Genomic DNA, 288,358 nt, shown 5'->3' on the forward strand with positions numbered 1-288,358 from the left:
TGTTTTGCCCTTAGCTTCTAGTTGGGATAAGTAGATTTGGTACTAAGCTTAATCTGTTATAAAATTTATATCAGGTATATTATTTGTGCTATTGAATATTATGTACTCAAACTGCCTTATGTATAGAAACATTTAACAAATAAATTTGCTTTCCCAAAGCGATTGGTAATTTCTTTTTCCTTGTGGATAATTTCAGTTATGTAACTGATCACCTTTTGCTTCCTCTAGGAAGCTCAGATGCCACATGAGCCAAATTTGGGTCAATTTTAATAACCTAGGATACTATAAAATATGTAATCGTTTTAATTTTCTCATTGATTTCAATCTTGTATGCTATATCTGCATTTTTATCTAGTCATATTTTTCTATAAAACACCTTTCTGAAACAGGTCAGGGTAAGGATTGGTAGATGGATAATTACATAGATCAGCGAGACAGTGTTGTTACTAACTAGTCTTGCCTTTCCTTATGCTATAATTTAGATATGAAATGCTATTCTCTATCATCTAAGTCTATGAAAATTATGTCTATCTTTTAGAGCTTATAAATTTTACCCACCACCTACTTCTTTCAGCATTTTCTAAACCTTCAACCAGAAGTGCTTTCTTTTTCTGTTGACCATCATATCACTTTATGTATTCTTCTGTTGAAACATTAACTTTAGTCCTCTCTATAATTCATCTCTGATTATTTATGAGTTTTCCTAACTCTCCTTTCCAATGTTTCAAGTTTTTAATAATAAGGGTATATGTTCTATTTATTTTTATAACCCACAGTGCACTTTGCAGAGTATGTAATTGAAATTCAACACATACTTGTTGAATTTTATTGAAATAAATTTGGTATGAATTTAGATTTTAAAGCTACCTCAAAATTTATTAAAATGTTGTGCATTATCCAAACATAAACACCATCTTTATTTTGGATATTTGGGCTTAAATAACTAACAATTTCTTTTTATTTGATCAATTTCCCCAAGATTGGGTAGAAAAATTCTAAATTTTTGGTTTCATCTATAGCCATGTACCAAGATGTATTATATTTATTGGTTTTCTAATCTTTTAATAAATAAATAATATGAGTAATATGAAATAAATGAATGTAAAACGGGTAATAATGAGGAAAAAAATGAACATAAAGTGTACTGCCAAAGAGCTAGTGCTTTTGTAGGGAAAAAGAGTGAACTTTGGAACACAGAGATTGACATTTATACAGTAAATCTATATTCATTATGTAATGATCAGAGTAGAGAAGATGGTTGAAAAACTGGGTAACAAGTAAATGGTTAAGCATTCACAGATGTATTTGTGTTTACTAGGTCAGCATTTAAAGATGAAAAGAGATGATTTACTGAGGGAGTATGAAGACTTGCAGATGTTGTAAAGAATGTTAAAAGAATGAGGTAGAGGGGAGTTCTGGATTAACTAGAGCAAAGGCAAATTGCCTGAAGCAATTTATTAGAGCAGAATAAATGATCAAAATGAAAAAAAAATTGAGATTTTTATTGAAAATGAAGAAAACACCTGGCTGTCCTTTCATGTCTTTAAATATTGGTTTAAGATTTCAGAAAACCACACTACTGAATTAGTGCTTGTGCATGTGTGTACACCTCTTTGAGTTGATGTGTCTCTATACATCACAATTAGGTATGCAAAGCCTGTAAAATGTGTGTTACAGCAAAATGTTATGGCTCTCTTTTCAGAACACTTTCTATATAAATATAAAAAGTGTAACGATACTTGATTCTTACAGCTTTTTTGAAAGATTGTACTTTCCAGAAATGGCCACAATAATATTTTTAGTCTTACATGTTCTTCCAGAATGTTTCCACTCTCCCTTCAAGTAGTAAAGTTTATGTGTTCTCCCTTTCAAACTGGGAGGGACTTTGTGGCTGCCTGGCTTAATAGAATATGATAGAAGTGACATTTTGTGACTTCTTAGGTTGTTATATTATATGATACAATTTCTGTCTGGCTGGCTCTTCTTTGGGTCAAGCAACTTTGGAGGCGTGAGTCACGGTAATAGGAAGATCATAGGCACAAATTACATAGAAAAAGTGTGTGTGTGTGTGTGTGTGTGTGTGTGAGAGAGAGAGAGAGAGAGAGAGAGGGCATGCACGTGAGTGAGAGCAAGAAACTATTACAATCCTCAGTTGTTTGAGTCTTCACGACCCAGGCATCCAATGATTCCAGCACAACCATGGTCTGATTGTAACCTGTGAGAGACTTGAGCAAGAACCTTCCAGTTGGGCCTAGAAACCATAAAGATAATGATAAAGTGATTGATGTTTTTTTTAGGCACTACGTTTTGGGTTGGTTTTTTGTACAGCAATAGATAATCAGAACAATATTTCCCAAAACATATTAGGATGTGTCCATTTGATCAGCTAGGGAAGTAAACAGAAAAGATACCATATCGGCTCTAAGTCACTTAGTAAAACTGTGTCATTTTTAGGGCCAAGATTAACATCAGTTTGTATCTTATTCAGACCAGAGGTCCACTCTAGTTGTGATGGCAGAAAAAAACACACTCTAACATTCTTTGGCATTAAAATTTATAACACAACTTACTTTAAAGCTAGATTTTTAAAAAGTAGTCTAATGAACCTGAATAATACAATGTATTACAAAGAGTGTTAGATGAATTTATATCTTATGTTAGAATGCTCTCCCTGATGGAAGTATTGTGCTTTAGTTGTGTTCTTAAAGTGTGATTCGACTGATGTACTTTTAAAATTCAAATCTGGTGATGTATAAATATCAATATTTTTCTATTTTAGTAGTACATAGAAGAATTAAACAGTACTACAAATGCCTATGAGTAGTCTCACTGCTAATTAGTCACAGTGTAAATAAACAATTTGCATATCATCATTTTAAGCTTCCTGTGTACAGAACACTGAATTTGAAATAAAACAACTGGAGAATAATCAGTGTTTTCAGAGTTTGTTATCTAGGTAGAGATAGAAAACAGACACATATGAAGGGTAATTCAGAACACATACAAACCAAATGTAAACAGATTGTTCTTTGTGCAAGCTATATTTAAGTGCTGCGGGTATCAAAGTAAAGTGGTAGACATAACTTTTTGCTTAAAAATTATAAATGTTTAGCACACTTACATATGCATGTTTAAAACTCAAGTTATGAGTTATACATTTTTAAATATCTAAGCATTTAGCAATATGATGCTAGATTCATTGTCCTCGACACTAAAAAACAAGATGAACCATATGAAATTGCCAATTTTTGATAGTTTTTACAGAATTGGCTATTTGATATGGTTCAGCCTGACATACCACTTTGGTGAAGATACTGTCATAGGCTCAAACAATTAAGCCCTACCAAAGGCCTCAGTCATTTGACATATATTCAGTCTTCCTTCCAAAAACTCCCAGTGACAAGAGAGGCAATATTAATTGTAAATAAAAATACTTTATTTATGTCGAACTATCAGTATTCTTATTCACATTCTACATTTATAATTTTTAATAGATTCCCTGAGGACATTTATTTTAAATTATAATTGCTTCCTTTTAGGTTTAAAATAGTTATCACACATTTTATTACCTACAAAACTTAGATTTAAAATTAATTTCATAAATCTAACTCATCTTGTGCTCCCACTGGAGATAAGGGAAGCATCATAAGAGAAATATACTATTTACAATAACACTATTTTGGTTCCATAGTAACTTCCTTTAAGGACTGTCAAGTGCCTTAGAGTCATTATCTAAATAATCATCTTGACAAACATAGTAGGACAAAAAGTTTAAAAATATAGAAAGCGATTGAATTCCTGCTATGATTAGAGTTTTAATGATGAAGTCAAACTCATCAATTAATAGTCACTGGTCAAAATAACAAATTAAAAGAAAACTTGTAATTTGGGGGCAATTCCAAGGAAAAATCTGGCTGGCGATCAGAAATTAACATTACCTTGCCTTCTATTTTAGGTTATTCTTCCAACCAGTAAAACATTTTTTAATTATAGCACAGGAGTGAGGACATTTATATTATGTACGTAATATTACCAGTTTTAGGCTCCAGTTTATGTTTTCTGACATGGTTTAGAATCCATCCAGTCAACATTTTTTACCTAGATCTTTTAATGTTATGGGAAATAATGTTGCCCATTCCTCCAAGCTTCAGGAAGCTAAGCAGTGTTTCAAGGAGATGGCAAGATAAAATACTAGACCATCTGTTGCTAAACTGTCCCCAACACATATATTTTCACACACATATGATAAATTAAATAGTCACCTTCAAAAACATGACCTTTACATCATGTAAGTTAATATGAAAATGGTTTACAGAAAGTTTTATTCATAAACATCTGTTGAGAGCATTATAGTAAATGCTCTGATATATTGAATCATAATATATACAAGCTTTCATTAATTTCTTTGGGTGTTCACTTTCAATTTACTAAGTGTCACCCTAATCTTTAATTGTGTGTTTGTAATATTTGTAATATGGAGCAAGAGCTCATATCACGTTAAGATATTTAAATTTCTGGCATGTGCCACATAACATGCACACCAAGCACTGATACTCGGAGTTTCTTAAATACTTAATTTACAAAGGTTTCCATTTCTCAGCATTATTGAAATTCTCAAAACTCGTATGTGGGATTTTGAGGTGAACTAGTATTTATCCTCTGCTTTCCAACTTTTCCCAGATCCTATAGCAGTTGCTGAATTTGTAGATGGTCCTTCTCATCTTATATTTAGTCTTGTTCCTACCAATGCTGGCCCTGCTCTGGCAGCAAACATTTCACTTTTTACCTTGCAAGAAGCTGGAGGCCTTTGGCTTGGCCTACTTTTCACAGAAATAAAAAGTAAAATGTACTTAGATTTCATCATTATGAGATATGAGATGTGAAAGGGAAACCAAAATTCTTCTACTGATAGAGTATATATTATTTTCTTTCTTATTTTTACAGCTTTTCCTTTTTTTTTTTTTTTTGGCTAGAGAGATGCTTCATGGTTTCCATTTCATGTGGTAATGATTCTACTCAAGTGTTGAATTTTAGTCTCCTTTCAAGTCTTGTACTAACATCTGTTAAAAGACATGTTATCTTATCTAATTCTCAAAACAAATAGATTTTTAAGAGTCACGAATGCTCTAGAGCTGTGCTATACAAAACAGTACCCAGTGGACACATGTGGCTGTTGATCACATGAAATATGGCTAGTTCAAATTGAGATTTGTTAGCTGGAAAATACATTTGATATTTTGAAGATCTAGTATGGAAAATAATCTAAATTACATCATTAATAATTTTTATGTTGATTATGTGTTTGAATGATATTATTTAGGATATATTTGGCTAAATAAACTATATTACACCTATTTCATTTTTTTTATGTGGCTATTGAAAAATTTAAAATTAGATATGTGGTTTACACATTTTTATAATATAGCACTGCTCTAAAAACTGCAAAGCGTCTGATATGAAAAAGAAGCTCAGGTTTTTTGCTTAGAACTACAAATACTTGTTTTTTTTATTATTTATTACTTTTTTATTCTGTAAAACTTTCAACTGCTTTAAGCAAGATAAACAGATACCAGATGAGTTTCTGAAAATTAGAAGTACAGTTGGCCTTGAAAACAAGCAAACTAAAATGGATAATTAGACCAAAGTCAAAAGACTGAACAAAGTTAAAAAGAAAAAAGAAAGAAAGAAAGAAAGAAAGAAAGAAAGAAAGAAAGAAAGAAAGAAAGAAAGAAAGAAAGAAAGAAAGAAAGAAAGACTACAGGACTGAGGTAAATTAAATCAATAAAATTATATCAGTGTCTAGGATGATAAAGTACAACAAGAGAGAAACAACAATGGCTTAAGATAGGGAAGGACATGTTGAGGGTGGTGTGGGATATTCACAATGGTGGAACAGTATTACCTAAAAGCCCTAGGAGTTAGGTAATTAGTAGAAAGATAGGTGCAGCTACTATAATCAGTTTCCCGCCTTTGGATATTGGCTCTATCTATTTAGGATGTGGCTCTGCTTTCATTCTTAAGAATAATGGTGTAAAACACATAATAAATATAGTACACTCCATCAGACTGGAATGGTCTTATTACTGCGATATCATCACAGTGAGAAGTCTGTATTCTTTATTATTTCCACTGTACCCATGAGGAAACAAGTTCAGAGGAGTTAAGTAACTTAGTCAAATCACAAAGCTAGAAGAGACAAAGTTAGATTTTTAACCCAATTTTTCCTGACTCTAAATCTCATTGTTACCATCCGTGTTCATCTTCCCTTAATCAAAGAAAATATTTTCTGCCTTTAAGTAACTGTTAGCTTAGTGAAGAAATATTTAATTTATTTTAATTACAAATTATTTGTTATAATCTGAAGTCACTGTATCATTTTTGATTAGTTGGTGGTGCTTTTAGAAATACATAGGATTTACTGTTATTTTAAAATGAATTGGGACTCTAAAGTGATCCAGTATAGTGTGTACTCTGAGAAGTTTGATGCCTTATCTTTGAACAGCAACAAATCTTAAAGGACCAATATCAAGATCGTTTTAGTCTTGGGAAAAGTAATGATATCAGTACCTGAGAGCAAGACAATTCTGATTACAGTATTGGTGTTGATTGCTCAGTTTTTACCAAAACTGATAGCTTTAATAGTGCCTGCCTTTTTCTTGCTTTTCTTTCTCTTTTAGATCTGAGTTTGTTTTAATCATATTCTGTTCTCACTCATTCTGATTTGTGAGGGACTGAGTCTAACTCATTTGTGCAATCTCACTGCTTAGCCAAGTGTCTAGCACACAGTTGATGCTTTGCCAACCATTTATGATATAAACACATTTCTATGCAGTAAACATTCAATAAATAGAAATTAACTACCTCCTCTGAACTAGAAAATCATGCTAGGGGATAGAATAGTGTATATAGTTGTATACCATACTGATGGGAGATGATGAACATCCATGTGATAAACATGGGTGCTGTTGGAACACCTTAAGATGAAACTTAAACCTGGCTTGGTAAAAAGCCAAAAGATTTCCAGAGGACTGATATTTAAGCTGGGATGTAAGGGAAGAGGTAAAGAAGGGGAAAGGATTAGGAAACCAGTATAAAAGGAAAGGAATTCCTTGCAAAAAGAATGAAAAGGTAAAGACATTCTGGACCTACAATTTGTTCAGTTTGGAGTTTGGTTGAAGGATATAGTTGGGGGAACGTTTGAGAATAAGAGGAGTATGGAAAGGAAAGGGATTAAGGAGAAATGTTCAATCAATGTTGAAGGAATTCTTTTAAAAAGCAAAATATAGAGAGATTTCAGAAACATGGTGGAGTGAGAGATGTCCCCAGACTCTCTACTTGAAATAACAATAAGCTGAACATCTAAAACTCAACAAAAAACACCCAACCTGTACACAGGCACATCTGAGCATGGGATCTGCCCATAAGAACTACTACAGATCAGAGTTTTGGGAGTTGGGCAATAGACTGGGAGAAACAATGAAGCTGCCTCTCCCAGCTGGAGCTCCTTGTAGGAGAAGGGGGAGAGGAGAAGATGCAGCAGGTTTCCTGAACAACCATGCCTGGGAGAGCTATGACCTCCATGCAATGGCAGTGCCCAGGGATCAGGGAAGAAAGTGGAGAAGTGGGATGGCAGAAAAACAACAGTTGAATATTACCAGCCATGGTTGCAAAATATGAGACTAAGCTACAGTTTCTATCCCCCAGTTCAAAGGGCCTCTCCCCCCATATCCTGCAAGACCAGACACCTGGAGCACCAGGGGAATCTGACGGGGACTGACAGGGACTGAGACTGAGGGTAGTGAGAGTGATTGAATATTTATAAGAAAAAAAAAAGGCATTATTAAGACTTTATATAAAGCTGGGATCCAAGAGGCTTAGACATGACCTACTGGAAAACAAAAGAAAAATGTCATCTTAACAACAATTCATACAATAAATCTACTTTCTGAAAATAAACCAGAATACACTTCCATCAATGCCCAGAGGAAGAAATAGTCCATTAAACACTGTGAACAACCAAAGTAACAAGACAACTCAGAACAAAAAAGAGGAAAATAAGCTTAAAGACATAGAAATATCTGACCTAAATGACAGGGAATTCAAGATGGAACTTCTGAACACAATGAGATCCAAAATAATCCAAATTAACAATTCCAGGAATAGAAAAAAAAAACTAGATCGTCAAAATCAGTTTCTTAGCAAGGAGAGTGAAGCCCTCAAAAAAAAAAAAACAAAAAAACAAATAGAACTTCTGGAGATGAAGAACACACTGAAAAAGATAAGAAACAAACTAGCAAGCTTGAGAAATAGAGTCAACCAAATAGAGGAAAGGGTCAGTGATATCGAAGACAAAAATTTAGAAATAAATCAGAAGGAAGAAGAAAGAACCTAAGGAATGAAAAAATAATAAAAGAGAAGTTCAAGAACTAGCTGTTACCATCATGAAAAGAAACAAGAATAATAGGCATTCTTGAAGGGAAGAAAAAGGAGCAGGAATTAGAAAGCATTTTCAGACAAATAGTTGAAGAGAATTTTCTAAATCTAAGGAATGAACTGGAGCTTGAAATTCCAGAACTCAACAGAACATCCAATGATCTCAATCTAAAAAGGCCTTCTCCAAGACACAATCTATTAAAATTATCAAAAATCAATGACAAAGGAAGAATTCTCAGGGCAGCCAGGGAAAGAAGACTGTAACCGATAAAAGAAAACCCATTAGATTATCATGGGACTTCTCAGTCCAAACCTTACAAGCAGAAAGGAGTGGAATCAAACTATTAAATATTCAGACTATTAAACGAAAGGAACTACCAGCCAAAAAAAAAAAAAAAAAATGTTTCCAGCAAAGCTTCCCTTTAGATATGAAGGAGAAATAAAGACCTTTGAAGACTTACAAAAATTGAAGGAATTCTCCACTATGAGGCCTGCATTACAGGAAATACTGAAAGGAGTCAGCTCACCTAAAACAAAATAGAAAAAAAAATAAAAACTATGAGTAAGGTGACTCGCAGGCAGATGGAAGCAGAGGAGTGCAACCCTTAGTAAGAACAGGGCACTACAAGCTTTAACAATAAGGAAAGATATGCTATTGCAAGATACTAATGAATGTTCAGCATATGTAGTGAAAGTTGAGAAAACCATAACGGAAAAGGGAAGGATTCAAAGATCCATATTTGCAAAGGGGAATGTGGATAAGGCACACACAGAAGAAAATAGACTGCTATATATTTCTAACTATCTTCTACGTATTCGTAATGGTAACCACATGCCAAACCTTCAGAACTGAATTATATAATATAAAACAAGAAGGACCAGAGGAAAAACACACAAAACCCGACTAAATTACAAAAAACAAAACAAAACAAAACAAAACAAACAAGCAAAAACAACAACAACAACAAACACACACACACACACGGATAAGGAAGCAATGGAAACATCAAAATATCAGAAAACAAAACATAAAATGGTTATAGGAAAACCTCCTATTTCAATAATCACCCTAAATATAAATGAACTGAACTTACCAATAAAAAGGCAGATTGCAGATTGGATCAAAAAACAAAATCCAACCATATGCTGCCTCCAGGAGATACATCTCCATTCCAAAGACAATATAGACTCAAAATGAAAGGGTAGAAAATGGTATTTCAAGCAAATGGCATTTAGAGAAAGCAGAAGTAGCGATACTAATATCAGACAAAATAGACTTCAAAATAAAAAAGGTAAAGAAAGATATTGAGGGACACTTCATAATGGCAATGGGTATCATACACCAAGAAGACAAAACACTTAATATCTATGCTCCCAATCAGGGAATCTCAAATTATATAAAACAATTACTAACAGAACTAAAGGGAGAAAAAGACCAAACACTATCCTAGTTGGGACATAAATATCCCACTGTTGAATATGGACAAATCATCCAAAAAGAAAATCGATAAGGAAATAACGTCTTTAAATGACACATTAGACCAACTGGACATAAGTGACATTTGCAGAGCCTTGCATCTCAAAACAGTTGTTTATACATTCTTCGCTAGTGCGCATGGAACATTCTCAAGAATTGACCACATACTGGGACACAGAGATAGCCTCAACACATATAAGAGGGTTGAAATCACACCAACCATATTCTCTGATCATAATGCTTTGAAGCTGGAGATCAATTGTAGAAAAAAAGTGGAAAGAACAACAAATACACGGAGATTAAACAACATGCTATTGAAGAATGACTGGGTCAGAGAAGAAATTAAAAGAGAAATCAAGAGATACATAGAAACTAATGATAATGATAGTACAACATATCAAAACTTTTGGGACATGGCAAAAGCGGTCATAAGAGGAAAGTTCATGTCATTACAGGTCTATCTCAAAAAACAAGAATGAGCCCAAATAAACAACCTAATGCTTCATCTTAAAAAACAAGAAAAGGAAGGACAAATGAAGCCTAAAGTCAGCAGAAGGAAAGAAATAATCAAAATTAGAGCAGAATTAAATGAAATTGAAAAAAAATAGAAAAAACAAATGCAACAAGGAGTTGGTTCTCTGAGATGTTTCATGAAATTGGAAGATCCCTGGCTAGACTCACTAAAAAAATAAAGAGGAAGGACACAAACAAAATCAGGAATGAAAGAGGAGAAATTACGACAGACACCGCAGAAATACACAGGATCATACAAGAATACTATGAAAAAATATGTAACACCAAATTTAATAACCTAGAAGAAATGGACAAGTATGTAGAAAGGTACAACCTTCCTAGACTGAATCAAGAAGAATTGGAAAATCTAAATAGACCAATCAGCAGTATGGAATTAAAACAATCATCAAACAATATGTAAATACAGTAAAGTTTCTGGATACAAAATCAATGTTCAAAAATCCATAGTGTTCTTATGCTCTAATAATGAAGTGTCAGAAAAAGGAGAGGAAAAACCAATTTCTTTGCAATAGCAAGAAAAAGAATAAAATACCTAGGAATAAATTTAACGAAACATATGAAGGACCTATATAATGAAAACTCTAAGACCCTATTAAAAGAAATCAAAGAAGATACAAAGAAATGGAAATACATTATGCGTTCTTGGATCAGATGAATCAACATAGTTTAAATGACTTTATTACCTAAAACATTGTACAGATTTAATGCGATCCCTATCAAAATCCCATCAGCATTTTTTAAAAAAATAGAACAAAAAATAATTAGATTTGTATGGATGCACAAAAGACTCTGAATTGCCAAAGCCATCTTGAGAAAAAAGAACAAAGCTAGAGGCATCACTCTGTTCAAGTTCAAATTATACTACAAAGCAATTGTAATCAAAACGGCATGGTATTGGCAGAAAAACATACATACAGACCAGTGGAACAGTAGCGAGAGTCCAAAAGTAAACCCATGTTTATATGGGCAAATAATTTTCAACAAAAAAAGCCAAAAACATACAGTGGAGAAAGGAAAGCTCTTCAATAAATGGTGCTGGGAAAACTGGAAAGCTACATGCAAAAGAATGAAACTAGGCTGTTGTTTATCACCACACATCCAAATGAACTTGAAATGGATTAAGGACCTGAATATAGGAAATATAGGAACTCAGCTCAAGGTCCTTGGACTTAAAGAAGATTTTATGAATTTGACCTCAAAAGCAAGGGAACTAAAAGCAAAATAAATGAATAGGACTACATCAAACTAAAAAGCTTCTGCTCAGCTAAAGAAATCATCAACAAGGTAAAGAGACAACCATCTAAATGGGAAAATATATCTGTAAGCAACACCTGTGATAAGGACCTAATATCCAAAATATACAAAGAACTCATGTAATTCAATAACAACAATAACAAAAAAACAAATGATCCAATAAAAACTTAGGCATAGAACCTAAACAGACATTTCTCCTTAGAGGACATGCAAATGGCCAACAAATATATGAAAAGATGCTAAACATCACTAGCTCTTAGGGAAATGCAAATCGAAACCACAATGAGACACCATCTCACACCTGTTAGAATAAATATAATCAACAGGACAAGTAATAACAAATGTTAGAGAGGATATAGAGAAAAAAGAACCCTGATATACTGCTAGTGAGACTGCAAATTGGAACAACCACTATGGCAAACAGTATGGAGTTTCCTTAAAAAAACTAAGAATTGATCTACCATATGATTCAGCAATTCCTCTACTGTTTATTTACCCCAAAGACTTGAAAACCCATATCTGAAAAGATATTTGCACACTGATGCTCATCACAGCATTATCCATGGTGGCCAGGACATGGAAGCAACCAATGTGTCCTACAATAAATGACTGGATAAAGAAGCTGTGGCACATATATACAATGGAATATTACTCAGTCAAAAGAAAAGATGAAATACTGCCATTTGCAACAACATGGATGGACTGCGAGATAATCATGCTAAGTGAAATAAGCCAGACAGAAAACGTTGAAACTCACACGATATCAGTTATATGCGGGCTATAAACCCCAAAGTAACAAACAAACAGGAAAATAAAACAGAGACTCATGATTATGGACAATAAACTACTGGTTACCAGAGGGTAGGGTGTGATGGGGGAAGTAGATGAGGTAAAAGAAGTCAAATATGTGGTGACGGAAAGAAATCTATCTATGGGTGGTGAATACAAAATGCTATATATACGTATATACATATACATGTATGTGTGTGTGTGTGTGTGTGTGTGTATGCCATACTGCTAAATTGTACATCTGAATCTTATTCAATTTCATTAACCAATGTCACCATAATAAAAAATAAATAAATAAATAAAAAGAAAGACAAAGCAATGTATCACACAATGCAATTCATTAAGAATTTCTAAAATGAATCATTTAGAGTGTAAATTTTAGATCATTTTATCTTATAAGTACATTTTATATAATTAAAAAAATTAAAATGGATTTTACCCTGACAATATCAGAAACCTCATATTCATGCATAAATATGCGTACTTATTATGTATCCACTTCATTATTATTCTATAGTCTGTACCATTCTTATCATTAGGGTCATTTGCCTTATGATAAACGGGCTTCATTAGTTGTTTGAGGTATTATTATTTATTCATCCATAAAGGTTATAAAGCTTCTATTAATTCATTTTTCCAGGAATGATCATTTTAAATCAAAAATGCTTTTTGAATTTAGGTTTTAAATGAAGAAAGGTAAAATGAGTTCTACTTAATTTAATTAATAAATTCATATATTTAGGGGGAGGCAATATGCTTAAATAAGAGGATTGCATGAAGTTGAACATCACAAACCCAATTTTAATTTCAGTTCTTTGGCAAATACATTGTACTCTTTCATTGGTCCATTAGGTTCTCTCTGCCTCAGGTAATCTAACTTCAAAATTGGTGTAACATTTTCTGTGGATGTGGCTTAAAAGGACCAATGAATTAAATGTAGTTTGTAATGTCCCAAAAAATAATGTATTATTGATAAAATTCTTTATCCCAAGTCAAGTACTTTTTTTTTTTTTTTGGTGGAGTCAAAGATGAGGAATTCAAAGAAGCATTTAGAATTTTTTTTAAAAAAACATTGAAATTTGTGTATTATTTTAACTGTTAATGGATAAAGTTCATCTATAATATTATGATGTCTGAAGAAACTACTTTATGTCACAGTATACTCTTTTCAGTTTTGCACGTTGTAAATGAAAGATTTTTATGTTTCTCAACACACAAGGATATTCCCAAGTTGGATAAGTATGCTAGATTGTGCAGAATGTACCTACGTGATATACAAATGGAAATTAAGGTGAGTTTAAATTCATATAATTTTCATTTGTGACCTGATATTTGGTATTAGAAGACTAATAAAACATAAACCCTCCCTCCCCCCATGGAGTTGAAAAGGAAATGAAAATTAATGAAGGGATCATTAAGACTGGAAACTAGGAACAAGTAGAGTTGTTTCTCTCTGGCTCTGGTCTTTCCTCGATTAACATTTATTAAACATCTTCTATAAATCAAATACTGAAAAGATGAAAGAAGAAAACAGTCAAGTTACACAAAAATTTTTATCAGTTTTGTGAACTGAAATCAATTTAGATTTAAAAATTCTTCAACTATGTGTGTCTCATGCAGTTAAATATGTAATTATAACATTTGATTGTAATAAACATCCTGGTATTTCACTACTTCGAAAACTATGGTAAATCCACTGTAAGAGACTAAATCTCTATTAAGTCATTTTTTGCGATTACTGCTGAAACGGCAACGTAGTAATTTCAGATTAGGAGATTCGCATTTTGTTACATTCCCTCCGCCCGCCCCGCCCCCTATTCCACTTTCCATTTTAATGCAAGAGTAAAAGAAAAACAAAACTAGTTTTACTGTGCGAACGGGGGCGAGAGAGGTAAGAAAGGTAGAGGAAAAGGAAAAGAAAGGAGGAAGGGAAGCACAAACGGACGGAAGGAGGGAACGAAATGAAGGAAAGATGCTGTCCTTTTTCCAGTTTGTATTTGGAGGTTCCCTGCCCGCTTCTCCAGGCTAGCAGCCAAGTAGCATCTCCTGTTGGCTCGGTCCCCGGCCCCGCCCCCTAGCGTCCAAGCCCGGCAGCCTGCGGCTGGCGCTTATCTCTTTAAATGACAGCTGTGGCTCGTGTCCCAGTCCCAGGTTTGACGTCAGTGCCGCCTTCCCGGCTGCGAGGAGTAGTTAGCGCCACCGATCGCGCTCGGGACTCGCGGCGCGCTCGCAAGCTGCTGGGGAGACGAGTTTTCTTCGCTCTGACCCCTCCTCCCGCCCTCTCCACGGAGTGCCGAGCGGCAGCCTTAAGAGCCTCTTGCAAGTCTCTCTCACACTTCCCCGCCATCTCCCCAAAGGAGCAGCCGCTCCTCCTAGCGCCTCCGCCGCCGCTCCTGCTCCCGCTGAGCTCCTCTCCCGCGCTTCTCTTCCCGGATGGAGCCTGGGCGCAGCCGCCGCCGCTGTTGCCCCGAGCACTGAACCCGGCCGACCCGGCCGGAGAAAGGTACCGCCCGGCCCGAGGGCGCACCAGGCGCACGCCAAGGCCGGGAGCAGCGGAGGGTGCAGGGCGCGGGCTTCGGGAACGCGAAAGTGCCGCTCTCCGGGGTTACTTGGCCAGCGGTGGGGTGGACCATGGCTTTGAAGGACACGGGCAGCGTCGGCAGCACCATCCTGCCCATTAGCGAGATGGTCTCCTTGTCCAGTTCGCCGGGCGCGTCTGTAGCCGCCCCAGGGCCCTGCGCGCCCTCGCCCTTCCCTGAGGTGGTGGAGCTGAACGTGGGCGGCCAGGTCTATGTGACCAAGCACTCTACGTTGCTCAGCGTTCCGGACAGTACTCTGGCCAGTATGTTCTCTCCCTCCAGCCCCCGGGGCGGCGCCCGACGCCGGGGCGAGTTGCCTAGGGACAGCCGAGCGCGCTTCTTTATCGACCGGGACGGCTTCCTATTCAGGTACGTGCTGGATTATCTGCGGGACAAGCAGCTCGCGCTGCCAGAGCACTTCCCGGAGAAAGAAAGGCTCCTGCGCGAGGCCGAATACTTCCAGCTCACTGACCTGGTCAAGCTGCTGTCGCCCAAGGTCACCAAGCAGAACTCGCTTAACGACGAGGGCTGCCAGAGCGACCTGGAGGACAACGTCTCTCAGGGAAGCAGCGACGCGCTTTTGATGCGTGGGGCAGCGGCCGCCGCGCCTTCGGGCCCGGGAGCGCACGGCTGCGGCGGCGGCGCACCGGACAAAAGCTCGGGCTTCCTCACGCTCGGCTACCGCGGCTCCTACACCACGGTGCGCGACAACCAGGCGGACGCCAAATTCCGGCGTGTGGCGCGCATCATGGTTTGCGGACGCATCGCGCTAGCCAAGGAGGTCTTTGGTGACACGCTCAATGAGAGCCGCGACCCCGATCGGCCACCCGAGAAGTACACGTCCCGTTTCTACCTCAAGTTCACCTACTTGGAGCAGGCGTTCGATCGCCTGTCCGAGTCTGGCTTCCACATGGTGGCGTGTAACTCCTCGGGCACCGCCGCCTTCGTCAACCAGTACCGCGACGACAAGATCTGGAGCAGCTACACGGAGTACATCTTCTTCCGTAAGTTAGTGGTCTCCGCATCTCCTGGTTCTCTCGCCCCTTCGCCAACCTTTGGTGGATCGAATCTGTCTGTAACCGGGACAGGCGGGTGTCCCGGGCTGGAACTAGTTAACTGATAAGCGCAAGGGGCTCTCCTTGCACGCCTCCGTCATGCACCAGACGCTTTCTCTTTTTGCGATCTCCTTTCTTGTCCCTCAGGGGCACGCAGTTCCGACGCAGCCCTCTATTGATCTTGCCTTCTTCTCCGCCCTGCCCCTGGAGGCTCTGGGCTCACTTCTGGAGCGGAGGGTAGGGAGGAGACGCGAGCGCAAAGATCTTCCTCCTTCTTCGCTTCCACGAGACTCCTGAGGGTCAATTTATGTGGGTCTCAGTGTTGTCCCTCTAGAGGGCAGGTAGACAAAATGGCACCACCGCGCACCACCAGGATTACTTCCTGTCGGTGCGGCTCTAGCGCAGGAGCGGCTAATTATGGGTGGTTTCAGAAGGGGTCAAAAGGAGAAGTGAAAACTATGTCACGAGAGCTCTTCAGCGGGCTTGGATGAGAGAGCGGCTGGTGGGAAAGAGGTCTCCATCGACCCTCAGAAACCTCAGATTTTCCCTCTCCCAGTTGTCATCTACCATTGCTCTGTTTTTTGGACAGCGGAGGGTGGAGGGAGATTTTTAATGTCTGAGTGCTGTTGTCAGACACAGTTGGAGATTAGGAAAGCGTGTGGCGTGTGTGTGTGTGTGTGTGAGTGTGTGTGTGCGCGCGCGCATCTCCCCCCACCCTGCGTTTTCTTTCTGGGCACCTCAAGCACAAAAGAGGGCTTGAGCCCACTTTCCCAGTGGAAATAAATGCTATGATTTTTCTGAAATGAGAGAATGAGAAGAGGATTTGGGAAGCATTTGGCATGATGATTTGCATAGTGTGCTTCAGAAAGGGGCTCTGTGGATCAAGTTCAAAAACTGCGGGTTGGAGAGGCAGGCTTGGGTGCAATTTTTAGTGATGTTTATAAAGCGAGGAGGGCCACAACTAGTGAGTTATTTGGAAAAATGAAAAACCAGCTGGGATGGCAGCAGGAACATCATTTAGCAAATGGTTTTTCTTGGCAAAACACAAGAAGTTTCGAAATTTGCCTGTGGTATTAGGAAGAGTAGCATTGACTGAACGCAATAGAAACGGACCAGATTTCATTGTATTTATTTATGTTGGTAATTTACTCACTGTCTGGGAACTAGAAAATTTTTTATACTTTATTTTGACTGGAGAAGTGGAAAGGATGTCTTTATTGGAAGGTGCTCACTGTTTATATATTCTAATAACCTTGGAAGTCTGGTGACAAAACATAACACGCTGGATCTTAGAGTTAGCTTGTCTTTTTTAATAGTGCTGGTTTTCCTGAGAAAGCCATTTATCAGGAAACAGAAGCAAAGCAAGTGTCCACTGAAGTAGTAGATAAAAATCTAATTGTCTTAATTATATCCAAGTATTATTTGTTTCACAGTAAAAAAGATTAGTAGAAAAGCCACCCAAAGGGAGGTAATATTTTGTTGCTTATGTAAAATAGGATGTCTTCAATACATATTAAGTAATTAAACTATTTTTTAGCAACATTCTTTACATTTTATCCCTTATCGATGGGATCTTTATTAACCTTTTAGACCTTAAACATTTATGTCATTTCAACATGGGTATATTTTCAAGTATATCAGAAGATGAGATTTCTTGTGGCTAGTGAAATTTTTTAGAGAAAATATAAGAAAAGTATTCTGCAATTAAGGTTCTTGCATTTTGGACTCTTTCACAGTTTTGTTCTTTCTTTTTCCCTAGAAAGTTGTGGATTTAAAAATGTTCATTACTTTGATTATGAAGAGATAATATAAATTGTATCTAAATTATGTTAAAAAAAAAAGCCCTTAAAATAGTATATTGAAGTTGGAAACAGCCAATTTAACTAATAAGGTAATTCAAAAGATATTTGAAATACAGGATATTTCACTTCTGAGGCTAGAAATTTTAACAAAATAAAATATTCATATTATAAACAACCTTTTGCAGAGTATTCACGTAACTAATGTGCTCAGATTCATTCATAAAAGTCCCAGAATTCTAAGGAAGTGGCCCATAACTTTCTTCATTGATTATTGTGGGGGGAAATACAAAATTCCAGATTAAATATTGTTTTTTTTTTTAAGTGGTATTCTAGTCATTGACCAACCAAATATAGTTGTCATTTTTTATTTATGATATAAATTTGGCCTTGAATACTATTACACATACATTTGTTTTATGTTTTGTATAGTTTGCAGCATATTTTCACAAATTATTTTGGATGAGATTTCTTTTAATATTGATGAATGACAATACATTGTAAAGTATTTATATTTCCATTCTATTTGGTTTAGGTAATTATGTAAGTATACAGAGTGTAACTGTCTTGTTTAGCAGTACTTAAAAAGACTATCAGTGTTATTCATTAAAAACAATTATTAAATGGACTTCTTTGTTCACTGTTTTAGATGCAGAAGAGGGCCTTATTTTTTATTTCACCTTTGACACAGTTCTTTCAACAAATGTTTAACATATATTTATTTACTGTATAAAATGCATCAGTCATTTTTACACATTTTAAAATTCAGGCTGCATGTGAACATAGTAATTTGATGGTGCTCTAAAAACTCAGCTGTCTCTCCTTCACCTCCGAGTTTCTATGTAGAGGGAAAGAGGGTGGTAGATAGTTCAGTAATCCCAGACACTGCTATTTGTCAAATGTATGATCTTGGTTAAATTATTTTCTTGTTCCGTGTCTCAGTTTCCTTGCTTGAATAATGGGGGTTATTATACTACCAATTTTATAGGATTTGAGAATACATGTAAAGTGCTTACACTAGTGGTTGTCCTACAATAAAAGCTTACCAAATGTTAGCTGTTAAAATTATAAGTAATAGAGTACAGACTTTGTTATTCTTGTTGAAGTTAAATTTTAATTTTGTTTTATAGTAAGTATAAGTATAGTATAGATTTAATTGTAAAGTTAATTGGAAAATTATTTTGCAATTAAATTTTAACAAATTAACTTTCAGTCATTTGAAACGACCCATTTCATGGTCAACTTCTTTCCTGGAACTTGAATTTTTTAAGGCCAAGTTTAAGTCACCTAGATTTGCCACTCATACTTCGGTTAGGTTTTTTGTTTGTTTGTTTGTTTTTTGTTTTTTGGATCAATTCCTAACAGAATCATTTTCTGATTCAGGGCAAAGAAGTGTTTTAACACTCTCCACTAGGATTTGAAACTTTGACAATATATTCTGACAAACACTGAGCTAGATTCATATCTCCTTAAATGCTTGTGTCCAAGTCATTGGGTTCTGATACTCAAAGTTATATACAGGCTATTAGAAATTTAATACCAGCTTCACTTGATTACATGGAGATTTTTATCTATTCTCAACCTAAACTCATTATTTTATCAAGTCTTATAGACTCTGCAACATATACTAGTATTATTAAACTTCATATTACTTTTCTAATACTTAAGATGCATTGTCCTTTCTTGAAGAAAAACAGTGATTTATTGGACTTTCTGTTATTAGGGGGTGGGGGGCCCATTAAGTGTAGTTGTGGATGTTTTTAGTAATATCTAAGAGAAATTAAAAAGACATTTTATGTTGGTATTGTGTTATATAGACAATAGTTAACTATCTGCTTAGAATGTGATATGTAGACCACCCATCGTTAAAACTAGCATTACATACATCCTTTATTTCTCATAACAGTGAGTTTATAGGAAATGAAGTACTACTGATTTATTGCTCTTATCTTACAGCTCTTTGAGTTTAGTGCTCCATGTGTTGGCTGAGTAATATGTGGTGTGAAGGTATACATTTCTCTAGGATGCACTTGATATTCTTTCAGTTTGGTATATCTTTTTTTGTTGTGATGTATGAGAATGCCAAATCTAGAAATTGATGCTATTACTGAACTGGGCTGTGAAATCTAATTTTTCTTACTAGTTTTTTTTTTTTATCAGCTCTTTCAAATTCATTCTAATTTAATTTATCTTGTTACATTGAAGAAATCTAGTAGAGTTGAAAACAAAACAATGATTCAATTCTATGTTGGAAGTCTTGTTGCATTAAAAGCTTTCTAAGAAACATCTTTAGAAAGTCATTCTATTTAGATGAATACCTTTAGAATGGTATCTTATTTTTCCAGTCTAAAAATACTTCTACTTTTATCACCAAACACTGTTTTATGAAAACAATTTTGTTAATCATTTTTTTTTGTTGGTGGTTATTTTCCTCTTGAAAACTTACTAGTTATTTTTATAATTATAATGTGAAAATTTCTTCTGCAACCTCATGACTGACTGACTTTTGAATCAGTGGAGAATAAATAAAAGGAACACATAGCTTAAACACTGAGATTCTGATTTTATGTAAATAGTTATAGTAATAAAGCTGACAGAAAATGACAAAAACTTTTGAGTGTACAAAGTTTGGAGACTGTGCTATGGCATTGGTTTCTGTTTAAGGGGATTAAACTTTTTTGGCTGGCATAGTATTGTCTCTAAACTTGATCTTGTTTATAGTGTTAGGCTTTATCTTTCTCTGCCACCCTTTCTACAGAATCTTGGTCTAACATTATGGAAATAACAAAGCTGAAAGTCAGAATGGTATTACAAACCTTATTTGGCAAAGTTCTTTCTTTTATAGATTAGAATGCTAGAACTCACAATTTGTGTTTATTATATGTGTATGAAAATGTATGTGTATGCCTTAGTTAAAAAAAAAAAAAAGTTCTTTTTGGAAAAAAGAAATGATATGTTTGAAAGTAGTATCAGTTATTAATCTATTCTATTGTCAAAATTATTAGCTGGCATTAGTTCAAAAATGTGAAAATGTCCACTTGTCATTCAAAAATACCTCTTTTTGATTATGAAAATAATACATGCAGTTTTAGGAATTTTATAGAAGAAAAGTAAAATTTTAGAAATTACCACCAGTAACTGTTAATAAAATCTTGATTCGTTTCTTTCCAGTCTTTTTGCTCTGGATATATTGATGACAAACATTTTTTAAAAGTTATGGTTATACTATATAGAATGTTTGTATGCTGTCTTTGTTTTCCTTTCTTTTATACATTTAATACATTGATACATTTAATGACATTTTCCCTGTGGCATTAAATTCTTTATTGACATCTTAGATAATAAAGTATAATACAAGTCCTTTGTCACAGACAATATTATAAATAAATATCGGTGTCGAATATTTCCCCCGAAAGCTTAGAAAAAATATTGACTATTTTAAAAATATGAAATGTTTAATAAAAAAATTTACTGTGTACCTAAATTTGTGATGTGTTTTATGTACATATTTTGTTTACTTTTCTTAACATTCTTTAAGCCTGACATTAGTTCCCTAATACTTCAGTTGGGAAACTATGATTTGCAGAGGTTAAGTAACATACCTAGGTCATAGAACTGGTATGAGGCTGAGCTAGACTGACTAAAAAGTGCTCCTCCTAAACATTTAAAAATAATGTCAGTTTCATGCAGTTAATTTGACAAATATGTTTCAGTGTCTACTGTGTACTTAAAATTTAGCTCTATAAACGAAAAATGGGGATGTGAATGTATATGATTGAAACTAATGTTTCTTAATCTATGGTAAATTTTCATAAGAATGCCATAAATATATGTCTTATATCTTTACTTGATTGAAGAATTAATTTTTATTAAGGCTATCATATTAATGAATATTTTGACATTAAATGAACCATTTTACCTAATTTAGCACATTTTTCGGTGAACAACTAATACCTATTCATTTGATAAAGTGACAAATTTAAACAGTTAAGGAAGTCATATACTCTTTTTCTACAAAAAATCAATTTTACCTTGTGTAATAAAGTATATTTTATATATTCTTTTCTCAAAATGTGGTAAAAAAAGACAATATATTTTTTTAAATTAATTTATTTTTTATGGTGACTTTGGTTAATGAAATCCAATAAGTTTCAGCTATACACTTTAACAGTGAGACATATATATTTACACTGTACGTTCACATCTCATAGTTAGATTTCTTTCTGTCACCACATATTTGTCTCCCTTTACCCCATCTACCTCCCCCTTTCCCTCAATGCATACCCTCTGGTAACCTCTAGTCTATAGTCCATGTCCATGAGTCTCTGTTTTTTCCTGTTCCTTTGTTGCTTTTAGATTTATATCCCACATATAAGAGATATGTGATTTTCAACTTTTTCTGTCTGGCTTATTTCACTTAGCATGATTATTTCGAGTTCCATCCATGTTGTCACAAATAGCAGTATTTCATCTCTTCTCATGGCTGAGTAATATCCCATTGTATATATGTACCACAGCTTCTTTAGCCAATCATCTATCATAGGACACTTCGGTTGCTTCCATGTCCTGGCCACTGTGAATAATGCTGCTTGCTATGAACATCGGTGTGCAAATATCTTTATGAATATGGTTTTTCAAGTCTTTGGGGGTAAATACCTAGTAGAGGGATTGCTGGTTCATATGGCAGATCAATTCTTAGTTTTTTGAGGACCCTCCATACTGTTTTCCATAGCGGCTGTACCAATTTGCAGTCCCACCAGCAGTGTATGAGGGTTCCTTTTTTTATGCATCCTCTCCAACTTTTGTTATTACTTGTCCTGTCGATTATAGCTATTCTAACAGGTGTGAGATGGTATCTCATGTGGTTTTGATTTGCATTTCCCCAATAGCTAGCGATGTTTAGCATCTTTTCATGTTTGTTGGCCATTTGTATGTCCTTTGGGGAAAGTATCTGTTCAGGTCCTCTGCCTATTTTTTGATTGGATCATTTGGGTTTTGTTGTTGTTGTTGTTATTGAGTCGTATGAGTCCTTTGTATATTTTGGATATTAGGCCCTTATCACAGGTGTTGCTTGCAAATATATTTTCCCTTTCGAATGGTTGTCTCTTTACCTTGATGATTTCTTTAGCTGAGCAGAAGCTTTTTAGTTTGATGTAGTCCCATTCATTTATTTTTGCTTTTACTTCCCTTGCCTTTGAGGTCGAATTCATAAAATCCTTTTTAAGCCCAAGGACTTTGAGTTTAGCTCCTATGTTTTCTTCTATGCATTTTATTGTTTCAGGTCTTATATTCAGGTCTTTAATCCATTTTGAGTTAATTGTGGTGTGTGGTGATAGAAAACAGTTTAGTTTCATCCTTTTGGAAGTGGTTTTCCAGTTTTCCTAGCATCATCTATTAAAGAAGCTTTCCTTTCTCCACTGTATGTTTTTGGCATTTTTGTCAAAAATCATTTGCCCATATAAATATGGATTTACTTCTTGGACTCTCTATTCTGTTCCACTGGTCTGTGGGGTTTTTTTGGCCAATACCAACCTGTTTTGATTACTGTAGCTTTGTAATATAATTTGAAGTTGGGCAGAGTGATGCCTCCAGCCTTGTTCTTTTTTCTCAGGATGACTTTCGCAATTCAGGGTCCTTTGTGCTTTCATATGAATCTGATGATTTCTTGTTCTATTTCTTTAAAAAATGCTGATGAGATTTTGATAGAGATTACATTAAATCTGTACAATGCTTTAGGTAGTATGGTCATTTAAACTACATTGATTCTTCCAATCAAGAACACCAAATATCTTTCCACTTATTTGTATTTGCTTCGATATCTTTTAATAGGGTCTTATAGTTTTCATTATATAGGTCCTTCACATGTTTCATTAAATTTATTCCTACGTATTTTATGCTTTCTGTTGCAATTGCAAAAGGAATTATTTTTTTCACTTCTTTTTCTGACACTTCGTTGTTAGAGTATAGGAACGCTATGGATTTTTGAACATTGATTTTGTAACCAGAAACTTTACTGTATTTGCTTATTGTTTCTAGTCGTGTTCTTGTGGAGTCCTCAGGGTTTTCAATAAAGAGAATCATGTCATCTGCAAAAAGTGACAGTTTGACTTCTTCACTTCCTATTGCATGCCTTTGATATCTTTCTCTTGTCCGATTACACTTGCTAGGACCACCAATGCTATATTTAATAACAGTGGCGATAGTAGATATCTTTGTCTTGTTCCTGATCTTAGAAGGAAGGTTTTTAGTTTTTCACTTTTAAGTATGTTGTTAGTTGAGCATTTGTAATAGATGGCCTTTATTATATCAAGGTACTTTTCTTCCATACCAATTTTGTGAAGTGTTGTAATCATAAATATGTGCTGTATCTTGTTGAAGGCTTTTTCTTTATCTATTGATATGATCATGAGATTCTTATTTTTTAATTTGTTTATGTAGTGTATCACATTAATTGATTTGCATATATTGAACCATCCTTGTGCCCCTGGGATGAAGCCCGCTTGATCGTGGTGTATAATCTTTTTAATATGTTGCTGTATTCAGTTCGCTAGTATCTTATTTAGGATTTTTGCATCTGTGTTCATGAGACATATTGGTGTGTAGTGTTCTTTTTTTGTGTTATCTTTATCAGCTTTCAGTATCAGGGTAATATTGGCCTCATAAAATGAGTTGGGAAATATTGCCTCTTCAATTTTTTGGAAGATTTTGAGAAGAATAGGTATTAAATCTTTTTTGAATGTTTGGTAGAATTCACTGGTGAAGCCATCTGGTCCTGGACTTTTACCTTTTGGTTGGTTTTTGATGATTGTTTCAATTTCCATACTGCTGATTGGTCTATTTAGATTTTCCATTTCTTCTTGATTCACTCTAGGAAGTATGTGTTTTTCCAATTACCGGTCCATTTCTTTTAGGTTATTAAATTTGGCGTTATATACTTTTTCATAGTATTCTTGTATGATTCTTTGTATTTTTATTGTTGTTGTTATTTTGTTTTAGGTGAGCTGACCCCTTTCAGTATTTCCTGTAGGGCAGGTCTTATAGTGGAGAATTTCCTCAGATTTTGTAAGTCTGGATGGGTCTTAATTTTTCTTTCATATCTCAAGAAGAGCTTATCTGGATGCATTATTCAAGGCTGGTAGTTCCTTTCAATTAATATTTTAAATATTTGATTCCCTTCCTTTCTGGCCTGTCAAGTTTGTGCTGAGAAGTCCGGTGATAATCTAATGGGTTTACCTTTATATGTTACCATTTTCTTTTCCCTGGAGGCCTTAAGAATTCTATCTTTGTCATTTATTTTTTATAACTTTAATGCAATGTGTCTTGGTGAAGGCCTTTTTGGGTCGAGATAATTGGGTGTTCTTGTTCTGTTGACTTCTTGAATTACAAGCTCCAGTTCATTCCTTAGACTTGGGAAATTCTTGTCCACAATTTGTCCGAAAATATTTTCTAGTCCCTGCTCCTTTTCCTCACCTTTGAGGAAAATAGTGCCCATTATCCTTGTTTCCTCTCCTGATGGTATCAGCTAGTTCTTGTATTTCTCTTTCATTATTTTTCATTCTTCGGTTTCTTTCTTCTTCCTTCTGATGCATTTCTAGATTTCTGTCTTTGATATCACTTATCCTTTCCTCCATTTGGTTAACTCTATTTCCCAGGTTTGCTATTTCATTTTTCAACTCTTGCAGCGTGTTGTTTATCTCCAGAAATTCTATTTGTTTTTGTTTGTTTGTTTGACAGTTTCAGTCTCCTTGCTCTGCTCATCTAGTTGTTTTTTCACCTAGAAATTATTGATATGATTTGTTTTGGAGCTCACTGAGTTTTTTCAGAAGTACCATCCTGAAGTCTCTGTCATTTAAGTCACATATTTCTATGTCTGTAAGCTTATTTTCTGGAGATTTTTCACTTTCTCTTTCTTTCTGAGATACCTTGTCAGCTTGGTTGTTCAAGATGTTTAATGGACTCTTTCTCTGCCTGGGCATCAATGGAAGTGTATTATGGTGTCTTCCAGAAAGAAAGTTTATTATATAAAGGTCTGTAATCTGTTGTAAAGAAGGCACTTTTCTTTTGGTTTCTAGTAGGTGGCGTCTAAGCCCCTTGGATCTGTGCTTTATATAATGCCTTAAAGTACCTGTGGTAGCTCTTATATGCAGATCCCATGCTCTGACGTGCTGGTATGCAATGTGGGTGTTTTTTGTTGAGTTTTAGGTGTTCAGGTTATTGTTCTTTCAAGGAGAGAGATCTAGTAACATATCTCACTCTGCCATGCTTTCTGTTAAAATGAGTCTCATAGCAGTGGTCATCTGCTGGGAATTGAAATGTAGCTTACAGGGCTGGTCACTTTTGCTGCAATTGGAAAGGCCACTCAAAGCAATAGCCACCCAGCTGTGAACACTTGGTTCTGAATCACTGGGAGCCCGACCTTGGCAGCAAGGCAATAAAACCTGCCCTGGGCAGTCTGCAGGTTGGGTGGGGCGGGGTCTCAGAGAGAATAGCTGTCAGATCAAAATAACCTCAGTCTTGCTGGAATTTTGTTAACTATTGTAAATTCCCATAGATGACCTAGATTACAGCAAGACCAACTGCTGTCTGGGACTGGTCCACAAGTCCCCGATATCTGCCCAAGTTTGTGTTGGCAGCAGCGATCTGCCTGACCTTATCTCTGAAATGGGGCTCACAGCGCTGGCTGCTGTTGCTGGGATTAGAAATGCTGCTCACAACAGTGGCTGCCCAGCTGTAAATACTTCACTCTGAATCACTCATCTCTGGGTTTGGCAGCCAACCAAAAACAACTGCCCCTGGCAGTCTGCAGGTTAGGCGAAGTGGGCTGATCCTCAGACCAGAGGCTCCTAATGGCTCTGTGGGAGTGATCTGCACAATCAAGCTGGCGTTTTCTGTAGCAGGGCTGGACTAAGGCACTATGGTGGCTGCCTTTCCAGCCCTCTTTCTGTCTCCAGGTAATGGAGACTTTTTCAGAATGAATCCCGCAGAGCCTCAGACCCACTGCCTTGTCCTGGGTAAGTGTCTGCAGGTCAGAAAACCTTTACACGATTCCTTCAAAGGGACATGTAGGGGCTCAGTCGCCTTCTTTCTTACTCATATGGCAGGAATCCCCTCTAGTTTCTGCATTCAGAATTATTGGAATCTCCTCTTCCCTGAGCTAGGACCCTGGGCTGGGAAGCCGACTTTGGCCCTCCTACCGGCTTCGATGTGGCTCTTTTATATTATCAGATGTAGGTGTTATAATCAGCTGGACTTCAGGTGATTCTCCACGTTGATTATTTTACAATTTAGTTGTAATTTCAATGTGGTCCTGGGAGGAGACAAACTCTGATTTTACCTAGTCCACCATCTTCCCTGATCCTCCAGTTCCCTTCATTTTCATGTGTCTAATTGATTGATTACTAAAAGTTACTTCCCGATGTGTTTTTCTAACCTCTCTCCTGCTGATCTACATTCAGAAGGTCTTCAGCTTGGTTATGGACAGGTCTACTGTGGACCTGTGTGAGAATTTCTTTTTAAAATATACATATAGGAGGAAAATTACTAGGTCACTGGGGGTGCATATATTAATTAAATATATTAAGTATTGTCAGATTGCTCTTCAAATGACTGCAGCATGACTTTGGTGAAAGCTTGTATTCCAAGACTGGAAGAAGGGGAAACACAGCACCACAAGTCTATAGCAAACCCTGCTGTTCAGACATGCAAAGACTTCCTTTTCTGGTAATAGAATAAATTACTTCTATTAACCTATCCGGCAGCACCTGTTTCTGCTAATGAGCAAAATTCTCTTGCCTAATGTCTTTTATGGTCCCTTTCTTTACCTTCTGGGTGACTCTTACCTATGAATTGTACTCTGTGGCCACATTTGAGGCAAGCATTGGTCAGTACACCCTCTTTGCAGCTACACAGATTTCACAGCTCACTTCCTAATTTAGTAGGTGCAGGGGCTTTCAGGTTGCTTTAAATACCCCATGCTATTGATGGCCAGTTTTGCAATTTCCCTGGCAACAGATTCCCTCAGAGTCGTAGTGCACTTTTGGTCATTTCATGAGTAAATTAAGAGCACGAAAGATCTTGTGTAATGTAATTTTTAGGCCTGAAGACTGTTTTGTGGTCTCTGTGAATCACTTATTCCTCCTTCTCTGAAATTGATGGGTTAGGAGCATGGTGCGAGCTTTATCAGCAGGGTAGTCACCCTTGTGTGAAAGAGTTGTACTTCCTCCTAAGGTTGCAGTTTTGTGGTTATGTTTTGTTGCTGCTATTGTTTTTTTTTTTAATTTAAATTTTTATATTATGAAAATTTTAAACATAATGGAAAAAGACAGAATTGTTTAAAAAAACCTGTCATATATTCATCTCATAGATTCAATAGTAATCAAAGTATAACTCCATCTCTTTGATTTTTTTGCTAAAGTATTTTAAAGCACATCCAAAATATATTGTTTTACCTCTACATACTTTAGTATCTAAAACATTTTTCCAGTGATATGCAGTGAGCTGTTGCTATTGTTTTGGTATTTTGGTGCTTTTCTTTCTCTTGTGGCAGTTTTCACCCTTGTTCTTTTTTGCTGCTGCTTCTTTCCTCAATTTCTCTCTCTCTCCCTCTGTCTCTGTCTGTCTGTCTGTCTGTCTCTCTTTCTCTCATGGAGTTGTGAAATCAATATTTTATATAGATCAGCATTTCAGTCAGTGACAGTTATTATTTTGGATGTTCAAACTTTTTAGTCTTTGACCAGTGAGAGAGACTGTGCTTTCGACACAACGCATTAAGTCCTTGGTGGATTATCTGCTATTATGTGGCCACAACCTTTAACTGGTTTGGTTTGTGGTATAGAAAAAGCCAAATTTGTCAAATCCCCAAGTTTCTAAATTACGGGATTCTCCTTTAACTTCTCTTTCAGGCAAAGGGATTAAAGAATGCTTCCTTTAGAAGAGCTGTGTTATCTTCATCTCCTCTGTCAGGTTTGCTAGCTAGGTTTTTCTAAGACTTTGCTGAAAGAAGCAAAAAGCAAACGCTATACACTAGTATTCTGAGATTTCTGGGTGTGTCCTCATGCTATAACTTTAGTTGGCATGTGTTTAGTCTACCTTCCAAGGTACAGTTGGTCATAATTTGACAAAAAGGTCACCATCACATAGTAGTTCTTGTGAGCTTTTCCATTTGTAATGTATTTATCCAGTGGCCAACCATGTTACTGCCTCCCTGCTACATTAAATGAGTATCATATTTTAAGTTTTGTTATTGCAGCAAGAAACCATATTCTCTAGTCTAAGTCATATTTTTAACTAAATAAAACCAAATGTACTCTACTTAGTTTAAGCTAAGAGAGATTATTAAGGATACACACATCTTATAGAATTATAGGATGAATTGAAGAAATATCCTCTAGACTGAGCTCATTAGAAAAACTTCAGAGCACACCGGAAAACTGTTCACCAAAGGAGCTGCTCCCTTTACCATAATCCAGCATAACTGAAGGTCACTTCCCCCACAACATGTTGATGCCCTGTCCCTAGCCTCCCCTAAATACTGAATGAAATTCTATGGGAGGACAACTGAGTGGTAGAACACAGGTCACACCCAGAAGCCCACCACAATGAAATCAGGAAATTTAGTTTTTTATACACCAAGCCCACCCACTGTATCCTGCACGCCCTGTGTCTAATTTAATTTGAGTAGAGCATCTGAAAGACAATAATTTTTATGAAAATACCTGTAAATATGTTCATATTCATACATCTTATTTATGCAAAGATGTCATTTCATAACTCCTTTTATGGGCATTCCTTTATATATAAATATGTATATAATAAAAATGAGACTAATAATTTTAATCTCATTATTTCAGTGCAAGTTATCAATAAGTAAAAGTAACAGGAAGTAGGATTGCAGCCTGGATAATAAAAAATACTCATTTTGAAACATACGTAGTTTCAAAATATGTGTATTAGAGTCTAAGATAAATGAATATATGTTAAATTGTTAGATGACTAAAGTTGTGGTATTGTGAAAGTGTATATGGATTCTAGCAAAGATGAGAAAAATATCAGAGGATTTGGGCAAACATTTTGTTTCTGTCACTTTCTAGGTATTAATTCTGTGAAAATTGATAACTTAAAACTTAAACAAAATCTTAAGTACCTTGAGATTATTTTTCCATATCTTATCTGAAGAACGAGCTGAGTATAAGTGAAATGATACTTGTCTGGTGTTTTCAGCAACTCAGTTGAATTGTACAGTGTAAATTGAACCAGTAATAACAATACATAAGTTGTTTTGAGGTAAAACATAAGGAAAAAGCTAGTTAAGAAGCTTTATCATTTTTTTTTTGGTGATAGGTAAGATACAAGTTGATATTCTATCCTGTTTTCCAGATGAATAACTTTAGCTTGGCATTGAAATATGAATTTAAGTTCATGAAGTGTGAGATGTAGGGCAAATGTAAGAAAATTATAGGCAACAGTAGTAATGCCTGTACATTGTAATTAAGTAATCCCACAAAAACCTTATGAATGATAGCAATTACTAGGTGAACTTAACTCCAAGAGGAATTCACTGTTGAATCTAACACAGATGTTTTGGCCAATCAAGTTAAGGGGGTAATTTCACAATGGATTTACTGTCCCATTCCCTATGGAGTGAAATCTTGCACTATGTCTGACACTCAGTTACTATTTCTTGATTGAAGTAGTGAAGGGTGGTATGTACTAAGGAGGTTTTAAAATGAAATTAAAACCTATGTTTCTTTAGTTAGAAAGGGTGATGTTTTTAAAATAAGATTTACTCTCCCTTCCTTACTCGGTGAAGCCTCATACTGTGTCTGGCATGAGATTGTCACTTAGCAAATGTTTATTGATTTAATTAGGGAAACTGTGTGATGGGTGAGTAAAGACATATTATGACTGGGTTTAAGGAGGAAGGCTCTGCAGTAAACCAGGGCTACAGTCATATCTTAACCCTTTCAGTTCATAATTATGTAACTTTGGTAAGTCATTTATTGTCTCCAATCCTTGATTTCCTCTTCTGTAAAATTATTGGAATATTAGTACATATTTCAGAGGTTGTTCTTAGGGCTAAATGATATGATGCACATAAAACACTTGGCACAGGTGGGACTGCAAATTGGTACAGCCACTATGAAAAACAGTATGGGGGTTCCTCAAAAATCTAAGAATTGATCTACCATAAAATCCAACAACTGGGTATTTATCTCAAAGACTTGAAAACCCATATCCAAAAAGATATTTGCACACCGATGTTCATAGCAGCATTATTGACAGTGGCCAGGACATGGAAGCAACTGAAATGTCTTATGATAGATGTCTTATGATAGGTGATTGGCTAAAGAAGCTGTGGTACATGTATACAATGGGATATTACTCAGCCATAAGAAGAGATGAAATACTGCCATTTGTGACAACATGGATGGACCTCTAGATAATCATGCTAAGAGAAATAAGCCAGACAGAAAAAGTTGAAAATCACATACCACTTATATGTGAGACATAAACCTAAAAGCAACAAATGAGCAGGACAAACAGACTCATGGACATGGACAATGGACTAGTAGTTATCAAAGGGTAAGGGAGAGTGGGAAGGAGAGGGGAGGTGGATAGGGTAAAGGGGATTAAATATAGGGGGGTAGGGAGAGGGCGTAGTGGGTAAAGGGGATGAAATATATGGTAGCTGAAGGAAACTGGGCTCTGGGTGGTAATCACACAATTGAATACATAGATGTCAAACCGTAATGTTCACCTGAAAATTATATAATTGTATTAACCAGTGTTCCCCCAATAAACTTAAAAAACATGCACTTGGCATAGCATCTTATTCAAAGTCAAAGTTTTCTAAAGTTAACTATTTATTATTATTATTATTATTATTATTTTCATTTATAAAGAACAATGGCAATACAGACGAGGTGTTTATTGCCTGAACTAAATGGAGGAAGGAAGATATTAGAGAAAAGGTGATATTATAGATTATTGACAGGATTGTGGGCATCCACATGAGATCTTTGGAGCTTCGCTAGGCATGATTTGTTAGAGAATGGTTTGATTTGTCTGGATATCAGGGAATATGTTGTGGAAAACATCTGAAAATGTAGGCAGAGGAAAACTGATGATTTGATACATTTTATATGAGATAAAGGATTTTAAATTGGAAAGGGACACAGTCAAATATGCTTATTCATGAAGCAACTATTGTGGCAGAATGACACATGGAATAGGGAAACTAAAGTGACTTGGTTAGTTGCTGGTGATTGGAAAGGTTCAGGCCAGAGATCAGCCTATGTGCTCTAGTAGAGATATAGAGAAAGAGATGAATTCTAGTGCTACGTAGGTAGTATAATCAATTGAACTTTGGGAGAAAGGAGTTAAAACATCTGGCAGCTATGATTCATTTATTCCTTTTACCAGGAGGATGCCTTTGGAGAAAGAAAAGAAGGCAGGTGACCTGGTCTAATTTCCTTGTTAACTGGCTCTGTAAGTAAATAGATGTATGCTATTTCTAGGAAGAGGTGACTATATCTAGTAAAAACTTTAACTAGATGACCCTGGCTAAAAGGATGACTTATAGTGAATAAGTACAGAATCTATAAGTCTTGGCTTTTTGGTGGATACCATATAAGCTATTCATTTCTCTGGGTATATAAAATGTAGATGTTTTATAAGTTACATTCTTTTTTTTTCTGTTTGAGGAGCCATATAAAACCACTCTTGATTTTTCATTAGTCATTCTATGACAGAGAGTGATTATCCTACATGGTAAGAAGGAACTGGGGAGCTATGTGAGATGTTTCAGAATGCTCTTTGTTTCATCCATGCCTCTATTCTTTAAATTATTACTGAAACTTGATGGTCTGATCTCTGTTTCATGGAAAGTCTCATCTTTGCTGATCTGATCCTGTGCCTTAGCTCAGATTTTGTAACCTATTGGATATAGAGGAGAGGGAGAAAGAGATATAGAGGATGTGACTCCAGAGTTGGTGACAGCCTTATCTGAGATAGTGTGTACTGGAGGAGTGAAGAAATAATCATTAGAGCTATAGACTATTTTAGTACAAGAGAGATAGGGAGGTAGAGTCAAAAATGATTCTACTGCTTTAGTGTTTAGAACCTAGAAGAACTGACAGGATTACGGAAGATGACAGGGACTGATATAGGCTAGGAGGGAGATAATGAGTCTATTTTATTATATCAACTTGGTCATTATAGTCATAGCCATATCCATGAGAATTTGTACTTCTGCCCTTTTCAAAGTACGTCTTCGTGGAAAGGGGATTATCAATAAACATTCTAGATGGATGGATCATCAAGGGGAGATATAAAGATTGGGGATGGGACAAATGTTGGCTACAAATATTTTCCTGGTCACTAACTCAGGATAACAAAGATAGACCATATGCTATATACACAGTTTCTCCACCTCCAAAACTGTTAATTCAAAATCTCATGGACCATAGTATTGTTTCCTACCAGCTTGTGTGATCACTCTCTATTATAACCATTTTCTCTTAATTCATGGGTCTTCTTTTGTTCATTGCCCTCATTATCTAATTTAAGTTACAGGTTTATAATTACAGCGACCCTCCTGGAAATATCTTAAACCCTCTTATTCTTCTGTTTTTATTTTTTTCTCAATTCCTTTTGTGGCTCCAAGAGGACCCAACTAGCAACTTTTTTTCCAGTGCAAGCAAGCACCCTAGAACTACTGAAAAAAGTCATATAGCAGAATAAATAATTTCTACTAAAATCCATGAACGTCAGCCTTGAGTAGACATTCATCACTGCTTGGTGATTCTTCTATACTTCTCTAGTAAGCTCTTCTAATCTTCACAGTACATTCTTATTGTAACTTTTTTTTTTAACTATCAAATTATTTCACCTGTTCCTTACTTTAATCTCAGCAATGTCTTTGCCTCTTTCTTTACTAAAGAAATAGAGGCCATTACATTCATTCATCTCCCTGCTGCCAATCCTACAAATATATCCACAACTGAATCTATCTTATCTGTTTTCCTTCTATTACAATAATAGAGTAACTGTTGCTTCTGTCCTAGGATGGTCCTTCTGCTTGAGACTCCTCTAGGTCCTATCACTCCCATTGTATTAGGAACATTACATTAGTGATCACTACTTTTGTTTTTTGGCATTCAACCTCTCCCTCCCAACTATATCCTTCCCATTAGCTTTCAAACTTATTCTTAATGAGAATTCTTTTCATTAGAACAAAGATGAAATACCCCCAAAGTTATTCTTTTTCTTTATCCAATTACCTTTTTTACATAGCTGAAATTTTTGAAGGGTAACCCTTATCTCTATCCAATTATCACTTGAACTTGATGCAATTGAACTTTTCGAAATAATGGTCTGTATTTTGATGTCAATATTTCCATATTTTCACTTTTTGCTTACTTCTCAGCACACTCCAATTTTGCTTTTGGTCCTTGGCACCTATTTAAAACAGCCCCTTCAAAGGCCCCCAGTGTTTTCCATCTATGCCATTAAATCCAGTAGCTATCTTTCATTTTTCATTTATTTCTACCTCTTATCAGCATTTGCCATTGGTGACTATTCTGTCTTGAAGCACACATTCTCTTGGCTTCTATGCATATGGCTGTTCAGTTTGTGCCTAACTAGAGGATAAAAATCTAATGTGTGATTCTCTATTCAAGCCTTGTACAAAAGCATGGACCGGTGTCAAACTAGAAGAAAAAGGAAATTTTTCTATTCATCAGTTAGTTCATAAGGAACACTTTTGGGGTTCTTAAAATTTTGATACAACAGTATGCTTATCACTTTGGCTCTTACTTTTATTTCCTGTGTGGGTTCATCATTCACTACTTAGCATTTAAATATTAGAGTTACTTGTTTTGTTCACCATTCCCATGTCACTCAGAGATCTCATCACAATGATGCAATTATCACTTATATACTGATGACTCCTAAATTTATGTCCATAGCATAGACTTCTGTGAATGTCATACCGACTAAAAATCCAGCTCCTATTTGAAATTTCTGTGTAAATATGTGAGCGACATGTCCAATTTATTATGTCCAAGTTAACAACTCCAAGATTCATTATGTTCCTCCTCCTTCCTATTCCTACCAACACCTATATCTTTTTCAGTGTTGTCTCTTCAGTAAATGACTTATCTTTTGCATTCTGATACATAATCCAGAAACCTAGTAATATTCCTTGACACATTCCTCTACTTATTTATTTATTTGTTTGTTTGTTTGTTTGTTTGGGTTGAAAGGAATTGTACGTATTTGCTAGTTTAAAAGCATTAAATCTGAAGTACAAGGATATCTTGCAGGTCTGTGAATCCTCTACATTTGATGCACATTTTTTTGGTGCCTAATTATCTGAAACATTTTAGGAGAGAAGAAGGTCACCTAGAATTCAGGAAATTCTTAAAGGAGTCTATAATTTAAAAAATATTAATAACAATAATATTTTAATTAACTTCCTAATTCATGAATGAGGAAACTGAAGCCCAGAGTAGTTATGTGACTTTGCCAGGGTCATAGCAGGAATTGGAACCCGAGGTCCTTTATTCCAGATCACTACTCTTTCCCTCTGAAGGCTGTTAGTGGTCAAAATCAAATTTCTTCAGTAGAGGTTATCACCTCTTATCACAAATGAAACTTCACTGATAGTAATGTAAGCCTGAAGGTACTTGCTCTTTGCTGTGCATAAGAATTACAAAATTCTCTGTTTATAATGTATTCAAATTCAAACAAGTTATGGTTATGTGCAAAATAAAAAATTTGATGTTTTCATCACGTTTTATATTTCTATATTTTTTAATTATTATAGAATGAGTTTTTTAACTTATTTGAACAAATTAATTTCCATTTTGTTTTATGTGCCCTCATCTGTTTCTGACTTATTATCACCTAGCCCAATTTCTGGGGCCTATTTTACTGTTCAAAGTAACAACTAGGCCTCTACTACTATCATACTTGTCAAAAATGACAAGGCAAACATTATATACGATGTTTCTTTTATTAACTTCATTGATTTACTTTTTATATTAAAGTCTTTTAACCATCTTGAGTACTCTTTTGTAGGTGGTATTCAAAGGTAGGAATACAGTTTTTTAAATTTTCTATCTATTGCACAGAAATTTATCCTTTACTGCTACAAAGAAATTTATCTTTTCCATCTTAATTTATGCTACTACATTACTCATCACCTTAATTTGTGATGCCCTTACTTGTATATTGTTATCTTTAATGTTTCAGAGATTCTCTGAGTCTCTCTGTTATGTTCCATTTGTTTTGTTCATGCCATAGTATTTTTATTACCATGGCTTCATATATTTTTCCTTGATTCCTACTTTGTAGGCTTCATTTTCTATTATAAAGAGTATTTTATGTCTCATTATATTCTATAGCTGTCTATTGGGTTATTTCTAGTGTAGAGAAATGTTCATGATTTTTATAAATTGATCTCGTATTTGATTAAACTCTTACTAGTTTCAATAGTTTGTCTAATTCTATTTTTTTTTTTGTATTGTAGACCATCATATTATCTAAAGGACAGTTTTATTCCTTCTCTTCTAATCTTTGTACATTTATCTTTTTCTTTACTGCATTTGTCAGAATTTGTAGTTACTATCCCAAGCATACAAAACCTTGCAGTTTCTTGGACATCTTACAATTCTTTAAGTCCCCTGAAATTCAACATACAGTTTTGTATGAATGCCTATCTTAATTGTAAAGCAGATGTTTCTGGATTTTTCCCTTAAATTTAGTGTTTAAGCACAATGTTTGTTTTAGTCATTTGTTCATAACCATCACCAAGCTTAGACTCTTTCCTTCTATTTCTAGTTTTCTGTGGGTAGATTTCTATTTTAATCATAAATAGGTTTTAAATTTTATCCAGTTCTCTATCTCTTAAAATAATTATATGTTTCTCTTTGTTATGTATTGATATGGTGAATTATATTGATTCACTTTGTGTACTAAAATATTTTCGCACTTTGGCATAAATCCTAGTTGATCATATTGAATTTTATTTTAACAGATCTTTTTATTTGGAATTTACACATACATTTTAACTGAATGGAATGCGAATTTTCTCTTTGCACTGCCTCTTTCTAATTTTGGAATTAGGATTACACTACTTATGAAATGAGTGGCTTTCTCTCCGTTTTTCCTTAAAAGGTAAGAATTTTCTGTTCCTTGATAGTTTGGTAGAATGCACCTAAAAATCAGCAAGTCTAGAGAATTTTTCAGAGGAAGAGATTTTGCCTCTTTAATTTTCTTAATATTTATTAATCAATTTAAATATTTTGTTTCCTTTTACACTATTTTGATATTTTGTATTTTTCCTGAAATATATATCTTGCCCAGGTTTGAAAATTTAGTATAATATGGGTATTCAGATTATTTTAAATTAACATTTTAATATCTTTTTGTGTTGATGGTTCTTTCTCACTTTTGTTTTTTATTTGTATCTTCTCTCCCTTTCTCTTTCTCGCTCTGGTTCTCCTTCCCACTTCACCTCCTTTCCTCTCCTTCCACCTTTCTCTCTCCCCAAATTAATAGCCAGAATCTATTTATCTACTAATCTCCTTAAAACTTTAATTTTTTTGTTTTCTCTGATTTTTTAGGTTGGATTTGTTCTTTATTTATTGATAGCAGTTAGTGTCTTTATTATTATATTCCTCCTTGTTTCTCTGGGTTTGCTCTGTTGTATTTTTTTTTCTGCTTTCCAGGATCAGTTGGTGCATTTTTCCCAACACTTTTTTCTTGATGATGGAAGTATTTAAAATAAATTTCCATTTATAAGTGTCTTATACATGTCGATATGTTTAAATTATTTTATAATTTTGCTATGTTATTTAGTAGTATTTTACTTGGTTTCTAGACTTTTTCCCCCCCTTTTTTTTTGTTTGCTGATTTTTATTGCTTTGGTCAGATATCTTTGATATAGATATGCTGTTACTACTGATTCCTATATGGCAAATGGTGTAAGACAGACAATAGTTCTTTGAAAACAATGTTTACAAGAAGCAAGAGCAGGGTCCCTCTCAAAATTATCTTCTGATACTGTGCCTAACCATGTTCTGCCACATGGTGTTATAATCCCACCTCAGTTTTTTCCCACAGTTTTTAGGCTAGTTCTTAAGATCTGTGGTTCCTTCTATCTTTTGTCCTAAGGGTGATTTTTTAGGAAGAAGCAGAAGCCTGTGCTAGTTTGCCATCTTGTCAGGAACCAGGAAAAGGTACTAGTATTTTCTATTCATTGATCTTTCAATATTCAACAACTATTGATTAAGCAATAATAATGTCCAGAATTCCAGAATAGTTCTAGGTGCTGAGGATTAAGTAGTAAAAAAACAAAACAAAACAAACACTAAACCTCTGCCTCTTAGTACTTACACCTTTACTGATTAAAATGTGTGTGTGTGCGTGTGTATACACACGCACACACACACATATATACACACACATACATATAGTTTTCAAGCCAAAATGAAATATCTCCTTATATTTATAAATGCAAAATCAACTGATTTGTCAAACTTAATTTAATGTAAGCATAGGTATGTGATAATTCAGTGTCAAGAGAAGTGGAAGCCTGCCTGACTACAGGATCTGCTTCACTGCCTTGTCCTTTTAGATTCAGACTGACCAACATGAATAAAGCATGAAAATACTCTATGGTAAGTGGGAATTTTTCTTCCCTTATAAAAAGTTTTCTAGAATTAGAATGTTTAGGTTACTTGAGTGTATTCATTTTCTAGAGCTGCCACAATAAAGTACCACAGACTGTGTGGCTTAAACAACAAATTTATTTTGAAACCTGGAGGCTAGATGTCTGAGATCAAGGTGTTGGTGGGGTTGGTTTCTTCTAAGGCCTCTCTCCTTGGCTTGTAAATGGCTGTTTTCTGGTTTCTTCACATGGTCTTCCCCTGTGTCTTAATTTCTTCTTCTAGTAAGGACATCTGTCATATTGGATTAGGGCCCACCTTAATGATCTCATTAAACCTTAATTACCTCTTTAAAGACCCTCTTTCCAAATGCAGTCACATTCTGAGTTATTGGGACTTAGGACTTCATCATATAAATTTGGTGGTGAGAGGGACACAATTCATTCCATAATGATGGAAGTTGTGTAATAATGAAGTATTTGTTAATGTTATTATAATAAATTTTACTAGCAGATATTCTTTATGGTTAAATTAGCAGAACTATATTTCATTTCCATATGTTAACTTTGGAGTTAACTTTTGGAGTTAACTTTTGGGGCTATTTTAAATGACGTGACTATATATTTAGCTTTTCAGGACAAAAGTCTAAAGAAATTGCTAAATTTATTTTTGATCCACAAGCCTGATTTATAGAAGGGAAATCTTAACACAATTATATCAAACAGGATCGTTCTCAAATAATATTTCGCAAACAGTATTTAAGAGTCTTCAACATTTATAAAATCTTATTCTGTTCTGAATTTGCCATTCTTCTCTATTAATTTTTGCCTATAAGTATGGAGGTAGCATTGATTGACAGAGAAGAGAGAATGACTGTTTACATTGTGTATATATGCGGAAGTCTATTGGATTATGTAGAAAAGCAGGGTCATTTAGTAGAAGGAACCCTGAGAATGCTGTGCTGGGGGTGAGAACAAATAGTGCAAATTACACTATTTCTGTCAAAGGTAACATCATTCTAAGCATTCGGGATTGTATTCAGCTTTAATTTTTTTTATTTTTATATTAAAATTATTACCTCTACTTTGCATGCGATATGATTTTCTATTTTAAATGTACACAATAGAAATTTGTGGAGAGCACCTTAAACTACATCTACTCTCCAAGGAATTCTAATATAGGTTTGTTTTTGACTAGGAGGTTGATTCTATCCCTTTCCCCTACTCCTACACACCCAAATTGAAAATCATACTAATACAAGTACCTCAAAGGTATTCACTCAAACAATTGATAATGGAGAAAATCCTATATTATAAACACCTTATTTTCTAAATTATAAGACTTTCTTTCTAATAACAAAGTTTGATAGATTTAAGTTTAGTACTTTTTATTGTTCCCTTGAAGAGAGGGGTTTGACAAGTAGGTAAAAAAGCTAAGGAGGAGTAAATTATAAGTTAAAGATATGAATGTCAAGTTTGAGATTTCTATTTTTTTGCTAAAGAATGCAGTGTATTACATTAAGCTTAGACATTTAGAAAGATATTGCTAAGTAACAAAAATACAAATGAATGGTATATCTTTTAGGAACAGCTAATTAATGTCCATGCTCAGATCATATACTTGCTGTTAAGCACAGAAAAAAAGTATAGAGGAAATGAGAAGATCCAGAAAAAAGTAGAGTTTGGGAACCAAGCCAGGGAAAAGCATCCAGAGATCAAGTAACCATATTATTTTAATACTATACAAACAACAAATGGTGAGAAAAACCTACTAAATTAGCCAGATTCTTTATTGGATAAATTGTAAGGGGGGGGGGGGGGAGAAAGGGATTAATTGAGACTCTTGGGTATCTCTTGGGGAGGTAGAGAGTTGAAAGACCTTCCCTCCACCTTTAAACAAAAAAAGTGATGCATATCTTTATTCATTTGGCCTGCTATAAAAGAATACCACAGACGAGGTGGCTTGTAAACAACAGAAATTTACTCAGGGTTTGGTGAGAGCATACCTCCAGGTTCGGTGTGTCCTCCCATAGCAGAAAGGGTGAGGCAGCTCTCTGGGGCTTCTTTTATAAGGATACTAAAAAGGGCTCCCCTTTCATAACCTATCACCTCCTAAAGGCCCCCGCTTCTGAATGCTTTCACACTAGGCAAAAGGGTTCAGCATATAATTTTTTTTTAATTTTTAAAAATGTTTAATTAAGTTTATTGGGGTAACATTGGTTAATACAATTATATATTTTTCAGGTGTATATTATCATTTGACATCTGTATATTTGATTGTGTGATTACCACCCATAGTCTAGTTTCCTTTAGCTACCATATATTTGCTCCCCTTTATCCACTTCACCCTTCCCTAAACTCTACCTTTGACCTCTTTTATCTTGTCTACCTCCCCCATTATCCCTCACCCCACTAGCAACCACTAGTCTATATCCTCTGGTAACCACTAGCCTATAGTTCAAGTCCATGACTCTACTTGTTTGTCTTGCTCTTTTGTTGCTTTTAGGTTTATATCCCACATATAAGTGGTATGTGATTTTCAACTTTTTCTGTCTGGCTTATTTCGCTTAGCATGATTATCTCAAGGTCTATCCATGTTGTCACAAATGGCTGCATTTCATCTCTTCTTATGATTGAGTAATATCCCATTGTATATATGTACCATAGCTTCTTTAGCCAATCATCTAATATAAAACACTTCAGTTGCTTCCATGTCCTGGACACTGTAAATAGTGCTGCTTATGAACATTGATATGCAAATATCTTTTAGGATATGAGTTTTCAAGTCTTTGAGGTAAATATCCAGTAGAGGGATTGCTGGATCATATGGTAGATCAAGTCTAAGGTTTTTGAAGAACCTCCATACTGTTTTCCATAGTGGCTGTACCAATTTGCAGTCCCACCAGCAAATGTATGAGGGTTCCTTTTTCTCCACATCTTCTCCAGCATTTATTACTTGTCCTGTTCATTACAGCTATTTTAACAGTTGTGACAGGTTATCTCATTGTGCTTTTGATTTGCATTTTCCTAATAACTAGGGATGTTGAGTGTCTTTTCATATAGTTGTTGGCCTCCAGGGAGAAGTGTCTGTTCAGGTCTGCTGCCTATTTTTTTATTGGAGCATTTGTTTTTTTTTTTGTTATTATTGAGTTGTCTGAGTTCTTTGTATATTTTTGATATTAGGCCCTTATCGGAGGTGTTGCTTGCAAATATAGTTTTCCATTCGTATGGTTGTCTTTTTACCTTGTTGACGATTTCTTTAGCTGAGCAGAAGCTTTTTAGTGTGATGTACTCTCATTCATTTATTTTTGCTTTTACTTCCCTTGCCTTTGAAGTCGAATTCATACAGTCCTCTTTAAGTCCAAGGTCCTTGAATTTAGTTCCTATGTTTTCTTCTATGCATTTTATTGTTTCTGGTATTATATTCAGGTTCTTAATCCATTTTGAGTTAATTGTGGTATGTGGTGACAGACAACAGTCTATTTTCATTCTTTTGCAGGTGGCTTTCCAGTTTTTCCAGCACCATTTATTGAAGAGGCTTTCCTTTCTCTACTGTATGTTTTTGGCTTTTTTGTCAAACGTTATTTGCTCATATAAATATGGGATTTACTCCTGGACTCTCTATTCTGTTCCACTGGTCTGTGTCTCTTTTGCTACCAATACCATGCCGGTTTGAGTACTGTCGCTTTATAGTATAATTTGAAGTCAGGCAGAATGATGCCTGCAGCCTCATTCTTTTTTCTCAAGATGGCTTTGGTAATTTTGGGGTCTTTTGTGCTTCCATACAAACCTGATGATTTCTTGTCCTATTTTTTTTAAAAAAATGCCAATGAGATTTTGATGGGGATTGTATTAAATCTGTATAATGCTTTAGATGGTCATTTTAACTATGTTAATTTTTTCAATCCAAGAACATGGAATATCTTTTCATTTCTTAGTATTTTGTTTGATTTCTTTTAATAGGGTCTTATAGTTTTCATTATATAGATTCTTCCCTTATTTTGTTAAATTTATTTCTAGGTATTTTATTTTCTTGTTGCAATTTCAAAAGGAATTATTTTTTCCACTTCATAGAGTATAGGAATGGTATGGATTTTTGAACGTTAATTTTATATACAGAGACTTTACTGTATTTGCTTATTGTTTCTAGTAGTGTTCTTGTGGAGTCCTCAGGATTTTCTATATAGAGAATCATGTCATCTGCAAATAGTGACAGTTTGACTTCTTTGTTTCCTATTTCGATGTCTTTTATATATTTCTCTTGTCTGATTGCACTCACTAGGACCTCCAATATTATATTGAATAATAGTGATGATAGTGGACAGCCTTGTCTTGTTCCTGATCTTAGAAGGAAGGTTTTTAGTTTTTCACCTTTAAGTATAATGTTGGCTGAGGGTTTGTCATAGATGGCCTTTATTATGTTAAGGTATTTTCCTTCTATACCAATTTTGTTAAATGTTTTCATTATAAATGGATCGTTGTATCTTGTTGAAGGCTTTTCTGTATTTATTGATATGATCATATTATTCTTATTTTTTAATTTGCTTATATGGTGTATCACATTAATCGATTTGCATATGTTGAACCATCCCTGTGCCCCTGGGATGAAGCTTACTTGATCTTGGTGTATAATCTTTTTAATATGTTACTGTATTTGGCTTGCTAGTATCTTATTTAGGATTTTTGTATCTGTGTTCATGAGAGATATTGGTTTGTAGTTTGTGTGTGTGTGTGTGTGTGTGTGTGTGTGTGTATACCAAGTTTTGGTATCAGGGTAATAATAGCCTCATAAAATGAGTTGGGTAGTATTGACTCCTCTTTGATTTTTTGGAAGATTTTGAGGAGAATAGGTATTAAATCTTCTTTGAATGTTTGGTAGAATTCACTGATGAAGCCATTTGGTCCTAGACTTTTACTTTTTGGTAGGTTTTTGATGAATGTTTAAATTTCCATCGGTCTATTTAAATTTTCCAATGCTCCTTGATTCAGTTTTAGGAAGGTTGTATTTTTCCAAGTACTGGTCCATTTTTCTAGGTCATTAAATTTGGTGTTATGTTTTTTCATATACAATATTCTTGTATAATCCTTTGTATTTCTGCAATATCAGTCATAATTTCTCCTCTTTCATCCCTGGTTTTGTTTACTTGTGTCCTTTTTCTTTTGTGAGTGTAGGCAGGGATTTGTCAATGTTATTAACTTGCTCAAAGAATCAGCTCTTTGTTGCATTTATTTTTTTCTATCATTTTTTGTTTGTTTTTGTCTTCAGTTTCATGTATTTCTACTCTAATTTTTATTATTTCTTTCTTTCTGCTGACTTTAGGCTTCATTTGTTCTTTCTTTTCTTTTCTAGTTTTTTAGGATGAAGCATTAGGTTGTTTATTTGGGCTCATTTTTATTTTTGGAGATAGGCCTATAATGATCTGAACTTTCCTCTTATGACAAATTTTGCTGTGTCTCAAAAGTTTCGATATGTTTGTATCTCTTAATCTGCTTTTATTTCTTCTCTGACCCAGTTATTCTTCGGTAGCATGTTGTTTAATCTCCATGTATTTGTGGTTCTTGCTTTCTTTTTGCAGTTTATCTCTAGTTTCAAAGCATTATGATCAGAGAATAGGGTTGGTATGATTTTAACCCTCTTATATTTGTTGAGGCTATCTCTTGTCCCCGTATGTGATCAATTCTTGAGACTGGTCCATGTACACCGGAGAAGAATGTGTAAGCAGCTGTTTGGGGATAGAAGGCTCTGTAAATGTCACTTATGTCCATTTGGTCTAATGTGTCAATTAAGGATGTTATTTCCTTATTGATTTTCTGTTTGGATGATCCGATCATATCCTACAGTGGGGTATTTAGGTCCCCGACTATAATAGTCTTTCTCCCTTTAGTTCTATTAGTAATTGCTTTACATATTTCAGGGCTCCTTGATTGGGAGCATAGATATTAATAATTATTATGTCTGCTTGGTGTATGTTTCTTTTATCATTATGAAGTGTCCCTCAGTATCTTTCTTTGCCTTTTTTTTAATTTTGAAGTCTATTTCATCCGATATTAGTACTGCTACTCCCGGTTTTCACTGAACGCCAGTTTTAGCTTCTTGGTTAAAGAACAAACACTTAACAATTGCACACTTTTATTTTATTTTTTTGCCTTTCTGTTATTACTTATCTAATAACATATATTCCAAACTATACTTGAATAAGCATGATTAAACTGGCAGATATCATTTTGTTTAGCTATATTTGCCACAAAATTAACCTTTTATTTTACATGACACTTCTCTGAGAATTATCTGAGTGCAAATAATATTTCTTCATTTAGCTTGCCATGTCCAGCAAAATTAAATATTTTAATTAACATTTGTAATCACCCTTTTCTATTTTTGTGTCTAGTGGTTTATATTCATTTATTAAACAAATTGAACTTTAGAAATAAATTAAACACTGCCATTATAAAAACAAATTCAGATTGATTTTATTTTCTCCATCCTCATGTATTTCGTCAACTTAGATTTTCATCATTCTTTTAGTCATTCACTTGTTTATAATTATCACATATGTATTGAAAGCTAATAGCTGTGATCTCTAACTAGGTCTACAATTTGCTCAAGTCAGGGGTGATAGACCTCTTTGAAAAAGATTCTGCTTTAATTTTTTAAATCACAATGAGACAGACATTTTAGAACATCAAGAAACACAGAGTGTACACCATGATTTTACTATTCATTTATTTTTCTGATCAAATGCAATCTTAAACAGTAATCAGAAGTTAATTGAACCACTCTAGCCCTCTACCTAAAGGTCAAATTATTCAATTTTCCCAATTAGTCTAGGCACCAAGTTATCATTATTCTCTCAATGACTGGAATTGATAGGTGAGATATCTTACCTTACATAGATGTTAAGTACTTTACAGGCTTAGGGACTCCTGTTGCAAAGGGGTGGTTTTTTGTCTCATTTTCAGGGAAGAAGTTATTGGTCTTAGGATGACATTTAAACATAATTTTCTTACCTCACTGTGACATTTCAGAGAGCATTTCTCTCTATTTTTAAATAGAAATACAGGAGCAAACGATTCCTAGAGAATATTTGGTGTTCTCCTTCCTTATAGCAATATACAGTCTTTAGGTTTGGAGCACACAGACCTTAGTGCAACTTGTTTCAGGCAATAGATACAGTGTGTTAATGCTACCAGGTTCTCAGAAGAAAGGAAACATTTTCATTGGGTGTTGTCAGTGGTTTCTCAGGTCTCCTGGAGCAGATTCTTCTCAAGGATATATTGTAGATAGGGATACAAACCGAAGTAATGCATGTTTCAATTCCACAGGCAGTTTTCAGTCAAAACTGTAAAATGTTTTACTAAGGATTATAAACTGTGAAAAGTTCTTCTGAGTCAGTAATTTACTGACTAGACAGTATTATTATGTACTATAAAATGATTTTGAAGACTAATGTTTTCACAAAATACAATTTGTATATAAAGTGCTCTCTTAGATAATATTAGCCTGAGCCATAATCTAGACATAATTTTTAATAATATTTGTTTTCTAATTTATATGGTATATATGAATTAGATTCTGATAACAAGGTAGGAAAACCCAATAAAGACTCCATTCAAAACATGGGGCACGTGGGCTGGGCTCTCGCGAGAGCCACCGTGATGATTGTCAGTTCTGAGGAAATTTCAGTCAGCGCAGCATCATTCCTGGAGCCGCTGCGTTTCTGGGACAACGTAAGGCCGTGTCCACACATGGTTTACCTCAGAATCTTCCTGGGAGTTTGAGCCGCAGGAGGAACAGGTAGGGAGAAGGTTCTTCGTGCGCGAATAGTCCTGAGGAGGTGGCGTAGGAGTATCTGTCTTCTGAGGCCCCAGTGGAGCAAGGGCCGTTGTGGAAATTTTTTTTTCCTTTGGTGGTCAGCTAGTGCTCAGTGTCGTTTTTCGTGAGGCCGTCCGGTACCCCCAGCGGCAATGATGTGGGTTTAATTTTGGGCTCCATAATGCTCTATTTATCCTCGTGTTTGTTGTTAGGCTGATAGCACCCTCTTTGGATTACTAGTTTGTTTGTTTTTTGGAGTCAGTCCTGCGGAATGTTGTAATAGAAACATTCCACCGCGTGTACTGCATCCTGGGGCGTTCATCCCCGACACCTGGTACAGTGGGTGCCGATAGAGCGGCAGGTGTCTCTAATGAGTATGAGCAGCACAGCAAGAGAGACGCTTCTTTGCCTTGAGTGAACCGCGTCTGCATACTGCTCTTTTAAAATTCCTTTTCTGGTTTTCTGGCACGGTATTGGCATGGTTGTTTCTAAGCAATAAAAGTTTAGAGAGCTTTCCATAGCAGTGCTGATAATTTTTTTTTCTGTACTCAGATTCCGCAGCTGTCCTCGTTTTTTTTGATTTGCTATTTCAGACACAGGAGTCCCATGTGGTTTATTGGTTAATCCAAAACAGGTGTGCCGCCCCAGGGCGTCATCTCGTGATTCAATGATAACATCATTGTAGTTTTCACCTAATCACCTGTAAACTCCCTACACCTGTCCCAACGTGGAAAGTTTTTTTTTCCAATTATCCGTTTTTTTTTTTTTCTGAAGTGGTTACTGAGACTCATTTCCCCAATCTTTATGGTTTTTTTAATGACCGAGTGGTGTTTTCTGACTAGCTTGTTTTACTTTGGATGTTTTTAGTGGTTTGTGAATATTTTCTGAATTTTGTTGTGCTTTTATTTACCTCCGATTAACTACATGAAAAAACATTTACCATTTTTAAACATTCAAAGCACATGTTTATTGCATTTAATGCATTTTCAATGCGGTACAAAACTCAGCTCTATCCATTCTCAGAAGTTTTTTTTTTTTTTTTCCCTTCCAGGGTGCCCGTATCCAAGAAATAGTAATCGTTCATTCCTTTATCTAGTCTATGTGAACCACACTGTAGTTCACATCTGAAATTTTGAGATTTGTAGTTACCGTGCACATGGGAAATCATAGAATATCTGTCTATCTGTGGTGGTCTCATCTCACTTAAAATGAGTTGGAGGTGCATCCGAGTTGTAGGTTGGCAGAATCACCTGAGTTGTTAAGGCTCACTGCTAATCCTACGTATATCTCACATTTGGTTCGTGTATCAATGATCCCTGTGTCATTACTGCTTTTTGGCTATTGGCAAATCACTCTGCCGTAAATGTGGCCACAGAGATATGGGATCACATCCCCTAATTTCACGTTTCTTGGCATTTTAAAATTAAGTTGAACCAACTTAATTTTACATTCTATGTTTGTTTTTGAGAAGTTGACATAGGATTTTCTATGTACTCTGCAGGTTTTTAATTTAGTAATTGTTCACAATTGATCTTTGTTTATTCATTCACCATTTGGCAGTCATCATTTTAACTCCCACTCCTTCGTTAGTTTTGCTTCTATGTATATTGACTTTTTTTTTATTTAGGACATCCATTTTAAATTTCTTAGGGTGGAGTTTTACCTATAGTACAGTTTTTGGAAATTGCAAACTGTCGAACACGTAATATGTTGTATACGACATCCACAGAGGCACTATGTCAGAGTTCCACTGTCTCTATGTCATCGTCTAGTTTTTTACCCCCGAATTTGTTGGCTGTCCTGTGTGAGGAGGCATCTTATTGTTTTTCCCATTTTTCGCGATGGAGGTTTAATATCTTTGTGTGACTTTTGACCATTTCTTTGTGGTTTTGAGAGTGTTTATAGAAGTGTATTTTTAATATTTTATCATTCGTCTTCAGTCGATGCGTCGTGCAAGTTTTCGGTACATCGATATCGGATAGTTTTCATAAGCGTACACGTGCTTTTTTCCTTCCGTGGCCTGTGTCGTCACTCTCTGGGTAGGTTCCTTACAGGCACAAAAAGATTGTAATCTCGAGGACGTGTTTTTATTCCTTTCATCGCTCTCGTGTCGTTGTCCGATATGAGAAACCACGGCTAAATCCTACATAATGAAGTTATTTTTGCCTCGTTGAAATTTTAAAATTTCTCTGAATACATTTGAGGTTTTTAACTACTTTGGAGTCAACGTTCATATGTGGGTGCGAGTCAAAGGTTCAATTAAACTGCAGGCGGATAGTCCTTTGCCTAGCAAAATTTACCGATATAACGATTCTTACCCAGTGTACTGTTCTCCATCCTATAATGTTAATCGATTATAACTATTTGGTATTAAATATGGGTTTTCAATCCAGTTCTATTTATGTATACTTTTTTTTCTCACGTCACACAACGATTCAGTCAACGACAGGCACCCACATATAACGTTTGCTCCATGAAATAATGGAAAAAATTGAAAAGGTCTCACACTTTGAGATGTGGGTGAGAACCTTACGGGTCAGTACAATGCATCACCCAAACAATTGGTGGTGCAGGTGAAAACGTGTTCTGCCGAGTCATAAAAGACCGGTAAGTGATAATTTAATACGCTAATGAGTGGATGTTATTGTTTAATGTATATCTCTTGTTCTAACATGGTCTTTTCCAGCGCCTACGCTCTCACGTAGAGCATCAGTTTCTGTTAGAGGTTAGGGTCTAAGGGTAGCTTGATTGGACTATGGCTTTTCTGAGGTCTGGCACTGGACTTGGGGTAGGGGTCCGGGCGCGGCCTCCGGTGTCCGGCATCGGTCGTCTGGGGTCGGGGCCCGGCTTCCGGTCCGGCGTCGGGGTCCGGGCGCGGCCTCCGCTGTCCGGCATCGGGGGTTCCGTGGTCGGTGTCGCTGCTCCATGTACCGGTGTCCAGCATCATCCTTTTAGTTTCCCATGGGGAGCTTAGTTTGGGTTATAGAAAACATGGGGAAAGCTCTTGGATCAGGGGTTGCGGTAGGTGGGTTAGATTGGGGGAGAAGGTTGTTAAGGTGAGCGTGGGAGGAGAGAGTTTGAGGGTTAGGGTTAGAGTTTGAGGGTTAGGCCCACTCTGGCTATCAAGTTTTTCTAAGAAAAGCAAATCTTCTAAGAATTCCTTTTATAGAAGGCTAATTTTCAAAGATGTATGGCTCCATGCTATCTTCTTTTAAATGTATTGCTTTTAGAAGTTGTACCAGCTCTTCTGAGTCATTAAGCTAATGCATACTATCTTAGGGTTACTATATTTGAGAAATTATAACTTGGGAATCTATAACTTCTAATTTTCCTCACTAGAATAACATTTGTGCAGTGACTTTGGAGTTCTCTGAGGTAATTCAAGGGGTCAACAAAATATTGGTGACTGGAGGTGGCTGGAGAGAAAATTTTGATAGTATGAAGTAGCTAATGTAGTAATAGATCTCGATCGTTTCCTTATATACTATGTATCACAGTTAATCATCATGATATTCTTGTAAGGTAGAAAGTAGTAGCCCCGTTTTCCAGATGAGAAAATTGAGTTTCAGACAAATGTTAAATTAGTTCCTCTAGATTAGTTTTTTAAAAAATCGATATAAGCAAGTTGATTTCTTCTAAATTGACTACACTAATATCTGCTCTCATATTTCTTTCCAAATTATTTACTCAGTTCAATTTTTATACAGTGCTTTACTCTAAATATTCTAGATTTTATCCCACAATCAAGGTATCAGTATCTTGTCTTCTTATAACCCATACCTATTAGTGTTCTAGGGCTACTGTAAGAATGTATCACAAACTCGGTGGCTTAAAACAACAGAAATGTATTATCTCACTGTTCTGGAGGTCTGAAATCTAGATATCTGCAGGACCATGTTCCCTCTGAGACACTGAGTAATATCCTTTCTTGCGCCTTCCTAGCTTCTGGTACTAGATATTAGTCTTTGGCATTCCTTGGCTTGCAGCTGCCACATTCTAGTCTGTGCCTCTGTCATCACATGGCATTTCCCTGTGTCTCTATTCTTAAAAGGACACCAGTCATATCAGAATAAGGATCTACCCTTCTCTTAACTAATTACATATCTTAACTAATTACATTGGTAACAACGCTATTTCCAAATATGGTCATACCCTAAAAGCCTGGGAGTTAGTATTTCAATGCATCTTCTTTAGGGAACACAATTCAACTCATTCACCGTGCGTACCATATTTGGAAAAATATGGGATTATTTTTGTAAATTGTATACTTTGTTGGCATTATATCCTCAGATTTATATCAAAGGATGTCAGCAATAATAATTGAATAAAAATAATTATTGTGCTTTCTATAAATAAGAGTTTCTTCAAGTTTGTTCTAAGAAATACAAGTTTTCAACATGCTCTAAGGAAAATGGAGTGCCTTATTAAATAACCATGGGATATACTTACATTGTTCTATATTTTATAGACCCTTCTTGAAGACCTATTGTCCCTTAGGATATTAAAGTCACTGAAAAGTCCTGTGCAAAACAATTAAACCTGATCCTAAATTCCCCACACATGTTTGATAATGGAAACTCTTTGCCATGTAACACTTGTTATTTTGCACAACTATCTTGGTGAATGCTGAATTAAGGGATCACAACATACTTATGATTGTCCATTTTCATTAAGAATGTGATTACTTAACCTCTGTATGCTTGTTTTTTCAATTGTAAAGTGGGAATAATTGTAGTTACATCATAAAAATTACTGAGACTATTAAATGAGTTAAAACAGGCAAAAAGCATGACCCAGTGTTGGACCATAGAAAGGGCTCAATACATGTTTATTATTATTGTGATTAGTATTATACCTAGTCATTGTCACTAGGCATGAAACTAGAATGTTGTTGAGATCCATCAAACAAGAGGGCCATACTTATTAGATTGAACACAATTTCTCTATAGTTTACAGAGTAAAGAAATCATAGATTTCATTCTTGAAGCATTTAGGAACTTTAGCTGTTTTATAGTAATACTTCAGGAAACAAAGAAAAAAAGTGATATTAGAATAAGTTTAATATGTATAATTAAAGGGAATTGTGCAGTATATTTTAGAAATAGTTTTGTGGATACCAATTAAGAAGTTTTCTTATTTAGAATACTAGTCATTTTATTATGTTATTAATAAAATGATGCCCCTGAAGCAATTGAAATATATAGTCTAAGAGAACTTCTAATAAAATCCCCAGAATGTTATGCTTTGGATTTTTGTGTGTTTTCTCCTATTGACCTTTATTTATGTCAAGCATTCAACTGACAATTTTTTTTTCTTGTTTCCCAGGTGCTTTTTTCTGTCACTTATTCCAATAGCTTGCTCTTTTAAAATATTCTATAAACTAGAAAACCAATAATGAGAGCTATTAAATTGTTTCTAAAATTATAAACGTAGCTGAAAACACTTTTTTCTTGAGCGTATTTTTTCTACATGGTTGAAATTGCTAGCTCAGTGACCTCTATCTGGTTGATAACGTGTTACTGTATTATGTCTGATAAAATGATTATTTTTGTGTAAGCTAAAGAGAGTCCCCCAGCTATCACCTCACCATTATTTCTTAGTCTCTGAATGCCCCCTTTCCCCCATCAGTTCCTCATAATTTCTCCAAATGGTGCCCACCTGGCTACTGCTATGCCTCTTACAGCTAGAACACTCGAGTCAGAAGCTTGCCTTTCTGCCTATTAGAGGATGTGAAATGCTCTCCAAGAACAATTGTATACTATATGACAGTTCTGTCTTGGAATAGCTGCAGATTATGTTTCGGATATCCCTTGGGTATGCAAAAATACCACTCTATTCTTTGTCAATTATTTTATTTAGAAGAATCATAATGCTAAAAGGATGGTTAGAAATTTTCCATTCAGGTAGATCTTCTGGAATTAAAAAAATGTTCACACTCATTTCTCAACTTTAAAATATATAACACTCTGTCTAGCTATCTGTGGGTATGTCATTGAGAGAATTATTAATTTTTGTTTTTATTAATGAAGAATTCTAAGTAAATGTAGCATATGTACTAGGTGTATATTATCAATTTTCAAAGAGCTCATAGAACATAGACTGTATAGACAGCAATAAAGTATACCACAGAGATTTTCTTTTTAATAAATATTTAGGAGTCACGTAGTGAGTTTAGGCCATAATTTTAACAACTACTTTATGATTATATTTAAAAGTATGGATTAGTATTTAATAGACTGCCAAGTAAAATCACTTGTTCATGCTAGTACTTTACATGCATTGTTTCATTTAATCTTTCATTGCCACGAGTTCGGCTTTATTATCTACTGTATTGGCAAGGCTCAAGGATTTAACTTGTCCTTTATAGTGGATAACAGGACCGGGATTTGATCTCAAAGCTGCCTGAAACCTCAGAGTATACATTTCCTACTCTACTCTACTGCTTCTGGTGAAGGAGCAAAGAAAAATCAAAGAGGTAAGAGCAGATTAACTGTTGAAATATGAGAATTTGGTAGGCAGTAAGAAAGTAGAACATTCTTTAGGCAGGGTGTGGGATAGAAAATGAAGAAATAAGAGATCTATGGTTGTTTTCAGGACTTTAGAGAATATTCTGCTTATATTAGTAGAGTTAATAGGAGATAAAATTAGTGTTAGCTTTAATAACAGACTGGAAAACTTAAAATTGTTTAAGTAGATAACGAAAAATTATTGAAGGGTTTCATCTAGTGTAATGGAATATCATGATGAAACTGGTGAATTAAAAACATGTGATGATTATATCAAGGTAATTGGAAAGAGGTAGACTTTGAAGCATTAAAATGGATTAGGAGTTTATTGTAGTAATTGAGATGAGAATGATGAGAACATAGACTAGGTTAATGAAATAGGAGATTTTTGAAGGGATTCTCTTTAAAAATCTTTTGGGGATGAAAGAGATGAATGAATATGCTGAAATTTATGTTTTAAACAATTAGAACAATTGCGGTATTGATTGAAGTAAGGAAATGTAAAAGTAATGCACTTAGAAAATCGTGAGGTGATGGTTGGACAATGAAATGGATATGTCTCATGGGCTGTTAGACAGGCAGAACTAAACTTGTTAGCTGAGGATTAAGGAGAAAAATTAGATTGTCATGTACATGCATTTAACATCTAAGATTTGTGTGCTCATGTTTATTTAGTTATTATGCTTGATTCAAACATTTAACTACCCAACTTGAGCTCTTAAAACTAACCTGAGAACAGAAACATTTGTAAATACAATATGTAAATTTGAGGATAAAAATAATGTGGCAAGAAGCACAGATGGGATCTTCTTCAGTAGAATCATAAATACATTTTTTTTTCCAAAATTTTTCTTCACTTTGTGTGTCTGTGTGTGTGAAGCTATCATTCCCATAGATATTTATGCTCTTACATACTTTTCTTAGATTTGCTATTTTATAATCATGTTTGAGTTAAGAGAAGAGCTATAGCTTTTAATGCATAAATTTATGCTTTCAAGTTGACTGTCCAAGCTATATTTAACTTATGAAAGACATTCATTATATATTCTGGGTATTGTGCTGACTACCAAAGACTTGTCCCTTTTCTATCTTAACCTCAGAACCGATATTCACTGTATATCCACCTCCTTGTCCTTGAATGCTGTACTAGCATGGAAAGAGGAAAAAGATATCCACAGCAGTATGGAGAAAATAGATCTGTCTCAATACAAAGGAGATATGATACCTTTCTCTATTGGCTATAACTTGAAAAAGAAATGCAAAACATGTTGACTTCAAAGAAAGCAGGGCTGCCAAAATAATCATGCCAGGCTTTTAGCATGGCCATTCATTTTTTTTTTCTACTCTTTTCCTCTTCCAAGCAACCAAAACTTGTTAGAAGAATGGCTCAGAATATAAAGACGTACTTTGCAATGAGAAAAACTATATTAGTGCTTGTTTTCTGGAGGAAACAAGGCAAAAGCTTCAAAATACTCATGGCTAGAGGAATGATTGATCCAATCCCTTGATTCATAAATGAATATTGACACCATTTGACTTTCTAGCTTTTATCTTGAATTAAGATAAAAATGGATAAAAGATTTTTCTTAGTATCTGGGCTAGATGAGTAGCATTCCAGAGAAGAAAACAGAATAAAGTTAGAAGAGTGACACTACCTATGACCATGCCTTGTTCTATTTTTTGTGATTTTAAGAACCTGGCTGATGAGATCTTCGACCCTTACTAAGAGCACATTTTGCAAGTGATCTTATTTTAAAAACTTAAGATCATGTATGAGTGTTTAAAATCTTTTTTCATTTTGTTGAAACAAAAGCTGGTATATTTGGTCATGAATATTAGATCCCAGAAGGTAAAAATCCAGATCTAAATTAAGAAGGCTCATGAAATTTAAATTTAGAAAAGTAAAATTGCACATATTTTTCTTGAACTATAATTTCATTAGGCTTTTCAATGCAGCTTTGTCATAAGAAACCCAAAATATTTTACTTTAAAGGTTACAGAGTAAAGGTGAATTGTGATTATCATGAAACAAGAAAGACATTTAGAACCTGAAAGTCTGACCTTAATTCTTAACATTTCAGGGAATGTTCAAAATGAGATTGCTTGACAAGCTTCCTTACTTTTATGTGACTTCAAACATGAAATTAACTATAAAATAATAGAATCACGAATGTGTGTGAGTTAGGGGATTTCTTGAAATGCAAAACATGAGGATTCAATACCCAGTTTATGTTATTCTTCCCCTGATTGTCAAACAGCTCTTGAGGTCATTCAGCTTATTTCCTCTTCTGGACTTCATCTCCTTAGTCCTGAGGCAAAACTTGGATCCTGCTGAAGGACACTCTGTATGTATAGGGTTTACACAATTAGTGCCCCATTAAAAATACATTTTCTACATATGATCTTTATATATAGAGAGAAGCAAGATATGAAATATGATAACACAGCAGGAATTTAATGTTTGGACTTTCAGGAAAGCTGAGTTTTAGGGAAAAAATCTGGTTTTTTTTTTTTTTTTGTCTTCTAGGAAATAGTTTCAACATATGACATTTCAAAGATTACCATTTCTTTTCAAAAGAATAATCTTCTATTGAAATAGAAATTACAAGTTTTTCAATGTCAAATGATTTTGATTTTAGAGATTAATTATTTGAATCCTGGTGCTCTATAAAGGCATCAAATTTATGAGATGAGAGTAGAACCTAGTTTTGTAGGGATCGAATTAGTGCAATAAGGAGACAGGCAGCTCTCCTGAAAGAAGACAAAACAAATTATCGATACAAAGTTAATATAAAAATGAATATATCTTTCACATAAGGAAATAAATTGCAACAAATTGCATGTTTAAAAACATGACAAATACTAGAAGCATCTCAAAATTCATAAAAACAACATACTTTAAAATATTAATTGCCTATGAAAGTTTTTTTTTTTTCACTACATTTTATAGTTGCATACTCTTAGCATCTCCTGTGGGCTGAGTTGTGTTCCACCAAGTTCATATGTTGAGACACTCACCCTCAGTATCTCAGAATGAAGATAGGGCATTTAAAAGTGGTAATTAACTTAAAATGAGGCCTTTAGGGTGGGCCCTAATTCAATCTGTCTCGGATCCTTATAAGAAGGGGAGATTAGGACACATGAAGGGTCACCAGGGATGTATTTTCACAGTGAGAAGATTACTATCTGCCAGCCAAGGAGAGAAGCCTAAAGAGACACCAAACCTGCTGACACCTTGATCTTGAACTTCTAGCATGCATAACTGTGAGAAGTAAATTTCTGTTGTTTAAACCACTTGGTTAGTGATATTTTGTAATGCAGCCCTGGCAAACTAATACAGTGTCTCTACCTTCTACCTATTAAAATGATTTTATAATATTTTTTATATAAAATAGAAAGCTAATTCAGCTTTTTCTCTTGTATGATTGTTTGAAATGTATTTTTTTTATTATTGGCATGAATAAACCATGTGCCTTTACTCACTTTATGATAAGCAAAGAGTAATTCTGTTAAATTCTATTTCGCTCAACTCATTCCTCCCCACAATATGCATTTATAATTATGTATGCTGCATTGTTGAATATCTTGACAGCAAATATGTTCAGTTTTAAACACGTGTTGATAAATTTTCCATTTTCAATTTTACATTAAAATTTTTATAAATGAAAGAATTTCCCACAGACTAGCTTCTGGCTTCATTTATTTCCAATCTTTTTTCCCATTCCCTGTCCACACACTTTTAGTGCTAGGTGACACATTTATATTAATCTTTAGTTTATCCTTTTGTTTTACAAAGATGAATGTGTTGTGCCAATGCACAATAGAAGTATCCTTGAAAGCCATTTGTACCCTGGAATGGCTAATGTAAAGAGAGCTACTTAAAATCATTTCAATATATCCAACTACATGTATTCCTAACTCACATTCCCTGAAGTGTTTACAAACATTCTGGTGCCAGCTGATACGAGGGGAGGTGTGACAGAAATCAACATAGAAGAAGAGAGCAATTATACTCAATTGCAGTCAAAATATTTTTTGCAAATTTTATAAAAATCTAAATGTAAATATATTGCTAGGGCCTTTGGGGTCTAGGAAGGAGCCTGGAAGCTTAAGCCTCTGAGTAATTCAGCTTCTGAGATTCAAGAGGTTTGTCTAAATTTACATGGTGGTTACTGGGGGCACTACTGTAGGTTTCTTTCTCTGTGTAGTTTTCTTTCCCTCTTTCTTTTTAAAAGCATGGATTTATGTATTTTTATTCTTTCTAGTATATTTAAATGTCATATGATAATTAATTTCAATTAAAAAATAATTAAATACTGATATTCTGTTAAGGACTCTAATGCTGAGGAAGTAGTCTTGGAATATTCGTATTACTAGTGTATTGTTTGCATTTACTGTTGAGCTAAGTTCTTCTGTGCTTAAAACAGAAAATAAGCATTTGAGGTTGAAAGGCTTAAATTCAGTTGACACTACAGTGAAAAATCAAATGGCAGCATGACTAAAATCTAAGAAGTTAGAAATGTTAACTCCCTAAATTGCCCTTTATTTTGTTCTCCAGTTAAATCTTTTTCTATATATTCATTCAAATACCAAGTTTACTTTATCATTGTAAGTTGAGTTTTTGCTCTAGAATATAGATTTTCATTCTAAAATTTACAATTAAAAATATAGGGGCTTGAAATAACTAAAGGAATCTTTGTTGGACTACTTTAAGCTTCATCGTATATTTCAGTTTGTGACACTTCATGGCCTTTTGTATAAAACTTTTGGAAGAGCTATGTTACTCTTGGGAATGTAAAAAAATAACATTCATTTTTTGCAATACCATCATAATATTGTATTTTCGGATAGAGAAGTATGGATATTTTGAGGCAAGTATTATGAAAATGAGATTAAGAGATGCCTAAGTAGAATAGTAATTGCTGCCATTTATTTAAGATTTAGTATGTCCTCTGTCCTGTGTTAAACATTCTTCTTATGTTAACTCATTTAACCTTTAACACAATGATAACATAACCAAGGAGACCAGGACTCAGAGAGGTAAAGTAATTTGTTCAAAGGTAACTCAAGCTCAGATGTTTCTAGCTTCAAAACCCGTATACTGAACTTTGGCTTGTATTGCCCTTTTGTCTTCGACAGTGAGTCAGTGACAGCTATAAGAAGTAATACACCAGAGAAATATACTAAAAACAAGCAAGGACGAAAACTCCAGTCATACCAGAGAGTTCTAAAGGATTCATGCTTTTGATATGGTGATTTAGTGGAAAAGTACTGAAAGCAGGAATTGCAAAGTCTTATTTGAAAGCACTCAGCACCATAAGCTTACAACATTTACTTATCATACCAAACTATCTTAAGAAGTACATGATAACAAAATCATGAATTTTATCCACTGAACTAAAATAAAATAGCCACATAGTGAATTAAAATTCGTGAGATTGATTGAACTTGCAGAAGCGAAGGTGCTAAAAGAACTGCTTTTGATGTCTCATTTTTTTTTCCCTTCTCCTAGGTCCAAGCATGATAACAGCATGCTAAAGGAGATGGAAACTAGAAAATAGGGATATAATAATTTTGGCCTGACATAACTATCTGATTGAAGCAGTGAGAAAGTAGACGAAATTATATACTTCAAAAGATTTTTAAATGTCTTACGTCTGATTCAAACACTTAACATTGAGTAGGTAATACAGCCATTATTTTAGCATTTGAAGAAACTTTATAAGAAATTAAATAGGATCAAGAAAATTTGAGAGTTGGTATTAATAGCAAATTATCTAGTTTTTAACTAGTGTAAGGTCTTACACAGAAAAAAAAAATGCTGGATTAAAGAACAGTAGAGGGAAATTTAAAGCTGTTTCAGAGAACATCTGAAAATATGATGAGCTGTCTTGTCTAAAAAGAATATACTTATTTTTAATACCATTTAGAGTACATGAGAAGTAAAATATTTATCCCCATTACAGTTGAAAAGAGATAAACAACCTCCCACTTAAGTTAGGGACTTTTTCTTCTGTTGTGTGATTACTACTATTCAACCTTAAACACTTGCTATGACTCAATTGCTTTTTCATCTTATGAGGGAGGCTTTGATATTTCATAGAATATTTTCTCCTTGAATCCCCAAGCCATAAACTCACTGTTGCTTTGTTAGATATCCTTTATCTTGCTGGGGGACCATCACTTGTGAACTGCTAGCTTTTTCTAATTCCTTAAAAATAGCCATTGATCTTTTCTTTCCTTCAATCTTTGTCCAGGGCAATTCTTCCATTCGGCTCTCATCCTTTTCTTTCTCTTCTGTGATTTTGCTTGTGTCCTTAGTCTCTCCCTGTTCCACTGGCTCTTTTGCCTCTACCTGCATCAACCTAAAATTCTCACTTGCCAACAATTTTTTTTTTCACAATTACTTCTGTCTGAGTTGTCTCTTCACTGACCTTTTAATCCCTCCACTTGCCAAATCCAGTTGCCCAAATTCTTTCACTGATCAATTATCTTTTTATAATTATCTTCTTTGGTAATTTTCTGTACAACGTGGCTTCCGTCTTTTCAGTATTTTATTGAAACTATTCTCATCTAATGGATACGTGGAACGACCTCCATGTTGTACTGTAAATTTTGGCTACACTGATCAGCTTCCTTCTCCCCACCTGTGACATAGTTCTTTCTTCTGCCTTCAGGTTCTCTGTTCTCTGACATCGTTCTGTCTTAGTCATGTTCATAGTGCCCACACTTGCTAGTTGCTTTACCTTCTTCTCTATACCATGTATATGAAGGCACTCTTGAAGGTTTTATTGTTAAATCTTCTCATATTTGTTTATTGACTTAAAAGTAAATCCAGCCTCCTTACTATCCACCTCAGCAGTCTGTGTTCTCTGGTCCTGGCTAACTTTCTGACCTCAGCACTCATATTTCTTTTCTTTGTCATCAGTCACTCTGGCCTTCCCTCAGTTCCAAGAACCACATGTGATCTTTCCTCCACATGTGCTTAGTAAATGCTGTGCCTGGCTCTTCATGTACTTCTTTCTTCAGGGATCAGTTAAAATGACTACCTTATACAGAATAGGTTTGCTCTCTTGCTGCCCCATTCTAGCTCTTTAATTCTTCAATAGACCAAAGTGACCTAAGATGATAGAGTTAAAATACTGCTATAATGGCCATCAAGTAAAATACCTTTAAGTTTTATTCCCTTCTGCTCTGTGTCCCCAGTAGATAGAATATAGTTGGCACATAGTGGATGCTTAATGAATAAATCAGTCATTACTATGTGACTTAAGATAAGTCACTTATCTTCATGCTTTACCTTTGATGTTTATGTTTCAGTTTTGCTTCTTTCTTTAATTTCTGGTGAGAAGTGACATAGAGAATCTAATCCTTTCAGGACTAAAGGTAAAAAATGTTAAAGAGGACACATTAACTCAGATACTGGACACCATCTTTTTGCATTCCTGATTTAATGGACTGCAGTTGTTGACTTTTTTACACTTACTTCTAGGGAATAACTTTAGGCAAATAGATTAAAGGCTTTGACCACTAAAGACACAGAACTGTATAAATTTCTTATTTACCCAAAATATGTCATCTTAAAGATTTTATTATGGCTCTCCTATAAAATGAAATACATTTGAGTTTCTTTCTCTGAATCCAAGAATAAATGTTTTAATTTTCTGTCAATGCTTTTTCTACAGGAACTTTGCTATAAAATGAATCCTTTATATTGAAAACATACATATAAGCAAAAGGAAATTTAGTCTCTCTTTTTAAATGTAGATTTTCCTATAATTTGTTATGCTAGAACTGCTGTGCAACCACAAACAAATTAATCCATTTGTTAGATACTATAATTATAATAAATTGTGCTTGAACAGTTCGAAATTCTTATAATGTTTTCTCACATTGTAAGAACATTTTGCCAGAATATTTTAGTTTTAACACATTAACAACAGTAAATTTTTATTTTTTTCTAAAGAATGATTTAATTCCTTTTGTAAGAAAAGATACAAGCTCATTAATAAAAAAGATAAACAATATAGAAACATTCAAGAATAATAAAAGTTATTCAAATGTAACCACCCAGAAAATACTATTATCAAAATGATGCAGATGACATTCTAATCATTTTTTATGACTTGATTTCTTATCTAAATTTTAAATCATGAACATAAACTCCTATTTACCAACTAATTATTGCCTGCTCTGTGTGCGTGCGTGTGTGTGTGTGTGTGTGTGTGTGTATATATGTTTATATGCATGTTTATACTATACACACACACATACACATAAACTTTCTATCTACATATGTATAAATGAACAAGAATATATGTACACATATTATTATATTAATAATATTAGGGAAATGATCTTAATATTTGCTACTTATAGTCAGGGTACTTATAAATCAGTAATAGTTTCACTAATTGGCATGTGATCTATAAAAGAGACATTTGATTCTTAATATTTCTGTGGTCCTCCTTTTTATATAAACCGATTCATTTACATTTTGTGCAATATCTTTATGTCCAATTGATAACAATTCATAATCTGGCTAACAGAACCTGAAAAGCTATGAAACTTACGGTTTAAACAAATTAAATTTTTGTTCTGTTTTGATTTTTTATGTGAAAGGATCTAGATGGAGGCAGTCTAGGGTTGTTAGTTGAGGTCCTGTTGTGATTCCTAGCTTTCTCAGGCTCTCTCCTTAGAGTGTGATACTTCTCATGTTTGAAGATTGGCTGTTAGAGTTCACTCATTAGAGTTTCATTTCAAGCTGTAAGTAAAAGGAACACCAAGGGCGATATGGGATGATATACCAGCAGAGTGGGTGCCTTTCTTTTGAGGAGCTTTCTTAAAACTCCTTCCAACAACTTCCATTTCCATTTCATGAGCTTGAAATATGTCATGAGACCATTCCTGGATGCTAGGGAAGGTGCTTTTCTTAGTAAAGAAGAAGTGGAAAAAAGATATTGAGTATTCTGTGGATTCTGCCACAGATATTCGCCTGATGGGTTAAGGGAAACAAAAATTGACTTGATTATTTTCTTAGATGTTAATCAAATTATTATTTGTTTCTTCAGAATTTTCATGTTATGAGCAGATCCTTGACAAAATTGATGTGGATGTTTTAGATTTTCGTGAATTAATTTTTAGGATAAACAAAATTGCAAGTATCTGTTTTAACCTGAAGCATTTAAAAACCCTCCCTTTCAGTTTTAGGCAAACACTGCAGTTGAATCACACAATGCCCTATACTTTTTGCTTCTCTCTTTCCTGTCTTTTCTATAGAGTCTGGAAAACTGAATACTTATTTTTCCCACCTTTCTTGGTGGGAGGGTTGAAAAGTTCATACAGTTCTGGCTACAAGACATAGGAGGAAGTCTGCTAGGAATATGCCCAGGAATGTTTTGCTTTCTTATTAAAAGGAAAAACAAGGGGGTGACATAACCCTTTCTCCTTGTTTTTGCTATAAACACAGTTATGATGTCTGAAACCTAAGGACTGTAAATGAAGGAAAAAAGTCAAGATAATCACAGAGTTAAGCAAATAATGTTGAGTTACTGGACCATGGCCTATGTCAACCTAAACGCCTGGTTAATGTAAGAAAATGTGTATCACTGTTTTTCCTTTAGTTTTAGGTAAACTGCCCAGTTGATGCAGTATTCCTTTCTTCACTGAATCAAACTAAGGATTTTGCTTTTGTTTTTTGTTTTGGAGACTTGGTCTGGTTTAGAATTGTAATCAAAAGCCCCTAGAAGAAATGCTTTATCTGTCTATACTATGCATTCAATAGCAAAAAGGCGTGTCCCAGTTATCTGATTTGAGCTCAGTGTGGTTTTACATTGTTAGACAGACTTGAATTTGAAGCCAAAATTTGATCGTGAGGAATTAAATTTAAAATAGAAATAATAATAACTATATCATGTGGTTGTTGTGATATTTAGTATGATGAAATGGGAATGCATATTGCACAAACATTGGCTTTCTCTTGGAAGACTTGCCAGAAGACCAAAGTACTCTTTTTTTTTCTTTTTAAGTTTTCTTTGAAACATTATGATTTTTATGTTGGGATCATGGAATTTTGAAGCTCAAAGATAAGTATTCATATCCCACTCCTATTTATTGTGAACTTGGGGTAGTTATTTGATTTTTCTGAACTTCTGTTTCTTTGCTGCATTGAAGGGCATAGTAGCATGTATTCTCAACTAAATAAAATGATGCATGTGAAAACTCCTAGTCCATGCATTGCTTTTGGGCAGTCAGTAGAGATTATTTTTTCTTTTGATGCATGTACATTTGTTATTTATAATTATATTTTAGAGTGAATGTTTTACATTTTAAAATAAATATTACTTTCAATACTTTCTAATGACTTAAGAGAAAGTAAACTATTGACAGTAAACTAAACCTACAAAATGGTTGCAAAATATCATGTTCTCTTGAACTCCATATTCTCATTGACCAAAACCACACTGTACATTATCACATTCAAAATAATTGGAGAGTTATAAATATAATTAATACTAGCATATTAAATACATTTACTTTTACATTAGTAATTCATAAGATACTTTCGTATTCTGACAATATCCATCTAGAAACTCTATTGCTCATGAACAGTAGTTTTTAAAAAATGCTCATTTGAACTTTATGATTGGATTTTTTTTTAATTCAGTTTAATATTTACAAAAGTAGGCAGATAGGCCATTTTTCATTTTATTGTGAACTTGGGCTAGTTACTTGATTTTTCTGAACTTCTGTTTCTTTGCCTGTGTGATCTTTTAGTAGCTGTTCTGTTTTGAAAATATAGTACATTTACTAACATTATTGGTGTAATTTTAATTGCCTGGTTTTTATTGTTGTTTAATTACCTATTTTCAGCCTCACTGGTGTGTGAAAAACTGTTATATAGTTTTAGAAATTTTTTGACATTAATTTTTCTAAGGACTTTACTGTGTGCAAGACCAAATATATATTCTTTTAACTCTCTTTATAACTTTAGGAAAATAGCATAACTTTTGTTTCTGTCCTTACCATGTCTTCTTTGTTGAAACCTGATCCTACATTTGAAGAACCAGCAAAGCTATGTTAAAATGCTCCTAAAAATACTGTACTCATCTGGGGCGGCAGAACTGTCTTCACGACAATCAACGCTTATATATGGAAGGAGTACAACTTTGCTGTTGTACTCCCACATTTTGTAACACAACTATTTCCAGCAGGAATTGGGATTCAGTGTCAGCACTTTTTCCAGCTATGACTTAGCAGTGATCAGTATTCTTGCTTTGTAGGCTGGGAGGAAAGTGCTTCTTTGTCCTTATCTGTTCTGACAATTTGATATATTTAGGTTTATCTCATGAATATCATTTGGTAATATTTTTGGAGTTTAGCAAAAATAGATGTTTTTCAGCTGTACAGAGCTATAGTTTATAATAAACTTTATATTGCAGTATTCAAGGAAGAAATTATGATAAATTGAGACCATTCCCTGCTTGTAAGCACAACCTCATCATTTTAACACTTCTCCTCATTTGGCCCAGAGAAGAAGTTGTATCCATCATTTGGGATTATCTCACCTGGCTATTCTTAGCTTCAGAATTTTTTTTTTTTATCATCAATATGATCAAAATACTTATTAAGTATCTTTTATGATACTTCATATGAGTGAATCAGCCACTAACCTTTAGATGCTCATGAATATTGGCAGGGGAAACCAAGGTGCTTTGGAGTAATTCAAAGTCTTCTTCAAATACATGCAAACTATTTAACTAAGGTTTGACTTTGATATTGTGAGCTATCGGTCTCAATGATAGTTAAAACTGTGTAATGACAACTAAAATTCCAACCCACAAGCTCAACTTGTGTTACTGTTTTTTGTTTGTGTTTTCCCCTTTTTGAATTCAAAAGAAGTGGTCAATAAATGTTATTTAGTATATATTTAATACCTGGTTTGGCAGACCATGCATATCACTGTAGGAGGCTGCTATAACACATCTGAGACAGGAGGCAGTCACAGGATATAACATCTCAGCGGACCAAATCTCTCTTCTTCCACAAACCTTAATGTCCTTTCTCAGCATCAACTTAAAATAAGAAAGAGGCTTATTTAAGTTTTAGGGACAGTAAAAACCTATAGGTCCAATTCTTTAAGGTAATGGAATGGGCACTAGTCTAAATAATATGTGTGGGTTGAGGGAAGGCAAATAGGGCTGTTTGACCAAAAATTTGTTCTCAACCCGCCTGCCAAACTTTCTGAAATTTTCACAATTGGCAAGACTGTAAGAGTTTTCTTCTGGCTCATACTGAGGTTTGGCTTAGACCTTGAAATTTATTCTACACTTACTGTTTGGCTTTACCTTCAGGTTCAGGTTTTGGAAGATGGATTTGTTGAATGCCATCACTTTGTCATTTTTGGCAGCCTTGAAATTGTGTGAGATCATGTAGATTACCATCATACGATGGTACATATAATCCATGTAACCGTAATATAACCAAAGTATGCCATTATACTGTTTTTGAAAATCTGAACGTTATTATTATTTAAAACTTTTTAATTATAGTAAAATATACATAACATAAAATTTATCATCTTAATCATTAAGTGTACAGTTAAGTAGGGTTAAGTACACTCATATGGTTGCACAACCATCATAATCCATTTTGTCTGCCATAACAAAATATCATAGACCTAGGGGCTTATAAACACCAGAAGTTTATTTCATACAGTTCTGGAGGCCAAGAAGTTCAAGATTAAGCCACAGACAGATTCAGTCTGGTGAGGACCCAGTTCTGGTTTCACAGACTACCTTCATCACATCGAGCATCAGCTTTCAATATATGAATTTTGAGAGGATGCAAGCATTCAAGCCATATCAGCAAGCCATCTTAGAACTCTTCGTCTTATAAAACAGAAACTCCAAAACCATTAAACAATTTTTTTTATTCTCTGTCCCCCACAACCTCTGGCAACACCATACTTTTGTCTCTATGAATTTGGCTACTCTATGTACTTCATGTAAATGGGATCATATAGTTTTAGTCTTTTTTGAATGGTTTATTTCACTTAGCGTTATATCCTCAAGGATAATCCATGTTGTGGCATGAGTCAGAATTTACTTTCACTTTTAGATTGAATAATATTCCATCGTATGTACAAAACACATTTTGTTTATCTATGGATAGACACTTGGATTGCTTCCACATTTTAGCTGTTGTGAATAATGCTGCTATGAATGTAGGTATAAAAATATCTCTTCGAGACACTGCTTTCAATTCTTTTGAGTATACACCCAGAAGTGGAATTGCTGGATCATATGGTAATTATACTTTTAATTTTTTTGAGGAATTAACAAATTGTTTTCCATAGCTGCTGCTTCATTTTATTATGGTAGCCATTCTAATGAGAGTACATTATTGTGGCTTTGATTTGCATTTCCCTAATAATTAGCGATATTGGGCATTTTATTCTTGTGCTTGTTGGTTACTTGTAGTCATTTGCATATCTTCTTTGGAGAAATGTCTGTTCAAGGCCCTTACCCATTTTAATCAGGTTGTTTGATTTTTTTGTTGTTGAGATATAGACTTTTTTTGGTATATTCTAGATATTAGCTGCTTGTCAGATATACGGTATGCAAATATTTTCTTCCATTTTGTGGCTTTCCTTTTTATTCTATTATATCCCTTGATGAACAGAAGTTTTAAATTTCAATGTAGTCCATCTTATCTATTTTTCTTTTGTTGTCTGTGATTTTGGTGTCCTGTCAATGAAATCATTGCCAAATCCAAAGTCATGAAGCTTTTCACTGAGGTTTTCCTCTCAGAGTTTTATAGTTTTACCTCTTATGTTTAGGTCTTTGATCCATTTTTAGTTAATTTTTACATATGATGTACAATAGGGTCCAACTTCATTTTCATTTTTGCATTCTTCATTCTTTTACGTATGCATATTTGGTTTTCTTCATTCTTCATTTTTTATGCTTTTGCATATGGGTATTCAGTTTTCTAAACATAATTTGTTAAAGACTGTCTTTTTTTTTCATTGAATAATCTTAGTATACTCATCCAGAAGAATTTGACTATATGGGTTTATTTCTGGGCTCTCTATTATACTCCATTGGTTTATAAGTCTGTTTCCATGCCAGTACTATACTTTGGTTACTATAGCTTTGTAATAGGTTTAGAAATCAACTTTGTTCTTTCTCAAAGTTTTTTTGGTTAATTGGGGTTCCTTATGGGTCCATATGAATTTTAAGATGGATTTTTTATTTCTGCAAAAAATACCATCAGGGTTTTTTTTTAGGGAGGGGAATTGCATTAAATCTATAGATCACTTTGGGTAGTATTGACATCTTAATAGTATTAAGTCTTCTAATCCATGAACACACAAATATCTTTCCATTAGTTTGCATCTTCTTTAATTTCTTTCAATGTTTTGTAGTTTTCAGTATACAAGTCTTTTGCCTCCTTGGTAAAATTTATTTCTAAGTATTTTATTCTTTTTGGTCCTATTGTAAATGAAGCTGTTTCTTTATTTCCTTTTTAGATTATTTATTGTTAGTGTGCAGAAACACAAGTGATTTTTGAGTTTGATTTTATATCATGCAACTTTCCTGAATTTAGTATTTTCTCTAAGCATTTGTTTGCAGATGAACATTTATTTTTTAAAATAGGTATACATTTTAGAGGTAACAGAAAAAACAAAATTTCATGTGATTTATACATTGGATTTACATGCACGTTAATGTGAACATAAAATGCTACAATGAGGAATAATTGTAAAGGTTTTAATTTTATTAGCAAAAATATTTATTAAAATTTTACATATAAATTAGAAGTATATTGAAATCTAATTGGTCAATTAAGAGTGATTGCATTAACTACATAGCTTTTTATATAACTAAAAGTTAAAGAAATAAAAACAGAAATGTTCCAAGAAAACATTTAGAGTTTAGATGTCCGAATTATCTGCAACTTATTCTGTATTCGTAACTTGGCTATTTCTCCTGTTTAAAAGGTCAAATATTAACCATAACAATAATATTTATTTATTGCTAGATATTGTGTAAAGGACACAGATTTATTTTTTTTTTTGCTAATTAATTTATTTTTTGCTGGACCTATAGCCATAGTTACTTCTTTATATACAAAATCAAATAAACAGGATTCTGATATCAAATCATTCTTTATTAATTCTACTGTCAAAACTGCCATAAAACATCTAAAATTCTCTTAACTCTCCTTTGAAATAGAGCTCTTGGAGAACCTATTAATACTAGTAGCTTAGGGTCACTTCTACTTTTATTATATTCACCACTTTCAGTTGGGATATGAGAGAGTAAATCTACGTATTTTCGTCACTTTATCTAAGGAAATCATAAGGAAGCATAATTTTAAAATGTTTTCTCATCAATGTGAATACTCATGTTGAATTGAAAACTAAGAACCTGTCAAAGTCTTGAAGCCATTTACTCCAGAGAGACTAGTCTTTGAAGCTATTTACCTCTCCTTGAGAACTGTTAGAAAAGGATGATTTGGGGAATGATTAATTCTTATTTATGGTTTTTTCAAAGTTTATTATTATTACTATTATTATTATTATCATTAGTAGTAGTATTATTATCATTTCACTAGCATATTGTAATGGAAAAATATGACCTTTAAAGTGAGAAAAACCAGGCTTTAAATCCAAGATTGAGTAGTTTTTTGACTTTAGGAATATCAGTTAATCTCATTAAGTTTATTTCCTCAATCTTGACATAAGTACATATATATAACTCATTGATTTCTTGCAAAGGACAAATAAAATTGAAGAGCCTCTATTGTGGAAGCTAGCACATATTAAGTGCTCAATAATTAATTACCTCTTTTTAAAATTCATCTCTGACTTTCTCAACAGCATCTAGGTCTGCTAAAATATAGGTAAAAATCTTCTTATCATATGCCAGCACTCCTTCTTCTTCTGGGAGCACCTTTCTAGACTTTTGTGAATTAGTCTACACATTTTACAAATTTGGGCCCACCCATCAGTGTATAGTAAAAACTTGTGCAAACACCTGAAAAGGTCTAGGTAACCTAGGCTAGCAAATACTGACCATTATCTACATGATAGACTGGTTTTGAGGATTGCAAAAATTCTGCCAAGAAGATTTTAATCTTTGCTTTACCTTGTCTATGTAGCTATCTATAAACTGTTTTATTATTTCTAAAGAGTAGCACGTGGGGGTAGAAATAGACTCGGATATCTTTAACTAAGTCTGACCTTTCAGTGCAACAAATGGAGTATGCGAAATGTCACAATGTCTAGTAGAAGGATTTTATAATAATTTGAAGTATTGACTGGATATCTGAAATGTGAGTGAGAGAGTTAGAAAGCATAAGAGGGAAGGAAATGGGGGCGGGGCTTAGAAGAGAAGGAAGGAAGCAAGGCAGAAAAAATGGGAAGAATGAGATGGTAGGAAAATATTTGGTCAAAGATTTTCTTCCATTCATTTCTTCAACACATATTTATTACCTGTTTGGTGCCAGGAATCATGTTAGGCTTGGGTATACACCAATGATTATAGCTAAACATATAGCTAAACATATATAATACTTACTATGGGTCAAATCTTAGAATAAATGTTTTAAAAATGTTAAATAATTTATCTTCATAGCAACCTGTGAGATAGGTATTGTTATGGTCCTCATTTTACAAATGAGGAAAGTGAGGAATAAACAGACTAGGGTACATATAGTCATAGAGACACCAAGTGGCAGAGCTGGGATTTGATTCCAGGCAGCCCTGCTCTGGAGCCCTTGCTCTTAACTATAACACCATATTGATCTTTCTTGAGAGTCTATAGTCCATGAGAACTATGAATGTAATGAAGGAGAGGTACAATTAATAGACATTTGTTAGGATGAAGAGCATGGAAAGATAAAGGAATAAACAGGAAAGATTTCTCTCCCAGAGTTCCAGAGCCAGGAGGGAACTCCAGAGAAGATGAGATTTATGCTTGCTGATGGTTGAGTGGAGGTCAGCCATGTGAAGGAAGCCCAAGAAAGGGTGAACTCAATTTGTAAAGGTAAAGATTTCACACTTACTTTACATAAAGACATTGTATTTGCAACAGATGCATCATTCTGTATTATTGAACAGAAAAGTTTTCCTCCATATTTTACATGAGCTGCTAAAACCTTGCATATGATTTCAAAAGCCATTGACACAGCTGGGATTTTAATTATAGTTGTGCTATAATAAAAGAGAAATAGTTATTTTTTCTGTACCAAGCATGCAACTAGTAATAGTGTGTCTCAGGTTTTCATTTTGAAAAAAATGAAGCAGTGTCTCTGAAATGTGGTCTTATTTTCAAAAGCATAAATTAAGACACAAATTTGTACCTGGAAAGCCATCCTATTATTGGCTGTAAGACTTTTCTTTTCCAACATAGTGAACAGTGTTTATTAATCAGAAACTCACTGGATTTTGAAGCGAGTTTGTGAATAAAGTACCTGAAGGAAAGAAACACTCCAGACTTCTTTCCATAGAAATGAATAATCAAAAATGAGTAAACAAAAGATGTTCTCTTTTTATTCTTCTTAAATGTTTTACCTCTCTTCCATCCCCTTTAAAGTCCATCAGTTTTTGTAATATGGATCTGCTCTGGTATCTCTTCCTCCATCAAGCTGCCTTGATCCATCTTGCTTCTAGGTTATCCTGTAACCTTCCCCCAAACTTGTACCCACACCCTCACTTTAACACCACCAGGCATCTGCCTAACGTATGTATAATTCTTAATATATCTCCTTGTCTTTTTTTCTGAACTGTGAGCCCCTTGATATTAGGGATTATATTATATTCATGCAATCTAATAGATTGTATGACACACTGTGCTTATTAAAAGACTGAATCACCTAAAAGCACTAAACTATCATCTAGTGGGAAATAATGCTATTTCAATTAGAAAAAGCAAATGCATGGCTCCCTAGAAATACAAAGATTATTACCAATATTCACCAATATTTTCATTAAAAAAAAAAAGCATTTCATGGTCAGGATTGACCTCAGATCAGCAGAATGTAATTTTAAGCTCCGTATACATTATCTGGAGTAGAAAATGAGAGAATCAGGTAGGAAAACAAGGCTAAATCACAAACAAAATTTTAAAACTGGCCAAAAACTAATCAAAGCATAAGGAAGGGGAGAGAGCAGATTCTTTTGAATAACTAACAAGTAAGATAGACTCCTTTATTTCACTATTATATCAACCTTGTGTTGTAGATTCTATTACCATTTTACTTTGTAAATACTAAAGTGCAACAAGTTAGTAGCTCATGGTAATACTACCCATAGAAAACCACTCTTAACAGTCTGGAAGTTATTTTCAACTTGTTTGTATGTGTATATTTCAGAATTGAGATTACAGAATATATAAATTGTATTCTGCTTATATATATTTTTTCAGATAATGTTTATTGGCACCAATTTCCACTGCTCTTAATATTCTTTGAAAATATGCTTTTAATGATTGTATTCCATTCATTTATCAGTCCATTCATTCATCAACTCTTTATTGAACATTGCGGTGTGCCACACAAGCAGTGTACTGTACTTCAGGTGTAAAAAAACCAAAAGATACATTTTTGCTCTCATTTAACTTATTTCAAAGATATAGTTTATGTGACCAGTCCTGTTTGTTGGCTAACTTGGCATTCATTTCCACCTTCTCTCTATTTCAAGGAATCCAGTCGTCCCCCCCACCTCCCGGGGGATTTAAGTAGAAGTCTCCTGCTGGGGTTCTGGGAAGTGTTTGCTTTGTTTGATAAAAAGGACTGCTATGTTGAGATTTTTAACCATATCCCCTTCTTTCTACCCAGAAAGGTGATGTCTGAGCCGTGTCTGCTATCTTTTAATTATGAGAATAACAAACAACACTCTAAGGATGGCAGTACAGAAATATATTAAAATTCTGAATTCCTGGTGGCATTATTGAGCCATGTCGGCCACTATTTATCAGTAGACTTATTATGTGAGAACAATTAACTCTTATTTGTACAATTTTTTTTAGTTAGATTTCCTGTTATTTGCAGTTATATCGAGTTCTAATGTTATTTATTGTGGGTCCCAGGTCTGGCTGTGATCCAGCCTCACGGCTAGGAATAAGACCTTGGGTTTAGAATGTTACATTAGTGTAGTAGGGTGCCTGTGCTTAACGTATATAATCGTAATTCAGCTTATTGTATAGCACATGTGAGGCCGAATGCCACTATTATACTCTGATATATGTGGAGCCCATGTGGTCCCCTGGGGAGCAGAAACAGGAGCAGGGCGAGGAGCAGAAGCATGTTCCCAGCAGAAGTGTTTTCTCCGCTTTAGAAGTGCGCTCCCTGCAATAAAGTTGGTGCCTGCCATTTCATTCTCATGTCAGCCCCTCATGCATTCTTTCAACTGCGTATCTCCCCACAAAAACCTTCCCTTCTTGATCAGCCCAGTGCTGACACCTATTATTTAGCCAGCCTGCTATTTTGATGTCTTTAGGTTACTTTACATCTTTCCTGATTTTTAAATTATGCTAGAATGAATAATGTATGCAAAATTTTGAACCCACTTCTATTTATTCTGATAAGATAAATTTCTAGCTGTATAATTACTGAATTTAAGGGTATGACTTTGGATACATTTTGTATATATTTGTATCTGAAGATTTGAAACATTTTATAATATCAAATATATGAGAGCACCAGATTTAAATGATTGATACTTTTTAACTATACATTTCCAACTCATCATGTGCTTTCAATTATAGGAAAAGTAGATTTGAGTTCAGAAAATAACCCCATCAGCTCTGTATGAGAAAGCAAGATTAAGGGAAGTGGTAGGACACTGATGGATACCCAGGACCTTTTTGTAAAAAGAGAATATTTCTTTGTATAAACTCTGTAGAGAACCCAATCTTGATACCTAAAATGCAGAAGCAGAATTGCAGTGTCTGGAGACATTTGTTCTCATCCAACTTGTATTATCTGCATTATTCTGAAATATCTGAGTAATTTTTAACCCAGAAAATGTGTTGAGGATTCCAGGAAAATTCCAGCCAATAGGTAAGATGTGTTTATTTAAAAAACAAACAAACAAACAACAACAACAGCAAACCTGCAAATACTCAGAAAAGAAATGCCAGTGAAGGCAATTGTGCTCATCTCTTATAATCTCTTATCCTTTAAAAATAATAATAATAATGGTTACCAAGTAAGTTCAGCAAAACTCAAAAGACTTTACATGTTTAAGTGCTCTACAGTTTTCATCTCCTGCACATAAAGTGTGTAACTCCTGCTAGCAGGTTGGAAGATTGTTTTCTCTTAAACTTTATCTCATCTGGCTTTGAACTATGAAGCATATATTGAACTAGCGCATTATGCTCAGCTCTCCTAGATAGAAGGCAAAAATCGTTCTTTGAGAATTGTTTTCTAGAATGCTAAAAATGACCTAATTAGAAGTACAGATACCATTAAAGGAGCTTAAATAATCTCTCTCCAATCAATTATAGAAGACTATGCTATGGTGCTAAGGGAATACTTCTCCCTCTTTAATGTATTTCTTTCCCAGTATAGAGTCTTTTTATGTCAGTAAGTGCTCTAACATTTCCTCTTAACAACAAGGAATTATTTTTATTCTATGACTTCCTTACATTGGTGTATATTCAGCTACTACGTGAGTAGAGTTGCAGGTATTAGAAAACCTGGAAGGCCAGTTTAAACATAACTTTGAAAAAAAGGACAGAAGGAGCTGAACAGTGTCTACACAGGTGACTCACTGAAGCCTAGTCAAGTGAAAAATCAAATTATAAACGTCCCAGTCCAGATACTGAAATGTGCCAGAAAGTAAGATTTCTAGAAAGTGTGCTTTCTTAACTTTGATCCTTTCTTAAAATATCATCGCCTTTCATATTTAATTATAATTCTGAGTTATGTTACTTTCTCTGAAGCAAGTGATTTTGACAATACTCAGGGGGTAAAGATGAGTCCAGCAGGGTTTATAATTTGTTGTCTCTGGACTTACCGCTTTACTTTAGTTTACATAACAGCTTTTCCCCTCATAAAATCTGTTCCCCGTCTTGGTGCCAAAATCCATATTTATCTTTCTACTACTGACTGATGCCAAAGTTAAGGGATCTAAAATGTAGATCATTCTATCTGTATTTATAGGACTTTTTAATATACCAAATGTAGACCATTTCTTAATCTTACAGAAAAATAATTTTGTGATTGTTAGCTTAGTGTTGCTGAGTTTCAGCCGTCATTGGCTGAATTCCATAAAATGGCTCATGCAGAATCTGATTTGCCTTTTAGAAAAATATAAACCAGACACTGATGAAACTGTTCAAGAAGCTGTATGTGATGTCTGTGAAATCCTGATTTTATCCTTTATCTCAAAGATTGGGCATGAGGATTTCAGCTCATTGCCATCTTGATAAAGCAACTAAAAGATTTTCTGAAAAAAATTTTTTGTTCCTACTCTTGCCAGTTCATGGTTTTTGTTTGTTTTGTTTTGTTTTGATTCTTATCATAGTTTAAGGCAGTGACTTACAGTGATAACTTTAAAGATTGAATAAAACCATAAAGATCTTTGGGTGAGTGATGATTGTTTTGGTGCCATTTGCTGTATTTCATACATCTAATAGTTCAAAAAATATTTAAAAGATCATTTTCCAAGATCATCAAACTTATAGTCAGTGAAAAAGAAACACAACCATCATTTTTTTTCTGTAGCTGCCTCTGAGATTTTCAGTAATTCAGTAGTTAATTGAATAGATGATGACATTAATTCTAATTTTGAGTATGCTTTAAGTCTCCCTTGCCAAAAAGTTGAATATTGAGTGAAAATAACTTGCACTCTTATTTTATTGGTATTTAAAATTATTTTTATAAGGTCAGTGATAGTCTGTTCAGACACAATTCCTTGTCGTCAACTTAATGTACAGTGTAAACATTACAGTCTGATCTGCTAAACTAGATTCAGTAATAGAAAATGAACCTCTAAGAATTCTGTTAACTTTAAGATTGATTGATTGATTGATTGATTGATTAAATGAATGATTTATTGAGTTCCTTTTGGGTATCAGGATGCTTGCCACTATTGCAAAAGTAAGCAAAAATAGACATGTTCCCTATACCCTTGGAGCTTACTGTGAAGTAGGAGAGACAGATATTAACCAAATTTATCATAAATTTCAGCTTTGGTAAGAGCAACAATAGAAGAGGTACATAATACAATGTGATTGCATAATAAGGATTTCACTAAGTCAGGGAACTCAAGGAGGACTTTGCTGAGGACTTGATGCTTGAATTGACATGTGGAATAGAAGGACAAGTTAACTAGGGTAAGAAGAAATAAAGAAGGAGCCACCAATCCAAAGAGCCTGTGGCAGAAGGGAGCCCAGCAAGTCTGACAGACTGAAGGAAGAGAGGGATAGCTGGAGTGTAGGGAAGAATTGGCTGGAGGTAGTAGGTAACAGTCACTCAGGAAGGGTCTTAAAGTATTTTATTTTTACCTTAAGAGGAATGGAAACTCATTAAAGTGTTTTTAAGTAGGTGATTTAGGAAGCTGGGTAGAATACATATAACATGATAAAATTCTTTTCTAGAAAAGACCATTTAGGCTGGAAAGAATTGGAGGGAGGAGAGTGTATACACATCATATGGTTAGGGCTTTCTAGGACTTTACAAATGATAGAACAGCAGTAAGAGGAAGACCAGGTTGGTCCCAAAAATTGGAAATGATTGTAATTGTCAATCCTGTTATCATGAATTGTGGATACAATATTTATTTTGATGATATTATTAATTGATAAGGTAGGCTAATCCCTATGGCCTTACAGTCTTCATAAATAAGCTCTCCGGTTTGTTTTTGTTTGTTTCCTTACCTACTTCTTTTATTTTTTTCTAGGTCCACCTTCTTAAGAAGTATGATATAAAAATAAAAGCTAAGATTCCCTCCTAGGCCCTTCTCCTTTGACACAAACATCCACAATGAGACACATATAAGTATATACATGCAGACAGCTTATAAATACTTTTATATAAATCATGATAGAAGTCTAATTTTACAATCTATTTCTTATAGCCTTTGTTTTAAAGTCTATTTTGTCTGGGATAAGTATAGCTAACCCAGCTCTTTTGTTTGTTTGTTTCCATTTTCATGAAATATCTTTTCCATCCCTTTACCTTACTTTGTGTGTCTTTCGATCTGAAGTGAGTCTATTATAGACAGCATTTGTAAAGGTCTTGTTTTCTACAATCTACTTTTCAAACGTAATTTGTAAGCAAGATATGTCCTTACCAATGAGACACATAGCAGCTTTACTTTGATGGCTGCATAGTAACCTATCGTAAGGAATAACCAGAATCTATTTACTAATTTCCCCTTTGATGGACATGTGCGTTATTTCCAATTGTCCCTATTATACAAGATGGGAATGAATATCCTTGTGCACAAATCTTTTATCTTTATCTGAATATCTCATTAGAATAGATTTTGGATGAAATTATTGGGTTACTTGTATACACATTTAAAATTTCAACATATTTATGAATTCTCTGCCCTTGAAAATTTTGAAACAATTTAATATTTATCAATTTTGGAGATAATGTTCATTTTGCCACATTTTTCTGAAGAATGGATGGATGTATTTTATTCAGATTATTATTTTTTGCCTTTTTGATAGATTATGGATGATATTTTTTACTGGTTTCATTTGATATATATATTTTTAATTTTTAGGCAAGGCCACCCTTGGCTGAGCTCACAGATTGCAAGAACCTTGTCATCTTACAATCCCTTTTTTTAAGGCCTACAGCACCTAATCTTCCTAGGTGGTCTCCCATCCAAGTATTAACCGACCCTGCTTAGCTTCCAAGATCAGATGGGATCGGGCTTGTTCAGGGTAGCATCTGTAGACTGTTTCATTTGAAATCATTAAATATTCTTAAATATCTTAGTGCTTAATATAAATATCTTTTCTTTGTAGATTTTGGAGTCACCTTTTTTATTCAGGAATAGTATGAATTTTTTGGTGGCATTAGATGTAATTAACATTAAAAGGACAAATTTTCCTTGATGCTTTTATGCAAAACCCTATTTTTCTTAAGACTAAGGGGTTCACAGATGTTTCTTTATAATCTTTTAAAAATTAATAGAATTTACTTTTTAGAAAGTTATAGGTTTACATAACAATTATGCAGAAAATACAGAGCTCTCATATGCCCATTATTATCCCTGAAGTTTTTCCTGTTATTAGTAATAACTTTCATTAGATGCACGTTTGTTATAATGGATGAATCAATACTGATACATTACTAACTATGAATCATAGTTTACATTAGGGTTCATTATTTGTGTTGTAGGTTCTATGGGGTTTTGGAAAATGTATAATGGCATCTATCTACCAAAACAGTTTCGTACAAAATAGTTTTACTGTCCTAAAAATCCCCTTAGCTCCACTTGTTCATCTCTCCCTTCTTCCCTCCTTACCTGAATCTCTAGAAGCCATTGACAATTTTGCTGTCTTTATTGTTTTGCCTTTTCCAGAATGTCATATAACTCTAATCATATAGTATGTAGCCTTTTCAGATTGGCTTCTTTCACTTAGCAATATGTATTAAAGGTTCCTCCACATACCTTTGTGGCTTGATAGCTTACTTTTCTTATTGTGGAATAATATCCCAAACCAGAAATTGTTTATCCATTCATCTGTTAAACAACATCTTGATTGCTTCTATATTTTTGGAAAATATGAACAAAGTTACTATAAACACTTATGTGCAGGTTTTTGTTAGGACATAAGTTTTCAGCTCATTTGAATACAGTGCTACTGCTGGATTATACAGTAAAAGTGCATTTAGTTTTGTAAGAGTTGTCAGACTATCTTCCAAAGTGGCAGTACCGTCTTATTTTCCCACCACCAATAAATGAGAGTTCCTCATCCACATTCTCCACATCCTCATCAACATTTTTTTTTTCCGTAATTTGGGTTTTAGCCATTCTGATAGGTATGTAGTAGAATCACATTGTATTAATTGTGCACTTTCCTAATGACATATGTTAAGCACATTTTTATCGGCTTATTTGACATCTTAGTACATTCTTTGGTGCGGTATCTGTTCAAATATTTTTACCTAGTTTCGACTTGTTTATTTTCTTATTGTTGCATTTTAAGAGTTCTTTGTACCTTCTGAAAACTAGTCTTTTAACAGATTTGTGTTTGAAAATATCTGTTATGGCTTGTCTTTTCACTCTTTTAACAGTGCCTTTATAGAGCAGTTTTTAATTTTAATATAATTGAATTAATCAAATTTTCTTCCTTGAGTAGTGCTTTTAGAGTCATATCTAAAATGTCATTGCCAAAACAAAGGTTATTTAAAGTTTTTCCTATTTCATTTTTTAGGTTTTATAGTTTTTAGTTAATTTTTGTTAATTAACTCATTTTGAGTCAATTTTCATGAAAAGTGTAAGAAAGGGCTGTGTTTATATTCACTGCTTTGCATGTGAATGTTCAGTTATCTAAACACCACAAATGTTTTTGCCCATGCTTGGAACCCTCCAACATGCTTGTGTTATTGTTACTAAATTACAAATATGGCTATAGATTTAGATATAGCTCTGAATATTTTGCTAGTTCTCAATAGTCTGCCTGAAATCCAGTAAAGTGACTTCTATTTATTCCAAGAGTCTAAGTTAGGATGTGATCACTGGTAGGAACACTTCCATAATATCCAATTTTAATAGAATTGGCACATTGTTTAGGGATACACAAAGGACTATTCAAAAATTGGTGCAACATTTTTATCGAATCATCTGTCAAAGGACACTTAGATTGTTTCTATGTCTTGGGTCCTATAAATAATGCTGCATTGAACATAGAGATATTCATAGCGCACAATAGAGTATACAGAAGTCATATTATAAAGTTGTACCCCTGAAACTTATATAATGTTATTAACCAATATTATCCCAATAAATTTTAAAATAATGCTGTCTAATAAATCTTCACATCTGAAAAAATGAAAAAATAAATGATGCAAAATTATAGGCGTGCTTAGAGGAGAAATTCTGTTTCTACATTTTCTCTCTCTGCCCTGGTCCTTCTTACTGCTTCTCGTTTTACTCAAGTCTGTGATCTTTGTCTTTGCTGTGTAAAAGTAAATTTCATTCACTAGTGTTGGAAGCAGAGAATTTTTAGTTAAATGCTCTAGCTCCTGTTCTGTACCCTTGGAGACTAGCTGTAGTCTAAGTATTAAGGTGTGCAGGAATACATCAAAGACACATTTTTTTTCAATGTCCTCCTTTAACCTTAGAATAAATGACTTGTAAGTATTTATCTTAGTTTCTAAGCTTTGATATGACTTACAATGGAATAAAAATATATAGAAGCTTCAGTTTCTTAACACTTCTAGTAGTTCTCTGATTTGATATTATGGTGACAAGCATCAAGGAAATACTTAGGATTAATAATGCTTTCAGTTGATTTGAAAAAAATATATTTTTAATTCTTCTAGCTTCTTGGTTAAATTACCATCTTGCATACAAATTCCTTTCCAACATAAATGAATTGAAAATATCAATTTCAAGAATTATTTTAATCCGTATAACACCATACTTATGTTTGCCTAATTTTACCAGGTTATTTTAAACAAAATTATAAAAACACGAGAAAAGAGTAAAGAGATGGATTAAATATTATAAATATATCTTACAACACTTTTGGTATTTAATTATGTTTAGAATTGCTGAGCTATTTCTGAGTATTTAAATATCTGCTATTTCTTATGTATGTATATATTGACCGATTAAATGATTGATTTATCTTAACTGGGTTAGAGTTTTAAAGAATTTTTTTCACCTTTAACACAGAAAGAAATAGCCTCTTTAAGTTATCCTGTTATTCTCGTTATAATTCAATAGAGACTGTAGATTCTTTGCAGTATTATTGAAATATTTCTTTTCCATTACTTTTCCACTGAAATTATTGCAGGTTTCTATTTCATCTCACCTGAGCTGTTTTTTATAACTTCATGAGAGCCCTGACTTTAATCTTTTCCTTTATTTTTTTTTTGCCCCATGCTCTACACATATTTGATCTTCCACAAACACTGTATTATTATAGCCACTATTCTGCATTGTGGTGTAGAAACAGTATGGGTTTTGGAATAAATACCACTTACTATCCCTGTGATCTTGGACACAGTCTTTACTCTCCCTAAGGTTCAATGTCTTTAGCCATAAAATGGAATAAGTTAGTAAACCCAAAAAAGTTGAGATTATGATTAAATGAAAATAATACTTATTTTTCTAAAACTTCTTACCTGCCTAAAGAATAATTCTAAAATATTTAACTCGGCCTACAAAACCAATTAAAGTTGGGCTCAGACAACTCTGAACACTTACATTAACTCACCTATATGTGGCCAGATTTTAGCCCGAACCCATTCAGAGTTCTCCTAACCTGTCTTTGGCTTTTCAATTTCTCTACCTTCCCCTCCACTTATATTTTTGCTACCTAGAATTTCTTCTCTTATTTTCAGCATTTAGTGAAATACTGCCAATTTATTTTAGCCAACTGAGTGACATCTTCAAATTCCAAATCTGTGGTATCACCAAATCTAATCAAATATAGCCAGCCTAAAGTGACCTTCTTTCTTCCTGATATTTGTAGGGCACTGATATTTACTGTCTTATGGCACTTAACATTTACTGTTTTGATGATAGTTACTTGTGTAAAGGTCTTTTTCTAAGAGATCATATATAAGTACTTAACAATAAAGTCAATGTTATGCTCATGCATGCTTATGGCTCTTAGAAATCTGTTGGACACAAAGAAAGTTTTCGATAACCATTTGATGAATTAAGGTATCATTTACCTTCTTAATATTTATAATTATCCTATTATTTCAGGATTATCTTACATACAGATCATTTTTTCCTCATTAAAACATTAAAATTTGATATATTTGCATTTTTCTTGTATTGGCTCAAGAGGACTTATGTAACCATTTCAGCAATGCATGGTGCATATCACTCTGAATGTTTATATTTCTCAAATTAGCTCAAATCAACTAACCATAAAAATGTCCGCTAATGTATCAGAGTTTGACAAATCTATTCCCATTAAGAAAAGAATCTGAGGCAGTGTTAGTTAATACTTTATATTTTTAAAATATCTAGGTTATTTCTGACCTCAAACCATCTGAACACATAAGGCTCTATTTTATTGCTAAATCAGTTGTTTTTGTGTAGAAGAACTTGTTAAACAATGCCCTAAATTATTAATAATATCTCATTATACATGATAAGACTAAGAAAAGTTTCTTTGTCTATTGTCCATGTCCATGAATCTCCATCCTGGTCATTTGTTGCTTTTAGGCTTATATTTGACATATAAGTGGTATCATGTGGTTTTCAACTTTTTCTATCTGGCTTATTTCACTTATCATGATTATGTCGAGGTGCATCTATGTTGTTGCAAATGTCAGTATTTCATCTCTTCTTATGGCTGAGTAATATTCCATTGTATATATATACCACTGCTTCTTTAGCCAATCATCTATCGTCGGACACTTTAGTTGCTTTTGTGTCCTGACCACCATACATAATGCTGCTATGAACATTGGTGTGCAAATATCTTTTCAGGTATGAGTTTCCAAGTCTTTGGGGTAAATATTCAGAGAAGGATTGCTGGATCATATGGTAGATCAATTCTTAGTTTTCTGAGGAATCTCCATACTGTTTTCCATAGTGGTTGTACCAATTTGCAGTCCCACCAGCAGTGTATGAGGGTTCCTTTTTCTCTGCATCCTCTCTAGCACTTGTTATTGCTTGTCCTGTTGATAACAGCTCTTCTAATAGGTGTGAGATGATAAGAAACACTTCTTAATCTGTCTAGTCCTTTTCCATATTTTCAGGCAAGTTTCTTCTAAATTATTTTTAACAGGAAGACAACTCTTCTAGTCTTAATTACCCCAAACAAGGTTGATTTTATAGCCTCCCTTTTATAAAATAAGGATCTTCACAGATGAATGTGGTAAATGAACTCTAAAGCTATTGCAGTGACAGATGAAATGTGTCAGTAAAAAACTTTAAATGACTAAGATCAATTAAAAGAAAAATCTCACCTTGCTTGAGATTAGGTAAGCATATTGCGTATATGAAGGCTTTTAATAATGCCTCTCAGGAAAATTCTCTTTAAGATAGAAAATGAAAAGATAATGAACTGTGATAGAAGGGGAGAGGAAAAGAAAGGAGCATTTGAGAAAACTAAATAATAAATATTTGGAATTAAATGGGGGAAAAAAAGCCACATGGAAAGAAATATTGTACCCATAAGTAAATAAAATATAAAAGGTACAGAGAGGCCCTCAAATAAGAGGCTTTTCTACATTGTATCTTTAAGAGATTTAACATCTGTCAACACTTTATTCAATCTGAAGTTTAAAAACCTGTGAGCTGTGCATTTATATTGTCTTGCTAATCTTAATTTTTTTTTTAAATCTTCAAATACTAAATTGTTATGATTGCTTTCTAAAAGGATCCCTCAATGATTTTTCTGTTTTCACTTTGGGTTGTTTTAAACAAATGAATAATGACTGCTCTCCAGTCTATTTTATTTAAAAAATGTATTATTTTAATTTTAATTTTTTTAATTTTTATTTTTCGATTCGAATTGACATTCAGTATTATTTTATATTAGTTTCAGGTGTACTGCATAGTGGTTAGACATTTATGTAATTTATAAAGTGGTCCACCCAATTAGTCTAGTGCCCACCTAACACTATATATAATTATTACAATATTATTGACTATATTCTCTACACCCCCTTCTTCACATCCCTATGACTATTTGATTACTATCAATTTGTATTTCTTAATCCCTTCACCTTTGTCGCCATGCCATCCTGACCCCCTCTCATCTGGCAATCTTCAGTTTGTTCTTTGTATCTATGAGTCTGTTTCTGTTTCATTTGTTCATTTATTTTTTTCTTTAGATTTCACAGGTAAGTGAGATTATATGGTATTTGCTTTTCTCTGACTTATTTCACTTAGCATAATACCCTCCAGTTCCATTCATGTTGTCAAAAATAGTAAGATTTCATTTCTTTTTATGGTCAAGTAATAGTTTTGAATATGTATCTCATCTTTATTCAGTTGTCTATTGATGGGCACTAAGGTTGCTTCCATACCTTGGCTATTGTAAATAGCACTGCAGTGAACATAGGAGCACATATATATTTTTGAATTAGTGTTATTGAATTTTTCAGATAAATAGACATTTCTCCAAAGGCACATAGAGCTGGCCAATAGACGTATGAACAAATGCTCAACATCTCTAATCATAAGAGAAATGCAAATTAAAACCACAATGATGTATCATTTCACACCTGTTAGAATGATTATCATCAATAAATCAACAATAACAAGTGTTGGCGAGGACGTGAAGAAAAGAGAACCCTTGTGCTCTGTTGGTGGGATTACAAATTGATGCAACCACTCCACTAAACATTAGGGAGGTTCCTCAAAAAATTAAAAATAGATCTACCATATAACCCAGCAATTCTGTTCTATTTTCTTGATACTCTTGGCTATTTGAAAAAGAACACTCAATTCATTTAATAAGGAATATACTTGTTCATGGTTCTACCTCTTCAGACTCCCAACAAATGTGAGGATAATTAAAATCATTCATTAGTATTGATGTTATTTTCCTTCCGACAGCTTCAATTTTATTTTTCTTTGACTACATCTAAGTTTTCTTTAAGAATTTTATGAAATTGTCCATGAAAGTTAACTATAATTCTGGATAGCATTTAAAGAAAGTGAGCTACATGCAGTTAGTGTGCAAAGCATAATGGAGAACAAAGCTTTTAATAGTTTATTTTATCTTTCCTTTGAGGCCATGTATACAGAAAGTAAATATTTTGTAGTTTCTTCAAGAATTTGGATGGTATATATGAAATAATCTGGATTTATTATATTACATTTATAATTTATATGGTCCATACATTCCTTTTTAGAATAAAATATTTTATTAAAATAAGATAATAGCATGTACATGTTGGGTTGCTGTTAACTTCTACCTACTGAAAAAAATTTTACTGGAACATTTCCAGTCCCTTGTGTCACAAGAGTGAATATTTTTTGCTCCTGAGAAGTGTGTATATGTTTCTGTGTGTATGTATCTTCTGTATCCTCAATGTAATCATCGACTATCCTTTTAACCTTGCTGAAATAATATAGTATTCTTCATTTATGTGTATCTATTCACTCTGCAGCACATAATTGTAGAATTTTTTCTATAAATACTTATATTATTAAGTGAAATAAAAAAAAAATTCTACCGTATAATTCCTCCAAGAGTTAAAGTAAGTTGTATAACGTTTTTGGTTTTGTTTTGATAGAGCAATGGAATTCATTTAGAGTTGGTATTTAACCCTCTTTCCAGTCCCACAGTCCCAGAGATGTCTTCATCTTCAACTGTGTTACAAAATGAGTAACTTGCTATGCAGTTGTTTCCAGATGTATTAGGTTTGTGGAGATTAATTACATATAGAGTAATGTTTAGATATGGCAGGACTAAATGTGAGAATGCCATGGTAGTCTATTGTACTGCAAGAGACCTCAGAAATATTTTAGTTCAATCTCTACCTGAAGAAGGAACTTGGCCTATGTATCTCTGGACCGTAATTGCCTAGTATCCATTGGAGAATGAAGAATGGTACTCTTTGAGACAGGCTTCTCCATTACTGGACAATTCTAAAGTCACTTTTCTTATCCATTTTTAAGATTCCACTACTCTATGTACTTTTTTTTTAATGAAGTGATTTTTTTTTTCATTTTAAAAATAATACTTTTATTTTTTTAAATTTCATGATGGTGGTATTGTATAAAATAAGGCATGAAAGTTTAGAAATGTCTTATACTGCTAAAGTAATTCTTCCTCGCTGCTTGTTCCATATTTTTGTCTAAGTTTAGCCTTCTAGAGCAAGAGAATGTGTGTCTGTCTACTTTTTCCTCACATGACAACACTGCAGGTAGTTGAACATACTATCATGACCTCATTAAATGTTTTTTTTCTTTCTTTCTTATATGCCATGTATTTTCAGTTAAGATAAATGTTTTAAGTATAGATGAGATATCTTAAAAGAGAAAATGGAATTGCTTAATATGCTCTTATAGTGGCGTTTGTAGGACATTTGTGCAATTTGACTTTCAATTTAGGACAGAACTGAATAGATTGGCTTGACATTCTGAGTTATGTTTCAGTTATTGCTGAATTTTTACATGAAACCTCAGTATGAATCCCTGTAAGTAGAGTACGTATACAGATATACCATTTTTGTTTTGGACAGTGATTCAATAGAAAGGAACATCATTTTGTCATTAAAATGTTATGTCTCTATATTGTACAAGTTTTAAATAATAAAACTGGTAATTATAACCCTTCTTTTGATAAAAGCCAAAGAAAACATTAATTTATAAAATCACTGCATTAAAAGATTTTAAAGTGCCTATGTCAGTATTCAATCACCTTCTTAATGAATGGAAGTGTCCTTTCAAGGTCACATGCATATAATCCAGTTCCCATGAGAGTTAATAGCAAGTGTTTTTATTGAGAAGACTTAACAGAGCAATAGAATATAGAAAAAAATAACTTAAGCCCATGATTGTGTCATCGAGATACATTTTTTTCAGGTAAAGAATTTCTTTTTTCAAAATATTTATATATATATATATATATTTGCAATTATAGTTGACATACAATAGTGTATTAGTTTCAGGTGTACAAAACCATGATTAGACATTTATATAACTTACAAAGTGATCACCACGATAAATATAGTACCCATCTGACACCATACACAATTACAATACTACTGACTATATTCCCCATGCTAGTCTATATCCCCCTATTTTGTAACTACCAATATGTACCTGTTAATCCTCTTCCCCTTCACACACCCTACTAACCACCCCCATCTAGCAGTCAACAAAATGGTTTTTGTATCTATGAGCTTCTTTCTGTTTGTTTATCCTCTTGATTTGATTCCACATAAAAATGAATTCATATGACATTTGTCTTTCTCTGACTTACTCCACTCAGCCCAGTACCCACTAGGCCCATCCATGTTGTTGCAGATGCCAATGTTTCATTCATTTTTTGAACGAGTAATATTTCATTGTATATATGTACCCCCTCTTTTTTATCCATTCATCCATTAATGAACACCAAGTTGCCTCCATATCTTGGCTATTATAAATAATGCTGCAGTGAACATATAGATGCATGTGTCCCTTTAAGCAGTGTTTGGGTTTCTTCATAGAAATACGTAGAAGTGGGATTACATGGTCCTTCTTTGTATCTTGTTATAGCTTTTGTTTTAAAGTCTGTTTTGTCTGGTATTAGTATTGCTACCCAAGATTTTTGTTTCCATTTTTATTTTTCTATCCCTTTACTTTCAGTGTCTATGTGTCTTTTTATCTGAAGTATCTATAGACAGCATACGTAAGGATATTGCATTCTTTTTATTCAGCCACCCTATGTTTTTTGATTGGAATGTTTAATCCATTTACATTTAAAGTAATTATTGATAGATACGTAGATACATTATTGCTATTTTATTATTTTTTATCTTCTTAAAAATCCCCCTTTAACATTTCTTGTTATACTGCTTTGGTAGTGATGGACTTCTTTAGCTTTTTCTTGTCTGGGAAACTCTTTATCTGTCCTGTGATCCTAAATGATAGCTTTGATGGGTAGAGTAATCTTGCTTGTAGGTTCTAGCTCTTCATCACTTTGAATAATTTGTGCCAGTCCCTCTGGTCTGCAAAGTTTCTTTTGAGAAATTAGCTGACAGTCCTAGGGGAGCTCTTTTATAAGTAACTAACTGCTTTTCTCTTGCTATCTTTAAGAGTCGCTCTTTTTCTTTAATCTTTGGCATTTGATGTTTCTTGGTATGGGCCTCTTTGGGTTCATTGTGTTTAGGACTCTCTGCACTTCCTGGGTTTGTCTATTTCCTTCCCCAGGTTACAGAAGTTTTCTATTATTATTTCTTCAAATTTGTTTTAAATTCCTTGCTCTCTCTCTTCTCCTTCTGGTATCCCTATGATGTGAATATTAGCACTCCTGTTGTTGTCCCAGAGGCCTTTAAAAATATCTCATATGTTTGGATTCTTTTTCCTTTTTGTCTTCTTGTCTCACTCAGCCACAGTCTCTGTTGGTTTTCATAGCCAGAAGTTGTGAGGACTTCTCTTCTTGGCACTGGTGTTCTGGGTTGAGCAGGCTGGTGTGGGTCTGAGACCCCTTGCTCCTCTGCTACTCTGTGGGGACTTCTGAAGCAGAGATATTTCTCCTGATTCTCAACTGCCATGCATGTGTGTGGTATCAGTCCCTTGCATCTCCACGCCTATTACTGGTCTTCACGTGGCTTCTTCTATATAGCCTTAGTTATAGGACTTCTAATTAGCTACACTTCAAGTGATTCTCACCGATGATTGCTCTGTAGGTTAGTTGTAATTTTTAATGTGGTTGTGAGAGGATGCAAGCACAATGTTTAGCTATTCTGCTTTCTTGACTGGAACTTGAAATACATTTCTTAATATTTTCCTCTGAGTTGTGAAATTTATAAGAAAATGATCATAATATATAACTATTCAACAACAATATGTTTTTAAACTGTAATGTATATTTGTATTAATAGATTTATTGTTTAAAATAATAGCTGCTTATTATTCCATAGCTTGGGTTGTTAAAAAAACTAATTTATCTATTTCCTTTTTAATGAGTATATAGATCTTTAGATTATTTATAACAAATAATGTTGCAAAAAAACTTCTTTGCAAGCATATATTAATATTTCTATAATAGAGCTCTTACACTGGAATTACTAAGTTCAAAGTATGTGACTTCAGTTTTTGACATATAAAGCCTAATCATTCACTAATGACATGGTGATTTCCACTCACACCAGGCATGTAGTTTTGGATATAAGTTTTCTCACATTCTCTCCAACACTGAATAATAGTCACAATCTTTTTATTTGGGCAAATTGTTACTAAAAAAATGAAAATGTGTTTTAATTTTTATTTATTCATTCATTGATTCATTAATTCATTCATTTTTGCTAAGGAGGTTTTAATTTGGGACCATTTGAGTATCTTTTCCTGTGAATATAGCCTTTTTCATTTTAATGTGGGCTATTTATCTTTTTATTATTGACTTATTGGAACCCTTTTAAAATTAGAGGTTGTTATGCTTTGTCTATCATGCATGATGCAAATATCTTATTCTAGTATGGTATTTGTTCTTTAACTTTATTTATGGAGGTATTTTTTTACAGATCATTTTATTCTATATTTAATCAATTGATCTTTTATAGTTATGGTTTTCTGTCATGTTTCAGGCAGCTTTTTCTGTCCCAAAATAAAAACTGTTATTCTATAGTTCTCCTATTGATACAATTTCTTTTTTGAATTGAATATTCAAATAGAAACAAGTGGAATATAATAATAATTGCTAATACATTATGGGGTGCTTACTGTGTGGCAGGCAATTTTCTCAGATCTTTATGCACATTAATCTATTTAATCTTCAAAACTATCAGATAAAGTAGGTTATCCTCACTAGGTAAGTAAGGACATTGAAGCACAGAGAGATTAAGAAATTTACCACAGGCCACTCTGCCTGTAGGTGGTGAGTTAAGGATCAACCCTCTGCAGTCTGCCTTTTGAATGTGTTCTGTAAACCACAGGTTTACTTAAGAATTATATTGGAGTATTTCTTTGTTTCCAGCACTCTATTGCATTCTATGGAGAATATAATAGAGATGTAAGTGGTTCTTCCTTTTATGTAAAATGTAGAGCTAAGAAAGTTGTGTAGTAACTTAAAAGCAAAACGAATCAGTAGATCAAGCACTCAGAAAACAAATTGTGTACTTCAGAAATGAGAAGCTCTTTGTGATAAAATTCACAGGTTATATGCCATGGAGGTTTTGGTTTTGCAAGTCCTCCTTACCTCTTTCTGAAACATCAAAAATATGTTGAATCAAAATGTTATATCCTTTGGAGGAACAGAGGTCACTGTATTTCTGATATTAAGAAGTAACTCAAAAATATGTTAACCTAGTACATCATGGCACTTTAGAGATCATCTGAAATTATCACTTTATTTTCACAATGAAAAAAAAAAAGAGATTCATAGAGGAAAGTGATGGCAAATGTCACGTAGTAGCAGTTATGGGACAATAACTCAGTACTTTAGCTCCTAAATCAGTATACTTTTTACTACTTCTTGTTTTTCTGCTGCATATTCTTTGTACTGTAATGGCCTTGATTTAAATAATTTTTGAACTGCTAATTAAACACTGATCTTACTTTAACATTTCAAGCAATGTGTTTATTTTCATATTAAATTCCAAGAAGACTGTAACTTCAAGAGAGGGAGCAAAAAATAAACCCAACTTTGATCTTGTGAAGTCCTTCCTGTATGGATTTGGTAGAATTTCCATCTGTTTCATTATCTATATTTAGGTACTTTAATAGCATTCAAGGTTACCATAAGAAAATATTTCTGGCAGTATTTATTTCCCCTCATATTTTTTTCTTCTTTTACTATACTGTGAAGAAAAAAAAAAAAAAAAAGGAATGGATGAAATCTAGAACATCTAATTAAAGAATATCTATGTTTAGAAAGGATCTTGACTATTATGCCTGGTATAATTATTCCTTAACTTTCATATTTCCTTCTTTTAAATGATACTAGAAGATTGCATTTATTCAAGCAGAAGGTACATTGTACAAAATAAAATATCTAATTCAAAGTATATATGAAAGTTGATTATTATTTTCCCCTTCGATTTTAGGTAAATTACAGAATGGTGACCATTACATGTAGTGCTCTCACTTTAATTCTCTAAAGGATGTGCCCAATTCTGATGATTCCTATGAGCAGATTTTCTTATGGACTTTAACTTAATATTCTTGTTCTCTTTTGTTGAGGAATTTTTTTTTTTTTAAGAGGACAATCCTCTGCCATTAAATAGTCTGCAATATTTTTGTAACACACCTCAGCTCTTTGGTCTTTTGTATTGAGGGCCAATAAGTCATTTTATGGAATTATGTATGCCTTGGATTTATCTTAATCAAGAGAAGAGGAATCCTATGTTCATTCATTCATTCATTCATTTGTGCTGGTAATGATGAAGGAGAGGGGTGAAAGGGGAAAGGGTGGACTGAAGAAGAAAGGACAAGGGCTGAGTCCAGAGCAGTCTCTGAAGTCAGGTTGCCTGAGTTACAGCAATTTACTAGTGTTACATTTGTCAAATTATTTAACCTTTTTGTTTCTCAGTTTCCTCATCTTTAAAAAGGGGAGAGAATGGTGTGGTAGAGCAAGAGATATAAGTTAATTTATATAATGTAAATGTTAACTATTTTTATACATTTGTTCTGAGTATCTTTTTTTGTAATAATTACCTTTAAATTTAGTGTTGAGAAAAATGGCATGAGATCTTATAAAGAAGTCTTTTCTATTAACTATACATTTTATACAAGTTTTATACAAATGCAAAAAATGATCAACATTTTATACTGTTTAGAGTTTTCACATGGGGAATTATTGAGTCTTATGACAATTTTATGTCATAGCAATCATGATCATTAATGTCTTTATACAGATGAAGCCTCTTATTCCAAGTTATACAAACCACAGGTAGCTAAGACAGAAATCAAACATGCATCTCATAAATTCCAGTACACTACTCTTTTTGTTTGATACTACTTTGTCCAGGATCTGGGCACCTGATAGAAAGTAGAGAAAACAGGGATTTGAAAATGAATTAAGGAATCTATAATAAGAACAATCACTCTTTTATAATTGTCCACTAAAAATGCTTAGTTTTCTCTTTATTTTGCCATAGAAAAAGAAATGAAGCAAATAAATGTTAGGAAAGAGACTACATCTGTTATTATTAACTTAGCAAACTTCTTGGGATCCTTAAGATAATAGTAAATTTTAGGTAAGGAGGTAAAAGATTAACATTGAGCGAGAGTCAATAAAGAGGACTTTTGATGCAAAGTTAAATATTCTTAAGCTATAGTCAAAATCTGAAAATTATGAAAGATTCAGAGGAGGTTAGAAATATATATACTACTCAAGCATGAAGGTCATAGCCAATATGGAATAAAATGCTGTATAGTTATTTATATGTTTAGAGTTAAGTGTTTGTGTTCATTTGTTTGTATAATTATATTCCAAGCCTACTGACAATTTTGAAAAATATTATTGGTGATAATACTCAGATTTTATATTTCTTTAACTTTTGCTATAATTATATTATTTTCTATACTTTTGTGAATTTTCAGTAATAATATTTAAATCTTTCAGTAGCTTTGCTCATTTATTGAATGTTCAAGTAGCTACGCTGTGTCCTATGGAATACAAAGATGAATAAGTCACATTCATAGTTGGAGACTGACATTATCAAATGGAGAATAATGCTAATCTGAATTTCTCAATTGATCATGTCCATGCCCTTAATATGCAGACCAAATAATTTTTGATAAGACATTGGACAATAATTTTTTCTAGTTATGTAAACACTTTATTTGTAGAAGTCAAATTTTGACCACTCTGACAGACAAAACAAATTCACTAAGAAATACATGAAAACAATTTCTTAATGGAAACATTCTGCAAGGTCCATTTAAGTTTATAATATGATTAGGACTACTCATAATGGCAAAGAATATTTTTTAAATTATGTGTAAAGTTAATTAATAAATTCGATATCACAAAATATTAACAGCATGAATTAGAGTTACTGAAAGCTGAAACACTGTATCATTGTTACTAATAAGGACTAAGACACAAGAAGCAATGCCTAGCAATAAAGCAAATGTCTTCAATGATCTCTCCAACTCCTACTGGCATGACCTTATAACTGCATGGGTTAGCAATCAATATTTTTAATGGCTATGTTATTAAGAGAAAGGCTAAATTATATTTTAGAGTTCTCTGACTTAAAAAACAGAGGACAACATATATGTTTCAACAATTTTCTCAACAATATTATTTTTTAATGATAGTTTTATAGACTAAAGGGACAAGCTTTATCTTCAAGCAGTATTTCCATCATAACTATCAGTTATTGAATTTTTCTTAATTGACTCAATTTGTCATGACATTTTCAGTTTCTAGTTTTAGTGAAAAGGATATGCAAAATAAAGTGTTGAGATGAATAAAACTATTGTATTACTTACTAACTACATCCTAATTCTTATGATTTTATTCATTTTCCCACAATTATATAAACTTTTAAAAAGAATATCATTTAATGGTTATTATTTTTTGATTCTCATTGTATTCCAGATCAGGAGTAAATACTTACTGCATAATACCTGCTCTATGCAAGGTCTTTGCTAAATGTTTTGCAAAGCTCTTGCCCTCATGGAGTTTATATCTATGCTACTGTAAGGATATGCTAAGTAAAGCAACATAGCATACAAGTAGTGCTTACAAATAGTATAACATCAGACAACTTATTTGTCATCCTTGTGCCTTGGTTTTCCAATTTGTAAGACAGGACTAATAATAGTACTTACCCAGTAGGACTTTATTAAGCTCAAAAAAAAAAAAATTATGCCCTAACACTTAGAAAAATAAGTGGTACATGTTAATAAGTTAATAAAACTAGAATGTATTATAATGACTCATAAGAAGGTTACATCTTCTTTTGGCTTCATGAAAAATATGGTTTTCGAGATAGACTTTGACAAGTGGGGAAGGCAAGGCTTTGGAAGAAGAGACTGCTTGGGGTGGATAGAGCCAAGGTTTGCAAATGGCACCGTTCATCATATTTAAGGAAAATTCATCCAGTTTTATTGGTATGAAAAGTAAGCGTGAAAGAATAGGATCAAGCTAACTAGAAATGTTATTATGTTGGGGATAGGAAGTGGTAAAACTGCCAGTCCAATTTTAGACATTTTATTTAATTTAGAATTATAATCTTCCAAGACTGAATCAAGAGGAAACAGAAAATATGAGCCCACCAAACACTACTAACAAAATTCAATCAGTAATCAAAAAACTCCCACAAACAAAAGTCCTGGCTTAACAGGTGAATTTTATCAAATATCCAAAGAAGAGTTAAGACTTATCCTTCTCAAAGTATTGCAAAAATTTCAGTAGGATGACAGGCTCCAAAACTCATTTTACAAAGCTACCATTACCCTGAATCCAAAGCCAGACAGAAACATTACAAAAAAAGAAAATTATAGGTCAATATCCCTGATTAATATCGATGCAAAAACCCTCAATGAAATATTAGCAAACTAAATTCAGCAATGCATTCAGAAGATACACCATGATCAAGTAAGAGTTATTCTGGGATGCAAGGTGGGTTTAATATCCATACAAATCAATTGACATGATGTACAACATAAACAAAATGAAAGATAAAAATCTTATGATCATATTAATAGAAGCAGAAAGTGTTTATAAAATTCAGCATTTATTTATGATAAAAACTCTCAGCAAAGTAGGAATAGAGGGGAAATCTCAACATGGTAAAATCTATAGATTACAAACCCACAGCTAACATCATACTCAACAATGAAAGGCTAAAAACATTTTCCTTAGGGTAAGAAAAAAAACAAGTATATCTACTTTCACCACTTCTGTTCAACATAGTATTGGAAGTCCTAGCCACAGCAGTCAGATAAGAAAAAAATTAAGACATCCAAACTGGAAAGGAATAAGTAAAACAGTCATTATTTGCAGATGACATGATTCTGTATGTAGAGAACCTTAAAGATTCCACCAAAAATTATTAGAACTGGTGAATAAATTTAGTAAAGTAGCAGGAAACAAAATTAATATTCAGAAATTGGTTGAAACTTTTATACACTAATAACAAATTATCAGAAAGAAAAATAAAACAATTCCTTTTACAATTGCACCAAAAATATACCTAGGAACAAATTTGATGAAATGTAAAAGACTTGTACTCAGAAAATTATAAGACATTGAAGAAAAATTGGAAAAGATATAAATAAATAGAAGGACATACTGTGCTCATAAATACAAAAAATTAACATTGTTAAAATGTCCATACTACCCAAAGCAATGTACAGATTTAATGAAATCTCTATCAAAATACCAAAGGAATTTTTCGTAGAACTTGAACAAACAATTCTAAAATTTATATGGAGCCAGAAAAGACCCTAAATAGGCATGGCAATCTTGAGAAAGAACAAAGTTCGAGGTATCTCACTACCTAATATCAAACTGTACTACAAGGCTATCAAAATAGCATGGTACTGGCATAAAAACAGACACATAGATCAATGGAACAGAATAGAGAGCCCAGAAATAAACCCATGATTATATGTCAATTAATCTATGGCAGAGGTGGCAAGAATATACAATGGGGTAAAGATAGTCTATTCAATAAATTGTGGTGGGAAAACTGGACACATACATGTAAAAAAAGAAATTAGACTACCTTCTTACACAACATATAAACAAACTCAAAATGGATTAAATACTTAAATGTAAGACCCAAACTCATAAAACTAGAAGAAAATATAGGTAGCAAATTCTCTAAATTGCGCGCGCGCGCGCTCTCTCTCTCTCTCTCTCTCTCTCTCTCTCTCTCTCCCCCTGTCTCTCTCTCTCTCTCTCTCTCTCTCTCTCTCTCTCTCTCTCGCGCGCGCGCGCGCGCTCCCTTGCGCTCGCTCTCTCTCTCTGTGTGTGTGTGTGTGTGTGTGTGTGTGTATATAAAGCTGATACTATGTTATTCAATGATTATGTATATGTGTTTAAAAAAACTGGAAGAATGTGTCGAATGTTCAGAGACTTATCTATGCAGTTGTTTTATTCATTTTTTCCACTTTCTCTTCTTTGTGTATTTATTTTTTCAAATTTTCTGTAGTAAATATGTATTAAACCTGGAAGAAGATCTGATTAATATTTTATCTTAGAAAATTAATATGGTTAGCTTGTTTAAGAAAATGAGATTGGAGGAAGAGAGACTTGTATGGTACTGCAAAAAAAAAAAAAATCTAAACAAATAAGAATTAGGTTAGTGATAGTACAACTGGGAAAGGTGGAGTTATGGATGGATATTAGACAACAATTATCTTCTGTTTCAATTGAGTATCTACTAGATTTTTTTGGTAATGTTTATTTCAGGGTATCCAATAAAAATGCTTAGAATAATCCAAAGCAAATTTTCTAACCGTGATAGTATAACTGGGATTGGAGTAGCTGTGTCTCAGTAAACAAATAGAACACTGGATAAAAGAAGTTAAACAACTGGTTTTAAACATTGAGCAAGGAGAAATTAAAGACTATAATCACAGAGGGAAGAGAAAAGATGAGGATTGTTCTATGACCACCTTGGATTTTTCTTTAAAAACATTTTTCTAACCATAATGCAAGGTGGAAAAGCTAAGACAGATTCCAGTTTCTAAACTGGGAAGGCCCAGATTGCTGACATTTGCAAGTTAAGAGGGAGCTATGGAGAAAAAGAGTTCCAGAGTTCTCTAAATAGTGGCCATTGAGTCTGTTGTTGAATACTAAGCCAGGCAGTTGTAGAGAAAAATTCCATGAGGTTGGTAGGGAATGAGTAGGAAGCTATAATATGATTAATTTTCAAAGACCACACAAAGCGAGATGTTTGAGTTCCAACAGGCTACAGTAGGAAGGAACATTTGAACACCTGAGACATTCATAAAAGACCTGATAAGAAAAAAAAAAACCCTAAAATAAGCCTCAAAAGGATCAAGCTGGCCTGCATATAACGGCCTGTTATAAGAAAAGTCTAAAACACTTTTTAGAAAAGTTAATGAAGTGCAATAACATAACATTCACAATGTCCAGAAATGAACAAAATGTACTAGATGTGCAAATAAATATCTAATCCTAATCTCTTTAGGAGAAAATCTGATAGTAGAACCTAGAAATTATAGATTATAGAAATTATAGATATGTTGAAAATAGCAGAAAATAAATCACTTGTTATAAACATGATCAGAATTTACTTAAAAACATAAACATAACAATAGGAAAGAGAATTAACTGGAACGTTTAAAGCTGTTGTATAAAAGATCTTAGAAGAAAATTCAATGGATTGGATTAATAGCAGCTTACAGAATGCAGAATGCAGAATGCAGAAAAATAAGCAGTAAATTTGAAGACAGAGAAATATAAACTATCCAAATTGAAGCACAAAAGATATATATATATCATGTGGTCTAAGAAGGGGAGGAGCAGAAAATTTTTTGAAAAAGTCATAACCAGATTTTTCCAAATTTGTTCAAAATTATAACCAATGGCTCCAAAAAAGACTCAGAGAACCCAAAAGAGGATAAAAATAAAGAAATTCAAAACAAGGCACATCATAAGGTTACTGCTGAGAACTAGAGTTAAAGAGAAAGTCATTAAAGGAGCAAGAGAAAGAATATATGTTGTATTTGGTGAGGGGGAATCAGAATTATTACAGACATTCTATCATAAATAATTCAAGATAAAAGACAGCACAATGTATTTTTTAAGAATGCTGAAGAAAAAAGCTAAATTTCTATAGTTAAAATTTTCTTCAAAATGAAGGTGAAATAAAGATATATTAAAAAGGAAACAAAAACATGAAACTCAGGAAAGTCCAGGCTGAAAGAAAATATTACTGCAAAGAAATGTGAACCTAAACAAAGGAATGAAGAATGCTGACATTGATAACTATGTGGGTATATGTAATGGTTGATTTTTTCATTTTTTAATTCCTTTAAAGGGTAATTATTTAAAGCAAAATAATAACAATGTATTGTGTGGTATGTAATACACATAGTAGTCAAAGGTGTGGTGATAACAGCAAAGTGAACAGATGGGTAAAATTGAAACATCCTCTTGTCAGATTCTTACATTCTATATAAAGTAATATAATTAAAAGTAGATTATGATAAGTAAATGATGCATATGCATATTATAAATCATACAGCAACTATAAAAATACCCTGAATAGATGCTGTTAATAGACAAATAATAGAGATAAAATGGAATAATTGTCAATTAATCAATAAAAATAAAAGAAATAATAAATGAAGCAGATAGAAAATAAGAAGCGAGAAGATTTTAAAGCTTAAATTATTTATAATTGCAGTAAGTCTAATAAAAGTCAGTATACAGAAAAAGATGCTATTTATATAAAATAGAGACACATGAAATACTTGGGTATGTGCATAACAAAAAATATGCAAAATCTGAACAATGAAAACTATAAATTATTGATGAGAAATTAAAGATCTTATCTCTTTGCTCTATTATAGCATATTGATATTTTCCATTAATGATCTTTCCTGTATTGTAACATCATTCGATTTTTTTATACCACTCTATCTAAAAGAGATATTGTATAGGACTTCAGTGTTTATTATAAAATTAAAAAAAAAAAGCAGATGAAAGAGAGTGTGAGCCTCCATGTTTTACTAATTTCGGAAGACAGAGACAGAGATCTAGAATTTCTGCTGAGATCCTTGGACCTCCTTGGAACTTGTGGTCCATGAGCACAAAATGTAAAAATCAATGACAAAGGTAATTTTATGGCAATATATATATTTTTTGTTCTGCAACATAGAAAGAAATGATATGGAAATCTAACTTGGTTTTAAGTGAGTTTGTTTGGGTACTTTTAATGTATGAAAACCATTTTTTTAAATAACTAAAATTGAACTAACTCATAATGTTATCCTGAGGACATCATTTATTCATGCAGACCACAGTTATTTACTGACAGCCAGGAACTGTTCTAAGTGCTTAAGGATAAAACAGTGAATGAGATAAGTCTATGTTCTTAAAAACTTGTATTCCCAGAAGAAGACAAAAAATAAATCAAACAATTTAAAGAGTTGTAAATTATGTCAGATAAGTATAAGTATGTGAAGAGAAAGCACAGTAAGAAATAGAAAAAATGAGGGATTTTTTTTTTATTTTTCATATTTTTTAGATTGAGGTTCAAGAAAGCCAAGGAGTTATTTTTGGAGAGAGAGCTAAATGAAATTGAGATACTGAGCGAATCAGAATTTACCCTAAAGGTGTTCCAGGTAGACAAGATGGAGTTCATTGAAGAATGTGAAAATGGTTGTAGTCACGTAATGGGAATAGAAGTCTATTACAGTGGATAGGAGGATAGGAAGAGAGATGAGGAAGAGAGTAGTTATGGATAATTCTTTCAAGGACTTTAACTGAATTAGGGCACAAAATCAATATTTGTTAAATAAATGATGGAAAGGATGACATTGTTTTTCTGATTCATTGTGGTGTCATTTTACATTGATGACATTTTATAGATTAGTGACTATCAATTTTTTTCTAAACAATTAAAGTTTTATGTTCATTTTGCCAAAGTCTATTATTTGTGGAACCGACATACATAAAAAGATATCCCTAGAACATCACTAAATACTCTCACGAAGTTGTTAGCTTGCATATCACCAGATATTATATCGAAGTATTTATTGAGGATCTACAATTGCAAATGCTGTACTACAAGCACTGGTGCTTAAGTGTATACATGAATATATATCCTGAACTGGACCTCATGAAAGACCTATTCTAGGAATAATTTGGAAACCAATGGTACAGAAATAAAAAGAACATATGGCGATTCATAAACATTACATTGAAACTGGTTTGATTGTATTCTTTTTTGTTTTTGTCTAAATGTTGGAGCAACATCTGCCAGAGGTGATCAGAAGGGGTTGGACTGTAGAACTTCATATGATTAGTAGAATTTTAATAGGTATTGGAAAATGATATGGTTCAGGAAAGATTTTTAGTTAGGGTCTGAGATAAAACATAGGCAGGAAAGTATGAGATATATTCAAGGCATAGTAAATGTCTGATTGGATACATGCAGAGGAGAAAGAACAGTAAAAGAGAATTAAAATATATTAAGTGCTTTTTGTCTCTGAAGTGTCTTTTCTACAGCACTTTACTGTCTCCTAGATAAATTCAAAAAGAATGATTGCCTAGTTTTTGGTGGGCCTTTCGTACGTACTGAGTTAGAGAATTTTAACTTTATTGTATAGAAAATTCAGCTGACCCTTGAACTACATGTTAAACTACAGGAATCCACTTATACATGCTAAATTAATATACAGTTAGCCCACTGTATCCCAGATTCCACATCCATCGGTTCAGCCAACTGTGGATCAAAAACAGTGGCTTATATGTGCATTTTCGACTGCCTGGTTGGCCTAACACCCTGCATTGTTCAAGGGTGAACTGTACATAATAAATAATAATATTAAATAATATTGAAAGCTTTTCGAATAGACATTGGTACAATCTGAATTGTACTTTTGAAAATAACCAGAACTGTTTGGTATGGAGAAATCAGGACAGAACTCATCAGGCATAAGTCAAGTCTAGTCATGTAAGTGGAAGGTGTTAAGACGACGGCAGCTGTGGAGGTTTGCCACTTGGCTCTACCTTCCATAAAGAACTTGCTGTTCAGCTGAGAGTCGTTCAGTTCCTAGATTCCAGCTGTTAGTGCTTTCAGGATCCACACTGACTTTTGTTCCAAGGCTATGCTTTTACCTGGGCAACTCTTTAGCAATAACTGAGCATGTCAGGGGTTCTAGAACCTGACCATTTCTGACCAATGTGGGACTCCTGTAATGGGGACTCCTTGTGCCATAACTTCCCCTTGGGTTAGCCAAGACTGTTAAATCTTTACTGTGGTTTGAGGCACTCCCTACTGAATTCTGTTTCTCTCATCCCTGCAACTCCTTTTCTTAAACATTTTTCAGATCTGTGTCATAGTTTGAAGGCTTTCCTTACCTAATCTTCCTCCTTCTCCTTTTTTCTGTCACAGATGTTATTCTCAACACATCTCATGTGTTCCTAACTCCATCTCAAAAATATTTGTCCTAGAATAAATGAAAATAAAAAAGCAAATGCAGATGGTAGAGCTATTGTTGAATGATGATGATGATGCTAATGATAATGAAAACACTGACTTTAGCATCTCTTAAGTTTTTCTATAGTCGCACTCAGAAGTATAGTTTATAAATGTGCAGTTTCTAGAACTGACAATGTATCTAAGAAGGAGAGAAAAGGTCAGAAAAAGGGATGCTCAAGGGTATAAGTGGTGGACTGTGCCAACAGAGAGAAGGATTTCAGTGAGGAGGAAATCAAAACCTTAAATGCTGCAAGCTGTCAAAGAGGCTGAACACAGCAAAAAGGTCATGTTACCTGATTTTTTTGTTATTGTTTCTGAATGTGACTTTGTTCTTCAATGTAAGCATAAATGACTATGAGCAACAAGGGCCAAGAGGGGTCATTAATCTCCTAGATTCTTGAGTCTAGAACTTAATGGTGTCAAAAACCCTGAAGAAATATCACTTTCTCTCTGAGGCAATAGATATATCTTTTCTTATAAGTATTTTTGATAAGGAATTAATATAATAATCATAACTACAGTTAAGTCATACAGATTACTCATTATTTGAATGCTATTGATCACAAGAATAGAAACTTTGAAGATGCACATAAGTACATTTAGTATGCATTTGTCTTTGTGATTCTGGCCATTTTGCATTCATTTTCCACCCTAGTTTCCATTCATTTCCACCCTGGTCGAAGCAAATGAAACTAACATAATATCTCCTAAACTGGTTTACACCTTTATTTTGTAGAGTGTGACTTTCAGATTGTTGTTACATATACCACCTGCATTATTACAGTTATTTCAAACTGTGTTAAGAAAGGAGAAGTAGAAAAATAGGGTTTTGAATAATGACTTTGCTTGTCTAATATTTAGCCCAATTAACTGTGTCATTTCTTTGGGTGATTTTCACAGCTGACCTACAGCTTTTACCATGAAAATTATATACTCTTTTTTTTCTGTAATACCGCTATTTTAATTATGATCTTAACTTTGTCCTCTATGTTATTTGAAGCCAGACATACTCATTAGGAAGTAATAGTGTATTTCCAAGTAAAATTGAGCTATAATTCCTATACCTGCTGTGTGTATTCAGAGAACAGTTCTCGAACTGTAATATAAATATTACATTATTTATCATGAAGGAAACTTGCTGGCTTATTTTAAATGAAAGGCCAAGATTATGCCTTACAAGGATAATAGTGGACTTTTTTGTATAAAAGTATTGATCTAATTACTTCTTTAATGGTACAAAGAGACACATGTGGCCAATTTCATCACCATTAGCTTGATTCTGGTTTATACATATAACATTAAGTTATATTTAAAATTAATTTATAAATTTTATAGCTGAAAAGTTTTCTTTAAAGTTATTTTATTGATATTGGTAATGTTGGTAATGTTGATATATTTGTATCTAATACAATTTTCTCATTAATTATACTATGAACATATACAAAAATTGTGACATAAAATACCTTTCTTATTAATGATTTACTGGGTTTTAGTGTTAACTAAGCATATTTAGTTGAAAAAGCTCAGGATACTGCCTTGAACAATGGAGAATTAATCTGAGGAAACAAAGGGATTTCTCCACGGAACTGTTACTCTAGGATCAAATCTTGGGAGGTCTCCACTGACTGATAGTCTCTGCTGTTAATGTGTTTAAGAGTGCATTCTGAATGCAGTGCTTTAGTTGCCACCAGTTAGCACTGGAAAAAAAGCTGAGTCACTTGGTGTTCTCTCTGCTTTATGCAGCTATTATCGATGTTGAAGAATTTATCTGAGCTGTCTGTGGTTCAAAGCCTTTGTTCCAACTATGATTGTCATGGACCTTGATCAGAAGAATTTAGACGGCCCTTTCATTCATTATATGTACCCAATGTTGATGTTATCATGTTTAATAAGGTCTGATTGAAGCTTTGTAATGTGAACAATTGCTCATTTCTACTGGTTGGCATCACATTTACTTTAAGAAGGGCTGGAATTTTATCCACATTCACAGCACCTGAGCAGCAGCCTCCACTTTGATATCGCCAACCAGGACATGCCTGTATTTAATGTTGTGGGCCATAGCGTCATCTAAGATAAGATGATCTGGGGAATCTAAATCTGAAGAACCCTTATTTCCCCATTTCCTACTGAGCTGATGAGAAATTCAGCCCAAGCCTTAGTAATCTCATTATTTCCTTCCAAATATGTACTTTACTTTTTATGTTTATGAGCTTATGAAACCAGAGTACAATCCCAGTCCCTATTACTAACCATGAAGAGGTCTGTTGCTTTTAACTAAAAGGATGTGTATTTTGTTAGGAAGAACATATTAAAAAAGTCCTGGTTTATGGTGACTTGGAGTGTTACATCTTTCTCTTTGTACCACTGCTATGTGGTCATTTGTCTTCCAGTATCCATTTTTTTTTTTCATGAAGTGAAGAGGTGGGGAGACATTTGTAACTGTAAATATTTTTTGTTTTGACTCATTTTCATTCTTTCTCTAGAATTTGAAATCTGTCACTAAAAATAGGCTCTGGGTACTTTTTCATTAATTAGATCAATCATGAGCTATAGTTGTTCTGGGTGATTAACAAGCCATTAGAAGAAAACTGTGAAATTAAACAAGCAAGAAAACCTGAAGCCCATCTACGACCATGCTACCCTGAATGAGCCCTATCCTGTCTGATCTCAGAAGGTAAGGAGGGGCGGGCCTGGTTAGTACTTGGATGTGAAACCACCTAGGAAGACCAGGTACTGTAGCCATAAAAAATAAAAAATTTAAAAAAAAAAAGAAAGAAACTGTAAGCTGACAAGGTCCTTGCAAACTGCGAGGTCAACCAAGGGCTACCTCGCCTAAATAAATAAATAAATAGATAGATAGATAAGTAGATAGATAAATAGCTTTTTTAAAAAAAAAAAAACCTGAAACCCTCGTTGACCTTAAAAATGAAATAACAAGATCCTTAGCTAGCCAAAATGAGTTTATTTGGGAATAGGAGAAGAACTGCAATTCAGGGCAAGCAAACTATGGTGCACCATAGACAAATGCAAGGAGACAACAGGAAAGTTGCTTTTATTAGGTATAGGAGGAATTTTGGGAGGCTGCAGCAGATTTTTATTGGCTGCAAGTAGTGGGCAGCTTGTTCCTGGTCAGAAGAAAATTCTTCCTGTTGGAGTCTGCAAGCTGTGGTGAATGTTGTGCTCTAGGAGCCCTCCTTTTGAGGCTTTCCGGCTCCACTTTGATTTAGGTTTCCTGTGTTCATTTTCACACCTTTAATAGAGGAGAATATATTTATGTTTGGGGCATAATAAAAAGGTGTAAACTCAATCAGTATGTACACTAGATATATTTTGGGTTTCTTACGCAGTAAAGCAAACTGATCCTGATGGTGTTAGCTCTCTAGCAGTCAATTTAATGTTTTGTGAATGTTATATGGTAAACTAGGGGTATATAAATGGTCACTTAGCTAGCTGGGACAGATGATATATCTATATTGGTTGAGTATAGCTCTAGAATTTATCATTTAATGATCAGTTCCCTGTTTACTTTGTATGAGTCTATCCAAAGAGTACTTTTAAAACCATTTCCTTAGGACATTTTATTCTAATCTGCAAAAAATGTGAGAAAATTTTCAGTTTTCTTTAATATGTTGAAATCTGTCATTTATATTTATTATTCATGAAAATTATTTGCATTCAAAATAGGGGATTTTAAATGTTAAAGGCCAATTTATTATTCTTAGTATTTAATAAAATATTCTCAAACAAAATAATGAATTACTGGAAATGACCAAAAAAATAAGCTCTAGAAATATCTAATAAAGAAAGTAGAAACTGTCTAAACTAATCAGGCTTGAGAGACATACTGTAGTTCAATTTAGTACTCCCTCAAAGGTATAGGAGACAGTGAAGTTGTCTCTTGGGACTTGCCGAAAGAACACAGAAACCAGGAAGGAGAGAACAACGTGAGCAGAAGCTGAAACTTAAAAACAATGAGGAGGAGAGGGCACATTTGACTACTTTCTTCCCTGCTGTCTAGAGAATTTGCACTGCTAGTAGCACTCTATGTTGAACTGCAGCCCAGAGAGCACCTCCTTTCACATTTGTGGGAATTCCTTAATATTTTAATTCTCTCTGTGTGTGTGTGTTTTCAGTGATTGTCTTTGGAAAATTACTATACATGTATTCTTATCCTGTGTTTGGCCATTATATAATACCAGATTCCATGCCTGTATTTGCATTTGATTTTAGGTCTGTATTGTATTGCTGCTTTAATTTTGTAGCCAGTAACAAAGGAGAAAAGGAGACTTAAGGTAGAAAAGATACATATGAACTAAAAGTTCTAATATTATGGGGTTCTGTGCAATTGAAGATTCCATAGTAGTTTGAATAAATAAAATAGAGCTAGTTCAGTAGTCGGCGCACGAGCAAACTAAATTCAAAAGACCCTATAATGTGGCCAGTTCAAGTTTCAGGTGTTAATACTGATTTAGTTTAGCATAACATTATCTGTTTCTTTATATTAATGTGAATCTTGACATATTTTATTACTTTATAATTTATAAACTATATTTGTATTTTGAAAATTTTGATTTTATAGTTGGTAAACCCTAATAAGTTTATATCTCATTGCATGTAGATTTTGAATTTTATTTTATTATCACATACAGTTAAATTCATAAATTACATATATACAAGTTAATAGTTTCTGACAAGTACATACATCCCATACGTGGGCTCATACAAATACATGCTATAATACATTCCAATTAAAATATGGAACATATCACACCAGAAAATTCCGTTCTGCCTTTTCTTCACCATCATTCTATCTCCAAGGCAAGCACTCTTCTGATTTTTACCACCATAGATTAGTTTTGCTTGTTTTTAGACTTCTTATAATGAGATTGTGCTCTTGTGTGTGCGTTTTCTTTTGTTTAGCATATTTATCCATGTTTCTGCATTATCAGTTTAGCTGTTTTACTTTCTTTAAGACTTATTTTTTTAGAGTAGTTTTCAGGTTCACAGAAAAATTGAGGGATGGTAGAGAGATTTCCCATACGCTCCCTGCCCACCCCAGCCCCCAACATGCACAGCTTCCACCATTATCAACATTTCCCACCAGAATGATTTATTTATTGTAATGAACTTGTATTGACACATTATCATCCCAAACCAATAGTTTATATTAGAGTTCACCCTTGATATTGTATATGCTATGCGTTTGGACAAATATATGAATGATACCTACCCATCATTATTTTATTGTGCAGAGCGTTTTTACCACAATAAAATTTCTCTGTCCTCTACCAATTTGTCTTTCCTTCCACCTTCGACTCCTGGAAACCACTGATCTTTTTACTGGCTCTATAGTTTTGGCTTTTCTAGAATGTCATACAGTTGGAATCATACAGTATGTAGCCTTTTGAAATTGGCCTCTTTCACTTAGTATACACCTGAGGTTCCTCTCTTTCTTTTTATAGGTTGATAGCTCATTTCTTTTTACTTCTAGTAATACTCTACTATCTGGATATACCTCCATTTATTTACCCTTTTATCTATGAAGGACATCGTGGTTGCTTCCAAGTTTAGGCAATTGGTAAATATCCATGGTAAATATCCATGTATAGGTTTTGTGTAGAAGATAAGTTTTCAGTTCCTTTAGGTAAATACCAAAGAGCACAACTGCTGGATTGTGTAGTTTCTTTTGTGAGGAATTAACAAATTATTTCCAAAGTGATTATACCACTTTATGTTTCTCCCATCAGTGAATGGGATTCCTTGTTGCTCCACATTCTCACCAGAATTTGGTATTGTCCCTGGTTCAGATTTGGGCAAATTTGCCAACTGTATTAATGAGTAATATATAAAACTTACATACCCTTGTGTTAAAATCTGTTCTTTTAATTCTATCTTAATTTCTATCTTAATTAACATTAAATTGGGAGTGAAATCTGAAGTTATATTTTGTTTGATTTTTCTCTTATTTCTAACAGGCTTTATAGTGTATTAAAGATTATATGTATATATTTAAGACTATTAATTTTTAAACATGTAAAATGATTTAACCTGTTTTCCTTAATTTCTTTGACAACTAATAATATAGCCATTCATTTTTTTTACATTTAGATTTGCCTTATGATTTTGGTGTTTATTTTTAAAACTTTTCATTCAAAAGAGTGTTCCTCTTCATATCATCGGTATCATTCACTTCAATACATCACATCCTTAGCTCAAGTGCTGTAGCACCTTATTTTTACATATTACCAGGTAAAATTGTCAATAAATATGTGAATAAGTGAATGAGTGACTGAATGAGTTATGAGCCGTCATCAGTGCATTCCTTGAAGAACTATCAGTTATGACTTGTTGCTAGGTAATTATGAAAGACTTGACCGTAGTTAGATCTACCCAGCTTGTGCTCAGCTCTGCCCTTACCAACTGAGACTACTACTGTGCATCACCTGGAGGATGTGGACTAAGTACAGTATTTGAAAAGTACTAAGTTATGTCTTTAGTTTAAGACAGTAGCCCAGGTTTTTATCCAGAAAATCTCCAGTAAAAGTCTTACTTATTTTGCTATACAGTTTGCTTTTCTATGTAATTTGAGTCATTAGTGTTGATTAAAGGTCTCATATCTTACCTGGCCTCTGTATTAGATTTTCTATCTTTCTCTTCAATATTAAAGAAGAGATATAAGGTTTTCCAAGGTCCAATAAAGTGCCTGTATATTATACAAAGTAGTCATTTGACTCTTTCCTTATGGTTGAAATGAGAAGGCTTCAGTGAATTCTTCAGTTATTTTGGTCATTTAAAAACAAAAAAAACAAAGAGAATAGTGTTGCTTTGTAGTCATTCTGGACAGTTGTTCAAATAGTTGTGAATATAGCAGGCACATTAAAATGAAATAGTCACTGCATTTGACCTCAGTGTTTGTCTATCAAGTGATTCTCAACTGGGGGCAATTTGCCCCCTAGGAATCATTTGACAATGTCTAAAGAGATTTCCAGTTGTCACAACTGGGGTAGGACAAAAGGAATATACAGGATAAAGGCCAAGAATGCTAGTAAACATTCTATAGTTCATAGGACAGAATCCCACAACCAAAAATTTTCCAATCCAAATGTCGATCATGATTTAATTAGTATAATGGATTTGTCATTTACTAGCTATTGAAAAAAATTTTAAGAGAAAGCCTAATACAGTGAGAGAGAACCTACTCTTCTTTCATTTATACTTGTCTTGCCTACTTTATTTGTGGTAAAAGCAAGTGAGATAATGAGAAACTGTATGAAAGTGATTTGTAAGAAGTAAAACAGTACATAAGTATGAGGTAGACTAGCAAATGAAGGCATTCAAGATAGTAATCACTTATTGAGCACTCATATGCTGTATGATTCTACTGAAATAAAAATATTAAATAATATTTCATTCTTTTCTGTTTTGAAAGATTGAAATTCATAAGTTTGAGATTAATAACTTTTAGAAACTGAGATCCTTGGTTTGAAACAATGTTTAAGATATTTATATAATGACCATATGTAACAGATAAGGATCCTGAACCATGTTCCTCTCATTTTTATTGAAGCAGAGCAAATCCACTGTTATCTGTGAGAAACATTGAAATTCTATGTAGACTGTGATAGAGAAAGAAGAATTGGCTACTCAAAAGAGCAGTTCGAAAAACATTGGCTGATGTAGTCCAATTCCATGTATGATAATTAAGAATACTGAAATTTAGAGGATGAGTGACTTACTCCAGAGAGGGGGCTAGAAAATAATTAAAAGATTAGAGAAATTTAGGGCTTCTAACTCCTTAGAGTTTCTTCTTAGCATATGATATTAAAATTTATGTCTATTGAAAGGTAATGATCTTAGAGAAATTGAGCTGTATATTCATCGGTGGTATTTATTAGTTTCTGTGGAATAATTATATAATAATTTCATATCATTTGTGCCTTATTTTAGGTTTTTTTTTTTAAATTGATCTCAGAATCATTCATTTATTTGCATGGACTCTTGTAGGGGGTTGGTCTCTTTCTCTGTGTGTGTGTGTACATGTATAGTTACATGTGGTTATATAGACATATACATAGTTACAACATATGGCATGTCATACAACTTCTGTAAATTCCTATCATCTCCAACATCAATGAAGATTAGTAGTGAATAATTTTCTGCTCAAAAATGAGTTTTGTTTATAGATTTATTTGAATTCACATTGTATCATATTCATTATATAAAGAACAATTTGATTATTACATTGTTAAGATCCTCTGATCTGTTTTTTTCCACAGAGTCTAAATTTTCTTTTGATGCTTTATAATAGCATAAAGAATATTATATTGAGTGGACACATTTTTCCAAAGGAAAATAATTTTACAGCACTATGATCGTTAAAGTGTATAGAAGTTAATTTTATTTGTCATCATTGAATTAAAATATCCTCAACTCTGAGTGTATCTGGGTATAATTAATACTCTGGTCCTCAGTTTTTCTTAACATTATTAGAGGATATAAAATTAAGTATATGTATCCGTGATAATTAGAGCTATTCTTTTTTTTAAATTAAAATTATTAGGGTGACAATTAATAAAATCCAATAAGTTTCAAGTATATAATTCAACAATATTCTTTTTATCAAAAATCTTTGCCAAACTGAGAAGCAGACAGCTACAAAATATAAATTTTTTTTTCAGTTTTAATTTTCCCTGGACTTTCTTTAGAAGTTGCGTGAAGCTATCATGGCTTCTCAGTTGACAGTGTTCCTAGGGTAGAGAACAATTTCTCCATTGATGAACAATGTTTAACACGTATAATCACAAAAAAGTAAAAGTTATTCTGGCTTATCAGAAAGCATCTGTTATGCCTTAATGACATGTAATGAGGATAGAGTTGGAGGGGAAGTTTCACAATGTGGTATGCCTCCTCTTTGCTCTGAGAGATTATATTTGTGCCAAAGCCCTCCTTTCTCTGGCTCAAAAGGAAAAATTAAGGGAGCTCTGAATTAGCATTATTGACACATTGCCTTTGTCATCCTTGTGGCCATCGCCATCATTATCACAACCGATCCCAGAATGAAATTGAGTACCTGTTTTAACTATGTACCATGTGCTTTGCATATCTGACATCATTTCATTTTCACAGCAACCTTTTTGCTAGCCATTTTTTTCATGCCTAATACGTAGACGTATTCACTGAGACTCAGAGGAGTTAGGTAACTTCACTTAAGTTCACACCACTGGTAGCTGTCAGACTCTGATTTATACTCAGGACTCTCTGAATTTGGATTTTCATTTATTCTCCATAATTCATGCCACAATTAACTACTTACTTTTTTTATCATTAAAGCTACTACAAAGGTGGACTGGAGCCCCTGAAAGATAGATAACATCCTGGGATACTGATAACAAAGCACCTATGCTAACAAAGCACTAATGAAAACTGAAGTATGAAATTAAATCCCAGAGATACAAACTTTCTAAAAATTCATAAAATAAGAAGAGAAATTGATGTATTTGAGAAGGGCAGAACTAAATAAAATGAGGATGATCTAGTGACAGTGTTATGGAAAAGTAAAGACAGCATTGGCCTGATGTTTCAGGCTAATAGTCAGCACTGGTATAATTTCTATAAATGAAATTTCTTCCTGAGGCATGACCCAGATTTATAAATCTTACAGGAAATTCTAATAGTATATTACTGATGGCTGGAAGACTAATCAAAAGATCCACCTACCTGCTGCAATTAAAACATACCTAATCTGGAATGTGAGGCTTTTAGTTACACTGAAAAATAGAATGACAATAGAAAAGGCTGACAGGAGCATGTGCATTTTTCTTTCCCTTGAATTGTTGGGGTATTTCTATGTAGAATATTAAGTGGAAGCAGTGGCCAGATTGTCAGGTATTGAGACATCAAGTTTCATGACAGATTTCTCATGGTACTCTTGGGAAATTCCAGGGGTATTGACTCACCATTACACTCACTTTTATCTCCTGTAATCTAAAAATCTACCAGTTTAAATTTAAATTTTATGTGGAAAAGCTTATTCCAAGATATATAGAAGTGATTTATTTGAATTGTTAAAAATAATTTCCAGATTTAGTGCATTCTACTCTGTGTATATTTCCCTATATATATCTTGTACAAAATGCAGTGGTGATTTTAATTGTAAAATCTACTTTTTCTTCATTGACTGCTACCACCTACCCACGTAGGCTGTATGGCACTGAGAAATAAAATTAGTGTTTTGAGTCCTTTGTAACTTAAGAAAATTATTCTGGTAGACTATTTAAATATTACAGTCTCAGCTCATTTTTGTTTTCGATTAAATAAATTTGTGTTAATTGCTATAATCTAGTGTAAAGGTTTGTGTTGGATGCTCATGTTTTAATCTACACAGAGCTAGCTAAGGGTTAAGTGTATCTCTGATTAGAATTAACATGAGAATAATGGATGTGTTACATCTCTATAGAGCTTTGCAGTTTACCATGTATAGAAATCACTTGAGGATTTTATTAAAGTATCATTTCTGATTCACCAAGTCTGGGCTGGGGACTAAGATTCTGCATTTTTTACAAAGTCCTGATTGATACCAATGTTGCTGGTTCACTTCCAATAGTGAGACACTTTTCCCACTTGTTCCTCCTTTGCTGCATGTAAGGCAACTGAGGATAAACAGGTCAAAGGACTAACTTGATCCCATGGCCAGACCTGGTCGAGCTAGGAGAAATACATGAGAAGCTTGATTTAGACCAGTGCCCATTCCACTTCTCCTTGATGTCACCTTGATGCCTCTCTTTTTAGAGAGACCCTATAAAAAGAAATTGGAAAATAATATAAACCTATTAAAAATGTGTAAAATGGAAGAACATTTTTCTTTTTCTCAGTCTTCAGAATACTAAAAACTTTATCATTTTTTCATATCTTAACAAGTTTTAAATAGAACAGACTTTAAAAGAAGAAATAGTGAGGTTCTTTTCTATCTAAAAAAAGTAGAAAATTTATCTTAGTAATATTGAAACCCATTGACTAGTTCAAGATGCTAAAGTGATATTTACTTCCGATATAATATTCCAAAAGGAACATTGTTACTTGTAACTAAACACAACCCCCAAATGTAGCAAGATTTTAAAAGGGACAATATATAGATGAAAACAAACAAAAACCTTGGGAGAATACATGACTTACACAATATGTCAGCTAAACGAAGACAGGATAGAGACTAGAACCCAGTTCTCCTTTTCTTTCTGCTCTTCTCCTTAGCTGCGTAGGAGTGACAGGCAATAATGAAATAAATCTCACAGCCCTCTGAAGATTAATGAATTTCTCAAAGTAACTTGTGGGTAGTTAAGATTTGACTCAATAAAAACGAACCATTTCCCTTAGTTCAGTTCAGCCACATTTATTATTTGATGAAGTTTAAAAGCAATTCTCTGAATAGCATTGATTACTTAGCACCTTAACTCCTATGGTCTTTGCTAGTGCAGAGTAGTTAAAAGAGTTCTCCAACCCCAATGGAAAATCATCTAAAATTATTTTTATTGAGTACTCACTATGTGCAGTAATACCTGTAAATTTTGTGGATGTCCTATACATGTACAGAGTAAAAATTGCCATAAGCTGAGAGAAGATACATGTAGTAGTGCCAAGTCATTGAGATGACCAAGGAGTACACATACTAACAAAGTGGTCATGCAGTTCTCTGTTGTGCAAAGACCTCTTTTCGGTTCAGTATCTTTGTTGGAGTCAGAAACAAACATTTGGTGGGTGTTAGGAATGATCCTTCAAAAATAAGTCAATTACAACATTGCTATCGACAAATTTAGCAACTATGCAGTTTATTTTTAGGTTGAGGTTTTACCCAAAATTCCTTTTACAAACAATAATTCTAACTATTATGTGTTTGTATTTGAAAATGAATATAAGGTCAGTTAAATATATGTAAAACATATAAAATTAGTATTTGATGTGAGAGAGAGCTTTTAAAAGACGTGCCTCTGAAGGAGTGTGTAAATTCCCAACATTGAACATTAATATTTTAAAACTTGCTTTTTTGTATTATAACTTGCTTAGACTAGTGTCTGACACAAAGCAAGTGACAACTCTTTGTAGCGATTCATTAAGTCTTCACAACAGCTCTATGGGTTAAGAACTACTTTATTTTATCCCCCACACCCACCCATCCCCAGTTTAACAGATGAGACTATCGAGGCATACATATATTATTTGCCCGAGATCACACAGATAGGTAGTGGTGAAGCTAGTATGTGATTACAGAAAGTTTATCTCCAGAGGCTGGATATTATTAATTCTTCCCTTCTGTAAACTTTTAAATAAAATAATAATCTTAGTAATAATATTAATGATAATGATAAGTAACTTTATCTCGGATTCCTTTTTCTGTGATTTGATTATTTCATCATATCCTTAGGGTTTGCTCTCAGTTTCAATATTTATAAACTCTTGCAACCAGAGCTACTGTGGAGAACATTATGCAAGCATTCTTTATTATCCCATGTATTAATTAGGAAATATTTTATTTACCAGAAAATGTAAAACAGAGACCAATAATTGTAGGGAAATAGACATGGTGAGGCTGAAGTTATCGTGCTTAACATTTACTTGAAAAAAAAATTGGCTTCCAAGACTAATATGTATGAAAAACTGACATATCAAAACAAGACTTAATTTTAAGGTGTTTTCAGATGAATTGCTCAAACTGTTAGAGGCAAATCAGAGCAAAAATTATGTTTACAATTTTACTTCATATTAAGTTTGAACTTTCTTGCTATAAAAATAAGTATTTTGACCCCTGACTTTTTATACTTCACTTGTTTGAACTGCATTTTTTTATTTTCTCACAAATTAAAAACCACATCTTTCAGCAAAAAGCCCATTAGAGGAACAAATCTTCCTTGAAAATGTTCTGAAACAGGCTTCATTTTCGACCTTGTGTAATTTTATTTCCAAACTGAGAGCCAACTGGAGCATGTCAGAAACAGCTGATGAGTAGATGAAGTAATGGCTTCTTACATAACAAGATTAGTTTTCTCATTTGGAAGAATAGAGGGACAAAGAATATGAGATGGTTGATGTCATTGTCAGAATACCTGTTACTCATGCATGGGGATCTTTCTGGAAAACACTTTGCATACAAATGTTCAGATATTAGACAGGAGTATCAGTCATGGCCACACATAGTAAATAACAAGAAGGGAGAAAGCTAACTGAACAACTAGAGGATAAAGCAGAGTAAGAAAGATACAACCTGTTTATACAAAAAAGTGAGCTAAAATGTGAAAAATAAAATTATTCTTAAGCTTCAAACTGTTTAAATAAGTGCAATGGAGAGTGGAGGCAATTATCTTGGTAATTCAGTCCCCCCAAAATATATGGGAATAGAATATATATATTTTTTTTTCAGTAAATCAAACTACTCATAATTTTAAATGCATAGGGATTCAAGGCATATGGTAAAAGATAGAATTCTAGTTTTTAGAAAAACTTAATCTAGATGGTGTACACAGCTACCAAAATACAAACACACACATATACACACACACAATCTTGTGTAATAATGCCATGCTATTGTTCATGAAGGTAACAGAATGACCCAAAATATGAAATGGTGTATGTTAAAAATGCACAAAAGACTCATCACACATAGAAGATGTTCAATTTATTTAACAAGTGAAACAAACAAACAAAAAATTAAATCAAAGTTTTGAACAGAGGAAAGCAATGGCATAAAAGGGATAAACATTTCAAACTAAGTGTTTCAGAGCACATCTCAGATTTGGCCATTTATACAATGGCTATCTTCTTCATTTTTGTTTTCATTTTATATTTAGAGAATCTATTTTGAGAAGTATGCATTGAGTCTAGACTTTTCCCACCTCACTACTCTTTGAAGGAGATGAAAGGCATATCTGCACAAGTTTCTTCCTGTCATCGTTTGGATTTTTTGTGCCTTACATGTTGATGACATCTCTCAGGAATTAAGGATATGAGGATACACCCACTTCTGTAGGGCTGTATATATGTTTTTTCTAAGTATGGAGAGAAGAAAGACTAAGCAAGCCTGCTGCTAACATTTGCAGGCCCATGACAAGAATGTATTCTCTCTCTCTCTCTCTCTTTCTCTCTCTCTCTCTCTCTCTCTCTCTCTCTCTCTCTCTCTCTCTCTCTCTCTCTCTCTCTCTCTCACACACACACACACACACACACACACACACACACACATCCTTTAAGTATCCAAGATTACACATCCAAACTCTCTGCCACCCTCCAGAGAAGCAGCTGTAGCTAGATATCTGCATTGAGTATTTTCAAGTAGACAATTCTATTTAAAGTTATTTTGCTTAGAATTGTAGAAATTGAGAAGTAAACAACACCTAGAAATTCTTTCCTTAACAAAAATTATTCTATCCACCTTACTTTTTCTCATGCCTATGCAATCTGAGTTTTAAAACAATGGCGTATGACAGGATTAGCAGATATATCACTGGATGAAGAAAATGAAGTTTAGAGATGTCACATGAGTTGCCTAAAATTACAGTTAGTAAATGTGAAGCCCACCTAAATTGCAATATTCAGGTTCCAAATCCTTGCTCTTAAAAATAAAATAAATTGATAATGTGTTGGTGAACATTAAGCAACCAAACATTCAGAAATTTTTTAAATCTTAGGTTAAGAAAATAATACATTTACCGAAAGTCTTCCAGGGAAATTCAGAATTATAATATTGAGACTTTAACAGAAGAGTTTTCATTCCTAAAATACTATTAGGAATGATTACCCAGCCTAATAGCAACTGAAGGAATAGTTAATGAAACAAACTTTGGAAGATATTTTATGGTGAATCACTATTAGTCAATTTTATATTGCAAACTAACTATAGTCTATTACATACATCCTTTGTCAATATTTTATGACTATGCTGAAATATCTTAGGAGAACTTACGGAAAAAATGGAAATGAAATTGCTTCCTGAGAGTTAAACTGTGAAGTCAGCACATAATATATCAGATCAGAGATATGCAAAGTTGCCTTAGAAAGATTATCTTCCTGAATTGCAACTAAACTTAATCTAATTGAATATATTAAAATATCAGACAAAAGAATATGCTCATCAGAAAAAATTTTAGTCAGAAAATGAGGTATAGAAAAGAGAGGGTCCCAGAATTAAGAGTTGACTGTGTCAATATAAATATGGTCTAGGGGAAAAGACACCTTGTCAACAAACTGAATATTCCTATCTCATTGGAAAGGCCATTCCTAAAGTGGGTATGACACACATCAGGCTGTCTTACCTTGTCATTAAATACGTATTTTATTAAACTATCTCTCTTTGTTCTATCTTAATACTCCCTAGGCTTTCTTCTGATATTTTGTTTCCTATGTAGAATATGTAGCTGAGGATGATTTTTTTCTTGTTGTTAGCAATTAAGAGAGATTTTAGTGTGTTTATGAGACTATTAATTCTCTGCTCAGACTTCTTTCTTATTAACAAAACCCTGATATTTTTGTAATATTCTCGGCTTAAGTAAATAAACAAAAACTACATTTTCTAGCTTTTCTTGCAGAATGCTAAGGCTAGCAACACAGAAAAATAAAAGGATCTCAGGACCAAGGTAATGTGGAGTTGTCATGCCTTTTTTGAACTACTTATATCTGCACATTTTGTTCTTTGGAAAAACTAAACAAAACAAAACAAAACAACTATTCCCTTTGGATGAGCAATTGTAGAGTCTCTGTTGCTTGCAACCAAATACAATCCTGAGCCACACAGTAAAAATGAGGGTTAAAAGAAGACAGAGAGAGTGAGAATAAATGAGTGCAAGTAAAATTGGTATTATGCTAAATAATTTGAAGGAAATTAATAGAGTGAAGTGACAGGCAGAAAAAGGTAAGAAGTATTTACCTAGGATAGCTGATAAAAGCTGCCACCAATGGTAGTTTTGCAACAAAAATGGAACAAATAGAGCATGAGCATTGCAAGGAACAGATTCTAGAAATGTAAAACATGTGCATGACATCTGGGAATGCGATGTTGTGAGGCCTTTTGTTTCACTCTCAGGCTTCTCTTGTTGCTTCAATTGTGTTGTTCTTTTGCTTGCCTTCTTGAAATGTCTTAAAGCAAACAAAGTGCATTAGCAAAGAGGAGGAACTGATAGACTTTTTTAATAATCAGAAGTGAGCAGTGGATTTTGTTTCATTTCTCTCTTTTCCATGCTTCCAAAAACCATTGCTCAGGGATTTATAGATTAATTAACATTGAATCCATTTTCTCAAACACAGATACTGTCTTACTGTTGTGTATCCTTTTCTGAAAATTAATTCTAACAGAGTTCTAAGGCTGTAAATATGCTTCCAAAATAAAAATGCTGTATTGGGTTAGATCTATTTTTCAGTGATTCTCTCTATACCACCAAGATGTATGAAGGCTTATTTCACAATATTTACAAAGAAAAGGTACCAACGACTAGGCATAGCTACATACCTGAATCATAACATGTATTCTTGTTATATAAGGCACTAACAGAAATTAAAGTGAGATTTCTATTGAAAATTCTGAAATATCCCTTTCTAAGTGCTCTTGAAAAAAATATAGTTACAAATAAAAAATTTCCTTTAGATCAGGGGTTCCCAAACTTTTCCACAAAGTGGTCATATTCTTTATGTGAAATTCTGTCTGAAAGGATGGGTAGAAGTAAAGGAGAGGATACAAGGCAGAGAACTGTTATTCTCTACTTGTCTCTTTCTCAATGGAATATCATTTAGATATTAATTTTCTCATCTCTAAGAGAAATGAGCAATAATTCTTCAATTTTATGTGAGAATTTAATTAGATAATTCATCTGAAAAACTACACGAGGGGTGGATCATGACATAGAAGTGCTTTATCTCTATTATTTTTATTTTAAATATTTTACTCTCTAATCACAGCTTCTTTTTTGCAACTCTCTCCCTTCATGTTTTTACACTGTCTTGCATTTTTGACCTCAAAAGCACAGTCCTGAACTCCTCTTCATTTTCTCTCTGTCAGTTACCTTCTGTTTTTACTTCCTTCCTATTCATCTTAAACATCATGATCAAATTTTGGTTAGTCTCTTACTAATCTCACTATGGAAGAATGATACCTACTCTCAGTTAGATCCTCAATACTACTATGGTACTTCAGTGTTATCCAAATTATCTCTTTCGTTATTTATGGCAGCTATTCCAACCCTCACTGAATTTCCTATGCTAGCTAACATCTAATATACTTTGTCAGCTGGCACTTCACATAGAAAATAAAAGGAATAGGATGAACTTTTATGATCAACTGCTATCAATATATTATATCCACACTCATTCTTTCCTCTTTTATTCCTGTCTACCATTTTATCTAAAGTAAATCTATTTGTGCCCAGGTTCCTATTCTTTTATGGCTCTTCAAGGAAACAGTTCATAAATTATTCCCTCTCTCTCACTCTTTCTTCAACTAAATTCCCTTTCTGTCTCAAAGTTTCTTCCACTGGATTTTGTTTGATTTATTCACTTCTATCTTAAAAAGGAAAGAAAACAGAAACAAGCAAGCAGACAAAGCCACAGTCTGATTACACATTCTCTGCCAGCCACACACCAGCCTATTTATATCCTGTCCTTCAGAATCAAATACTAGAAAGTTGTATCTGTCTGCTGTATCTCTTTCTTCAAATCTCAGTCATTTTCCAAGCTACTGCTCTCTGCCCTCTTCCCCCACTATTCCATTTAATGTGCTGTCTCAAAAATAACCAATAACTTCCTTGTTTCTTTATCTAGAGCCACTTTTCCACCTAGATCTCACTTGAAGTCTCTGTAGTATTTAGCAATATTGATTATTTGTTCTTGTAAAACTTTTTTCTTTTGAAGTTTCATGTATTCAATGAGAGTTTGAACATAAGAATCTAGCTCACTTATTCCTAAAGCTTTTATGGACCTATCAGAAATGTTGTGTAAACAGAAGATATGGTTATAATGATAATAAATAAAAATAATTTATGCCAATAGGGAATCAGAGATTTTATGATAGATGAGATATAGAAAGCAAATAGCATAAGATTGATATGGAATATACTACAAACATCAGAGATATGCAGGGATTTCCCAAGAAAATCCAGAGATGCTCCCATTTTAAAGTCTATAAATGCAAAGACCATTGGGAATCAACCAGGTAATTTATTAAGTAAACATTTTTAGAATACCTGAGATAGATGCCTTTCTTCCCTCTTTCTGTTATAAACCAAATATCCAGCAAGTGGAGTTTTTGCCATCAAAATAATACTGATTATTTTTTTCAAAACACAGAAAGTAATTGACCTGAGCACAGTTGCTAGTGAGTATTAGAAGGTGAGACAGAATTATCACAGAGCTTAAGGGCACAGTAGACCAGGTGTTGGCAAACTTTTTAAAGCGAGGACCACATAGTAAATATTTTAGGTTTTGCAGGCCATAAAGTCTTGTGTTGCAACTTCTCAGGTCTGTCACTTAGTGTAAAAGCAGCCATAGGCAATGTGTAGATGAATGAGAATGGCTATGTTCTGATAAATTTTTGTTATGTATCTCAACTCCTGCTCTAGATACACACCACACACAGAGTCAAGGAGAGAAATTAAAAGAAACATAGTTAATATAATTTCATCCTATAGTTAAAGGATTGTCTACACTGCCAAATTACTTACTTTTCACTCTGGGAAGTTTTCAGTGTTTGATTTCCTGTTTCTTATCTATGCAAACCATAGGGAATATTAGCTTTTGACATGCACAAATATTTAAATAAAAGCTGCAATTGCTCTTCCAATTTCAGAGAGATCACCTAGAAGAGATATAGACAACTGGTGAGAAAACAAACCTTACCCATACATATTAGCTAAAATAATACTTTATATTTATGAATGGACAATAGCAGGCCATATGTTATCTGAAAAAAGTCAGCATCATCAAAGAACCAAGATAAACTAAAAGAAAAACAACCCTGGAGGATTAGAGATAACTCAGAGAATGAAAGAAAACATAAAGATAATTTTTATTGTCCTTATAAAGATTTAGATGTAAATTGCGTTTATTGGAAAAATATAATTTTTAAATGAGTATGGAAATTAAAAAGAACAGTTGAACTCTGAATGGTAAAAATGGATATCATTAGGAATATAGATAGAAGAAATTATCACAGAAAAAAGCAACAAGTCATCTGAAAAAAGAAAATCAAGGAAGCCTGACAGAATTTTGGCAAAAAAGAAACATGAAAATTATGAGGAATTAGCTGATAAGAAAACTAAATCAGTAAAGTCCAATATATGTTTAAAAGGAGTTTTAGAGGGAGACTAGTTTTAGAGGGAGACTAGACACTGCTTCAGGGCATCTCTAGTCCACAGGTCACCTGACCACATGACTATTATGTTCACTAAAAGCTGTTCTAACTCTAGGAAAATCTTTTTGTTGGTGTGCTCAGTTAAATGCTTTTGACATGCACAAAGTAGTAGCACCCCACATTCGATGCCACTGATACACAGTTTTGGGGGCACACGCTAATGAAGTGTGACCTTGCTCTAACTGGGGCTCATGGGCAGAACACAGATATGCCTCTAGTTTTCTTGAATTCTGCAGAAAACTTGTGTGGGCTGGACAGAGCTGGACACACCATAGGACTGTGTTACAAGAAAATGACCCCATCACCCTGGTGCTCTCTTATGTGAGATGAATATGAAAGTGACCTTAAAAATGGGAGAAAACAGTCTGAGTTTAGAAAGATAGTCTGATCCAGGATATCAGCTAGTAAGAGAGTGGAGAGTGCCAGCTGCATGCCAACTGCAGGCTTTGAGGAAAGTTAAAATCTTATATGGTATCTCTTGTTGGGCGAGAAGGAAAATGCATGTCTCAGCTAGTTCAATGCTAGGCAATTTCAGGAGAGAACCTGAACCATTCATTGAGCATACCTGTTTGTCTTTCCATAAATATTGCATATACAAAATACCAACAATAAATTTAAAAAAGCAAATAATCAGTTTACAATGTGTGTGTGTAAAAACACATATATTTATGTATAAAGAAAACTGTCGGAGGTTGTATATAAAATTTCAGTCTTAAAGGCTGAAACATCAGAGATATGCAGGGATTTCCCAGCAAGTGGGTTTTGCTTTCTTTATACACGAATGTAAAATTTAAACATTATTTTCTAGGTGCATCAAATGTATTTAGAAGATAGTTCTGTAGTTATGTCCTCTATTGTTATTTTTTTGAAGTTTTACACCTTGGATAACTTTCATTTACTGTTGCATTAAATAATGAGTGAATGATTGAAAGAAGAAAAGATAACATCAATATTAATCATATGTCTTTATTGTAACCTAAAAATATAATAAACTGTCGATTCGAGTGATTTAAGTTTTGATTTGAATGGCATATTTGCAATACGGTTAGGAAGTCTATTTAGTTCAATTTAAGAGTCCATTCAGGTGAGCTACCTGGCTTAGAATCCCCACTTGTTGAGCACCTAAATGTGTTTCGAGAAACAAAGAAAAAACGTTCCATCCACTCTTAAGAAGCTCCTAAGGATCTATGTACTTCATTTTGGGGGAACACCTTCCAAGGTTTAACTACTTTAAAATCTGAAAATATACCTTCCCATGCTCATGTTTTATTTAACTTTTTAAAAATCATAAATCAAGACACTTAAAACTCAAAAGAGAATGTGAGTTTTGGAATTGAGAGGGGAAGATGACACACAGAGAACAATGATGATCCTTTATTTCTGTTAAGTGCCTACACAAAAATGAGTGAGCAGTCTGGTTATGACCACAAGTTTCTTCAGTTATTCAGTCTTTTATGATAATGACATGGGATTAGATGATGTCAATGAGGAAGTTAAGGGGAATAAAAATATAGCGTTAGGCTTTTGAAATACAATATAGAGGTTTAGAGATGCAAATAAATTAATTTGGCTTTTGTTTTGCAGATCTTGGATCACTCGCACCTCAGCTTCATACTATAAAGCACATTTGCTTATTATCCCCTCCCTTTGGATTTATTTGGAAATGACATGTTTTGTTGAATGTTAAATACTATGTGTCATTTGAGTCCCAACATTGTAACCACAGCCTTTCATATGATTGGCAAAAGGGTCGGGTACTCCTGCATTGCCATGGACATACCATGGTATCTGTCGTTATTATAACTTCTTTATAGTAAAGGTAATGTAGAAAGCATTATTCGCTATATTTAAATATGATTTCAGGTTGAATGAGCAATTTTCATTTTTGTCTGACTGATTTGGATATAATTGATAGATAGAAAGGTTATCTATCTTTGTGGCGAAAGAAGTTTCTCTTATCACCTCAGAAAATGATAGTGTTAAAGGCAACACCTACATAAGACAGTAAAGTCATGGAGATAGAGAGCTTATTGCAGATATTATCTCTATTGTTGTTTAAACCGTGGATAGAAAATAATTTAATTTTGAAAATTTAGAAGAGGAAATTGATAGGAGAAAGAGGATAGTAGAACTAAAGGCTGTTAATGTCTCTGATTTTAAGAAATTGGTTAGAATGTTATTTATGGAAGAATTTGAGTCTAAATGTGTTTTCAAAGAAGAAATCTTAGACAATTATTTACCTTAGGAGTTATCACCATACCTGAACTTCAGACCTATACTAAAATAATACAAAGGAGTAAGAAATGAAGGGTATAGATGTGTATGAAAGATGATATAGAGCAATTCTGTTTTGGAGAACAAGTGTGACCTACAGTTAACATTCTGGTCAGAAAGAAGGAAATAGGTTTATCAGGGCTAATCTTTTCTTCTAAATTAAGAAAATAGTTGACTTATATATAAGTGAATACACACACACACACACAAATAAAAATTAACTTCTTATAATATGAAGATTGATCAAATGGAAAGATTTTTAAAAATTAAGGTAGGATTCGTAATTGAGATGTGTGTTAATAATATCTATATTGTATCTGCACATTGATGGTAACTAAATATGTTGATTATCTCTAGTTTACTCATGAATCTGGCTACCTTTCCTTATAGTGCAATTAATGACTGGTAAATGAAACATTTCAGAGTTTAAATTTTTATAGTAAGGTAGAAAACCTATGATCGTGTAGTAGCGTGTTTTTTTCCCGTGAAAGTGATTAACCAGCATTATCAATGGTTCAGATCTTGTCAGGAAACATTAGACTTTAGTTTGCTAACTATGTGTTAAAATTTTGTATTTTTGTTCCCGTTTTTAATATTTTGATTTTTTCATAGAACAGTTTTGACTTTTTTATTGTAGCACTAAAAATCATCTCCAATTCAACAACACTTCATTAATACTTAGTGTTTCTTGATCTAGAATTATGGAGTAAGGGTATTTTTGTATCCAAAGCCAGATTATTCATGAAGTCTTCATTATACAAGCAACATTTATACTATCAGTTTATTTATTTCATTGGGCTAAGTGTAATTTTCAAATTTATGTCAAAAATGTCAAGTGTTTCTAAATAGTACATATAAAAAATTATATTTCTTCTCAATTGGATCTAATTTACTAATACCATTCCCCATGCTTTTTAAAGAATATGCATTTGTTTTGTTTTTTTCTTTTTAAAGAATCACTCCAAGGACTTAGGAGTCTCAAAATGATATAAATCCTATGACCAGATTGCCTTCAAAGATTCAATACTCTGTTAGGCAACAGATCTTTATATTATTGTTATTTTTTATATATGCAATTATTGGATAACTACATTTAAAAAATCAAATGTCAAGAATTTGGGAAAGGAGATTATAGGAATAGTCTTATGAAACATATTATCTAACTTTTTGAAAGTCATAATTAGTTCCATTTTATCTCAGCTGTACAATTCTAATAGTTGCTGAATATTTAGTAAGAGAATTGAATATAGCCAAAAGACTTTGCTAGATTTCCAGATCATCGATGCTCAGAATACTGCAATTTGTAAGATATATATCTTCCAAATAGACTTTAATTTCTGTAAAATATCACTATTAAGTTTTTGATAATTAAAATTCATTTAGTTCGAATACCCGCTTTTAAAATGTTAGATTTAAATTCTTCAGTTTGGTTTGTCAAATGTGAGTCAAGGAAATGTATATTATTTCTCTGATCTGTATTGGATTAAAGTTATTATTTTATATAATTATGTCCTCTAGGTGCTGTATATCAATTATACCTGTTCAGACTAGGATTAATTTGCTGTTTCCAAGCAAATTCCTGGAGTTTCTAATTTATAACTGTACTGTGAAACATACATGACAGTGATTCAGCATTTATTTATATTTCATTAAAATTTCTTCAGTGTCTTAGTGAATTTTTTTGTTAGTCTGCATTTCTTTGTTATTGATTAGTGTATTACTTTATTTTTTAAATTGCGATCTAAGTTTGATTTTTATCTTCAAAAGTACTTGGTAAGGGCAACACCATAAACATTAAATAAAATGTGTGCATAGCTGTAAGCATATTTGCTCTCATTTAATAGTATGTTTCTCCTTGTAAACATTGCAAGCTTATCAACAAAAAAAATGCTTCCATAAAATCAAACTAAAATGCATACAGAATGAAATATTGTACTACTGTATCACATAGATCATAAACATAGAATAGGTCAAATTTTATATTTTTTCTTATTTTCTCCTTTCCCACATACATATGACTTTCTGCCAGCTTATGACTACTATACAATCTATTAAATCAGGGGAATGAGGTTTAAATAATCTTATTGATGAACTGTCTGAATATGGAACAGTTTCTACTTTTTAAGAGAGAAAGAAGAGCTTTTTAAAAAATCTTACCTCTACTGTGGGCATAGATTTGGAGCTTAATGAGCACTTGATTGATTATACTACATTAATATATCAGTTTGAAAATTTTGTTGCCATATCCAGCTCTGAAATATTATGTTACTTAAATGTTCTTTTTTCATCTTGACCCACGGAAGGTTTTTTCTAACATATAAACATAAATCACTGAATTATATATAATGGAGCACCTGCATAGAATGGAAAAATTTTGCATCTGCATATAATAATAATTGGATATATGAAAAACAGACAAGGAATATATTTCGGTATATGACAATAGTGATTGTAATGGTGGGTTGTAGTCCCACGTTTGTAAGTTGCTTAAAGACGTGATATTCGTTTTATCGTAATTAGCGAATCTGTCTTTGATCTTGATCTTGATCTTAAAATATTATGCACTGAACTTTTACACTATTTTAATTTTATGGATTTTTAAATAGAGATTTTATTTAGGTACATAAACTTACGAGCTATAACACTATATATTAAAAAATTATTTACAGACTGTGGCCTATTTTGTGAAAATTTCTACTTTGCTCATCATGTCAGTTGACATAATGAGAATCATCAGCTGATATGCAGCTTGAATCAGAGTGGTTTTTCTCTTGGGGTTTGAATTGCAAAATAAATTATGATGGAATTCATTTTGTGTTAGACCCAGCGGTCTATTATTATTATTATTATTATTTTAAAAAGATTCACATTGTGTTTGTAATCTGATATTACCTGGACAATATATTTAACTTCAATAAATGTTTGCTTTATTTGACAAAACTTATTGAAAACATGTGCATTTGATGCTGTACTATTTTCTAAAAATGACATTCTTTTGAAAATAATGATGCATAAACAAGTATAGGATGACTTCACAATGTGAGGCTGTGGGCATTTCCCATAATATAGTAGGCTAGTTTTAGACAACAGATATGGATGAGTTAGCTTATTTCTAAACTCTGTATATTTGATCAAGTCAGACTCTGTGTATTTAATTAATTCTGTACATGGTATGCAAAGAAAGTATGTGGTCATCATTACTAGAACCTGAATGTGGGCTTGGAAGACCTCTTTAATTTCCCCTAATCTGATATTCCACTTAGACAACTAGCCCTTCTACAATATCCCTAACAGACATTCCCCCTGACTAGTGAAATTCTTCAGGGATGGGGGACTTATTCACTAGCTTTGCTAGTTTTTTGATTGGATAACTCTTAATAAAATATCCTTCTTTATATTCAGTACAATTTGGTCCCTTTGTAACTCTTACTGTTCTTGTTTGTGGCTGCTATGCTTAAATAATTCATCATATCTTTGAAGATAGCTATGAAGTCATTCTGTCAAGTTGAAATGTACATGGTACCGTTAACCATTCTCTGTATCTTTTGGTTTTTCAGACTCCTTGGTCATTCTGGTGCTTGCTTTCAACTAAAAATAATCTAATTTGTTAACATAAGAACACTACTAGAAACAATAAGCCAATATAGTAAAGTTTCTGGATACAAAATCCATGTTCAAAAATCTATAGTGTTCCTATACCCTAATAATGAAGTGTCAGAAAAAGAAGTGAAAAAAATTAGAGGCTTCTTGTTCTGCTTTTCTTTCTCCTCTTTTTGTTTTAATGATCTGTGACAGAGAGCGCTAGTCGCCTATTAAAATCCATTTTCTACTTTACTAACAGAAGGACAGCTTTACTGGGGACAAATCCAATAAAATTCATATTTCTTAGCTCCCGGAGATGGCCATTGACTAACTAACTAATGGCCAGTCACATTTAAGGAGAAAATGTTGGATGTATTGTCTGTGAAAATGCCTTTATGAGGGGATTGTCTCATGTTGATGGACCTTTTGGTGTTTACCTTCTTCTTACTGGCTGTAATTCAGATGCAAGAGGTGAATCAGTCGCCTTGTGTTAATGAGGTAACAAACACTTGCTAAGAATAGTTGAGTAGAAAGATCAAAGGACAGTAGATCTTGGATGACATTGTAGAACTGGCATACTCTCTTTAAATTGCCTATTTCTAAATTCCTCTTGCAATTCCAATGCACCTTTTTAAAATATAGTCCTAGAATTAAGGTAAAGCTGAAAATACAGCCTGCTTTGATGATCCTGCCAAAATAAGGGCAGGGTACTTCTAAGGATGCATATAAAATTTTAAGTGTTGCATTACAGTATTTACTTAGGGTAAATTTATAATTCTCAGGTCTTTTTTTACATGAACTGCCATTTAGCTTAGTCTTCTTACATATGGATAAGATTTTTAAAAATCTATAATAAAAGGTGTGTCATGGGGCTTTTGGAGTCAAACAGGCCAGAATTTTAGGCCTATTTTACTGAAATTGTTTGCCTGTTATTTTTTATTATCTGTAAAATAGGGTTAGTAACATTTGCTTCATTGGTTTATTGTGAGAGAAAAAAAAAAGCTAGCACTGTAAACAGCACTTAGCAGGACATTTAGCAAAAAAGGAGGCATTTATTGATCTTAAGCCAGGTTCCAGTCTACCCAGATCTTTAGGAATCTTGATTCCATTTTCTAATATATTGTTACCCAACACTGATCATTTAGTGTTAGTATTCCACATTATTCTTAAGGTAGATATGACAGTAAATGAAAATGAATTATATATAGCAATGCACTTGAACTTTAACATGCCCATGGTCATCTTGTCAAAATGTACTTTCTGGTGCATATGCCAGAACATGCCTGAGATTCTACATTTTTAACAATCTTTCCGGTAACAGCAGTCAATAGACTATACTTTGAATAATTTGGGATATGGATAACTTTATGATTTGGGCCTCTATATTCTACCTTGTGAAAATGTTTTTTAAAACTTTGACCATATGGGCAAAGCATGAACTAAACAGACAAATTCAAATGATACCATTTTTGATGACAACAGGTGATAATATTTAACGTATATTAGAAAAAGCCTGTGGCTTTGGATCTGGGAGACATGTAAGCATTCAGAGTCCAGAAGTTCCTGTAAATGTGGAAGGTCATTGTTAACCATACTCGCCATTATTAACCATCATTTACCACATGTCACTGTTTTAAAGGGGGAAGCAAAATAGAAGTCATTTTATGAATTGAGGTTTGATCTAGGCCCCAACACATGGATTTCTCTTTCCCTTCAGACAAATCTCCTACTCATTGAGGCTGATTTCAAATAATTGTTGATTTTATTAAGTTTATTATCACTTTTTGTTACTATTATCATCAAGCTAGGGATAATCAATGTCATTGTATCTGGAGTGTGCAACAGAGGAGTTTGTTGACCCAAATAATACTTCGGGTGTTAGAAATGATAAGGAAATTATTTTAAAAATGCAGGTCTCTAGTTATCCTCAGGAATTCTGACTATTGTCTTGATTACATGTTTTGGTTTTTGTTTGTTTGTTTTTTTACTCAATCAACAGTTATTAAGCATGTTCTATGTCAGACATTTCAATCTTTATGTCATCTAGAGTGATATGTATACCACTCGCCCACACTTGGGCTTAGTAAAAACAAAGCTAACTCTCCTTTAATAGGGAGAAATTCTTATAGAACTGGGGATGTAGATGAGATTACTTGTTGATTTTTTTAAGTGATGTCAATGCCTCAGGTTTTATAATGAAGCCTTAGTACACAGGACAGTGTTGGAGGCTAGAATGATTGCATATGCCGTGCTACATCTTAGTATTATGTGAAAATTTATCAGTATGAGTTTATACATATTACTTTATTGATTTGTGTGTAACCTGAATTTGTATTTTTTTTGCAACTGTGATTTTGAAGCACTATACTCTTTCTACTAACAATTTGCTAATTTTAAGAACTTTTGATTTCTTATGTCCTATATAAGAAAATTAAAAAAAATTAGGAGTACTTGTTGATAATCTTCTTAGCATAGGATTAGTTTGAACTGAGCATTTAAAAAACATGCCATAAAAATGTTTTATTTTTTGCAAGTTATTACATGTAACAGTATTTCCCTTGTTGCAATCAGATTGCAAAGTTGATTATTTTCTGCATCACTTAATAGAATGCTTCAAAAAAGTTTTTATTTAAAAAGAGATGACAATGCAGAGAATAATTTTCTCAAATTATGTGAATATAACCTTTTTTTCTAATAGCATGGCTGGAATTAGATTCATTTTGGAAGGTGCTTTACATTTATTATTATCTTATAAAACTAGCAATAACATCATAGTTAGGAAACTGAAACAGAAGCTATGTCTCTAATAAATATCAGACCTTTAGAGGACTATAGCCTCTTCTAATTTATGCATAAATAGGAAGACTTAATTATAATGCACAACAGTGTTACTCAACGTCTCTATAGGTTATTTTAGACAATTCTAAATTTCCATTACATATAAATAATAGATAAAAGCTTGTTATTTTTTCAAATTGCCCACTTTTTTTTTTTTTTTGCAAGAGAGGCAAAACCACATAGTGGTTTGCTGCTCTCACTTTAACCTTTTATTGGAAATGTCCTGGAGTTTCATTTTGTGAGAATGCTGCTACAATGAAAGACTTCGTAGGTGGCAAAACATGACATACCCGTTCTTTAAAGAGAAATAAGGAAGAGTTTTTCTTTAAAAATAACACAGAGAAGACCCTTGCAAACATCTGTTCCAGTGCTAGATAAAGATTTTAGCGGCATTTATCTTTAGATGATACAGTTATTAGCTGTGTTATATATTTTTTCATACTTTTCTGTCCTTTATAAATTTTCATGAGCACATGTTTAGTTCTAAAATGGGGGGAAATGATATCCAACTAGTGTACATTAAAATAAATTTCAGAAATGTTTATGTTTTTAACCTAGCTGGATGCCAATTTTCAAAGAACCTTAGAGCAATAAGTAAATTAGTTTGATTTTATTACCACTGAAAACTTGGAATTAATTGTTTTACAACTATTGATGTTTTACCATGGTTTCACCTTTATAGTTTATCCATGTACATGAGATAAATGTCTTTTTCAAAAAGTCATTTACTTATTACTTTATTCGCTGTTATAATAAATATTTATTTCATGCCTAACTTCTCCGCTAGGTTCTGTTTTCCTGGATCCATTAAGGGTTATTCAGACCAGAAATGTTTTCGCTTATCTTTAAGAAGGTAGCATTTTTTCACTTAGATACAGATCCAGCGGGTATGAACTATAAACTGATAACTATTCTCAATATTGAAAAAAAAAAAGTTCTGTCAGTTGTGGGAATTCATTTCACATAGACACTGACAAGATGACTATCAGGAAGCAAGTTTCAGGTAAGTTCTCCAGGGAGCTATTTCTTATTGTTTCTACAGGCTGTCAGCTCTTCCCTGGAAGTGATTTTAATATATATTAACACCTATCGATATTAAAACAAGAAATGTTGGTAAAACCAGTGGTGGTGGTGATGTTTTCTCCTCTTTTCTCCCTAATTTGTTTTAGTTAATTTTATTTTACAAAAAATAAAGAGAAAGGCAAGTCATTAGTGTGAGGGAGTTCTGTGAGGAAAAACAGGCTTTGCCACTTCTCTGCAGGAATCTGGATCCATTTCAGGTGATTATATATAAATGAAACATATCGTCTTTCAATTTCAAAACCGAAGAATCCCTGACAGACTTCGGCTTAAGTGGTTCTGGAAGGACACTGTGAATCCCCATCTGAGCACAGAGAAAGAGCAACTTTGGACCTAGTGCCCTTTTATTATACTTGCATCAACTTTGTGTATATTTCTTGTATATACATCTTGTGCATATTTTTCTCTGTAACTCTCCTTCCACACGTCTTGTTGAATATTAACATACTCTGTACCAGACACTGTGAAGGGAAAGAAGCAACTAAGATGGTCCTTGACTGCAACAAGTTCAGTCTAATGGCAGGCTCAGACATAGATACACCAATTACAGTATATGCAATAAAAGGATGTTGAATTTACTGTATGCTTTAAAAGCTAGGACTAGCCACTAATTACAAGTGGTAAAAATCCTCTTGAAGAATCATAGATTTTTGCTTTGTGGAATTACTCAGACATGTGGAAAGACATTGAACAAGTGCTATGTTTTGTGGAATGCCCAAATGCATTGTGGTGAATTGGGCTTTCATCATGTTTACATGTATAAAATAAACATATTCCCTTGAGTTATAAAGAGTCTAAGACGTACTATAGACCTATTAGGATCTTTAAAGCTTCGTGTGAGGAGAGGCAGGTATAGTGTTCTATTTATACATTATCAATAAATATGACCTGTAAGATATTTCTATAGTAACCATATAAGAAGGACATTATTATTTTTAAATTAAATCTTTATGTTTTCAGAGCAGTTTTAGGTTCACAGCAAAATTGAGAGGAAGGTACAGAGATTTCCCATATAACCCTTGCCCTCACACAGGCATAGCCTCCCCGTTACCAGCATCTTCCACCAGAGTGATATATTTGTTGCAGTTAAACCTATATTGCCACATCATAATCACCCAAAGTACATAATTTATATTATGGTTCACTTTTGATGTTATACATTCTTTGGATTTTGAAAAATGTATAATGGCATGTATCTTCATACAGAGTATTTTTATTGCCCTAAAAATCTTCTGGGCTCTGCCAATTCTTTTTTCCCCCTTCACGAACTCCTGGAAACTACTGATCTTTTTACCGACTTTATAGTTATGCCTTTTCCAGAATGTCATATCGTTGAAATCATACAATCTATAGCCTTTTCAGATTGGCTTCTTTTAGTTAATAATATGCATTATGCATTTAAGTTTCCTCTATCTCTTTTCACAGCTTAATAGCTCACTTTATTTTAGCAAGATGTTTCATTATCCGGATGTACCACACTTTATTTATACATTCACCTAATGAGGGACATCTTGATTACTTCCAGGTTTTAGCAATTATAAATAAAACTTCTATAAACATCTGTGTGCAGGTTTTTGAGTGGACCTATGTTTTCAGTTCCTTTGGTAAATGCAAAGTAATGCAATTTCTGCATGATACAGTAAGAATATGTTTAATTTTGTAAGGAACCGCCAGGCTGTCTTCCAAAGTGGCTGTATGTACCATTTTGCATTCCCATTAGCAATCAATGACAGTTTTTATTGCTCCATATTCTAACCAGTAAAATCTTCCAGATTTTGATCATTCTAATAAAGGGCATTATTTTTCAAAGATGTTAAAGTATAAGAAAATTGTAGTGTTTGCTCTAAAAACATGAAAACAAAAACATACACATGTACTATATTTCATTAATCTTAAGGTGCTATGTAATTAACAGTTTACCAGAGGAAGAAAGATGTAATAATAGTGTAATAAATGTAAATATCTATTTAAATACAAAAAAATGCATCTTAGAAACCAGGAAACATATTAAAAATGGTTTTTTTTATAGAGAACAATAAATATGTGACTTAATTTTCAAAGTAAATTAAAATTTTAGATGGCTAGTCTAGTTTTACAAGTTTGTTAGAAATATACTTTTAGGTGATTTTAATTTAATTTGTTCCATACTGAATATATCTATTTGTGGAATGTTTTTGGCTTTTCTATGCTATTTTAAAATTATTCTTTAACTTAGTACTTTGCATGGGTAGCATGCTTTAATTGTGTTAGCATCTTAATTGAAGTATTGAATGTATTATTTGTGTTTTTATGATAGCAACCCAGTACTTGGCTCACAGAGCTGCCAAGAATGTTTGTCAAAGTATGCTGATTCTGCATCATTAAACATGGAATGTTTATAGAGTGTTAATTTTTGAAACCTAATATAATATGCCTTACTGATGTAAAAGAAAACAAAAAGGGGCCTTTTTTCACTCTCTTCTAATGGAGTCTTTCAGATTATGCCTCATGTAGCATGGACTGTGTGGCTCTGAGGGTAGAGTAATCTTTGGGTTGTCTTGAGTTTTTTTTCAGAGGCAATTTGTATCCCTTGATTTTTGGGTATCATTGTGGGAAATAGTCAAAATAATTCTTCAGAAAATCACAGAAACTAAAGATTTTTTAAAAAGAAACAAATAGCTAACTTTCTCCCGTCTTTATGAGAATTCAGGGAAAACATATCAGTGGACCCTGAGTGATACCATTCATCACTGTTATCAGAGGAATCAAGGAATTCTGTGAACTTGCTAAAGGTCAATAAAATAATCTATAGATTATATTGGTGTCTGAGAGATTCTTGTTTGTTTTTTATAAATAGAATTGATTTGTGAATTATAATGTTTCATAGTTAGTTAATATATCCATTTGAAACATACTAACATTATAAATGATTGTTGGATTTCCAGTTCTCAGAAATGTCTAATTAACCCATGTGGTACTATTATGGAACAGTTTAAACTAATACCATTTATCTCATTAATTCTACAGGAAAGTGATTTCTGAGATGAAACACAGCTCTTCTTTAAGGGGAGACTAGGATCTCCCATAACATTTTCTTGTGTTAGCTATTGTGGCTTGAAGGGAATTCAATGTGGTTAGGATGGAAAGAAAGGCAGAGAAATTGGCTTAGTCACAAAATAAGAAAAATGAAGAGGGACTTATTTCTTGTTCTTCCAACAAAGGAAAATTTTAATTATTTTATGTAATATGTGTCTAGATTTTTAGAATGCATTTATAATCTCTATTTGCACTATGCAGCCATTTAAATAACAGAATTTTAGTATTTCTTGTTCTGCAAAATTGCTTTTAATAGTAAATATGATAGGGCAAGAATTGGAAATATTTAAACCTAAGAAAACCATTATTGATGGCCAGACAATTAAGAGAGAATAGGTAGGGTAGTATCAATTACCAAGGGACTTAAAATTTTAAAGTTATCTGTTAAATGACCAAGTTAACTATTTTGCAGAAGGAAAAGCTATTAAAATTGAATTAATATTTAATAACTCAGTGATATTTATAATTGTATATACAAATAAATGAAAGAATACTTACATGAAAATTTAAGCTATAAATATACTCAAATACTATATAAATATATTTTTATCTGCAAAATTTAAAAATTTTAGGTTTTTTCTTTGCTTTCCTTCCTCTCCCCAGAAACTGTCAATTAAATGATAAGGATGGAATCAAAGAACTCGAAAAGATGTCTCTCCCAGGCCTAACATTAAAGGCTATTGTACCCAAGGCCAACCTAGCATTGTAGTTACACACATTAGAGGATGTGTGTGACACTCTAATTTCTCTGTCTCTGATTGCTTTTTATTTTTTCTTGTCCTAGAATATTTTATCTTACCTTTTCTTGAATTCTCCTTGGACTTAAGAGTCAATAGATTTACTTCAGGATTTTACCAGAAAAAAAAAAGGGATCTTAAACATGATGGGGTGCTGCTTTTAACAAGTCAGCTCCACTTTCATCTCTTCCGTATATTAGGCTCTGCATAAGACTCACTTAGGAAAGTAAGTTCAGCTTTTAACAATGTAAGTTTGAAACCTATGCACAAATTGATATATAAAAGCATCATCAGTTCTATTGCTTATGGTGTTTGGTGAGAACACAAGTGAAACCTTAGGGTTTGTCAAGAAAAACCAGACACATCAGGAAACTTTTTTTCTGTATTCATGAATAGGCGCTCCATGTCACATTGAGTCAATGCTTTTATAAATCAAACCTAGATAATCTCTCTCGCCAGGTGCTATGGTGCTGGAGGATGATAAGAAAATGGATTTGAACTAAATGTCATGAGAAATGGATAGATTTTTCTTTCTAGAAAATAGTTTATCTCATTACAATGAAAAAATCTGTTTTTGATTTGTAAAAGCTTTAGTAAGAATGTATGCGCTCCTATATCCAGATCTTGCGAGTGCTTTGATGATGGCTCCTTCGGTACCAGTGGGCAAGTGAGGTATATATACTCTGCTAAGTTCCTAGGAGTCTGAATGGCTTTTATTGTTTCCTTCATTACCACAGGACTCTAAGGATACAGATATACTAAGAGAAGGAGTAATGCAGTTGTTCATTTTTCCTCCTATGTATTTACATGGAACTTACATATGTCAAATCATTTCTGTAATTTAGCTCTAAACACAGTATCAGTTACATCATATTTTTAATATCAATTTCACTAAAACTTTGCCGGCCATAAGCATTATCCTTTGTCAGATATTAAGCAAAATATGGCATCGCATTAACTTGAATTTTAATTATTAGTCACATTAAATTTTTGTGTTGATAATTAAGATAATAAAATGTTCATGAAGATTGTTGAACAAATGAATAAATGGATTTATTTCTCAATGCAATAATTCTTTTTATAACATTTCTAATTAGGAATTCTCCTTTCTGGTTGGTTTTCCACAGGCTGTATGGTGTTTTCATGCTAAAGCCGGTTCTCTAACTCTAAAATGCTGAAAGAATTTTCATGTAGCTGTGCTCCAATATTTTTAACAGTTTACTTCATTTTGGGCCTGTGTTAAAAAAGTTCTTGGGTTTTTTCTTTCCCTTGTGTCATGAAACTATTGATTAAAATACTGTCAACTGACTTACCTTGTCAGATCCCAGAAAAAACAAAAAAGCTTGGAAACCTAGCATATGAAGTAATAAATATCATTTGCTTTCCTCTGACATTTTCTGATATGAATCAGATTTCTTTATCTATTGTGTGCTGCTGCACACTTGAATCTATAGCTACTCATCATGATTGTTTGCCCAGATTAACATAAACTGAGATGCAGAACTGAGTTCAGGATCTTTACAGCAGTTAAGGTTAATATTCTCCAGGAAGAAGGGAGGTTAAATTAATCTAGTTTTAAATTTGGGGAAGCCAAGCATTTCTTTTGGAAATAATTTGAGCTTAGTAATTGGTAGATTATTTGATACCTCAACTGAATGGGGAAAGATCATCAGTTAAGAAAAAAAAAAGTAGCTTTCAAAAGAAAATTACACTGTATGATAATCTACAGTGTTTTAATGATTAGAGATTTGTTTACAAGGAAGCTTGAAAAGGGCTTCAACTACAAGGGACGCAGAAAAATATTTCTCTTAGTCCCTGTGTTAATGTATGGCAGAAATCAGGTGAACCAATTTAGAATGAAAAATTACAATTAAAAAATTGGAAAGTGACTGATATTTCTGGAATAAAACTGAATACTATAGAAAAATTTATAATAGGAAAATTTATGTCCTTTCAGGTTGAAAAGTTAATGAAGACTATATATTATTTAATACATCTTGGATTTTCTTCCTCGATATACCTAATTCTGATAACTAGTCACTAAAGAAAAATATACATTACCAGCTAATTATATCTGAATGATGGATAAGTAAGGATCAGTGTTTTCCTAAGAGCAATTATACCAACTTTGTATTTTGACTTGTATTTAATTTTTTTACACTCTAGTCTATGATTACTTATGCTAGGATAATTATGTCAATAAATTGTGAGAGATTATTGCTACTGAAATGTAGTGCCCTATATAATGTTAGTATTATGTTATACTAATATAATATTAATACATAATATATAACTATATTAATATATAACATATCATATATAATAATATAATATATCTTTATGATGTGTATATGTTTTTATGAATGTGAAACACTTAATAATATAGAGAGCATTTTACATATATCAATTTGTGTAATGCTCACAACAATCTGAGTAATTTCCTCATTTTACAGATGGAGTTCTAAAGATATTCAGATAACAAGAAATAAGACCAAAATAAAAATATAGATTTTAAACCATATTCTTTTTTTAAAGATACTTACTTTATTATTTTTATAACAAATTATATATACTATGAAAATTTAAAGATTCAAAATCTGACTTTTCAACAATAATCATTACCCACCTTCTTTGAATATATTCCACATCTACATTTCTCAATATATTTGCAGAAAAGAAGCAGCAAAGTTAGATGGCTAGTCAGAGAGAAATGATTTTTGAAAATAAGACAATGCAATACATTTTCATATAAAGATAGAAATATTGATTAAATTTTTACTTCAACATAAATAAAGAGAACAGAAGAAAAACTGAAGGAATTATTGAAATTGAATGTTTCTTCATTAACAAAATGTTACCTCTAAATTTATGAAAAATGGCCATGATCATAGGTGCTTGGCAGCAATGTTTTTGACTGTTTTGATTATGCAAGTATCCTCTGACTCCCTGCTAAGAAAGAAGACAAAATTATTACTTTACAAAACTCACAGTTGCTTAATTTTCATATTGAAATAGATTCAGAATTCATCATTAGATATGTTTGATTTATCACTATTTTCCAATATTGAGCTATTCTGAGTAATTTTTTGGTTGGCTAAATTTCATTGTCAGTTTGTGTATTTATGTGTATATCCATGGGCTAAATTACCTAATCTCTCAGAGTCTCTCTTTCTCTATTATAAATGAAGGAACTTTTAGCTGAGTATATGAACCTAGATTTATCCATTCACATTAGGACTGTGTAGTCCTTTTTCATCTGTCTTCTAATGTTAATTATGTGCAAATCATAAGTGCCTTTTACACAGAAAGAGATGAGAAATTTTCCCCTAATATGCATTAGTAGTTTCTTTTAACATGAGAATTTGAAAATACTAAAGACATTAGCCAGGAGAAAGAGAATGAAGGATAGAATATCTAACTAAAGGGCTGTTAGCAGGAAGGCATCTTTTCCTTACCCTATTTAATCTGGGTCAGGTGCCCTTTTCTGTGCTCTCATAGTATGCTGTGCTTCCTCTTATGTAGTATTTATAAGGTTATTTTATAATCATCTACATACACATCCAGATTGTGAATTCTTTGAGTGCAGAAACGTGTGTGTGTGTATAAAATTTATTTTGAAGGACTGGGTTTACCTACCATTGATTTGTAGTGGCCGCCAAGAATATCATGTTGAGAGTGAATATGAGGCCACCACTGGCTTAGCAAGAATGGATACACTAATCAATTAAGAATGTCTACTCTGAGCCAAAGAATTAAAAGTGGTGCCAAAAATGATAAATATTGTTCATCCTAGGTTAGATGCTATTTATTTACCACAGATGGCAGAATTAGGACTATCAGATAAATACTCTGGGAGGTTGATTTGGCTCAATATAAGGAAAAATACTTTAATGATTAGGTAAGTTTAGAAATTGTTTAGTGCTAGATTCTCTGAGGTAGGTAACTTTTCTTTCCCTGGAATTCGTAACACATAGGTTAGCCAAATATTTGAGAAATATTAAACATTATAGATACTTTCTACTCTATGATTTTAAACTCATAGGAAGTAGTTTATTAATATGACCAGGACATCAAAAGGAATTAATTTTAAAGCAGAGAAGTGTTATTGGATATATGAAATATTTTTAAATCTCAACTTTCATTGAACTTATACAAGTTTGTATGATTTAAATCTACAGAATGTTCAAATAAGAATAAACAGCCTTTGGATTATACGTTTGAAGATGCCACAAAACTATAGTAAATGCATATCCCCTAACTTAGTAAAAATATTACCATCTATGAGGTTTCTGAAGCTAAGAACACAGTATTTACATCCATTAACAAACTCTGATGTTTCTACCCTGATCCTGAATCTGTCCTCTTCTTTCTGTATCCACTACCATAATCATCTCCCCCTTGTCTACTAAAATGCCTCCTATTTGATATCCTTTTGCTTTTTAATTTTTTTTTTTAAATCTTTGTTTCTATACCATTCATCTTTAATCCAGGAGCAGAGTTATTAAAACACAATTCAGATCATGTCACTTTACTATTTAAAATACTACAATAGTTTCCCATCATAGTACCATAAAATTAATCCGAGCTTCTTATTTTTACCTAAAAAGCTCTACTTGAATCTCTCTTGCTTTTCTCTCTGATATTCCCTCCATTCCTTCACTTATACTGTACTTTTTATCAGTTAGGAAGCTGTTGTATTATTATAAGTAAGAAACAAGGGTGGTAGTATTAGAGATGAGAACTAGTCAATTATGAATGCATTTCGAAGGTAAAACCAACAGCAAATCCTGGCAGATATATTGTAACAGAAAGAAGATTTAAAGATGACTCCAGGGTTTTTGGTCTGAGCAACTGGAACAATAGAGTTGTCCTCAATTAAAATTGGAGAGGATACGTTTGGGGTATATTTAGAAGAGAATATCATGAGTTTAGTTTTAAGATGTCTAAGAGTTGGATATATGAGTCTAGAGTTGAGAAGCGAGATCTTGGCTGAGATAAAATTTTGTGAGTTGTTGGAATGTGCTTAGCACTTATAGTCATGCCTTCTTATATTTACCAAGGGAGTGAGTGTGGATGAAAACGAGATGAGGCCAAGAACTGAGCTAGTAAGTAGTAGAATATTAAGAGGTTTTAGAAAAAAAGATGAATCTGCAAAGGAGTCTAAGGAGTGACCAGTGAGGTAGCAGGAAAACCGGGAGAGTGTGGTGTTCAAAAAGTCCAGTGAAAAACATGTAGCAAGAAACGGGAAAGATTAACCATGTCAAACTGTGCTAAGTGGTCAAGTAAGATGAGGACTGAGAATTGACCATTGGATTTGGCAATAAATAGGTTCTTGATTATCTTGACATGAACAGTTGTGGTGGAGTGATGGAGGTTAAAGTTTAAGTGGGTTAGGAAAGAATAGGAGGAAAGGAATTGGAGACAGAAAATAAAACATCTCTTTCAAGGAATTTTGCTGCAACAGGTAAAGGAATGATATGGGTTGTGACTGGGACAGGAAATGGAGTCGCGTTGTTTTGTTTTTTAAGTGGAAGAAATTATATCATGATTGTATTACTTTTGTGTTGATAGAAATACAAACGTAGAAAAAAAGTTGATATGAAAGAGAGATGACAAATGCTTGAACAAAAAGGTATGTGATTTTATGAAAGTGAATAGGATTTACTATATAAGTTGGCAGAATGGCTTTAGACAGGGAATGAGTGGCTCATTCATAGGAAGGCAGAGAAAGTGCATAGAAATGCACATAGATGGGGAGATGTGGAATGATGTGGAATTATATGAGAATTCTATTTTCTCTTTAGTTTGTTTTCAGAGAAATAGAAAGCAAAGCCAATTGCTGACAGTCTCAATTTTCTCTTCTGTTAAAATGGGAGGATTTCAGAGAAGATAATAAGAAACAGTAAGGGAAAATGTTTTGCAAACTCAAGTCACTGTGTAACTATATATAATATTTTTCTAATGATTATCTCTCTGGTCATATATTTTAAATAAAAAATTTTGAAATACTGTGATATTTTTTCATTGATATAAAATTAACAAATGTCAAAATACCTTAAATTACAAAATTTAGTTGTTGAAAAGATTCAATAGTGAAAAACATTACTTTCCACAACAGGTTCTATAAAATACACAGACTAAAAATATCTTTCATTCTTGAGATTAAGAATTAAAATGAGTACACTGGAATTCCTGTTTCTAATCATCTGGCATCACTGCCTTCTTAGATACAGAGAATGATCATTACTCTCTATAATAAAAAGTTTAAAGTTGATTTGTCTCTGTGTGTAGTTTAGTCAATAATATATTTACTCGTTCTTTGGTTTTCATCAATTTTTTGTACAGTTTGTTTAAAGAAAAATAATAATTATTAATTATTTTGAGTTCTTAAGTTCTCTATGAATTGGTATTCATATAATTAAAAAAATAAAAACCTCTATGTCCAGTGCTGAGTTAAAAATATTTTTTCACCTCATTTTAGATACATGGATGTGTATTCTTATATTTGAATTTATTATGATTGACTTTCACATTTGTTAAAATCAAAACAGAAGGCATTGGTATTGAAAATATGATTAGATTTTTGCATTTATACTCATGAGAATCAAAGATGTAATTGATGGACTACATTGTTTTAATTTGCGTGTTTTCTGATGGTAGTCTCTAATTTTTCAATTCACTGAAGAGAAAACTGAAGAACATAAAGGCAAAAGATACATATTTTTTTTCTTATAAGGAACCCAATACATTTTGACTGCCAGATAAAAAACACAAATCTTGTTTTATTTGCATGAAATTAATTATTCTTTCATTAGAGTTATCTTTACTTATATAGACAGTTGGAAAGCTCAAAAAAAAACATAATTTATCTTGTTTTTAAAATATTGTGACACACTATGCAATTCTAAAGCATATCAAAGTATTTATTTACTATGGCTTAAATATTGATAATTTATTGCACTTTGATTCTTTAAAGATTGTTAACTTTTCTTTATTTGTAATAGCCTATCAGTTCTGAGCTGTTACTATAATTTCTCAACCATTCCGGATGAGTTCATATTTTCTCTATGAAATGCAAGAGAACAATCTCAAGTATGCTTGATATTTGTTGAAGAATTAGATACTTTGTGGGTGCATGGGGGAACTTAGAAGAATTAAGCTATGGTATAACAAGCCATTTTCAAGCAAACCAGATTTACCTCATTGTTTTGGAATTCTCATTCATTTTAGAATATTTTTTTGGCATGCTGTTTATCCTTAGGACCTCTTTGAAGACATCCTTTGGGGAATGATTATTTCAAATGTGCTAGACCAGACTCCATTATACAGACAGGGAGTGCAAGCCCCAAAAGCTAAGGATGCTTGCTTTTATGGTAAAGGATTATTCTCATTACTGATAGTGTTTAATACTAATGCTGTGCTATTAAAGTTGTCCAGTCTTGGTGCAATATTCTTTATAGCTGCTCTTAATCTTTTCTCTGCTGGTACATTTTTAAGACTAATTTCTACTAGGATTCGGGGCTAATTAAATGATAGTGGAAAAGCATCTACCATCATTACCGTTGGAGAGGGAACAGTAAGTCACCACAGGTACTAATTGGAAACTCAGTCTTAATATCATTAGACAGAAGAAGGCACAAAGAAAATTCTTATCAGTCAAACCCCAGTATTTAATGAGTGTACACATCAGTTTGTTCAGAGTAGTGCTCAGGAGAGGTAATTGGAAACAGGTATTCCTGCACCTGGAGCAATTTACAGTTTAATATGTGGAAGAAAGAGAGCAGGATACATATTTCTTCTAAGTCTAAATGAAGACCATTGACTTACCTTCTGTATGAAAGAACAACTTACAAATTTAATTCTGTTGCAATTAATAACTACTTAATAATCAGGAATAGAAATGTGGTCAGCATTGGTTAATTTGGTGCAGATAACGAGATAGTTTCACAACTGACTGAGATTAGCAAAATTTTGAAAGGGGTGAGTCATGTTGTATAGTGTAAGTAAAATCAAATCGTCCACTTCCTTGAGGAAATCCTTGCTAGATCTAATTAAGCTGTGCTAGTTTAGACAAATTAATTAACTTCTCTTAGCTTCAAATTACTCATATTTAAAACAACATGGTTGGGTTAGGTAATTTTGAATCTCATAGCTCTGAAACTTGGTTATCCTTATAAAAATGATGGTTTTCTTGGAGGGAGAAAAAATATTCATCTATCCTAAGCTACCTCTAAATATACCTTCTCCCTTTCCACATTACTCCTAATGAAATACTCCCACTACACTTCCTTTTTCTCCCAATTTAAACTCATATCTAAATGATGTATATAAACCAAAGGATCCCAAGATGAAAACCAAGGACCCTATCTAGGTAGTAAGGAGTGAGAATTGCGTCTAGATTTGGCAAGTGCTATGTGATCATAGTGGAAGTAGTGTATGTAGCACAGAGAAACTTTCAGAGAGTGCAAAAAGGGAACCATCAGCATTATTTTGGCCAGCTAGGAGGAGAGCTGTGTGGTAGGAAATATATCTGTCTCTTTCCATAATATGATCCCTTGTAATAGTCTCAATAGTCTCAATAGTCCAGAGTAGCTGTGAGAGAGGGCATAAAATGGAGACTTGGAATCCTTCTTCACTCTGGAGCATCCCATTTGTTTTCTTAATCCTTCTTAGTGAGACTAGTTATTGCCATGACTGATGTTTGAATATCTGGATGGTCCTAAATCTGAGGAGAGGATGCTACTCTTGACAGTGATGGAAAAGTCGAGTGTTTATGGAGAGGGGAAGATAAGCTCAATTAAAACCTGAATTAATCTTCCAAGTGAAAAGATGCCCCAAGACTAGTGGTATATGTTGTGTATTTCCCAGTGGTTTCTACCTGTTTCAAGAAACTTCTAGGACTATCTTATACCATTGCATTGGAGAAGAAAAGCCATGGCTCTCTGGATAATAGAGTCCTAATGTAGGTGTGCTTTAGCCTCGGCATACTCTTTGAAATTTCTTAATTCCTCAGAAAAGTAAGAGAAATCTGTTTTCCCAGCAGTTACTCTCCACTAGAAATTCTCTAGGCCAGGAATCATACAGGTTTCATTGTGTCTTGTCCAAGGTGATTGAAAATTTCCTAGACTTAAGTTCAGGTTAAAGTAGGAGCTAAGGTTTAGGTACCAGTGGATCATAAAAAAAATTACTAATTATTAGTTAATTAATTAATCGGGACAAAACTGATGTCTAATTTCATTCTAGATTGTCTATAGCCTAGCCGTCGTATGTTATTTGGTTGTGACTCAATAAGCTTTTGTTGAATGAATGAGTGAAACATTGTCAAAGGGCCGAACCCTAATATGGGTGCAGCAGCTGCTATCACTTAAGGCCAGTTTTTTTCTACCACGATACACAGGAAATAAAAAGCTGATAAAGGACAGCATAAAGATGCTGTTACTTTTACATTTTAAGACCATACTCTATCTTTTAGTAGATTCTTGGCTTTGGTTCAACTATATTTCAACTCTGTCTAATTTATACACATAAACCTGAAATAAACTTATATCCTCATTTGTATAGTTTATGAATGAGTAAAGACACCTCTTCCTAAAACTTGGAAATTACCAAAGATAATCTTTTCTGCTTTAATGCTTGTATGCTTGCTGTGAGTAGTTTATACCATCTCTTTTTTTATTCTCACAAATAAAAATAAAATAAAAGATAAGAAGAAAGGGAAAGGAAGGGAAGGAAAAGGAAAAGAGAGAGAAGAGGAAAGAGTAAAAACATCTACTCATAGGTATAATTTACCTTATATTTACACCCTACCACATGTGATGTTAATAACTTATCTTTTACTTTTATATTTTTAATTAACTTTCTTAAAATTTTTAATTTTTTTCAATTGGAGTTGACATTCAGTATTATTTTATATTAGTTTCAGGTACACAGCATAGTGCTTAGACATTTATATAACTTACAAAGTGATCTCCTCGATTAGTCTAGTATCCACCTGGCACTATACATAGTTATTACAATATTATTGAATACATTCTCTATGCTATACTTCATTTCCCCCTGAATGTTTAATAACTATGAATTTGTACTTATTAATCCCTTTACCTTTTTCGCACAGCCCTTCCCCTGTCCCCCATCTCATCTGGCTATTATCAGTTTATTTTTTGTATTTATGAGTATGTTTCTGTTTTGTTAAAAGCCCATCTTTTACATTCCTATTACCCCCAGCCACTCCATCAGTTGGAGTTTGAGATTACCTGGTCTTATCTCTTCCAAGTGATCCCTGTCTCATTCCCATGTTCTTTATTTAATATATGTTTCCTATTTTTCCATACACGTTAATTAAGGAGCAATGTAAAGTCTTTATCCTGTGCCATATATAGAAGTTTTATTATTTGAGCAAGACCTTTCAATATTAACTATTGTTCCAAGCTCTCATCGATATGTATTTTTTTAGTAAATCACTTTATTTTCTAAAAGCCTATCTGCGTAATAAAAATGACTTTACAACTTTGTATATATAGAGAGCACAAATCAGCACAAATGATAAAGAATCATTAATAGATGTCAATGGACTACATTCCAATCTTTAAAATGGTTAAACTCCATTCCAAAGGAAGGAGAGTAGATACTTTTGCAAGTTGCCTGGCCAATGTAATCCTGATATGAGACTACTTTAGAGAGTAGAATAAAACTTATTAGGCCAGAGGAGAGAAAAAAAACAATTAGAGGGATAATTTTATAAACTATATAAATGTCTTACTAATGTACTATATACTTGAAACTAATAATAAAATAAAATTTAAAAAAATTATTAGGGATACACTTTTGAGTCCACACCTTAAACTCTCACTATGAATGAACAAGTAATTTTTAACAATTCCAGACATGGGCCAAAGAATGACTATATAAATATCAACATAATATAATTAAATTTAGTTACTCAATCCAATTTGATAATGTAAATATGGTAAAACAGTGTGAGAGATCAGAAGACTAGCTCAAAAGAATAAAATGTGACCTCAGTATAATCTTATAATGAGTATTTTGTCTGACATGGAGCTTCACATTTATTGAGTCAGGGAAAAACTGGAAGTCTTTAAATAGTGTTTATAAAGAATTAAAATTGAAACTATTAAATTAATTTGACTACCTTCGGCAGGTAGAGAAAAATATGAGATGTCTCTGAAACACATCTAACATCATTAAAAAAATGACACTGCATTCTTAGACTTTCCCGAAGCAATATGGTAAAGTCTCCTTAAATTAATCCAAGGAGGGACTTTTAGTATTTTAAATGATTTATTAAGTCTGTGAGCTATTTCTGTCTAAAACTAGTAGTACAAAATTTTTGTTACTTTTTCTAAATTTTGACCAGATATTCAATTTTATTAAAGCAATCTCTAGAATAAAATTTAAGGAGTACAATGAGTTTTGACACTAGCAGATAGTTCAGGTAGGGTTTTATAATTATATTTTTTAAAATTAGAAGAGTAAGCTGAATAAGACTTCCTTCTTCTGTTGTCTTTTACATGATTTCAAATAGAAACATTAATACAAAGAAATGAGATTTTAGATGGCAATAAATCGATGTTTTCCTCTTCAGACTTCAGTGTGTGTGTGTGTGTGTGTGTGTGTGTGTGTGTGTGTGTTTAATAAACATAACTAGAAAACGATGTGGAGATTCCTCAAAAAAATTAAAAATGGAAGTATTATATGATCCAGCTATTCTACTTCTGATTATTTATCTGAATAATACAAAAACATTAATTTGAAAAGATATATGCACACCTATGTTCAATCGCAATATTATTTACTGTAGCCAAGATATGGAAATTATCTGTGTGTCCATTATTGGATGAATGAATAAAGATGTGGTGTATACATATACACACACATACACACACACACATAATGGGATAGTAAGCTATAAAAATGATGAAATATTGTCATTTACGACAACATGGATAAAGCTTGAGGGCATTATGCTAAGTGAAGTAATTCAGATGGAGAAAGACAAATACTGTATGATTTCACTCATGCATGGGATGTAAAACATAACAACAGAAAAAAACCACACAAACAAAACAAAATGCAAACAAATTAATAAAGGCAGACAACAGATCAGTGGTTACCAGAGGAGAAAAGGGTTGAGGGAGGACAACATGGGTAAAGTGGGCCAATGTATGGTGACAGATGGGAATAAAACTTTTTGTGGTCTACAGATGTCAAATCATAATGTCGTACTCCTAAAACTTACATAATGTTGTAAACCAATCTTACTACAAAAAAAAAATTAAAACTAAGCAATAAATAAATAAATAAATAAATAAACAAACAAACAGACATGACTAAGAGAATCAAATTTAACATCTGCTCATCCTGCCAAGATAAGGTATATTATCATTATAGAATTTTTGGATTATTATTGATCATTTTTATCATTTTGCAAACATTCAGATTATTTGGATTTACTGAGTTTTGGGTTTATCCTGTCACGTGTATTTTTTTTTTTTTTTTTGCTTTTCACAACACTATTTCTTAAAATACATACTTTCCAAGAATATTATTCAATTATCAGTGGGAAAAATTAAGAAATGACCATATGAAATATACTGGCAATTCAGTTCATAAGCTGCTTTTCTGAGTTCAAGAAAAGTGACTTCTATTCTCTGAAATCTTCATCTTTCCCCACATGGTTCAATGATTAGAAACCTTTTTTAAGGTTTCTCATTCATATTCCAAACCTCTGCACTCTTTTAGTCATGAAAAATTCATTAAAATATTGCAATACTAACACATTGAAAATGTCATAGTTGTTTTCTCATAGATAATGTTTATGTAGAAATCTGTAAAAATATATATGACCAAAGTATACACAAGCTTTTTTTTTTTTTTTTAAATATAGGCCACAGGGAAAGAACGTTATTTTCTGAATATTTATGAGTATTTGATTTTTAAAAAGTTAAGAAATGTTTAGTTTTAGAAAAAAGTCATTGAGAAAATATAATGTTCAGAATGCTTTAAGCAGATTTGTGATTTACCAATTCTTCTATTTTCCAGTTTTATTGTTAGCTAACTCTTCAAGTCAAATAAGAAATTTTGTGGTTCTTAAATATCATGTGACTCATGAATGAAAAGGGATAATTTTCTGCATAGGAGCCATTTACTCTTGCATTTTCAGAAATATCAATAACCCTGACCCTACTGAATACTAACAGTAAGAAAAGAAATTTGAGTTTTATATTTGAAGAATTCTTGATTTTCTTTTGGTGGAATTGTAGTAGTAACTAGATTTCAACAGTTCCAAAGATGTGTGCTCTACTTGAGAGCAGATACCCACCCTGTCTCAGTCACCATTGTGTGCCCAGTGGTAGGCATTGTGTGATGCATGATTAATATGAAAATGAATCTATTAAATTAATGTATGAATCAAAATGCACCATGCTATAACCTATGTTACTATTAATTCATATGCACACACTCACATATATATGTATGTGAGCTTATGTAAATACAATCCTTTAAGACTATTTAAAGCATTAAATAAATTTCATATAATTATCTAAAATCTTATGTAAATTAATATTGTTCAAAAATATAAGTACATGGGAATATACTTTATTCTACACATTTTAAACATCTGATAATTTACAGTTCCTCAAGTTTATAAAATGCCTCATTTTGAATTGTAACTATATATTACTTTAGACATGAATATGAGAGATGGAAAAAAATATATGCTGATTCCATAATATATCCTAGAAGTAGCTTTAATTATTTTTTTTTTTGATTTGGCTAATGTGTTTATCATTTGTCTTTTTGAAAGATCTGTGGGGAAAAATGTTCCTATTGCTAGCTTTTGTAGGGTTTCTTTTGAAGCGTCTGGAGATTTACTCTGTGTGTGCATTTATTAGATTGAACCATATGAAACTTTTAATATTTGACAGATATTGACAAAAACAGTATGTTAGAGTAACATATATTCATGCTAACAATATTGTGGGTATTTATTATATATAGGCACTTAGTCTGCATCTTCTCATTTCATACTGGAAACAACCCTATGAGATATAGGTAACCATATTACCTTCATTTGATAGAGGAATTAACAGGGTCACACACTCAGTAAACTGTGGCATTGGGATTTGAACATTAGAATTTGGAATCCAAACTTGTAGACTCTTAATCATTATGATCTTCTGTCTCTCATAATGAAACAGTTGTTAGTAAATTAATTATCTGGTGTACTCAGTAGATCCCTATCATGATAGATTATTACTCATTAAGTTAAATATTCCTTCTGGAGAACTGTAATTCTATGCAAATATTGATTGAGGATCAACTCCAAATGAATGGACTTTGAACTGCATTATTTACTCTGACAGGCAATGACAGTTATAATGAATTAAGATTTTAATTAATAATCTAAGGGTAAATTCTTGCACAACTTGCTGCTATTCTTTATGGATTTTAGCCTTGATGTGTCTAAGTTCATGCCTTTATATGATATGTGGAAAAGGTAATAGTGTACAATCTTCATTATTCTTCCTAACACTTTATTCATAATACATATAGTCTATGGATAGGTTAACTATTTCACACAAAATATTAAAAGAAAAGTAAGAATGAAAGAAGAGAAAGGTTGGGGAGGCATACTGGAAAAAATGATATTCTGTAAATAAATGTATTTAAAAAGAGGCACTCTTCTCCTTATTCAAAAGTGTCACAAGTTTGAAGAGAAAATTTCAATAATCTTGAAATGGAAATCATATGGAACAAAATAAGCACTGATATGTATATAAACACATTTCTTATGAAACAAAGCTCTTGTTGAAAATATGGTTGTCAGATAACTATTTGTGTTTTCAGAATTTCTCCTTATGTGGAATACACTAATATTTTTTAAAACAACCTTATTTAAAGTTATTTGATAATCCCAAGTGCTAGGACATAATAAGTATGTAAAAATTTTCAGTAAAGGTCTAATACAGCTTCTAGGACTTTATAATTTAATACAGCTACTCTGATAAGGCTTGACAAGTGCCCTAACATGAAAAAGATAAGAAAAATTGACGCTGATTTATAGAAGTCCTAATAACTGGTGTAGAATTTATATTGATTTAGTAATAAAGGGCCTAAGTACTGTCTGTTTCAGATATGATGAGAAGCTTTGAATAAGTTTCCATTTTGAATTTAAGAGTGAATATGAGTGGCTCTTCATTATTTTAGGGCTAATTGTAGTTTAAATGATGATTAATATTTATTGAATACTTAAAATCTGCTTTATATCATTTAAGGCACCTTACTCTTTTTAATTCATTTTATCGCCATAAAACCCTCTGAGGTAGAAACTGAATTATCCCAATTTTACAGATAACAAAATTTAGACTATAGAAGATAAGTAACTTTCCCTGAATTATTAAGTCTTTGGACACAGTCAAACGTGGCTGCATATCCCAGTCACTTGGAAACAGAGAGAGAGATTGGAGACAGTTACCTGCAAAAATAGAAATACCAGCTGATGGCATATCATCAGAGACATAAAGAGCCTTCTATGGAATCCCTTCAGTTTATGCTAAGAATATGGTGGAGCTACATTTGGCTATTGCAAGCAAGTGTGTTGATGGATAAATGATTCTACTTCCTGACTTGGTGGTGGATTCAGCTTCTTGTGCTATTTGAAGGTTGTTGACCAGAGATGCATTTTAAGACATTAGTAATCTTTATTTTCCCCAAACTGGGTTAGCCATTTTAAAATAATTTTAAACCATAGTTTCCCCAATCTGGGTATTGCCTTCTCTTCCCATCCCTTCCTTCTTCCCTTTCTTTTTTATCCCGTCCTTCTATTTTTCCTAGTCTCTGTTTTTTCAAATATAAAGGTTAAATAAAATAATAAACTATATTAACCCATCTGTAGACAGTAAGAATTCAATGTTTATATCTGGGTTTAAAGGCTCGAAGCAACAGCAAATAGTTAAGAAGTAACTATTTTAGGACCCACAACATCAATGCATTCACACAGAGGCAACTCCGTTAATACCGATTTGAGATCGTGACAACACTGGTGTTCCATTTATCTTCCGTGAAAGAATACAAAGTTATAGTCATGATTCATGTAACCTGTATTTTTGGAAAGATAAAACAACTTCATTCCCTCATCTACCTAGATGTTCAACATAGAAGTTCAAGTTTGATAGCGGGGCAGAAAGATTTTCAACTTACTTGCTATGTTTGAAATATGATAAAGTAAAGATTATCAGATTATGGACCTAAAAAGAAAAAACTATCATATGATTTTCATTGCTGCAATGGCAGAAGAAAGACCATGTCAGAGAAAAATTTAGAATTATCATGGACAGAGTGAAAACAATTATACAAAAAAACTCTCATACAGCAGGCAGCCCCTTGCCTTAAACTGATCTTTTATTATGGTAATTTAATATATGTCAAATTTCATAATACCAGCTATTCCACTTTGCTCAAATTTTCATACAAACTACATCAGAAAGTCTTGATTTGAAGTTTGAAAGATACTCTTGAAAAAATTAAACATTAATTTTTGAACAAGCTCTTATACTCTCAGTTGGGAATGAAGTAACAGGCCATGTTTCATCATTCTACCTGTGTGCAACCTTCATCCCACTTAACTAGTATATATTTTTAAAAACTCAAGGAGGAAAAATGAAACCAGCATTGAAATCATTTTCTTTTAGGACTACACAAGTTGATTTTATCTATCATAAGACATTGATAGAAAAGTGATTCAGATAAAATTTAATGTACACTTTCTAGAGGTTTACTCATTAAAAGCAAAATAACAAAGTCTCTCCTTCACATTAATTTAAAGAGAGGTGGGAATTAAAGGGTTAAAGAAGTTTAAATTATTGTCTAACCCAGTGGACACTTGTTCACAACCTATTCTTTCAGAAGCATTTGACAGAACTGTTCATTTTCCTCTTTTTAAAGTACTTTTTCCCCTTTGTTTTTAGAACACTATGCACACCTGAACCTTCTAACTAGATATTGCTCCTTTTCAGTCTTGTTACTGGCTTATTTTCTCAATGTTGAGATTTTTCAGTGCTCTGGGTCTCAGGACTCAATTCTGAGACCTCCTCTTTCCTGTATTTATACCAACTTCTTTTATGACCTCATCCACTCACATGGTTTTAAATAACATCGATACCCTGATGATGATGGCTAAATTCTGATTTACGGAATCAAACTTCCTACTGAAATCTGGACTTATGTGTTTAACTACCTACTGAATTTTTCACTGGCAATCTCAAAGTCATGTCAAAAATAACATTTGAATTTTGTTCCCAAACATCTTCCTCCACCAGTGTTCCCCAACTCAGTAAACACCACCATTAGTACATCAGTGTTGCCCAGATCAAAAATCATGGCAGCTATTTGAATCCTGTGTTCTCTCTCTCTTAAATTTGCTTTACAAACCATTAGAAATTCTACTAGCTGTATTGTCAAAATAGGTGCCAAATCTTACCACTTCTAATCTTTATAACCAAGACCCTAGTCTAAACCACTTACATCTCTTACATGCTTCAAACCAATAGGCTACAACTGGCCTCTCTACTTCAAGTCTTACTTCACTGAAGTTTATTTAGCACACAGAAACCAGAATGATTCTTTTTAAAGCAAAATGCATGTTATCTCAGTCACCTGCTCTTAACCTTCCTAAGTTCTTGGCCTATATATCATGGCTTCTATGACCCGTTATCTGGGTTATTCTCAGCACTCATTTTCCATGATTCTTTTCCATACTCAGGTGCAGCCACACTGGTCTTTTTGTTAATTCTTTGAAAATTCTAATTAGTAACCCCAAGGCTCTTTGCTCTTGAGGTTTCTGAGCTAGAAACCTTGCAGATGTTTTCATGGCTTAACTCTTGCTTTATTCTGTCTTTGCTAAAATCATAACACAAGAACATTTCCTGACTACCCTATCTTAAGTGGTACTCTCTTTAATTTGTTTTATTTTTCCTATGAAGAGTTTATCAGTACCTGACATTCTATCTTATATAATTTTGTTTATTATTTTGTTGTTATCAACCTTTCTGGTGAGAAAGTACTGCCATGAAGGCAAACACTTTTCATGATTTACTCAATGCTCATTCTCCAGAGCCTAGAACATAGTAGGTGCTCGGTTCATCATATATGTTGAATAAATTATCATTATCACTTTTATATTCCCCCCACTTTCCTATTTCATTCAAGATATTTTCTCATTTCATCCAATTTCTTAACCATTTCTCTTACTCAATAATAATTGTATTGGTTTTTTTTCATTTTAACATAAAATATCTATTTCCATTTGATGTTACCTCATTTTTCTTACAACCAAGGTAGCCTTTTGAGGGTTTTAAATACTAATAATTCATTCTATTCCTTTTCTGGCTAGTTTCCTAATGCCTAAGTAATTTTTGGAAAGCTGAAACACATATAGAAATTGAGTCTTCCTGTCAAATTTATGTTTAAGATATAGAACTTAGCATGTGTTCAAAAAATTTTTACAATTGAAATAAATATTTAAAGATGTTTTAAGGGTGAAAGAAACCATGAAAAACTCAATATACTTCAAAGAACAGATCCATAAAGAATATTTTTTCTTTAGTCTTTTTTGCTTCTCTCAAAATTTTCTAGCATTAATAATGTCTTCAAATAGTACAAAAGTGATGATATAATTCAGGCAGCTTCTATGGAAGAAAAAAATCATGTATAGGTAAAGTACCAGCAATAGAAGTGTGGTCAAATTTTCTACTCCTAAAATTGCTTTAGAAAGGAATATTTGACTGTATGGGTTATAAGAAATTAGAAGGGCCTGCTTATCACAAGATTTTTGGTAGAATAAAACAGTGGACAGTTACTTTTTGGAGTGGTTCAAGCACTTGAAGGTAAGAGGATGAACTAAATAAATCTTAAATTACTTTCTGCTCTATTGATTTTCTGTTTCTATAATCTTATGGCCATTTCTACTTGAAAAGGGAAGTAGAAATCCACATTTTAAACTATTTGGCTCATATGTCAATGTAAGTATCTAAAACTATCCTTGTAATCAATTTAAATTAAAAGAAATGAAACCAGCATAAAAATGAAGTATTATCCAGGGAAACGTATTAAATATTCTGTTTGGGTTTTAAGGAAAACAGTCTAATTTAGGTTACCTAAAGTTTAGGATGTTTTGTAATAAAGGAATATGTGACATTAAGGGAATGAAATCACCTCAATTTGCAAATATACAAAGAGTCAAAAAAAAAAAAAAGAGAGAAACTGTGGGTACTCACAAATACGTAAGTTGGGCTTTAGGAAGATAAAACACAGTTCATTTCTGACCTTCACTTCCTCTTTATCCATACATATGAATTTATTCATTTCTTCCCTAGTGCTCTGTTTTAAAAATGACTTTATGGAGATATAATCCACATATCATAAAATTCATTCATTTAAATGATACAATTTAATAGATTTTTTAAGGATATAGACAGAGCTGTCCAGCCATCACCACAATCTAAGTTTAGAACGGTTCTGTTATTTCTAAAATAATTTTGCACCCTTCAGCACTCACTCCTCATCCTCCCCTGGGTAACCGCAAGCTACCTTACATCTCTGTTGATTTGCCTATTTGGGATATTTTATATAAATGGAATTATGCAATACATGTTTTTTTGTGACAGGTCTCTTTCACTTAGCATAATGTTTTCTAAGTCCATCTAGGTTGTAGCACTTATCAGTACTTCATTCCTTTGTATTGCAGAATAACATTGCAATTTATAGATATACCACATTTTCTTTATGTAGTCATTATTTTATGGATACTTATGTTGTTTATACTTATCAATTTGAATAATGTTCCTGTGAACATTTATATACAAGTACTTGTGTAGCTATGTCTTTATTTCACTTAGATATATACCTAGGAATGAAATTGCTGGGTCATATGACAAATCTATGTTTAGCAATTTGAGTAAATGCCAAGCTATTTTTCAAAGTGACTGAACCATTTATATTTTCACCAGTAGTAAATGAGTGTTCTACTTTCTCCATGTCCTTGTCAACAAATGTTATTGTCAGACTTTTTTATTAAAGCTATCTCAGTGGGTGTGAAGTGGTATCTCGTCATTTTGAATTGCATTTTCCTAATGATTAATGATGTTGAGCATTGTTTCATATGCTTATTGGTTATTTATGTATTTTGGGGGGGGGGGGAGAAATTTTCTATTCAGGTCCTTTACTCATTTTTAATTGGGTTATTTGTGTTTTTACTATTGAGTTCTTTATATATTTTGGATATAAGTCATTTTCAGATATGTGATTGCAAATATATTTTCTCATTCTGAGAGTAGTGCTCTGTTCCTGATGTGGGATGCCCTATCCTTGCTTTATGTCTACCACTCCAGCTATTTTCTCCTAACACTCTACTGCTTATGTTTGTTGATTTTACTCAGAGCATTGATTAATATATTCTTTTTATTTATGTCTTGCATGGCTCCCTTTGCCTCATAGTCATGGCTTCTCTTCCTCTATTTGCTCTCAACTTCTGTTCCTAGTTTCTTGGACTTGAATTTGCAAGTTCCTTAAGAGAGTTTCTAGATTGACTACCTATGGTCTAGGTATCCCTTTCTGGTCCAATTACCTGTCACTGAGGTGATTTGTTGGATTACATGAATGAACTACCCTAAAATGGCTCTTTGAACAAAGGCTATGATGGGTAGTTTTTTTGAGGAAGGATACTGTGGGTACCCTCAAATTCCTAAAGCTTAATAGAATGCACTACAGTTTGGGGTGATAAAGGAAGAAGAATGGAATGCTGGACGTTATTTCACCATGTAAACAAAGAGACATTACAAAAGTTTATATATTGTCTACTTCTAGTTTATAACTCAAATTGAGAAATTTATCTCAAACTAAATTATAAAGAATAGTAGCCATTACTTAATTCTGCCATGTTGTAACTCAGGGTTGGCTTGCATTAACATCTAGCATGTAGGATTATAAGCTTGTTTTAATATGGATGATGTACAATACAATATAGATGATGTATACTACAATATAGATGATATACAATGATGTCATATCTATGGATAAACAGATTTTATATATTCTATATATTCTACATATATACGTGTGTGTATATGTATTTTCAGTGTTTCAACTCCCTATTCAAATCTTCTTTTATTGAATATTCCAGATAGTCCCTTAAACTTAAAACCTTGAAACGAATTGGAGAAATACCATAGCAATATAGTTGTGTCCATGAATCAAGACTTACTTTTCCTATAAACATCTGCTTTCTTTGAGGGCAAGGACTTTCTAACTCATTTTATGTCATCTCCTTAGTTTCTTAAAACAGCACTTTCCACCCAATAGGCAACTCAAAATATATAACATTTAACTGAAAGGAGCTAGTGAGCTGCGAGGAATTTAGGAAGGCATAATTTAGTAAAGTATCTTTCTTGCTATTGAAGAGCAGTTTACTATGGCTATCAAGAGCCTGTCTAGCTACATGGATGGATCTTAATCATGGACCTGAGTCAATGGATCAAGACTTTTGTATCCTGGCAGTGAGATGTGTTTTCTTTCTTTCTCTTCCTCCCTCCCTCCCTCCCTCCCTTTCTTCCTCCCTCCCTCTTTCTTTCTTTCTTTCTTTCTTTCTTTCTTTTCTTTCTTTCTTTCTTTCTTTCTTTCTTTCTTTCTTTCTTTCTTTCTTTCTTTCTTTTTTAAATTAGTTTCAAGTATACGGTACATTAATTAGACATTTATGGAGTTTATAAAATGATCCCTCTAATTGCTCCTTCTCTCCTCTGGCTCTCCACCTAGCCAATTACATTAATGCTAACTGCATTACCTATGTCATGCTGCCCATCCCCATGACCATTTATCTACAACTAATTTGTACTTCTTTAACCCTTCACCCCATTCTTCCAATCCCCCAACGCCCCATCCCCTTTGTTTGTCACCAAATTATCCTCTATATTTGTGAGTCAGTTTTTAATTAGTTTGTTCTTTTCATTCCTTAAATTCCACATATAAGTGAAATCATACGGTATTTATCTTTCTCTGACTTATTTCACTCAGCATAATAACTTCTATGTCTATCCATGTTGTTGCAAATGGTAGCATTTTATTTTTATAATGGCTGATTAATATTTTATTGTATATATGAACCATAACTTCTTTATCCAATCATCTTTTGAAAGGCATTTAGGTTCCTTCCATATATTGGTTGGCTATTGTAAATTGTGCTGCAATGAATATTGGGGTGCATAGATTTTTACAAATTAGTGTTTTCGGTTTTCTTTGGACAAATACCTATAAGTGCAATTGCTGGGTCAAAAAGATATATCCATTTTTAATTTTTCTAGAAACCTCCAGACTACTTTCCATTGCTGCCATACCAATTTGCAATCTCATCAACAATGTATGACGGTTCCCTTGTATCCACATTCTAGCCAACATTTGTTGTTCTTTGCTTTATTGATGATAGTCATTCTGACAGGTGTGAAGTAATATCTTATTGTGGTTTTAATTTGCATTTCTCTAATGATTAGTGTGACCTTGAGCATCTTTTCATATCTATCGGCCATCTATATTTTCTCTTTGGAGAAGTATCTGCTCAGGTCTTCTGTCTATTTTTTAATTGGATTTTTGTTGTTGTAGTTGTTGTTGTTGAATTGGGTGAGTTCTTTGTATATTTTATATATTAACCTCTTATCAGATGTATCATTAGCAGTCAGTTATCCCCCATCTGTGACCTAGGGCAGTTTAGCAAAATGACCAGTGCTCCTCCAGGCCTGACTCTGCTTGTCAGTTGCCAGTAAGTCTCAAAAATTGAACAAGCCTCTGGGCGATATGTATATTGGGTGGTGCAGGGACCCCGGGAGTCTCCTGGGTCTATTGAGTAAATTTCTCCCTGCCACCGCAGTGTCAGTTTACATGCCAGTGCTGTCTCTATGGCTCCCTGTACAAGATTTCAATCATAGCAAGGTCAGTCAATTTTGTTTATCCTTTCAAAAAACCAGCTCTTGGTTTCATTCATCCTTTGTGTTATTTTTCTAGACTCTATTTCGTTTATTTCTACTCTGATGTTTATTATTTTCCTCCTATTCACTTTGGGCTTTGTTCGCTGTTCTTTTTCTAGTTCTTTTAACTATAAGGTTAAATAGTTTATTTGAGCTTTTTCTTATTTCTTGAGGTAGTACTGTATTACTATGCATTTCCCTCTTAGGACTGCTTTCATTGTGTTCCATACATTTTGAGTCATTGTGTTTTCATTTTCATTTGTCTCTAGGTATCTTTTGATTTCTTCCTTGATCTTATTGATAACTCATTCACTGTTTAGTAGCATGTTATTTAGCCTTCATGTGTTTGTGTATTTTCCAGTTTTTTTCTTATAGTTGATTTCTAATTTCATACTATTGTGATTGGAGAAGACAGTTGATGTGATTTCAGTCTTCTTAAACTTATTGAGACTTGTTTTGTGTCCTAACATGTGGTCTGTCCTGGAAAATGTTCCATGTACACTTGAGGAGAATGTACATTTTGCTGCCTCTGGGGTAAAATGCTCTGAAAATATGTATTAAATCCATCTGATCTAGTGTGTCTTTTAGGCCCATTCTTTCCTTGTTGATTCTTGCCTGGAGGGTCTGTCCATTGATGTCAATGGTGCGTTAAATTCTTCTACTATGAGTATATTACTGTTGATCTCTCCTTTTATGTCAGTCAATAATTGTTTTATGTATGTAGGTGCTCCTACATTGGGTGTGTATATGGTTACTAGGGATACATCTTTTTGATTTATCGATCCCTTTATTATTATGTAATGCCCTTCTTTGTCTCTTATTATAGCCTTTGTTTTAAAGTCAATTTTTATCTGATATAAGTATCATTAATCCGGCCTTTTCTTTTTTTTATTTGCATAAAATATCTTTTTCCATCCCTTTATTTTCAGTCTGTGAGTGACATTTGATCTGAAGTGGTTCTCTTGTAGACACCATATGAATGGATCTTGTTTTCTTATCTATTCAGTTACCCTATATCTTTTGATTGGAGCATTTAATTCATTTACATTTAAAGTGATTACTGATAGGTACACAGTTACTGCCATTTTATTATTTGTATTTGATATTTCTATTTTCTTGTTTACCCTTCCTCTTTTTACAGAAGTCCCTTTAACATTACTTGTAATATTGGCTTATTGTGATGAATTCCTTAAGATTTTCCCTGTCTGGGAAGCTCTTTATCTCACCTTCCATTTTAATCAAACGTTTTGCTGGGTAGAGTATTTTTGGTCATAGATTCTTGTTTTTCATAACTTGGAATATTTTTTTCTTACTAGTTCCTTCTGGCCTACAAAGTTTCCATTGAAAAATCAGCAGACATTCTTAGGGGGTACCCTTATAAGTAACTAGCTATCTTTCTCTTGCTGCTTTTAAGATTCTTTCTTTGTCTTTGACCTTTGGCATTTTAATTATGATGCGTCTTGGTGTAGGTCTGTTTGAATTTCTCTTGTTTGGGAATCTTTGTGCTTCCTGAACTTGTATATCTAATTCCTTTGGCAAGTTAGGGAAATTTTCTGTCATTATTTTTTCAAATAGACTCTTAATCCCATGCTCTCTCCTCTTTCAGATATTCCTATGATCCAAATACGGTTATGTTTCATATTGTCCCAGGACTCTCAAACTATCCTCATTTTTTTAAATTCTTTTTCTTTTAGTGTTGATTGGGTGTATTCTGCTACCTTGTTTTCCAGTTCGATTTTCTGCTTCATTCAATCTCTTGTTTAATCCTTCTGGTCTATTCTTCATTTCAGTTATTATATTCTTCTTTTCTGTCTGGTTCTATTTTATGGTTTCAATGTCCTTTTTTATGCTATCACTCTGTTGATGTTCTCATTTTGCTCATCCATTGTCTCCCTAAGTTCGTTGACCATTTTTATAACCATTGTTTTGAACTCTTTCTCTGGTAGGTTGCTTGCTTCCATTTCATTTAGCTTATTTTCTGGAGTTTTCTCTTGTCGTTTCATTTGTAGCATGTTTCTTTGTTTTCTCATTATATTAGCCTCCCTGTGTTTGTTTCTATGTGTTAGGAACATTTGTTTAGTCTCTCAACCATGGCCAGATGGCCTAATGTGGAAAGTGTCATGTGTGGCCCACTGTTGCACTCTCCCTGATCCCCCATGCTGGGGTCTCTGGACATGATCTTTGTGTGGGTTGTGTGTGTTCTTCTGTTGTCACCAAGCCTTTATTGTTGTTACTATTGTTGTTGGATTAGCGCTCAGGCTAATTCTGGTGATTCACTGCACCCGCAAGGTAAGAGTTGCTATGTGGGGCCTGACCCCACTGAGTGGGATTTGCCCTAGCAGGCTGTGTACTTGTTGCAACCACCCTTTATGTGTACCGCTAATGAGGCTAGTCAGGAATTGCTCTGTTGTAGTCTGGTGCCAGCCTCTGGATATGTTGGTTTTGTGGCCCCTTGGGAGGGGTTCCCCAGTGGTCCAAGATCAGCCACTGCTTTTGATTGCTCAGGGCTACCTGGTGGGAACTACAAAACAACCTGCAGATGGTTGTTGCCTATGCTGGATCTAGAGGTAAGTGGAATAGACAGCACTGTAGCAGCAGTCAGTTATTCCCCTGTCTCTGACCTAGGGCAGTTTAGTAGAGGGACCAGTGCTCCTCCAGGTCTGACACGGCCTGTCAGTTGCCCGTAAGTCTCTGAAACTGGAAGAACTTCTGGGTGATATGTATGTTGGGTGGCACAGGGACCTCAAGAGTCTCCTGGGTCTATTGAATGAATTTCCCCCTGCCACTGCAGTGTCAGTTTACATGCCAAAGCTGTCTCTGTGGCTAAGATTCCAATCATAGCAAGGTCAGGATCTGCCCTTCTTGGGCCTGAATGTGCCACCTCAGGGCAGGGGCAGTTGCTTATCGATGCACAGTGGGCACTTTGTGCATTTGATGGGGCAGGAGCTCAGGGAGTTAAGGGCCATCAGGCCAATTCAGACCACTGTGATCCCTTCAAGATATATTGCAGTTCATACAGGCAGCAGTGGTCTGCCCACAACTGTTTTCCCAGAAATGCACTCACTGCACTAGCCAAGGTCTATTGATTGTACAGACTGCACAACCCCAGAGCCAAGCAAGACATCAGAGGCTGCCTGTCAATGGGCTGCAGGCTTTTTGTGTGAAGCCAGATCTCAGATAGACAAGGGCTGTCAGGCCAATACAGCCTCAGCTTTGCTGTAACTTCTGTGCCCAGGTGTTCCTGCTATAGTCACAGATTACAGTGAGACCAGCTGCCATCTGGGGCAGTCCCACAAACCTCTTCACTCCCCAGATGCAATATTGCAACTCTTGCAGACAGTAGAGGTTTGCTTGCAACAAATTTCCATGCCTGTGTGGATTGGGAAACCTGGGGTGGTGGGGATGGTCTGGGCTGTCAATGGGCCACCTGGGGCAATTTGTGGGTAGGGTAGGGTGGGGTCTCAGGCAGGCAATGACAATCAGAGCAATAAAACCTCAGTCTTGCAACAACTTTAGTAACCGCTACTATCTGAGACTGGCCCACCAATCTCTGAGATCCACCCAAGTTCCTGTTAGTAGCAGTGATCTGCCTGATACTATCTTGGAAATACACTCACAGCACTGGCCGCCAGCTGCGAATGCTTGGCTCTGGATAGGAGCAGGGTGTCGCAGTCATCCAGCAATAAACACCTCGGGCAATCTACAGGTTGGGTGGGGCAGGCTGATCCTCTCAGGCCAGCAGCTTCCTAAGGGTTCTATGGGAGGGGTCTGCACAGTCAAGCGGCTGGGTCGGGTCTGTGGATCTGTAGATTGCCTGTTAAGGGGGTGTCAGATTAAAGCACAATGGTGGCTGTCCTTCCAGCTGTCGTTCTGGTACCAAGTGATGCAGAATTTCTCTGTATGGATCACGCATGAGCTTCTGACCCACTGCAGGTGTCCTTGGTGAGTGTCTGCACGTCAGAAAGCCTGTGTGTGGGTCCTTCAAAGGGGCGTCTAGGGTTTCAGTCTCCTTCCATCTCACCCAGATGGCCAGAATACCCCCTGGTTTTTACAGAGTTATTGGAATCTCTTCTTTCCTGGGCTGGAACCCTGGGCCGGAGAGCCCCCAAATGAACCGGGACTCCCTTCTCTTTCAGGAGAGCCTCTGCAGCCTTGCTCTCCCTCCAGGCAATCCTTCACCACCCAGGGAGGCAGGTTCAGCCAATTCATGGCTTTGCCTCTCCTACCGGTTTCAATGTGGCTTCTTGATATTATCGGACATAGGCATTAAAATCAGCTGGGCTTCAGGTAATTCTCCATGTTGATTATTTTATAATTTGGTTGTAATTTCAATGTGGACCTGGGAGGAGGCAAACCCTGCTTTTATCTGCTATCTTCCTGGATGTGTTGTCTTCATGCAGATGTAAAGAGAGAAAGTAGAGACCTTGTCCATTACTCACAACTCATTTTTAAAACCTAGATTATGGCTGCCTTGCAGCCTTACCCATCTACTCTTAAGTAGATGACGTCTGGCACTGATGACATCGATGTGTCTATTAAGGAGAAGTAGTATAAAAGACTTATTAAAAGTTGAAAGACATCTGACTAGAAATGATTATAGCTAAAAATGTAGCCTATATGAAGATTTTAGTCTCAATAGGGGCATGGGAACAAATAACTAGAAAGAAAAATATTCCCATTGTGTCGGCTTTGGGAAATTTTTTTTTTCTCTGTGTGTTTCAATTAACTATTCAATTAAAGATGACAGTGCTCTAGGGATAAGCCTAGCCTCTGGCTAGGCCCTCAGGCCTTGAGGGAATGTTTCAATTTTTAAATAAAACCTTCAAAAAAAGGTTAATATTTTGATGGATTTATCCAAAGTGACTTTTTAAATCATTTTAATTTTTTAAAATGCTTTAAATTTTCCACAGGTTTTAATCTTCCCTGCTGTCAATCAAAAGAAATTTTTAGGTCACATTATAAATGTACTTTCAAACTTTTTATTGAAGTATCAGATACTTTCAGGAAAGTGTACATAGAGGAAGTGATGGATTTTCACAAACTGAACACCCTCATATAACCATCAACCAGTCTAAGAGACCTTAACAGAACCCAAACTATATCTTTTGCTCCCATGTAGGCTCTATGCTGCCCCCAGTGGTAGCCAATATTCAATTTTCTATAACCAGTTTTTTTTTAATTTTTAAATTTTATGTAAATTTGGTCATACAGCATTTACTTTTATGTGTCAAACCTCTATCTGTCAGCATTGTTTATGATATTAGTTATATTATTTCATGTATTTACAGATGGTTCATTCTCATTGCTACATAGTATTGTTATGTAACTATACCATTATTTATTTATTCTTTCTACTGGTAGACCACTGGTTTCTAGCTTTTAGTATTACAAATAGTGTTGCTAGGAATACTCTAGCACCTTTTTTAATGAATGTGTTCCCTATTAAAGGCCCACCCAAGCCTCTCCCCCCAGTGGCTTTTCCATGCAAAAGGCCTGTCTGGGCTCAAGCTGCATATTTTCTTAAAATCTTTTAAAGTTTCACAAACCCCAAACAAGCGGCATCTGGCCTCGGCATGTCCTGTAACTCTTTCTAAGAAGCCCCAAGCTTGGCACTAATGACAGCTGAACTCAGTTTGCAGCTTAGTCTCTCCTAGGGCACCTCCAGGCCTGGTGCAAATGTCTACTATCAGTAGATCATTTTGTACTAATACCAAATGGACTCAGGCAGGGCACAGGCAGCAGCTGACAGCGGCCTGCAACAGAGCCCCTCCCAAGAGGCCCCAGAAACAACACCCTCAGTGGCCAGCTTCAGATTACACCAGAGCACCATGCAAAGGTGTGGGCATGATTTCTAAGTAGTTGGAACTGATGAAATATTAGGATAAATTAGAAGGATTTCCCATGTGACAGAAATAAGTACATTTTTCAGAAGTTCTTATATATTAGAATCTGTTATAACTTTGTGTCAGCAATTTTTGGAGCCAATCATTCTATTCTTTCTGACACTGCTACAGACTAATAAGAAATTGTTGTAAGGTTCGGCCGCTCAACAGACAGAGTCTGACTCATGATTAACAGGCGTCCTTTATTGAAAGGCAAGCGGTCCCGGGGGAGGTTCTCTGGTCCCGAGGAAAGGGGCCAGAGAAGTCGCACCCTGGTGGGGTCAGGGCAGGGTTTTAAGGGTCGCGTCCAGAAAGGGGAAGATTCAAAAAAGGCAAAAGCATAGCGTAGGGCTCTTTCATTGGTGCAGCAGTTTAGTGCCTCAAGTGTAGTCCTGGCACCCGCGGATTGGTCCATGGGTTTCAGGTGGCTAGCAGGTGGCTAGGGGTGGGGACCTGCCCCTGGGCAAGCTTTGGGGCCTTTTCTGGGAGCGCTGGCCTTACAATTGTATTTTTCTGGTTTTTGTTTGCTTGTTCTAGTGTTAACTATCTTCTCACTATTTTAAAAAAAAATTATAAAAAGTTAAAGCAGTGAAATCATGTGTAAAAAGCACTGGGAGGATTACATAGGTTATATATGTTCTGAATCTTTAAATTATTCAAATTGTTTTGGATATACTGGAGACATCTTAGTTTTAGAAAACCAATTTCAGAATGTTTCACAAGAGTCAGCTGATTTTTCTGCAATCAGTCTTTTACTTGACTTATTGCTTGGTAGGAAGAAAATACTAATTAAGTTGACTTTAGTGCTGGCATATGTTATTGGAATATTGACATTTTAACACCAATTAGATTACACTCTTAATCTCATTTTCTTGATAATCTCCTTTATTACTTTATTCAATTATGAGAATAATCTTTCTTTTCTACTTATATCTTAAAATAATGTTTCCATACAAAGAAATTAAAGAAAAGATTCACATACCATTCATGCCTGCTATAAGAGCCAAATACTATAAGAACCCTGTTAACCTTGACTCTGTGTATATTGTTAGCTTAGTGTAACTAACGGTTGTTTTTCTGTCAGATTATTGTCTGAGGTTTCCAAACATAAATAGATATCTACATTTTTGATAGTTAGCTACCAATATTTTTTACTTATTATTTTGAGTATGGTAGAACCTGTATTTTTCAGTTCTATTATACTAATATTTTAATATATTTTAAAACATTCAGAGGACTATTAGATTCATTTCCAATCTCCCTGTTCCCTTCCCTTCCCCAGAAAATTGGCTGGCTCTAATAACCCTTATTTCATTATCCTCACCCATAATACTCCTTTTTGGACATGTTCTATAGAGTTTGAAAGCCATATATACAAAAGTTTGGACTTTTTTTTTGCCACTTTAGGGACTTGCTAGAGGAAAGAGGGAAAGGTATGTTTTACTCTAAGAAAAAAGGGGAAAAATGTGTGTGCTAAAAGTTTTGTCTGCAATCAAATTTTGGAATCACAGGGAAAGAAGAAAAATCAGGCTCATAAACATCTTTGTATTTGAATATGGAGATGAAGCCTAAGAAAAAGGAAGGTTGACCCTGTTAAGAGTACTGGGAGCAAAAGTGTCAATAAAAGAACATGGACATTTGGTTTAAATTAATGTGTCCTGGTAATAGGGTTGCCAGATTTAGTGAATAAAAGTACAAGTTTCCCAGTCAAATTTGAATTCCAAATAACTATTGTGAATGATTTATAAGTGTGTCCCAAATATTGTGTGCATCTTATATTTTATCTGACAGCTCTACTTGGGAATAGAATGTAGGTGATAAAAGGGCAATGGAATGAAGCCATCTTCTGAAATCTGTTATTAAAAGGTAGGAAGAGTGAGAGTATGCTCTTTGGGAGCAAAACATGTAGTAGAAAAGTGTCTTGTGGGAGATTTGTTCAATAGTAAGTGATAATAACTTATAAGAAGGTATTCACAAGGATGAAACAAGATAATGAATGGTAATGTTTCTCCTGCCAGCTATTCTTATTTTCTTCCTATTCTTTTGCTTAATGAAAGGCAGCTGTGTGGCTATAGAAAGAGAAATATTTTGGTTTTAATTTGTTTAGTCAATGTCACTTCTTCTATGTTAATGATTAATTAACATCTCACATTTATCCCAGTTTGTAAAATGAAAAGGTTGTTTTGAAGACTAGATGATGCCTTAAAACACTTGAATTAGTCTTGACCAGACCTGGTAAAAGGACCCATAACTGGGAGTCCAGAAGGGCCACTTGTCCAGGCTTTGCATTTATGAAGACCCTTGCATTAAGACTGGGAATTATCTCTAAAACATTTTATACAAATAGTCACAGAGATAGGGGGATTAATAGAAGAAAATATTCATCTTACACCTAAAAACTCAGGCTCTGTCGTAGTGTACCATAAGCTTGTAATTTTTTTGTTTTCATAGTATTCTTTCATTATTCTTTTTTTGTCTTTATTAAAATAGATAGTAAGTTGCTTGTATTAATATTGTACAATTCAATGAGGATTTTTTTTTTCAATTATAGTTGGCATAAATAATATGCCAGTATCAGTTGTATAGCATAGTGATCAGAGATCCACATAACTCTCAAAGTGATCACCCCACTAAAATAGTGCCCCTCTTCCCCCTTACATATTTATTACAACATTATTAACCATCTTCCCCATGCTACACTCTACATCTCCATTTCTATTCTGCAACTATCCATTTGTACCTCTTAATCACTTTGCCTATTTTTTGTTTCCCCCAAACCCCTCCGCATCTAGCATCCCTCTAAATAGTCTCTGTGCCTATGAGTTTATTTCTGCGTTTGTTGTTGTCATTATTGATTTTGTTCTTTAGATTCCAAATGTATGTGAAATCATGTGATATTTGTCTTTTTCTGACCTATTTCATTTGGCATGATACTTTCTAGGTCCATCAAGGCAATATCTTTTTCCATCTCCTTCCTTTTAGTCTGTGTCTCTTGTAGGCAGCATATATAGGTGGTTTTGTTTTCTTAGCCATTCAGCCACTCTATCTTTTGGTTGGAGCACTTAATTCTTTTTCATTTGAGGTACTTGTTGATAGGAATGTAGTTGTTACCATTCTTTATTCCTGTTTTTGATACATGTTTTTTTCTTCTTAAAGAAGTCCCTCCAACATTTTCTGTAATACTGGCTTGGTGATGATAAATTTCTTTAGCTTATTTTTGTCTGGGAAGTTCTTTATCTATCCTACAACTCAAAATGATAGTGTTGCTGAATAAAGTATTCTTGGTCGTAGATCCTGAGTTTTCATCATGTTGAATATTTTGTGCCAAGCCCTTCTGCCCTGCATAGTTTCTTTTGAGAAATCAGCTAGTAGTCTTATGGGTGCTCCCTTATAGGTAACTAACTGCTTTTGTCTTGCTGCTTTTAAGAATTTTGTCTTTGTATTTAACCTTTGGCATTTTAATTATGATGTGTCTTGGTGTGGGCCTCTTTGGGTTCATGGTTTGGGGAACTCTATGAGCTTCACCAGGTTAGGGAAGTTTTCTATCATTATTTCTTAAAATAGCTCTTTAACATTTTGTTTTCTTTCACATACCCCTATGACATGAATATTTTTTACCTTTAATAGTGTCCCATAGGTTCCTTAAATTATTATTATTGTCTTGGTGGCGGCGGCGGCGGCGGCGGCGGCGGCTGCTGCTGCTGCTGTTGCTTCTTCTTTCTTCTTCTTTCTTCTTTCTTCTTTCTTCTTCTTCTTCTTCTTCTTCTTCTTCTTCTTCTTCTTCTTCCTCTTCCTCTTCCTCTTCCTCTTCCTCTTCCTCCTCCTCCTCCTCCTCCTCCTCCCTCCTCCATCCTCCCTCCTTCCTTCTTCTTCCTTCTTCTTCCTTCTTCTTCCTTCTTCTTCCTTCTTCTTCCTTTTTTGCCATTCTGATTGAGTGTCCTTAGCTTTCTCATCCTCTACATAGGTAATTTGATCCTCTTCTTTATTCACTCTGTTTATTCTATTTAATATACTTCTCATTTTGGATAACGTGTTCTTCATTTCTGACTGGTTCCCTTTTATGATTTCCATTTCCATTTTTATGCTTTTTATCTCTCTGTTTAAGTTATCACTGAATTCATCTACACTTCCCATAAGTTCATTGAGCATCTTTATAACCAATGTTTTGAACTCTGCATCTGTTAGACTGCTTGACTCCATTATTTCTGGATCTCTGTTCTGTTCTATCATATAATTTCTGCTTCCTTATCTTCTCATTTTGGCTGCCTTTCCATGTCTGTTTCTATATGCTAAGCAAAGCTTTTAAGTCTCCTGGTCCTATTAGTGTGGCTTTGTGTAGTAGGTATCCAGTGGCACAGACCTGAGAGGAGTTCAGCTGCAGGCCAAATTTAGCCTCATCTTGTGCCTCTCCAAGGCCACCTGTTAAGATTCAGCAAGCAATCCACAGATGCTGTGCTTATATTTGCCTCAAAAGGCCACACCAAAAAACAAGGCCAGCTGCCACCAGTGTGAGTCCAGGCACTGCTCAGCAAGGGACACGTAAGAGAGGACACTCCTGGATGTGGGTTGGGTGGGACTATGAGTTGGGCGAGGCTGAGTTTTAAGGAATCCTCTGGGCAGAGTGACCTCTGTTATCCAGTTCGATAATATCTCTGCTATGGTAGCACTGCATGCGCACACTGGAAGTGGGCAGGACTCAACAAAGCAGCAATGGATACTGCCAGCACTTATGTCTGGGAGAGATCCTCGCCTCTGGCCCGCACTTCCACAACTCAGTGTCCCCCTGTAAGTCCCTAGAGCCTCCCCAATCAGCTGACCTGGTGCTTAGAAAGAGTGGGTCAGTGGGTGCAAAAGTTTGCTCCCTGATGCAGCCCCTTTAAGATGTGTCTGCAGCTCCTGGCTGTTGCTGCCACTGCCATAGCCTTTGTCCCACTCAGCTGCTTGAGAGTGGGCAGCCTCATGTCCTCGTCCTGTTCTACCTTTGCTGGGTGATTTCTTAGATTTCTTTCTAGTTGTATGGCTTGTTCATCAAGATCCCAGGCAATTTTTCCTTACTGCTTGTTCCTGGTTTCCATCACAACTTTGATTTGGTTACCAGAGGGATAAACAGAGCCTCTATCAAATATATTATTTTTTCCTCATCTTAACTTATAATTTTAAATAATACTGACATTATCCTGTAAATTCAAAAGTTGTAACCATCCCTGAGGTAGCAACAGAATTTGCTAAAACTTATAAAGAAAGTTGCCTCTCTTGACTAAAATCATTAGCTCCCTTCTTTCTTCTTTGTTTCTTTATTTCTCTCTGGCTGTCTTTGTGGTTCAACCAAGTTCATAGTCATATTTATATTCATATTCATATTTTCTCTCATAGTTCTTTTTTTAGATCTACTTGCTACTCAGGTGATTTTAGATGAGTTATTTAACTTATTTGCATTTTGGTATGTGTAAAATGGGGAGGGAGGAATTAAACCTAAATAGTACAGTGCAGTTAACTATGTGGAAGATACTATTTTAAACATTTGTTGTATTAAATACATGTTTTGTTTCACAAAGAAATAAGCCATTTACTCTCCATTCTCTGTACACTGAGTGGTCAGTGGACTGGAGTGGTAAAAGCTGAACCAACCAAAGGATATAGTCCAGTCTGTTAAGTCCAGGTATAAAGAGCAGGCAGATATTTTGTGCCTTTTCTTTTGTATAATTCAGAAACAGTTTATAACCATGCTACATATGTAAATACACACATATTCATTTAATTAATGACTATATATATATATATATACACATTGTCTTGTTGTCATATTAAATACAACTTCTTAATTTTCTTTCAGAATTATGATATAACATTCACAAGATAAATCTCTATTTTTCAGTCACTTATATACCTACATATTTTGACCTTTTTTGAAGTATGCCAGTGTTAATATACATGATTGAGTTTTTTTTCTCCTGGATGAAAAGAGAAAATGCATATAAAACTCATAACCAGTGTTTGGCACTTAGCCTAGCAGAAAGTAACTGAAATGTAGATTAGGGATTTCATAAGTGGCAAACGAGGGCAGAGCAACATTGAGTTTTGACATGGAGAGGGGGAAGAGTTGATATGGAGATAACTATGGGAAAATGAAGTGTGAGCTTTGACCTCAAGAGGTTGTGGTTCTGCCTGAGATCATGAAGAAAGGAGAGCAGAAGACCTTGTTGCAGGACTTTGAATGGCTTCTGACAGGTTGGTTACATGAAAAAGAAATTCCTGTTTATTTCACTACACTGAACAACAGCCTCAGAGTCTAGGTAGACTCTGCACATCACTAAATACATTATTTTGGCCATGGCCAGCTGATCTTTAGCATTGTAATAATGCTAGTCTTAGACAAGTTTTAAAAGCTGCTACAGGGATGTGCCTTGCTCTGGGTTCCTGGAGATACTTGAATCCTATCACAGCCTTGAAAGGATGACAAAATCATTAATGAGCACAAACAAGAATAAAATCCTGTGGCTGATGATAATTCTGATTCATGAGTAGAGTTAAAGAAATACATTAAAAACCTGTCAGGAGCAATACAAGCCAGTGATGAAACGAGTGGGGGGCTGTAAAATCTGTCTCTGGCAATCACTGACTCTCAAATCTCTCTTTAATCTCTCCAAGGCAAAGGAACAGGAAAAGGAGTTGCCAGCATCTAGAGGATAAAGCAAATGTGAACAGTGAAGACTGTGGGTCTCTTAAAAGCAAATCATACAAAATTCACTCGATTGCTGTTTTGGTAGAGGAACATCATTCATGGCTGCTGAGAAAGCAATAGATATATCTCAATTTTAGTAAATCATCTGCTAGTGTCTCAGGCAGTTCTAAAAATTGATTTAAATGGGCTTCAAAGTGAACCTGCTTCACACAATGGTTCTTTTAGTGGTTTCTGCAGGAATTAATACTAAGTTGCATTTCCAATTTGTTATGAAATCTGTATGGGGAGGCAATGAATGGAGAAGAGAGTTTCCAAATTTTAAAGTGAGGTACTTCAAGACCAAGAGAAACCAGGTAGCAAGGTTAGAGGCCAAACAGTTTAGAAAATGTGGAGACCTAGTTTGAGAGATCAAAGTGCAAGCCAATCAAAAGAATTAGGCATATATCTCTGTGGGAGAAGACAAGACCAAGTAAATGTGAAACAAAAAGACAGTAAAGTAGTATTCTGTTGTATATATGTACCATATTTTCTTGATCCAATTGTCAGTTGAGGGACACCTAAGTTGTTCCCATGTGTTGGCTATTGTAAATATTCCTGCAATGAACATAAGGGTACCCATACCTTTATGAATAAATGTTTTTAAATTTAGGGGTTGATTCCCAAAAGAGGAATTATGGCCATTAAAAAGAAAAAAGATGAAATATTGTCATTTGTGGCAACATGGATGGATCTTGACAGTATCGTGTTAAGTAGAATAAATCAGACAGAAAAGGATAAGAACCATATGATTTTACTCATATATGGGATATGAAAAAGAAAGCAACAAATGAATAAGTAAAACAAACTCATAGACACAGATGATAGTATGGTGGCTACCAGAGGAGCAGAGGTGGCAATCACCAATCTATTCTCTATGTCTATGAACTTGGTTGATTTATTTTAATACCACTTATAAGAGAGACCATACGGTATTTGTCTTTCTCTGTCCAACTTATTTCACTTAGCATAATGTCCTTGAGGTACATCCATTTTGTCACAAATGGCAAGATTTCATTTTTTTTATGGGTGAGAAATATTTCATTGTGTATATATACTACAATTTCTCTATCATTTCATCCACTTAGGGTGTTTTCTTATCTTGGCTGTTATAAATAATGCTGCAATGACCATGGGAGTACATGTATATTTCCGAGTTAGTGTTTTTATGTTCTTCATATAAACACTTAGAAATGACTTGCTGGATTACATGGTAACTTTATTTTTAGTTATTTGAGGAACCTCCATACCAGCAGAAAGCATAGAGATTGCGCCAATTTAGTTCCCACCAACAGTGCACAAGGGTTCCCTTTATCCATATCCTCACAAAGGCTTTGTCGTGTCTTTTTGATAATAGCTATTCTAACAGGTATGCAGTGATATCTCATGATTTTGCTTTGTATTTCCCTGATCTTAATGATGCTGAACATCTTTTCATGTACCTGTGGCCATGTGTATGTCTTTTTTAAAAAATGCCTATTCAGATCTTCTCCTCATTTTTAAATCATATTGTTCTTTTGCTGTTGAATTGTGTGAGTTCTTTATATAGTTGGGATGTTAGACCCTTATAAGATAGGATTTGCAAATATTTTCTCCCATTAAGTAGGTTGCCTTTTCATTTTGTTTATGGTTTCCTTTGCTGTGCAGAAGCTTTTTTAGTTTGATTAGTCCCATTTGTTTACTTTTGTTTTTATTACTTTTGCTTTTGGTGTCAGATTCAATGAATCATCAGCAAGACATATGTAAAGGAGCTACTGTCTATGAAAACAGAGGCTGTGTTCTTAATCCCAACACTTCTAGGCTTTGGAAGAGTATGATGTAGCTTTGGAGTCCACAACATCAAAATCCTCTCTGAAACTTCACAGCAGAGGATTGGCTGTGATTATCTGAGGTTTGAATTGTGCTTTAGATTTCACCAAGAGATGAGACCATATTATTTTATGTAACCCTCCACTAGTGAAGATGACAGAGCAGGCAACATTTCCCTTATTTACACAGATGTTCAGGCTGTTTAAATTCACTCTTGCATATGACTAACAATTTGTGGAATGAACTAGAACCCAAGTGCTCTATTTTTTTTCCCTTCTCTTATTTTGCTTCTCAACATTCTATGGATTTCTTTTTAAAATCAAGGATAATATGAGACAGTTAAATATGCAGCATTTATTTTGGAATTAATTTATAATTTTAGAAAATTTATTGGAGGATCTTCATAGTTAAGATAATATGAAATACTACCATATAATTGGGTTATATAGATTTCAAAAATAGAATACTCATGTGAATAGTAAAAATAACTTCATTGTACCACAGCACAGATGATTTTTTAAAACTTTATGCCACTAAAATTAAATGAACTTTTTTTGAGAAATAGAAAACTGCTAAAATCTAATGTCATAATTAATTTATTTTTAATATAGAATATTTTTTGAAACACACTAAGCTCCTGTTATAAGACCCATAAAATCAATTTTATCAGTATTTCTGCATGTGTACACATGTTATAGTAACATGTAGGTGACTATATTTTTTCATTAATTTGCTTTTATTCTTTTGTTTATTAATTCAACTGATAATTATTAGAACTCTGCTAAACTCTATTGTAAATAATAGGTGAACAGAATTACACACGGCTTTTACCTTCATGAAACTAAGGTCTGGATTGAAGTAGTTATTAGTTATATAATCTCATCAATAAATGAAACATGACAATTGGGATTGGTAGAGAAACAAGAGTGAGAGAGGCACCGAAACTTGGAGAGCATACAACTGGAATAAGGGTGGGAGAACATTCTAGGTAGCGCTCACAGCACATACAAAGGGCCTGTGACAGGAAGGAGTAGTTTTGGTTTGAGAAACAGTGAACATAGAGAGAGGGGAAGATTGTGATACAAGATGAGTCCCAAGTGAGAAAAAAGACCAGAGCTCTGATCCTGTCAGAGATTTCACATTTCATCTTGAGAGCAAGGGAGAATATTGGAGAGTTTCTGTTTTGTTTGGTTTTGTTTATTTCTTAGAGCTGTTTTGAATAAAATGTTAGGGAGTGGTGACAGGAACAGATCTGAGTGTTATATGCACATGACTGAAAACTGTGAAATTTGGATCTCAGCTGTTTCATTGGTTTCTGCATAATCTCTCAGCAGTATTTCTCTCCTCCAACACCTGAGGTTTATATAATGAGTCATCTCATTCCTGTGATGTGCCTACGCAAATTGAGTGGACAAATTAGAGAGAAGTCTTACAAAATGTGCATATGCTCAGGGTTAGTTAGTTAATTGAGAGAGATTTCTTATATTATTTCATTCTTCAAGATAGTGATTGCTGGGCTTCTTTTCAGGGTGGATAATAAAGTTTATTCTTTTTTTTCTCCTCCTAAACTGCAAACTAACAAAAGATATGTGAGTTAGACAAATAGAGATAAAAATGCTTTCTTTATTGTTGATGAATCTGAGTTGGAGAATATAGTTTACATCTTGGTTACAATTGGCCTTCCTGATAGTATTCCATGAATTGATGTTACTCATCCATCATCAAACCCACTCCCACCTCCCAGATAAGAACCTGTAGGGTCAGTCTGTTTTTAATAAACTCAACCCATAGAGGAACAGGAACTCTTGTGTATCTTGCAGAGGAAAATGGAGAGAGAGGGGAAGTGGGAGATAGACCCTCTAGAACCATTCACCTGTCAGTCATTACTCTTCTTTCCCTGAGAAGGAATAAGGAGGCATGAAGAAAGAAATAATAAAGGATTCCTCCCATATTGTTCCTCTTAGAAGTGCAGTGGAAATTCTTTCCCCATTATAGAAACAAAATGTATGGTGAATAAATGAATAAATGTGCACACTCCATCATAGCTATTTAGCTGTATTTTTTTTTGTATCATCAATATCTTCCATGCCCTCCATGTAGACATACATATATATCAATGTGTATCAGTGTGTACATTTCAGGAAAATTTCAACACTGTATCCCAGGTAGAGAAGCGTAATAGCTTTTTTTTTTTCTTTTTGTGTATATAGCTTCAATATTACATATATACATATATAAGAATTAAATGGAATCAACTCACATTTATTAAAATTCTAAGAAAGATGAGAGGGGATAAACTCTTCTAAAATGGAACTCATTTTAAAGTGATATACTTGGTTTCAAAATGTATCTTTTTGATACATATTTTATTACATAAATCAAAAATCCCATCTTTCTCTTCTAGATTCCTTGTAAAGGGAGAACTACAACCACTGTTCACTGGGTGGCCAAAAACCATGGAAACAACCTGGACTCCTTTCTATCTATCTCATCTTACAGACTTCTAGAGGCTGACCTCTCAGTACTGTGTCAATTATCCTCACTTGGACTCTAGCTTCTAATAGGGTTTAGGCAGTGGGAGTGGGAGGCACCATAGGATAGAGGGAGCACAGGAGAATAAGGAGGTGAGGGTATTGATTCCTCACCCCACACACATACCCTAGCCTCTCTCTCATGGGTACAGGTGAGTAGTTGCTGCTTTCCTGGACCTGGGTCTAGAGGCCCTACTGGGTAGCTCTCTCCTCAGTTACAAGCACTCTTTCCAGGATGGGGTAGCTGTACTCTCCTTTGTCCCTTCATGTCTGGAGTCACAGTAAAGATTTCCCTCTGTTGCTGTAGTACTTCAGCACCTCTCTTTGGATTCCTTTATTCCCACTCATCCTTCGTCAGTAGTCCCTTCATTAACTTCTACTCCATCAACATCTATGAGTGCTCTGTTTCCTGTTATGACCTTGATAAATACAGAAAGGCATTGTAATATAGGAGAACTGTGTATAGAATCAAAACCTAGAATACTAATGGAATTATGGAATGTTTTGGGAAAATTGATCCATCAGACTCTGGATTAACACAGCTGAGAGATGTATAATATTATTTCTCTATTAAATTATGTGTACTATTTTAAATAACAATCACAAATAAAATACTATAATAAAACTATTTATTGGTAGACTTAAAGCTATTTGGTCTATTCCTTGCTTAGAGATTGGATTTCACCTAAACTACTCTCATATTTTCCTAGTTTTAATGACATTCACAAAAGTATGACAAATAAGGATTTAAACCTCAGTTTATCTCTTACTTGCTTGTCCTGCATATTTAACTCTTTTAAGTCTCAGGTTTCTCATGTACAAAAGATTTTTAAGATTGAGTAAAATACTGTGTACAAAAAATTAACATACTGCTTGACAAGTTTTAAGTTTTTTATTGTTTTCTATTCTTATTACTAGTATATCATCATCATCATCATCATCATCATCATCGCTCACCAGTGCAATATTGATTTATGTTTTGGTTTAATAGTTTTATGAACTTGATTTGTTATTAAAGTTAGACAACAAGCAAACATCACCTTCTGCCTAACAATTTTTTTTAATATTTTCTCTTTACTCTTTACACTGTTACTTCAGACTAAGCTCATTTGACACTTCTGTTCTTTAAAAGAAATTTCAATTAAAAGGAGCCTGAGACTGCCTTTTCTATAATATTACTTTAAAAAAAAATGTTTTTTTTCCATGTAGAAGAGTGGTATTTTCAGTAGTAAATCCTTCACTTTTGGGGGGTTCGTGAAGGTCCTACAGGCATAACCTGTATCTGTAATATTTCCTGCTCTCTCACAGCAGGCTTGGCATATGGTAGTCTCTTATATGTTCACCGATTGAAGGAGGTAGGGAGAGTGGGCAAAAGGAGTGACTTTCTGTTCTGCTGTCTTTCTGAATCAAAGCAGAGAGATGCAATACAATATTACAGTCTAGTCATACCCTGCTGTCTGCCCTTGACTAGTGCTGGACTTCCCTCTGCTTATGTTCCCAGTCCAGGTGGCTCTTGTGAATAATACTAGAGAAGAAGTACCTCCAAACTGAATTTCCTTCATTCGTTTTAAAAAGCCGTCCTTCAACTCCCTCCTTTGAAACCCAACTCCCAAAGGACATCTACTGAGACCATCCTTCTTGTCACCTTCAGGATGATCGTGGAGAATTTTTACTACTTCATCAAATCAGGCTAGATCTGCCCTGGAGGGTTTTCCTTCACTCTCTAGGTAGATTGGAGCCTCCCATTGCCTCCTGCTATCCCACCTGCTATATGCCCATGCCCAAATACTAATCACACTTGATATAATTATTTATTTTCTAATTCTATATGAGTTCTCTAAGAGTAGAAACCATTTCTATTGTTGGTCATAGACACCACCATATCTCATTAGCCAGCATCACTTTTCTAATTTATGAAATTCAGATGTTGATAAGAATAACTTTTCACGTGTTATTTTGAGGACTGAATAATGATTATATACAAGGGACTTAAAACTGCCTGATATCTGGTGCTCTGCATATGTGTTAGCTTTATTATTAAATCATTTAATCTTAACAATCTTAACAATCATTTAATCTTAACATTTTACAGAAGAGAAAACTGAGGCACAGAGAGTTTAAGCAATTATCACAAGGTCATGCAGTCAGTAGGAAATAATATATAAATGAATGGAGAAAATATTTAAAACCACTCTAGTTACAGACTGACTATTTCTTTATTGCTCTACATTGTTTATGTCAATAACAATTTTAAAGAAACCTCAATTCTTAAAAATACACTTAAAATTTTTAGAGACTGTAAAAAGTATGCTTCTCCTTTTTTAGAGAATAGAATTCTTGTTGTAAATTGTATTCTTATTCTAAATGTTGATAACCTTAGATATCCTCCTCCTATAAAATACAGAATTTATATTAAAAAATTAAACAAGGATAAAGCAATGTAGTAAAACTGACAGTCCCACATGATAGCAACTTGGTTTCTAACCTCTGGTTCATTGTATTGAAACCTGGGGCAATTGTATTTGACACCTTAAAGCAAATTTAATCTTAATGAAATCAGGGATTGACAGATTAAAATGCTTTACAGAATGCTGAAATGGTAAACAAACCCAGTGGAACTGGAACACTAACTAGCATCAAGATGAATTAGGATGCTACTTGAAAAAAAAAACAAATTATATTTGAAATTATTATTCACAGAAACAGAAACATTTTGAATTGAAATGAAAGATAAAAATTGTAAAAGAATTACTCTTTAATAAATATTTTGTGGCTTTAGAAAATCCAGAAAATGCTGAAAATATTCAGGCAAACCAAAAAACTCATAAAATAATAAGAACCTAGATCAGAATAGTGTAAAGAAAACAATCAAAATAGTAAGAAAAACACAGATTTCATTTTTATTTTTCTTTAGATATAGTTTCATAAGGTAAGCACCTAAACTAACTAGCTCATTTCTAGAAAAGAACAAAACAAAGAAATAAACACCAAACAGAAAGATTAGTTTAATTAGTATCCTTAAAAATTTTTATTTAAGTTTTGCATTACATAGTTTAAAAGGTCAACTAATATTATAAGATTTGTAACAAAAAAAGCAAGAGCTTTTGAGACCACCTTCTACTTTCCCACTTCCAACTTTAGCTCCTGAGGGGCAGTCGTTTTCTACTTATTTCATTGCTTATTTCATCATATACTTTCATGTTTCTGGATAAATACATAATACCATTTTATTTAATATTTAATTAAACACATAGGTACAAATAATGTAATGAATCTATGTCCCAACTTTAGAAATAAAACACTAGTTACAGGTGGAGTGTCCTTTCCCCCAAAGGAAACCACTATCCTAGATTTCTTGTTTTTATTTTTATTAACCCAGCATTGTTATAGCTCAGCCTATTTATTTAGTCATCATACTTTAGAGGGTAAAACTAATACAAAGTTGTTTCTTCTATTATGGAAGAGTGAGCACTGTTGAATTTCTTTTTTTCTATAGATTGAGTAGAATATCATGGCTCACTTCATTCTTTAGCTATGCACCTACCTTGAAAACTGTGGTGTGCTAATGTCTCACAGCCCTAACAGTGAATCAGAGTCCATACTAGTAGACAGTGTTTATAGTGGCGCAGGGTGACATGATGGAAAGAATGGGATAGAAGAGTAGGTTTGAGTCTCTTCTGTACTGCTGAATTTTTTGACATCTCCTCTAACTAAACCATTATTAATAAAGGAGATATGGGATTTTGGCCTTGGGAAAAGTAAAGACAAGATCTTGAGAAGTTAGTCAGTAAGAAAGATGTGAAGGAGTGTTTGAGCAAAATGGATAAGGCCTTAACTCTAGAGAATTGTTTGATGAAACTGCTATTTCTGGATCACTAAACACTCAAGTGATCACAGAAGACTCATCTGGATATTCTCAAAATATAGGTCTCATTTCAGTTCTATTGAATCAGAATCTCAATGGTGTGGCCTAGAAATTTGTATTTTAACCAGCACACCTTCTCTTCAGATGATTCTGATAGATATAAAAGCTTGGGAATTAATGATAGTAGCATTATTATCCAATTTTAACTGTTTACTACTTTATTATGCACATCATTATGAGATATTGAAAGGTTTCTATTTTGACCACTGACTTTTAGAGCAACCGTTCTGATTTAATTTCTGTAGTCACCACCTAGAATTATCCTGGTTACAATTTGTTGTTTCATTGGACAGACACCCAGAGAGAAATAGAGAAAGGAAAAGGAGAAGAGAGGAGAGGAGGGGAGGGGAGGGGAGGGGAGGGGAGGGGAGGGGAGGGGAGAAGTGGAGAGGAAAGGATCAATTTATTCCCAAATTTCTGAAAATTCTCTATAAGAAGTTGAAGTTAAAATCTTATGTAGTGAAACTTTTTTAGTATGTCTTTCTGATACATGAAAAATATTAAAATAATTTCACCAATAGAATACAAAATTGGATTTTTAGAGCTTCTAACATGATGCTGAAAATATTCAAACAACAAGATAATATTCTATTTTGGAGTATAACTTCATTATTATTGTTTGAGATAAGATAAAGTCCATACGTAGTATCTCAAATAAATAAACTAAAAAACCAAATTTACGCATCAACCAAGTCAATATTGGTAAATTTCGTGGCAAGTTTATAGAAATTTTATTATAGATGCATCTCTTTTTGTAGTTGAATGCTTTGCATCAACATCTCCAAGCTTATAGTGCTTGCTAATTATAGAGTTCTGAATTGATTTCCTATAAATATCCACTTAATGTGTTATAGCATTCATGAAAGCAATTATAGAAAGACCTAAATCTCTCTGGGGAGAAATAGGGTGAGATATATGATCTTTTCCTAGCCCACATATAAAACAAGTCACATGGCAACTAGGGGATAACTGAGATTATTGAGTAGTGACCAATCTTAGCTCAGGTGTTTGGAATCCAAAATAATCACCTAAATGAACATATCTGTGTTTGTCATTACTACTTAGTATCTCTGCTGCCCAATGGAGGAATACTAAACATACACAGGATTTAGGCCACAATTTATAAATGTGAAAGCGACATCAAATTTTTCAGGGGTTTGCTTGGAACTGCCTAGCACAGCTGGCCAGATGGGCTCAGAAACCCACCTCTTCCATCTATTGTGCTTGAGAATCTAGATATTTCCAATTGGTAGCTGTTGAAAATGAGATGTTCTAATAAGATCTCTAAATCCTGAAGACAAGCTTTGAATATAAGAGATGTCATAACGGCAAAGCTGAACTGTTTGGCCCAACTTCCTCCTGGAGAAAGAATGCTCAAGAATATAGGCAGCATATTGATCCTAAATTTTGGGTGCCTGCTGCGATGCCCTGACACCTCCTATATTCTGCTGTGGATTTCTTCCAGTCATTGGGTCTCTTTGCATCATTAAAGAACTTTATTTAGAAATACTTCAGAAGGAATTAATTAATAAATTCTAGTGAAGTCCCTTGTAGGTAATACTTTTTGGAACAGGGTTTCCTAATCTAGATAATGAGATGTGGCAAAATCATTACTAAGCAGTACTATTGGCAATAACTATATGATGCAGAATAATGTCAATTATTTTAACTTTCATTATAATTATTACCCCAAATAGCTTAAATTTTATATTTATATTATTTTATTTGCTTTAAGTTGGTAAGTTGAATTTTATTTGAATAACTTAATTTTTATAGTCTATCTATATGGTAAAGTCCTTATGAGCAGAGAAAATGGCCTAATTTCTTTTTATTAACTATAGCAAATAATACTATACCCTGCATATTTATAACAATAATAGCAAACATTTATATCACATTTACCATGTGCTGGATGTAGTTCTAAATTGTTTATGTGCAATTTATTCAATTATGATAACAATGTAGTACCATAGATATTATCTCCATTTTGCAGATATGGAAGTTGAATAACAAAGAGATTATTCAATTTGTCCTAAGTCAGAGTCAATCAATTACAAGGGTTAGATTTAAACCTAGTAAGTACGGCTTTAGGATCTGTACATTTTAAATGCAAAAAATAGCGATAAAATTTTAAAATATGTGATAATTAATCTAACTGACTTTCCTATTTCATACAAATCAAAAGGAGCAGTCATTGATTCATTCGTCAATTGTTTATTGAGGCGCTGTGAGATATGAGTCACTATGCTATGCACTAGAGGGACTAAAGCAATAGTAAGTGAAACAAATACCCTGCCCTCATGTAGGTTGCATTTTAAGGGGGGACACAGACAATACATATGCTAAACTCTATTATGAAGGGGGATCAGTGTACAATGGTGGTGCTTCAGATTTGTTGGCCAGGGAAGATCTCTCTGAGGAGGTGGTAGTGAGAATAAAAATGAAAGAGAAAAACCCATATGTGCAAGAGCAGAAAAATTGTCTCACAGTTTAGAGGCTACAAGTCCAAAACCAAGGTGTCAGCAGTATGATATTCCCTCTGAAACCTGTAGGGGAAAGATACTTCTTTGACTCTTCTACTTTCTTCTTGCCCTGGAGGTTTCACGGCTTGTGGCAGCATCACTCCAATTTCTGCTCCATTTTTATGTGGCATTCTCCTAATGTGACTTTACATTATCTTTCCTCTGTGTTAGCCTGTCTTTTTGTCTGAATTTTTTCTTTAAATAATGACACCAGTTGTTGGAATAGAGCCCACCTTAATGACCTCAGTTAATTTGATTATCTCTATAAGGATCCTATTTCCAAATAAGATCATTTTCTGTAGTACTAGTCACAAGTTCAACATATCTTTCTTTTATGGCTGGGAGTGGGGTAGAAAAATTTAACCCATAAAAGTTAATTTCAAGAATTATATAGATGCGCACATTCTAAAATTATCATGTAGTTGTAGTAGGGACTATCTATGAATCTCACCTTTACCTTAGGGATATTGTCTCTTAGGAAATAGTGACTGAGTCCATTTCCTCTTGCATTACCCAAATATCAATTTTGGTATTACATGGACAGGAAAAATCCTGGATGCTTTCCTCATAAAAATCATTTTTGAACAATAATTGAAAATTCAAAAACCCTTAAAATCTAGCGCAAGAGTTTTTCATTCATCACCAATGTGGGTACAAAGGGTATTGTGAGTGATGTAAGGTCAGTAAAAAAATACTGTTAATAAAGTAAAAAAAAAAAAAATCAAGTGAAAAAAATGTAATACAGCCACATTATATGTACCTGATAGACCATGTTAGAACCTAATACTAGATTTTTAAAAAGTACTAGAAAAGTTGAATGAGGAACATAGCTTATCTGGATAGGAAGGTAGTATGGTGATGGATATGCCATGAAAGGTTTGGCAGAGACTGCCAACTTCCTGTAAAAGATTCATGCTCCCTCACTGATCCTGTGGACTTGTTCCTGAAGAGTAGATATTTAACCAGGGACCATGTTTCTCAAATTTCCTTGAAATTAGGTGGGGTTATATACCTAGTTCTCACCAATGAAATTCAGGCAGAAACAATGCATGACTTTGGAATTCAGAAGTGGTATCCCTTCTCCACTATCTCTTCCCTACCTGCTGGCTGGATATTGATGCCCAGGTTGACCTTGGAAGACTTGTTTTTAAGAGGGATAATCTTGAATAACTTTATGAAGCATACTACCACTCTCATTACACTTCACCCCATACCACTAAGAACAACTTCCTTAAAATATTATGTGCATAAGAAACAAATTTTTATTATATTAAGTCTTTGGAATTTAAGAATTTATCTATTTTAGAAGCTAACATTATCTTAACAATGCAAATGGATATCACTGAAATTGCAAATAAAGCAGCAGAAAGAAAGGCTTTCTGATAGAAGGAATGGCATAAGACTAAAAGCACAGAGAGAAATCACAAAGGAAAGATACCAGTTTGTCTAGAGCTTGTCTACTGAGGTATAATTGGAGATAAGCCTAAACAAGTAGGCCTTGATCATGTAATAGAGGTTTTTAAATGCCAGAATTGGTGTTCATATTTAATTCATAAGGCAGTAGAGAGCTGCTGAAGAATTATGAGCATGGCTGTTATAAATTCAAAGACATTTTGAAAATATTTTTTACATTAATTAAGTACACCATGTCTCATTGAAGAAAGGATTATAGAAACTTTTGAGATATTAACCTAGCAGTGATGTGTAAGAAGGATAGGATTGAGGAGAAAGGGGAAACAAGAAACTCTTATAAAAGAATACTATAATACTTTGGTCTAAATCAGAGATCTACAAATGCCTCTTAAGGGCCAGATAATAAACATTTCAGGCTTATAGGCCATTGCCTGTGTTGCAACTGCTCAACTCTGCCTTTGTAATATGAAAACAATCATAGACCATGCAGAAATGAGTAGACATAGCTATGTCCCCCAAAATCTTTATTTACAAGAACAGTTGATCAGACTGTGAGCTTTAGTCTGTCCATCCCTGGTCTAGATGGAAGAGTAACAACACTTCAACTATTAGGGGTTGGGGTGGGGGGGGGGGGTAGGAGGACAAAGAAGGAAATGAATGTAACACATAAAAGTCAATCAAACAGAACTTGCAGAGGTAGTGTAGCGCTTTCAATGTTAACTGTATAATCAGCATACTTCTTTCTCTGCTACTACTAGACTAAAATTTCCATGAGGTAAAGGCTCAATTGTACTCATCCGATTATTGGGAACATAGTACATATTCAAGGAAATATTTGCTTAACCAATTGGATAAGGTTTGACTTAATGAATATGGAAGATGAGAAAGAAGTAACAAAGACCCAAAGTCTTTCAGAGTGTCTATTAAGCTTGAGTTAATGTAAAATAGACATGTCATTATTAGAAATATTCATGAGCATTATTCAACCTTGCTTCACCTGGATGTCCCAGAGGCATCTCAAAAGTAACAGGTATAAATGCTATATTTGATTTTCCTTCCTCCTCCACCTCAAATCTAATATTTTAGGGTTTTCTATCTTCCTCGATATTGTTGCCATTTACCCAGTCCCTAGAAACAGAAATGCTATGAGCCATTCTTGTCCCCTAACTTAGAGGAATACAATTTGGGGTGGGGGTGGGGGTGGGGTGGGGTGGGGGAATGTCTTGTAAATCTTACCCTTGAATTAAATTTTTAAAAATCCTTCTATTTTTCTCTACCATCATTCCTCACATGGATTACTGCAGAGCATGTTTGCTTCCAATATTGATGTCCTCCATGCATTCTCTACATCATTGTTAAGTCAGTTAATTTTTTGGTTAAACCTGTTTAATGATTTCCTATTGAATTTGGAATAAATCCATTGATCATGACTCATAAGGACATCCATAATTAGTCCCTTGCTTACATCTCCAACCCAGTGTCAAGGCTACTCTCCACCTTACACAATAGTAGCCAGTCATTGTTACTGTCATTTCCTGAAAATTCTCAAGCTCTTTTTTGCTTCCAGGTATTTTGTTTGTACACCCCTTTCTTTGCATGGTAGGAAGATATAATGGCTTTCTTCTTGGTTGACTAAACTAGAATTCCAGATTTCCCTTTTGTATATAATTCCTAGTTAGCTTTGGACAAAAGATATATTTTTCATGAGATTTAGAAAGTGGAAGTGAAACAGCAGCTAAATTATTTTACTCTCTGAATGATGATATGGGGCACCAGGGAACAATATTATTTTGCTGTTATGGTGGTTCATGTTTATGGTGTGGCAGCATCCTGATCCACTGCTCCTCCATCTCTGGCCATATCTCCAACTTAAGCTTCTCTGGATCCTAGGCATATGTGTACAGCTGTGAAGAAGGGGCTGGCTATTTCTGCAGGTCACAAAATCAAGGTTGGAGGTCATTAAAGGCCATTTGAGTAGTCCTTGTCATTTCCAGTTTGTTCCTGGAGGTTTCAGTTTGATCTTGCTCTTATCCAGATTCAGTTTTCCTTCACGACTTCCATTCCCCATGGTTCTATAGCAACTTCAGGCTCAACCCTGCAAACTGAGGCAATTGGCTGCCTAGACTGTCCTATTAGCTCCCACACTGTCATGAGGGCTAACCCCTTTTAAGTTGCTACAGAATCCTGGAAGCTGGAAGTCATGAAGGAAAGCCTAGTATAAATTTCAAAGATCCAGGGATAGCAATTTGGTATATAATCCCAAGACCTGTCTCCTCTGACATAATACTTAATCAATGATAGTGAGGCAGTGCTACTCAGAAACATTTCTTAGAACTTTTAGGATGAAACTTTCTAGCTTATACAGTGATAGTAGTAACTTTCCATTCTGTATCTATTCAGTTTTCTATGTTCCAACTCAGTCCTCTTTTGCCATTCTGAAATAATACTCCAAGATAGATTTAACAATTCCTTCTAGCAAATGCTTTACATCTTGTGTTTTAAACCCTGCTTATTTCCTAGCCCCATAGTTATAGTTAAGTGTTTCCAGCATATTACCTCTTTGCCCCTTTAAAAATAATTCCTGCCTATTAAGAAACTAAACTTATATTGAGGATAAATTTAAAAATCTAGCTTATAATTTTATTAAGGATTGTTAGAGAATTCCTCATTGATGAGATAACAATATAATTATCTAATCTTAACATCCAGTCCAAAATTGGGGTCTTATAAAAATTATTTCAACTTTAGCATGATTTCCACAGAGTTTCTATTAATCTGCATCCAGTTAAGAGACAGAAACCATGCATCAATTTAAACAGAGAAATTTAATATTAAAATTTATTAATCTATGATAGAATACCATAAAGCTATGGGAGACTATCTAAAGAAAGACAAACTTGGAAGAAGGTCTTTTTTCCTGATATGGGTCAAATTATGTCCACCAATATATTGAAGCCCTAATCCCCAATACCTCAGAATGTATGACCTTATCCACAATAGAATTGTTGCAGATTTAATTAATTGAGAGGAAGTCACATGGGGGGGGTGGATATGATCAGTGTTCTTATAAGAAAACAACCATGTGAAGAAGCATGGACCTGCCAACAGTTTGATTTCATACTTCTAGTCTCCAGAAATATGAGACAATACTTTTCTGTTGTTTTAAGCCATCCAATTTGTTACAGTAGTCCTAGAAATTTGATGTACTCTTGAAACCTGAAATCAGGCCACCTTGGAGAGGGTAAAGTTGCAGCCTACAAGATGGAGAAGAAGTTTCCAGGAAACATCTATGAAGTTGGTGGATGCGCATAGCAGGATTTGGAACAGCAACCTGGGCATGAGTCCTGAGTCAAGGATTTTTCACATTTAGAGGGCAATACCAGTGTCATAACTAGACTGGCCAGGTCTTTGAGTTCCCCGGGGTACTGCTCTTCTTAGTACATGGCTAAGGCAGAGCACCACTGGATGTTCTTGTGTACACAGACACAGATACACACACATACACCCCTGATGGACCATGCAGCAGAAGTAAGGAAAAGCAAAATGCAGCACAGTGGAACAAGAGCATCTCCATTCTTTCTGCAGTGTGCCACCACCACCCTCCACTGTCAGTGCTTAGTACTGTGATCATTATAAAGGAGAAATACTTGAAATACTTGAAGAACCTAGTTCATTTTAACAGAGAAGGTACTGAAGGGTAAATTTGTAGCTGTGAGACAATAAATTGATGATTGCCACAGTGTTGTCTTTGTTTTTTAGTAACATTCCAAAGACAATCATGAAATTCTTGCTGATGATATTTCCTTCATTGGTACCCTTCTAAATCCAGCATTAAGCAATGATGATGCATGGCTAGCTCATGTCAGGATGATGGATTTATTCTGTTTATTCAGAGGTGTGTGTGTGTGTGTGTGTGCGCGCGCACGTGTGCACTCACATGTGTGTGTGTGATTGTACGTGCCCAAATGGCTATTGAAAGTTAGGTCTAAAATCTATTGCATGTCTCCCAAAATATAACAAGTAAAAAGCTGGGACCCTCATGGTCTAGAGGCAGAATGGTAATGTGATCAAAAGAAAACAAACCCTAAACCAGAAGTAATTCCTCAAACACCGTGAAGGGAAATAAAGAGCCTGTCTTAAATTTTGTTTTATCTTCAATTCATTTTTCTCACATACCAGAGCAGTGAGTCTTCAACCTCAAATCTTCTGAAACTTTCCATTTTCGACCACAGCTCCAAATAACTGTTCTTCTCTTCTGTCTGCATTTATCTCTATTCAGTATTAAGATGCCTCAAAGAACTTAGTGTGACAAAGTACAGCCCCTTGTGGAGAGAAGAATACACAGGAGTCAAAAGCAAACTGCAGGAGCAGAATGTCTACTACTATGGACTTCCTTTCGATGATCACATCTTTATAAAAGAAATATGACAGAAACAGTGAATGGTGTTTGGGGCAGGATCAAAGGTAGAACATGGTGTTCCTTCAACAACACTCTTGCCCTGGTCATACCTTACTGGACTCTTCATATATATTTCTTATGTGCCTTTTTATCAGTGCTTATTTTATCACTACTGCATCCAAAGTGTTAGCTATTAGGTACATTCTTCTCAAACTTACTCACTCTTTTGCAGATAAAAACAGGTGAATCTTTCAATTTATGTTGTGTATCTCTAATTCTTATTTCACTAGGCTACACTCACCCTGGAAGGATGGACAATAGGGCTTAAGGAAGTAATGTTGAGAAGGTCTTTAACTCAGCAAGGATAACCACATACAGATATTATGACACTCCATGTTTCCTACCTTTTAAAACTGGTTCGAATGGCTCTTATACACTTCTATGTTGGTACTAATATTTCATTCTTGCTTCAACAAATATTCTTCTTCTAACCAATGAAATTTTCTTACAGACAAATTAAAAAACCTCTGTACTCCCCTATTGCCACCTTTAATTCGGAGTCAAGAATTGTAATCTCTGTGTCCTATCATTACAACAGACTGCTTTATTTTTCTCCAAGAGTATTAGAGATTTTGAGGAAATGATGCTTTAGGTGATTGGACCTGATATCTATGAATTTAAAAGTCACTTTAATAAGAATAAGAAAACTAAATTGTGAAATTGTAAGAATATACTAATAATCTTTATAACATAGTGAATTCTCTATAGTATCATAAACTCTCATTTAGGATTGCCACTCAGAAAAATTTAATAGCAGACATGGTTTTCACAAATACTAATTTCCTGTTCTGTGCTATTATCATTTATTCAGAGTCCATGTCAAAATTAAAAATGTCTTTTGTCTACAGTGAGTTGTCTTTTTCTGCACTTTACCATTTTATCAGCCTTTGAGTGTCATGCTAATAAGACATGACACTGTACAGGGGACCCATTTTGGGTTTTATAGTCTAAGAAAGATTTATCATTTTGAGCAGACACTCTACTCTACTCTTCTCACATTTGTGGTTCTTTCCTTTAGGAGAACTACGGAGAAATCAAAACATATGACAGGACAAAAGACTCAAAATGTGAGTTATCTGTAACAATTTAGACACAAATGAAAAAAAAAAAAGAATTCATGAAACTGTAGATAGGGTTGTAAAAACAATTCATAATGCACTTTTTAGGAAATTATGAGTTTATGAGACATGGAACATAGCATAGAAAGTTCTATCAATCAAAAAAGTAAAGGATAGAAAATACTTGAAAAAACTATAATAGAAATTATTTTTAATAGACCAAACCTCTACATTCACCAGCCCAAAGTTTAAGAAGTTATATAAACAAAAGAGACCTATTATGTTGTAGAGAAACTACAAAATAAACAAGGAACAACAAAAAACAAAGAGGGATAAAGGAAGGAAATAAAAGGAGGATTACATGACACATTGTTCTTTTTTTTAATCCTTTCAAAATATAAAAAACAAAGAATATTCCTAGCTTGAGGCCATACAAGAATAGGTCACAGAATGGGCTGTAGTTTTCTATCTAGCCTGTTCTAAAAGGACCTAGAGATTAAAGATGAACTAAATGACAACACACTTCTCTACAACTACAAAGCAAATCTGTTGACATTGTAGACATATTTTTAAAAACTTACAGTCCATCTAGAAATATATCCTCAACAGAAAAAAATTTTTTGGCATAAGAACAAACTTTAAAAAATAATAAGCAAAAGCAGAATATTTACTATCAACAGATCCTCAAAAATATTCTATAAAAATAAATATTTTAAGAAAATCACTTTAGCAGAAAAGTTCAAAAGTATGGAATAGTTAACCTCTACTATATATATATATATATATATATATATATATATATATATATATATATATTTCAAATATAATAATGATAGTGTCTAAATTGTGGAATTACAAAAAATTAAAAATAAACAGAAGTCAAACTGGCTAAAATTAACGTATAAGAGAGAGGGTGGTGGTCAGAGTTAAAATATTCTAGTTACTTGTTTTGTTCAAGAGGGCGACCAAAATGTTAATTAAACTTAGACTTGAAAACTGAAGATATTAAGTATTCATGGTACATTTTTTATATGCACTAAAAGAATAAAAACAGAGTTTATAAATCTCAAATTAGTTGAAGGAAAGTATGAAACCAGAATAAAAGTATAACTAAAATTTTCAGCCAACACAAAAGAAGAAAAGTAAGAATGGTTGAAAAAGACAATATGACAAAATACATAATAGAAAATAAGATGTTAGTAATCCAAATATAAATGGTATAAAATTGCCAGATAAAATTCATAAATTTTCAGATGATATTAAAAAGTCAAAATCCAACTAAACACTATTTACAAGTCATATCTAAAACATACATAAATGGAAATTTTGAAAATAGTGGAAAAATACATACCAGTTAAAATCTAATCAAAAGAAAGCTGTAGGACTCTGAGCTGACCCAGGGCAAGGCAGTGTCGCCTGGGCGGCGCTGCGAAGACTTCCATCCAGTACAGCACCTCCCTCCCTGGGCGTCCAGTCGCCTCATTGGCCTTTCGAGTCTGATATTGTGGGTTGAGGTGAGAGCAGGCTCGGGAAGGATGATCACCGCTGAGGAGCTGCGTTCACGATCAAGATGATAGAGGTACTGATACCAACTGATTCTCTATACCAGCTGAATGTCCTATTGGAACAAAAGTAGAAATGTCAGCCAAAGGTCCGCGGCTTGAGGCTAATTGGATCTGCACGTGAAAACTGGCTCAGGATGACTGCAAGACTAAGGGACTTTGAAGTAAAAGATCTTAGTTTAACTCAGTTCTTTGCCTTCGACACCGAGACATTTTCTTAAGCTGTGAATTTACTGGACAGATTTGTGTCCAAAATGAAGGTACAGCCCAAGCACTTTGGGTGTGTTGGACTGAGCTGCTTCTACTTGGCTGTAAAATCAAGAGAAGAGGAAAGGAATGTCCCACTGGCGATTGACTTGATCCTAATAAGCCAATATAGGTTCACAGTTTCAGACTTGATGAGAATGGAAAAGATTGTATTGGAGAAGGTGTATTGGAAAGTCAAAGCTACTACTGCCTTTCAATTTTTGCAACTTTATTATTCACTCATTCAAGAAAACTTGCCATTTGAAATGAAGAATAGCCTTAATTTTGAAAGACTAGAAGCTCAACTTAAGGCATGCCACTGCAGGATCATATTTTCTAAAGCAAAACCTTCTGTATTGGCATTGTCTATCATTGCATTGAAGATCTAAGCATAGAAATGTATAGAATTAACAGAAAGAGAAGGATGTCTTCAGAAACATTCCAAGATAAATGGCAGAGATTTGACCTTCTGGCAAGAGCTCATATCCAAGTGTTTAACTGAATATTCATTAAACAAGTGTTCCAAACCAAATGTTCAGAAGTTGAAATAGATTGTTCCTGGGCATACTGCATGGCAACTGAAGCATAGTTACTATAGAATAACCCACCTTCCAACAATTCCTGAAATGGTCCCTTAACTGGATTATTACAACAAACTCCTCTGAAGCCTTTCTCCACAGTCCTGAGCTATGGATTACATATTATCATGGATTTAAGCTGTGAAGCCTCAAAACATCACAACTAGATTAGCACCGATGTACTCAGATTTGGGAAAACTGCCCAATTAATATTATGCTGTAATGGAAGTATGCTTAAATTTGAGTTCACTTATGAGGTATACAAACAAAGCCAAGAGTATAAATGTGAAATGCTAATGACAAGTCTGGGAAGGTAAACTGTGAATCTTCATTTTTAATGCTGACCCAACTGTCTATATCAGGTCAATATATTTAGGTGGTATTAAAAATGGTAACCTACTTGGTATAAACTTTAATTTTAAATTATGAGGTTTAATTTTAAGTTATGAGGTTTACATCAAAACCAACATTTCACAAATGCACTTTTAAGGGATAACAAGGGTCATTAGTGTAGGCAGTGGAAATGGTTTCTTAGCACCTGTAATGCAAGGAATAGATAATTCAGAGATGTGGACTTTATCTGGGAAATACACTTAAATTTTTTCATAGAAAGCAGGTGATGTTTGTATCTATGATAAAAACATTTTTATACAAATTCTGCTTCAATCTAGTTCCACCAAAAAATTTGATTTTATTGTATTAGTAACTCAAAATAAATTAACACCACTCTGAAAACTTGGTAATTTAATACTCCAGAAGTTTTTACTAAGGAGTGTTTTTATAAAACTACTATTGCTTCTAATTTAGAATTTTGTTTAAAATGAAAAGACTATATTTTCTCTAATTGTCCCTAATGTGCCAACAGAAAGTCTTAAGTAAATAAGCGTCTTCTTAATCATGAGGTTGCTGAGGTAGTGTTCAGGATTTTCTATTAAGTCAGTGAATTAAAGAGCTAAACAGTATTAAAAGTGTTGTAAATGGTTACTCAGTGCAATCTGTAGCCTGAGTCCATCCAGGATGGTTGACCCAATTTTAACATCATGTTATAGGTAAATGTGCACTGGAAACTAAACCAAAGAACCACAATGTATCTTACACTTTTGTAAACCGTATTTTGTAGATAACTTTTCAGTTTTCCCAAAAGGCTGATATATTTTGTTTACATTGGTGTTAATTTTGAGTTGTTGGAGGTACCCATACCAACTACCATTATGTTTTGGTACTGAGGGCTATACATTTCCATAAAGTTACTGGAAAAAAAAAAAAGCTGTGGATTTATAAAAGTAAACATTTTATTTTTAAATTATTATGGATTCACATGCAACTGTAAAAATAGTACAGAAGAGTCCTATGTCCCCTTCAATCTGTTTCTCCCAATGATATTTTATAGTTCAATATCACAACTAGGAAGTTAACATTGATACAATCCATTGACCTTATTCAGATTTCACTGGTTTTACATGCGCTTATTTTTGTCTGTACTTATTTCTATGCAATTTTACCATGTGTGTTGATTTGTATAACTGACAGCACAATCAAGATATACAACTGTTTCCTCACCACAAATATTTCCCACACTATCTTTTGATAGCCATACCCTAACCCCATCCCTAACCTCTGACAACCACAAGTCTGTTCCCTGTCTCTATAATTTCGTCATTTTAAGAATGTTATATCAATGGAATGACAAATGAATTCTTAAGACAACAAATCTATTAGGTATAAACAGCAACATTATAAAATTATGAAAATGTAAATTTACTAGGAAGATATGAATATTGAAAAACTGTAATAAAATAGAACAAAAATAGAATAACTGATGAATAATATAAGATATATAAATAACATGGGGAATTTTGCATCTCACTAACATAATGGGAGTTTTATTGCCTCTTTTCATTATATATATAAATCAGATAAGAATAATTAATAAAGAAAATATGAGAAAATAATGTGTCATTACCTTACAAAGTTGAATTGTTTCTCTTCATGATAGACTCTACCTAATTTGTGCATGTGTGTACCAGGATACATTTGTCATAATATTCACCAAAGCACTGTTCAGGATAGCAAAAAACTAGAAACTGCCCTAGTGTCCACTGATGGAAGAATTGATATTTTCACACAATGGTATAGTATACAGCTGTGAACATGAATGAACTAAATATAGCAAATCACAACAACATGGATAAATCTTAGAAATATAATGTTGAATTGAAAAAGACTTATAAAGTATGACAGCATTGTCAAGAAAGGTTAAATATAAGAAAGCCCAAACCAAATATATGTATGCGTATGTTCGTATATTTGTATGTTCTAAAATTATTTTTAAAAACAAGTTAATAAAAAATTAAGGATAATAGCTCTCTTTAGATATCAAAGAGAAGCCACAATTTCTTTCAAGGCTGCTGGTCAAGATTTACTTTTTAAGTTTGGTGGTGTAATTACATTTGTCTGCTATGTCATGTTTCATCATATAACACACACTGTTACATGTGTTTGCATGTATAAAATAGCATATAATAAATTTTTTCAAGCAAATAAAATGAGCCTAATAATATACCCTTATTGTAATGACATTTTAAAGATATTTTAAGGATATACAGAGCTAATGAAAGGAGAAATCTCTTTGTCAAATATAATATTGTTTATAAACATTAGGCAAAATTATGATGAGCAAATTTCTGCCTCTGGATGACTGGTGAGTTTCATCTTTGCTATAGTTCCATCTTGCCTCCCTGCATGATTTTTGCTATTACTTCTATTGATGAACAATGGCTTTCTGCCCACCTCCAGAGAGCGAGCTTTCCTACTTTTGTTTTATAACTTGGAGTGGAAACTCTGCTACGAACTGCACTGCTTACTTTCTGGCTGCAGACCCCATCCTCCAAGCACATCTTTTAAAAAGAAAGCACGGTTCCCTTCCTTCCTGGCTTCCTATCAGAGATAGTGTCTTGTCTCATCTCTAGATTCCTACAAGAAATTGATTTAACCCATTCTTCCAGCATTTGTTTATCAAATTTAACTGAAATCTTGTAGTGTTTTTTTTTAGTAAAATTTTTCCTATGTGGTTTTGAAACAATGGGAAAAGTATTCTTTGAGACAGACAATAATAAGAAAATAGTAAAAGAACCGCTCATTTTTAATAGTAAAGTGCTTTATAATTTCCTAGTGTGTGTGTGTCTCTCTCTCTCTCTCTCTCTCTCTCTCTCTCTCTCTCTCTCTCTCTCTCTCTCACACACACACACACACACACACACACACACTCTCTCTCTCTCTCTCTCTCTCTCTCTCTCTCTCTCTCTCTCTCTCTCATTTGATAACATTTCTCTTTTGGTTTTATAAAAACATTTTCCAGTTTATCGTTTTGCTTCCAAAACAAAATTACTATGACCAATATATAAGATAAAGAAAAATGTTTTAGTATATTTTTCATTGCCACAGATATACCCAGTGAATTAGACAATTGAGAAGGCTTTTTACTGTGATCATCTGACTTTCTGAAATTCCTTCTTTTTTATTTTAGTTGTGATGAGAACAGATAACATCAGTCTACCCTTGTAACAAAATTTTAAGTGTACTGTATAGATTGCTAACTATAATCACAGTGTTGTAGAGCGGAACTGTAGAACTTATTCATCTGACGTAACTGAAACTATACCCACTGAACAGCAAAACCCCATTCCCAAAATTCTAAAAGTATTCAGATTCACTGAAACTGAGGGCACTAGACAGGGGGAAACACTTTTAGGGAAAGAATTGTGAAGCAAAGGTAAGACATAACTGCTATCTGATTAACTGTTGTGATATTTACACAATGCCAAAAATATATATGTCGACATTCAAATAGATCTCAACGATTTTAGGTAGGTTAATTTGCCTTCTGGTCTCTGTTTTAACTCTGCTTTTTTTATTATACCATTCCTCCATTCTAGAACTAACAGCAGCTTTCACCACTTAACGGTTAGTTTGCTAGAACTTCATGGGTTCCTTCGGTCTTTGTAGTGTAGCTCTTCAGTAGCCATCCAACTTTATATGTCATTACTCAATCTGCTAGATTCTTCAATGTGCCTCTACTCACACATATATTTTTTGTTTTGTTCCTTTTCTTTCACAATCATACATTTTTATTTTATATATGATGAAATACTATTTTTTTAAAGTATGTAAAATAAAATGTTTACTGACTTGCAGAGTGAACTCAGATATGAAAATCATATTTGAAACTGATATTCCCCAGTGGATATCTTGCCTTTGAACAAGAATTCTGAATTTCATATTCTTTAGTTAAGTTCTCTGGCCTATCACATCTCTTTTTCTCTGTTTCTCGTTGCAAAAGAAGCCATTTTAAAGCAAGCCCTGCTGTGTATGCATAATAAAAACCCTTTAGGAAAAAAAAAAAACATTTTAACAAATCATTAAATTTATTGCTTGCGAGGGCGATAAAAATCCAAGATTCCAGAAAAAAAATCTATTTTTATTTGTTTTGTTTTAATTTTTTTTTATTAGGATACTTAAACAAAGTACAAACCATTTAGAAAATAAATTCTCAAATGAAATGCACATCAAGGAAATTGAATGCCTCCAAAGAAACAAACAAATAAAATCCTTCCCACATTGCCTAGAGATATAGATGGACCTGCAACTGATTTGTAATTCTCTCTGTCTTGACATCAGTTTTCAAGTCAGAGCTGACAAGCACTGTAGTAATAAACATATCCTCCCTAGTCTTATTTTTAATTTCTAATACAACGATGTAGCCTTTACTCACTAGTTACAGTATTTATAAGGGGGTAGGAAGATTCCAATTGAGTTTTATGAGGATAAATGAATGAAGGGCAGGGCAATATATAAGTGAGAGTTGAGAGGCACAGGGCTTTAATAACTTCAGCTCAATTATCCCACTCCTTAACAAGATCTCTCTCTCTCTTTTTTTTTTAGGCTGAAAAATTTGCATACATCGTACTTTTGGAGTAACATCAAACTTATTTAGGTTTCTTTTGCAGTTTTCAATACTTTGCAATTCCATCTTGTGACCTGATATGATGACTCTAATTAGGTAATGCTTTGTTTCATGAAACTAGTGATGAGAGGTGGAGGTACAAATTTGAAGGCTGCTTATTAAGATGCATTCTGATGGTTGTATAGTTCTCTGTAGGTCCCCGTGGCCATGCTCCCAGCTAATTACTTCATGGTGCTGGAATACACAGGGGCAAACTTGAGAGATGATACCAATTGGTATTGACTTAGTAAAACTATTGTAAAAATAATTACTAATAGTGCCTTTGGTTCAACGCTAAATGCAATTACTGTATTACAATTATGGTAATGATCAGAAACTCTGTTTTCATAGAGAAAAAATTAATAATACAGAGATTATTGCTGGGATAATTGAGAAATTTTCTAAGAAAGCTATGTGGAACCTCTTCTTAAAGGCTATGCTCACCTTTTATCCTCAAAGAGTAAAACTCTGTAATGGATGTAGGATTTCTTAGCCTATCTCAGTTTCCGGGGATTTCTTCAATACTTGTCTCTTGAGCTCCACGAGAAGTTCTAATGTCATTAAATAGGTCAAGTGTGGTCATCTCAGCTTCATCTCTGTTTACTCCGCCTGTGTTTATACTGCTAGAAACTCAGCAGCAACCTAATGAAACTACCTAATGAACTACTCAGGCAAAGTAATTTCATCTTTCAGCATTATGCTAGGCTTCCTGTAGGGAATGTGGTGTTTTCGTCTACAAAGGAGTTTTTAATATATTATGCTTATTGCTTATGTAGCAGTCGATATAGGTGACGTGTGCTGGCAGGTTTTAACCCCTCTACAGAATTAAGGAGATACATGTTTGTTTAAAAACATTAACTTGACAGATTGACACATGCATTTGATGAGAAAACATTGTGTATTACAATAAGATAGAATGGAGGAGAAGGATGTGTGAGGACTTTCAATTAGGATCGGAATCAGGAGGATCAAAGTGGAGGTGGTTTATGACAAAAAAATAGGGTGGTCAAGGTCAAACTCACTGAGATGACATTGATTAAATACATGAAGGATACTGTGTAACATGATGTACCATTCACATCACACTTTACCACTTGCGTTGCATTTAAAGATTTAATATTATTTAGTTAAAAATATTTATTGAGTACTTATTGAATGCAAGACAAAACACCTTGTGGAAGACACATTTTAATCTTTATTTTACATAAAAGGAATCCAACGTATGGAGAGTTCAAGTAACTCATTCAAGATTACACAACTGGAAAGTGACAACACAAGTATTAGAATTAAGCCTTATTGCTGTCTCCCAGTATCAGGTTTCTCAACTGATACTTGAGCACAAATATACTATATCACAAAGCTGTTATAAAGCACAGCTGTTAGAAAAGTAGCTGACAGAGTAAGAGTTCATTTTGAGTGATTATTATTTTAATCTTCTAACTTCTAAAATAATAATGCAAGCCTACTATGTAACAAATGCTTACTTGCATAGCATATCTCATGTAACATTAAAACTCTTCATAGATGGGAAGATTCTGATTACAGGAGGATGTTTAAGTAACCTCCTTAAGGTCACCTCCGGCCAAGAGTGACTAAGCCTGAGCTTGAACACAAACCTATCTGTCTTCAAAGCCTGGGGTTGTGACAACTATTCCAGACACAATTCTTCTCAATTAGAGAGGTTCCAATCTAATTGGGAATGAACAGAGACTAATGTGAGTTTAGGTTAGTAGATCTGGAAGAGGCTTTTGGTCGCCAGAGCAGAGTCAGCAGCTGAGACTAAGGACCACCTTACTGCAGTGCTTAGGTCACTGGATAGATAGCTCTCCTTCCCTTTCAGCAATCCACACAAGGCTCTAGACAGAGGCAGCAATAACCTGTTTATTTAATATGGGATGGTTTCATCTTGATTGCTGACAGCCATGGGCTTTGTGGCTGGAGACTGTTTTAAGTCAAGGGAATAGATAGTAGGTCTTTCCAATAAGAAACACTGGGTCCTAAATCCCCATATCCTTATGCTGGGATGGTTTCAAAATCTGGAGCTTAAAAGAATCACTTGTAATGATATTTCCCATTGAAACAGTAATCAATCAGGGTCTAAGTTGGTAGTATTCCTTCTTAGAGGTTATTCTGCCAATCTCTGGCAGAGCTGAGACCTATCTCCCCGGCATTTCTTTTAATCAGCAAGTAATGCAAACATACTCACTGCAAATTTTAAGATTAAACTATTTAAGGAAAGTCTCCTTCACTGCTCCTAATACCAGAGTCTTCTCTCTAGAAAAACTAGCATATTAGATTTGTGTGCTTTCTTTCAGCTTTTACCATCTTTTATTTGTTACCTGATGACTTCCAGGGAAGATACATTTTTCTTTGCTTCTATATGCCATGAACTGCACAGGGGACAAACCCCCATGAGGGATATGGGAGTGGGGGCAGGAGGGAGTCTGTAATTGTTTACTTCTGCCTGTGCCAAGGTAGGTTTATTTCTGGAGTTCAGTGATAACAAAATTGTTTGTTCCTCACACCTAATCCTGTTTTCCAACAGTTTTATCACTACTGTGACATTTTGATTCCATCAGGCTCCTTGGTTTATCTCTCAACTGGGTCACAATACATTATATTTATTGAGTCATTTCTCCATCACTAGTCTTTAATTTTGTGTTGGTACCTTTTATTCTATAGAAATTTTACACTTTTATAAATCAAATTTATCATGCTCTACCTTTATTGATTCTAAGTTTTATGAGTTGTATTTACTGACATAAAATTGTTTTAAAAAAACTTAGTATTTTCTTCAAGTTTATTAATAGTTTTATTATTTATATTTAGCTCACTAATCCACAATTTATTTTTATATGTAATGTGAGATATAAACATAATTTTTTTTCCTAATGAATAGCTAATTACCTCAACACAGTTAATTGGACAGTGCATTGATTCCCCAATGAATTGGAATACCAAATTTCTGTAGGTACGTGGTCTGGTTTTAGCACTTTCCATTCCATTTCATTGGCATAATTTTCCACATTGTTGCAATCATGATAAAATTTTAAAGTGTAATTTGACATCTAATAAGGCAAATACCTCATATTCTTTGTATGTCTTAAAATATTGTAGGTTATTCTTATATATGTTCTTTTATAAATCATTTTAATATCAGTTTGACAAATTACATAAAATATTTTATTGAAATTTGTATTAGTCTTGCATTGCATTTATGTGATTATTTGGGGCTAATTACATTTTCACAATGTTATTCTAACAGGGAACATATTGTGTTCATTTACTCAGTTTCTCTGGGTTCCTCGATAAAGTCCAATATTCCCAAAGTTTTTTCATATACCTCTTATTGAACTTACCTACAGTTAATTTGAAATTTGCTTTGCTGCACTGTGATCTATTTTCCATATTTTTTTTTAACTTAGGATTGTTTATATAAAAGAAAGTGGTTGATTCATCCTCCTTATGAAATTCTGTTAAAAGAGTTTTTCAGTTCTTCTAGATCATATCATATCATCTGAAATAATTATTTTTGTCCCTTTCCAATATTTCTACTTATTTTGTATTACTTCTTATTTTATTGACTATATCCTTCAGTATAAAACATAACAGCAATGATAATAGCAAGTGTGTTGTGCTTAATTTTGACTTTAATTGAAATACTTTTAATATTATCAAGTTAATAAATTATTTTTCTTCCAATTTCTACTTTGCAATAAAAAATTGAATCAAGTATGGGTATTATAATCTAATTAATGTTTCTCTATATCTAATATATATATATATATATATTTTTTTTACCTCAAAATGTAATGTATTATATGTTTTATGGTGATGAACTATCTTTACTTTTTAAAATAAATATTACTTAGTTTCGATACATTATTCTTTTGGTACATTGTTGGATTAAAGTTGTATAAGTTTTATATAGGATTCTTACATCTAGGTTTAGAAAACAGACTCATAATATTCTTTCCTGTATGTATTTTTTCTCTGGATTCAAGATCGGGGTTATTGATGCTTAAATAATTATTTAGGAATTTCTCTTTCTTTTACTTTCTGTTCTTTGGATCAGTTTGTATAACATAGATCTTATTTCTGTAAGATCTGTTTTGTTTAACTATAAAGCTATTTCCAATGCTTCCTTTTTAGGACTAGATCTTAAAATTATTTCCTTTAAAAGTTTTTATTTATATACATCTTTTTGTGGTTTCTATTTCTTAGTAAACTAAAATTGGCAATTTAATATTTTTAAAGTATTCATTTGAAATTTATTGATTACATTTATTTTACACTGTTGTATCTCAATTATCTCCTTTTACCAACTTAATGTCTTCTGATTTCTATTTATCAGATATACCACAAGATTGTCTTTTTTTGAACAGCCAGCCTTTAATTTTATTTCCTATAGATTTTTGTTTTCTTCTTTATTTTCTGACTTTATTCTATATTAAACTCATTTATTTTGAGTTATTTTGCTGTATTCCAGTAACTTGAGTGCTCAGTTCATTTGTTTTTATTCTTTTTAATTTTTCTACTAAATATACTTAAAGCTACATTACTTTTTTCTCTGAATATCAATTCAGATAAGTCTAACATATTTTGGTATGTTTTTAAAAGAACTGCTTAAAGCCTTTTGTTGATATGACTTGCATGGAGCAGTGTCAAATGAAAAGATGAGATTCCTTTTTCAAAAAAGAAGGAAGGGCCACTAAACATACTAAAATATAAAGCTTACCCTTTCCTCTGTGATCTCTCACTAAATTTGCCACAGTATTTTTTATTTGCTAATTAATACTGTTATAAGCAAAGAAAATTTTAATTTTAAATTATTAGCATGAACCTTACTATTTATATTGTGCAATGCCAGTTTTAAACTGTAAGAGCATTAAAACTGGTATGTGGAATAACCAAAATTACACTATTGGTATTTTGCCCGTACACACAAACCAGAAGAGCAAAAACATTTCAGAAAGCTAACAATGTTTTAATTCTCCTTTTTCACATACACACATTTACCAACACTCTCTACCTTTCCTTATACTGAGGAATAAAGGTCTGAAAGAAAAAAAAAACTGGATTTCACTATCTTTCCCTTTCTTTCTGTATTATTATTATTTTTAACATGATGAGTAAGAAAGGAGATTATGAGATTCCTTGGTCATTCTTCTGTTTTTAATTTAGTTTATATTTTTTATTTAATTTTATTTAATGTATTGGGATGACATTTGTTAATAAAATTATATTGGTTTCAAATTATCTGTATATTGCAAAGTCAAATCTTTTCCTGTCAGTGTATATTTGATCCCTTTTACACTTTACTACTTCCCTCCAACTCCCTTTCCCTCTGGTAACAGCTATACTGCTTGTTTGTGTCTGTGAGTTTTTGTTCATTAGTTTGTTGCTTTCAGTTTTATTTCCCACATATGAGTGAAATCATATGGTTCTTGACTTTTTCTGTTTGAGTTATTTTGCCTAGCATAATATTCTCAAGATCTATCCATGTTGTTGCAAATGGCAGTATATATATATGTGTGTATATATATATGTATAATCGCATTTTTTTTTTTTATCTACTGAAGGACATTTTGGTTGTTCCCATGTCTTGGCCCCCAAGAATAATGCTTCAATGAACCTAGGGGTACATATATCATTGGTCATTTTTCTTGCTTAGATGCCATTGCTTTCCTTCTGCATTCAAGCAAGTTCTGGTTGGAAAAGAGAGCATGGCTTCCGGGGGCTGTCAGCAACCACTGCCCACCTTCCTGCTGCCTTACTCAGTGTTCATGTAAGATACTTATACTTTGATTCTCACTGAACTCAATTATTAGATGTCTAAGAGCTATATACAAGAATGACAAAAGACTGATACCTTCATGCTTATCTCCTCTGCTTACATATGTGCTCCATTGTTCTATTAGACTTCACTCAAAAAACACAAGTTCAAAGGATAAATTATTGTTTTAAGACAGTAACAGCAAAACATTATACTAAATCTGAGGTCTGATTGTGGGACCCTGTGCACCTGCACAGATTGTAAGCTTATGAAATCTGCCCTGTCTTTAACCAACAAGCTAGTTAGAAGATTGTTTGAAAATACTCAGAATTTGTTTTAATTAAGCTATTTTTTTTTCTGTCATTCAGGGGTTTTACCTCATATTAGTCATCCATTAATAAATATCCTCCTTATATTTCAACTTACTATTTTTTTGAGGGTTTTCTTCTTTTTTGGTATTTGATAATTTATAGTATATTGTATTTTATTGTTCACCTATTTTTTCATTGTTTTGCTTCTAATTTTTCTTATATGCCTTGTATTTTTATTCTTCTCATAGTTAGTTTAAAAGTTTCAATACATGCTCCCCATATTTTCCAACAATATAGAGATAATCATTCTCTATATTTTTCTCAACAAGACAGTATCCTTAGTGTGCTTTGCCTATCATAATTATTTGGTTCTTGGTTCCAGAATGCTAATATGACCATATTTATATTATCCCTTACTGATTTTTGTCAACATTTTTTAAAACACATTTGTCGTCTTTCTTGAATTCAGGGGCCAAGTTTATTTTCTGAGAATAGACAAATATATCTTCAAAAGCATACCTGAATTTCCACTTGGATACATAAAATGGTCTCAGTTTAATAGGTTCACCACAAATGAACTCATGGGTTTTTCTCATAAACCTAGTTTTCTTCCAATATCTACTTTCACAATATGGTAGAACCTCCCAAATTATAAGGAAGACCAGAAACCTAAGTGTCATCACTGATACCTCTAGCTCCCTTACAATTCTCTTATTTATAGCTAGTTCATCACTAGGTCTCATTTATTTTTACATTCTAAAATTCTCTAATGTTGTTTACTTCTCTTCATCATCACCATCACAAACACCACTACCACAACCACCATAACCACCACCAGCAACATTTTACTTTAATGTGTCCTCATCTCTCACCTAGAAACAAAAAAGACTGCTGATTGTTGCTGTCCCATCTGCCTACATGTAGTCCCCTCTCAAGATAGTCCTCCCTGGCTTAAATTGTTTTGAAAACTCCTTTTGTTCATTGAGCAAATGCTATCTGTTTTTATGATGCCGTGTAATAACTTGAATTGTCTGGCACTCTGCCACTTCTGTGGTTCCGGTTCATCCATTTTCCACCAATGCCGCCTTATTAAGTTCTTACAGCTTTTCACACTTCCATGAGAATGAGACCTTGCTCATGCTCTTACCTCTCAATCCTCCTCCCCTAGTCATCTAGTACCTCCTATAATTTTTTTTATTTTAATTTTTTTGTTTTTACTTTCATAATCCCTTGCTGAAAGAAGCTCTTCCTTTACATTTCGGAAAATGTAAATTTTTTAAATATGCTGTTATGATATCAGTAAACAACTCTTATTGCAATTATAATTCTACATTACTTTGTGTGACTTTAAAATTAATATCCATTTTCGTCATTAGATAAATGAAACATCATACATCCCACCTATTTCTCCCATTGTCTAGCAAGATGTCTTCTATGTATTGGCTCTCAATAAATATTTACTAAATGTATGAATCTATGAATGAGTGGGTTGATTCTTATTGTTGCTGCAGTACAACCTTAATAAATTCTTTCATAAGGACCTATGAATGATAAAATATTTGGATATCTCCACAAATAACTCCTACATTTGAATGCTAAGATAATTGGAGCTAATTCTCAAAGTTCAAACTATTTTTTTCTAGAACCTCCCAAGGTTTTGACTCATAGTCTTCTAGAAATCAGAGAGGTTGGGGAACTTTTCAAGCTCGAATTTTTTCTTAATCTATTGTCTGTAGGATGCTGTACTTTCCTCTGGAATTTTTAAGATTCTGTCTTTATCTTTGAAATTCTGGAAACTCATTGAGATGCATTTAAGTATGGCTTTTTTAAAAATTTAATTTAAATTTTTTTACATTGTCTGAAACTCAGTAGCACTTTCAATCTGAAAGGTATGCCTAGTATAATCTATAAACATTTTTCTTCTATAATTTCTTTTGTTATTATTGCCACTAATTTCACTCTAATCTTTCTTTTTAGTAACTACTACTAGTTAGATATGAACATGCTGGATTGATTCTCACTTCATACTTCATCTACATATTACTTTGCTGCTAATTCTAAGAAATTTTCATTACATTTTATTCCAGATTATTAATTTGATTTTTTGCTGTGTTCTTCTATGTGTTCCTCTTATCATTTATTTTACTTTTAAAATATTTAGTTTCCAAAATTTTTTTTTTTAGTTGTCAATTCTTTAAAGATTCAATATCCTCTTATTTCTCTCTGAGAATTCTAAATGGACTTTAAAAATTCTCTTCTATCCTTTGTATTATCTCTAGCTGTTTCTAGCAAAAATCTTTTTGTTGTTTATTCAAGTCCCTGTGGTTAATACTCTTGTTTATGTGTCATGTCTGTTTGTTGTTGTTGTTGTTGTTTGTTGCTGTCTGTTTATATTAGTGAATGAATGCCTAGGTTGTTTAGGTAGATGGCATGTATTAAATCCAGCAGATTTTCAGATCTCTTTCTCTAATAGGGTACTTTAGAACCTGGGCTCTGCTTCACTGGGCAGAGTGGGTAATATACTTGACTACATGACCTTATTTTAGAATGCATTGATATTAACTGGTATATGGACAGAGGCCATCCCAATTACATACATACAGTGCTCACCTTTCACCTGCATTCAAATCAAGGTGAGCTTTTTGTTTGTCTTTCCTTTGGCTGACTAGATTACCTCCCCCCGCCCCACCTATAGCAAAAATCTGGAATTACTTTAAAGCCTTATTTCTTCATCTCCCAATAGGAATTATCCTCTAAAAGGCATTTGATTATTTTTAAAGAACATTTGTTTTAACCTTGGGGTGAGTGCTTCTGCTGCCTTCTGCTTAGTGAAATGGACCAGTCCAGTTATGTAAGTAAAACCCAGGTCTTCAGAAAAAATGACCCAAGATTCCTTCTATTTCTATTAGTAGTTTACTCTGCTTTGACTTCTACTGAATTATTTGTTTGTTTGTTTGTTTGTTTTTTAGTTTTTTCCTGCAAGTGTATGAAGTTAATATTTACTCTTCTTTAGACTGATCTCATCTGCTTTTTGTCACCCAGAATTTTCTCAATATCTGTTCTATTCATGACAGTTCTCTTGTTTTCTCACACTGACAAGGATTTAATTCATTTTTTCTCTCTCTGTCTTCACTGTCCCCTGCCCTTAGGTTTTAAAAGGTTTTTTAAGAGATTGATAAATACAAAAAAAAATGGCCTGACCTCTTGATTCAATCTCCTCCCATTTCTTCTCCTGTCTCTCAGGACTGGACTGTATTACACTAGAATAGGACATGTTCTGTAGTCATGGTGCCATATTCTCAGGTGATTTTCTATAAATATATAGTACTAATAAAAGTAATATTAATTTAAATCATTTTCCTTATAATTGCTTGGAGTTCTCTGTAATGTATTGTGTAAAAGGTAACGTTTTAAATAAAATTTATATTACCAAAAATCAAATTATAAAACAACTTGTTTCTTATTGATAAAGTAGTTAAAAGTAGAATAATTTGGACACATAATATTGAAGATTTTGATTATAAAGTTATATGTATATTTTGGTTACAAACAAAAAATTATAAAAATTGATAGAATACACCAATAAAAATAAACCCAAACATTAACCATTCTCATTTCCTCTTCGATCTATAAAATCAGAATCTCCTCAGTCTTCTATATAATTTTTAGTCTTGACCTTGCAGTTTTGCTGGCAAAATAGTTCACAGCTCACTAAAGGTAAATGGAACTGTCAGCAAAGGAGTTGTGAGTCTTTAACCAATGGCTAAACGTGTATTCCTTATTTTTTTCTCTAATGCCAATATACAGGCACAATTGTATTAAAATCAATTATAATGTAAATTATAATGCCACATTAGTTAGTGATTTTTATATATAGTCTTGGTATTTGAGTAATACTAGTTCTAGTTTAGTTCCTTGTTATGGAAATTTTACCCTAAAAGACATGCATGTATTTAAATTTTTCATTTCAATTGTGCATAATCTGTTTAAGTTTTGCAAAGTGATCTAAGAGTGATCTATCCTGATTACTTTCGCTGAACTACATAAAGTCAAAGCAGACTATTTGTTTCTGTGAATCCTGTATTCTTGGCATTCGTGGAGAATTATTCAATATTCATTATATTGGGAACTTCTCTAATACTAATGTTTTATAAATTAAACAATTTTTTATCTTCAAGCTTTTAATGAGTAATCATTAACATATCTTGTAATTAAAGATGATTTTTCAACTGTATTCTTAGTGAAAATTCTTCCTTTATATAACCATTTTGACTGATCCATGTTAAAGGTGTTACCTGCATATCTTTTTATCTTGTCATGGTTTCATTAACACCACATCACATTTTTTAAAAATTTTAATCTGTAAGGCTTTAATGTCAGAGAGGGAGATTGATGTTACCACTGCTATTGAAATATTAGATTTAGATTAAAGTGCACTATAAAGTGATATGAAAAGTTCAAGGCATCTCAACCCTGACAGAATATATTCATTATTTAATTAGGTTCTGAAAGCTCTTAGCAAAAATTTCTGGCCTTATATCACAACCTTTCCTAATCAAGAGGTGCACATCCCTGAAAGGGTCAGTCTTAAAGATACCTTATTATAAAAATATATTATTTTAGAAATTATAGTACCTAACAAGTCACAAGTCCTAAGATAATTCTCTCATGCTCTTTGTTTCTTCTCTCCTATAATTCTGTCATCTATAATTATTTTCACTCTGTAAGTTTTATAATAAGATTTACATCTTAAATATATAATTTTTCTTTATATAATTTTCCTTTAAATTCTCGACCTGTGCTTATCCAATAAATGTAAAAGAGTTTTTTTAATTGGTCTAAAGTCACAAAAATATACATTTTAAAGGGTATTTGTTTTGAAATGAGAAAATCTTAAGTTTGATAAATCAAGATTGTCTGATTAAAGTACTTTGATTCCAATACAAGGAACTGAGAAAGTACAGTCCATATTTTAATATGCTTACCTTTTTTAAATACATTTTTTAAAAAATAGCTACACATGATATAAAATAATTCTCTATTGAAAAAGATCTAAAGAAATTCTAATACTCGGGTACAATTAAGCACTTTTATCCCAAAGTTTTTACAGATATGCATCTCATTTTAATCTTTATCATGAAGTAATTATAGCCTTAATTTAAGATTTTAGGGAAGCTGGTTTAAACACCATTTTCAGGATTTTTGAGGCAGTGTATCTCAGAGCTGAACTCAGCATAAATTCTGAAGTCTGACAGATCTACTTCTGAATCCTGTCTCTGCCACTTCCAAACATGACCTGTCAAGTTACATAACATCTCCAAGGCTCAGTTTCCTCATCTGTAACATAGGTATAATAGGCACTTAACTTTATAAAGTTATTTTGAGATATAAATGAGATGCTATGTGCAATGCACTTAACATGGTGCCTGGGCTACAGTATTCAATAAAATTCATTATTACAATACCATTCAATAAAGTTCAGTATTACAACCTTAGAGTCACTTGGTAAAATATAAACTAAGTAAAACTGTCCTGATTGCATCATTAAGTTTGTTTCTCCAAGTTCATTATCTCTGTTAACTAGGCTACACAGCAAAAGCATACACACAGTGTCATGCTGCTATGGGATGGTATGAAACACTTATTTGACTACAAAATATCTTGATTTCTATATCTAACCACACCTCCATAATAAAGAATATGTAGTATATGTATGTGTGTGTATCTTTGTGTTTACATTGCACCCCTATCTACTTTTTGAAACAGATCTTTTTTACCCAGGACATAGAAATATATTAAGTTCTAGGACAATAATAATGCCTTCTCCACCTTGGTCACTGGTTCTAAGGCAAGGATGGAGGCACATGGCCCTAGGATTTCTAAAATTGTATATATTACTATTATAATGCTCACAAATACACACTGATCATATTATTTTCTGCCTAACTCATTCTAAATCTCCCCAGCTTTTCTGATCAGTAAGATAAAACGTGCATAAAAGTTTAAGTTTATGCATTAAGCACCAAGTGTTAGAGTTCTCTAATGACAAATACAACCAACGCATCACTTAACTTGCTTTTGGAAGAGAAGGTTCATTTATATTTCAAGGTTCACTCTCATTTAATAAAGTATCTAAACAGGTTTATGAAAAGGATTTTTGTGATGAGATCAATATTTTATCTGGTCTTACCATTTGCATAAGTGGAGAATTGAAGTCAATAAGTGTGGTATTTTGGCTAATATATCTTTCATTTGGCTTGAATAGAGGATGGGAGTTATGGAAAATGAATTTTGGAGTTTAAACTGCAACTATGCCATGGAATGTTTTGTTTATGGGGCTAAGAGATTCAGATAACTTTCCGAAAGCCATTGACATTCTCTGGGAATAGGTAGTATAATAAGAGTTATGTTTCAGTGATATGTATCTTGGATCTAAGTGTGGATAGTAGAAGGCGGAGATTAGAACTAAAAAGATATGTAGAAGGTCATTGCAATAGAGTCAGTAAGAGTTACTGAGGACCATAACTGTGAGAGTAAAGATCGAAAATAAGGGACATGACTGAGACATTATCAAAGTACACTTGATATGATTAAAATGTCTGTTTGAATGATGGAGGAAGCAATAGAATTGGAATAAAGAAGATAATGCTAAGATTTCAAACCTGGTTGACCAAAAAGATTGTGGTACTTTTATAAAAATAGAAAACATATAAGGAAGAACTGGTTTATAGAGAAAAGAATAGTGTGGTAATTTTTTTGGCACATGGTATTTTAATTTTAGATGTTCAGGAGGAAGTAAGATAATAGGGTTTGGAACTTTAAAGAATAATCAGGTGCTAGACATCTGTGTGAAATCAGTTATGGAAAAAAGAATTCTATAATTATATATAGTGTATGTATGTGGAAGGGTTAGGGGTGTGTGTGTGTGTGTGTGTGTGTGTGTGTGTGTAGAGAGAGAGAGAAAAGAATATATTGTGGGAACAGATGTGACATTAGGGGACTATCAATCTCATTATACAAATAATGGTTGATCTATGCAATTGGGGAAAATTTTGAGTAGATATGATACCTGTTTTCCAGAATCTTAAAGGCTATTGATTGGAAGAGAAAAAGGATTACAGTCTGGAGTGACTGCAAGAAATTATATTTTAATAGAGAAACAAAGATGCTATAATTTAAATCCAATATTATCTAGTTATTAAGTATAATATTGTGTTCACTTACATAAGATGCTATAACTCATCATCTACAAATGGCCATTAAAATAAATACATTATTATTAGTTTCCAGTTTTGTTGCTAAAACAACAAAAATGTATTCGCTGTAGTTCCAGAGGCCTAAAGTCCAAAACACTTTCACTGGCTGTAATAATTATGTCAGCAGGACCACACAGCGTCCAGAGGTTCTAGAGGAAAATCTGTTGCTTGCCTCTTCCAGCTTCTGGTAGCTAAAAACATCCTTGATTTGTAGCCACATCACTTCAATGTTTGAATCTGTGGTCACATTGCCACCTCCTCCTCCTCCTCCTCTATGTGTATCAAATCTTCTTCCAATTCCATTTTGTAGGAACACTTTTGGTTGATTCAGAGGCCAACTGGGAAATTCAGAATAATTTCACCATCTCAAAATCTTTAATCACATCTGCAAAGACTTTGTCATGTAAGGTGACATTTATAGGTTCCAGGGATTAGGACCTGATATCTTTTCTGGAACCACTACTGTAAGCCTCTTCCGTGTTCATATCTTTACCTAAAGCAGCTCTACAAGAGAGGTACCATATTTTTACTCCCTCTTAAGTAGAATAAAAAAAAATGAGTCTTAAAGAAACATTTTGGCACATAGCTTAGATGTCCATAAGGAAGTAAGATAATGGATGTTAGACATCAAGCACAGTTTTGCTTTTGTAAAGGCTGAGCGTTTGTTCACATTGCTGTACAACATGAAATTAAACTCTGCTTTGAACATATTTACTTCCATTTTGCACTTACTGCAGTGATTGTGCACTGAGCTGCCTACATAATAGCCACAATTTTATAAATCTTGAAGTGAAAAGAGGTGGCACCCACATTCAATAGTCTGACAGCTACAAGAAGTGCCATCTCACTGATCATAGTTGGAAGTACTTGAACATATTTATTGGCAGGTAGGCATTCAACAGCTGAAGAAATCTGACAAATAAAAGTTCCCTGCACTACAGCTTTCTGCCTGATATTACTACTGCTCCTGAACCCTAGAGTATTAGCCTTTTTTTTTTCCTTTTTTTTTTTGCCTCCTTACAGTTTCCACATTCCCTGTTGTCATCAAGCCTCTTTTTTTCAGGCTTGAGACAGCTGTTTAGTATTTTAAACAGGCAATAATAGTTTATAACCAGCATGGTTTTATGTTCATATAAATTTATTATAAACAGCACATCATAAGTGCACCCCCAATTTGTATTTACATAGCCCACTGTTTTTAACTCTTAAAGCTATCAGACATGTTGTAGTACAATCTCTCATTAATCTTTCTGAGCACTACATAGTTGTTATGATCCACAGTTTATGGCTGTGGAACAAGCAGGAGTAAGCTCACCCATGTTCACAAGTTTGAAAACCAGATAAATTATTTCTCTCATTTGGTATGTTCCTGTGAAAAAGAAGGTCATTGGAAGGTATGTGGAAAATAAATCTCTGACATTATCAATAATAACTAAGGGTAGATTTGAAAGTGGGAAACTGGGAAGAGCAGGTCTTAATTCCAGGATCCAAAATGAGCTTGGGCATCTTTATGAAGTTTTGGTTTTTTTTGGATTTTTTGTTTGTTTGCCTGTGTTTTATTTTGTTTGTTTGTTTTCAAATACAAAAAAAAAATGGTGAATGTGCCACAGAATCCCTGCTTTCATGAGTGAAATGTGGAGATCGCTTTCAAATATAGACCTCTTGCAAAGTGTCTGTAACCATTTGCAAGTGATAGGGCTTCTGAAAAGACAGATGAACACTTACAAACTTTTGTACTAGAAATATTTATGAGCAAACATTAGGTTATTATGCAAGTGATGTAAAATTCTTCAGCAGAGCAAGGAAAATTGTTTTTTTTCTCATTATCTAGGTTTCTCAAAGATTTTATCTTGCTTTAATAACATAATAACATAAAATATTCCCAAAGGAATATTTTCACTAACTAGACAGACTTTGAGGACCTTTTTGTAGATCATTGAAAAAGGTTTATCTTCTCATTTTCATTTGTTTTGTTACACCCTGTAAACTTAGTTATACTTGGGTTTATATTTTTTAGTTAAAAGAAAACAAAATAGAACTTCTTTGAAGATAAAACAATTCCCAATGTGCAGACATTATTTTGTAGATAATACTCATTTCATTTAATTCGGTTCAATTATGAATTATTATGAGCCTAGTCATGGGGCCAGTGTTCCAGGAAATACAAAGATTTAAAAAAGAAGAGGAAGAATCTCTACTCCAGAGTGACTAACATAGTTTGTATGTGTGTTTGTGTGTGTTTTGTAGAGCAGAACACAGGGATGAAAGTTAAAATTAACACAGAAATAACTATTATTTAAGACAAAATAGGCCAGTACTTTTAAGATATTCAGACAAACTGCTATCTGTCATTAAGAGAGAAATCACATTCAAATGTGAAAATGGAAGATTTTATGCTTAAAACACCACTTGGAGCAGGCTTTGAAGTGAATGGAGCAAGGGAGGAATAAAATCCAGAAGGAGGGAAATAGGCATGGATAAAGCAAGGCATTTACAAAAAAACAAGTGTATTATGGCCACTCTGTGGGGAAGACTACAAGATGGACTAAGGTAATCATTTGAATCATACTGAGGACAGTCCTTGATGCCAAAATGTGGTATTTAAATTAAATTTTGTTTGTAGAAAACTCTTTAGAAGGTTTTTGTATATTGGAGATACTTGATGAAATTAGACCATAGGAGTATTTATTTGGCAATGGTATGGAGAACAGTTCGAAGTGGAACTAATGAGTCAAGGACAGCAAGAGACACAGTAATAAATAATGAGAACCCTCTTATTATACCTGGTAAAAATGGGAACAGAAATAAAAGGATAGATCCAAAAGCCACTGCACAGGTAGAACAAGACTTGGATAGTAACTGGAAGTAAAAGATGAACCCATTAGGTAGCCAAAGGTGACCTTGGATATCATCTATAGAAATAGCTAATAGGAAGACACAGATTTATAGAATGGGAGGAAAGTGGTAAGATTACTTGTGAAAACCTCCTCAAACACATGTTCCATTAAATGTATATTCTCTTGCATTTTTACCTGATGTTATGTTTGCTTATTCATGTCATTAGTATCTTTGATCCTGTATTAAAACAAATCAACCTCTGAACTGTCTAAGTAATACAAGGAAACATAAGACATAGTCTTTGCCTTCATGGAAATTATAACCTTTTTGAGGAAAATAGGACACCAGGTATGTGACTTTGGGACAGACGTTTGTATGAAAATGATGGGAACATTCTTACTACTCTGTGGTCATCTAGGTCAGGGGTCTCCAACCCCTGGGCTGCAGACTGGTACTGGTTTGTGGTCTGTGGCCTGTTAGGAACTGGGTCATACAGCAGGAGGTGAGTGACAGGCAAGCAAGGGAAGCTTCATCTATTTTTGCAGCTACTCCCCAGCGCTAGCCTCACCACCTCAGCTCCACCTCGGATTATCAGGCATTAGCTGCTCATAGGAGCACCGGACCCAAAAAGGTTGGGGACTGCTGATCTAGGTGATTATTTAGTAATATAAAAAGTAGTCATTACTAAGTACCAAATGAATGATTATAATAGGTAATAGATACTACAGAAATTCAGAGGAATAAAGATCATTTTATTATTTTGGTTAAGCGATTACTATGATCAAGGCTTCATGACAGGTTAGAAAGGCACAGTTTCTTGCCTTCAAGTGATTCACAATTTAGGACTGCAAGATACTGTAAAAAAATAAGTACAATAAAGAGTTAACAGATACAGGAAGAATCAGAAGAATGGGTTAGTGACCAATCATGTAAAGATAAAAAAAGGGAAAACCACAACATATTTCTCTTTTTAAATTGCACTTCTTTTCTTTTCCCCTTTGCTCCCCCTCATTCATAAATGTACTTAAGTAATGATAGTAGAGATCATAGAAAATATAAAGAAATTAGTTTAATCTTTCTCATGTAAAAATTATTTTTATTCATTTAAATAGCCTTTTTACTATAAGACAAATGAATCTCGTATGACTTTTAAATTTCAATTTGCTATAAAAATGTAACTGGTCCTCATTCCTTTGCTCACTCTAATCCCAATTTACTCCTGCTCCCTTCTTCATATACTAGTCAAGCTTCAGTTACAGCTGCATTACTGTGCTTGTCGCCCTAAGCCTCAAATATGATGGGGGGGGGATGCAGGGAGGGAGGGTGTGGGAGAGTCATTCCTCTTACTAACTATACCTGGTACATAGTAAGTGTGTTCAACAAGTATTTAATCAAAATGGAGTTTTTTCCTTTTGACTTGAGCACTTAATACTCAGGGGCATGTGGCGATAATATTTTAGATAGATTGGTTCATTCTGTTCAAGTACCACATAACCATTCACACACTATTGAGTTTAGTACTATTAAAGGGTAATTTCCCTCCTGGGAATTGTCCTGTTGCAGACACATTTTACATATTCAGTCTTTTTATCATCAGTAGGCAGGTAAAGAGATTAAAATAAGTTTTTTTCAACTGCTCAGTCGTACACATAGATTTCATTTTGAACGGCCTGTGTGTTTCAAAAAAAGTATTGAAGTATTCTTATTGAAGGCACTCACACCCAGAACTACTCAGAAGTTATATACCTCTTTTAAAAACAAAAATCTTAACGTTTAATTTCTGTACTGCACTATCCACCCAAATGACTTAGAAAAACTATAATTCCTTCCTTTTTATAACAATTTACTAAAACCTAATGAATTAACCGAAAACTTTATTTTGCTCAATTTATAAGTTTGGGTTTATTGTGATACCTTCAATTTGTGTTATTTTGTTTAGTATAGTATTTTTACTATTACTTTTAGTTCACACATTTTAATAACTTAAAAGAGAGCTTTTATGGGGTTTTTATTTGCTCAAATAAGTTCCTTTTATGGCATGAAAATTTAATAATTAATAATCTATTGTAGAGAACTTTACAGCAAAATTACTTTGACATACATTATTTCCTTTCTAATTGTAGCCCTACAACAGTATTACTATTCTTATTTTATTTTTAACAAATAAAAAACTAGGTCAAAATAAGGTAAAAGAAATGCCTGAAATGCATATGTTCATAGGTACCATCTGTAGAGCCAGAATTAAAATAGAAATATTTGTATTCCTTAGTCAGTCCTCTTAATATTCAGATAAACACATATGCCATATGATGGCAAAATAGCACTGGATATTTATGCTGAATAATAATAAACATTTTTGGCATTTACACATGCTAGACACATCCTAAGTACTTTACATGTGTTGGCTTGTTTAATCTTTGCAATGACTCTATGAAATTTAGACTTGAGAAAACAGAAGCCTAAAGAAAGTAATTTGCCTAAGAAAACTCACCTAGTAAGTTATAGAACTAACATGTGTGCCCACCCAGTCTTCACTGTGTTGCCTTAAGCATCATTCTCATTGCTGCCATTGCAGTGACAAGAATAGATTTAATGAAACAAATATGAGTCGATAATGTCTTTTAGAACTACACCTCCTATCAGTAAACTTAAAATCCTTGAACCTGTAATTCTGTGAAGTATTTAAGTGAAAATTGAATTTGTTTCACTAAAACAAATTCTAAGAGGTAATTTCTATTAATGGTAACTCTGTAGTGTTTTATATTTAATATCTGATGAAAAATACCTTCTGTTTGAAAAATACCTTCCTATTTGTCATATAATTTAGAACTATTGCATCTTAGTCCCAAATCAAATACACTGTTATCAGTAATGATATAAAGTATGCTTACTCACATAATAATAATACATAATATGTTGTGCATTATCAAAAATTCTGACATAAAAGCAGATTATTTGTTACACCTAATGATTTATACAGAGAACTGTCATAGTATTCTATACATTCAAAGTGTGGACAAAATAAAGTTAAGCATTTTTTCTTAAGTCATAATATAAACATTTGAACCTATTTGGTATTCTGATTGGGAGTCCGCCTTGCCTAAAGATAGCTTATGAACTAGGAGAAGTAAAAAATAAAAGTGTATATTTGCTCATTCTTGTTAATGTCTGTACCTACTCTAAGGTCTTTTAAAAATAAAATAAAAGAACCTGTTAAGATCATAGTAAACTCAGTTTCTCACTTCTTTTTTCTATTATGTAGAGTTTAAAGTATATAGTGAGACACATTTGAAAGTGCCTCAGTCATTTCCAATACTTAGTGTTATCTTATGGTAATAAGATAGCCTATGAACTTCACCTCCCTTACATTTTAGACAGTCAGGCACATAATTGTGCTCAATACAATTCTGTTAGCTGAACTGGCGAATGCCTTTTTCAAAGACGTCTTTCTTGATCTTCTATCTTACACAACTATAGCAATTCCTTTCCATCAAGCATTGTATTGTGGAGTTTCTGCATTTGTGTGTGTGCGTGTGTGTGTATGTGTGTGTGTGTGTGTGTGTAAATTATAATGGCATTAGGCATACTAACTGTATATGATTTACTTAGCTAATGTGTGGACTTTGTGTAACTCTGTATCCTCTTTAGTGTATGTCATTAAGCATTTTTTTCCCCAACGGATACAAACAGAATGAAGCATTAATTCTAGTGCTATCTATTACTGTCGACCCTTGAACAACACAGGTTTGAACTGTGCGGGTCCACTAACATAAAAATTTTCAAATAAATATGAATAAGTACTGTAAATGTATTTTCTCTTCTTATGATTTTTTAAATAACATTTTTTTCTCTAGCTTGTTTTGTTGTAAGAATATAGTATATAATACATATAAGAAATGTGTTAATCTGTTAATCAAATGTTTATGTTATTGATATGGCTTATGGTCAACAGTAGGCTATTAGTGGTTAAATATCGGAGGAGTCAAAAGTTATATGTGGATTTCAACTGCTTGGGGATTGGTGTCAGCACTGCTAACCTTTGTGTTGTTCAGGGGTCAACTGTATCCTTTTTTCTATACTATCTTCCACTCTGGTGTTACTTTTCTGCCTCAATATCTCCATCTAATACTCTATCCACATGCTTAATAATAGGAAATTACTTCTCATCACTCATCTATCCTTAAATATAAATTGGTTTTCCTAGGTATTTGCAGTTCAATCCTTTAGTCATTATTGGGAATGAAAATTATAGATTTGTCTTTAGGGATTTTTGGTTAAAGTAATGCAGAAGATGGACAGAAAGGGTAAAAATCATTTATTTATATCCTATGCCATAGTAAGCTGGTGGGCATCACGCTAGCTTGGATCACATTCAGCCATAATGATAATTAGATAAACAAATGCTGCACCTCCTCCACCACTCTTACCTCTATGTAAACATATACATACAAACCTTTCACAAATTTAAAATCTCTAAAGGTGGGCCTGAACACCTGTACGTTTTTTAAAAATCACATTTTTGAGAATCATTGTACTAGACGCTTTTCTGTTATATTTAATTTACTCTCAAAATAACCCTGTGAGGAAAGTAGTACCCCATTTTATAGATAAGGAAACTGAAGGAGCTAAGAATCTCTCTTAAGGCCACAGGACTATTTTCCCGGGAGCTAAAATTTGATTCCAGATCAGGACTCCAAACCCATTCCCTTTTCAATATTTTGCCACTAAAATTTATTACCACTAAAAACTGATCCTATAGACAATCTAGTCAATAGAAAGGATGGCTGGGAACCAATGTGGGTCTGTCAGTCAGGGACTCAGAAGAATGAGAAAGAACATTAATTTGGGTCATTTGCGAAAAGTTGAATATCGACAGTTTACAGTAGTGTGAGCAATACATTCTTGCCAGTTGCAGTGAACATGGTTAACACTTGTAGACCTGAAGATGTGAACCTCAGTTTAATAAACTCGGAGAAGAAGGGTGGCAGTGGGAGGAAGAGAGGAAAAAAACGTGAAAAGGAGGTAGAGAGAGCTGCCATACAGGATTGTGCCTCTTGATCCAAGGATGCAACCAGATCCCAGAAATCCTGGAGTGGGGTTGGGTGAGGCATGGTCTTGCCAGTCTTTGTCACTGGCTGAATCCTACTGAAAGTCAGAAGCAAGGGACTCTAAAGATGTAGTTTACATTATCAGTCACTAAGGACAGAGAAAGGTTCAGAATGGATCGGGGTAAGTCAACAAGAAGTGTTAGAACTGTATTTTCTCTATTCCACCCCTCAGGTTTGCCCTACATTCTTTCTTGCCATAAATGACAATGATGGGGACAAAAGCAACAGCTATTTGCTTTTGTATTCTTTAGTTCATAACTGCAAATATTTCTGAAATATACTAGTGTACTTTCTTACTAAGATCCATAAGCATCAACATTTGTTCTAGGTTTACTATATTACAGACAAAAAAGTATCAAGTACTGGTTAACCCTTTTTCCATTTTCCCCAAGAATACTCACTGGCAGTGTATATGGCTGCAGTGTTTACCCTGAGATAATTTGCAGATTATAGTTCTAACCGTACCCCCAAAGTTTGCCACGAAATATTTCACTTGTATTATTGTTTTTACATTGTTTTAGTATATCAATAGCCTTTGGAAACAAATGACATCATTCTATTTATAGCATTCTGTATTTTAGTAGTTCAATTGCTGAAAATTTCAAATCCTAGAAAACAGCATTCTTATGGATGACGTTAATGAATGCTGGTGCACTTTTTTTTTTTTTTTTCTAAACAGGAATAGGTTAAGCCTTTCCTCAAACAGGTACATATTCCTTAAATTTGGAGGTTTTTTTGTTTGTTTTTAGTTCAGTTAATCTAGGTATAGTTTACCGACAGAAAAACTTACCCCTTTTAGGTATACAATTCTGTCAGTTTTCAAAAATGTGAACAGTTCTTTAACTAACACTACAGTTAACATATAGAATATTGCTATCATTGTAAAAAGTTCTAAAGCTTTTTAAAATCTTTAATCCCACTCAACTGAATATTTAGTATCAATTTTTGTTTATTCTGATTTTAAATAAAAAATTGATGTTATCACCCCACAGTGAATTACACAGTGTGCTATTATGAAAAAATATTTTTCTCAGTTTGTTTTATCACTCTTCTGAGTAATATAAACTATTCATATTGGTTATGAACTTATTTCACTATATTAGGCTGAAGAAAGGTTTATAATTTTGGCTGCACATTGAAATCACTTGGGTCTATTAAATGATCTGATAGCCATGTGGCATCTCATTAAAGCAAGATATGTGGGGTTGAGACTGAGGTGTCAATAATCTGAGTTTTCCAGGTAATTTCATATGTGACTAAGGTTGAAACCCTGTAAATTAAAGCAAATTTTATTGACCCTGGCTGCCCAGTAGAATCTCTTCGGCAATTGCTTAGAAATACTAATACCATTTCCCCCCATTCTGATTTATATAATTGTTCATAAAAATTGACAACTAAAACAAATGAGATTTGGGTAACTTAATATATCTGAATGATTGAGCTCCAGTTGATCAAGGTTTTATTATAGTTCTGGGTATGTGGTGGTTTTCAATAAATGTTAAATGGATGTTCTAATCCCACAGCAGAGCCAAGGAGAATAATATATGCCCTCTCTTGGAAATAAACTGTTTGTGTATTTGAAATAATTATCTCAGCAAAGTAGCACTTTCTGAAAATTGTCCTCCTAGATAATTTAACTCAAATAGTAACTTGTATTTTAAGAGAACACCATATTTCAACTATGCTTTCTCACCATAATATTAGGCACATATATATCTTATAGCACTTTTATAATTCTCTCCAAGGAAATAGACAGGAAACAAGATTAAAAGACTGAGAATAAGATTTAAACAAGACTCCCACTTGGAAGCATAAATGATGTTATTGCACCTCTAGGTCTGGAGAATACTGCTACTTTGTAAAATATAACACTAGTACTGTCTGCTTTTATAATGACAAAATACATACAAAAATAACACCTAATATCAATCACTAGAACAAAAATGAACTAAGTATCTAATGAAACAGTTATGGGATTAGCAAAATATTTATATGTGATATCTTTTTTAGATTTCAGGAACTTGTAACTAAAATAAAAATCTTTTAAGCATAAAGTTACTGATGATCTATTATAGCAATAATACTCATTAAGTAAAACTTTAAATTATAAATAATCAGCATGCTGCATATTTTAATGTACACTAATGGCACTAGAGGTCATATTTAATCCCTTAATATAAATTAGTGCAACAAACAGTATTTTTTTAAAGATAAATATTCTTGTTTTAAAACCAAAAATATAAAGTTTATTTGATTTGATGTTTCCATTTCTTATTTAATTGTCCTACTCCTTTTCTCCCTTTTAGGACCACCTCATAAAATGGCATCACCTAAACAAGAGCATGATGATAGGAAACATGACAAAGCCACAGATAAAGGAAGTGAAAGTGGGACTTCCTGTAATGAGCTCTCTACTTCCAGTTGTGACAGCCACTCAGAGGCAAGCACTCCCCAGGACAACCCACCCAATGTCCAACAGGCAACAGCTCACCAACCTAATACCTTAACATTGGATCGTCCCTCCAAAAAAGCACCTGTGCAATGGATGCCGCCACCAGACAAACGTAGAAACAGTGAACTCTTTCAGACACTCATCAGCAAGTCCCGGGAAACAAATCTTTCCAAAAAGAAAGTCTGTGAGAAGCTCAGTGTGGAAGAAGAAATGAAAAAGTGTATTCAGGATTTTAAAAAAATCCATATACCAGATTATTTTCCAGAGCGCAAACGCCAGTGGCAGTCTGAACTGTTGCAGAAGTATGGGTTATAGTAATTATCACATTCCTGCAGTATTTCAATGACGTTCAATGTTTACTACAGTGTCACCACCTGACTGTGCCCTAACAATGGTCAGTGTGATGCTTGCTGCTCTTCCTTTTTGTGAACAGTGGATATGGGACAGTATTTTCTTCCATTCTTTTTGTTGCTCGTGTTTTTAGAAATATATAATTAAGAAAAAGAAAACCAGTTCATGTTGAATCAAAATGGTGTATCTAATTCAAACCATTTTGCAAGAATGAAAGTATAATGTGCATGAGCAAGAAGCTTAGAATCTTGATTTTTTTTTAACTGTGGTCAACTAGGTATGTTTGTCATTTTGTAACTCACCAAAAAGAAATCATATTACTTCAACTAAAATGACAATATGAATGAAGCAACATCAAGTAAAATGTTAGATAATGGTTTTGGGACTGAAATCCAAAACTGTTTAAATGTTAATGCAATAAAACAAGTATTATTTTTGCATGAGCGCAATGTCACAAATAAATCACAAGACATAGAGAAGATCTGTTTGTTTCTTGGAAAGAAAAAATATTACAAAAAGAACACTAAAAAAATGTTTCAGGCAAAGCCTATAAATGTATGCTGTCTAGGAGATCGAATTTTATTTATTCCGGATCTGTGATTTTTTGGTGTATGTGTACGGTGTCCTGTATGTTAAGATGATGTAAATAAGCCTTATACTGGTGTGTTATGGCACTGACATTCATCTATAAATGCTAGTTATGATTATTTCTGTGAAATGATTCCTTATATCAGGCTTTGAAAATTGGTATGATAATGCTCTGAAAGATTCTATTATTATATTAATCAAAATAATTGAGGGAAATAGTAAAGAGCTTTATGTGTTTATTAAAAAAGGAAAATCTATTAGAATTCCTTGATATCTATTGACTTTTCTTTAAAAATATTCTACTCTTACATTGTTTTCAATCTTCTTTTAAAATCCCAAGCTGGAGAGTGAGATGTTCAGCCTTAATTATGACAAGTTAGAGTTTTAATATAATTTAAAATGGAGATTGAGTCATATCCAGATAGCTTTGGTATTGATTAATAAACCCTTATTCCACAAGATAAAAGACATCATCTGAAATGGTATTTTGCTTTACCATTCTACAGAAAGAGATGCATAATATCATGAAATTTATTTAAAGAAAAGGCTAACAGAAGGTAAAAATATCTTCAAGAATTATAGAACTCAATCTCCTCTATGGTTAGTTGAAATAGAAGTTGAGTAGCACTTGTGGATAAAATATGGAGGTAAGCAGTAACTCAAAATTAAAAATCTACATTCATTTTCTTATGTATTTTTAGATTTGTCACTCTACTAGTATGTAAAATACCATCAACAGTGGACTATTAAAGAAACAGATATATGATTTACCTTTAATGACTGATCAGGCTTTAGGGAAAAAGTTATTCTCAAAATCTTCATTACATTTTGGGAAGATTGGAAGTCTCACCATGGCTTGACGTAGTTGCAACAGATTTAAATGGTTAGAGGTTGGTTGGTAGGTTGCCGCAGTTCAAATACCACCCCTAACACTTACCACCTGTGTGATCTTAGGGGCTAATAATAATAATAGTCATTGAAAAGATTTAAATGAGGTCATTTAAGTGAAGAATCATCACTACTCCTGGAGATAGAGGAAGGTGGTGGTCTTATCAGGATCCAAGAAGCAGGGCTATCAGATGGGGAACTGGGAATAGAGAGGAATAACTTCTCCATCAATAACTGTAGCCACTAAGGAGTCACAGTCACTTCCAAAGATGCCTACTAAAGCAAAGACAGAGAAGGAAAATTATCATAGCTTCTCACATTTCATTTTCCTACCCATGTTTTCCACTGTCTCGATATCGGTGGAAGCTTGCTGGCAAATGAGCCTAGAAAATGTAATTTACAGAAACGATCCTCTTGTGATAACAAAGCCCAGCAGCAAAGGATGGTGAATAGATTTGAAAAATATCTCACATCCTGCTGTTTTTTCCCAACACAAAATTTCAAATAGAATCACGATGGCAAGAATTTGGTATATGATGACTATTTCAGATCTTCATATCTCTACACCACAAGATAAATTATGCTAGTAGGAATATCTATCCTATAGTCCTTAGCAAATTAAAACCCATTTTAATAATAATCTATTGAGCACTTATTATTCATGAAGTACTTGGCTCAAAGATTAACAAAAAAAAAAATTTAAGAAATACAAATTACTAGCTATTGCCCTTGGGAAGAAGCTTGTGGTCTGGTTTTCTCAAACTATTATGCTTTCTGGCCCCAATTGGGGTTAGGAGGGGATCAAAGAAGGCAGCTTGAATGTGTATTCTTCTTTAAAGAAAAGAAAACTCCAAAATTTAGAAATGAGTTGGGCAAAAACTAGGGTATAAAACTCCTTTACCAAAGAACCAGGAGTTAAAATCAGGAGGGCCACCAAAAGTCGAAAAAGCTGGAAGCAAGCACTGAGTATGTATGGAGAATAAATGTTTTGGAGGTCACATGGTGTACCTTCTGTCTGATATACAGTTGACACTCAATCTGTGACATGATGTCCCATATTGTTGTTCAAGTGGAAACATATTGAGTGAAAACTAAGAGGAGAAAAGGAAATAAATGTTAATTGTCAGAGTTTCAATTTTGGAAAAGTGGAGTAGACAAATTTTTCCTTGTTCCTCCCATTAAGTATAACTAAAAAATCTAGACATTATATATAAATATACTTAAGAGGCTCTGAAAGTCTGAGAGAAGGAAGACCAGCTAGGGGCATTGACTCGAAGTAATATATGGTGATGAGTTTCTAAGGTTTTCTTTTTGCCTCCTCTATCCCAGTCTTGGAGCTGAAAAGCCTGGTAACACATAAACACTGGCAGGTGCAGACAAAACAAACCCTAACAAAATTCTGCTCTCTCTGGCCAAAAGGACCAGGGTCCCTTAACAGCCAAGCAACCCAGCAAGACAGAAAACATTTAAATAATAACTACTCTGCTGTGTCAGGTTATAGATAGGTGGACACCATTGTATTACATAATTATCTTAAGGCCCCTTACTTTTTTTAAAGACCAGTTTTTAATGAAATTTTAGGTTTGCCACAAAATTAAGAAGGTACAGTGATTTCCTACATACTCCCTATCCCGACACATACATAGCTATCTCCATTATCAAAATTTCTCACCAGAGTGGTATATTTGTTACAATTGATAAACCTATACTGAGGCATCATTATTAACCAAAGTCCATAACTTACATTATTGTTCACTCTTGATGTTTTACATTCTGTGGGTCTGGACAAATGTGTAGTAGTACGTGTCTATATTATGATATTATACAAGGCATACTCACTGCCCTAAAAATATTTTATGCTTATTCATCTCTCACCCTTATCCCAACCACCATCAGAGATCTTTTTACTATGTCTATAGTTTTACCTTTTCCAAAATGTTATATAGTCAGAATTATATAGTACATAGCTTTTTCAAATTGGATTCTTTCACTTAGGAGTATGCAAGTTTTATTGTGGCTGGATAACTCATTTATTTTTAGTGCTGAATAATATTTTATTGTCTAGATGTACCACAGTTTATTCATTCACTTACTGAAAAACAACTTAGTTCCTCTAGCTTATAGCAATTATGAATAAAGCTACTATGCTATAAACATCTATGTACAAGTTTTTGTGTGGACATAAGTTTTCAACTCCTTTGGGTAAATATCAAGGAGCAAGATTGCTGGATCATATGGTAAGAGTATGTTTAGTTTTAATGAGGTGTGAACAATGAGTGATAAAGTGCAGGCAAGGGGCAAACTATAAGAGCACAAATATTGCTACATAGATTAGAGGAAAGAAACAACTTTACAGTAGAAGTCAAATTTGAGCTGAAACTTGAAACGATGGAGATGTACATATAAAGATGTTGAAAAGGGAACTCTACAGGGAAAGGGACAAGTCTATAAATTTAAATATGTAACAGGGCAGTAATAACTAAAGAATTTCCAGAAATAAAATTCACACAAAAAATTATTGAATATATTTTGGAATATAAGTTTTTAATGAATACATTACTCTTATGCTAAAGAATATATTAATGCAGAATATTTTGTTAATATTCTTCATATTCAGGGTTATATTTTCTTGAGTAAATTTTATTATATCCAGCCAGTCTCTTTTTCTCCTCAGTCTCCACTCTTAGTGTTTTGCAGCTGCAGGGCACTAAGGTAGAAGCAAATTAGTTTTTTAGCGGCATATAGTAAAAAGACTGTCACTACTGTAACTACAAGTTCACACTTTTGTTGCTTTCCGCTTCAGCTGTAATGATTAGGACTATACTGGTTTGTCTTCAGTCTTTTTCTTCCAGGTCCATGCTTCACATTGCCGGAAATATAATCTTCTGACAACACAGTTTTTTAATATTCTCTTGCTTAAAACCTTTCATTTCACTGCCTAGTAGAAAAAAAACTTACAAATGACTTTGTTTAATTAATGAAGTTCTCTGTTTTCTGCCTTCTCTCTTTCTCCAGTTTTATCACCATGCACCCACATATATACAAGCACGCGCGCGCACACACACACACACACACACACACACACAAATACACACATGTATCCTTTTTTCAAGCTATTTTTAACTACTTCTAACTCCCAAGTAGAATTTGCCACTTCTTTCTTTGTGTCCACTTTCATAATATTTATTATGACAGGAACAAAATTCATTAACTTTTGTGAATGTTACCCCCTTTGCCTCTCCCAAACTAAAGGTGAAGTTTCACCAGCTCAGTCCTCACCTATTTGTGATACAGACTAAAAAGAAATTGAGGATAAAAGAAGCACAGTACATATCCCATTCCTACTACATTTTTTCTTTTTCCTCTTAGCTTTGTTGTCATGGAAGAATAAGTTATTAAAATAGGATAACAGCTATTTGCAAACCTAATGAAATAATGGATGTAAGCAGTAGTCATCTCTAGCTGTTAAAATTGTTACATGAAAGGATAATGGGGAACTTCATAATAGGTGGATCAGGTTGATAGTATTTGATCCCACTGCCAAATCTTAATATCATGTATAAGGAGATATCAGGCATCAGTGCCTCTTAATATGAAGCAAGAAGTGTTAAGAAGCTCACAGCACCAGCTATGATGTGTTCTTAACCCAAAAGATTAGAGTTGAATCTGATAGGTGTCTATATCTAACTGCCAGTTTGCTGGGAAAAAACAAAACAGGGAATAAAGAAATCTTAAAATAACAAAATGCAATTTCTGAAAGGGAAGAGATTCTACATAACAAATCACCTGATGTATTCAACAACAAAATGGCAAGGGAAAAACAAAGGAAGTAGGAAGGACCCATTGTCAAAAGATATATACTATACATGCTATTGTTTGTATACTGATTCCAATCAAACTAACTGTAAAAATCATTATTATCATCATCATCAAGGAGTTTTAAAACATATGTTTAATGCTAATAAAAAATTATTATTTTTAACAGTGATATTGTGGATATGTTGAAAAGAATGTCCATATCTTTTAGAAATACTCTCTGAAGTATTAATAAATAAAAACAATGAGATGTTTAAGTTTATCTTTAAACTAACACGTGGACCATTTTGAACTAATGGATCAAGTTTGTCCATGTTGATAATTGTTGAAGCAAATGGCATACTCATGGTTTCTTTCCACTTTTACATTTGTTTAAGGTCATAATTTCTTAAAATTAGACTTTTTAAAAGGAATTTTAAAAAATGAGAGACTATTGACTCAACCAATGGATAGGAATTGTAGGCAAAGTTGAGAGCACTTTTGAATTAGTGAAAAGGACTTTATAGTGACATCAATTTATCTTTTCATGTAACCCTCTGAAGCAGAAACAGACTCTTAGGTGGGAGGTTGGAATAGGAGCACAGAGAATCTGTACAAAATTATCCTTGTGTTTGTTTTATGCCCATTATAGATAAGTGATGAAATAAATATAGGAGGCAAGGGAGATAAGAATGTTGGTAAAGGTATTAGTGAAATGATGGAGCTTACAAACTCAACTGGATTTTAAAAAATTAAGTGAATAAAGAGAAAGATATAGATTTTGAGATGGGTAAGGAAGTGAGTTCTAGTTTGGAAATATCATGAAATCAAAGCATGACCTCAGAGAGGGTAGTTGTATATGCAATCTGGAAGGAACAGAAAGTGTGGTCACAGAAAGGGATTCTTTTAATTGGTGATTTTAATAGTTTAGGTTTTAAAGGAAACCCAGAATGCTCCAAATCATTTGAATCTATTTACTCTAATGTTCTTGGCTAAGAATTTGACTTCCATAATTCTGTCTTTATTACATTATTGATTAACCACTTCCTAACAGCTAATCCTATATCCTCTCAAGCAAATAATTCATACTCAGCCAATTTACTCTTCATAAAATATTGCTTTCATAATTCTAGTCCCTCAGTCAAAATCCTCTATGGCTTCCTGTCTACCTCTAGATCATATCCAAAATTCCTGGTCTGTCATACCCAGTACTTCTCTCAACTGGCTATATTTTATTCATTTCGCCTCCCTAGTCCCTAAGTCCCACCAACATCAAGTTCAATTAGACGTATCCTCTTCCCATTTCTTTTTTTTCTGTTCTTTTTATTCTCTAAATTCAGAATTCCCTTTCCTCCTAAAATTTTCATACCAAGTTAATAATCCCGTCAAAGCCCAAATAAATACATCATAGCAAAGGCTACTTGGGTTCAAATCCTCTCTACCACATAGTAACTATATTAACATAGTGATAGTAATAGTGTTTATTATAAGGATTATTGTGAAGATTTAATATATGCAAGGCACTTTAACCAATGGTCAGCATTCCTCAAAAAATTCTTAAGAAAAAATCTCCTTGCTGCAATGACATTTCCTTATTTGAATTCCTTTAATGAATATATCTAATTGTTATACCTCAAAATATTTCCACAAGTTGCCTTAGATTCATTCTGTAATTACAGAAAAGAATAAACTTGGATATTTTTGTATTCATTATATTTAAGCAGTATTTTGAACCATTAGCTATTTAATAAATGTTTATGATTAATTAAATATGAAATATCTAAATTGAATAAAAGGAATAAACAAATAAATATATTAATGAATCAGTGAATGAATGAATAAATGAGAGATTAAACAAAGTATGAATTTGTAAATTGAAATTTCAGGAGAAATGTATGACTTCAAATTCCCAACTAGCTCTACGATAGAATGCTAATTTTTCACAAGGACATCAACCTTAAAACTCCCAATTTATAATCTCCCATTAACTATTCATCGCCTTTTTCATTCAAAAACCAAAGCATATCTATTTTTCATCATTACAACTTCTCCTTGTTTGTTAGTAGTTAATTTGTTACACAAACTTTCAAGAAAATGTATGATTTTACAAAGTATTCAAAGCATAGCTAAATTTTATAGAGCTCTTCTATGTAGCTAGGACATTTTTAAAAGCAAATTATGATGCAAATCTATGTTGACATTTTAGATGTTTAGCCATGTAAATATTTGTTCTAAGATTTAAATCTATCTATGTCAGTTAGTAAAGCTGAATTATCTCAAATATACTTTGAGATTCTGCCAAAGAGTTTGTTTTGGAGTTGCTATTGTTCCAAAGGTAATATCTCCCCTAAACTTTTGCTTAATATTACAATATCTCAACATCTGATTATTTCGAATGTATATAAAGATCGATATCAAAGTGAATTTTTTCTTTTTTTTCTTCAGCGAACAAATGTTATCACTTTTTTAAAAAATAAAAATGTAACTCAGTACCACTAAATTTACCCTTTTGTGATCATTAGTATATTCACAAAGTGACACTGGCTCATATAGTAACTTTATATTTAACTTTTTGAGGAGCTACCACATTCTTTTTCAAAATGGTTGCAATATTTTATATTCCTACAAGCAATCTATGAGGGATCCAATTGCCATATCCTCAACAATACTTATTATCTTTTTATTATAGTCCCCTAGTAGGTGTGAAGTGGTATTTCATTGTGGTTTTGATTTGCATTTCTCTCATGATTAATGATATTCAATACTTTTTAATAAGCTTATTGGCCATTTCTGTATCTCTTGTAAAAATGTTTATTTCAATCCTTTGCTCATTTTTAAATTGAATTGTTTGGGCTTTTATTGTTAAGTTGTAAGAATTTTTAATATATTCTGGGTATTAGAGGCTTATCTAATTAAAAAAAAAATTACAAAAACTTTATTTAAATGTATAAACCAATAAGTTTTTTAGTCATTGCCAAGAAGCTTCAAGTACATGTTATGGCAACCCTTCAATACTTATCCCATTTGGGCTTTTACTTACTACTAGGACAGATCCCGAAGGTCAGGACATTCTCAGGTCTCTCCTAGGCACATGCACAGCCCTGGGACTGCACACAGTCCTACACATATGTGTAGCCTTATAGTTTCCCAGATATTTGTTGTAGTTTTTCTAAGTCCCCTATGAACATTTCAATCCCAAGCATTTCCTTTGCTTTGATTAATTTGTTCTTTGTGCCAACAGTTATTATGGCTTCAGGTAGCTGTGATGATCAACAATTGCCTCTGACTATTTCCTATAATGCCCTCAGAAAAATAATGTTCATGCTCTGAGAGGTCCAAGTCAGGTCAAATAAAAACAAGTCTTGCCAACAGGGTTTTCTAGAAAACTAAGGAATTACACTTTGGAGGAACACCAGCTACCTTTCATTCCTTCCAGAAGATACTAAACTGATGGTTTTCACTTTGTGTGATTTGGTTTTCAAAGCCTTCACAGAACTAAGAAGGGGGCTAGAGCATGTGAAAATGCTTCAAGCTCACTTTCTAACTGAAATTCAGTAAAGTCTTGAATAAAGACTCTCCAAACTGATGCAAGTCTTTGGTTAATTTCAGAATTTATAAAAATTGATTTTTATCATTTTTTTGCCAGTGTTCTCATGCTTTGATGTAGGAGAGGATTTTGGAGGTTCTTATACATTCCTGTTTTATCTATTTTTTTTGAAATTGATATAGTCTTAATGTTTGTCCTTTTATAAGGAAATTTTTTAACAGATTGGAAATCATATTTTCAATGCATGGAAAATCTGTGCTCAACCTGTGGCATTATGTGGAAACTTCCATGGTCAAATCACTCCCTCCATTGTCTTCTCAGAAGTCCCAATTCAAGTTCAACATAATTGACTCCTAAGAAACAGAGTCCACAGCAAGAATAATTTTCCTCTTTAGTTATATTTTTTGTTTCTTGATTTTATCACTCTGAAATTGTATTGTGATCTTATGATGAATTATGCTCCATGCAAAATAAGACTGAAGTAGATTAACATAAATCAAGAAATATGTGTCGAAAGTTGTATTTCTCATAATTGAAAACACTAGCAGTTCTGATCTTAAGATAATAAAAACACAGACTATGGTATCTAGAGTTCCTTTCCTGGACAAAGAATGATAGTGAGCAGCAAAAATTTAATTTTCATAACTACCTCCATTGTTCTAGAGCTCCCTGAATTCTAAACAGCATAATAATCACTTCCCTCACTATCTAGAAATCTTGTGCCAGTATGATAGAAGCAAACCTCAAAGTTGCCACTCCAAGTAATAAATCCAATCATTTCAAAAGAGCTCATATCTTAGTCTTGATTAGATCAGGTTTCAATAAAAAGTTTGCTGTTTAGAATAGTCATCTTTCTCAAAACACTTGTTGGTAGAAGAATTATTTAGCTTGGAAAGTACTATTAAGAAAACAAAATCACAAGTCACCAGTGGAAGTGCAGGTTCCAAGCATTACTTTATAGGCAAGGATCTGATTCACCTTGGAAACGACATGTACAGCTATAGGTGGAATGGCTTGTAACAAGATAGTATAATGTCATTTAGAACCTTTTTATTTTTAAATAGTCCTTTTCAATTTGAAGCCCAAGCAAAATGGTGTTGATATCACAGTAATAAATTCTAAATCCAATTAAATCATTAGCATATTTGATAGGTTACCTTCTCACTTTTCTCATTACTTCAACAACCTCATTTTTTTTCTGCTGAAAGTGGAGACAATAAAATGCAGGGATAAAGCAACTATTTCATAATCACATAGAACTGCTCATTAGCAATATTTTGTCATAAAATTCTGAATCTACCTATGTACAAAACACAATTAAATTAATCCAATCTCAAACTAGAATCTTCCTATTAGTAAATAAATTATCACTGAAAATGAAATTTCTTACCACCTGGAGATATAAAGAAAATGAAGTGTGTCACAAATACATTCTTTTATATTCTGCATTTTTAAAAAATAATCATCACTACAGCCCTATGTAAAGAATATTCTCTCAAGAAAATATGTATGTCATTATTCCTAGAATTGAAAAGAACAAAATAAAGTATCATTAAATCTTTTAATACTCTAAATGTTTAACTGAAAAATCTTAAACACTTTTATTTGCTTTCAAAGTAGACCTTCTTAGATTCCTCCATCTGATAGTGGAAATCACCTACAGATGGAGAGTAGACAGGATCTATTTTCAAATTAGAATGAAGTTTCAATTTCACACCTGCTATTGTCAAACTCTAGATACTGAAACAGATGCATTTTTACCACAATTAAGGGCATAGTTGAAATTTCGATTCCAAAGAATTAAAGTTTCCCATATTGCTACATAGTGCTTTCTTACTACATTTATCACCATGTCTCTCTGTTCCCTATTTGCAAAATGTCATATTTTATATAGTAAATACCCATACCATAAAGCACTTTTAATATTGAAGTACTCCAGAAGTTGACATAATGCATTTGTCATATTGGTTTTTGAAGTATTCATCTTTTTTTTGGGGAGGGGGGGATAATTTTTTAAAAATCCAGCTGGAAACTCAGCTAGAGAACCATTAGTCCTTTATTACTATCGATAGCCACTATCTTATTTTCACACCCATTTCCTCATTCATTACTGATTTTTTTTTGGTTTGATTTTTTTGAATTTTAAGTTGACTACCAAATTAAACACTCACACTACAGTCATGAGTAAGAAAGATGTGGCGGTCTCAGAGAGTTTATCATCAATAAATAAAGACAGCTAACAAAATAGAAGTAAAGATGCCATAAGAGCCCAAGTGGATCTCAAGTGATCAGTGAGTAAAATGTCTCCCAAAAGATATCTTGCCTGCGTCAGAAGAATGAGTAGGAATTTTCTAGATGAGATATGAGTAGGAATTTTCTAGATGAGATATGTTCAATGTTCTTGAACAGGGAACAATATTTGCAAATTCAAGAGTGACGCTTTCAGGAATGAGATCAGAATGAAATCCGGAAGGCACAATGCAGAAAGCTGGAGCTGGAGAAGTCGATGGAGACCTGAGCCTTTTATGCCATATAAAAGACTATATATAGATTTTTCCTAGGGACAACGGGAAGCAAATTAAAATTTGGAAACTTGAGAGTACAGGAACAAGAAGTTTGTAGAATACAACTGTGCTTGCAGAGGAGGCGGACAGATTTATGTACAATCAGTTGGAATTCTATCACAATAGTAAACAGTGGGTATGGAGAAAAGTGAAGTAATTGGAAAGACCCAGGGCTGTTAGGAATATATTCTTTCTTAGGATATCCTGGCACATCTGATATAAATGCCTCTGGCAGATTTAACCTTTTTATAAGACTTTTATAACCATTATAACTTAACTTTTTAGTGGGAACAGGAAACTGTACATAAAAAAGAGCAGTGGAGGGAAATGGAATTCCAACTTAGTTATTCATTACCTATAGGCAAGTCACTTAGCCTTTTGGGATTAGTTTTTCCTTGGCTATATAGTAGAGAGTCCATTACACATTCCAAGTCATAGCCTGTTGACTGTTTCACCTATTTTCACATCAAACATCTGTAAAAAACTCATTTCTCTAAACCAGTTGAGAGACTAGCTTTGCCAACATAATAGCGATATCTCTTTCTATTGCATATTATATGAAAATTATATGTTGTTCCCCTCCTGTGAAGATTACCAAAAAGCTGTCCAATTGCTGCCTCTATAACATATATATCATGTATCTCCAGGGTCAGAAAGATGCATGTCTAGTGGATCAATGTCTCAATGTTAGTGTGCATATTTCTCATATTTTTGCTTATTGGCAACATTCACGTATATCAGATATGGCATACACACATGCACACATCTCTAAATTAAGAAACTGTACAATTTCCTGGCATTAGTCCATGTTTTCTGAGTTCCAAATTAGGAAATAACCTTCATAACTGGATTGACTTTGAATTTTGTATTAAATCACTCTGCTACAAAAGTTATTCTAAATGTCTGTATGTAATATTCTCCTATTATTTGAGAAGATGAGGGCATTGGAAAGTTTCTCTGGATTACACTAATTCACTGGATAGATCTCAAAAGTAGCAAACAGTCTTTAGATTTAGTAAGTCAAGTTGTGCATAGAAAGCTACTCTTTATTTTATTTCAAAGACTTTGTATCTTTCTTGATGAAGCTTTGTACATTCACTTTGGCCAACAATTCTATAAAACACAGGCTAAAGGAAGATGTGCCTTTGATACTAAAAATGTGCCAGTTAATGTCACTGGAAGTAGCTGTAAAGAAGTTTTTCCATGTTGTTTGCTTTTGTGTCCTTACTTGATTTTGCTACATTATTCATGGTCACCTTTAGTCCATCTGGCAACATTTACCTTTTCTCTTTACTACTAGCTCTACATACATGAGATGTCATCACCAAACCTGATGATGTTTGACTAACATCCTCTAGTGCAAAAATCAAGTGATAGAAGCTGTTTCAATCTCACTCCCTTGTCTCTGACCACCCTGATGTCAGTGACATGTTGCTCGGACAGCAGTGCCGACAAATCTGCTCTCCTTTGTTATAATTTGTCTTGTACTTAAATGTGGTTTCTGGTTTACTTCCAGACAACCATAGCTATTCAATGTCCATAGGACTTTCCCTCAGGTAATTAAACTACATAAAGCTGAATCTTGTTATGTAAATGGTAGTATGTAAATAAATAAAAAGTCTGGGACATGTATTATGACAATGTTTTATTATCCAGCATCTCTAAGGAATGTGAGGTGTAGATTAACTGAGTTAATTCAAGTGCCTCTTTTATTTTAGACTTTATAGCTAATGCGGTTTTTTATTATTGTTAGTTTTTAAAGAAGTCATAAGAATCAATTTTTCTGTTTTAGCAAATATTAGAATATGATTGGTATGCTTTCTCATAAATGAGGATCTTACTTCAGCTTTAACATTTACAATCTCAGCTACTTTTGTAGATCTATGTAGACAGGCTAGGATGATCAGTCGAACAATATTGAAATGTATGAGTAGTTTGCTATAATTTTCCCCTAATGTTTGTTAGTCAAATAGGTTACCATAGAAGTTTTTATATAGTCACTATTTTGTCCTCTTTTCCATAAACACACAATGAACCCTGAATCCTACAGCTATGAAGAACAGAAGTACTTTGTATTTTTTTATGGCATGATTTTTGAGAGGTATGTGGAGGACCACACTGCCATAATATATCAATAACCACCTATTCTGGTACCAGGGTTTGGAATTTTCCCACTAGGAATTCATTCTCATTTTTTAAAACTTTATTAATTCTTTTATCTTTTAATGTGTAAATAATTCTAGAGCAGATAAAGGAAGTTAAACTGTTTTACAATAAGGTGTGAGTGACCTGGGTCAATTTCCTTCTCAAAGAAAGGGGGTAATTTGAATGTTGGACATGGTTATGGTGGTTGAGGGCTGAAATGGAGAAAATGGAGAAGTAGAAGTCGAAGTGCCCCTAAGGAACACTTGAATTACTCCTGGTGCCAGTGTAATTTTAATGCCTCATTACCTTTACATAAAACAAGTACTTCTCACTTGAACTTAATGACAGCACTCTAGGTCTGCATTCAAGACAAAAAAAAAACAAAACAAAACAAAACAATGAGGGAGTTTGGCCTCTTTGGCCTCAGCCATTTTTAGTTTTCCTGTATAATCTCCACTCCAGCCAGTGAAGATTCAATAGCCTCTTTAGTTAACTTACCATCTTAAAGTTGAATGCAACCATGTCCTGTATTGCCTTTGTGTCATTTCAGAGTAGTGATTACACGTGGAATTCCCACTTCGGGGGAGGTCGGTGCCCCTGACTGTTGGAAGATCAACTGTATATTATAGCTTAGGTCATTGTGCCAGAGCTTCCTCAAAAAGTCCTACCTAGCCAGGCTGAGAGAGCATCTTGAACATTTGCCATGAGACAATGTGTTCTTCGACTGTGAACAGAAAGACTCAGCAAACTGTTCTCATGAGTCCAATATAGCCTAGGCCACTCCATTTCCAGGAAACAATTTATATAATTTGTAACCAGGAAAAAGAACAAATTAAGCATAATGTTTCTTTAGTGTTTCCATCCTTCACTGTCAAGAGAAAATTTTGTTAGCTTGAAACTCTGTAATATCTGTTAGCAAATAGAGGAATCCCACTTCTTCATGCACCAAATGATAAAGGAAAAGATATAACCACATTATCATTGTTATTTTGAAAATAAAAGAAGGAAGCAAGTCTCTGAAAAGGAAAGAACAGTGACTAGAACATGTCCTTTCACCTTGCATGAAGATGTTTTGCTTGGGTTTTTGTAATTATTTAAAAGAGAACTCCTGGCAAACATTTGAAAAAATAGTAGGTAGTATTTGCTCAGTACTTAATGTTATCATAAATAGAAAATAAAGAGACTTTGCTAAAAAGTTGCTTAAATTTTTTATCAGTTGCTCAGATAAGTGAACCATCCATTCAATGCCTTATTAAAAAGTAAAGGTAATTAAGTTGACCCCCTCAGGACATGAAAGTCTTTCCTGATCTTAGAAAAAAACTTAAAACAATATTGTGTGCTAAATAAGTATATTTATTGCATATTTCTTTCAAAATGTCTATCATCTGTCGATATTTTCACACAAACAAATTGCATGCTACTACATTTCAGAAATTTACATGATTTCCTTATACTGCTACAGTATAATCAATTTCATCTCTAGGAAGTTAATCATTAGTAACTTTGCTGCAGAATATTTCTGAGGACATTTATTATCACTCGTAAGGTAAAACCACTTGCTGTTTTCTCAGAAAATCTATGAAGTACACCCTTTTTAGTTTTATGCACTTTGAGAAATTAAAGTTCTAATAGTCACAGACAAAATATTAATTTTAACATTATTGGCTTTATATTTTAATTTTTCTGTATGTGTGTATAATATTGCCATTAGTCTAGAAAAATCACAGAGCTGACATTCTACTGGCTTTGAGATCGACAATTGATCAGTATTGAATGATCCCCTGGATGGCCTCAGCATAAAGGTTTTCTCCTAATGTAAAGCCTTTAGTAGCTTCCCTGTTACCTCCTGACTAAAGCTGTCCTCTGGCATTACATAATAGCTTTATCTCCCAATATGGTCCCTTGTCCTTTTTCAGCTCACACACTTATCGTTTTCATATGCCTTACACTGCAGGCAAACAAGATTGATTATAATTTCACAAAAAATTGCAGGTTTTCTAACTGTATCATTGCTTACACTGTTTTACCAAATGAAATTTCTTTCTGCACCCATAAAGAGATAATCATTCTTTCAAAATTGTCTCAAATTCCACCCCCTGAATGACAAAGTAAGACCTAGTCTGTTTCTAATGTGAATGCCCGAAGAACTTGGTTTGCACCTCAGTTAGTTAAAGATTCATAAAGCTTTGTATTTACAGCCATTTATGTACTTACCTCATTTTTCTCCTGATTTGTAATGTTTTAAAAAGCCCAGAATGGGCTGCTTTATCATCTCTGTATCCATGCAGCAGCTGCTATGTGTGTGCATGTTTTTATGTTTATATTTTATATAATAGGACAATTAAATTGAAGTTAAGAATGAATAAGATGAAATTCAGAAGATGAATATCCTTAGGAAGAAATGAAAAACAAAAGCACAAGCAGCAACTATACGTCATTACCACTACAGACTTAGCTCGCAGTATCAGAAATTAGTTTGTTTGGAAGAAACCTAAGGTTAAATAAAATAATATAAGTCTAATACACATTTATTGAGTTCCTACTATGTACACGTCTCTCCAGACTTTTATGTTTACATAAAAATCTATGGATGCATACATATGAATTCTTCTGTATTTTATTTTTACTGAACTGAAATCATATACATATTTTAGTTTGTAATTTATCTTTCTTTTAGCAATTTAATGGATATCTCTCCACATTAATAAATAAAGAGCTAACTGGTTTTCTTTATTACTATTTCATATTCCATAATTTGTGATACACAATGCCTTATTGATCAATATTTAGCTTGCCTTTAGATTTATTGTTGCAAATAAGATTGATATGAATATCCTTTGTGTATATAACAATATTCTCAATTTTAATTTTTGTATATAATAACGTTCTCAATTTGGGATAATTTCTGAGATATAAGATTTCTGGTTAATATATATCCACAATTAAAATTTTAATGTATTATGCTAAATGAATTTCCATGGAGGCTATAGTTGTCCGTAATTGTATCTGTTTATCCACTGCTTATCAATATTGCTAATGTTTTACACTTTTTTCTAATCTTATGGTAAATATATTCCATAACATTTTAGTTTGCATGTTCATTACTGTATTAATTAAAATTTGTCTTTAACATAATAACTCCCAGCACACATACTTTTATTTCCTCATTCTTTTCCCCCAGGCCATAAATGATATTCTATCTCAGCAGTTACTTCAATATTTTGGCAGTGTCTCAATGAGTAAGGTTTATAATTTCTCGTCTAATATATGAATAAAGAAATTATGTATTTACATACAATTAGTGACATGATCATTTTATTTTGTTCATCTTCAAAGAGATGGTGGGTGGGTGAAGGTGCTCACTTTGTAGTTTTCTCATACATCACAGAGTCCAAAGCATAATTCTGTGTATGTGATTTCTAAGAAATTTGAGGCTTCTTCATCTACCTTAGACAAAGATCTCTCAGGATATCATTATTTCTATCGCAAATATTTCACCCTAACTGGTCAAAGGGTATAGGAAAATAAATATTTTATAAAGTGTAATTTCTAAGGTATAATCTATGTAAATGTCTTAAACATACTTACACATTATGCTTGTAATGCATATATCTAATATGACTTTTTATAAATTATATTATTATCAATTGTGTTGCAATTTTTAATTATATATGTATACATATATTTATATACAGCAATATAAACATTCAGTGTCATTTTAATGACATTACACATTTTAGATAGCAATTTTATTTGATCTTTGGTATTTATGACAAACACATTAAATGTAGAAAACCACACTATATATCACTAATGCTCTCTGTTTAATCTTATTTTAAACTGTCTTCTATGTTTTGCATTTAGAGTCAATAACCTTTCCTTCCACATCACATGCCCCATCAACTTTTTTATATCTAAGTAATTTTAAATGAAATCTTATTTATCATAGCATGCTTGGTTTTATATACCCTTGTTGACACCAAGATTATTAAAATTTATTTTTTTTTGTATAAAGTAAGAAAATATTTTTGAACACTATCCATTACAATTAGCATTGAACCTCTATAATCTTTTTAAAAATTATCATTTATTCTTTAAAAATCATCTAATAAAAATTTCTAAGACTGTTGATGTTGTTCCCCTTTTCTGCTATAATTGATAGATCTTAGTTTTTACAGTTACTTTTATAGATTGGATATAGAGAAGATAAATTTTATGAGAATAATCAAGATTGTGTCCTGGAATGACAGCACACCATCATACTTCAGCAGGTAGTATGGATGCTGGTACTGGTGCTAGCTAGTGGCATGGAATTCCTGGTTGTATCTACGTAATTTTAAAATTATGGTCATGATTAAAACATAAAAAATCCAGTCAAATGATAAGTTGTTTTATAAATGCAATGTTAGTTAATTAATAACATTTTTAAAATGTGTTTTACCTAAACTTTTAATAACATGTTTTCTTTAATACCATATTTTCTTTAAATTTTTAGTACCATGTGTTAATAACATACTTTTATAACTTTTTTTTTTTTTTTTTGGCGAGGCAATCCTTGGTTGACCTCACAGATTGCAAGGAACTTGTCAGTTTACAATGCCTTACTTTTTAAAATTTTTTATACCCAGTGCTCTCCCATCCAAGTACTAACAAAGCCTGACCCTGCTTAGCTTCTGAGATCAGATGGGATGGGGATTGTTCAGGGTGACATGGCCATAGACACATGACATTTTTAACAACATGTTTTCCCTAATTTTTTTTATTTTCTCTTTGAACCATATGTATATTCTGAACTACCAAAATCAATCAAGCGAGGCTAAATCATTATTTTTATTTAAAATGCTTATACATTAGTCATTCATGCCTGAAAAGACATTTAGCAAATATGAAAGCCAAAAAAAAAAAAAAAAAAAACCTCTTAGTGGGAGCTGTTATGCTCAGAATCTTGCTAGAAAATATGTGTTGTATAATAAAATATAAAATGTAAAGGTATTTCCAGATGCTTCTGACCTGCAAATGTGAATTTAAAAAGACAAAAATATAGAACTCATCTTTAAGAAGAAAATCTTCAATTAGTTAGAGCTAATAAGTATGAAGTCTCTACCTACTCATTCCCTTAGAATTCTTATTTATCCTTTCTATTTCAACCTAACCTTTTTTTTTTAAATGGGATATTTATCTTCCATAGAAATATGCCTAAGTCTTTATTTTCATATCACATGTATGATAGAAATAAGAAACTATACATTAATCTAGAAGACTTTTTAATTTTTTCTACTAAAAACTGAAAATTTTTATAGTTTGTATTTTACATTGTTAAAATTTGTAATGTTTATTTAAATTCATTTTTTATATTATTATCTAATTGTGTTATGCCATTTAAATAATCTCTTAGGGTATTTCACTGGATGTTCTATTTTCTTTGTCTATCTTGTCTTTACCTAAGAAAGTTAAATGTTCTTCTATTTTATTTTTATTAATTTATTTATTTTGTTATAGCACTTAAACTCTTATCAGAACAAGGAGCTCAGCCAACATTCAGAAACTAGATAGGCAGGATGCATGTAACAGGATTTGATTGATATTATGGGGAAAGTTCTCCATTTTAATAATTGTTAACATTGATCTTGTACCCAATGATGAAATATTATCTCATAACAACATGATCCAATACCAGATTATGGAACATATTACTAAAACAAATCGTAATAAAGTAATTTGCAAGTATTTATTTAGTAACTACATTCTATCTACCACATGGACCAACTCTCTTAGCCTCTTCTTCTACTTACCTCTTAAATGGCGACATTACCTGAGTTTCCTTAATATACAACTTCTATCATGCCATACATATGCTTTCCTTTATACTTTCATTGTTTCTTAGATGAACACTGTCATGGCTTCCAACCTTCTGTAAACCTCTATGCCTCTTCATGTGAATCCAAGGAATCACAAGTACTTTGCTCTGCACTGTACAAATTCTTATGAACATTGTGATATGAGATTACTCTCATATTCCTTCCAAGCTGATAATACCAGACTGGTGCTTGACCTTCTGTGTGGGCAGCAGGATCCAGCAGGCTTCCTACCTTTAGAAATCTCTAGATTAAAATTATAGTCTATGTGTACAAGTACACCAGCAATCTTCTCCCCTGGGTCTTTATACCACTTTCCCAGGTATTCTCTTTTTGTCTATTTAATAGATGCACAAAGGAAGAATGGATTCCACACATCAATATTCAGCCAGAGAAAAAAATTGTGATCTCTCCTTCTTGCCAGTATTTCAAATGTTAATGAGTGATTCCCTCCAAGTCTTCATCACATACTTTTGCCTCAAGGAGAAGAAAGAGATGGAAGAGAATAGGTTGTTTTCGTGATGCTGCATTTCTCCAAGGACTCAACTTCTCCTTCGTAGTCTTGCTTTTAGGTTAACTGAGTGTATGAGGGTGAAGAGGATGTGTTTCTCCTCTTACAGTGTAGTCAAGAAAGCCAGCCTGCAGTGCTTAGCATACGGAACTATTTGGAGCATTTTATTATCAGATTTCAGCATTCACTGAAATTTGGTACTAGAAGAAGGATCTGCTTACCTCCTCTTATAGTTAGAACCACCATCTTCACATGATCAGGATCCTAAATCATTATAATTACCTGGCTCTTCATAATTTTTTCAGTTATGACACATGGCGATAGCCATACTTCCTAGAGGTATGTTTTAATAGTATGTAATATAAGTGCTTCGGGTAGCTTCTACTACTTTTAAATTAGTATGATTATAGGCATCAAAATTAACTGAAAAAACAAAGGTTTTGTTCAGAGAGATGCTGTAAAAACAAACCTAGCTTTCCTGCAGATTCCATAATTTTGACTCGCATCTGGTTTTTATTGGCTACAATCTACCTAGCAATAACATTTAATAACCACGCATATTCCTAAGAAGAGGACTTATTTCCCTAATTCAGAATTTTATACATATAAACATTTTAATCTTAATAAAGAGTTTCTTCTTTATCTCATAGATACTGATTTCCTTCTCTCTATCCCTCCTCCTTCCTCTCTTCTATTTCCCCTTCCGTTCTTCCTTCCTCCCTCCCTCCCTTCCTCCCTCCCTTCCTTCCTTCCTTCCTTCCTTCCTTCCTTCCTTCCTTCCTTCCTTCTTTCTTTCCTTCCTTCTTTCCTTCCTTCCTTCCTTCTTTCATTCCTTCCTTGTTTTATAAAACTGACTTTGCTGTTTTGCAGAAAAGCTGGTACACGAATTGTAAGAAGCTCTTCTGTGTTTTTCATTTTGTTATTACATGGTTCATAGAGCAGAGGTCTTAAGGTGCTAAACTGAATATGTATTATAAAATAAAGGCTATAAAAACTATTTCTGCTACATTTATTTATCTTTTGTGCTGATTGGTGGTGGTAGTGGTTGTGGTGGAGAGTTGCCTTGCTAAACTTTCAAAATTTATTCTCCACTTATAGAATTTTAAACACTACACAGAATTTACTACTGATGTTATCCTTGCCTATTAGACTTTAATATGCTTTGGCAACGAATTATAAAGTCCAGCTCAAAAATAACTATCTTAGGGCCCAAAAAGACATAGAGAGAGCAGTAATAAAGCATTACAGTAAAGCTAGAACATTGAAAACCAGTTTATAAAAATAATTTTATAATATAAGATGATAGAAATGAGAAATTAATAAGAGAGGTCAGCAAAATGTAGACAGCACTTGATTAAAAGAAATTGTTAAAGACATCAGAAGTATGGCAGCATGAGGGATCTCCCCTGATATCTCCCTTTGAAACAACATCAAACTGAACACCTAAACTCCAAGAAATAACTCTCAACCTGCATATAAACACATCTGAGAGATCTGTGCATCAGAGCATATGAAGGTAGGTGAATCATATGACCAGGAATGAGAAAGAGAAATAGGTCTTGCAGAAAACAGCCTAGAGTTCCCTGGAGGACAAGGAGGAAGGGGAAATTATGTGACAATTTTTAACTCTTTGAAGTGCTGAAGAGTCCATCTGGAGTGACCAGCATATTCCACATGGCAGAGCCCTGTAATCAGGGTAAAGAGCAGGGTCAAGACCAAGGAAGGAGAGGCAGTAGCTGTGTCTTAGCAACCACCATTGCCAGGCAAAAAGATGAGTCACAGAGCTTGGCCACCTCCCCCCTACATTCCCAGAGAGCATCTTCCACCTCCCCCCTCCATTCCCTATCTCTACATACATCCCCATTCCCCGACCCCTGTAGCATCCAGCCCCAGGAAAATCTGCAACAACCAGAACTGAAACACATACTGCAGCCAGTCCCAGGGACAGGAGTGGAAATATAGAAGCAAGGCAGCTGAAGCTTGAAAAACAGTATTACCAAAAAGAAAAGAGACACACATACCACTGGCTGCTCCAGTTCACCCCATTCCCACCCAGTCAGGCTGATTCAGAAGGAAGCAGTGGAGTATCGCATCTGTTGGGGCAATACCAGTACTTCAGGAACTTTTCGGAGGCTGTCCCACATCATCCTTCACATTCTCCCATTAAAGTGGACCACTGAGACCAAGGCAACCTGATCACAGAGGAGATGCACACCTCCCCAGAAAATAAAAAGCATTTTTAATCTCAAAGCAGAGATCTAACAGACCTGGCCAGTGCAGGAGTCTTAGTCACTACCTACTGGAAACCAATAGAAATCAATATGTAACTGCTAAAGAGAGATCACTATATAAGAAATTTTCTTTAAAAAAAAATCAGAGTACATTTTCTTTAATGCCAAAGTGAAGTAATGGTCCATCAAACACAATGAACAACAAAGGTGAAAAAGAAGCTCAGAAAGAAAATTAAAAATCTCCAGAAAATAAACTTAAAGATATAGAAATGTGATTTAAATGAAAGAGAATTCAAGATTGCTCTTCTGAAAAAAAGAGCAAGATGCAAGAAAAATTCTGATCCATATCATAGTTCAAAGAACTTAGAAACAACACGAATACTTCATCAAGGACACTGAAACTCTAAAACAGAATCAAATAGAACTTGTGGAGATGAAGAACTCATTAAAAGAGATGAAGAATGAAATAGCAAGCTTAAGAAATAGAATCGACCCGATGGAGGAAATCATTAGTGATACTGAACACAGAAATCTGGAAATGATGTAGATGGAAGAATAGAGAGACATGAGAGTAAAAAAAAAAAAAAAGTGAAAGATCTATGCAATAACTATCTGACACCATCAGAAAAAAGCTATATAAGAATAAGGAGTATACCAGAAGGAGAAGAGAGGGAGAAGGGAGCAGAGAGCATACCCAAACAAATAGTCAAGAAGAATGTCCCAAACCTATGGAAAAAACTGGATCCTCAAATCCAAGAAGTAAACAGAACATCTAATTATCTCAACCCAAAAAGGCCTTCTCCAAGACACATTATACTAAAATTGTCAAAAATTAATGACAAAGAAAGAATTCTCAAGGCAGCCAGGGAAGCAAAGGCAGTAATTTATAAAGAAAAACCCATTAGATTATCATCGAACTTTTCAGCACAAACTTTATAAGCTAGGAGGGACTGGAACCAAATATTCAAACTGTTGAAAGAAAGAAATTACCAGCTAAGAATAACGCATCCAGTAAAGTTTTCTTTTAGACATGAAGAAGATATAAAGATATTTTCAGACATAAAAAAAGCTGAAGGAATTTCCACCACAAGGCCCACATTACAGGAAATATTGAAGGGGGTAAAGTGCAAGCCTTGTTAAGAACAGGGTATTATAAGCTTAAATATTACATAATGTTTTCAGGTAAAAATACGTTTTAAAAAGAGAAGAAGACAACAACTACTGCAACATTGAAATAAATGTACTGGATAAATAAAGATAATTTGAAACCAAAAACAAACAAACAAACAAACAAAAAACAAGAAAGGGGAGAAAGTAAAAATCTGAATTAGCAAAGGAGAATGGAGGTAAGATACATGCAGAAGAAGGACTACTGTATATATACAACTTCCCTTTACATAAACTTAATGATAACCACACACAAAAAAATCCAGAACTGAGATACATAACATAAACCAAGAAAAAAGAGGGAAAAAACCATAAAACACCACCAAATTAAAATAACAGACAGAAGCACAAGAACAAAGAAATAGTGAAGGCACTCAGCTATCGAAAATCAAAAGATAAAATAGCTATGACCAAAACTTCATATTTTAATAATCACCTTAAATGTAAATGGACTATACTTACCAATAAAAAGGCACAGAGTAGCAGATTAGATCAAAAGCCAAAACACAACCATATGCTGCCTTCAAACCCCACAGGCTGCCTTGGTGCCAGAGGTCTTTAAGGTGTCTAATAACTGGGAGAGGTCAGAGAAAGAAGCAGAGTATAAAAAGCTACACACTATAGATGCCGTAATACAGGGATCACATTACGGTGACCCTAAGCAATAAAAAAACACCTTTCAGGCCTGGAGGAACTTGATCTTTGTTGGCTTTGACTGCCATCATATGGACTGGAGCATAATCAATGCACAAACTACAGGAAGTATAAGGCTATGTTTTCTTTAAAAGTTTCTACTGTAACACCAGTGGAATATATGTAACATTTACTAGTTGTACTAACCAATGTTTTAACATCTCACATAATATGACCTTGAACTGCAGCTCTGCTACTTCTGTAAGCTATGCAAATGCGCATGTTAATTTACCTGCTGGATGGTTTCTTATTTCTGGAAGAACTGTTTACTGTTATGTTTCAGCTAATAGTATTGGAGGACTTGTTCCCTGAGAAGATTGTATTTATGCTTCAATAGTCTCTAGCTAGGAACCTCAGGAAACTAACCCTTAACCCTACTGTAATAGTGACCTATACTTATTTAGTCCAGCTGAATATACTGCTTTGCCTTTGTTTATTTTACCAGCTATGACTATTTCTCTGAATATAGAAGTCAACAGAATAGCCTGCTCCACGGCAAAAACCTTAAACGCAACCTCTCAAGCCATCCATGCCATGAGAGAAGAATTAGGACAGGTCAGAGAAGCTGTTCTTGAAAACAAGGCTGCTATAGACTACCTATTACTCAAACATAACAATGGATATGAAGAATTTAAAGGACTATATTGTTTTAACCTTTCTGACAATTGAAGAAAAAGTTAAACAAATTTGTGATGTCATGTACAATATTAAACAGAGGACAGGAATTTTCAGTCTTAATCTCTCCCACCTCACTTCCTGGCTGCCCAGTCTCACTGGGTTAAAGGAAGCATTTCTTATTTTCATTTTGTTTATCTTTGTAGGAGTTATTTCTTGTCTTGCATCCAATGCGCTCCCGCTTGTCGATCAGTTGCCAGGTGGGTACCAAAGACCAAACCAAAAACCGCAGGGAAGAATTTTCTTGCAGTGGCAAAGCAATCAGTTTCATCTTAAGTTGGTCTCACAGATATGAGACCAACATCAAAGGGGGGAATGAATGATATCGGCCATCACTTGAAAAATTCTTACTCTTTTTAGTAAACCTAGTCAAGTCTTTTCTTTTTTCCTTCCTTTGGAGAAAGACCCTCTCCCTCAAACTTAGATAATTACCTTGAAACTGGTGACTCAGATTCTCTGGCTATTGAAACAGCATTCTTCTTGGCTCATTATAAGGGAGGTATAGCTTTAGACCAAAATAGATCCCTTAGAGTCTGAGAAGGGAGTGGATCTTTACCCCAAGGTTTTTTTTTTTTCTTTTATGAAATATATTAACCAACCCAGTTTTTATTTACCCACTTGATAGGCATATCAATAATAGATATGTAACTATATATATGATTCAAGTAATAAGTTTGTATCTTCATTTTTTCTTGTCTAGGGACAGATGTGACACTTCGACAGGAAACTCAAGACCCCACCCTGACTAAGGCAAAGAAGAAAAGAGCGCCATGAAACCCCAATAGGCAGGAACTAAGACCCCGCTTAGCAGGAAGCAGATACAGAAGAGACTTCCCATCCCTCAACATCCATACTAATAAAAAGAGGTTCATGGCTCTTAGAAAAAGGTTAGACAGGAAAGTTAGACAGGGGGTTTCTGGTCTGCCTGCAAAGATGCTGAGATCATACTATTCTAGAAAGGGTCTGCCCTAGTCTTCCCACAATTAAGCAAGATGGCATTTTGAGGCTAAAAGTAACTCATACAAGGAAAGAAGTAAGCAGAAAATTGGGTACTAGTTTCAACCAGTCACTCACACCTACGGAATGAAGACCCCAACAACCTTCAACTCACCAGAGTCTTATTATACCATCATTATAATATGATGCATATGCCCGGAAGTTTATTAATATTATTATAATTGACTAAACTCTGGGAATGAACATGCACAGAAAGCAAACGATGAGTCAGTGAGTCCTGTCAATCTTAGCTGACAATCAAGAAAGCCCACTCCTCTAAGTAACTGCCTATAGCAAATAGGGATAAAAATCCCAAAGACTTTGTTACTGTGTCGTTGAGCCCTTGAGCTTTTTTGAGCCACTCTTCTCTTGCTCAGGCCCACTTCCACATCTGAAACTGTACTATTGCTTTTAATAAAGCTATTATTTTGTGTTGTAAAAAAAGAAAGAGAAAGAAGAAAGAAAGAAAGAAAGAAAGAAAGAAAGAAAGAAAGAAAGAAAGAAAGAAAGAAAGAGAAACGATTGCTGTCACCATATGCCAAAATTGACCAAAAATGGATAAAACACCTGAGTATGAGACCTGAAACAACACATTGCATAAAAGAAAACATAGTTAATAAACTCATAGACTATGGATTTAGAGAGGATTTTATTAATTTGACCTCAAAGGCAAAGGAAGCAAAAGCAAAAATAAATGAATAGAACTATGTAAAACTAAAAGCTTCTGCACAGTGAAAGAAACCATCAACAAGACAAAGAGAAAACCATCTGAAAGGGAGAAGATATTTGCAAACAACTCCTTCAATAAGGGGATAATATCCAAAATACACATACAACTCAACAATAAAAAAAAAAACACACAATAACCCAATTAAAAAATGGACAGAGGACCTAAACAGACAATTCTTCCTAGAGGACATACAAATGGCCAACAAATATATGAAAAGATACTCAACTTCACTAGCTATTGGGGAAATGCAATTCAAAACCATAATGAGATACCACCTAACACCTGTTAGAATGACTATTATCAACATGACAAGTAATAGCAAGTGTTGGAGAGGTTGTGGGAAAAAAAGAATCCTTATTCACTGCTGGTGGGAATGTAAATTGGTACAACCACTATGGAAAACAGTATGGAGGTTCCTCAAAAAACTAAGAATCAATCTACCATATGTGTTAGCAATCCCTCTTCTGAGTATTTACCCCACAACACCTGAAAACTTTTATCCTCAAAGATGTACACATCCCGATGTTCACAGCAGCATTGTTCACAATGGTCAAGACATGGAAACAACTGAAGTGCCCTTTAATAGACAATTAGGTAAATATGTGGTACATATGTTCAATGGAATATTACTCACACATAAGAAAAGATGAAATACTGCCATTTGTAACAACATGGATAGATTTTGAGATTATCACGCTAAATGAAATAAGTCAGAAAAAGTTAAGGACTATATGATTTCACTCATATGTAGGATATAAAATTGAAAGCAAAAAACAAACATGACAAACAAACTCATGGATACGGACTATAGTTTAGTGGTTACCAGAGGGCAGTTGGGGAATGGTGAAAGACAGATATTTAACTTCAGTGGTGAACACACAATACAATATACATATGATGTATTATTATATTGTACCCTTGAAACCTATTTGATTTTATTAACCAATTTCACTCCAATAATTTTAATAGAAAAAAAGAAATTGTTGAGGAAGGAGTGCAATGGTGGAAGTGGCAATGGAACGAAGAAAGGTAAACACAAAAGAGAATTGTTTAAGAAGAATGAAAAGGAAGAAAAACAGGACAAAAAGTAAAAGATAAACAAAAACAAATGGTAGAAAGAATAGAGAAGAAAACAAGAAGGAGAAAAGAACGAAAGAACAGATGAAATACTGAATTTTTCAAATCAAAGGTGTTTTAATCAGATACAAGTAGAAAAGAATGATACAATATCCAACACTTTTTACTTGGATTTATATAAAAATTACATAATTCATTATATTTGAAGTCACTTTAATGTATGAAGGAGGTAAGTGAATTAAAAATGTTAATCAAGCCACAATCAGAGACTGCAATGTGCTGATCAACCCTGCAGCCAGGCCAGGAAGACACCTTCAGAACAAAGGACAATTTCTACTAGGATTGTTAACAGCCCATTCTCTACACCTGTGAAGGGGAAACAGGAACCAAAAGTCATTCCCTATGCTAAAACCATGGGCAACCTATGGATTAAAGGCTGGAAACTGCCAGCAGCTTTCACTCTACATATTCTTGCCTTTTCATGCTACATAATCTTCCCCTTCCTCATTATATGTCCCTATCAAAGGACATGGAAGTAAAGAATGACATTTAAACTGAATTACCTGAACACTCAGGGTCCCTCTCAGTGCCTTTACTCTCTGTCTCTCTCTCTCTCTGTCTCATGCACTGTCCCTCTCACTCTCTGCCTCTGAGAAGAGACCACATTCTGTCTGTGGAGTCCTACTGCTTTTCTAATAAACATTGTTTTTGACTCTAACTTTGGCATGTGTGTTGAATTCTTTCTTCATCCTCTGCCAAAGGACTCTCTTAGTACAGTGCTTGGTCTCCCCGTCACTTGGGGAAATTTGCCCTGTCCTGCATCAATTTCTCACAAGAAAAATTAAAAATGCAAACTATTCAAATTATGCTTTTTATGAAAAAAATGTTTATTTTTATATTTCCTGATTCTCCCAGTATTTTATTCATGTGCATATATAGTGTATGTGTGTATACATGTATGTATATTTATATATCTACATGTATATTTAGAAATCCACAGCTGCTTGCACCAGTAATATTCAGTTATACCTTTATATTTGACAAAATGATTATTTAATTGAAATTTTCTCAGGGAGTTAACATAGTAGAAGGCCAAGAAATTAATATTTATTTCAATATGAGGTTTTGAAAAGAGAGGGCTGCCTGATTTGAAACAATTAAATTATTAAGTTTCTCAATAAAGTAAAACCTCTGATATTTAAATTAAAATTTGTTTTATCAGGGAATAGCTGTTAGTAACCTCTGTATTAATAGCCCAATGCAAAATGAAATCGAGAGAAAATAGCCCACAGAAGAAAGAGAAACCATTTATTTCAAAGGGACCCGAAACTGAAATCTAGAGCTTGCATTATTTCACAAATACAATATAAGACATCTATATGACAGAAACAAAGAAAACTTCAAATGGTCAGAGAATGTGTTGCAGAGGTTTTATTATTAGTTATAGGATGCATTTAAAGTTTTTGTAATGTAATTAACATTTGCTAATAACTTAGGATCCATGTCATTAATAGGTCATTCTCTCTACAAATTTGTTTTCTGTGCTGTGGGAGGAAATACTAAGCCTCGGTGGTGAAAAAAAAAAAAAAATTAAGGCAAGAACAATGAGTATAAAAAGAATAAGAGCAGAATTTGTCAAAATAGCTTTAGAGCAAGTTCAAGAGGAGCACAGCTCTCTTTCTAGATATTGCCTCTGACAAGAAACAGGGGAGAAAAGCTTTGCCTACACTCACTGGAGATTTTATTTCAACAGAAGCACTTCCAAGATTACTGGTTTGTAAAAAATAGCTAGAGCTGAGCCCGTAGGAGCACTTCCAAATAATAACATAGCATTTTCCTTTTTGCCAAATGTTTATTCATTATTAAATTCACACAATGCACTAATCCCCTAGCCTCAGGGCAGATTTTTTTTTTAAGCCATTAGAAAGAATCCCAGTTATCTGTTTTAGCACTGGAAATTGTTAAGGAAAGTAAATACACAAAACCAAAAAAGCGTATACTCTCCAGAAAATTAGAACCTCTAGAACCAGATGGACTTCTCTCAGTACTAATTCAAGAGATGACGCCTGTGGACTGGCATTGTGTCTGACATCAGGAATGGTAAACAAAAAGAATATAAATTTAAATTTTGCCTCTTAGAAATTTGGGTTCTCTCTGAATTACACAATGAGGAGAGGTGACTGCCCAAATTATTTCCTTTGTTTTCCACAAGAACCAGGTGTCACAGCCACACCACAGGGCTGTCTTTTTTCACTGGCCAAGTGATAATGGCTCTTAGATAGAAGGAAAAGCCATGAAAACAGAGATACAATTTCAAGGAATGAGTTTATGCCGATTGATTCAGCATAGATCATTCCACTAAGCCCTGCACTAATTTTGCTAGTTTTCTCCTGCCTAAACGTTTCATTAACTCAATAGAAACTTCTAATTTATCAGTACAAAGTAATGAATAAAATTTTAAAAACTATTGTTTTGAGTAAATAGTACTATTCATTAATGAACACTTCAAGAATGAAGAGCTCTCAGGCCAAGGAAAGAAGCTGAGACATTCAGCTCACTCTATCTTGCTATCTTCCCTGGGGACCTCTTGAGGGCTGGCCTAAATTATAGATTCAAAGAAGCCAGGAAGGAGAGAAGGAAGGGAGCATCTAAGTTTAAGCCTTTTGTACCAGTTCTGAAATCAAGGCCTTAGTGTAGTACACTAATGCCTTGCATTATGAGCTAGATTGTGACTCTCCACTGCCCAAAATTCAGATATTGAGATCCTAAACCCTAGTATCTCAGAATGTAACTGATAAGGTCTTTAAAAGGAAATTAAAATAAGATTATGTCATTAATTTTGGGTAGGAGGCGTTACTGGATGGAAAAGTACAAATAGGAAACATCGGGGAAAGTTGGATTCTAGCTAAACCAACCTAATAGGATTCTTGCTAAAGGCAGGACAGGGTGATCAAATACCACCTGGGGGATGATGGAGGATGAGGAACCCTATTGGATATTGAAGTTGGGGATTCTGCTTCAACTGACTTAGCAGGATGCAGGATTCTTGCTAAAATTGGACATTACAAAAAGGAACACAGAAGCTCAAAATCACAGCCTAGTAGGTAAGAAAACTTAAGTAGAGTTTGGTCCGGGAGAGAATGTTTGTCAACCCTAATCCAATGTGACTGATGCCCTTATTAAAAGAGATGAGGAAACAAGCGGAGACAGATGAAGATCATATGAGAGAATACAGAAAGAATCCTGATCATCTACAAGCCAAAAAGAGAGGATTGGAAGAAACCAGTTCTGCTGATGCCTTAATCTTGGACTTGCAACCTCCAGAACTGTTAGAAAACAAATTTCTGTTTAATCTACCCAGTACTCTGTTATGGCAGCCCTAGCAGACTAATATGCCTTGTAATGCCTAACTCCATGTGAAAACCATACATGTACAAGGTCTTGTTCAACGTCTTTCTTAGAAGAATTGACCAGACACTAAGCTTCACAAACAGTTCTTTAATTATCAGGATAAGTTTTCTTTTATTAGGACTATGAGTGGGGAAATATTCATAAAAGGGCTAAATGTGCCATAGAATGAGTTAAAAAGAAAAATTGCAGGAACAGAAAGCCTCGATTTGGAGATATAAGAACACATGAATGCAAGGTTTAGATATGACCCTAAACTTTGCTATCCCTGATTTTGGCTCATAAATGGAGCGAAGATAGCTAGCTAGGTTTTAGCAGCACCAAAGAAAGCAAGGACAAGTTGAATGAAAAAATATTAGGGAACTAGCAAGTGGGAAGCTGTGCATTATTTGTAGCAAATTAAAGATGAATCCATTCTTCCTGACAATTACTTAATATTCTAAAAACCAAAAAAAATACCTTAGGGTTAAGAAGAATTTTAATACTCTGTTTCGTGTGTGTGTGTGTGTGTGTGTGTGTGTGTGTGTGTGTTTGCTTATTTATTTGTTTGTTTATAACTGCTTGGCTCCTCCAGAGCACTGACTTTTTTAGCTGATATTTATCTTTGGTAAAGTCTACTTTCTTCTCTAAACATGCTTGTTAGTGGTTTTGGGGCTTTCCTGAAACTATGTGGGAGTGACTTATACTGTGAATTACTAGAGAAAGTAGAGGAAGAACAAATTTTGAGAGCTTCTTCCTGCTCCCTCCTTTTTCCTGCCACCTCTATAAAATTCTGAGTTTAGGGACTTGCCCCCATTGCATCCAGCATAACACTTGTCTGTGCCAAAAAGTTAGATATGCATTTTTTAAAATTTAATCTCCTATTTTGGATGAATGGAAAGGTTTTGAATACAAACACACTTCGGTTCCAATCTAGTTTTTGCTTCTTTTTAGCTGCATAACTTTAAGCATACGATATAAGCTTTCCGAGTCTCAGTTTTCTCAGCTATGAAATGCACTTTATAAAAGTATTACTATGAGGGTTATATGAGATGATATATAAAAAATGCTTAGTACAGTTCTTGGCATATAGTAATATAGGTAACTTAGAAAACATATTAGTTGGGACAATGAATATGATGAAGATAATATGCATGTGTTAGTGTCCTCCTTTTATAGATATAAATATTAAAGTTCAGAAGCATTATATAATTTGTCCAAAGTCACACAACTAGTAAGATATGTTATTGGAATTTTAACAAGTCTGCAAGCTTGACCACTTTGCTATATTGCTTCTTAATTCATGGTATTAAATCACTACTATACAGTATGGACGATGCTAGCTCTGGAATCACAAAATAATGAAATGAATCTCTAAAGTGAAGGACATATATTGTGGCTTATCTCCCTAAACACTTGACCACTGATGTTGAAATGTATATTACACTTTCATTCTTACTGTAGATGGGCACAATCAGTTTTTAAGACAACTATTCAATCGTTTTCATTTCACATTACTTATTTCCTTTTGCTTTGTGAGAGGGTATGCATTAAAGTATCATGTGAATTGATTCTGGATGGACTAATCATTATATTTAATAGTACTGGGTCCCCTTTTAAGCTTTCAGAGTTCCTTAACAAAATTTCTTTTGTTTTTCATGGGGTGGTTTATTTATTTGGTAACTTTAGGATATATTTGGCGATATGAATCAAGAGTATGCATAATTATTATATCCTCTACTTAGAAAAACCAGACAGCTATCTAAAGAAAATGAGGAAAAAGAAAGGGAGAAAGAGAAATAAGCTTTTTACCATTGAATATTAAAAATACAAGAATTCTAACAATATTGTAACAAATGAATTAAAGGAAGGCAACTGAGAATTAAAACTGCAAGCCTGCTGTAAAGGCATCACAGAGAAATTGTAGTATTCTCAGCACACTGAACCGTGAAGCATAATGCAATTGCTTCACTCCAGGCACAGTGAGTTATGAGATACTCTGACCCAAAGTTATAAAAATAACTGTTTTGATATTTAACTTTTTTGTTGTTTAACGAAGTATAGAAAAAATCAAACTTTATACTAACATTGTATTACTTGCATAAATTGAAATTGAAGAAGAATTATTTTGAGTGGAGTAACATATCTGGCACCAATTTGTTATTGTACTTTACGAGTCTTTGCTGGGTAGCAAATTGAGGGTCCATGAGTAGCAAAATGTCAAGCTTAGTACTGAACAGGTTTTTAGATACTTTAGCAAATAAAATAAAAACCAAAACTGTTCTTTAGTTGTTTTAATAATATAGGAAAAAAATGGAGAAATGTTGAGGCCTAGATAATCTAGATACTTCGTGTCTTGGTGAGGGTTACTCTTCCATTTCCTTTCTCATTTAAAAAAGTATTGTGAAATAAAAATAAGATTTTTATATAAAAATAATCTCAAAACTGTTCAAATTTATTTAAATAACAGATAAGAAACAAATTCCGATACTTTATTATTAGTAATAATTAACCTGAAATTTCCATTTATTTATTTATTTATTTATTCATTTTTATTCATATAAACTGCAATTTATTCATATAACCTGCAATATACTATACATTGTACCTTACCAGTGTATCAAGAGGCAATGGGAGAGAAACAGTGGACAATAAAAAGTATTTTTACATATCAACATGTAACCTCTAGATGCTCTGACAAATGTCTGAATAGAACATAACATAGGGACCGGTATGGGTGGTCATTACTCCCAAATGTACTCAGGGGAGGCTTCAAGGAGGAAATAACATTGCACTTCAGTTCTGAAAGAGGAAAAGATACAAATCAAGTAGAAGTTTGGGAACAGCAAGTGGAATGAGATGTCAGAAGATCTTCCTGGGAATGTAAGCAAAGACAATGAGCAATAAAGTAGCATGATGCACTGGGTAATCTCCAAATAGTTTAGAATGCTCCATACTCCTTCAGGATTGTGTAGAAACATGTTGTGGACGTTAAAATTGGGTTGGATCATTATTGCTGGGAGACAATTCTTCAGAGGTTTTTTAGGTTTCTGCACTTCTTGCAGACAAAAAAAAAACTGATTTATTTTGTGCAAACTATCTTATCATATAGACTTGGAGCAGAGATAAAGTTCGTTTAGTGCCCAGTATAATAAAGGTAATATCTTTTTCCAGGGAAAAAGCTTGGAAACTTTGCTTACAGTCCATTATAAAAAGTTGGATTTCTCTCATCTTGGGGTTCTTTAGGTGTGATACAGACATAATGTAGTGCAACAGCCACCTGGACCTGCCTCAGTATTGGTCCCATAGGATTCAGGGAACAAGGGGAACAATGATGCATATGAAACTCATACTGCTTGCTGTACCACGAGTAATAAAATTCTTTGTGTCTCACCTAGATGTCTCATGTCTTCTGCCACAATCCATGAAACTATGGTAGATTAACTTATGAGTAGGATAAAAACTCAGAACCTTCAAAGTTCTATAGTTACATGATCTTGAATTTATTAATCTGTTCAACAAATATTTTATAATGGTCCTTATGATCTTGTTAGTGTTTCAGGCTTTTGTGATAGAACATTTAAGAAAATATTCCATTTTCATTACTCTAGTGACATCAAATGGGGAAATGTCAATGGGGACATCTCAATTAGTAAGGTATATAATGTTACATAGTGATTAGTGCTTTAAAGTAAGGGAAATGAGTAGAGAGTTTCAAGGTCATGGTTAAGGAATAGTAACCTACAATTTTAAATAAGATTTTAGGGAAAGCCTGACTGACAAGGTGATATTTGAGTAAAAACTTTGAAAAATTAAGGAAATTTCAAAAGGCCATGTTCTTAAAAACTAAACATACTCTTACCATACCATCTATAATTTCACTCCTTGTTATTTGTCTAACTGAATTGAGAACTTATATCTACACGAAAGCCTGCAAACAACTGTTTATAGCAACTTTATTCATAATTACCAAAACTTGGAAGCAACAAAGATGTCTTTCAATAAGCAAATGGATAAACAAACTGATACATTCATGCAATTTATTATCAATATTACTGATAAAAGAAATTATGCTATCAAGCCACAAAAAGACATGGAAAAACCTTAACTGCATATTGGTAAGTGATAACATTAATCTGTAATGTTGGCATACATACTATATGATTCTAAGTAGATATCTGATAAAGGTAAAATCACGGAGACAGTAAAAAGATAAGTGGTTGCAAGGAGTTCGGGGGAGGGAGAGATTAAATGTAAAGTAAAGATGTTTAGGAAAATGAAATAATTCTGTATTTTACTGTAATGGTAAAGTCTTGTTATTATAGTTTTCAAAACCCATAGAATTTACAACACAGAATAACCCTAATGTAAATGTGTCAATTGTAGATTTTAGTAAAAAACATTATATCAATATTACGCATCAATTGTAACAACATACCACACCAGTACAAGATGTTAAGAACAGGGGAAACTGAGGTGGGGGTGTTTAGAGGGTAGGTATATGAGAATTCTATGTACATTCTATTCAATTTTTATGTAAACCTCAAACTGCTCTAAAAATAAAGTTTTTAAAATTATTCTTTAAAGTTAAGGAAAAATCCATTTGGACAGACAGGACAAGAGAATGATAGTCAGAGGGGAAAAAAATGCAAAGACTCTGAAGCAGGGGCATGCCAACAGGCAAGCAACGATGAGGAGGGCAATGCAACTAGATCAAAGATTAGGCAGGAAAGACAGGTAGCAAATGATGTCAGAGCAGTAATGGCATATTTAGTAGGTGGATATGGAGACCTTGCTTTTTCTGAATGAGATGGGAAACCATTAAAGGTTTTTAGCAGAAGAGTGACATAATCTGTGTTAAATTTTAAAGGGATCATGTTGGCTTCCGTACAAGAAATATATCATACAAGAAAACAAGAGTAAAAGTAGTTAAGCTAGTTAAAAGTCTATTGAAATAGTCCTGAACAAACAAACAAACAAGCACACAAACAAACAAAAACAATGTATATTTGGACCAGGATTTTTAACCTGAGAAACTGGAGGTTTAGAGTGAAACTTTACAGAAATAAGGGAGATGTAAAGCTAGCATGTTGATCAAGATAAGTACTTCTGTGTTAACTGTGATAAACTTGAGATAGCTGATAGACATTGCAGTGGAGATATTGAGTAAGTACTTGAGTATTTGATTCTAGGAAGAAAAATTGAGTATATGATTATTTTAGGAAGATCTCTTTGACAAAACAACACAATGAGGGGTGGATTGCTGGAGGATATTTAGAGAGTCCTACTGAAAAGTATTGGGAAAGCCTGGAACAGTGAGTTAAGAGAAGAGAGGTTAGGAAAAGAGACACAATAGAATTTGACACTGATTACATGTGAGGCATTAAAATAGAATAAGAGTCCTAGGATCATTTTCAGTTTCTGACTAAAGTGTCTGAATAGATAATTACTAAAACAAGGAATAAAGGAAAGACAGATTTTTGAGAAAGGAAGATGAATTTAATTTTGAGCACACTGAATCTAAGTTTCTTATGGGACATTAAAGTGAAGGTAAAGAAGAAAGAGAAAACCAGAAAGACTTCTGGGTTCCTATACTGTGTAACTTGGTAAACAGTAATGTTTTATAACTGAGATGAAGAATGATTAAGTTTGGGGGTAGATATGATAAGCTAATTTTTTAAAAGGATGGAGTCCAGGTACCTATGAGTAAATAAATAATTCTGTATCAGGTAGGATTAGGTTCAGAAGAATATATAACAGAAATTCCCCCCCCTCACCCCCACCCCAAATGGTCACATCAACAAGATAGAAATTTCTCTCTCATAGTAGAGAAACATAAAGATATGTGGTTCAGGTATGATAAGGGAGATCACTAAATCAACCTGAATGTACCTTGATTATAAACTGTTTTTCAGTTTCAGTGTTAAAATATTGGAAGACAAAGAGTAAACTTGTAAACTTTCCTATGGCAACCTAACATTTTAGGCACAGTTTAGTTATGTGGACATAACCAACCTTTTCTAGATTTCTAAGATGAAGTTAGTTTTATCTTTGTTTTACAGATAAAGGAAAAGACTCAGAAAAGATAAGTTGCCTGCTCAAACATTAGTCAATTAGCAAATGACAGAAACCAGTCTTCCAACTCTACATTCCATGCTCTTTCTTTGCAACCTACTTCCATTCTCAAGTTTCCAGCATTAGATGTGAGATTCTGAGGGAAGGCAGTGCTAACAAGCAAGAGAATTGAGTGAGTATGGCTAAAGTATTGATTATGGAGGAAAATAAATTACTATAGAAGCCCACAGAGTTCAGGTGTGGAGAGTAGAGATGGTTTGATTATTTATAAAATGCCTTTGCAAGATTATCTATTAGGGATATTTCTTTATTGGAACTTTCAATGTATTTTTTAGTGTGTGTTCTAAAACAATTAAGGAGAGGTAAAGTTTACATTTCCAAGGCAAGTGTATATGTATGTATGTGTATGTATATATAAATTTTCTTATCAGATAATACATAATTTTATGTGGGTTTTCTCAGTTTAAAGACAGCCTATGTATACTCACGACTTTAATAGCCAAAAATTATTTTTCTCTCCTATAACAGACAATGCCTAAACTTCTTATTTTTATGGTGAGAGATTTGTAGAGTAATAACTTTCTACTGACTAGACAACTACTATTTCCATAAGTATAAAAGCTACATTTTTATTGCAACTTAAAAGATATGATCCAAAACTCTATAAAGTATTGATAAAAACCTAATATATAATACATAATCTCTATTTTGTAAAAACAACACATACTCACCAATCTTAGGGTTGAATTTGTTGAAATTTGTACTTTTAAAACTAGAATCACATCTAGAAATAAATGTTGGCATATAGTGTACTTTATGAAATATCCATATTTTAATAATAATTATCTTTATGCAGTATCTGTTATGAAACAGGAAAATAATATCTATTTACGAAATTTGTGAGTATACATAGGTTAAGTATACTATGTGAGTATACATAGGTTAAGCTTTGATCTTAACAGAATATCTATAATAACTAAAAATCATCTGATTATGAAATAAAAAATATTTATATATGTATTAATAGAATCAACATTATTTGTCACTTAGAAATTGCCTAAAGAAAGAATTGATTCAAAATAATTAAAGATATTTTATGAAAAAAACAAACAACTAAAGCATTTAGAATTTGTTGGAAATCAACAAGAAAATTTCAATTTATTTTAAGGCAAATGTATTTATTCATCCATTTATTAATTTACCCATTTTTGTATTTATTCAACACACATTTGAGCGCCTTTTTATGCCATATATTGAGGCTATGGAATAAAAGTTTTTAATCAAAGTTAGTAGCACCCACTTAATGAGCATTTCGATAATAGACTTGAGGTTTTATAAATATTTGGTTGGGGCCACAAATGTAAAATATTTTATAATGTTAAGAACATTTCACATAAAGGAGAATTATCCCACTCAAAACATTGTTAATAGCAGTTCCTTGAGAAAATTGTGTGTACACAGTACTTTAAGGCATTCTGTGTGAAACTTCAAGGAACTCATAGCTTTGTAGAAGAGATACAGAAATAGACCATTGCTTGTTATCCTACATGACAAGTGCTCTTAAGGAGCCATCCATAATCTACAAGAATACAGCCCAGCAGAGAGGCAAGAGGGGTGTGGGAGTTTTCTCAGAGAAATAATCTATGAAGAAACAAATGGAGTTCACCAAGAGGAGAAGAGAGATAACAGTATTTTAGGCAAAAAACTGCAGTGGCAAAGGCAAGGAGGTACGGAAGAGACATGAGTTTGTTTGGAAAGTAAAAGTGGTTGGTCGACTTTTCATAGGTAAATGCAGAAATGGTGAGATGATGAGGAAGGAGAAGACAAAGAAAAAGTAATGAAGGAAATTGAATGTCATAGAAAGACTTTAAGATATTTTAAATAGAAAAGTTGTGTGATCAGTTCTGGATTTTTTAACAGGCAACATCACACTGGCTAGATTTTAAAAGGCAAATGCTAGAGATGGGGAGGTCAGTTAAGAGGCTGAGGCAAAAATTCAGTGAGGAATGGTAAGGCCTTATCTAAAACAATCGTAGGGAGGAAGGAGCAAAGGGAATGGATTTGCGAAAACAGCATAGATTTCCTGCCTTATGCTTATATACTAACATACAACCAAATATACCAAAGCAATGGTTTTTCAAGGACATTTGGAAGGCATACTCTACCCGAATATGTTATACTACTTGTCTGAAATACATTTAACACCAGATGAGTAAATTCATTCCAGAAGTTTTGATTAGATTAGAAATCTATTGACTTGGATAAAGACAGTATATCATGGTTAGCTAGTAGTAATACAAAGTATTAAGTCATGAATTTAGGGGAGCACATACAGATGACTATCACTTTATAAAATATTATGGCAAGATAACAAAGAAGCAGACTATACAATGATTGTGTTTTGGCAAATACAAGAGTGAGATGAGCCAAGAACAAAATGATGATTTGAGCAAATAAAAGAAGTGATCTAATCGAGCCCAAACTGCCCAGTACTGCTTTTGCAGTGACTCCAACCATAGGTTTGAGAATATTATGACAAAAAAGTAATAAATAATTTAACAGAAAACACAGAGAAATCTACATTGAATCTACACTGAATTCTACATTAAATCTATATTAAAGGGTGATGTGTGTGTGTGTGTGTGTGTGTGTGTGTGTGTGTGTGTGTGTGTGTAAAGAATAAGATCATTCTGGGGTGGCCTCGAACTAATTCAGTGGAATTGTATAAGATTTAAGTTTTGGGAAAATTCTTGAGACATGCAGACCTATTAAATTTCTACTGGTTTAATAATCATTAGAGTAGGTAAATTAACTCTTTAAGGATCCATGTTGAGGTACTTTACTATGTTGAGAACTCAAAAATTTATTGTTTAATCCAAGTCTTGGTAAGTCTTAGATTCTATATTATATACTTAAGTCATATTTCATATTTACAGGAAAAAGGTTTTCTACAAGGATTTTTTCTATGAGAAGTCAGACAATATTTATAGTTCTTCTTTCAAATAGTCTTATATTTGGAATCATTGTAAATATTAAATTAAAAAACATTTCTTTCTATACATGGATAATCAGCAGTTATTTCAACATACCAACTAAAATAAATGTCAGTGCTGCAGGTGAACCATACAGTAAATATGTGCCTGGCTGATAAAATTTTAAGAAATTTTTTTCTTTTGTACTTTTTAAATAAAAAGTCTTTCAACATATTCTTTTTTTCCCATGGTTTCTCAGAGATTATTAGAACAGCTTTTGCAATCCTACCCACAAGTATTTCAGGCAACTTAGAGATGTTGAAAATTGAGTTTTAAGATTTTTTTTTTTCTTTTTTTAGAATCTTGGCCTGGATTCTTAAATTTGTTTTCAATGTCTGGGTATTCTTGCTATAATTTTTCTTACTGAGACTTAATTTCCTTTTAATGATGTTTTAATAATGTGATAGCATTTCCTATTTTAAAATCAATCTCTTTGGTTAAGAATTCTGAGCTTAGAAGGGCCTGCTTTTTTTCTATGAACCTGCCTAAAACATTGTTCTCTCACTTTCTTTTATTATGTTATTTTTAAAACAATGTATCTTGAGTTTTCTTTTTATTATAAAACGGCAAGCGGCCAAAAATATTAGTGCCAGGTTAAGACTCTTTGAATCATTGGCACATTGTTGATTTTCATATCTTAGACTTATTTCACAATATTACTTTTTACTGCTCAGTCTTGGCTACATAGCTCATAATTTCTTTTTATATCATTTTCTGTGAACTTCTGCTCCTCAGAAAAGCTCACAGAACCAACCAATTTCTTTTTGTGCTTTATTTGGATCATTAGCATTTGTTTAATCAGATTTTTTAAAATGTTTTCCTTTTCTTTTTAAAATTCTTATTTATAATACTAATCAAGACAGAAATATCTTAACATTCCCTTCAGTCTGACTAAACTTCAGAAAGGCTTTTTCCTGATGGCCCCCTAACCTTTTTCCTAGAGCATTTACTTTAAAATATTTATAATTGTAAATATTTTTTCTGCCTCTTTGAGACGTAAATCTTTTTAAAAGCCTCTTGCCCATTTACAGCTCAAGGACCAGAAAACTACCTCTGTGAAATGTAATCATCGAGGGAGATACACCCTTATCTCCCAGTTTCTGTGAGAGGGTAGAATGCTAACTTCAGAGGGAACTTTGGTTCAAGTTGTAAAACTACCTCTTATCTAAGTTTATTTTTCCTTTGAGTAAGGGCATTTCAACATAGATAGCCTAAAATTTCTCCTACCCCAAGAATTAAAACTCTCTAGCCTTTATATCAGAACAATTGAGTTCAGGCTGAGTCTGGCCTCTTCTTCACTATAGTAACTTTAAATAAAATCTCTCTTCTCTATTAACATTGTCCAGTGCAACTTTTGCTTTAAAAAGATATTACTCATTTTAAAAAATTAATAAATCATCTCTAATTCTTAAACAGATGGACTAAATCTGACTACTTTCTGAATTCCTTTTCTTATTATGAAATTATATTAATAGTTTGCTGTGATTTACCCCCTTCCTTTCTCTCTCCCTCCTTCTTTCTCTCCTTCCTCTTTTCCTTCCTTCCTTCCTTCCTTCCTTCCTTCCTTCCTTCCTTCCTTCCTTCCCTCCTTCCTTCCTTCCTTCCTTCCTTCCTTCCTTCCTTCCTTCCTTCCTTCCTTCCTTCCTTCCTTCTTTTCTTTCTTCCTTCCTTTCTCCCTCCCTTTGTCCAAAACTGTGCTATTAGAACAATAATAGGCTTGGGTGTAGAGCTCTTGTCTTTTATAAAACTACTTTAGTTATTTGCCATTTTGGTTCACTTTGAGTTGAAAGCAGTAACTCCTGCCATCTTTTTATTAGAAGAAGGGGGCTTTTCTTGCCTCATTCTCATATGATTGCTAAGGGGCTCCATTTCACTTCTCAGAGAAAGCAGTATTAAAGTATTCGCAAACTCTTTCTGAACTCCCCACACTTATTTCTCCTCATAGGAAGAGGAGACCTTCACCACACTGATGCTATAGAACACATTAAGGTGAATAATTGTTTTAAGAAGCAGTGTTGGTTTGTTTCCTCTTCTTGTGTTGTGTATCTTGCATTGGAGTGTGAAATAGACTTACCCTTGCATTCAACTGGCTATGTATATGTACAGAGTTTGCTCTGAAATCTTGGTGTTTTCCCAAACAGGATCCGCCTAATCTATACTTTTCTCAGAATCAAGATTAGGGCATTTTTTGAGGAAAGTGGAAAAAAAGGTAGAAACAGTTCCACTTTGGATCTGGACTTAAACAATGTTTTTACCATATTTTGAAGTAACAAAACTTATATCATTCTTTAGTGTTCATGTTTATTTTTGTTCTATTTGTTTCAGATAGTTAAACACCATTGAGAAGTTGATATGAAAAATCTCTGAAATATGAAACAAAATCCTCCATTTTCTGGGTAATACAACTATTATGAAGGCAGGAAGTTTGAAAATGACTGCTTTTTGTAGAATTGATATTACTCTAGATACAGGTCATTTCATATGTAGAGTTGGATATATAGTGATCGAAATGTTATTTTTACTCATCATTAGTGTTGAATTTAAATGTTTCTATCATTAAAGTCCTTCTGCACCAAGAGAAAAAAAAAAAGACAAGATAAAAATAATTAAAAGGTGTAAATTCATCTGCTATTTTCTTGGATATGTTGCTTCAAATTTCTATAATAATACAGTGACTTGTTTTCTCCTATTCTCACCTTCCTTCTTCTACGCTTAGTTTACTAGATTTCTTAGAATAAAAGAGACTCCAATAAAAATCAACACACAGCTGCCTTTGTTATGTGAAACATCTAAATTAAGTTTAACCTAGAGTAGCATATATTCCATCTGGATGTGAAGGCTTTTACACCAGAAATATTTTAAACTATTATAGTTATACTATTAATTTGTTTTCTACTTTTCCCCAAGTTTGACAGTGAGCTTACTTTCTAAATTTACAAACCTCCTCTTGTCATCATCTTCCCAAAAAACATAGCTGTGGGAGGAAAAGGAATAGGAAGGAAGAAAAGCACATTTATATTTACATTCTGTTCAGTGCATTCATTGTTACTTAAATAAGTCTTGCCTTCCTGGTGGGTGTTTCATTGAGTTCTTAAAGTTCAGCCTCATGGGGTTGGCATTAACAACTCTCCCATAAGACCTATTTTCCTAAGGCAATGAACAGAGGACTTCAATGAAACATTAATATCTGAATAGGCCAGGAGTACTGATATTTAGTGTGTCAAGGATTTGCGATATTTATTCATTTAATTATAAATCGAAAGTGTCCAGGCCCTTATCAGCACTTTAGGTTCACATGTAATCCAAATAAAATAGCTACCATGTGTGCTAGTCAAGCAGTAAAGATATAAATATAGATGAGCTAGAAATAGAGGTATATATGAATGTAATGAAGAACTCATAACTTTGCTCTGTAGAGATCAAATCCATGATTTTACAGTGTTGTTGCTCACTATATAACCTCCTTTTCTTGCAATATATTTGTGCGAAAAACCTTTGTCCCACAATCTATGGCTATCATTCTGCCTATGTGCCTTTTACAAGCCTATCTCTCCTGTCACATTTTAAAGTGATTGTTACTTGAAGTACCCAGATACTGAATTAAAACATGTAGGATACAGGAAGAAGAGAGAAACATTGGTTATCACCACTTTCTTGCCATGACTCCTGATGGCTAGAAGGGGCTTTTTTTTTTTTTTGGTGATATTTTGTGGCATAAGGAATCTGCAATGAGGAAATATAAATAAGAAACATGAAAGACTTAATTTGCAAAAGATAAATTAAACAAGGGTTAAATGATGTTTTCCTATTGCATTTATTCATGATAAATATTTATTGAAAGCTTACTACCTGCAAGATACTCTAATATGTGTTTCTTGAGGTAAAACTTGGTACCTGTGCATTAGGCAATGTATGTAAGATAGAGGTCATATTTTAGACTCCAATCTCGTACTCTTTGTATAACTTTGGGCATTATACTTAACCCCTGGGAGTCTATGTTTCAAATCAATAGCATGAAATTTCTGACACTTAGCCAGCCTTTCTCAGAGGATAAGTGGGAGATTCAAATAAAATAATGCATATGAGAATATCACTAGAACCTGAGGTTCTTAATTGAGGACGAGGATGCTTCATACATTTTTGTGTAATTGAAGAGACTATAAAATGGAATATGAATTTAAGGAAATCTGCATGGTTAAGATCACAGATTTTGGGTTTGAATCTTAAGTTCACCATACACTAGCTAAGTAACCTCGAACAATTTACTTAGTTTGCCTCAGTTTCCTCATTTGTAAAATGAGTATAATATTATATTTAGTTCATATTAATATTATGGGAAGTGTATCAGTTAGCTTTGGCTGCAAAACAAATCTCCTCAAACCTAGTAGCTAGAATTAGCTGGTGATTCTCCTGTTCTTGCATGGAGCTACAGTCAGCCTGTGATTTCACTGGTGGGTATTTAAGTTTACTCAGCTGTCTGGTAGGTGGTACTAATCATTGGCTGGCCTGTCTCTTCATGTGATTGTTTATCTTCAGGAAGGCTGGTATGGATCTCTTTACCTGTCAAAGTCAGGGCAATAAAAAAGCAAGAGTAGAAGCTGCAAGACTCTTTACAGCTTTTTTCAGCTGAAATTCTCCACTCGTAAAATGTCACTTCTGCTACATTCCGCTGTCAAAATAAATTGCGAGGTAAGTATAGAATTGAGGGGATAGAGAAATAAACTTGGAAAGTGTTACCATTGGGACAATCTAAAATCTGTAATTGCCCCGGTGGCACGGAGGGGTCCTCATTTCTTTCTGCCAATGCAGTAAGGAATTATGGATCAGCAAGATTTATGAAAAGTAAGATATATTGAAAGTAAATTTCAAGAAAGAAATAGGCAATGCCAAAGAAGACTGTAGTTTAACATTATATTAGGGCCATGATGGGAGGTTATGAGGGTGGTACTAGATAATTGGCATGTGAGGTCATTTTGCTTGACATTTGGCTGTTATATAACTAACCCTTTCCCTATTGTGCATGCCGTTACCCAGAAATCAGTCTGCTATAATTAGATTCATGAACTTCTGGGCCTATGCATGATGTTATAATGATGGTATAATGAGGCTAAGGTTACAAAAGTGTTAGGGTAGTGCTAACTGCATAGGTGTTTGTGGCTGGAACAAACTGGCCACTATTTTATGGCTTTTTACTTCTTGGTGCCTCAGGATATAGGGGTAATTTATAACCATAAAATGGGTGTTTTAGAGAGGTCCTGAGGGTGGTCTTTGGGTGGAGCCTTTATTTCCCAGTCACTTATCTCTGACTAACTACCTAACATTTCTTCCTTCAAATATTAGGGAGCCAAATCATTGGGATTTTTGGGCAATGACTGCTCTAGCTACTTCAGGCTGATAAGGGATGGAGGTGGAGAATAAAAAGTAAGATTAAATGAACAACAAGTGATAGGAGAAGGGATTGCCAATTTTCAGTAACAGTGCCTATATTAAGGGGTTCTCCTTGTCTGCAAATTTAAGAATCTTTTGGATAGATGTGGAAACCTGTCCTGATAGACTAAAATAGAAATGGCATTCTTCTTTGAAGAAAATACATGTTTCCCCTTACCCTGCTGTCAGAAGATCCAGGGTTCTTTGATTTTGAATTACCACTCATGCTAAAGAATCCAATTGTTGCTGGATTTGGGCAAGGGCTGAGGCTGTCTCCTCGATGGCCCTGGCAGTCTCTTTTGATAGTGTTATGGGTGGACAATTTTCCAGAAAGCCAGTATTAAATATTTACTTCTGATTCTGTTAACCAGGGCGTGGTAATCTGATCAAGGAGATACTGTTAACCAGGGTAATCAGATCAAGGATATACTAATGGCCAATTGTTAACCAGGGTGTGATGATCTGCTCAGGGATGTGCTGGTGGCTATATAAACTACCTCTTCTGGGAGCTTGGGGCTGATCTCTTCTAACCCTGCATGGTAGAGAGTCAGTCACCGGCCGGCTAATAAAGGCTCACGATTCATCTCGATTGGCTCCGTGGGTCTTGGATTTGATCGCACCACAACATTTGGAAGCCCCAGCGAGATATCTCCAGTGGGGAGATCTTCTAAGACCCACGACCCCGGCCACCTTGGGCGGGGATCCTGCCCTGTCTAGGGGATGGCCGCTGAGAGACATTCCTCAGCCCCAGACACCAGGCGGACTCTCCCGGGAGGGCAGGCAGACAAAAGGTACAATTCTGTAACAATTGGGCACGAGCCATTTGGAGCAGCTTCAGCGGTGAGTCAGACTACACTACAGGTATCCAGGTTTCTGGGTATCTGTCGGGGAACTAGTGGAAGGCTGGATGCAGCAATACTTCCCTAGTTTGGTCAAGGTCTGAGACATCAGACTTGACTTCTGGTATTACAGTATTTAGGTTTCTGAATATCTGTCTGTCTGTGAGCTCTAGGGTACGTCTAAGTTTCGGCTTAGACCTGTCTGCCGGTAAGCCCTAGAGTTCGTCTAAGTCTTGGCTTAGACCTGTCTGGGAGCTCTAGGATACATCTAAGTTTCAGCTTAGACCTGTTCCTATCTGTGGGACCTAAGAACTAGTGGAAGGCTGGACGCAACACAACTTCCCTAGTACGGTCAGGTCTGAGACATCAGATCCTGACCCAGTACCTGCCTGATATGCTAATGTTTTGTGTTACTTGTAGTCTGTTTTGTCTGTCTGTATTGTGTTTGTCTGTCCAGACATGTCTACCTTAGTCTGTTACTGTTCTTGTCTGTCTGTATTGTGTTTGTCTGTCGGGACTGGTCAAAATGCACTGTAACCTTCTTATTGCCTTGGCTTTCATAAGCATACTCCATATATTGATGTGTGGTATCTTAATTCTTTCCTTAGATCTGGCCTCCGTGGCCCCGTCCGATTGGACGCTAGGTCAGAAGCTGATCCTAGCCCTGGCTTATTTGGCTTTTGTGGGGGTCTTGCCTGTTCTTATTAACATGAGTCAAGCTTCTTCCTCGAATCATCCTACCCCCCTTCAGTGCCTCCTTAATCATTTTAAGGATTTCAGGAGACAAGCCCACGCCTACGGAGCCTGTGACACTCCCTTTGACCTCTAGAAGTTCTGACAGTTGGATTGGCCCACATTTGGAACAGGGTGGCCATCAGAGGGGTCACTCGACCTGCAAATAGCCTTTCAGGTGTGGAATATTATCTACGGAAATCCTGGCCACCCTGATCAGGCTCCATATATCGATGTGTGGATCGATATTGTTTCTGATGCCCCCAAGTATTTGAAGGACTGCCGCAGCAGAAAAGAATCAAAGACGACTCCCAAGTCTGCCCTTTTCTCTACACCAAAGGAGCAAAAAGAGAAACCGTCCAGACAAAGACCTAACCCTCTTTACCCTGTCTTACAGGCGGCCCCTGAGGACCCTGAGATCACTAATCCTCCCCCTTACACCCCTTATGACCTGGTCCTACCTCCATCTAACAGGGAGGCAGAACCCCTCTTGAGTCCTCCCCATGCCCGCACTGGGGTTGTGTACCAGCCCCCACAATACTCTGATACTGTCCCTGACTCGTCGAACCGGACAGCAGTCCTGGCCCCACTCCGGCAATTGGCTCCCCTAGTTGGGGGAAAAACTCAGAGGCCATTCGTGGTCTATGTCCCTTTGTCCACCAGCGATCTGTACAATTGGAAACACCAGAACCCCTCATTCTCAGAGAAACCCCAGGGATTAACCTCTCCTGGTGGGTAAAGACTATTTTCTTTACCCACCAGCTGACCTGGGACGACTATCAGCAATTCCTCCAGGTCCTGTTTACCTCCGAGGAGCAGGATCAGATCCAGAGGGAGGCTGCAAAGGCATTATTAGAGCCCAACGGGAAGCCTTCCACTGACCTGATCTGCATCCAACATGTTCTCCCAAACACCCGTCCACCTTGGGACCCCAACACTGACCAAGGTAAGGAGGCTCTCCAACAGTATCACCAGCTTCTGATCCAGGGCCTCCAGTCTGCCGCCCGATGACCCACTAACTTATCTAAGGTAAGCGAGGTCATTCAAACTAAGGATGAGTCCCCGGCAGCGTTCCTGGAACGACTCTTAGAGTCGTACCGGTTATATACCCCTATTGACCTGGAGGACTCTAATAATAGGAGGGCTGTGAATTTAGCCTTTGTCAGTCAGTCGGCCCCAGATATTAGAAAGAAATTGCAGAGGATGGAAGGGTTTGAAGGAAAGAACCTATCTGAGCTGGTCGAGATAGCACAACGGGTATTCAACAATAGAGATGAGGTAGGTATAGCACAGACTAAGAGGATGACCAAGGTCCCGCTTGCAACCATGCAAGAAGCCCAGTCAAAGGGACCACCAGGAAAAGGCAGAGGCCAAGAACAGGCATCCAGGGCGAACAATAGACCCAGAAGAGTCCGGTTAGAAAAGGATCAGTGTGCATATTGCAAGAAAAAGGGACATTGGAAGAATGAGTGCCCTGAAAGAGGACTAGTCCCCCAAAGGAGGCCCCCCTCATCCTTTTCGAGGACACAGAATGAGGAGGTCAGAGCTCTTACATTATGAGCCCCCGGGAGCCCAGGATAACTTTAAAGGGGTCCTGACACAGACCCTAGGACCCTGGAAGCGACCAGTTGCATACCTCTCCAAGAGATTGGACTATGTGGCAGCAGGATGGCCCAACTGTTTGAGGGCAATTGCTGCCACTGCAATCTTCTCTAAGGAAGCCCTAAAATTGACACTAGGGCAGATTCTCCAGATTATCGCCCCACACGCAGTTTAGTCAATGCTTTGCAGCCCACTGGACCGGTGGATTTCCAACACTCGGATCACCCAGTATCAGGTCATGCTTCTCAACCCACCTCACATACAATTCCTGAAAACTACCACACTCAACCCAGCTACCCTACTGCCCGACGATGCCAACCCTTGCATGACTGCCTTGAGGTCCTAGAAACGTCACCTGCACCAGACCGGACCTGACAGACAGCCCTTGGCCAAATCCAGATGCTACTCTATTTATGGATGAGAGTAGCTTCGTCTCAGAAGGAGTCAGATATGCCGGGGCTGCAGTGGTTACCACTGAGACTGTCATCTGGGCACAAGCCCTAAGCCATGGCACTTCAGCTCAGAGGGCTGAACTAGTAGCAGTGACTCAAGCACTGTGGTGGGGTAAAAACAAGACTATTAACATCTACATGGACAGCAGGCATGCCTTTGCCACGGCACACGTACATGGGGCGTTGATAAAGAGGAAATACTGGCTCTTCTTGAGACAATTTGGCTGCCAAAGAGAGTGGCAATCATCCATTGCCCAGGGCACCAGAACTCAAGCTCTGAGACAGCAAAGGAAGCTGCCCAAAAACCAGTGGGGCCACTTGACATTCTGCTGACCCTACCGCCCAGAGTGCTAACGGACACCCCTACGTACACTCCAGGGGAAGTTGAACTATGCAACAAGCTGGGAGGCAAAGAGGAATCTTCTGGGCGGGTTAGGCTCCTGGATGGCCGCATTGTAGTACCTGAGGCCTTGAGCCGAGACCTTACAACCCAGATTTACCAGAGCACTCACTTGGGAAGAACCAAGTTAACTGAACTGTTAAAAAAAGAGACTATTACATTCCGGGGCTGCAACGAATGGCCAAACAGATATCAACCTGGTGCCACATCTGCGCACAAGTGAATCCAGGGCCCCTCAAGGAAATACAACAAGGGACGAGGCTTTGCGGACAAGCACTAGGGGAACATTGGGAGTTAGATTTCACTGAGGTCAGCCCGGGAACTTTCGGATTCAAATACTTGCTGTGTTCATTGACACGTTTTCAGGATGGACTGAAGCCTTCCCCACCAAGCAAGAGACCGCTCAGGTAGTAGCAAAGAAATTAGTCTCAGAAATAGTGCCTCGATTTGGCCTGCCCATAACACTGGGGTCCAACAACAGCCCGGTGTTCATCGCCCAGACCAGCCAATCTCTAGCAAAGGCATTAGGGATCAACTGGAAATTGCATTGCATTTATAGGCCTCAGAGTTCAGGACAGATAGAAAGGATGAATAGGACCTTGAAAGAAACCTTAACTAAGTTCAAGCTGGAAACTGGCGAAAACTGGGTGAGTCTCCTCCCCTTTGCTCTTTTAAGGGCACCGTGCACACCCTATTGTAAGGGCTTCACGCCTTATGAAATAATGTTTGGAAGACCCCCACCTCGCCTCCCCAAGTTAGTGGAGGAAAAGCTAACAGAAATTCATATAATTTTTCACTGCTTAAATCTTTGCAAGCTCTCTCTCACACGACAGGAGACCCACCAACTGGTCTCTGTCACCAGAACGCCTGCTCAGCATCCAGTCCAGCCACACAACCACACTCCAGGTGATTGGATCTGGGTGAGAAAGGTACAGCCTGCTTCTCTTGAGTCCCGCTGGGATGGACCTTTTCCTGTCATCCTCACAACACCCACCGTGGTTAAGGTAGCTGGACGCCGTCATTGGATTCACCATAACAGAATCAAGGCTGCGCATCCACCACAGACATCAGAGCAATGGACCCTGAGTTGGACAGAGGACGCTCTAAAATAAGACTGTCAAGGGTCCAGTCTGGACCATCTTGATTTTCTCCGTCCTAAAATGAGGGGGTCTTTGTATGGCTTTAGATTCGACCTAGACCTACTGTTCAGTGATTTGAATTCCCCTAGAAAACCAGTGGGGAATGTTATGGGTGCACAATATTCCAGTAAGCCAGTATTTAAATATTTACTTCTGATTCTGTTAACCAGGGTGTGGTAATCTGATCAAAGAGATGCTGTTAACCAGGGTAATCTGATCAAAGATACGCTAATGGCCAACTGTTAACCAGGGTGCGGTGATCTGCTCAGGTGGCTATATAAACTGCCTCTTCTGGGAGCTCGGGGCTGAACTCTTCTAACCCTGTATGGTAGAGAGTCAGTCGCTGGCCGGCTAATAAAGGCTCACAATTCATCTCGATTGGCACCGTGGGTCATGGATTTGATCGCACCACAACAATAGTTCTCTTTGAAGACTGACTCAGTATCACTTGTATTTGCCCCTGCAACACTTGTAAGAGAAGTATTTGTTAAGGGTGGAAAATTTTTCAGTAAGCCAACATTAAGGATTTACTCTGCTTCTGTAATCTGCTTGCTTGTTTCTTTATAAGCTGTCTCTTCTGGGAGGTCGGGACTGATCTCTTCTAACCCTGAGTGGTAGAGAGTAAGTTGATGGCCGGCTAATAAAGGCTCATGATTCATCTCAATTGGCTCTGTGGGTCTTAAGATTTGATCGCACCACAACAGTAATAACAATACCTAATGAATAGATAAGTAAGGGAATGATGTGTTTTTATAAATGGAATGATATTCAAGATATGGGAATGAAAAGCTATCCCAGGCAATAGACATATTGTGGTGTGATCAAATCTAAGACCCACAGAGCCAATTGAGATGAATTGTGAGCCTTTATTAGCCGGCCGGTGACTTACTCTCCACCACGCAAGGTTAGAAGAGATCAGTTCTGAGCTTCTATTAGCCAGCGGGTGACTCTCTAGAACAGGGAAGGTCATCTACATACTGTATAATGAATATCCCTTCAAGTTTTAAATCTTGTAACTCATAAGCTAAATCTTCACCAAAGAGGTGAGGACTGTCCTAGAATCCGTGAAGAAGTACTGTCCAAATCAATTGCCAGTGGACCCCATTAGGGGTGCCCCATTTAAAGGCAAATAGTAATTGGAACTGTGGACTGAGAGGAATGGAAAAAGATAATCTTTTAAGTCTAAAGTAGTGAATCAATTAGTCTTTGAAGGTATGTTTCTCAGTAGGGTATAAGTGATAGGGATGTGAGAAGAAAGAAAGACGACCATAGTCAGGCTGCCTTTCAACACCCTTAGCTAAATTCTGGGTGTAAGCGACTCAGCATTTCTCTCCTTATGTAACTATGTGCCCAATACACATGCACGGGCTCCTAAAACTGGGCAGTGTGCCACTATTATTTAACTTCTGTATAAAATGTGCTGCAAGGCTGGCTGTGCCCTGGCTGGAATAAAGAGCTATTTCACAATTGCTTATGGCTCTCCTCATTTTCTTCAGCTGTCCAAGCCGCATGGGCTTACTGGTGTCTCCCAAGACTGTGTAGTTTCATGAATAGGGTCTGATGGAGGAAATAAGGGCCGAGTAGGTGGCACCTGTATCCAAAAGGAAAGTAATTGTCTTACCTGCTACAACTATTTGTGCCCTCAGCTCGAGTCAAGTGATGATTTCTTGTGATGGGGTCAATAGGAGGAGTTCTCTTCAGTCTTGTGCAACAATGCTGAAGCCTGTTGCTGGCTCTGACCCAGGGTTCCTTTGATCTGTAAGGCAGAGAGTAGCCCAGCTGCTCACATTTGGAGCAAGCAGATTTGTGAGGCTTTCCCTTGCTGGGACACTTTTTTGCCCAATGGTCAGGTTGGTGGCAGATGGAGCACTTCAATGAGTTCTTTGCCATTGAGAGTGGGGCACTCGTGGCCCTGGACTGCAATTAGCCTTGAAGAGCTACTTACATTTGGGCAGGCTTAGCTTCTTCTTTGCTTCTCCTGAGTCTGGGCCTCTAACACTTGGTCATGGTTATAAAAGACTGTAGTTGCAGTAGTTAGCATTTCATCTAAAGTTATTCGAGGATTCTGAATAATCTTTTGGAGCTTCCGCCTAATGTCAGGAGCTGATTGAGTTAGGTATTTGTCTTTTAACATGTCTTGGCCCTCATAGAGTTTAGGTCTTAGTATATTTAATAAGGGCTTTCCGGAGCCTCTCTAAAAATGCTATAGGGTTTCTCCTGGGCCTTGGGTAATTGCTGTCACTTTTACATAGCTAATGACTTTTCACCATCCTACTGTAAGTCGAGTCTTGTTGCATATAATGAACTGGTCTCTTTCCCACTTTTCAGAAGAGCTGTTGCAGTCTCACCCAGGGGCTTTTGGAAGGTACAGCTATTACCATTATGGGGTATCTGCGATTAGAGGGAGGCCACTGATATATTTTCTGCCTTCCTGTAAAACTCTCTTCTATTCAGTATTCAATAAGGTGTGTTTCAGAATAATCATGGTGTCTTTCCAGGTTAAGTCATAAACAAACATGATATGTTGGAAGGTAACAATATACCCATCAGAGTTGTCAGAATAGCTTCCTAAGTCTGCTTTGATCTGTTTGAGTTTTCCAAGTGAAAAGGGTTTGTGGACCAGTTGGGGTCCAAATTCTCCAGGAGCCTCCACTAAAGGACAGAACTTCTGAGGGGATATAGAGGAAGTCTTAGGTAGTAGATATTTTTCCAGGTATGGGGAGAATTTTGGATAAAGAGAGAAAGTCGCTGTTGGGGTAATGGAAGAAACTGACAGTTTGGCCCAGGAAACTTCAGAAGAGGAAGATTTTTTAGCATGAAGTATGGCTAAGTTAGTTTGCATTTCTGTAAGAGAAAATTATTTTCAGGAGTAAGAAAAAGGCTTGAACATACGGTATCACTGACTGTTAACATTAACATTGCCATTTGCGATAAAAATCTAATTGGAGTATGGTGTTATAATTAATGGTCCCATTAATTGGCCAGGTTTTCCCATTGTAGAGTTTATATAGTGGCCATGTGGTGTTACAAAAGAAAAACAATTTTCTGCTTCCTCAAAGTCTGTAGGTCAAATTGAGTCCAAAGAGCTAGAAAACAGCAAAAAGGACTTTGGGGCAGTATAGATGATCGGTTTCCCATCTAAAAAAGAACAAACAACTGTAAGTCAGAGAGCCTAACGTTTTGGGATTATGATTAGGAGCTTGGTGTTCCGGCGTTTAGTGGCCAACAACAAACTACAGAGAACACCTTGCAGTCACACAGGGAAGGGAAAGGAAAAGAAATACGTCTCCACATGGGATACCCCTCTCCCGCATGGGGAGGTGACTGCTCACTACGTGGTGTGGGAAAGCCTTTCAGGCAAGGGAAAGGCCTCCCTCTCTGGCAAAGAGAAGAAATTAAGACCACAAGTGGAGAAATCAATTAGGCAATTGAGATCACAGGTGGAGAAACCTATTAGGGAACAGAAACAACTGTAAGGTAATAGGTTGGGAGGAAGGTGGTGAGAGAGGATGCCCACATCCTGATCTTAGGAGAAAATGAGAGGAAAAACTTCAGAAGAAAAAGTGGTCAGAATATAGAAAAGTAGGCAGAGGGGCCTCTAACTAAGAAGGGCGAGGTCTGAGGCTTACTGAGGATTCAGGTCATGGACCCGAAAGCTATTACCATTCTACTGGGTAATCTGAAATCCGTCATTACTCTAGTAGTACTGAGGGGTCCTTCAGTTCTTTCCACTGATGCAGTAAAGAATTATAGATTAGTGACATTTAGGAAAAATAAGATTTATTGAGAGTACATTTCAAGAACGAAATGGGGTATGCTAAAGAAAGTTGTTGCCTCATAATAGTAGGGAGATCAGTATTATATTAGGGCCATGATGAGAGGTTACAAGGGTGGTGCTAGATGATTAGCATGTGAGGTCATTTTAATTGACATCTAATTAACGCTTTGCCTATTGCATGTGTGGTTACTCAGAATTCAGTCTGTTATACGATTCATGAACTTCTGTGCCTATGCATGATACTATAATGACGGTATAATGAGGCTAAGTTTACAAAGGGGTTAGGGTAAGACTGACCGTGCAAGCTCTTATGGCTAGACCAAACAGGCTACTATTTTATGGCTTTTCACTCCTTTGTACCTCAGGATATATGGGTAATTTATAACCATAAAATAGGTTTTTAAGGAGGTCCTAAGAGTGGTCTTTGGGTGGGGTCTTTATTCCCCAGTTGCTCATGTCTATCTACCTAACAAAGGTAAGACAAAGTCATATTACAAAGAGATGTGAAAACACAGATGGGAGAAATTGTTGCTATATTTTGCAAACCCCACAAGGATTAAATGAGATAAGATTTGCAAAGTGCTTAGAACAGAACTTGGAAATAGTAAGCATTATATAAATTTTAATTGAATAAAATTTTAATACATTTTACTAGACAATATACAAAATTTACACTTTGTTAGTAATATGGTTCTATAAAAAGTGTCATGTGTGCTAACACAAAGGGTGACTTTAGATGAGACAGGAACACTTCTAATTTTTTTTTAACAGAAAAATTTAGCAGAGAAATGGCATTTGAGCACAGCCTTGAAGGAAAGGTAAAAATTAAATTAGCAAACCATTATGTCCAGAATTCTTCCTCCTCTGAGCTAAATTTCAGTTATTTTACCATCTTTACCTTCTTCCTCTATACTTTTCTAAAGGTAAAATATCAGATTTTAGAAAAGAAGCAATCATGCAAGTTAATAAGGTTGCTTTGACTGGGAAATTTTAGATGTCCCTGCTTGCCCTTTTCTAATGCAGAATAAATTGTTTCAATCCCCTTAGGCCGTTTTTCATTTTTTTCTTTCTACTTAAATAGGTGAAGAAAATAATAATGGCTAATATTTATTGAACATGTGCCTAACATTGTTCTAAGTGCTCTACATCTATTAATTAATTTAATCTTCACTTCAACCCTATGAGTTCAGAATTTATTTCAAGATGAGAAAATTGAAGTACAGAGAGGTTAAGTAACTTACCTCAAGTCGCACACCTAATATGTGTCAGCAATGTGATTCAACTATAGGCAATCTGGAATGTCACTACCTGCATCCCAGCTCCTGAAAAATGTTTCCTCATGAACTATAGACATGGCTAAATGCCAAAGAATTTTTTTTTGCACATATCCCTATGTTAACTTAGAATCAAGTCATCTGGAAGTTGGAAGAGATTCGGTAATTGCGTTTTGTTCACTTTTTATAGACCGCCTAGGTCATTTAAAATTCTAATTTTTTTGCTATGAAATTCAATTTCCTCAGCTTCATTATTTCTGAGTCTAAAAATAATAAAATTCATTTAAAATTTGCATACTAATGAATAATATAAATACATAAAAGCACATGAATACAAAAAATTATAAAAAAATACGTAATCCTGCTATTTAGAGCTAACGAATTGGCCTATGTTTTTGTTTTCTGTCTAAAACTTTTTTTTAACAAAATAGCCCTCTGACTAAGAAGTTACTTTTCCATGTAACCCACTACCAATGTTTTTGAAGTCATTAAATATTTTGAAGACAAAACTTGTAATAGTTACATAGTACTTTATTTTATAGATGTAACATCATTTTGCATGTCTTCACTTAATGATTCAGCTTGCCATTTATTTTCTATGATCCTGGCTTGGCTGTGATATCCTATTTCCCACTATAATTTAATGCCAAGGCAGTTGTCACAATCTTTATTAAATCTGAAGTTTCGATGCTGCTTAGGGCACCTTGATTGAGCCTCCAGAAATCAGAAAAAGAAAGATTGTTAAGCTTCAGAAACCCACATGAGACAAGTAGAAGGTGGTATTTTGCATTTCAGCCTAGAGTTGAAATAACTTTTTAGGATGTAAATTTTTGGTCAAAGTGAGGTGCTGTTTTTTATATGAAAGCCTCATCAAAATCTCTGTAAATTTGTGGTATCAAATAAAGTGAAGGTAACAAAATATTAAACAAAGCTAGACTTAAACCAACTTCCTCATATATTCATTTATGCTGTATTCTACTTAGGCTTTCTAGAAGAAATATTTATATTCTTATATATTCTAGACATTTTTTAATTAGATAGTTAAACTTTTTCCTTTTTCTTTTTTTGTTAATGCTATTTGAAAATTTTAGCATGTAAGCATTATGTTAAGAGTAACTTATTAAGCAGCGCCCTCTAAAAGCCCACTTACAAATTGACTTCTAGTTACCACATTTCAGAACATCATACAGATTTTTTAATATCTCCTACAGGAAACCATGCAGAATTATTAGAAACACATCAATATATTTTGTTTAGAAACACATCAATATATTTTGTTTACTAGGCCAAGGACCACTCTTAGCTGTTAGAAGAAGCTTTTCAGTCCTTGCCATGCGACTCTTTCCATAATCCTTCTCACACCTGGCAGTTTACTTCTTCAAGACCAGAAGAGAGGACCTCTATGCTTAAGGAAAGCATAAGTCTTCTAGTAAAAAGACTTCAAAACCCAAGAGAATTAAATTTTAATTAATTAACTCAAAGTCAAAAGATTAGAGCATTTAATTACATCTTAAAAAAGTGCCTTAACTTTTGCCATTTGAATTGAGATATCACATCATATTGACAGATTACACTCACAATCAAAGGAAAGGGATTAACAAGGACATGGTTCACTGGGAACCATCTTAGAATTATAACTGCTGTAGTACTCTTTTCAACCCTTTCTAATTCTCTATCCTGGTCTCACTCATCTTTAACCTTGACTAAAAATCAGACATAAATTTGATCTTTGCTTGGTTTTGACATATTTTAATGGTACATGGGAAAAACATATGCATATAGTTTTGAGTAAGTCCTAAATTTCAATTTTGTCTTCACTACTTATTGGCTACTGGAGCAAGTTGTTTAACCTCTTTGACCCTCATATTTCCGTTCTAAAAATGGGGATAATAACATCACCTCTATTGGCTATTGGGAGGACTAAATAAGATCACGAATGTAAAGCACTAAATGTAGTATCTGTCATATAGCAAAAACTCCAGAAATAATTGCTATTATTAACAGTGCTATTTTCATCAGTGTGCTTTTTTTTTTTTTTTTTTTGTCATATGTGAGTACATCAGTCTGTGATAATGTTATTGTTGGGGTGATGTGAAATCCGGCAACACCCCAGCAGCATGGAGGGGGTCCTTGGTTCTTCCCTGCCAATTCATTAAAGAATTACAGGTCAGCGATTATTTAAAAAAAGTACGATTTACTGAAAGTACATTTTAAAAGGAAACAGGCTATGTTAAGGAAGGCTGCAGACCCATGGACTTTTGTAGGTGAAAAGATAAAAGATAAAAGAGTAAGCTCCAAGGGAGGAGTGGGTTTTTAGCAAAGAGAGCTATAACAACTCAGAAGTAGGAAAGTTTGTTTATGTTTGGGTTATGATGGGAAGGTACAAGTACTAGATGATCAGCAAGTGCGGTTACCTTTACTGACAGTTGGCTGCTATATAATACTTTCCCTACTGCATATGCGCTTACCTAGAATTCGGTCTGTTACATTAAGATTCATGAAATTTTGAGTATAGGCGTGATATTATAATGATGATATAATGAGGCTGGGGTTATGGGCAGCTTAGGGTAGTACTTTCTGCATGTGTATTTGTGGCTGGTTGAGCCAGCAGCTTTTAAGGCTTTTGTGATTTAGGATTTGGGTAATTTATAACCATAAAAGGAAGAAGTTTCTGGGAGATCCTTAAGAAAGGTCTTCAAGGGAGGTTTCTATGGTCACAGAGCTGGGCCTTCATTCCTGTCACTCATGACTACCTAACTACCTAACAATAACAGTGCTTACTTTATAGTATATATTTTAGAGGACAGGGATTAAAAATCCGTTAGTTTGCTCTGCTTGTATACACTTTTAACTGTGAAAATTGATACTTTCTTTAAATCATCAGACTTAAAATATCAATGAACTAAATCAGTGTTTTTCAACCTGTTTTATTTCTGGAAATATATAACTGATGATGTTCACAAATAAGAAATTCTTCCGGATGTACCTAGGATTATAAGCAATTTTGTGTATTATAGCTGTAAGCTTGACATCTTCTTTCTTACTGAATTGTGTTTCAAAAGGCAAATGCGTAAGTGTGATATTATTGGAGGACTATCTGAAATTCATGCTAATTAATGTAAAAAATAGTAAAATAATGAAATACTAGTAACATTTCTTAACAAGCGACTAGAAGACCAATGTTAGTGAAAAAAATGTTTTAATTTGTGATTGTTTTCTTCTAATTAGTGAGGATTTACTTTATGTATTGTTTAGAACAAAAGACTACCCAAAGGCTAAATGTCCCAGCAGGGAATAATCATTAGTAAATTCATTCATCATCTGTTTACATTTAATAACGAGTAAAGCTCTTTGCTTTTATCACAAATTAAGGAAGAATTGTTCATTTAGGCTGAGTTTGGCTTCCTACTGAGAAGTGGAAGGTTTGTGAAATTCCAAGAGTTTCCTGTATTATCAAACCAATGAGCCAAGGAGAGTCTATTCCCTAAACAATTAGCTTTCCTAAATGAAGTATGGAAAGACATTTCATAAATTCTTTACTTATTCTTCCTGTGTGCAGACATTAGCTGACATTCAGACTCTGAGTTGTGACATGAAGTGTGATTCGAAGGGAAGAGACTGATTGCTACTAGTCACCCAGGAAATCAATCACAGCCCTTTATACTGACACTTTCATGTTCATTTCTCTTTATTGGGTAGCACATTTTACCTTGAAAGTGGAAAACTGTGAACTCAATGGCTTCCCCCTCTCCCATCATTTTTGACAATTTATACCTTCCATTTGGGGTTCTCAATTATCAATATATTTTATAAGCCATTGTTTGAGATATTTTCAGGAATACCCAGATGCCACAAAAATGAACACTGACAATCTCTCAAAGCAGTTCAATTCTATTTCAGTTGTTGCCGCTAGGGGGCACTGAAAGAGTTCGGTTGTTTTTGCCAACAATGAGGCTACAGTCAAGGAAGGTCAGTACAAGTACTAACTGCGCACGCGCCTGTGACTGAACTAAACTAGTGGTTGTTTTTGCAATTTTAACTTCCTCATATTCCAGGATGTAAATGTAGTTTTTAACGATTAAGTGGGTGTTTTAGGGAAGTCATAAGGGAGATCTCTGGGTTGGGCCTTCATTCCCCAACACTCATGTCTATCTTCCTAACACAGTGACTTTAAATTAGAACCTATAATTATAACCACAATTCTTTCTGTTGTTTGTACATTGCTTTGGGTGTTGTACCTAGCCAACCTGCTTTCAGATTACATTTATGGCTTCAATGAGGCAAATTACCTTGAGTAAAGAAAATAGAATGCTTTCACTAACTTTAGCTAAACAGTGACAGCTAAAAAATTTTATAGAATGTTCAGCATAGTACTAAAAACTATTGCATAGAACACAGGTTGTGGAGTCCTAAGTGAAAATGCTGCATTCATCACTTCTTAGGAGCTTGCTTTCAAATCTTTAAACATCTGCAAGTCTCATGAAATTGGGATAAGAATCCTATGCAAGTATTAATACTAGAAGATAAATGAAAGAACTTGTCAATGTTTCTGGTATCAAAAATGCTTAAGGGAAATGTAGTAAGGGTGTCTAGCACCTAGACCCTAGAATCAGACTTCTTGGGTTCAAGACCCAGCACTAGAACTCAGTAGGGATGATTTTGGTTACAATATTTTGACCTTTGGTTTTCAGTTTCCTTATCTATAGGATGGGAATGGTGATAATAACTACCCTATATTCAGGAATAAATAAGTTAATATACAGAAATCAATGTTAAAGCAATGTTAATATACTTAAAACAATGTTTGGAGAATTGTAATAAATGCATAGGCCTTTGCTAGTAATATTATTAATAGTGTTATTTTTGTCATTATCAAGTAAATCATCAAACTATTTATTCCTCAAGTCGATTAAACATTGTCATAATAATGGAACTTTGGTTTGCACTTTTACTTCTTGTGATCTCTCACAGTGCATGGCTCTTTGTAAGCAACTAAGCACTGTCTGGGAAAATTATTCAAAGAAGAAAACAGTATGTTCAAATCCTTTACAATTGTCTATTCTCTCTTATTCACCCCAAATATTCTTTTCAAAATAACATTCTCTAAATCTAATGAGAAAGCATTTGGGAAACTTCTACTATACATATTTGAAGACATATATGTGCACAGTACATGTGTTTATGTGTTGAGAGCTTGAGTGATTATCCATTTATATTTTAAGCTTACAAAAGCCCATGAACTAGGAAGTTTTATTTTCAGTTTAGAGTAAAAGGTTACCCAAAGGCTAAATGTCTCAGCAGTATACAGGGTACAGAAAGAAAGCAAAACAAAACAGTGGTTCATAGTGTTTAATGACTCTCTTAGTCACACAGAAGGATGAATATTTGAAGCCACATATGTCAGAATCGTAAACAGACTTGATAATTGGTATGCACCAGGAAATTTGTCATGTTTGTTTATGGCTAAAGCCAGTTGTGACCAGTTGCTTGGCATCTCAGGCCCGATTACCTAGTTTTTGTTTTGGACCCATTATTAATCGTTTCTACATTCACCCTGCTCCTAGTCAATGGACTGTACTGCTAAACATTTTTCGAGTGTCTGGTGTGGACTGCTGAGGGGTTTTCTATATCATCTACACATATCTCATACATTTCTAAACGGAGCTTTCTGTAAGTTCTAGGATTTTGAGCAGATCAGTCATTACTCCCATTTTTTTCAGGAGTCAGAATAAAGGATCGGAAAAGTTCTGTAATTGAATACTCTGAACTAGTGTTTAGAGTATGTAATATAGAGAAATATTGGAAGAAAAAGAATGGGGAAAGTAACCTCCAGGGTCATTTACCATTAACTTGAAGTTAGAAACTTGTCATGACCTGAATTTCATCATAATAGTGATTCCTCAGGATACAAGTTTAATGATTATAATTTATTTGTAGTGCAGGTACCGAGTTTCCAGAGAAGCCAATGAGCCAGTTGTTGGCAAACATGGAATATTTAAAACTTCCAATTTTTCATCTTAATTTTTTATAAAAATTAGTTATTTAAATTAAACTCATTTCCAAGGGAAGTATTATAGTTGAGAATTAAGGATTAAACAACACAAAACCCAACAATTACCTGTTTTCTGCACGCACTAAGTTGAAGTCTCCTAAGAAGTTGCTTTTTTCAAAAATAATTGATAAACACATGCAACAGTAATGTTTCTATTATGCTTTCAGACATTTATTCAGCTTTTAGTGGCCTGGGAAAATCAAAAGGTCTAAGGCCTAAGAGATAAATAATCAAGATAATATTTTCAATTCAGCATTTTAAAAATATTAATTAATTTTTTGTGGTAACATTGGTTAATGAAATCCAGTAAGTTTTAGCTGTATATTTTAACAGTAAGACATACATATATTTATACTGTGTGCTCACCTCTCGTAGTTAGATTTCTTTCTATCATCATATATTTGACCCCCTTAACCCTGTCTACCTTCCCCTTCCCTCTCCCCTACCCTCTTGTAACCACTAGCCTATTGTCTATGTCCATGAGTCTCTCTCTTTGTCCTGTTCCTTTGTTGCTTTTAAGTTTATAGCCCATGTATAAGTAATATAATGTGATTTTCAACTTTTTCTGTCTGGTTTATTTCTATTTCACTTAGCATGATTATGTTGCGTTCCACCCATGTCGTCGCGAATGGCAGTGTTTCATCTCTTCTCATGGCTGAGTAATATTCCATTGTATATTTGGACTACAGCTTTTTTAACCAAACATATATCATAGGGCACTTTGGTTGCTTCTACGTCCTGGCCACTGTGTCAATTCAGCATTCTTGAAGGTAATTTCCTTTATAAAATAGCAAAGGTAAGAGCTTAAGTACAACTAGGTACACCTTGAATGGCTCTAAGTTTCAATACAGAGCACTCAATTCTAAGTTAGTACTAAGGCTAAGTCATAAGTTATACATCCTTTGGAGAGTTATATAACAGATTTTGGTTTAAAAATAAAAATATTCTGTACAGTGGATCAGGATAACAGTGAATGTGGAAATCTCCCAGGAGTTGAATGATAAGTAAATGTAGAAACCTAGTGAATTTTAAAAAATCAATCTACCCTTTTATGCTTTCTACTCTCCCTTCTATCAGTAGACACCCATTCACAATATCTTTAATTTAATTCAAAATCAGTTATTTTTTCAATTCATGATATGAAATATGAATTAGTGGCTGTTATAGGCTGAATTGTGTCCCCCTCACCAAAAAAAATTATATGTTGAAGTCCTAACCCCCAGTACCCCAGAAAGTGACCATATTTGGAGATAGCAACATAATAGAAGTTAATAAGTTAAAATGAGGTAGGTAGGATGGCTCCTAATCCAATATGACTATAATCTTTATATGAGGAGGAAATGTGGATACAGACATGGACAGAGAGAAGATAATGTAAAGACAAGGAAGAAGATGGCCATCTAAATGCCAAGGAAAGATCCTTTATGACCCTCAGAAGAAACCAACTCTTTTGATACTTTGATCTTGAATTTCTAGTCTATAGAACTATGAGAAAATTTTATTGTTTAAACCAAACAGTTTGGCACTTTGTTATGGCCACCCTAGCAAACTAATATAGTGGCCTAGTCTAATAAATCTCTTAATGTTTATAAATACTGGAAGAAAGTAATTTGAATGCATGTTTAATCTCAAATAAATTAAAATTCATCTTATATCTATAACACATATGAAATCTAAAGTTATAAAATTGAATTATAAATACTGCAGATTATAGAGAATCATACGACCTTTGCCAATTGTAAGGTAACAAGGATGAGAGCTACAGAGAGAAATAAAGCAGGGAAGCGAAATATGAAATGTTGTAGGGGAAGGGTTACATTTTAAAATCTAGGGTAAGGAAGGCTTCATTGAGAAGGTAACTTGAAGAAGGAGAGAGCACTGGCCATGCTGAAATGTAGAATAAATCACATGAGTATCTATGGAGTGTACATGGCTTAGTAAAGTGTTCAATAGTGAGTTTGGGGAAGAATTGGATATATAACTGTGGTAGGGCAGAAGTGAAAAGACATATAAAGGTGAAGGGTCTTTTGAGAACCTTGTAGTTCTTTGCAAAAATTATAGATTTAACTCTATATAAGGTGAAATCCCACTCTAGTGTTATAAGCAAAAGAGAGATATGATTGCACTTTTGTTTTAAAGGGACCAATAACTCTTGCTGTATATTTGAAAATAGACTTAAAATTAAGAAGAGTGGGAGCAGAAGACTTAGTGAGGAGTGAATGAGACTAGGGGCAGGATATTAGCAAAAACGATGATGATAAATAGTCACATTTGAATACCTTGAAGGACCTAACATTGTTTTATGGTGTGTGAGAAAGAGAGAAGTCAAGAAGGACTTATATTTTTGACCTGAGAAAGTGAAATGATGGAGTCAACATTACTGAAGATGGCTAATATTGCACATGGAGAAGGTCTAGGGAGAAATTTAAGATCTTGGTTTTGATGGATCTTACGAGTAGAAAAATATAAATATGAACCTAACGTTCAAACAAGAGAATGAATTAAAGAAGGAATGTGTGTGTGTGTGTGTGTGTGTGTGTGTGTGTGTGTGTGTGTGTGTTTATGTATTTCCTTCTGCTATCTTTATCTTGTCTTAGGTTCTTGGTTGGGTGTCATTCTCAATCCCACATAGTTTTATGTTTTCTTTTATCCCTAGGCCATGTTTCAGGACTAATTTTCCTGCAACTGGATGATATATAAGTAAAAAGGAGGAAAAAAAATAGAACAGCAGATCCAAAACATAACTAATACTTACATTTTTAAATCTTAATTAGGAAATTCATAAAGTTGTAATCAATAGCCATTTAATTCTCTTTCAATAAATTGTGTGATAGTTTAAGCAATTCAGATTCAATTACCTAAAGCAATTAAGAACCAACTTTTCCTAAGTTACTAGATTGCAATAAAAAATAGAAAATAAAATCTATATACACTGTTAGCCATGTATTCTTATGCATTTTAGTGGAATTCCATAAAGTGATGTTAAAATAAGTGCATTGATTTTATGCAGAATGAGAACCTAATGAAATGTTAATACTTAAAATTTTCTGCCATAATTTATGGGAGTAACTAATTAACACTTAATAAAAATTTTTCTTAAGAAGAAAAATAAATGTATTATTAGGTCTCCAAATTATTTGGGGAAGCATATTTCCTACCTCCTTCCATGAGGTTTTTGTATCCTTGCTCTTTTTGTAATGGGCCTCTATGTTTCTTTAGAATTTTTCTCAATTTTTCTCTTCACGTTTTGTGAACTGAACTACGAAACACCTTTTTGCTTCAGACATCCCTCGAATTAATGTGTACTTTCTGCTCCTATATCCAGTAAAGGGAATTAGCTTTCTCCTTATCACCTGCTACTACTTCTAACCAAATTTTCCATATTGTCTTTCAATAAATGTGCTCTCGTGTGTGCTCTCTCTCTCTTTTTTCTCTCCCTTTCTCTCTCTCTCTCTCTCTCTCTCTCTCTCTCTCTCTCTCTCTCTCTCTCTCTCTCATTTATGCCACAATTTATCCTTCTCAATGAAGGATGTAAAATAAAATTAAGTCATCATCTTCTAAAAATTGTCACCTCTTCAACCTGTTGAACTTAGTAACATCTTTCTTTCCTCTGTTTCTGCTGCCCAATCCTTAAATCAATTGTTCTCGAATTCTCTATACATTAAGAGGGCATGGAAAACATTATGAAAATAAGAAAATGTAGGTTGGGACCGGGTATCTTTCTTTTTTAAAGCACCTAAGGTGATATTTTATGTTCATGTTACCTCTTTAAATCACTGTCAAAGATCTCATGCTTTGAGTCCTATGTCTCCTCTAATAAACTTCTGCTTTCCTGCCATTCTTATTTATTCTTCCAAAAATCCTCTTTCCTAACCTCACTATGACTTTAAGCCATTCTGTTTCCTCTAATTCTTACCTACTCTCCTACATGCATATTTTGGTTTTATTCACTCTCATGGACCTTCTGACTGATCATCTGAACTCCATAATCAATCCTCTAATGATGACTATAATGCTATGTGAGAAATTTTGATCTATCAGAACTTTTTCTTGATTTTTATTTGCTAAGCCTCACCTCTGAGTTATTTTATTTTTTAGAGAAAAAATAATGTATTTTTTCTCATAATATTATAACTTTTCATAAAAAGTTGGAAAACATATGAATAATATTTTTAAAAACTGATTATAATCTAAGTAATTGCTTATTATTGATTTTCTATATAAAAATCAATAATAATTTCTTTAAACATTTTTGTTTCCTGAAAAGAAATGTATTTTAGAAAAATACCAGGTACTCTTACTGTTATGGGCTGAGCATCTATGTCCCTTCCCCCAAATTCATATGTTGAAATCTAACTCCCAATGTGAGGTAGGTAATTAGATCATAAGGGATGAACCCTTATGAATGAGATTAGTGCTCTATTAAAGAGACCCCAGAGAGCTTTCTTACTTTGTTTGCCATTTGAAGACACAGCAAGCCCTCAATAGACACCAGGACTGCTGATGCCTTGATCTTGGCCTTCCCAGCCTCCAGAGTTATCAGAAATGTTTATTTAATCTACCCAGTTCTATGGCATTCTTACTGAGCAGCCTAAACTAATACAATTACAGACTGTTGATCTGCAATTAGGTTACATGTGTAAGATCTTAAAAATATACATATATTTTTATTAACTCTTTATTACTCTTGTTTTTATCTTTGTTTTTTAAAATTCCTGGAAAAAATATAGAGAAAAAACTTCTTAACATTGGCCTTGGCAATGATTTCTTGAATGTGACACCAAAAGTGCAGGCAACAAAAGCAAAAATAGGAATAAAAAAGACTCTTCATTTCAGTTTTGTAAGTATTAAAAATTATATAGACTGCAGTAAAGTTATTAAATTTTACAACTTACCAAAACAGATACACAAAGAAAATAAGAATAGTTTTTTAAACTACTAAAGAATTTAAAATTATAATTTAAAAATTTTGCCACAAGAACTTCAGTTTCATGTGCCTTCAAAAGTCATTCAATCAGTTAAGAAATAATGTCGATCTTACACGAATTCTTAAAAAGAATAAAAAGCCTGAAAGACTTTCTAGCTCATTTTATGAAGCTAGCATAAACTTGATACCGTAAAATATGTTACAAAAAAAGAAATTACAAACCAAATTTACTCGTGAACATTGCAACAAAAATCATAAATCTAGAACTATATATAAGATATAGTGCATTTTGTTAAAGATTGTGTATTTCTGAAAGCAGTGCTCACTTAATATTATTAAATAAATTGCCCATATGAAGATAAAAGAAGAAAAATAAAAATTTTTTACTATCTATAGAAAGATTAAATATAATATTAATGAATGCCAATTCTCAAATTAGTAGATTCAATGCAATCCCACCAACATTTTTAGTAATTTTTGTAGAACTTGACAAAAATTTTTTCACAATTTTCATGAGAATGCAACGGGGCCAAGAATAGCCCAGACGCTCTTGGATATCATTGTTGGTGGAGTTACTATGTTGTTTGTCAGTATATCTGATATGTTGAAATTGGTGTAAGGATAGACAAATAGACCAATAGAACAGATTAAAAGCGCCCAGAAACAATTCCATACATACGAGGACAATTCAGTTTAAAATAAAGCTAGTATTATAAAACTGGGGGGTAAGGATTGCTTTTAGAATATTTAATGCTATATCAACTGGACATCCACATGGGGAAAAATATAACTTGATCTCTACCTCATAAGATATATAGTAAATCAAATCTAAGTGAAATGATTTCTAAATGTGATCTGTAAAATAAGGAAATGAAAACTTCGTTTCCATACCAAATGTATTCCAAGACTTACAAAAAATATTTTGAACATGGCTGATAGCAGAGTGAATGGCAAAATCAATATGTGGTAGGTATATTCTCTCCATGTTTGCCCATTTTAAATAAAAGAGATGGTATTTACCAACTGAACTAAAAGTGACTGTTTGATTGGGTCTGAAGTGATTATTAGTCAGTTGTCTCCTTAGAAGTCATTTCCTCCTCGCCTTTTTATTCATTCATTCATTCATTCATTCATTCATTTTTATTTTTTTTTTAGCAAAACCCAGATTACACCTTAGGATATCCACATGTCATAGAGCATTTCTCTTTTCCTGTGTAGCAGTCCCGTGATATGGACAAGCATTAGCCCTATGTCCAGCCCCATGTTTGCACATTGATCAATATGAGCAAACTAGCATAATTACAATCTCTGATGCTAAATCATGGGTTCAAGGATGACCAAAAACCAAAACATAAGCCAGTGACCATGTAATATTTGCTCTTGTTATAGTTATTGGTCCATACTGGTCCAATCAAATAAAACTCAGAATTTTTATTGGCTAGTTGTAGAAAGCTACACTCTTGCTACATCAGTGTAGATAAGGAAATCTGTATCTGTAGTCCATATCTACTGGAAAACATTTTACCATGAGAGAAACCAGCCTCAGAAAGAAACCAATGTAAAAATAATTAAGCCAGGAGAATTACTGAAAATTATCTTTGTTGTTAAAATAATAATAAAAAAATCCTTTGTTGTCTAACTCAGCTCTGTAGATCTCCACATTTTCCCTCTGCTCTCAGTTTGCCCCATCTCATATCCCCCACTAAATCTAACTAAAGAATGTTTTCTTCCATTTAGTTCAATATTGCTCTCCTTGGAAACACAAACAGCTTTCTCTTTGTATAATGAGGATGCTTTTTTCATTCAGGTCCTCTGCTTGGCTAGGGTAAAGTTACTGCAGTGTCTTTGCTAGTCGCCTTTGGAAGAAAAGCAAAGGAAGCTGGCTATTTGCAGAATTGGTTTGGAATTTCAGAGCACAGCATAAATGACTGGGAAGGTCATTTGTAAAGTTACTATTATAAACTCTATGAAGAAAATAATAACATTGATAAGAATAATGGATAAAATGTATTGATTCTTTATAATTTGCTCCCATGTTTAGTATTCAAAAGGAATCCTTACAACTCTTTTATGAAGGAGGTGTTTTTATTATTCCAAGTTTGTATTTGAAGTGACTTAGATTTTAAAAATTTAAATAACTTGTGTAAGTTCTCACTCACAGTGATGAGAAATAAAGCATCATAAAAATTAGTGATTTGGACTTAATAAAAACTCTAAATTACTTTGAAAATATTCAAAAGTTATAGCCTTTATTACTTCTCCAGAATTCAAATGATTCAGGTAAATCTTTTCATTTGCAATGAGAAGAGTAACGAAGGATAATTTTCTGCTACATAGCTATTTCTGTCTTTGATGTTCTCTTAGATTCCAGGAATAGGTTATGCCTTTGAAACATGCTACTCACTCTAGACAGGATTTAAAAGAAAACATCTTTCAAAAATAGACTTGTCAATTCTCAGAGTTAAAAAGAATTTCAGAAAGTTAATCACAAGAAACTATTGGGTAAGGAAGTTGAAGAGAAAAATTAGACCACCCCAAGTCTTCTCCAGAACCACATCTTTGTAATTTCTTGCTGAAAACTATCGTTTATGCAGAACACTCCCATTTATGTGGCTACTTTATATATGAACTAAACGGTGTGAAAGCAGGGCCACAACTAACACAACTTTTCATCCCAATATTATGCAAGTTGGTAAACTTTATTCAAATATACTTTTATTTGATTTTTAAAACAAACCTGTGAGGTAGTTGAGGCAGATTTTTATTTTCGTTTATTTATTTTGAATTTTTTATGATTAAAAACACTAATTTTCTAAAATCACCAAGTTAATAAGTGAAGGAACCCAGCTTTTGGACCAAGGCATTGCCACTTAAGGGTCAGAATTCTTTTACCTATATTAAATTTACTCAAAATTTAGGCAGATCCATAATTAGATAAAGGTATGGAATAGATATTCTTAAGTCAAATAAAAGTGACACATTATCTGTAGTAATGAAAAATGCATGGCTTCATTCCCCTACTCTGTTTTTATTATGTGAAGTTTACTTTACTAATATTAACACTCAGTCAAAGATTTTAAATCATTTTGTTTTGCAAGAACTATCCTGGAATCAATACAAAAGAGAAGTCAAGTTTCATGTCCTAATGGAAAATAATCATAATCAAACTGATCTTTATTCCCTAAATGCAATGGCAATCTTTCAGTAGACTGCTTCTCTGGAAAAAGATTATTTAGATTTCCAGACTATAAAATAAAGAAAAACCTTGTTCTGAAACTACTATTACCTGAATGGTTTTATTCTCTTTCAGAGGCCTTTTAGGAAGAAATGGTATAAAGAAACTGTCCACTGAATTAGATTTTGGGAGTGTATACAAGTGAAAGCACTCAAAATTCTGTAATATTTCATCTTTAGAAATGGACAATATTTCATCAACAATAGGTATTGATTATCTTTTATGTTTAATGGTTGTGTGTTTGTTACTGGAATGTTTTATGTTGTGAATGTGCAAAGGCATATCGCACAGATTTCTCATACTGAAAACATTTATAAACTTGTTGGAAACTCTCTTTCCTTCTCTCCCACTTTCCCAAAGTGTAGAAGAAAGATTGTGTCCATTATTTCTAAATAGAACAGACTCATTCAACATTTAGTTAAAAATTCCTACTGAGCATCTCCTACATGCCAGACACTTTTCTAGACTGTGGAATATAACAGCAAACAAAACTTTAAAACACCTCAGTGCTGCTGAAATTTATATCCTTGTAATAAGAGAAAATTATTTGCCTAAAAAATATGAAGGAAAATGATCAGAAATACAAACATATCAAACAGGTGACTAAAAGGATGAATAATTAATATCCACTCAGAAAACAAACAGTAACTGAGCATTAGACTTGAAATTAAAAGAGTCAAATCTATTTTAGTTTGCTCTTCCCTCTGTATTGCATATTATCTTCTCTAACAGAAAGGCTCTGAAAGCCTTTGCATGGAGATCATTTGCATAATAGCTTCTCTATTTTCCTTTTTTACCTAGTAAACCGATTGAGAATATTTCTATTATTTTCATCATTAGTCTGTTAGAAATCAATCTCTCTGATTTGAAACA

At 34.0% G+C, this 288,358-nt stretch overlaps 1 protein-coding gene, 1 long non-coding RNA gene and 1 pseudogene across 4 annotated transcripts; all 3 read left to right on the plus strand.

Moving 5' to 3' along the window:
* Positions 1-14,712: 14,712 nt before the first annotated feature.
* KCTD8 (potassium channel tetramerization domain containing 8) lies at positions 14,713-224,696 on the plus strand. The gene is made up of 2 exons (XM_016118923.2): positions 14,713-16,070; positions 217,176-224,696. Exons 1-2 carry the CDS (start codon positions 15,119-15,121, stop codon positions 217,634-217,636), a joined length of 1,413 nt encoding a protein of 470 aa, XP_015974409.1. The 5' UTR covers positions 14,713-15,118; the 3' UTR covers positions 217,637-224,696.
* LOC118608685 lies at positions 31,599-38,792 on the plus strand. 3 transcript variants are annotated; one of them, XR_004953124.1, is made up of 3 exons: positions 31,599-37,099; positions 38,099-38,163; positions 38,485-38,792. It is a non-coding gene; the product is annotated as an uncharacterized LOC118608685 (long non-coding RNA). The 3 variants fall into 3 exon arrangements; XR_004953125.1 differs by having other exon boundaries at positions 38,562-38,792; XR_004953123.1 differs by lacking the exon at positions 38,485-38,792 and having other exon boundaries at positions 38,099-38,300.
* Positions 187,024-191,705, plus strand: LOC107497260 (annotated as a pseudogene).
* Positions 224,697-288,358: the final 63,662 nt, after the last annotated feature.

Source organism: Rousettus aegyptiacus, unplaced genomic scaffold (assembly GCF_014176215.1).
Source record: "Rousettus aegyptiacus isolate mRouAeg1 unplaced genomic scaffold, mRouAeg1.p scaffold_m13_p_10, whole genome shotgun sequence".
In the NCBI taxonomy this organism is placed as follows: domain Eukaryota; kingdom Metazoa; phylum Chordata; class Mammalia; order Chiroptera; family Pteropodidae; genus Rousettus; species Rousettus aegyptiacus.

What these genes read in the sequence shown, in the direction of transcription:
- KCTD8 (XM_016118923.2), top strand. Translation starts at nt 15,119, where the DNA reads ATGGCTTTGAAGGACACGGGCAGCGTCGGCAGCACCATCCTGCCCATT. An exon ending in CACGGAGTACATCTTCTTCC is followed by an intron (nt 16,071 to 217,175) that starts GTAAGTTAGTGG and finishes TCTCCCTTTTAG; the next exon opens with GACCACCTCATAAAATGGCA.